Source organism: Myotis nattereri, assembly GCF_964212035.1.
Source record: "Myotis nattereri genome assembly, chromosome: 16".
NCBI lineage: Eukaryota > Metazoa > Chordata > Mammalia > Chiroptera > Vespertilionidae > Myotis > Myotis nattereri.
Window position 1 is genome coordinate 48,012,661 of NC_138091.1, and position 248,363 is coordinate 48,261,023.

General features: G+C 50.0%; 14 protein-coding genes and 1 long non-coding RNA gene across 23 annotated transcripts in view; 8 read left to right on the forward strand and 7 right to left on the reverse strand.

Moving 5' to 3' along the window:
* The window catches only part of NEUROD2 (neuronal differentiation 2), a 4,138-nt gene extending 1,563 nt beyond the window's left edge, over positions 1 to 2,575 (reverse strand). Inside the window, exons 1-2 of the mRNA XM_081110732.1 lie at positions 2,235 to 2,575; positions 1 to 1,190 (exon numbers count right to left, since the gene is read on the reverse strand). The exon at positions 1 to 1,190 is cut by the window's left edge and continues 1,563 nt beyond it. Of these exons, the coding sequence (XP_080966858.1) occupies positions 40 to 1,185 (1,146 nt within the window). The 5' untranslated portion in view covers positions 1,186 to 1,190; positions 2,235 to 2,575 and the 3' untranslated portion in view covers positions 1 to 39. The remainder of the gene's footprint in view (positions 1,191 to 2,234) is intronic.
* A 5,246-nt stretch (positions 2,576 to 7,821) lies between these two features.
* Positions 7,822 to 8,735, forward strand: LOC308532526. Its single transcript, XR_013996986.1, has 2 exons — positions 7,822 to 7,863; positions 8,488 to 8,735. It is a non-coding gene; the product is annotated as an uncharacterized lncRNA (long non-coding RNA).
* Positions 8,736 to 20,856: 12,121 nt separating this feature from the next.
* PPP1R1B (protein phosphatase 1 regulatory inhibitor subunit 1B) lies at positions 20,857 to 30,398 on the forward strand. 2 transcript variants are annotated; one of them, XM_081108805.1, is made up of 8 exons: positions 20,857 to 20,998; positions 21,356 to 21,510; positions 23,424 to 23,484; positions 23,792 to 23,814; positions 24,223 to 24,298; positions 27,755 to 27,952; positions 29,378 to 29,497; positions 29,585 to 30,398. In XM_081108805.1, the coding sequence occupies exons 2-8, from the start codon at positions 21,430 to 21,432 to the stop codon at positions 29,632 to 29,634; spliced, it is 609 nt and encodes a 202-aa protein (XP_080964931.1). In that variant the 5' UTR covers positions 20,857 to 20,998; positions 21,356 to 21,429; the 3' UTR covers positions 29,635 to 30,398. The 2 variants fall into 2 exon arrangements, with proteins under 2 accessions (XP_080964931.1, XP_080964930.1); XM_081108804.1 differs by lacking the exon at positions 20,857 to 20,998 and adding an exon at positions 21,064 to 21,097.
* Positions 30,399 to 31,227: 829 nt separating this feature from the next.
* STARD3 (StAR related lipid transfer domain containing 3) lies at positions 31,228 to 50,739 on the forward strand. Its single transcript, XM_081109106.1, has 15 exons — positions 31,228 to 31,346; positions 40,767 to 41,035; positions 44,318 to 44,395; positions 44,769 to 44,846; positions 44,964 to 45,017; positions 45,631 to 45,748; positions 45,944 to 46,042; positions 46,266 to 46,321; positions 46,698 to 46,790; positions 47,438 to 47,500; positions 47,658 to 47,753; positions 48,042 to 48,121; positions 48,213 to 48,317; positions 49,365 to 49,458; positions 49,898 to 50,739. Exons 2-15 carry the CDS (start codon positions 40,814 to 40,816, stop codon positions 50,000 to 50,002), a joined length of 1,341 nt encoding a protein of 446 aa, XP_080965232.1. The 5' UTR covers positions 31,228 to 31,346; positions 40,767 to 40,813; the 3' UTR covers positions 50,003 to 50,739.
* A 274-nt stretch (positions 50,740 to 51,013) lies between these two features.
* Positions 51,014 to 53,685, forward strand: TCAP (titin-cap). The gene is made up of 2 exons (XM_081109107.1): positions 51,014 to 52,694; positions 52,863 to 53,685. Exons 1-2 carry the CDS (start codon positions 52,585 to 52,587, stop codon positions 53,254 to 53,256), a joined length of 504 nt encoding a protein of 167 aa, XP_080965233.1. The 5' UTR covers positions 51,014 to 52,584; the 3' UTR covers positions 53,257 to 53,685.
* A 1,322-nt stretch (positions 53,686 to 55,007) lies between these two features.
* On the forward strand, positions 55,008 to 57,229 carry PNMT (phenylethanolamine N-methyltransferase). Its single transcript, XM_081110237.1, has 3 exons — positions 55,008 to 55,505; positions 56,378 to 56,585; positions 56,705 to 57,229. The coding sequence occupies exons 1-3, from the start codon at positions 55,226 to 55,228 to the stop codon at positions 57,144 to 57,146; spliced, it is 930 nt and encodes a 309-aa protein (XP_080966363.1). The 5' UTR covers positions 55,008 to 55,225; the 3' UTR covers positions 57,147 to 57,229.
* A 1,576-nt stretch (positions 57,230 to 58,805) lies between these two features.
* On the reverse strand, positions 58,806 to 70,874 carry PGAP3 (post-GPI attachment to proteins phospholipase 3). 6 transcript variants are annotated; one of them, XR_013996948.1, is made up of 9 exons: positions 70,766 to 70,874; positions 69,955 to 70,231; positions 68,632 to 68,729; positions 67,399 to 67,551; positions 61,702 to 61,764; positions 60,570 to 60,631; positions 60,252 to 60,405; positions 59,826 to 60,030; positions 58,806 to 59,656 (listed from the first exon to the last, which is right to left on the reverse strand). XR_013996948.1 is itself a non-coding variant. In XM_081109187.1 (9 exons), the coding sequence occupies exons 2-9, from the start codon at positions 70,133 to 70,135 to the stop codon at positions 59,605 to 59,607; spliced, it is 951 nt and encodes a 316-aa protein (XP_080965313.1). In that variant the 5' UTR covers positions 70,136 to 70,231; positions 70,766 to 70,874; the 3' UTR covers positions 58,806 to 59,604. The 6 variants fall into 6 exon arrangements, 4 of the variants coding, with proteins under 4 accessions (XP_080965313.1, XP_080965314.1, XP_080965315.1 ...); XR_013996949.1 differs by having other exon boundaries at positions 69,955 to 70,234; positions 70,766 to 70,836; XM_081109187.1 differs by having other exon boundaries at positions 60,252 to 60,388.
* Positions 70,875 to 82,006: 11,132 nt separating this feature from the next.
* Positions 82,007 to 105,938, forward strand: ERBB2 (erb-b2 receptor tyrosine kinase 2; the record flags this gene model as incomplete). 2 transcript variants are annotated; one of them, XM_081109501.1, is made up of 27 exons in its annotated part: positions 82,007 to 82,079; positions 88,132 to 88,283; positions 89,330 to 89,612; positions 90,290 to 90,454; positions 91,008 to 91,076; positions 91,263 to 91,378; positions 91,502 to 91,643; positions 92,181 to 92,300; positions 92,588 to 92,714; positions 95,132 to 95,205; positions 95,288 to 95,378; positions 95,566 to 95,765; positions 96,117 to 96,249; positions 96,333 to 96,423; positions 97,644 to 97,804; positions 100,031 to 100,078; positions 101,353 to 101,491; positions 101,571 to 101,693; positions 101,964 to 102,062; positions 102,337 to 102,522; positions 102,654 to 102,809; positions 102,898 to 102,973; positions 103,287 to 103,433; positions 103,806 to 103,903; positions 104,061 to 104,249; positions 104,520 to 104,772; positions 104,898 to 105,938. In XM_081109501.1, 27 exons carry the CDS (start codon positions 82,007 to 82,009, stop codon positions 105,266 to 105,268), a joined length of 3,882 nt encoding a protein of 1,293 aa, XP_080965627.1. In that variant the 3' UTR covers positions 105,269 to 105,938. The 2 variants fall into 2 exon arrangements, with proteins under 2 accessions (XP_080965627.1, XP_080965628.1); XM_081109502.1 differs by lacking the exons at positions 82,007 to 82,079; positions 100,031 to 100,078; positions 101,353 to 101,491; ... (8 more) ...; positions 104,520 to 104,772; positions 104,898 to 105,938 and having other exon boundaries at positions 88,149 to 88,283; positions 89,330 to 89,543; positions 90,320 to 90,454; positions 97,644 to 97,859.
* A 415-nt stretch (positions 105,939 to 106,353) lies between these two features.
* On the reverse strand, positions 106,354 to 107,686 carry MIEN1 (migration and invasion enhancer 1). Its single transcript, XM_081109500.1, has 4 exons — positions 107,554 to 107,686; positions 107,355 to 107,452; positions 106,885 to 106,961; positions 106,354 to 106,801 (listed from the first exon to the last, which is right to left on the reverse strand). Exons 1-4 carry the CDS (start codon positions 107,640 to 107,642, stop codon positions 106,718 to 106,720), a joined length of 348 nt encoding a protein of 115 aa, XP_080965626.1. The 5' UTR covers positions 107,643 to 107,686; the 3' UTR covers positions 106,354 to 106,717.
* A 2,924-nt stretch (positions 107,687 to 110,610) lies between these two features.
* On the forward strand, positions 110,611 to 122,599 carry GRB7 (growth factor receptor bound protein 7). The gene is made up of 15 exons (XM_081109812.1): positions 110,611 to 111,788; positions 116,467 to 116,623; positions 116,726 to 116,876; positions 117,058 to 117,214; positions 117,342 to 117,463; positions 117,578 to 117,655; positions 118,201 to 118,338; positions 118,675 to 118,785; positions 118,993 to 119,091; positions 119,439 to 119,519; positions 119,625 to 119,741; positions 119,947 to 120,007; positions 120,126 to 120,213; positions 120,319 to 120,412; positions 121,001 to 122,599. The coding sequence occupies exons 2-15, from the start codon at positions 116,472 to 116,474 to the stop codon at positions 121,145 to 121,147; spliced, it is 1,596 nt and encodes a 531-aa protein (XP_080965938.1). The 5' UTR covers positions 110,611 to 111,788; positions 116,467 to 116,471; the 3' UTR covers positions 121,148 to 122,599.
* Positions 122,600 to 133,333: 10,734 nt separating this feature from the next.
* On the reverse strand, positions 133,334 to 211,810 carry IKZF3 (IKAROS family zinc finger 3; the record flags this gene model as incomplete). Its single annotated transcript, XM_081109813.1, is given in 10 exon segments — positions 133,334 to 135,292; positions 146,442 to 146,558; positions 156,467 to 156,583; positions 158,856 to 159,023; positions 159,876 to 160,136; positions 187,816 to 187,917; positions 189,313 to 189,366; positions 211,499 to 211,533; positions 211,535 to 211,759; positions 211,761 to 211,810. Coding segments are annotated over 10 exon segments (1,833 nt in total). The 3' UTR covers positions 133,334 to 134,588.
* LOC308532374 (small nuclear ribonucleoprotein G) lies at positions 139,152 to 139,561 on the reverse strand. The gene has a single exon (XM_081109814.1). It carries the CDS (start codon positions 139,506 to 139,508, stop codon positions 139,278 to 139,280), a length of 231 nt encoding a protein of 76 aa, XP_080965940.1. The 5' UTR covers positions 139,509 to 139,561; the 3' UTR covers positions 139,152 to 139,277.
* A 3,755-nt stretch (positions 211,811 to 215,565) lies between the features above and the next one.
* Positions 215,566 to 222,720, forward strand: ZPBP2 (zona pellucida binding protein 2; the record flags this gene model as incomplete). Its single annotated transcript, XM_081109815.1, has 8 exons — positions 215,566 to 215,614; positions 215,752 to 215,817; positions 217,253 to 217,378; positions 218,253 to 218,414; positions 219,173 to 219,391; positions 219,933 to 220,015; positions 221,525 to 221,705; positions 222,626 to 222,720. The coding sequence occupies 8 exons, from the start codon at positions 215,566 to 215,568 to the stop codon at positions 222,718 to 222,720; spliced, it is 981 nt and encodes a 326-aa protein (XP_080965941.1).
* Positions 222,721 to 226,099: 3,379 nt separating this feature from the next.
* GSDMB (gasdermin B) lies at positions 226,100 to 232,395 on the reverse strand (the record flags this gene model as incomplete). The annotated part of the gene is given in 6 exon segments (XM_081108970.1): positions 226,100 to 226,129; positions 226,464 to 226,534; positions 226,905 to 227,010; positions 227,014 to 227,043; positions 227,217 to 227,354; positions 232,156 to 232,395. Coding segments are annotated over 6 exon segments (615 nt in total).
* A 3,973-nt stretch (positions 232,396 to 236,368) lies between these two features.
* On the reverse strand, positions 236,369 to 242,775 carry ORMDL3 (ORMDL sphingolipid biosynthesis regulator 3). Of its 2 annotated transcripts, none has more exons than XM_081109816.1 (4): positions 242,650 to 242,775; positions 239,240 to 239,438; positions 238,393 to 238,544; positions 236,369 to 237,978 (listed from the first exon to the last, which is right to left on the reverse strand). In XM_081109816.1, exons 2-4 carry the CDS (start codon positions 239,411 to 239,413, stop codon positions 237,843 to 237,845), a joined length of 462 nt encoding a protein of 153 aa, XP_080965942.1. In that variant the 5' UTR covers positions 239,414 to 239,438; positions 242,650 to 242,775; the 3' UTR covers positions 236,369 to 237,842. The 2 variants fall into 2 exon arrangements, with proteins under 2 accessions (XP_080965942.1, XP_080965943.1); XM_081109817.1 differs by lacking the exon at positions 242,650 to 242,775 and adding an exon at positions 242,106 to 242,418.
* Positions 242,776 to 248,363: the final 5,588 nt, after the last annotated feature.

Consider the following 248,363-nt stretch of genomic DNA (forward strand, 5'->3'; position numbering starts at 1 on the left):
GCAAAGGCAAAAGAAAAAGGAAGGGGCGGCCTCGAGGTCTCAGTTATGGAAAAACGCGTTGAGCTCCTCGTACATGGGGCCCCGGTCGTGGTGAAGGTGCATATCGTAAGACAAGAGATTCTCGGAGTGGACGCCCCCGCGCACCGCGGACGAGCCGAAGACCAGTCCGTGGCCCGCGGGCCGCGAACCGGGCAGCGCGGAGTAGTGCATAGAGTAGTGGTAGCTCTTCTCGTGGTCGGGCGACGAGTCCTGCTTGAGCGAGAAGTTGCCGTTGAGGCAGAGCGGGGGGCTGAGCGGGCCCTCGTACTCGGAGCTGTTGTAGTCCGGGCTCGCCCCGCCGCCGCCCGCCGCCGCGTACAGCGTCTCGTAGGCGGCGCAGTAGCCGTGGGTCCGCAGGGCGTGCGCCGCGCCGCCGCCCAGGCCGCCCGCCGCCTGGCACTGCGCGCCGGCCAAGCGCGAGCAGGGGTACGGGTACGGGTGCATGGCGAACGGGCCCCCGGAGCCGTGGAAGCGGCCCGTGCCGTCCGCGCCCTGCTCCGTGAGGAAGTTGCGCGAGTTGAGCTGCAGGCAGCCGGCCACCAGGTTGGTGGTGGGCTGCGACAGGCCCTTGCACAGCGTCTGCACGTAGGACACCAGGTCGGGGCGCTTGCCCGAGCGCAGGATCTCCGAGAGCGCCCAGATGTAGTTCTTGGCGAGGCGCAGCGTCTCGATCTTGGACAGCTTCTGCGTCTTGGAGTAGCAGGGCACCACCTTCCGCAGGTTGTCCAGCGCCGCGTTCAGGTCGTGCATGCGGTTCCGCTCCCGCGCGTTCGCCTTCTGCCGCCGCAGCTTGGAGCGCTCCAGGCGCGCCTTGGTCATCTTGCGCTTCTTGGGCCCGCGCTTCTTGGGCCGCTCGCCCTCGGCCTCCTCCAGCCCTTCCTCCTCCTCCTCTTCCTCCTCCTCCTCGCCCCCCAGCTCGCCTTCCTCTTTGACCTCGGCCAGCGCGGCTTCCGGCACCTCTTCTGCTCGGAGAGGGACCGGCTTGGCGGCTCGCGCGGGCCCCGGAGCCCCCGGCCCGGGCGGCGGCGGGGGCGGCGGCGCGTCGCCCTTGTCGCTCCTCGGCTCGTCGTCGTCGCCGTCGCCCCAGCTGGCGAACTTGGGCACGTCCGAGAGGAGGCTGGGCTCGCTGAACAGGCGGGTCAGCATGGTGCCTGAGGGCGCCCCGCGGGCGAAGGGGAGACAGAGCGCAAAGTGAGGGGCACGCCGGGGTCGGAGCGCCTTCCCGCAGCCCCCCTGCCCCCCAGTCCCGTGCGGGTTCCTTCCGGGGCCCAGGACGCCCACCTCCTCCGCCCGCCCCGCCCGGAGCCGGCCCAACCCCGGCCCGGCCGCCCGCCCGCCCGCCCGCCCCGATCCCGGCTCAGGCCCGGTTCCCCGCGCTGGGCCCCGGCTGCGCCCCGCGCCTGAACCGGGGCCGCACCCCGCGCCGGGGTCTTCTCGGGGGCCGGCCGGGGGCCGGGCAGGGGCTCCGGGGAAGGGATGTCTCGCCGGGGGAGGCGGCGCGCCGGCCCCGAAAGCCTCCTCGCTCCCGGCGGGGCGGAGGGCTGGCGGCCGCCGGTGGGGCCAGCTGCCCGCTCCGGCCCCGGCCCCCGCGGCCCCCCGCCGCCGCGGCTCTCACCCCTCGGCTCCCTAATCCAATTTGCGACTTGGCCGCGCGCCGCCCCCAGCTGGGCCCCCACCCCCGCAGCCCCGGCTCCTCGGGCCGCGCGTCCCCAGCTCCGGGCGGCGAGGACCCAGGGACCCGGCGTGGGGAGGAGACCGGGAAGCGAGCCCGCCGTCTCCCCTGCGGTCGGGGACCCCCTGCCCCCCGCCAGACGGCCTCCCTCCCACATCGCTGTCCTGATCTCGTTGTATTTTCGGGATCGATGGGGGGGAAATCCAAATTTGTTTCTCTCTCTCGCTCTCGCTCTCTCTCTTAACGGGGAAGGTCGCAGGTTCCTCCGGGGCGACCACGGGGTGGCCCCGTCCCAGCCCCCGCACGGCCGCTCGGTGATCCTGCTCCCACACAGCCCCTCGCAGGCTGGCGCCTCCCTCCGAAGCCCCCCAGCTGCAGCCCTGGGGGCGCGGGACCCCGGGGCGCCTCCGCGGCCCACCCCCTGAGGGGGCACCCCCAGGAAGGGGGATTTGGGGACCCTCTGATGGCTGGGGCCGCCCCCCCTCCGCCGGCGGGTCACATCCAGCTCTTTCGGACAACTTACCTCGGAGAGGAGTCCGGGGGAGAGGGGAGGGGAGGGGGAGGGGGCAAGAGAGAGAGGGGGAGACCGGGGTCTTCTCGCCTATTTCATTGTTCACCCATCTTCAGGGAGCGGGGGCAGCGGCTCCTCCAGGCGGCGGGCACCGGCGTCTTCAGAGCGCCATGCGAGCCGCGGAGCGAGTGTGGCATCTCTACCAGGCGGGGTACCAGCCTCTATGCCAGGCCATATGGGCTTGGCACGTCACGGGCAGCAGCTATCACATGAGAGACGGTGATTGGCATGCGTCTGCATTGGGGGAGAGCCGGCTCCCCCGGGACCCGCCGCCATCTGTCACTCTCTACTCCAAAAAAAAAAAAAAAAAATTAAATAAATAAAGGAAATAAATAAATATCTCTGCTGCCCTCCCCTCTCCGCCCAAAGCCGGGAAAGCAGAGATTGAGAGGGAGGGGGAGGAATTGCCCCCCCCCAGATAGAGCCCCCACATGGGAACAATGGGGTGGCAAGACTGGACATTGGGGGGTTGTGGTCACCCCAAATTCCATGCTCCCTCCGGGGTCCAGCTCTGCCCATTTTTTCCCTTGCAGCCCCCAAAGGTGGGTCAGGGACCAGACCCCTAAGTCCCGAGAAGGGACTTCTGTGCTCGCCACCCCCAGAAGAACCCCTCTGGCTACAAAGGGACAGCTGAGGCCCCTCCCAGGGTGGCTGTGGGGGGCGTCCCTGGCCCAAGCCCCATAGGTAGATGTTGGCACCAAGCCATCCCTCATCCCTGTCTGCCCCTCCCCCACCCACCCTCACGCACACACAACATATGTGGCTGAACGAAATTCAAACCAAGGGAAAGACAGAGAAAAGGGAAGACTTGCCTGGATGTCTGAGCTGCTGCATGGGCGTGTGTGTCTGTGGGGACATGTGTATATAGCTGTGGAGTCAGCTGATGGAGAGGTTTCCTTGTGTGTCTGGGGGCATATTCTGTTGGGGTGGAGTAGCAAGGATTCCCTGGGATGAGCCTCTGCACCCACCATCTGGGGGTGGGGGAGAGGGTCTCAGTCTGGATTCCTAACCCAGAAACCCCTCCCTCCTCACCCACCAACAGCTCCTCCCCCGGCTAGACAAGCGCCATCCCACCAGCTCTTCCTCTCCTGGCCTTCTGACTCCCTCATTGGAGAGGGGGAGGGGGCTGGCCTGGGGATTGCCTAAAGTTCTTGGAGGAGGCTCAGGCCTTCTCCTCCCCCTGCAGAAAGTAAAAAATAAAAACATACTGCAAGTACAGAAGCCAAGTCCAGCAGCTCTGAGTGACCAAGGGCAGGTGGGTCAGACAGGTAGGTGTCTTGATGAGAAAGGTAGGAAATTGCTGTTTTATCTTACAGCTCACCTTTCACCCAACCCTCTCACTGGCTCGCACTGGGCCAGACACAGATGCAAATGGCATGGGTTGAGGGAGGTAACTTTAGACACACACACACACACACACACCTGTTCCTCTCTCTGTGGTGCAGAAGATGGATACACACCCCTGTATGTGAGCAGGCAATCAGAGCCAGGTGTGGAGAGGCCCTTGCCCGCGTTCGGTTCAGGCATTTGTGTGTTTCAGCCCCACATTTCCTGTCCCTCTCCCCACCCTCCAGATTACACACTCCCAGGCGATTTCAATTCTACATTAAGCAACCATGTGCCAGGCACTGTGTGGTGCAAAGATGGGACTTCACCCTCAATTGGACAGATTTCGTTTCCTCCCTCTAGGAGCCCCCAGAGGGGCTCTTGGGCTGCTAGGACACTGATCTGATGTTTGGGAGAATGAGTTTGGTTCTAAAAAGAGGCACACACATTGGGGAAGGAGGCCTTGGAGAAGAAGGAGGGGGTGGTGCTGTCCGAGGCTCTCTAGGCACTTGGTGGGAACCACAAGGAGCCTGCTCAGCTGGCGTGGCTCAGTGGTTGAGCATCGACCTATGAACCAGGAGGTCACAATTCAGTTCAGTTCCCCATCAGGGCACATGTCCGGGTTGTGGGCTTAATCCCCAGTGTGGGGCATACAGGAGGCAGCCGATCAATGATTCTCTCCCATCATTGATGTTTCTTTCTTTTTTTAAAAAATATTTTTATTGATTTCAGAGAAAAAGGGAGAGGGAGAGAGAGATAGAAACATGCTCCTGCACACTCCCTACTGGGAATCAAGCCCATAACCTGGACATGTGCCCTTGACTGGAATCGAACCTGGGACCCTTCAGTCCGCAAGCCAAACTGGCTAGGGCCCATCATTGATGTTTCCATCTTTCTCTTCCTCTCCCTTCCTTTCTGAAATCAATAAAAAAAAATAAATTTTAATCCCAATTGAATAATAACAACAAACAAGTCCCAACTCCTCCTTCCAGAGGCCCATGGAGGGGGAGCTGACCTGTCTAGGAGCACACAGGTGGAGAGAAGCTGGGGGCTGGACTCCCAGCCCTGCTCCTTCTACATCCCCCGCACTCTGCCTCCGTGGTCTCCCTCTGAGAAGCTGATGGTGAGCTTCCTCCGTTCATGGGTTGTGGGTCTGGAACTAGGATGGGCCTGGGGAGGGGCAGAGGCTCAAGTATGCTGGCCAGGACCCTGTCCAAGTTTGGGAACAGCCTTAAGAGCTTTCCGGCCCCTTTACTGAGGGCTGAGTCTCCAATCCTGACACGTGGTCCTTAGGGGGGGGGGGGGCACAGTTGTATGGCATTTCGGTTACCTGCACATGCTTTGGTCTCGGATTCCTGGCCAACCCCACTTTTCCCAGCTTTAAAGAAGGCTGAGTGCCTTGAGCAAGTTCCATAACATCTCACAGCCTTGATTTTCCCGTCTGTAAAATAGGGCTAATGATGCTACACCTGCTAGAGCGTGGTTAGTATTAAATGGGATGATGCACGTAATGAGGTTAGCACAGGGCCAGCAATGCCGTGAGCCTTCAGGAAGTGCCCGCGCTCATGTTTATTAGAGCACCTTGTAATCGGTAAATGCTGTACAATGTTAGTTTCGTGCACATACCCCCCTGCCCCCCACCCCACACACACACGTGGAATGCTTTGTAGGGTGCTTTCTTCATAGGATGCGCTTAGAATGGCCACATAGGAATGGGTTCTTGTTGAGTTAATGGGTGAATGAATGGATGAGTAAGCGAATGAATGCTTTCTTGGGGTAAAAGATATCCAGTGCCCCTGGACACTGAGGTGGGGGTCTCCCTCCCAGGCCCCTCCCAGCTCCAGGCAGGAGGCAGGGGGCAGGGGCAGCAGGCAGGGGGCAGCGGGCAGGGGCAGCGGGCAGGGGGCAGTGGGCAGGGGCAGCGGGCAGGGGGCAGCGGGCAGGGGCAGCGGGCAGGGGGCAGTGGGCAGGGGCAGCGGGCAGGGGGCAGCGGGCAGGGGCAGCGGGCAGGGGCAGCGGGCAGGGGGCAGCGGGCAGGGGGCAGTGGGCAGGGGCAGCGGGCAGGGGGCAGCGGGCAGGGGCAGCGGGCAGGGGGCAGTGGGCAGGGGGCAGTGGGCAGGGGGCAGCGGGCAGGGGCAGCGGGCAGGGGGCAGTGGGCAGGGGGCAGCGGGCAGGGGCAGCGTGCAGGGGCAGCGGGCAGCGGGCAGGGGGCAGCGGGCAGGGGCAGCGGGCAAGGGGCAGCGGGCAGGGGGCAGCGGGCAGCGGGCAGGGGCAGTGGGCAGGGGCAGCAGGCAGGGGCAGCGGGCAGGGGCAGCGGGCAGGGGCAGCGGGCAGGGGGCAGAGGCAGGGGGCAGTGGGCAGCGGGCAGGGGGCAGCGGGAAGGGGGCAGTGGGCAGGGTGCAGGGGACCTTCGTCCCTGCTGGCTGCTTCCTGTCTTTTCTTCCTTCAGGAAAATGGAACAAGTGTTTCTCACTCCACACATTCCCACTCTTTTTTGGGAGAGACAATAAAAACCCGGGAAAGTGGGGCAGAGGGACGTGTGGGAGGCGCTCAGACGGGCGGGAAGGAGGCAGCACACGCGCGCACGTGCGCCGCGAGCCGGGACCTGCGCCCTCTGCGCCCGAGACGGACGGGACGGGACGGGACGGGACGGGACGGGACGGGACGGGGGTGGAGGGGAGACGGGGGACACCCAGCGGCGGAGGCCATCTGTTCCTCCCCCGCACGGGGAGGGGAGTGGTGAGGGGCCTGGGCCTGTCCGGCCTCGCGGAGGGAAGGGGGCCTGCGGGCACCTGGGCCAGGCGGGGAGACCCCAGAAGGGCGCTGGGAGCCAGGGTCTGAGGTTCCCATGGAGACACAGCGCGTCCCTGGGGAGGCCACAGTCTGGGCACCTAAGATGGCGCCTGGGGGGGGCGGCGGCCATTTTGTGCAGCCGGGTCCTAGGGGCGGGGCAGGGGCTGGGAGGGTTAGGGGCGGGGCTGGGGGCGGACCTGGGGGTAGGGCAGGGGCCTGGGAGGGGGAGGGCTAGGGGCGGGGCTTGGAGGGTTAGGGGGCGGGGAGTGGGGGGAGGGCCTGGGGGGTAGGGCAGGGGCCTGGGAGGGGGGTCTAGGGGCGGGGCTTGGAGGGTTAGGGGGCGGGGAGTGGGGGAGGGCCTGGGGGGTAGGGCAGGGGCCTGGGAGGGGTAGGGCTAGGGGCGGGGCTTGGCGGGTTGGGGGCGGGGAGGGTTAGGGGCGGGACTGGCCTGGAAGGGGGGCTAGGGGCGGGGCTTTGGAGGGCTAGGGGCGGGGCTTGGCGGGTTAGGGGCGGGGCGGGTTAGGGGCGGGGTTAAGGGGGTGTGGGGCAGGCTCAGGCTTGGCGGGGCTGGGGCAGGGGCAGGGGCCGGGTGCAGGGGGTGGGGCATAGAGGGGTGGGTGTAGGGGGGGAAGGGATGGGGGAGGGGTGGAGTGCTGGGGGGAGGGACCAGGAGGGGGTGGATGCAGGGGGTAAGGGTTGGGGGAGGGGTGGAGTGCTGGGGGGAGGGACCAGGAGGGGGTGGATGCAGGGGGGTTAGGGTTGGGGGAGGGGTGGAGTGCTAGGGGGAGGGACCAGGAGGGGGTGGATGCAGGGGGTAAGGGTTGGGGGAGGGGTGGAGTGCTGGGGGAGGGGCCAGGAGGGGGTGGGTGCAGGGGGTAAGGGTTGGGGGGGAGGGGCGGGGTGCTGGGGGGAGGGGCGGGGTGCTGGGGGGCCGGTGCTGGGGGGAGGGCGGGGCGGGAGGGCGGCATTCCTCCGCAGTCCGGGGGAATCTCGCTCAGGGCACCGGCTGATGTTCGGTAAAGCGCGCTCATGACCCTCCGGCTCCACCAAAATACACACACGCCGCCCACCTCTGCAGCGGCTCCTCCACCGGCGCCCAGGGGGCACCTCGCCGCCGCCGCCCCGGAGAGGATGGGCGGGCCGCGGGCCGGGAAGGAGCCTCGGTGCCCCCTGCCCCCCACCCCCACCCCCCCAGCGCCCGACGCGGGGCGGGTGGTGAGACGCCAGGTGCCCTGGCCTGGCCGCGGCCGCCAGCCCGTCTCCCGGGCCTCCCGCGCGGTGGGCGGGCAGGTGATGCGGGCGGAGGCGACTTGAGGGGCAGGACGGGGATGGGGAGCCCCTCGGAGCCCGTGCTCCCGGCAGTAGCTGTGCTGTGGGGGGAGGGGGGAGCAGGCTGGCACTACCCAGACGGTGCTGGTGCCTGCTCCATCCGCTGGGGATGCTCGAAGCTTCCTCCTGCAGGGTAGGAGCACCTGCCCCCCCCCCCCCGCCCCGTGCCCCACCTCCAGTCCTCCAGGACCTTGGGGGAGGGGGACCTGCCGCTCCTCCCTGGCTCCGGGTGGGCACCTGCCCGCTGCCCCCTCCCCCGCCCGCTGCAGTGTTCTGGGAGCGGCGGGCATGCCAGATGGCGTGGCTGAGAATGCGGCGACGTTGCCGGGAGGTGAGGGCTGGCACGGGCGATGTGCGGCTGCGTGCCTTGTGGTGCCACGAGGGAGGGGGAGGGGAGGACCAGCGAGGTGCCGTCCCCCTCCTCCCTGCGACCTCCGGTCCTGACCTCCAGCCCTCGACCAGGACTCTCCTGGACTTCCTGGGCCCTTTCTCGGGTTCTCACTCTGGGCCTAGGCCCCGCCCAAAGGTGGATGGGCTCATGCCCATGGGGTCAGGTGTGGCGCGGAGATTCCTGGTCTAACTCCTGCCGCACCCTTGACCTTCTTCCCCCCAACCCAGGACAAAGGGAGCCGGTGTAGACCTCCTGGTGTTTGGGCAAAGCCAGCCCCCTCAGGATCATTCCCTTGCTCCCAAAGCAGAGTGACCTTTGCCTCAAAACCTTTGCCTTCTGGCTTCTGAGACTCATTTTTTCTGATAGAAGTTCCCTTCCTGATGGGTCTGGTCCCGGAGTCTCCCTTTTGTCAAATGGTTCCTGGATGGACACCGCCTCCTGGGAGCCTTCCCTGACCGCCCCAGGCAGGGCAGCTCCAGCACAGCCACCCTGTGTGAAGAGGATCCACTCACCCATCTGCCTCCCTGACGTGACCAGGGTGGTGAATATCTCTCACTAGTCCAGTGTTGCACAGGCCGTATTGAGTTGGTGCTCAATAAATGCTTATGTGTTCATGCCCGGCTGGTTTAGAGGGTTTGGGGTGCTCCTCTGGAGAAGCTCCTACAGCAGTACGGCCCAGAGCCCCCCCCCCCCTCTGTCTTTTGCATAAATTTCAGTTTGGGGAGGTGGACTTGGATGGGGGGTGGGTCACAGATTCCTCCCAAGGTGGCCGTCAGAGGAAGGGCTGGGGCATGGAGGCTGAGCCCAGAGTGCTCAAGCTCTGGTTCTGAGGCCACATGAGGCACCATGGTGTCTCCCTCACCAGGTGGTTCCTGCCCAGCTGGGGGCGTGGGGGCGAGGCAGGAGTGGCCTCTGCTGAACCGTTTGGGCCCAGACCTCTCAGTAGACTTGGAGTCCCTCTCCTTCCTACCCCACCCCACCCTGCTCCTACCCTGCATGGGGTAAAAGGACTCCCTGCGGGGTAGGGAGGTGAGGTCCAGGTCCAAGGCTGAGTCTCACTCCAGCTGCTTTTCTTTGCTGATGCTTCTCCCCAAAGCTACCCTCCAGTAGCTCAGAACCCCCCGTCTTATGGGCCTGGCTCACCCTCCTCCTCGGGAAAGGCACCTTTAAAGGCTCCCCATAACCCCTAGGATCAAGCCATGCTCCTTAGGGCACCCCAGATCTGGCTGCTGTCCGACTGTCCCTGGACAGTTACCCCTGTCTTGAACTCTGCCCTCAGCTGCTCTACACTGCGTCCACTTCCACAGCCTCACGCCTGTGAGCCTTTGCTCAGGTTGTCCCCTCTGCCTGAGCTGTGCCCTCCCCCCTTTTCCCACCTTTTAAGCTGAAGCATCACCTCCTCTAGGAAGTCTCTCTGGATTAGGTGCCCCTCCTTTGCACACCTCTGTAGAGGCAAAGGTCATGACATCTGACCCAACCTGACAGCCTATTCCTGGAAGGCAGGAACTAGGCCCGGCCCGGCACGTAGAGTATCTTCAACAAATGGCTGTGGGACCCAGGCATCTCCTGCCACTGTGTGAGGAGGTGCCAGTTCTACCCCAGAAATGGGAGGCTGCAGCCAGGGCAGGACACCCGCCCACAGGAAGCCCCTCCTCTGCCCTCAGCCTCCCTCCCCTACCCCCCTCCCCGCAATCCCAGCACTGATGTGGGAGTCAGGCTTCCCTTCTGTAAAATGGGCCATTGTGTTCAAGGAGCCAACAGGTGTGAAGGTGCTGCCTCAGCCCACGGCCCTGTCCAGATATGGCTGATTTCGCCCAATGTTCCTGATTGGCTTTATGCTTTAAAATGTGTGGCCGGAGTTCTGTTCATTGCCACCTCTTGGTTCTGCCTTTCTTGGCAGTTTTCCAAGTGAGCAGTCAGGATGCGTTGCCCCTGTCCCTCCCAGGGTCCACCCCAGAAGGCAGTCACACCAAGAGGGAGTTCTGGACTTAGCAGGGTCTCCACCTTGGTCTGATCACGTGATCCCACGCTTCCTCATCTGTAAAATGGGAACAGTGACACCTGCCCACCTGCTCATCTCCCTCGGCACTGACAGGAGGACCAAAAGGACAGCCAGGCCCAGCCGGCGTGGCTCAGTGGTTGAGCATCAACCTATGAACCAGAAGATCACATTTGGATTCCCATCCCAGTCAGGACACAGGCCTGGGCTCCGTCCCCAGTGGGGGTCATGCAGGAAGTGACCAATCAGGACAGGAGGTCACAATTTACCCAGAGACCTCTTGGCTCAGCCCCTGGGAGGTTGGAGCCCAGGACAGTGTGAATGAGACTCAGCCATCACTTCCCTGCTTCACCACCCTGAGGGGCCAAGGTGGGTATGGGGAGGGAAGGGAACAGTCTAGGGGCAGGAGCATCGGGGACCGGTGCCCCGTTTTAGAGAAACCAGAGCACAGAGACGGGCAACTGGCCTGGGGTCACACAACAACTGAGCTGGGACTAGAAATTAGGACCTGAGTCCTACTTTGGGGTCTCGCTGTCCCTGGGGCTGCAGAGCTCTCTGTACCAGTGTAGTCTGTAATCCATGATGACAATGGTGAGCATCATCTGTGCCAGGCATCACCTTACTTCAGTCTCACCATAACCTTGAAGGTGGGGTTGCTATTTCCTCCACCTAAAGACAAGGACATTGAAGCTGGGAGAGGGTGAGGTTAAGGTTAAGGCCAACCTCACACAGCTAGTAAATGGCAGAGCCTGCTTTGAACCAAGCTCTGACTCTGAGTCTATATGCTCTTACTCCTTATTACAAACGGTGCTCCTTTCTCCAAAACCCCTACGATCTCTACACTGTGGGACCAGCACACTCCGCAAAAGAGAGGGACAGAGTGCGCCCTGGGAAGGACTGGTGTATAAGGCCCGTCCTCTGTCTGTACAAGTCCCCACGTCACAGGAGCCAGTGCCCCGCAGTCTCTGCGGTTCTATCGATGGATGGGTGGGGGATCCCTGTATTCACAGGTAGGGGCGGTCACACTAAACATGGGGTTTCTCTGTTCTGCATCCCTCCTCCCTCAGCTTCTTCAGGTGTCCTCCTCTGCCTAGCAGGCTCAGTGAGGTGCTTCCTCCACCAGGAAGTCCTCCCTGGTGTCTCCTAAGGAAATGCCACTTTCTCCTCTGGCCCTGGGCACCACGTTGAGCACCCGGGGTTGGCCAGGCCAGGCCAGGCCAGCTGGAACCCCAGCTTCACCACTTGACCACTAGCCGCCCGCCACACGGCTCTGCTCTGCCTGTCGAATGGGCAGAAGGAGCCCTCGGGCCTCACAGAATCGTTGCGAGGATTCCAAGCGAGTCCTTGTCCTGTGAGGAAGCACCTGGCACCAAGTGGGACCCTGCCCCGCGCTCCTTCTCCTCCCGGCTGCCTCCCTGTTTTCTCCTCCCCACCCCCGCCGCGCGCCTGGCACCGAGCCCAGCGCGCAGCCTGACTTCCTGCCCGCCGGGCTCCCTCCGCACGTGCCCCGCGCCCCGGGGGCCACGCCGCCTCCTGGCCGGCCGCCGCGCGCCCTCTTGCCCGGAGCCCGGCCTGAGCCCCGGGTCGCCTCTCGGAAACGGGCCCAGCGGACGGCTCAGAGGTGGGGTCGGGGGGCCGGCGGCGGCGGGAAGGGAGCGCTGCCCCTTTAAGGTGCCACCGCCGCGTGTCAGGGAAACAGCTTGTGCCAGCCCCGTTCCGCCGGCTCCGCTCGCAACGAGAAACACAATGCATAACAATCAGGCGCTCGCTTGGAGCCTTGCCACGCGCGGGGCGGGCGGGGCGGGGGCGCCGGGGTCGCGACCTCCGACGGGCATCTCGGGGCGGTCCGGTCCGGTCCGGCCCGACCGGGCGCTACCTGCGGGCGGCTCTGCGCCCGGCCCAGCGCCCCCGCGCCCCGAGCCCGCGCCCCGCGCCTGCCCGCCTCCCCCGCCTCCCCGCCCTCGCGCTCCCTACAAAGTTCATTCCTACTAACTCTTTTCCAGGCCACTTCCCCCTCACATCTGACAATCCGGGGCCCCTCATTCTCCCAGTAATCACTCCACTGCACTAATTGCACATGCAAATATGCAAATGCGTATTAATTAATTACTATACTAATTAGTTCTGTGGTATTTGCGAGTAATAAATCATTGGATGGGAGCGAGGAAGCTGGAGACCTGGCCCATTTTCATTCTGCATAAAATTTTAATGGTCTCTCTGGCTGATCCGGGACGGCGGCGCGCAGAGAGGCTCTTAAAGGGCCAGTGGCGGCGGGAAGGGGCGGGGGCGGGGGCGAGGGCGACGCCGGGGGTCGGCGCCGTGGGCGGGCTGGGGACGCGGCCCCAGACCTGGCAGAGGAGGGTCTCCAGCGAGGGGTCAGCTTTTCCCCCGCCCCCCCTGGGCTTAGTGTCCTCTGTGCGGCTTCCGAGGAGAGAACCCGGTGGGGAGGAGGAGGCTAAGCTCGGTTTCTTTAAGAAAGGAAAGAGGGCAAGGAGCTGCGAGAGGCCAAAGCCAAGGCCTTGGGGCAGGGGCGAGGGAGAGGGGGAGGGGAACAGAGGGAAGACGCCACCTGCAGGATGGCGGGGAAACGGGGCGCTGGGCAGGCCCAGCTTCGCTCTCCCCTGTGCGTCCGCAGGGGAAGGGAGTTCCTAGGTGTCCTGGATGCCCCAGTCCTTTCTCGTCTCTGGGGCGGGGGCGGGGGGGGGGCCCTCCAAGGCTCGGGGTGCCTCCAGCTTTCCCTTTCCACATGATCAAACTGCCGCCCCGCCCCCATGGGCACCAGCTGGCACCCTGGCAGAGCAGTCCTAGGCTTGAGTGGGCCCCCGGGACCCCGCTTTATTTCCAGGAGGTAGTCAGGACCTGGGCAGAGGGAGGAGGCTGGCTGCTCTGCAGGGCCATTGACTCAAAGAGGCGGAGGGGTGTGCCTCCTGATGGCGCCCCAACCAGAACCAGGGGGATGCCAGAGGTGGGAGCCCTGAGGAAGTGGAGGCTGCGGGCCTGCCCTGAGCCGAGATCCCCAACACCAGGGTCTCCAGTCCGGGTCTGCTCACCCCTGCCGACCTCTGCCACCCACGAGCCCCTGGGTGGAGCAGAGCCTGAAGAGCAGCAGGGCTCCAGGGGGCGCAGACAGTCACAGCAACTAGCCACACTGTGGGTTCGGGTAACACTCCCTTAGCTGGAGGACTATTCCAGAGCTCTAGGCTTTCACAGACACCCACTGCCGTCGGCTCTGTGGAGGCCCCCATCTTAGGGACGAAGGAACCAGAGCTCAGAAAGGTTAGAGCCAAGATCACTCAGCTGGGAGCCGTGGAGTGGGCTTTGAACCCAGACAGCCCAGCTCTGGCATCTTTCCACCACACTCGGCCACCTGTCTCTCCACCACCATGTCCTCAGCACCTGCTGAGAGCCAGGCCTGATGCTAAGAGCTTCATGGTTCCTGGGCAGCGTCGCGTTCAACCCTCACAACATCACAACACCCACAGGCAGCTTCTGGGATTCTCCCCATTACAGAGCTGGGGAACCCAAGGCCCAAGGAGACCGACCGAATTGCTCTGGGCACACAAGGAGGAGATGGCAAGGCCAGGCTCACATTGGCCTGTGACAGAAGAGCCCAGCCGGCTCTCTGATGCCTCCCCATCCCCATTGCGGGGGTGGGGTGGGGGGCAGGAAAGGGTCAGGGCAGCCCCTATTGACTAGAGAACAAGAGAAGAAATGGAAGGATTTCCATTAGACAGACTGTGGGAGGAACTTAATTCTTTTCTTAAAAAATGTGTTTATTGATTTTTGAGGGGGGGGGGGAAGGAGAGGGGTAGAGAGAGAGAAAAATTGAAAAGAGAGAAACATCATTGATTGGCTGCCTCCTACATGCCCTCCACAGGGGATCAAGCCCACAACCCTGGGCATGTGCCTTGACCAAGAATCGAACCGGTGGCCTCTTGGGATGATGCTCAACGGCTGAGCTATACCGACTGGGCAGAACTTACTTCTTAAGAGGTAGGGGCTCCAGGAGCTGGAGTGTGTGTAAGCGTTCCCTTCTTTCCCAAGAAGCAGGCTGGGGGAGGGCATGGCTTCCAGAGTAGGGAGGGGTGGGGGTGAAGGGATTGGGGGAGGTGGTGAATGGCCCAGAATGAGAAAGCCCTGTCAGAACCATATAACTCAGGAATCCTAGTTGGTTTTCTTCTTAATTTTGTCCCCAGTACTACTACCTACCCCCCTGAAAATCTCCTGAATGCCCCCACCCCAAGATTTGCTACTTGGGGGACCCAGGAGATCCAGCAGGGGGAAGTGAAGATAATGCCCTGTCACTTTGTAAGCACTTCCTATGTGCCAGGCACTGTATATGCATAAACTTGTTTAATTCTTGTAATTCTGTAATTATCCCTATTTTATAAATGGAGACAAGCAAAGGAAAGCAAGGTTAAGTTACTTGCCCAAAGTCACACAGCTAGTAAGTGGGAGGCTGGGATTTGAACTCCTGACCTGGTGTGCTTTACCATCCTACTTCCCCCTTTCTAGGAGCTCCTTGTGGCTACAGGGACATGGCAAGATTGACCCCTTGCCCAGAGGAGTCAGGGGTCACAGCACCAGCAGGACCATCCCCCTGAGTGCCTTTGGAATTTGCAGATGCAAAGAGAAGGAACATGCCTGTGGCCCTGGCAGGTGTGGCTTAGTGGGTTGGGCGGTGTCCTGTGCACTGGAGTTGTCAGTTCAATTCCTGGTCAAGGCACATGCCTGGGTTTTGGGCTCAGGGGGCATAAAGGGGGTAGCAGATCGATGTTTCTCTCTCTCCCTATCCCTTCTTCTCTAAAAAAAAAAAAAAAAAAAAAAAAAAAAGAACATGCCTGTGCCCGCCAGGTGGATTTTCATGGAGCCTTCTATATGTGGGGTTGGGCATAGTGGCTGTTCTGGAGGCCCAAATCCCTCCTCCCATCATCCTGAGGGTGGGTGTGTGGGCATCTCCCAGCCCACCCTTTAGAGAACAGCAGGGTCCGGGGTTGTTAGCATCTGTCAGGGGGACCACCCTGATATGGGAATTGAGATTCCAGCGCTCTCAAGGATGAGCCCAGAGTCCCCTTACCTCCCAGGGGCTCAGGGAAACTTCTCTGGGGAATCTGGGCACCCTCATCCCCCCAGAACTAAGGCAACCTTTGACACCCATCTTCTGGGCCGGGGAGTCTAGGGGTGAGTGTCGGGCAGATGAGGGTTGGAGGGCATTGGTAGGGATGGACTTTGGGCTGCAGCCCACTAGGTAAGAAAACCCATCCTCACCTCCCCTCTCCACCGAAACCCAAAGAAGCTGGGGTCATCAGGGTTTCCCCCACGCCCACCCACCTTCCTGGAAAATGGGGGCCAGTTGGGGAGTTGGGGGAAGGAGGCAGGAGGGGAGGCTGGCGGCTCTGAGCTTCTCCGTGCAGCCCTCAGGGCCGGGTGCCTGGGCAGGAGGAGGGGGCAGAGCAGCTGCTGGCGATTTATTAAGCAGTCACGGAAAAATTGGTTTATAAATTAACAGCTGTTTTAACTTTAGGGCCTCTTCTTCAGGGAATGGAAGCAGCCGACTGGACCGGGATTGGAGTGTGTGTGAGGCTGGTGGAGGGGGTGGGAGGCGGCGGGCTCCGGCAGCTGGCATTCTTCGGGGGCAGCCTCAGCTGGCACCTCGGGGGGCACCAGGCAGTGGCCAGAGCAGGGAGTCTCCAGGTGCCCCGGGGTAGAGGCTGCCCCCCGCTGTGGGCTGCTGGCTTGTTCGTTCTTCTCAGCAACACCCCACCTGGGGGCGCCAGAAAGCAGGGAAACCGCTGTACTCGGATCTGCCACCAGAGGGCAGCCTGGGCACATTGATTTCTGCTTCCCACCCCACCGCACCAGCCCCCTTTCCGCCAACCCCAGATGGGTCCAAACTAGGCTGGGTGAGAGAGAAACCCCGTCCCACGCTGAGCGAGAGAGGAGGTCGGTGCAGTGCATGCAGGCGACCTTCCACTTGCCCATCCTGAATGTATTAAGGGCAGCAGTAAAGAGTGAGAGCTCTGGGGTCAGACTGTTTGAACCAGGCTCTGGGTCTAGGCAAAATGTTCTGTAAAATGGAATGATACTGAGATAATGTGTATATAAGGACCTAGCCCGGTGCCCAGTAGAGAGTAAATGCCTCCGTATATGCAACCGCAGTCCATGTCTTTGACTTCCATATTCATCCATTCATTCATTTCTCAATTCATCCCCTCTACAGCATGTAGTGCCTACTGTATTCTGGGCACTATGGCAGGCAGATGATGATGCAAAGACAGATGGTGGGAAGGATATGTCTCAAAATAGTGTGCTAAGACTAATGATACACCCAGAGAGGGGAGAGGGGAGGTTGATTTGCATGGGGCAAAAGAGAATGCTTTTGGGTGATGAACATGTTCTATATCTGTATTGTGAGAGCGGTTATATGCTATAAAATTTTTAAAAACTCACAGAAATGCGTATTTAAAATTGGTACATTTTATTGTATATAAATTCTAACTCAATAAAGTTGTGTGTGTGTGTGTGTGTGTTTTAAAGCACCCAGTGGGAATTTATTGAATGAGCAAAAGGATGCATAATGGATGAATGAATGTGTGAATGCATGTCTCGGGTGATTGCCTGCCTGTCCTGGAGCCACCATTGTCCCTGCTGAAAGTGTACCCTGTCCACTCCTCTCCAGAGGCAGGACTTGGAATGCTCCCCCCCACCCCACCCCCCCGCATTGCCCATCACCACCACAGGGTCAGGGAAAGATGCCCCAGTGCGCCCAGCTAGTGCTCCCCTGCTTCTCTACGTTTGCTTCCAGGCCTTCCTGGGGCATCCCTTCCAGCTGCCTCATGCCATCCCAGCCAGCTGGGTTCAACTCAGTGGTGCCAAGGTCATGGGTGTGATGCCTAACTACAGTCTCAAAGTGCCAGCAGGTCAGCCCAAACTCTAGCCGACTCTGCCACCTGCTGGCCATTTTCAGACTGTACCCCATAGAGCAGGAACTTTTCTTGATGACCTACCTGGAGCCCTGCACTGGGCTGGGGTGTGTGTGTGTGTGTGTGTGTGTGTGTGTGTGTAAGCATATGTTCATGCAATGGATTCAGCTCTTATTCCTGGTGACCCTATGAATGAATGATGCCCACAATGTCCTGTTCTGAACAGCCGTGCTCAGCTCCTGTAGACTCATGCCTATGGCTTCTTCTACGGAGTCAATCCATCTCAGATTTGGGCTTCCTCTTTTCCTGCTGACTTCTACTCACTTCTTATTGAATTGTCACGGCTACTTACGAGCTGGGCTTTGGAACACAAGGAAACTGAGGCCCAGAGAGGCTAAGAACTTTGTCTGAAGTCACACAGTAAGGTAGAGACCTAAGATTCTTCCTCAGGTCTTCCCAGCTCCCCAGTTTATATTCAGCCCATGAGGCTGTATCTTGCTTGGGGGAAGGAATAGAGCAGTGGTTCTCAACCTTCCTAATGCCGCGACCCTTTAATACAGCTCCTCATGTTGTGGTGACCCCCAATTTCATTGTTACAAATTGAACATCATGAAAGCATAGTGATGAATCACAAAACAATATGTAATTATATATGTGTTTGACGATGGTCTTAGGCGACCCTGTGAAAGGGTCGTTCGACCCCCAAAGGGGTCACGACCCACAGGTTGAGAACCACTGGAAAAGAATATTCCTGAGTGTCCATTCTCCCCACCTCCGAGAAACAGGGCAAAGGCCTCACACCACCCTCCCTAATTCACCTTCCGGAGACAGTTAATGTAGTCCCTCTTGTATGCCGGGCACTGTGGCAAGCACCAGGCAGTGATGTGAAGAGAAATTGTGTGCTCAAAATAGTGTGCTCAGGCCCTGGCCGGTGGGGCTCAGTTGTTTGGGCATCGTCCTGTGCATCAAAAGGTAGCTGGTTCGATTCCCAGTAGGTTCCGGATAGGGGGTTGTGGTTCCATGTTTCTCTCTTTCCCTCTCCCTTCCTCTCTCTCTAAAACATCAATTAAAAAAACCTTTTAAAAAATAGTGTGCTTACACCTATTGTACATCAATAGACAGCCTGTGATAAGACTTTTTTTTTTTTTGTCAGTCCAAGTAGAAAGATCCAAAGTTCAATTAGAGTTATGTCAAACAAGGTCTTTGATTTGTTCCTTGGGCCCAATCGCCTGTGCTTCTAACTCAAGAATAATACCCAAAGAGTGGCATATTATTTTTACATCTCATTTGCATATGATTAATTCTAAGTCAAAGAGAATGGAGGTCACCCTGGCCCCTTGCTTCTCAGCCCCTCTGGGATGTGCCTGACACAGGCTCCCTCCCCCTCCTCCTGACGCCCCCTCCCCTCCCAGCCACTCCCCACTCCCCTTGCCGCTCCCCATACCTCCCCCAGCTCCCAGAAGTCCTGTTCCCTTCCTCTGTCACCCACGCAGCCCCCACCACCTGACCGCCCACTTGGAAAACTTTTCCCCAAGTTCTTGAGAAGTCGCGTAGGATCCAGGAGAGAAAAATCAAAGTAATAAAACCTCATTTAATTCCTAGCGGAGGGCAGAGCTGCGAGCTGCAATTATCTTAATGCTGAGCTATTTTTGTTCTCTCTCCATCTCCGTCTCCTGCCTCTCTGATCGGTCGTGATGCTTTCTCTTCCTCCCTTTGTCTCTCCATCTCTCACATGCGCTTTCTGTCTCTTTTCACTTTTTTCTACCCCCCCCCCCCACCTCCTGTCTCTGTCATCCTTCTCCTTCCTGTCTATCTGTCCCTTGCGCTTGTACCTCTGTCAGCTAGGCTTGCCCACCCACCCTCTTAACCCCGGGGTGTAGCAGCCAGAGCTGTGGGTGCCAGAAAGGCTGAGGGAAGAGGGTACAGACCTCCCCTCCACCCCCAAACACTCCCTCTTCCAGGCCTGGCTGAGAGGGAAGTCTCCCTTCCCAGCTGCCCCAACCTGGGTCAGGGGCCTTTTCCCTGACGCAGGACTCCCCAGAACTCGGAGGTTATTGGCAGAACCTCCATAAACAAGTCCTCCCTGGTCAAATGAGCCGCAGCCGCTGTGGTCCCCAAGGCCATCTCAGCTCTCCTGGGCTCCAAGGTGCAACTGGTGGTGACCCTCCTTGACCCTGACCTCTCATCACCTGCCCAGCTGCCCTCTGACCCCTTTATCCCACCTCAGGCCCCTCCCACGCTCCAGCACTGGAAGCCACAGGCCCTCACCCTCCCTGGCCCAGCGGCCACTCAGATTACTTCCTGACCGGTCATGTTCCTCTGACTTTCAGAATCTCCTTATTTACCCTCGAAAGGCGCTGCCAAACTGGCCTTTGCCACTCCCCACCACACCCCATCTGGAATGGGGGTCTGGGCCAAGCCAGGGGCTGCCAGAGATGCCCACACCCCTGGGCCAGCAGCCTGGCATCCGGCTGTTTCCCAACAAGCATATAAGTCAACAAACACGGCCGGACCTGAGCCAGGCCTGGGGCTGAGGGTGTGGAGCTGAGTAGCTGGAGCTTTTGGCTTCCAAGAGCAAAGCTCTGCCCTCCAGCCACCCGCCCCCTCACCCCCAGAGTGAACACGGACTCTGGGGCACCTCATGCCCCTGACCCCGTTTCCACAGGACGCCTCTGGCCTCCTGTCCCCCTGGCTCTGCCGAGGACCCAGCATACGCTGGGGCTAGAGTGGAAAAGTTGCTGGAGGTGAGGGGAGGGCTCCTGACGGATGCAGGCCTGAGTGTGACCAGGCGGGAACTGGCCAACACAAACAGAACCCCAGGAAGACACGCACAATGTCCACATCTACACACGCACCCTGTCGGCCCCGCAGAGCAGCATTCAGACCCTCACACACAGGCCTGCGGCGCAAAACATGGGCTCCTGCAAAGACACCCAGGGCCTGGGCAGATACACAGGGACAATGCAACCCACAGGGCCAGTGGCCTCCCCTTTGCCCCTCTAGAAACACACAAACATGGAGAGAGAGAGAGAGAGAGAGAGGCTCACGCCTCGGAAATGAGCACACCCTCTCCCCTCAGCTCTGTTCCGGAATGCGCCGAACTCACACATGTGATAGCACGTGTGTATTGCTACAGGCAGCCCCCCAGCACCCCCAACTCCGTGCCCCTGGCTGGGTCTGGCTCCCTGCCATTAGATCTGGGGAGAAAAGGCAGGAGACACGTGAACCCAGCGCACCTTGTACAGGATCACAGCCTCATCCCCTCCCGGCACAGGCTAGAGCTGCGGATCAGTACCCCCACCCCGCAGCTGGCACACCCGTGCTCATCACCTTGACAGCCTCCCCCACACCCACACCCTCCCTCACACACACAGTCCTCCCACACCCTGCCACTCACGCTGCATCCTTGACACTCTGACACACTTACAGACTAGCATGCACCCCCCCCCCCCCCACACACACACACTCCCCAGCTATAGGCACCACAGGGCTGCTGGCACTCACACACACACACACACACACACACACACACTCCCTGCAGGATGACTGACACGTGTCCTCCCACGCACACCCCGCTCTCTCACACTCCCTCGATTTCCAGGACACCCCCATTCACAGCGTGACATGCTGGGGGCACTCTTCACGACCTCACCGGTCTCCCCGTGAAACTCCAAGCACCCAGGCCACGAAGGGGTTACAGCCAGAGTCCCTGCTGCACCTCCCCCCCCCCACGCCCCCCCATGCCCTCCCCCTCAGCCTCCCCACATTATCCTCCCTGCTGGACTCCATCAATAATGCAGCTTCAAGTTCTGGGGAGACGGCAGGGGGCCCCCCAGCCGGCTCCCCGCGCCTGGTCACACTCCCACCCTCCCCGGCCCGGGGAGAACTCGCTTCTGGGCGCTCATTGGCCGCGTTCCCCTGAGCCCTCCCACCCAGCCCCGGGCGCCAGTCCCAGGTGAGGGGCCGGGCTGGGACCCCGAGGCCGGGGCGGAGGGTGGGGTCGGGGAGCGGGAGGGAGGCCGGGACGGAGAGGCACGCAGAGCGGGAGCGGGAGGTAGAGGCAGCGCGGAGCGGCAGAGACACCCCGAGACACCGAGCGGAGGGAGGAGGGAGCGGCAGAGGCGCAGAGACCGGCCGCCGGGAGCCCGCGGGTGGAGGCGCGCGGGGCGGGCGCGGGCTGAGCGCGGCGGGGAGCCGGGCGGGCCGGGCGGCGGCGACCCTCCTCCGCCCCCCTCGCCGCGGGGTGTTTTTGGGGTATTTTTGTCGGAGCGCACAGCCTCCTCCTCCTCCCCCCGCGCATCGCCGCTCGCAGCGCGGGCCCGCCGAGCCGGAGCGCCGCCCGGGACCGGAGTCGCGCACCCAGCCCCGCCGACCGCCCTGCCCGCCATGGACCCCAAGGACCGCAAGAAGATCCAGTTCTCCGTGCCCGCGCCCCCCAGCCAGCTGGACCCCCGCCAGGTGGAGATGGTAAGGGGGCCGCCCCCACCCCGGCAGCACCCCCCCACCCACACACCCCGGGCTCCCCTGCGCCCCGGGCGCTGCGGGGTTCACGCTGGCCGGGGCCGGGGCGCACGGAGCGTCCCGCGCCGACTCGACCCGGCGGGGCTGCGGGGCAGCAGCGCCTGAAGTTCGCTGGAGACACGCGCAACTTTTCCCGGGGCCTCCATCCTCACCCCGCGCCCGGGAATCCCGGGAGATGAGCGTCTGAGCGTCCGGCCGCACGGGGAGGGGGCTGGCCTCCCTCCGGACCCCTGTGCCCGGCCCCAGCCCCGGCCCCGCTGTCCCCCGCCCTCCGCCTCGTCCCATCCCATCTGCTTGGGCTGGGGTCGCCGAGCCTCCTGCTGTCCGGCCCTGGACAGAGCCACAACATGGGCGGGCGGTGGGGGGTGACCGCTCATCGCAGGAGCCAGGCCTGTCCCCTGGGACCGCTGAGGTCCCTGGGAGGGCCTCCCTGGTGGCGGGGAGGCCTCGGAAGGTGGGGAGGGGGTGGGAGGAGGAGAGGACCCCCCCCCCCCCGCAGTCTGGCCCGATTCACTTGTTGCTGAGTCCCACTGGGCTCCTAACTGAGCAGGGAGCGTGGGGCCAAGTCGCTTTGGGGGGAGATAGGGGACCATGGCGTCCCCCGGGCCGAGGCCTAGGCCGCTGTGGGTCTGTCTGCAGGGCAGTGCTGGGAGCCTGGCCGGGGAGGTGGCAGTGTCAGCTTCATTCCCTGGTTCTCTTTGTGAATTTCCCTGGAGCTCGGAGGGGACCTAATTAACTGACAGTTGGTCTGATTGCCACGCTGGGGCGGGGCAGTTCCTGGGCCCCCTCCACCCCACGCCCTTACCCTTCCGCTTGGCTCATGGACGAAGGAGGGCGACTTTTCATTTTGTTTTTTGTTTTGTTTGTGTGTGGGGTTTTTGTTGTTGTTTATGATGTCGACAATCTCACTGGATTTCTTCTTTTTTTACTTTAAAAATATATTTTATTGATTTCAGAGAGGAAGGGAGAGGGAGAGAGAGAGAGAAACATCAATGATGAGAGAGAACCATGGATCGGCTGCCTCCTGCACCCCCCACACTGGGGACTGACCCTGCAACCCCAGGCATGTGCCTTGACCAGAATGGAACCCGGGACCCTTCAGTCTGCAGGCCGACGCTCTATCCACTGAGCCAAACAGGCTAGGGCCTGTTTTATGAGGAAGGACTAGGAGTTCCACAGCCTCAGAGAGACTGCTAGAGGGGCCCAGATCGAGGCCCCCATAAATACCCCGAGGCCCCTGTGGGTCTGCAGCTCAGGCCGCACTTGAGCCTCTGTGTGAGGTTGGAGGTGCCTGCAGTGCCCTGGCTCAGCCTCCCTCTGCAGCTGGATCCAGTTTCTTTGGAGCCCTTGAGCTGACCTTAGGTGGGCAGGGCCATGTGGTGCCACCGTCCATGGGCACCTTCCACAGCCAGCTTCAGTTCCCAAGGTCCGAAGCCTTCATAAACGGGAGAGGAAGGGCCTATAGGGCAAGATAGAAAGGTCCCCTCTGAGCTCCAGGGAAATTCACAAAGAGAACCAGGGAATGAAGCCCATTGCGGAGTAGCCATGGAGTGGGATGGGCATGGGTGGGAGTCAGTGACAGGTTTTGCTCTCATTCTTCCTCTGCCTTGATGTGTGCTGTGTGGCCTTGAGCACTTTGCTAAACCTCTCTGAGCCTTGGGTTTTTACCCGAGTCAAATGAGAGGGCTGGGTGAGCTATAGAGTTCCTGTCAGCTCTGACAGGCTTTGATTCAAAGGTTCCCAGGGGACTCCGAAGCACTGTTTGTTCCCTGCTGCCTGAGAGGGGGGAATACTGGGGGGGAGCCTGCAGGTGTCAGCCTCCTCCTCCCTCCTCCCCACCTCTTTCTTCACCTCCTTAGATCCGGCGCCGGAGACCAACCCCCGCCATGCTGTTCCGGCTCTCTGAGCACTCCTCACCAGGTGGGCCCCTTTCCTCCCCGGCCCAGCCCCAGCCCCACCCTAACTCTGGTGCCTTCTTGGGGCCCTTGCCAAAGTCCCAGAGGCCGGAGATGGAGCCGGAGGGGGTGGGGGGTGGTAAAGTCTGGGAGCCCAGCTCTCCCCGGGTTCACTTATTGACAGGCACCTCCCAGCACTAGGAAGGAGAGGGCACACTTTCCTGTACCCGAGACTGACCTTTTGGGGAAAGTAACTCAGATTCTTTTTCTCTCTGCCCTCTCCTTCCTCTTCTCTGTTCCTCCTCCCCGGGTTCACGGATGGCCTTCCTCAGAGGAGGAGGCCTCCCCACACCAGGTGAGTGTCCGGGCCGCTGGAAGGAGGGATGTGGTGGGCTGGCTGGGATTGCTTCCCTACTAAGGCAGGGTACCACCCAGGAGGACATATTAGCATATCCATCAGCATATCAATCAGCATCTCTGGTGAGAATGCCCGGTGCCCTGTGTTGTAGCAGATCCTCCTCAGCCCTTGTGTTTGCTCAGCCTGGGGTGCGGCCTCCAGACCTAGGGTTCCCCACCCTGAGCCAGGCACAGCTGGAAGGAGACCCTTCCTAAGCCATGGGGTGCCCTCAGCCTGGGGCAGGACCTGAGGGGCACCTAGACCTATTAGCAGAGGCTAGACCAGCTGCCCAGGTTGCTGTGGGTGGGATGGAATTGGGGGGGGGGGGAGGGATGAGCCTGTTTAACCTGGCACTTCCCCTGGCAGAGGGCCTCAGGAGAGGGGCACCACCTCAAATCGAAGAGACCCAACCCCTGTGCCTACACACCCCCATCGCTGAAAGGTACTGTCCCCCCACCCACCCCTCGGTCTGGCTGTCCCTGTGACCCTGGAACTGGGCTGACACTGGGGGAGGGAGGTGAAGTGTTGAACTTTGTTAGTGGGGGAGGTTGTCTTGTGTTCCCCCAACCCTTACTTAGAGACCAATTCGGTCCTAATATCCTAATTTGTTCTTGTAAAAAAGAAGGCGCCCTGCCCCGCTGGTTTGGCTCAGTGAATAGAGCATCCGCCTGGGGACCGAAGGGTGCCAGGTTCAGTTCCAGTCAAGGGCATGTGCCTGGGTTGCAGGATTCTCCCCGGCCTGGGCCCTGGTCACGGGCTCATGCAGGAGGCAACCAATCAATGTGTTTCTCTCACATCGATATTTCTCTCTGTCTTTCCCTCTCTCTTCTACTCTCTCTAAAAAGCAGTGAAAAATTATCCTCGGGTGAGGATTAAAAAAAAACAATGAAGGCGTCCAGAGGCTGGGAAGGGTGCCTGTGGGGGTGGAAGAGAAGAGGTGGCCTAAAATAACAAGTAGACACCAATGTACGACACTCAGCTGCCCACCTTCCCTTTGCAAGTGCAGCCGACCCGCCCCCCAAAGGGCACCTCCTTCTCTGGGCTGCACCCCTCGCTCCCCTCTCCCAGTCACTGACATTTGCCCAGGTCTGCACACTGGGTGCCTCTCCTGCTTCTCCTTTCTGTATGAGAAGGCAAGTCCCTGCTCTAGCACAACACACAGTGTGGGCATTTGGCAAAACAGGAGTGAGATTTGGTCCCTCTCCTCCCGCAGCCCTTGCCTCAAAGGGTCAGGGAGAGTTACAGGGAGAGGATGTCTGCCTGGATTTGAAGGATGAATAGGAATTCAACTGGCTGGCAGGGCCTAGAAGAGCATTCCAGGGAGAGGGAAGCCGTGGGCCAAGGGGAGGAGGTGTGAAGTCACGGGGTCTTCAGGGCCCGCCTGGAGCCTGGAGCCTGGGCCTGAAGTGGGGAGCTGTGGGAGGTACACCTGGAAGGGAAGGTGGGGTGATTGGAGTGTGGGGCAGGTCCTCACTCAGCCTTAGGCTGCCTTCCCACCACCCCCTCAACTCCTGCCTGTGCACTTCCTGCCTGGCCAGCCCCCTCCTCCCGCAGACAGAGGGAGGGAGATGGGGAGGGAGAGGGGGAGGGAGACCGGAAGGGTGTGCGGAGGGCTCCCTCCTGGTGGGTGTAATGAATCCCCAGCAGTAGCCAAGGTCCACAGGTGCACCTGTCCCCGCTGGCCGGGGCTGGGAGCTGGGAGCAGAGGAGAGATGGGCAGGGGCCCTTCCTTTTCCCTCAGGACAGGAAGATGAGGGGACAGCAGCAGGCAGTGTGGTTCAGCCCCTGGCAGGACTTCCCACCTGTAGGGATGTGGGGAAGGCTGACCCCTGAAGCAACAGTGGGGTGTGGGTGGCATCTCTGAAAAGAGAATATAAGAAATCTCTCCTCCCCGTCCTGGGCTGTGGGGGCGGTGAGTGGATACGAGGAAAATCTTGCCTGTGAGCATGAGGCAGAGGGCTGGTGAAGAGGATGGGGCCGAGGCTTCCTGGCATTCCGCACTGGCCAGAGGTGTGCCCCCCTGCTCCCCCCACCCCCACCCCCACCCCCGCCTTCTGGACTGCACCTTGGGAGGGTCTGAGTGGGGAGAAGCAGGGTAGTGGAATGGGCCAGGCAGAGGCGGGCAGATCAGGGTCGGTGCTGGGGACCTTTGAGTTTAACGAGGAGACCTGGTGGGCGGTGGGGTTCAGGGCCCTAGAGATGGAGACAGAGAAAGGAGCCAGTGGGGAGGGGGAGGGGTAGAGCCCTGAGAGGCACAGGCACGGGGCGCTGTGCACGCGGGAGGCCCACGGGGTGCCAGATTGGCTCTGCGCACACCTATTGTTGGCACTCTGGCTCACGAACTGAACTCACCTCCTCCAGCTGGGGGCGAGGGAGGCTGCTGGAGCTGCCACCTCCTCTCCTCCCTTCTCCCCTCCCTCCAGCCCTCAGAGGACCCTTCTGTACCTGAAGGGCACTGTTTTGCAGGCTTCGACCCCTTTCTGGGCAAGAGAGAGCACCTGCCAGGGTCGGGTTGGTAGCGGGAGAAGCCAAGGGCCCCTGGGAGGGGATGGCCAACACCGAGTCTTGGCTTGAAGGGGTCTCTCCCAGGCCTAGCTCTCACACTTGGCTCAAGGTGAAGCTTTGCCGCGCCCCCAAGGCCAGGGCAGGGCGATTTATTGTGCTTTTATTGCCTGGGTAGCTTGCCCAGAGCCAGCGGGAGGCACCGGGCAGGGCGGGGCAGTGGGCACACACAATGCACCCTCTGTGCCTGTCCCCAAGTTGGCAAGACTGTGGTGCCCTGCTCACTGCACCGGAGGTTTCCAGCCTGGATCTACCCCTCAGCCTGGATCTACCCCTCAGGGCTTTCTGACTGAGGGGCTGCCTGCAGGCCAAGAAGGAGCTGTGGCCACCCCAGCCCTAAGCTCATCAGCATCTTGTCTGTGGGCTGTGAGTTGAGTGACCCAAATGCCCTAAAATCCCCCCAGCTCCTGGCCTCCTGCTACCTCTGTCCCAGCCCCTGCTCACAGTGTCCCCTCAGCCTCTGCCGTTCTCCCAGAATCCCCCAGCCCTCGCCCCTTTCTCTGAACCACCTGGCCCTTTCCGTCTTTTAGAAATTTGTCTCCAACTGCCCACACAGTTCCCTTCCTAGGCCCAATCCCAGCAGGCCTTGGTGGTGTTGGGGGGGGGGTGGTGTTTGCTGCTTTCTAGGTCACCACAGAGGGAGCTGGAAGCTTGGGGATGTGGGTCAAGATTGTGGGGGCCGCGTTGAGCACGCCATATCCCCAGGCACAGACTTCACGGGCTGCAGACTATTATGTCCTCAGTCTCAGGGTTGTTCCTATGCTTAGAGACTGGGCAGAGGTGCATGCAGTGGCACAGGGGGTGTTGACCAAGCCTGGCAATAGGGCAACAGGGGCTGGCAGGGTTGGGGTGAGCAGTGAGCCCTAAGTCCTCTGGGCACTTCTCCAGATACTGAAAGGTACAAATCCCCTGGGCCCTGGCCCAAGGGCTCTATGCCTTCTGCCTGGGGTTGTAGCTGAAAGACACTGTGTCCAGTACCAGGTCCTTGGAGAAGTAAGCTCCCCAGCCAGGGAATGTTAAGCTGCTGTTGTGCCCGCCTGGTCTTGTCCGGCTTGGTACCCTCTGGCCTGGGGCCAGCCTCTGGGGCGCCAGCACCTTTGGACAGCTTCAGAGCCAAATCTGATCAAGCGTCTACCCCCTGCTGCTTCAGCCCTGGTCTGGCCCCCAGCAGGCAGACCTGTAGCCTTCAGCCTTTGACCTAGGCCCCTGCGGGGGAGGGGGAGCTCTGACTTAGGCCCATGAAAGGAGGCTGGGGGCCGGGCCACATGCCTCTCCAGCTGCAGGGGCTGGTTCTTGGGCCTGGCTGACCCTGCCTTCCTGGGTGTCCCCCTGGCAGCCGTGCAGCGCATTGCCGAGTCTCACCTGCAATCCATCAGCAACCTGGGCGAGAACCAGGCCTCGGAGGAAGAGGATGAGCTTGGGGAGCTGCGGGAGCTGGGCTACCCAAGAGAGGAAGAGGAGGAGGAGGACGATGAAGAAGAAGAGGAGGAGGAGGACAGCCAGGCTGAAGTCCTGAAGGGCAGCAGGGGGCCTGGTAAGCTGGAGGGGCTGTGAAGCTGGGTCCCACCACCGTGGGCCAGGTGGAGTCCTCCTGGCGTGTCCTAGGACCAACACCCACCCCCCTACACACACACCCCCCCCCCCCCCCGCCAGGTCACAGTTTCTCCTACGAGTAAAGTGCAATCACTCTCACCCCACAGGATACCTCACACTCTGCCTTACCTGACACCTGGGAAGCTCACATCCTCGACTCAGCCCCTCTCCCAATCAGGTTTTTCCTAATAATTCCTCTCTTCCCTGAGAATTAAGGCAAGGCCACATGAATTTTGCGCCTGGACCCAACGAAGGGCTTCCCATCCATGGTGGTGAGGGGCGCAAGGAGATGCAGGGGTAGAGGACTAAGAGCGTCCCGTGGCCCCATCACTTGCACTTCTGAACATAGGATGGGGTCTCTGTTGGGAGGCAGAGGGGGCTGGTAAGTCCTCTCCAGGACTCGGCGACTGGTTCTCCTCTTTTATTTCCTAAGCTGGGTGAGAGGGTGCCCTCTAGTGTCTAGACAGAGGACCTAGGCTTCAAGAACCTTCTGGTCCTCCCCACCTCCAGCCACAGCTACCTGGGAAGAGAGAGAAGAGAGAGGGGCCTAAGACCTACAGAGAGGGCCTCAGGGCCAGAGGCCCCAGATCCAACCATTCCCACAGGGGGCCCCAAGGCCCAGAGGATTTCTCGGCAGGGAGATCCCAGGCCTTCATGGCTGTCTGTCCCATGCCCAGACATGGAAGGCTACACCACATCTGTTCTTCCAAGTGCACATGACACTTGTTGGTCCCATTATTCACGGGGTTGAAAACAATTGACCGTCCCTGCTTGACGTGTCCAGTCTTTACACCCAAACAAAATGTCTCGGCCTTCTCTCTGCATCTCTGGCCGTCAGGACATCAGCTCATCAGCCACGGGAGCGAAAGCTCCAGCTGAAAGAGTTAAGTCAACTCCCGCTGAAACCTCCAGAACACGTAGAAAGACTAGAGGAGATTGTTCCCTCCAGAAATGCAACAGGGCAGTGGATTGAACGACAAGACTACTGAGGAGCTATATCAATTGCCACCACTCCCAGAGTGGCTCCCGGGTGCCAGTGCTGGGTTGGGCAGGGTATTCCTTATCATCTTATTGAAGGTAATCTACACAATTTCACTTTTACCACCCCCCTTCAGAGCGGTAATACACTGAACTATCTAAGTCAGCGGTCGCCAACCTTTCGGACCTCACGGACCACCAGTTGGCGACCACTGATCTAAGTCATATGGCTAGTCATGGGCAGAGCTGTCCTCGTCCACTGTTCTCTCTGCTATACCATGATGGCCTCAGAAAGCTTAGCCTCAGCCATCAGAGACTCAGCTCCTGATCCAGGACAGTCAGGTGGACACTCAGAATCTGGTTTCATCCTTTTTCCCCTTGTCCCCAGTTGGGCAGAAGACAACTTCTGGCCAGGGTCTGGAGGGGCCCTGGGAGCGCCCGCCTCCTCTGGATGAGCCCCAGAGAGATGGAAGCTCTGAGGACCAAGCGAAAGGCCCCGCACTAAGTGGTGAGGCTTGGGAGTGGGGTGCGGGGAGGCGGAGCTGGGATCTTGGTAGGCGTGTTTGGGCCTTGAGTCCTTCTGTTTGTCTTGCAGAGCCTGGGGAAGACCCACAGCGCCCTGCCCACCCTGAGCCTGGCACATAGGCACTCAGCTCTGCATCTCCCAGAAGGAAGTGGAGGGGGCATCACTGTTCCGCAGAAACCCTCTATCCCCACCCTGTTTCCTACCCTTCCCCTCACTCGCTAGGGCTGCGGCTTCTGACTTCTAGAAGACTCAACTGGTCTGTGTTTGCTTGTTTGCCCACTTTTGGCTGATGCCCAGAGTTTTGGGCACTTGCTGCCTGATGCCTACCCCTGCCAGTTATTCCCCTATTCACCCAGTGGGATGCAGGATGTGAGAGAAATTGCTTGGAAAATCCAGTAATCGAGGGACAGAGGTCCATCCTTCACCATTCTACTTCCAGACCCTCTCCCTTGGGCACAGGAAAACCACAGGGCAGGACCCTAGGATCTGAGGAAGTGGGTACAGAGAACCTGTAGGTGCCCTAGATCCTTCTCCATCCCCTCCTCCGATGGGGGATTCCCAGTCACCGCCCGTCTTACTGGCTTCTACCAGGGCTGAGGATTCAGGCACCCTTCTCCGCAATCTCTTCATTTTGGAACTCTTCCCCTATCACCCCTGTTCCCTAGCCTGGGTGCCTGGAAGACGGACTGGCAGAGGCTGCTTTGTTGCGTTTTGTTTGTGCTTTGATGCCAGGAATGCCACCTAGTATACATCCTTGGGGGGGGGGGGCACATGTTGGGGGGAGCCAGGTTCTTCTTGTCCTCCAGCTGCTCTGCCCCCTTCCCCTCTTCCCTGACTCCAGACCTCAACCGCTCCTGTGCTGTAATAAATCTTTGTAAATAACTGTGCGGAGACTCCTTTTTTCAGGGACAAGGAAAGGGACCTGGTTGGTGTTCATCCAAGAGTCAGGGCCTTGCCCTAGCCAGTTTGGCTCAGTGGATAGAGTATTGGCCCTTGGACTGAAGGGTCCCGGGTTCAATTCAGGTCAAGGGCATGAACCTCGGTTGCAGGCTCCATCCCCGGCCCCAGGTCAGGTGTGCGTGCAACCAATCCATGTGTCTCTCTCACATCGATGTTTCTTTCTGTCTCTCCTCCTCCCTTCCACTTTCTGTAAAAATCAATGGAAAAATATCCTTGGGTGAGGATTAAAAATAAGTTAATAAATTAAAATGTAAAAAAAGTAAATAAATGAAAGAGTCAGGGCCTCGACCCTACTGTCCAGTCCTCTAGTCCAGGAGTCCTTCCTGCAGAAAGCAAGCGGGGGGAACTCTTAGGAACGACCACACCAGTTCCAGGTGCGGCTAGGGAGGCTGAAAGGCTGGGGAGGGAAGAGAACAGAAGTGTTTCAAGAGTAAGTGTGGATCTCTCCAAATCCTGTTCTCTGTCCAGAGATCTCTCCAAATCCTGTTCTCTGTCCAGAGATCTCTCCAAATCCTGTTCTCTGTCCAGAGATCTCTCCAAATCCTGTTCTCTGTTCCCCCTTTCCCACTACGCCAGGCCTATGTGGCCCAACGAAGACCACGTCCCGAGCTACTTTCCCATCCCCCACGCTCAGGAAGCTCCTCGGCAAGTCTAACTTCAGCCGCAGCCCCCACTTCCGGCCCCTGGGGCTGGGGCTGGAGGACTAGGGGGCGGAGCTTCAGCCGCGCACGCCCCCGTTCGCTCTCCGGGGCGGACTCAGCGGCGGAAGTGGTGCCGTCGCGAGATCCCCTTCCGCTCGGAGGCGCCGCCGGGGCCGTGGTGCTGACTCGGCTGGGGCCGAAGAGCCGGGCCGGTGGCTGACATGCAGCAGGTGGGTCCAGCAGAGGTCCCTGGGGCTGGGTAGTGCCGCCGGGTTGTGTCTTGCTAGAGGATCCCGCCTTCTTGCCCGGCGTCCGTTCTTGGTTCCGTCCGACCCTGCCCACACCCCCCCGCGTCTCAGGTTCCGCCCCCTTCCTCTGCTCGGCTTCCCTGCGTCCATCGCGGGGTCGGCGTTTCTGGCCCTCCTCGGCCCGAGAGGGCTTGGAAAAGGCGGCCCGGGGCGCCCTCCAGACCCCCCCGGAGACTGTGAGGGAAGAGGCGAGGGGAACGGTATCTGGGTATTCAGGGCAGGAGTTGGATATGGGGAGGGGTCAGAGTTTCCTAAGGAGGAAAAGGTTTACGCGTTCCGGTAGGTCTGCGCCTGCCTGACATCCGGCCTCTCTCAACTTCCTTTGCAGTGACTTTCAGATCGACAAAAGAAGGGCCCTTTAAATCTCTTTCTCGAGTTCTTAGAGGTGCATAACCACAGGAACACTCATTCCTAACTGCATCATTGACACCTGTCCTCCTCCCGTTGTGGGGGGTCCTCCCCGCAGCAGCTCCTTGTTTTCTTCCTGCTGCTCTGACAGTGCAAGTGCCGGCTCCCATTCTCTGCTCCAGCCCCTCACTCCGTCACGGAGTCTGGACGGTCTCATCTACTCCCAGGGCTTCGGGGTTACACCGCTTACCTACCCGCGACGCGCCCAGACCTGCAACTTAAGGGCAGCCCTCCCTGCAGCCCCAGACTTGGCCACCCCGCTTCCTACCACATTGGCAGCTGCACTTCAGCTGGAGCGCACCGCGATTGCACTTGAAGGGCCTTTTCCCCTGCAGACTCATTCTTCCTCTGCCACACCCCATCCTAGCGGGAAAAACTTGGGCAACATCTTAGCAATTCCCACATCTAAGAGGAGACCTAGCCCAGCGAACTTCCTCCTTTTTCTGTTACCACTTTTGCTGGTGTGTTTCTCACCAGATGATTGCAGTGGTTTCCCAGCAACTTCCAATCCTGGCTGCCTGCACCCACTCTCCAAACTGTAACTCTTGTGATCCCTTTAAAACACAAGTCTCACAGTGTCACTACCTTGCTTACCACCCTTTGCTGGCTTCCCATTACCTATGGGAAAGGCCGAGTTCCCAGCGCAGTTTGCAGGGCTCTCTCTGATCAGAGTCTCCTGTGGGCACCCTAAGGTCCAGTAACATGGCACTGCAGGCTGCACTTGCCCATACCTTGCTATTTCCTGTTTGTTTTTGCAGACACCAGCCCCTCTACATAGAAAGCCTCTTCTCTTATCTGCCAGGCTACCTTCTACTTGTCTGTCAGAGTGCTCTGCTCAGGTAGCTCCGCCCCTGGGTCACCCTTCCCTCAGCCCCTAAGACGAGATACTCCTGCTCTATGTCCCTGCAGCACCCTGTCCATAATAGCATAGTGGTTGAGAATGCAAACTCCTGAATCAGGCTTCCTGGGTCCTGATACTGTTTTGTGACCTTGATGAAGCGAGTGCTTCAGTTTTCTCATCTGTAAAATGGAGAGAGTAATGTGCCTCACAGAATGATTGGGAGGGTTAAATGAAATAATGTGTGTATAGGGCTTAAAACAGTGAGCCTACGAGTGCTCAATAGATGTTATCTATTATTGTTTATGTAAAAAAATATAGAGCAGTGGTTATGACTTTTAATTTCATAAGCTGCTTGAGGGCAGTTGGTGTGGCTTACTTACTCTGTCCCAGAGCCCAAAAGCCAAGAAGTTAAATACTGTGGTGGAGGGCATTGGGGGCAGGAGCTGGATTTATCGAGTGAGGATTTCAGAGTGAAAAAGACCCAGACTTGATGTCTGTCTGCTCAGTCAATGAACTTGGAAATGGATGTTACATGGCAAGCAGGAGTTCTAGAGAAATGTGCACAGAGCTCTGGGAACCCAAGGCAGAGAAAGGCCAAGGATGGTTTTGACAATTAATGAGGGGTGGTGGGGGAGGGGGTGGTGGGGGGAACTCTGTTGTGCTCAGAGAGTGGAGAGCTGGGTCCTCTACACTGAGTTCTTGTGGGGGAGAGGATGCTGAGCGGGGCAGAAGGGCAGAGGCACCGCCTGCTGAGATTGGGGATTCCTTTCCTGGATTGGCCAAGCGAGGAAGAGCCCCTTGGGTTAGGAGCCTGCAGGCGCCTTGTCCTGGGGTGGTCCAGAGGCCTGGTACCAGGTATCTGGGGGCAAGCCCCCCGGGGTAGGCTCAGCCTGTGGGCAGGGTCTGTGCTTTAGACCAGAGGCTGGGCCTTTGCTCAGGTTGTTTTGCTTGCCTGGAATGCTCATCCTCCTTGCCTCCAGGAATAGATGCATAGATGCTTCAAGGCCTAGGTCAGATGGCTGCTGCTCCCTGTGGCTTTCCCAACCTCATGCATCTCGAGCCTGGGTCAGATGCTCCTCTTTCTGGAGCCCACAGTCCCTTTTTTGTTCCTTCTTCCCTAAAAGCGCCGATCACAGCGTAGCACTGTTTATTGTTTATCTGTCAGCCTCCCTTACCAGACCAGGAGCTGCTGAGTGTCCCCAGGGACCAGCCACGTCTGGCACACTGTAGGCTCTAGCGTGTGTGAGCTGCATTAATTTGGGCTCTCTCACACTTAGGCTTTTGCAGGTAAGACAAAAATCCTGTACACTTGACAGCTCATACTTGTTCTGTCGCGTGGCAGAGATTGTTGGCTCCATTTTATAGATGAGCAAGTTGAGACGTGGCAGGTAAGGAGGGTAAGGTCACTCATGAAGGACTTAAGAACTACCTCCTAACTCCGGGTCCGTAGTTGTGTTCTCAGAGTCCTAGCCCCCAAAATAGCAGCCACATTATCGGGACAAGGGACAGGGAACAGGGAGGCCATCACATCTGATCAATTTTGTATCCCCATCGTGAACTTTTTCTGGCTGGGAAGTGACTGATCCTGGCTTCTGTCTCATCAGGGCTGGTGCTGGGAGGAGTCTGAGTGGCACCACCCCCACCCCTGCAGGGGACCTTCCCTTGAGTGGGCTGATGGGGACTGAGATCTTTCCCGGAAGATGACTGACCCTTTCCAGACTGACCTCGAGGACTTGATCTCATTAGCCCCAGGTTCTATCCAACAGAAATAAGGGTTTGGGGTAGGGCTGACTCACCAGCCCCCGAGTAGGCCAGGGTCATAGAATCATGGAGCTGGGGGCATCCTGACATTTACCAGGGCCTGGCATGCCAGTGGAGGGGGCAGGAGGCTGAGTGGATCTCTGTTTGTTAGGGTTTTCCAGTAAACTGTTCCGTCAGAACCTCCGGGCTGGGGAGGGGAGGGGACAGTGATGACTATAGTTTCTGTTTTGGTTTGAGTCTTCCCTGTCCACTTCCCCAGAAGGAAGGGAGAAACGGGGCTCTGGCCTCGGCTTTGCAGTCTCATTTGTCACTGCCGCCATGTCCTCTCTTTGAACTCCTGCTTGTCCAGGAAACTTCCCAAACCCTCGGTGGGTGGGGCAGAGTAGGGGCCAGTCAGCCAACTGTCCCGAGGCTGAGGGCATGGGCCATCGAGCCTGGACTTACAGGAGAGCCTAATCTGTGCCGTCCTGGGTCAGCTCCCTGAGCCAGAGCCCATCCTCCGACCCAGCAGTACTGATGGAGCCCTCCCTTTGGGCAGCAGTGCCGTGTGCTGGGCCTGCCTGCACATGCCCGGCCCAGTGCCCCGCCTCTAGCCCTGTACCCACGGCCCCTAATGGTAGTAATAGCTGCTGTTAATGAGGCACCGGCACTTTGCATGTGTTATTTCTAATCCCTTTTAAGAGCTCTGTGATGTGGGCACTATATTGTCCTGTCCCCGTTATTTAGATGAGGAGACTGAGGTTCAGAGAGAGATGTGGTTAAGGGCCAGCCTAGTAAAAGACGGCCTGGGGTTTTTGACTCATGCCCTTTCCCCTGTTACAGGGTGGGCATTGCGGATCCACAGAACAGTGAACTTACTGGGCATGTACCATGCCGGACGGTGTGGCCTGGGCCTCGCGGGCTCCAGGAGAGATGGCTGTGTGTAAGGGGAATGCTGAGCCAGAGTCCCGAGATCTGGAAGCTGGGGGAGAGGGACAGCTTTGCCTAGAACAGCAGTTCTCAACCTGTGGGTCGCGACCCCTTTGGCGGTCGAACGACCCTTTCACAGGGGTCGCCTAAGACCATCCTGCATATCAGATGTTTACATTACGATTCATTACAATAGCAGCATTACAGTTATGAAGTAGCAACGAAAATAATTTTGTGGTTGGGTCACCACATGAGGAACTGTATTTAAAGGACCAGACGGTTGAGAACCACTGGCCTAGAAGGTGACATTTGAACTGTTCTCATCAGAATTTTTCCCCAGTGGGAGGAGATCAGCCCAGAGTGAGAGGACGGGAGTAGAGACACAGAAGGAAGACCAGCCGGCCATGCGGGGTCCTGGGAGCAGTTAGTGGTCAGGAGACTATTGGGGTAGCGCTGTTACCCCCCCAAAGCAAGAGAGGGGGTAATGCTGGGGTCTTGCTCAGTCCTTCCCCCTTGACCTTTGCTCTCCAAGGAATGTAACTCACCTCTCCTTGCAAGTCCAGGCTCAGGGAAGGAGAGGGGAGCAGCCACCCTGCCTGAGGGGATCCAGGAGCCCAGTTCCCCTTGCCAGCTAGTGGAGGTGGTGCCTGGGCCCCGACTGGGCAGGACACCAGCAGAGGGTGGAACCAGCTCCGGGGAGGTGGTCTGGACTTGGCAGGGTGTGAATGTGTGCATGTGCTCCTGGAGGGAAGCCTGTAAATAGTCCTTCAACACATTTCCTCAGAACCTGCTATGAGCCCAGGACCATCACGCAGCCGTGGGCAGAGCCCTGGGAGACCCTGCTGTCGTGAAGTTTGCATTCCAGTGGGAGAAGACAGGCCTAAACACGGACCGCTAAGCACATAGGTCTGGGGCGACAAGTGCCGTGGAGAGCTCAGGCTTTAACGAAGGCCTTTTGGGGTGATTTTATTACACTTCGCTGTAGTGCAGTACCCCACCCACCCACCCCCGCACACACACACCTGAAGGGCTTTGCCCCCCTATGTGTTCCATCTCAGAGCACCTGCCTCATAGCTGTCAGCCCTAGGAGGTGGCAGTTGTTGCCTTTTTATTGTGGTAAAGTATATACTTACCATTTGAACCATTTTTAAGTGCTCAGTTCTGTGGCATTCAGTACAGCAGGTCCTCAAATAAACGTTGTTTGGCCCAACATCCTTTCATTATAGCGCACAATGTTGCCGTAGGAACTTAACTCTTGTTTATATCACTTAGCCTGTGGTAAAAGTAGTCTCGTTATGCAGTTTCCCTTAAAGTCACAGAACCTTTCGAGGATAAGTGAGGACGACTTACTGTATTTTATTGTTGCCTTTGTTTAATGCAGCTGAAGAAACCAAACCTCAGAGAGGTGATATTTGGCCCAGATCACACAGCTAGTCAAGGGCGGACTGAGATTTGAACCCGGATTTCAGAGTCCAGGTCTCCTTCCGGGATATCAGCTGCCTGCTGTTGTCTGCGGGGAGTCCTGGACCCCACCCAAGACTCCCGCTGCCCTGGCAGTGCTAGTGGTTCCTTGGGGCTTGGGGCGGGGGGGTTGGGGTGAGGTGGGGTGAGGGCTTAGCTTTCCACCTTGCTCAGAGACCTGATTTGCCTCTTCCTCCCCACCCTTCTTTCCCTTCCAACCTAGGGTGATAAAACCCCCAGTTTCCTTCCTCCCTCCTTCCCACTTCTCCCTAAGCCTTAGCAGCTCAGCTTCTGCAAACACAGGATGAATGTCAAGCCTGCAGCCAACTCAGGCGGACTCCTTCACGCCACACGTGCTGTTCCGCTCCTGGCACCTCGGAAGGCGATTGGGAGGGGCCGGTGACAGCAGGCGGTGGGGTTGGGAGGGAGGTGCTGCTCCGAGGGGCCTGGGTGGCAGCCCTGCTGGCTCCAGCCTCACAGCACTCCTGCCTGCCTTCCCCCCATCAGGAGGTGGGCCTGGTGGCTGGGAGGCCAAGCCTACCTGTTCTGCTGGGCCTGCCACCTCCCACCCTCCAGGGCCCCGGGGCCAGAGCACAAGTGCTTTGGGGACTGTGAAGGGCAGGTCCAGGCCAAGGTGGTTCTCACCTCTCAGGCTGACAGGTGGTCTGAGGGAGCCAAAGGCATCATCTGAGCCTTTTTGACATTATCTGAGTGAGTGTGCCAAGGCGGTGCCTCAGGGGTGACCCCAGAGTTTGTAGAAAGTCTGACCGGCAAGGCTGTCTGTGGCCACCTTCTGGGGCGGGACCCATAACAGTCCTCTTTTTATGTTTTATATAGGAAGGTTCCAAGTAGGGATTTACTTACTTATTTTAGTTTCTCTTGCTTAAAAGAAGGGAGGTTTTAAGAAAACTACGGACCTTTTTCCTTGGTGAGAAGGACTTGCCCGCAGTTACCCGGGATTAGTGGCGGCCCCGGACTGGGACTCGGGCCTTATCCTGACCAGAGCCCGTTCTGTTACAAGCTCTCACTTACTTGGACTCTGAGCTGCTTTCACGGGGGAGGGAGATAATAGAAACTCTCCCTCCGACTCTGGGCAGCCGCCCCCACCCTTGCTTCAGACCCCTCGCGTTTGGCTTCCGCACACCCTCGCGTCTGCAGCTCCAGGCTCCCCAGCACCTCTGCTCCCAGCCCTCATCTGTGTCTCTCGCTTCATCGGGGATGCCTGGATGTGTGTGTCAGTGCTGTTGCCACTCTGAGCGCTTCTCACACCCAAGCTGCTGCCACCCAAGTCCTGTCCCCAGGGAGGGAAGGAGGGAGAAAGCCAGGGGAAACGACAGACAGACAGACAGACAGACACAGGAGCAGCCTGGGAGTGGGGAAGCCATAGTGCTCTGAAGTGAGACAGGGAAGAGGGAGAGACAGGCAAGGTGCAGGCAGATAGAGAAGACAAGGAGAGAAGCAGGAGAAAACTAGAGAAAGACTCATAGATGGGAGAGAGATGGGAGGAAGACCGGGGGGGCGGGGGGGGCGACAGCATATGGGCACGGAGAGGGGGCACAAAGACACTTAGAAAGCAAAGATAGACAGGGAAGGGGCGAGATGGAGACGGGTCTGACAGGAGACGGGAGGGCTATTAGAGACAAGGAAATGTCACCGCCTGGAGCTGCGGCCCTGCCACGGTGAGGGATGCGCTGAGCGTGCCGTCTGGCACCAGGGCCTGCTGATAGATGCTGTGGGTCCCTGCCAGCGGCCTGTCACATCCCTCCTCTGTCTCCTTCCAGAGCTGGGTCAGCTTTCCTTCAGTACCCTCCAGAGGAGCTTGTTATGGGGACCCCAAGAGTGTGGTATTGGGGGGCGGCCTTGGGCTGGTGCCTCTGCTGGGAGCCGTCATCGGGGCTTGTGCAAGAGGCCGGGATGGGTGAGCTGGCTTGCTCAGAACCTCCTGCCGGCCACAAGATGGGGGCATGTTTTCGACCCCGTAGATTGAGGGGACTGGCAGGTAGTAGATCCAGCAAATGTTTAGAGGAAACAGCAAATCGGGAGGAAGGCTGCTGAGCTCTTGCCTTCCCAGGCCAGAGACAAACATCCAGGGCTCCCCTTCCACTGGCCCCCAAATCTGCCCCCTGGTGCTGCCCAGTGAGAAGACTCTGGGAGACTGAGCAAGTCCTAGAACAGCGGTTCTCAACCTGTGGGTCGCGACCCCTTCACAGGGGTCGCCTAAGACCATCGGAAAACACATATATAATTACATATTGTTTTTGTGATTCATCACTATGCTTTAATTATGTTCAATTTGTAACAATGAAATTGGGGGTCACCACAACATGAGGAACTGTATTAAAGGGTCGCGGCATGAGGAAGGTTGAGAACCGCTGTCCTAGAAGCTCAGGCCCCACTCGCTGAGGCAGCGCCTCTCTGGCTCTAGAGTCTAGACGGAGCCTTTTCTTCCCCCACCCAGGAGCCGGGCCTCTGAGGTCCCTTGCGGCGCATTGGGAGCAGAGATCTTAGGCCTGGGGGCTGCATGGGGATGCCCCGGGAGGGCGTGCCTGGGGCCCCTTCTGTCTCTGGAGTTCATAAGAATGTCAGCCGCCTAGTTGCGCAGGCAGTGAAGGGAGGGTACGTCCATCCACCTCTCTGAGCTGGGCGGTCTTATCTGTAGACTAGGAAGAGCCTCCTTCCTGCCCGGGGTGGGCATGGCCAGGGCCAGTGTTCTACGGGCGTGCAGCTCTTGGCTAGTGGCTGGCTCTTCTCTAGGGTTTGCCCTGGTCCTCTCTGCTGCGTAGCACGTTGCTGAGGGCCAGGGGCCCCTCTGGGTCACCCACTTATGCAATAGTCAATCACTAAGCTCCTACTAGGTGCCAGGCATTGCGCTGGGCTCTAGGAGACCGCAGTGTCCACGTCGGGGAAAGGCCCTGCACCCATGGGGTTTGCAGAACAATAAAGAAGACGTTTCGGGTGGTGATGAGTCCACTGAGGACTTACATACTTGATACTGTGACGGGGAGAGGGCTTTCGCCTTGACGGTGGGAAGGGCTGGGAAGGACGTCCCACACAGCAGCGGGGAGGGCGAGGCCCACGGCCCCCGTAGGCCTCGGTGAAGGGACCTGAAGAAGGCCGGGTGGCAGCGGTGAGACGGGGAGGACTTCTGAGAGGAGCATGGCAGAACCTCACCCGCGGGGCCTGGACTGCAGGGCCCGTGAGCAGGGCGCTGTTCCCCTGGGGCCGGGGGGAGCCCCACTGTTGGAGGGCCGCAGGCTGGGAATGGCAGGTCTCATGGATGATTTGAAGGCTTTCTCTGGCTGCTGTGTGGAGAAGGGGCTGTTGCCAGGTGAGAGGCAGCCTGGAGACGCCCATTAGGAGCAAGTTGTAGTGTCCAGTTGAGAGACACAGCCGTGGGGCCTCAGGTGGGGATGGTGGGTGGAGCAGAAGGGACAGCCATGTCCTCCCGCCACACCCCAGAGCCCTGGGAGACTGCTCCAGGAAGTCCCTCCCAGTGGCCGCGGGTTAGGGGTGGGAGGGTAGGGCTGGCTACTGGGAGGGAATGTGGCTTTGTGCTTGGAAAACAAAGAACAGAGCTTGGGGCCCTCTTCTCCTGGGGGTGGGGGTGGGGCAGGCCGGAGGGGCGGCTGTTGACACCAGAGGCTGAACCTCGGGCTGGACTGGAGCTGGCTACACCCCCAGACACCAGGGAGGACCCCAGAGGCCTCGAGGGTGAACCTGCCGCCCCCCCTCTGGGCTTTGCAGGGGGTGGGAGGGAGGAAGAGACAGTGAGAGGGGTGATCAAACCTGGAAGCCCAGCTGCTGGGAGGGGTTTGGGCGGAGAGGGAACTGGCCTGGGGGTGGGAGGGTGTGTGTGTCAGAGGTTGGGGGAGTGAGGGGCGCCTGGGGCTGTGTGCGAAGGATGAAGGAGCTTAACGGGACCCCCAGGACCCTAAGAGGCTTGGCTTGCCCTCCTCCCGCAGCTCTGCCGCTGAGACCCACCCTCCTGCCTGGAGGCGGGGCCACCAGGATGAACAAACTGCCCAGGGACTTGTCCTGTGACCTGGAGCGCAGCCTGCCAGCCGTGGCCTCCCTCAGCTCCTCGCTGTCCCACAAGCAGGGCCTCTCCTCGCACTTCCTCCTGCCACCTCCCGAGAAGCGCCAGGCCATCTCTGATGTCCGCCGCACCTTCTGTCTCTTTGTCACCTTCGACCTGCTCTTCATCTCCCTGCTCTGGATCATCGAGCTGAACGTGAGTGGGCTGGGGGCTGGGGGCTGGGGGCGCAAGCTGTGCTTGGGGGGCACCTGGGCCTCGGCCCTCCGCCTGCCGTATGGGAGGGTTGATGTCCAGGTAAAGTGAAGAATGGGAAGAACAGCTGTTCTCACTTTCCAGAGAGGAAATTGGGGTTCAGAGGGGTGGAGTCATTGTCTCAGGTCCCTCAGCAAGCGTGGAGGACGGATTTGAACCTCCCGATTTCTACAAAGAAGGAGAGACCCCAACATTGAAACCTGTCTTCTCTCTGCCCTACATTGCTTCCTGGCTCCATTCATTCATTCAGCAAACATTTCCTGAGCCATTACTGTGTTCCAGGCACTGTGTTAAAAGCAGAGGGTACAGTGGGGAGCAAACCAGTGAAAGCTCCCAGGCTCAGTGACTCCCAGCGCTCCCTCCCCAGTTTGGACACTCCAGTACCCTCCAGTTTGGCCTCTGAGGGTTGGGTGAGATGCTACCAGCAGCCTGGAGACAAAGCTGCCTCTCAGGGTAGGGTCCACGCCCCGCCCCTGGCGCTGCGTGGCCTGCTGGCGGTGGGGCCTGATCTGGAGGCGCTGGCAGGGCAGAGCAGCACCTGGCGCAGAGGCAGGAGCGGTGGGAGCAGGGCCTCCCGGGCTCGGTCTTGTCCCAGCTCCTCCTCCGCGTTAACTGTGGCCTCGGCCAGGGACGCAGCCTCTCTGAGCCGCCCCTCGTGTCCTCGTAAAGTGAGAGGTCTGGATGGCAGATGCCCTTCCTCCAGGTCTCAAGCTCGGGCGACAGGAAAGGGCGGACTGTGTTGATAGCAGCGAGGAGTTTGGAGGAGGGGCTGGTTGGAGGGTGAAGAGGGTGAGTTTGACTCCGGGCACGTGGAGCTGGAGGGCAGCCAGGGCTCGGAGGGGACCGTCCTTTGCGCACAGAGATGCGCTGGCACCTTTGTCCTGATAGAGCCACAGCCACGTGGACCGTGGGGGCCATCTTCCTGGTGAAAACCTGAGGCCCGCAAGGTCAGGGCAGGTCAAAGAGCTCCCAGGGTCTTGGAGCTTTCGAAGGTCCCAGCCCACATCAGAGCAAGCACCGGCTTCACCACGTCCTGTCCTCGCCAGGAAGGAGGGGAACGTATCCTGGTGACTTTACTCCCGACAGTCTCTGGCTGTATGGGCGGTAATAGCCCGGCGGCCATTAGGCCTGTGTGGGAATTCCTGCAAAGCGAGGAAACCTACCCTCCCAGTTGTGTTCAAATGTAATGAAAACTTTTAGGATGCTGGGTTTAGCAGTTAGTGGAGTTAACAAAATGTTTCACCTGGGAGACACTTCAAGTTTTATTAATTTTCAATTTTGTAGTTTTATTTTCATATTTTGGCACATGTGTCTTTTTCGTTTCCTAACAGACTGTGTGTGGCCCAGTGGCTGCAAGGACCCAGCAGGGTCAGACGGCCTTGCTGCCAGAGACTGGCACTCCGGCACTGGGACTCGGCCCTCCTGAGTCCAGACGCAGTTGGTGCAGGCAGGCGCCCTGGCAGAGGGAGTTCTCTGTAAAGAGAAAGGTGGCTGCCCAGCCGGTGTGGCTCAGTGGCTGAGTGTCGACCTATGAACCAGGAGGTCATGGTCCGATTCCCGGTCCGAAACAGGCCCGGGTTGTGGGCTCAGTCCCCAGTGTGGGGCGTGCAGGAGGCAACCGATCAGTGATTCTCTCTCATCATTGCTGTTTCTATCTCTTTCTCCTTCTCCCTTCCTCTCTGAAATCAATAAAAATATATTTTAAAAAGAGAGAGAGAGAAGGTGGAGGACAGAGCTTGAGGGATAGCAACTGTTAGGGGTGAGAGGGGCTGTGGAGCCCAAGAGGCGTTGTGGACAGTGTTCGCGAGAAGAAGACCACCGACTCCAATTAGGTCTAAAACAGCAAGCGAGGATTTATTGAAACAGGCCAGTGACCGCCTCGGACCTCTCCACGCAGGGAGCGAGCCCGAACAGCAGCAGCAGCCTTGGGGTCAGGCCGGCTTTTATTTGCACAAACCACAAATATCCATTGTAACTGTTACAATGCTCTACAGGCCACAGACATCCTTTTACAATACTCTATTCTGGGTTCTCACGCACAGGTGTGCTGACCAGGAACTTCCAGGGCCATGCATGGCCACCCATCCTTAGCCATATCCTTGGTCTTGTCAATTCTCAGAACTCGGAACAGGTCACCTCAACCTTTGCTAAGTCTAAAATTTCCCCCTGCTACTTTAAGCCTAGTGCACTACAGAGGGAGCAGACGAGGAGAAAGAGGAGGAGGGCAGGGCCTGGGTGGGGAGGGGTGTCATGCCAGGCACGGGGGTGTTGAACTCCACAGAGATCAGGGTGGTCTTGAGGTAGAGGCACCCTTCCTCTCTCTGTGGTGGTGGTATGCGGCGTGGGGGGGTTTCTAACATCAGTGTGTGTGTGGGAGGGGGGCTGTCCAGACTGCTGGCTCCCTGTCTCAGCACCAGAGTCACCAGGAAGCTTATAAAGATTCCAGATGTTCCGCTCACCCTAGATTCAGACTCAGTGGTCTGAACATCTGTATCTTTAACCAGCCTCCCGCCCCCAAACTCAGACCACCTGCCAGAGATTAGAAGCCCTGGTTTTGGTGGTGGGGGCCTTCCTCCTCAGGCTGCAGCCTGGCTCCGGCGTCTGTCCAGGCCCCCCCTCTCCCTAGCCAAGGTCTCAGGCTCCCCTTGAAAGTGTGTGGGTGGCTGGGGCAGGGACAGGGGCGAGGACAAGTCTGCTCTCTCCATGCTGTCCTCTCCAGCAGCGTGATGGATTTTGCCCATTAAGCACAAACCTAATCAATTGATTTGCCACCTGGGGCTCCGTCTGACACCACTGCCCACCCCCCGCCCCCATCACCCCAGATGGATGGCTGACTGGGAAGATGGAGCAGCCAAGTGGTGGGAGGGAGATGAAAGTATGTGCGGCAGGCTCTAAGCAGTCCTACCTGCCGGCCAGTCCCCCTACCAGCATAGGGCCCAGGCCTCCACAGGTACCCCTGCCGGGTGGTGTGCCCACGTTCACCATTGCTTGAGCCCTGCTTACCTGGGCTGCCTGGATCCTTAGAGGGAGGGTACTAGTGCTGGAGTCCCAGGCCTCTGGCTGAGCTCCCTTGGTGCTTTGGGGACCCCCAGGGGTGGTGGCTTAGTGTCTACAGCCTCCCTTGCAGGTTCCACCCTTCCCCTCTCTCCTCCCCATTCTGGGAGGGGAGGGGCAGCCCTGGGACTGGGTTCTGCCTGTAGAGCTGTGCATATCTTCCTCTTCCAGACCAACACAGGTATTCGGAAGAACCTGGAGCAGGAGATCATCCACTACAACTTTAAAACTTCCTTCTTTGACATCTTTGTGAGTGACCTGAGACCCTGGGAGCAGAGAGGGAGCAGGGACAGGACTCTGGCTAGACTCTTCTTACCGGGGCACATTCTGACCTGAGCAGGGAGACTTGGCTCCCACCCTCAGGGAGTCCTCAGTCTTTAAAAGGGTTCCTAAGTGAGTCCCCACCTTCAGAGCCCCCGTGGGGGGAGGGGCAGCCAAGACTCGGGTCCAAGAAGATCACATCCAAGTTGTCCCCTAAGAAGCACTGGCTCAGCTGTTCTCTCCCAAGGTGTGCACCCCCATGTGGAGGGAGCCTGGGGTGCTGGGCTGGAGGGAGGGGAGCCTTCAGCAGGGGTAGGGGCACTGGCTTGCCTGTGATGGCTTCCCCACCCCCCACCCCCAGGTCCTGGCCTTCTTCCGCTTCTCCGGACTGCTGCTGGGCTACGCGGTGCTGCGGCTCCGGCACTGGTGGGTGATTGCGGTAAGACGCCACTTTCCCGGCAGCTCTGGGCCCTGGTGGGGCTGGTGCAGGGGAGCAGGTGGAGGAGGACTCACCCCCAGCCTCTATTTTCTCTCTTTCCTTCCTTCCCCTGGACAGGTCACCACGCTGGTGTCCAGTGCCTTCCTCATTGTCAAGGTCATCCTCTCTGAGGTCAGTGGCTCAGGGTCCGGCTGGTCTGGTGGGCATCTGGCCTGAGGGATGGGCTTCTCCTAAGAAGGGGCCATTTCTCTGATTTTGGGTATCTGAGTTGGGGTGAGGGGGTAACCTCTCCTTTGATATTCCAAGAAATTGTCTATTTTAAAAATATATATTTATTGATTTTAGAGAGAGAGGAAGGGAGAGAAATAAAGAGATAGAAAAATTGATGAGTGAGAAACATCAGTCAGCTACCTCCTGCACGCCCCCTACTGGTGATCAAGCCCACAGCCTGGGCATGTGCCCTGATCAGGAGTCGAACCCGTGACCTCTTGGTACATGGGTCGATGCTCAGTCACTGAGCCACACTGGCCAGGCCCCAAGGAATCATCTTCACTGGCTTTACCCCATGCCCCCTCACAGGCCCAAGAACAGGAAATTCTTCCTCCAGCCTAACCTCAGTCTATCCTGTAGAATTCATTCATTCAACTCAGAGCATGTGCCACAGAGGGTCCCCAAGCAGCTGGTACCAGGGGTGGGGGATATGCCAGAGTGGGCAGTCCCAGGAAGGGCCCTGCTCTGGGATACGGTGACCCCTGCCATGGAGCTCAGCCCCCTCTCTCCACAGCTGCTCACCAAAGGGGCGTTCGGCTACCTGCTCCCCATCGTGTCCTTTGTCCTTGCCTGGTTGGAGACCTGGTTCCTTGACTTCAAGGTCCTCCCCCAGGAGGCTGAGGAGGAACGATGTGAGTGGCAGGGGTAAGGGAGGCAGCGGGTCACGCCAGCCCCCAGAGAGGAGAGTTTCAGCCTCAGAGCTGGTTCTGTGCTATCTTGCCACCCTGAGTGGCTCCCAGGAGTCTAAGTGTGAGCCCGGGGCAGGGGGACCAGGCCGCTGGCCTGTCGCTGGTGTGGGACAATGGCTGCCGTGTCTGCTCTCCCAGGGTACCTTGCTGCCCAGGCCGCTGTCGCCCGAGGACCCCTACTCTTCTCCGGAGCTCTCTCCGAGGGCCAGTTCTATTCACCCCCAGAATCCTTTGCAGGTGAGGACTGGTGGGTGGGGAACTGCCTGCCGGGAGGGGCTTTGTAAGGAGTGGGGTAGGCTGGGGCTGCTCCTTCTATTCCTTGTATGGTCTCCCTGGGGAAAGCCAGCAACCCTCTCCCACACAGCTCCATCCACCCCCACATGCTGCGTTTGTGCCCGAACCCCGCCACCTCCCCTCACTCTCCCCACCTCTCCATTGTCATCTGTGCTTTCCTCCGCAGGGTCTGACAATGAATCAGATGAAGAAGCTGTCGGGAAGAGAAGCTTCTCCGCCCAGGTGTTTGGCTGCCACCCACCCTCCCTTTGGATGGCCCCCCAGAGAGGGCCAGTCTGGGCTCCGCCCGGGTGGGCAGGGGCTTCCCAGCAGAGGGTAGACCTCAGCAGCTTGAATGCCAGTCAGCGCCCATTTGAGTGTCAACCCCATTGCTGTCAGGCCCACTGGTCCGCCTCGGGCCCGGGCACCCGTGGGGAGCAGCCGTAGCCACAGCTCCTGGCCCCAGAGCCCCTCAGGGCCTGGGAGACCCGCGCACACCCATGTCCGGCGGGGTCAGGCTTCCAGGAGAGGTGTGTGGAGGGTCTAGGGAAAGAACCAGCCACGAGCGAAGTGGGGTACAGGCCCCGGCTGACCCCTTCTGCCTCCCGTCCCCGACCAGGAGCGGGAGTACATCCGCCAGGGGAAGGAGGCCATGGCTGTGGTGGACCAGATCTTGGCCCAGGAGGAGAACTGGAAGTTCGAGAAGAATAATGTAAGAAGCCTGTCTCCCACCTGCCCTGCCCACATGTGTGGGGAGATTTCCCTCCCTTTTCTGAGGCCTGAGAAATGAGCCCAAGGATGACACAGGTGGAGCCCTATCCCTGCCCAGGAGAGGGGCCTGGGCTGGGTGGCCTCTTGCCAGGAGGTCAGGCTGGACTGGATGTTTCCAACCCTCTCCCCCCTACTACCCCCCCTCCCCACTAACCTCCCCACCCCCATCCTCATCTCCCTGGGCTCAGCTTTGAAGGGGAAGCCAGGCTTGTGTCTGGTATTTTGTTTAACAATCAAACAATATTACCTAAAGAGATGGCGGAGAGCTTGGAACACGGGAAACATCCCCGTCCCTGTCTCTGGCCAGTGCCTCTGGCAGCCCTTATGGGCCTGGAGACACGGTTCTTCGTGGTCACGGCCTCAGCTCTGCTCCTGTCTTTTGACTTAATATCAACAGCTTTTCTCTCCTTGTTGCCGGACATTGTCAGAACCACTGTTTTTCTAACGGCTGCTCGAGGATCCCCAGACTCCTGGAGTTTTCTGCCCTGAGCTATTAAGAACCTCAAATACCTGTCACCCATTCCTGAGCCACCCCCCATGCCCTCCCAGCCTGCCCACCTCCCTGCCCCCCTTCTGTCCCTCCCACAGGAATACGGGGACACTGTGTACACCATCGAGATTCCCTTTCATGGCAAGACGTTCATCCTGAAGGTGAGTGAGGGAATTGGGTGTTCTGGCGGGTCCTGAGCCTCTGGGACTCCAGGTGGGGGCTGAGGGGCCCGCCGGCAGACTTCTTGCCACCAAGAGGGAAGGGCTGGGGTGCCCGAGCACAGCTGACACCACCCAGCCCTCTGCCCGCCCTGCCTAGACCTTCCTGCCCTGCCCTGCGGAGCTGGTGTACCAGGAGGTGATCCTGCAGCCCGAGAGGATGGTGCTGTGGAACAAGACGGTGACCGCCTGCCAGGTGAGCGGGTCGGGGCAGAGGCCAAGGACACGGCAGGGCAGGGCACTGCATGGCCAGCTACCCCAGGCGCCCTGGGTCCTGCCATTGAACTGCTCTGTGCCTCAGGTTCCCCTTCTGTGAAGTGGGGTGATGGCAACAGTGTTTCCCGCAGAGGGTTGGGAAAGTGGACGGCGCCTGGCCCAGGCCCCAGGAATGGGAATGGCTGTTGGTAAAGGGACCTGAGCCTGGAGCAGGCGGGGCTGGAGTCTCCTGGGGAGGGCCGCACCTCATGTCCCCCAACACCCGCAGATCCTGCATCGGGTGGAAGACAACACCCTCGTTTCCTATGACGTGTCCGCGGGGGCCGCGGGCGGGGTGGTCTCCCCTAGGTGAGTAGCCACCACGGCCCTCCTCTCGGGCAGGCCTCCTGCCCCTGCATGTTGGGCGTGGCACCCCCTGACCTAACCCTCCCTCCCCCAGGGACTTTGTGAATGTCCGACGCATAGAGCGGCGCAGAGACAAATACCTGTCTTCAGGCATCGCCACCACCCACTGCGCCAAGCCCCCCACCCACAAATACGTCAGGTGAGCCTTGCCGTGCCCAGGGTCATCCCAGCCAGCCCCTCCCAGGCCGCTGTGAGGACAGGCGGGACAGTGTGTACAGCTGGGGACTCTCTGCTGCTGAGGTCGCCTTCCTGTCCCCTGTCCCACTGGGCTTTGTCCTCCCGGCCCCTAATCCGGCTGATCCGCTGCTCTGCTGGAGGCTGGGGGAGTGATGACTGGACCACGCCACCCACTCTGGGCAGCTCCAGGGCCAGACTGGGGTAGGGCCTGCCCCGGGCCACCGAGCAGGAGGTTCAAGTCCCCTTTCCCCGTCCTCGCCCCGTCCGATACCCTGCCTTTCTCCTGAGCGCTCGGAAGTCCGCCAGAGGAAGAGGAGTGGCGCGGTGCCCGCGGCCTGTTCCAGGCGTCCCGCGGCTCTCCGTCTGTCTAATCCTAGACTCCAGAGCCTCAGGCGGCCTCTGCCCAGATCCCTGCTTCCCCTTCCTTCCTGGGCTCGCAGAGAGCACGGTTGTTTGGGTATCAGACTGGGGCTCTGGTCTCAGCATGACCCAGACTTGCTGGGTGACAGGCAAGCTTGTTTCCTCTTGGGGTGCCAACGTCCTTATCTGTGGAGTGGGCTTAAGCGTGCTCAGTGGAGCTGTGGGCAGATTAAATGGGGTGAGATGTGAATACAGCCCAGGCCCTGACTATCTCCTGAGAGGGTACCTCCTCCTGGAAGCCACCAGCACCCCTCTGCTCCCTGAATTGGGCAGGGATGAGAAGTGCCCGCCCGGCCACCCCTCACAGCTAGAGCTGACCTAGGGTGACCGGACAGTGGTGAGGGCTGGGCGGGTGGGGAGTGCCTGGGTGTGCAGACCTGGCAGTTGCGGTAGGAGCCTCACAAGGGGGTGGGGGTGGGAAGCCGTGGGCTCTGGGCACCTGCTCTGGCCCTGCTCCTGCAGGGTAGCAGTTGCTGGACTGACAGATCCTTTCCCTCTTCCGCCCATGTCCAAGGTGGGCCAGGAATGGAGGGGGCGAGTCCGGGGCCTGGCCTGGCTCCAGAGTCCCCAGTGGTGCCTCTCCCCGCAGGGGCGAGAATGGTCCTGGCGGCTTCATCGTGCTCAAGTCGGCTAGCAACCCCCGAGTCTGCACCTTCATCTGGATCCTTAACACAGATCTCAAGGTGAGGGGCTGGGCTGCAGGCAGCTCTGTGCCGTGGGGCTCTGCTGTGTGATCTCGGGGCTCCCTGCCCTGCTCGGGCCTCCCCTCCTCTCCACCCCCTTTCTTACTCTTAGATTTGGTGACAGGGGCCCGGATCTTGCTGCCCTCAGTAGCTGGCGGGCCTGTGCCTCTCGTTTCTTACCTCTGGCTCCTGAGGCCCTGAGGAGGGGTGGCTGGCTGCCAGCCTAGCCCCTCCCAGGTCTGTTTGGCTGGCTGGTGCCAAGGCCTGGGCACAGGATGTTCTTCCTGCCAAGGGTGAGGGGGCGAAGGTGGCCTCGGTGGCATTCCAGAGCTGCACCTGCATTCTGGCCCAGAGCACTCCCTGCTGGTGCCCTCATTGAGGGAGGAGCCCTGCTGAGAGCTAATCCCCACCTTCCCTTCCCCTCCCTTACCCTCCCTAGGGCCGCCTGCCCCGGTACCTCATCCACCAGAGCCTCGCAGCCACCATGTTTGAATTTGCCTTTCACCTGCGGCAGCGCATCGGAGAGCTGGGGGCCCGGGCGTAACCGTGCCCCCTCGCCACCCTGCGGGCCAGGGTTCGGTCAGCTACAGCCTCCAGAGCCAGAGAGGGGGCCGGCGGGCTGCCCACAGAGGACCTGGCCTCAGGAGGACGAAGCAGCACCCCCTGACCCCAGGCTGCCAGGCTTCGCTGTGCCTGAGCCCCGGCCGGGAGCAGGGTGTGGGGTCAGCACCTAGACTCCGGCTCTGCCACCAGGGCAAGTGGAGTCTGTCCGGCTGATGTTTACATGGTGCCCCCGCCCAGCCCAGGGCAGGGTCTGGAGTGGGAGCCTCAGACTTGGTGGGTGAGGGCCAGGGCCCTGGGCAGGATGGAGCCAGAGCGGCCTTGTCACCGGGTTCCGGTGCAGGAGCTCTCATCACGGTTTGGGGATCGATTAAAGGGTCTGGGACCTCTTTCCACATGTACTTGCGGGGGAGTGGGCGGCAGGTGGGGATGGTGGGTGCTGTCAGTGAACCCCTGCCTCTCCCAGGGTCTCTCCCTCCGCCCAGGGCCTCCTTGGGGACCTTTGTATTTTGAGCCAATTAAAGATATGAACTCACAGGCCGGTTGAGTGTCAACCTATGAACCAGGAGGTCACGGTTCAATTCCCGTCAGGGCACATGCCCTGGTTGTGAGCTCAGTCCCCAGTGTGGGGCGTGCTTGAGGCAGCCAGTCAATGATTCTCATCATTGATGTTTCGATCTCTCCTCCCTTCCTCTCTGAAATCAATAAAAATATATATTTAAAAAAAATAATAAAACTATGAACTCAAAAGAGAAAAAAGCAAGCCCTCCAGCTGGCCATTTGAGGGAAGGGAGGGTAGCACTGCAGAGGGGGAAGGAGCGAGCCACCACCGTGCCAGACACATGGCACATTCTCTCACCCCTTGGAGCCAGAGGGACTCAGTGCCTGGACTCCCCCCCCCCCCCCCCCATACGCACACACTTTCCTGAATGGCTCAACTGGGCAGATGACAGGGCAGAGAAAAATGCCCCACCCACCCCTGCCAGGCTTCCTGTGAGGAAGGTCAAGTTAAGGTCTCCAGTCCAGGATTGGGGAGGAGGTGGGAGAGATCCAGCAGGCCCATAGCAGGCCCTGGCTGTTTCTGGGGTCCCATGACCAGCAGGGGCCTGGAGGAGGGGTCTGGGCTTCCTGGTCACTGAGGCACCTCTGGGGTCTCTGCTCCATCTGTACGTACCCCCTGGGCCCGGCCACACTCACAAGAGTCAGATCCCAGGCCAGGGCCAGGGTGCTGCCCTCCTCCCTCCCTGCCTGCAGGCTCCCAAAGGAGCCAACTTGCTTAGAGTAGAGCCCGGAGCCCATCTCGGTCCTGGCTGTGTGTGACCCTGGGCAGATCTGCGTCAGGGCCTCCATTTCCTACTTTGTAAGCATGAGACTGTCATGTCATAGAGCTATTATCAGATTAAAGTACCAAGCGCAGGCATAGTGCCTCAGTCATCAAGAGTACGCAGTCCTGCCCCAGGTGGTGCCAGCTGTCCCCACAGGTCCTCATCTCGGCTCCTGTCACTGCCTCTTCCGGTGCTTTGTCCACATTCCTCCTCCCTCTCCTATCCCCCCGCCCCTGCCCCTGCCCACCACCTTGTGTGCCAGCTCACAGCCCAGCAGCCATCCTGCCACCCTGCTCCCCGTGACGAGACCGGGGCCCAGGCCCTGCCCAGGGGACACAGTGGAGCTGGCAGGCCCCAGAGCTCTGGTCAGGCTGTTGTAACCAGAAGGTGAGGGGAGATGAAGCCCAGAAAGGGGCAGGGACTGCCCCATTGTCACATCCGTTAATGGCTGATTTGGGGCTAGAGCCTGGTCTGCTGACTGCCACTCATTGGAGCCCCTGGCTTGCCTCCTCACCCTGTTTTATCCCACTTGGGGTATTGGGAATAGAGCGGGGGGCCACTCCCACACCTTGCTCCACCCTGGCTGGCTGGATTTGGGAGACCCCTTCTCTGACCACTGGCCGTGGGGGAGGAAAAGGTTCCTGCCCAGGCTCCAGGTGGGGAGTGCGCTGCCAGGATCCCTGCCACCGGGGTGGTGCTGACAGTCCAGAACGGGCCTCTCCATGCCGACACCTGAGGACGTGGTTGCACTGTCCCTGTGGAGGGCATAGTCAGGGATGTGCCCTCAAACCCAGGCAGAGGAGAGCCATGGGCTGGGGACCTGACGGCCTGGTACAGAGTCCAGAGGGGCCTCAGTTCCTGCACTCTCCTGCTCTGTTTACAGACCAGCCTCTGTCCTGGTGAGGGGGAAGGGGTGGGGCCGAGAGCAGGTGCCAAGGTGGCACGAGGCTGGGCATGTGCCTGGTGGGCTCAGTGTCCAAGGCGTGTCAGACACCAGGAGGTGTCGCAGGGAAGACCCCTGCCCCCACCGGGGTATCTTGATCTCTTCAGAAGCTGACCTCTGACCTGGGGTCAGCCAAAAGTCCAGGCACCCCACCCCCCAGCCTGGGCCCAGTGTCCCCCATCAGAGTCTTGGCTCTTCTTATGGCATCTGACACCAGAGGGGCTGAAAATAGCCCTGGAGGAGGGGAGGAGGGGCTATTTAAAGGACCTGGAAGGAGCAGAGGGAGTGAGGCTGATCATGGCCACTTCTGAGCTGAGCTGCCAGGTGTCTGAGCAGAACTGTGAGCGCCGGGAGGCCTTCTGGGCTGAATGGAAGGATCTGACACTGTCCACGCGGCCTGAGGAGGGGTGAGTGCTGGCCAGCGGGTGTCCCTCCTCTCCTCCCCAGCCTTAGGAAGCCCGAGCACAAAGTTTCTCGGGGTGGGGTCACCCCTCCTGCACCCACCGGGTCCCCTGCCCAGCCAGTAAGTGGAAGGCACCGCTCAGGAGCTCAGCGCCCCTCCCCTCTCCCCCCAGGTGCTCCCTGCATGAGGAGGATGCCCGGCGGCATGAGACCTACCACCGACAGGGCCAGTGCCAGGCGCTGGTGCAGCAGTCCCCCTGGCTGGTGATGCGCATGGGCATCCTGGGCCAAGGGCTGCAGGAGTACCTGCTGCCTTACCAGCGAGTGCTGCCGCTGCCCATCTTCACCCCCACCAAGGTGGGCGCCGCCAAGGAGGAGCGCGAGGACACCCCCATCCAGCTGCGGGAGCTGCTGGCACTGGAGACAGCCCTGAGTGGCCAGTGCACCGAGCGGCAGGACATGGCGGACATCACCAAGCAGTTGCCCCCTGTGGTGCCTGTCAGCAAGCCAGGCACCCTTCGTCGCTCTCTGTCCCGCTCCATGTCCCAGGACGCACAGAGAGGCTGAGAGGGACTGTGTCTCCCTCTTCACTGGGCTGGGCCCTTCCTGGCTAGGACCATGGAGGGGAGCTGCTGGCCTTGGATGCTTTGTAGTTTGCCCAAAGTTGGGGGCTAGGAGAGGAGGGAGCCAGAGGCCAGGATGCCTGGTTCCCCTGAGTTCCCAAAGGGAGGGGAGCAAGGACAGTGGGCACGAAGTGTGGAGAGCTGGGGCCAGCACCGCTGAACAGCCCCAGCCCAGGAGAAGGGACAAAAGATGGTGAGGAGGGAAAGGTGCCTGAGAGGGGCGACCCAGCTTCAGAGGACAAGGGAGAGTGTAAGGAGATGGGAAATGCCCGGGAAAGGCTTGGAGAAGGCCAGAGGGAGGGGGATGTGAAGAGGGCAGAGGCGGGTGCAGCCCCCAGCACCCTCTGTTAGCGCTGCAATAAATGCTCAATCGTGTTCCAGTTTCATGTCTTTCCTTGTGGTTGTGGGGGCCACCCATTGGTGTCACACACACACACACACCCCATGCTCACTGCTGGGAAGAGGGCCTGCATCGGAGCTAAATATGGCAGAGCTAGTGGATACGCCCGTGTTTGGGGGGCGGGTAGAGCTGTAAACAGGGGGCCGTTTGTCCAGTCCCCCTCTGGTACGCTGACTCTGCTGTGCAGTCTGGCCTCCATGTCCAGTCCCCTGGCTCAGGGCAGTGCCCAGGAGGCCAGCTGGCAGGCAGGGCTTGTTTGATCTCTTGGAGAATATGGAGGGAGCTGGCACTAGGGCTGTCCTTGGCTGTGTCTCCCTGTGTGGATGGGGTCAGTGACCCCGAGGCTGACCTGCCTCAGCTCTGAATCCAGACAAGCAATACTCGGCTGGGGCCAGGCGCTCGCTCCCTCTCTGGAGCCCAGGGTGGGGCGCTGGGGGTGGGGTGGGCGTAGGTTCCTGTCTGTGCCCCCTGCAGCTGTTGTGGTGACTCGTGTTCCAATCTGGCTGCCTGCAAGGAGCAGGCCAGGGGCTGGTAGCCTGCCCAGGGCAGGGGCACTGGGCTGACCCCTGGGGGTCCCACGCCAGGAAAACCCTGGAGCTCGCCTGCGGCATCCACTTCCTGTTGGGAGGTTAAGGGGAGATCTTGGCATCTTGGCAGCCTGGCCCCGACCCCCGGAGGGGGCTGGGGAGGGAGAGGGGGCAGCCACCCAAGACCAGCGGGATCCCAGATCCCTGGGCCCAGAGGCCGAGGCCGTGCCCCCGGCGCCCTCGCAGCCTGGAGAGGGCCCTGCGCGCTCCCGCCCGCACCTGGGGCCCGCGCCCCGCCGGGACCGGAACGTCCCGAGCCTTCCGCCCCCGGCGCCCCCAGATAAGTGGCTCCGCTAAGTGCATTAGTCCCGCTCGCGCTCCTATCGCGGCCGGCATCGCACGGGCGGGGCGCGCTCCGCTCTGGGCCCCGGGCGCCCCCAGCGAAGCCGGGACGGACTGTCCTGTGCGCAGTGGGGGTGGGCGGAGGGCGGAGGGCGCCGGGGGACGGAGGAGGGGTCGGAAAGTGCGAAAGGGAGGCCTGGAGGAGGGCGTGGGGCGACCTTACCACGGAGAGGGGTGGGTGTTGGACAGGGCGTCCCGGGGAAGGGGCGCCCCGCGGGGGGCTGGGCCCTGATGGAGAGCGCTGAGCGGGGGACGGGGGAGAAGGGATGGCGGCCGGGCAGAGGGGTGCATGGCCGTGGGGGCGGGAGGAGAGCGTCGGGGGCTGCGCGGGGCCGGCGGGGTGGGGATCGCAGGGTGACGGGGCGGGAAGCCTAGCTGCGGGCCGGGAGCAGTCCAGGTGGCAGAGCGTGGCGGGCGGCGGAGGAAACGTGAGCGGGGGCGGGACACATGTCCCCGCGGTGGCCGCCGCCCACCCGTGTCTGCGGCCGGGACGCTAACGGAGATGGATGGGGTGAGGGGGGCGCAGCGCGCGTGGCCCCGGGCGGTTCCGCGCTCCGCCCCGCCGCACCCCTGGCCGCGGAGGGATGGGCGGGGGTCCAACCGCAGATAAAGGGGCCGTGCGGCCGGCGGGCACCGGGGGGCCTCGGTGGCAGAGGAGCATGGCGAGCATGGCAGACCCAAGTCCCGCCGCGGGAGCCGCCCGGGACTCGCACCCGGGACTCGCGGAGGTGGCGGCGGCCTACCAGCGCTTCGAGCCGGGCGCCTACCTCCGGAACAACTACGCGCCCCCGCGGGGGGACCTGAGCGTGGCCGACGGCGTCGGGCCCTGGAAGCTGCGCTGCCTGGCGCAGACCTTCGCCACAGGTGCGCGGGGGCCCCCCGGGACCAGGGGCCCGCAGGCAGCCGAGGGGCGCGTGGGAGAGCCAGTGCGCACCCAGGAGCAGGGAGTTCAGAGGCGAAAATAGAAGAGGGAGAGGGGCGACAGGAGAGACCCACCCGGGCGGGAGGATGCTCAGAATTGAGAGGGGAGGTGGGCGGTGCGGGACAGAGAGCAGGAGGGACGGAGAAATAGAGACAGGGATTGGGGAAGAAAGAGACACCTGGGAGGAAGGGCCCGCACCCCACTGAGTGCCCCCTGGGAGGTAGGTACTGAGCCGTGTCCAGCACAGTCCTCGGCGGTGAAGGATTAAAGCAGACAGACAAGAGAAGAAAGCTGGGTCTGGGTGGGACGCTGCTCTCTGATGGAGAGACAGCCGCCGCCTGCAAGCCGGTCTTTATTTTATAGCAGATTCCACGCGGCAAAGTAAGGGGGAGCTTACAATGTTCTCGCTGGTTTCGAATGTACTCAATTACATGCACCTGAACTCGATCAAGCTTTGTTTTGGCAGCACTTGCTGCACCTCTCGCACCTGGGACCACAGGTTCGGACCATAAGGTCCAGCTTACAATAGCCTTTGGCTCTAATGGTGCTGGGAGGGCTTTGCCCTCCAAGCTGGGACTTGCACGTGGCTTTGCCAGGAGAGGACGCTGCCCTCTCTTTAGTCCGAGGCTTGAACCTGTCCAAACGCTGAAGCCGTATGTTTTTAGGACTCTGGTTAGTCCTACTCCACAGCCAATGCTTTTTCCAGAGAGAGACACACAGAGGAAGAAGGAAGAGGGGGACAGAGGGAAGGAGAGGAGGGAGGGAGAAGCAGGGCCAGGCAGGCACCAGGACCCTCTTCCTCTGCCCCATCCAGGTGAGGTGTCTGGACACACCCTCATCGACATTGGTTCAGGCCCCACCGTGTACCAGCTGCTCAGCGCCTGCGCCCACTTCGAGGACATCACCATGACAGACTTCCTGGAGGCGAACCGCCAGGAGCTGGGGCTGTGGCTGCGGGAGGAGCCTGGGGCCTTCGATTGGAGCGGGTACAGCCGGCACGTCTGCCTCATTGAGGACAAGGGGTAAGGGCTAGGGCACGAGGGTCTGGCAGGGGGCTGCCCATGGAGTGTGCGGGGAGGGCAACAGAGGTCTGAGCCTGGGGCGTCCTAGCCGGGCCAGACGATGCCCTCTGTCCCTGCAGGGAGTCATGGCAGGAGAAGGAGCGCCAGCTGCGAGCGAGGGTGAAGCGGGTCCTCCCCGTCGACGTGCACCAGCCCCAGCCCCTGGGCGCTGGGAGCCTGGCGCCCCTGCCTGCCGATGCCCTGGTCTCTACCTTCTGCCTGGAGGCGGTGAGCCCTGACCTTGCCAGCTTCCAGCGGGCCCTGGACCACATCACTACACTGCTCAGGCCTGGGGGGCACCTCCTCCTCATCGGGGCCCTGGAGGAGTCCTGGTACCTGGCTGGGGAGGCCCGGCTAGGGGTGGTGCCCCTGTGTGAGGAGGAGGTGAGGGAGGCCCTGGTGTGTAGCGGCTACAAGGTGCGGGACCTACGCACCTACACCATGCCTGCCTACCTTCGAACAGGCGTAGACGATGTCAAGGGCATCTTCTTTGCCTGGGCCCAGAAGAAGGTCGGGGTGTGAGGCCCCCGTGCGCCCAGTGCCAGCAGCCCTCAGCCCTCAGCTTCCCTATTACCTGAGGCGGCACCTAATAAAGAAATGTCTGTCCTACTGCGTGTCAGTGCTGTCTGTGGCTCTCCTGGGAAGCAACAAGGGCCCAGAGCTCTCGCTTGTGTTGCGGGGTTGTGGGAGGCACCCACCCTGGCCTTTTCCCCCCGGAAGCTTCCATGAACACAGATTTCTGTATCGTTCATTTTCCCCAAACTAAGGAAGGCTTAGGTGCGAGGGACCTCCGTCAGCACCTGCTGTGTGCCAGGCACCTCCTAGTCCACTGGTTCTCAGACTCAGCGGCAGGTCCTGTTATCCTGTTGGCAGGTGACACTCCTGATGGCTCAGACCAGAGGGGAGGCGGGAGGGGGAATGAGGAGACTGAAGTGGAACTTGCAAGGGGCAGGGTTACAATCCAGGCACAAACCAAGACCCGGGGAGTGAGAGGAAGAACAAGCACCAGCTCCCTCCGCCGGCTCCCCCACAGCTGGGCTGGGGCTCCGTGGGCTCTGCTGTTGCTGTGTCTGGTCCCTGCCATCCCCACCCCCACATACCGAGGCAGAGACCCCACCTGTCCTGTCCGCTGCCTCCAGCCAGCACTGTTTCCTCCTTCCCTCCCGCCCAGCGGTTCTCAACCTGTGGGTCGCGACCCCATTGGCGGTCGAACGACCCTTTCACAGGGGTCGCCTAAGACCATCCTGCATATCAGATATTTACATGACGATTCATAACGGTAGCTACATTACAGTTATGAAGTAGCAACGAAAATAATTTTATGGTTGGGTCACAACATGAGGAACTGTGTTTAAAGGGCCAGAGGTTGAGAACCACTGCTCCAGCCCATCCTATTCTCACACGAGCTTAATAAGGGCAGGTGAGGCTGAAAATTGGTTTATTAAGCAAGTCCCTGCTACCCTCCGACCTTAAAATACTTCTCAGGATCAAAATAAACTTGGCCGCGTCCCTGCAGTTGGAGTCCTAGCAGAGTGCCCCTGCCCCCAGGAGAGACAAGGTGGCAGGGGAAGAGCCAGAATCCATAGGCGACCACGGGAAACACACACAGGACAAGGAGTCCTGCTCCTGGGCTAATCACAGAGACTGCCTTTGAATGGAAGTTTCTGGAGCTTCACATTGTCCTTGTGGGGCAGGAATGGACGGGACTGCCAGCGACTAGCGGGGAGCACCTTTGCCAGGGTGCAGGCAGAGTGTGGCCTGGGCAGGCCAGCCTCAAGAGCTCAGCAGGCCTGGCACCAAAGTGGGGGAGGAGACAGGGAGGCTGGAGGGGCCCAGAGGATCCCCACTTCCCTCCTCCCTCTGCCTCCCAAAGGTTCTGGTTCTGGAGGGTGATCTGGAGTTGAGTGGGGGCCCTTTTGTGATTTGCAAAGGGAGGGGGGCCCCAGGCAATCACATCCACCAACACACACAGCCTGGACACCCACACCCCCAGCCAGATCTTGGGGCTTTGTGCAGAGTTGGTGCTCAATAAATGGTTATTGACGGTGACTGAATCCCCTCACCCTGCTCCAACCTCCGCTCACTGTGGCACATCCCCTGCACTCACACTCAGTCCACGTATCTTCCCCTAACCCACACTAACCTGCCTGCTCCCCCAACACACACACTCAATTTATTTTTAAATTTTTATTGATTTTAGAGAGGAAGAGAGAGAGAGAGAAACATCGATTTGTTGTTCCATTTATTTATACATTCATTGGTTGGTTCTTGTGTATGTCCTGACCGGGGATCGAACCCACAACTTTGGCACATCGGGATGACGCTTTAACCAGCTGAGCTTGAAGCCCCGGCCAGGGCTGAACAACACACGTTAAAGCCACTCACCCCCACCCCCACGCCTCCACACTGCACCAGGCCAGGGTTCACGCACACTGCCCCACCCAGCATCCCGCTCACCCCAGGCCTGCTCCCACCAGTTCCAACTGCTGGTCTCTCAAGACCCCTTGGGGTGGAATGCATTGGGCCTGGAAACATGGGCAGCCAAAGAGCAAGCGTCTAGTGCCACCTAGTGGTCCCTGGAGGAGGGCACGGGGGTAACAGGAGGAAATCCCACTGCATCCAAGCTGGCCTGGCACCTGGTCTCGGGGCTGGACAGAGGTCTCTGGCAACCACCAGGCGGAGAGGGGAGTGAGGAGGTGGCTGGCCGACCGCTCTCCTCTTGGCGGAGCTAAGAACACAGTTCAGTTCAGGAACCAGAGGGGCCGCCCCTCCTCTAGCCCCAGATGCTCAGAGGCCAGGCCCCAACACGTGCCTGTGAGGGCCAGGTGGGGGCGAGCCAGGTGGTGGGCCTATTACATGATTCTGGGCCCACACCCTTCAAGTCTAAGTTCAAAAAATAAATCATCGCAAGGGCTGGGGAGGAGAGGAGCCAGCAGGGAGGGAGCAGAGTCCCCACGAGGGCAGGCTCGCTCCCGGGCCCTCAGTCCAGCTTCGATTCCTTCAGCAGGTACAGGCTGTCCTCTTCCAGGAAGCTGTGAGCAGAGGAAGGAGCCACTGAAGCCCTGGCCCGAGGGCGCCCCCTGGTGGCGGGGCAGGGTGAGTGCAGGCAGACCGCAGGGGGCGAAGCAGCAGAGAACTGTCTCCCCTGAGAGCCCTGAGGAAGGGCACGGGGAAGGCGAGCCCTGGGCAGCGGGCACTCACCTGAAAAAGAGGACGTGGACGGGGATGGTGCTGATGTGCCAGATGGCGTGGGCATCCAGGACCCAGAAGAGGGGCGGGAAGTCCAGCAGCTCGAGCAGGGACAGCCCCTGCAGCAGCAGGACCACCGCCATGCACTTGCGCACGTGAGGCAGCTGCTGCCGGTTCCACCAGCACCAGGCCAGCCACCACACCACGTTCACCAGGCCTGGGGGAGGGGGAGAGGCTCAGGCCCTGAACCTCCTCCACCCCCCCACCTCCCGCTCCCCCAGCCTCCCCGCCCAGTCTCCCCTCTTCTACCCCAAATCTTCTCCCTTCCCCCACCCTAGGCTCTCTTAGAACCTCCTTCTCTAGGAACAGCACCAACTCCTCCCCCCACGCCAGCAGCTCTGCAGCTGTCCCGCCCCCGGGGCCCCGGCCCTGCCTCACCAATGGCCATGTTGGCCGCCAGGTTGTAGCCATAGTCAAAGCGGACGAGGCTCAGGTAGGAGACGTGCGCCGTCAGCATGAGCAGCAGGAGGGCCCGAAAGGCACTGGCCACAGTTGGGCGCTGCAGCCCCACAGTCCTGCCCACCATCCAGAGCTGCTCAGATGGAGGGTGGCCCGTCCCCAGTGGCATTCCCTGAGGCATCGCCTCACCCCAACATCAGTACCTGGAAGCCACTGCCCGCCTCTCCCACCAACAGGCCAGCTGGGCAGGCCTCCCACCCTCCCCGGGGCCTGGGCCCGCAGCCACGGTGGGCTCACCTGACACAGCACAGGTAGATGGAGTGCAGGATGACGGTGGAGGCACAGAAGTAGTCCATTTTCTGAGGACAGGGAGAGCTGGATGAGGGGCCGGTGGGAGGGGAGCAGGAGGTGGACAGGGCTTCCTGGGGGGCAGGGCCCAGAGAGGACCCACCGGGGATTGGGACAAGGAGGGGTGGCCGAGGCCCCGCCTATGGTCAGTGTGGTTGCTGTCTCCTGCCTCTTGCGGTTTCACTTCTGAAGGTAACAGACTGAACGGTGTGTGCATATAACACAATGTTAAAACACTGCTCAGCAGAGAAGCTTCAGGGGCGCTGGTGGAGGGTGCCTGCCTCGATGCCAGAGCATCCGAGCGTGCCCCGGGGTCCAGAGGCAGTCGGAGCCCCAGCTGTGGGCTCCGCGCCCCTTCGCTGCTGGGCGACCCAGGCCATGTGATCTCGCCTTTCCAAGGCTCAGCTGCCTCATCAGTTAAGAAGAGCCAAGCCCTGGCTGGTTTGGCTCAGTGGGTAGAGCGTAGGCCTGTGGACTGAAGGATCCCGGGTTCGATTCCGGTCAAGGGCACATGCCCAGGGGCTCAATCCCCAGTGGGGGGCGTGCAGGAGGCAGCCAATCAATGATTCTCTCTCAGCATTGATGTTTCTGTCTCTCTCTCTCCCTCTCCCTTCCTCACTGAAATCAATAAAAATATATACAGTGGGGCCTTGACTTATGAGTTTAATTCGTTCCGTGACAGAGCTTGTAACTCAAATTACTCGTATGTCAAATCAATTGTGAACGAGTGAGACATGTGATGCTGGGCTGATGTTGTGGCGTTCACTGTGACGTTCGCTGCGCCAACTAGCGGTGGGGTATCTGAAGCTGGCTCGTAACCCGAATTTTAGCTGACGGCTCTCATATCTCGAAAAACTCGTTAGTCGGGACACTCGTAAGTCAAGGCCCCACTGTATATATTTTTTAAAAAGAGCCAATGATCATCACACCTACCTCACAAGGGCTGAGTGAGGCTCCCGCGCCCTAACAGGTTAACAACGCCGGGCACAGAGCAGGGCTCCCTGGGCAGAGTCAGCAGGAAAGCTAAGCCGGCTCCGCCCCACCCCTCAGGGCGCAGAGAGGGAGCAGGAGGGGTGCTCACCTCTGTGAGGTCCGTGTCCTTGGTGTGGAAGACTGTGGACCAGAACCAAGCATTGAGGGAGACCTGAGGAGGGAGGGGCTGGTGAGTGTGGCCCCCCAAGGAGGGAGAGACCCCCGCATAAAATTTCCAGGCCCCCAGCTCACACCTGTCTCACTTTGGGGAAGGGGCTCTTCAGAGCAGAGCAATGTGCTTCCCCTCGCTCCCGGAGCCCACCAAACAGATCTGTGCCCCTCCCCTCCCACCGGCCCAGCTCCCTCCGGCCCGGCTTCCCCCCTGAACCCCCCAAGGGAGTGGGGGTTTGAAGCCGCCACAGGTTTCTGGCTTGGCCTGGGAACCAGTTCTGGCCAAGTCAAATTCCCTGGTTACTCAATCCTAAGACAACAGCCCTGGGGGGCCTCGCCTCCTTCCCCAACTGGCAGGTGAAGACAGCCCCACCTGGGCCAGGGGAGCCAGTGACCTCAGCCTCTGGGGGCGGGAAGGAAGTGGGTGGGGTGAGGGGCTCGAGCCAGCGTGGGGTGTGTCTGGAGCCAGCAAGCAAGAGAGGGAGATGAAGCAGATCCCACTGGGGCCAAGTGTGAGGAGGAGGAGGAGGAGGAGGCTCCGCCACCCGAGCCCAGCTTCCTCCTGGCTGGGCCGGCCCAACCCGCTGGACCAGTGGGAGTTCTGGGAGAAGCGAGGAGCAGGGCTGGAGAGGCCGTGGTGGTCAAGGGCCCAGGGGAGCCGCTGATGCCTTCTTCCTGGAAATTAACTGCCGGGAGAAAGTACACATCGTCTGGCGAATGAGCCCCAGATCATTCACGTGGGCCTGGTGCTGGCACCTCTTTAGGGACCGCTGTATCCATGCAGAGGCCCACATAGCTGAAAGAAGGGTGGGCTGGGGCCGACATACGTTCTTGGACTGGGCGGAAGGGCTGGGAAATCAGTGACAAGCAGTCAAAGGAAGCAGCAGCCAGCCGGGACGCCCTGGAGGCAGGGAGGGATACGCTAGGGTGGGACAACCCTGCCAGAGATGGGCAAAGGCGGGAGCGGCTCACGTGGGTCCAGGACAGCAGGAAAACTGGCCAGGCAGGGGGCCGAGGGAGCAGGCTGAGAAGCCACTCTCCATCAGGCACTGCAGCGGGAGCTCAGACAGGAGGATGAGTCCCCTCCTGCAGGCCCCAGGCGGCTTCTGAGAGAACGGGAAGGACAATGGCGAGGGGCCCGCAGGGCTCTCCTTGCTCCTCACCAGCCTGTCTGGCCTGGGTCCTGGGCTGAATCTCGCTGTTTATGCTCCTCAAGTCCTGGGACAGATGAGGCTGCCCGTGCTCCTTCCTCCCTTCCCAGCCCTGATGGCAGGTGGTTATTCTACGTGCGGTTATTTCCTGTTCTATCCCTCGTGCTGCCCCTTCCCCAGGGACGGTAATGGAGGCATGATCTGGAGGCTAGAAACGGGACAGAATAGGGTGGCTTCTTGGACGCTGCTCCCACCAAGTGTGATGCTCACAGTCAGCTTGGGGAGAGGAGCAGGCCCAGGGCTGGAGACCCAGGTGATCACGTGGGCCAGGTCTCCCAGGCAGGCCTGGAACAGGGACATCCTTGGGGAGAATGGCCCTGGAGCCAGTGTGAGAGGGAGGTGGAGGGGAAGGCAGAAGGGACTGGAAGCCAGCCAGGCCTCCTTGTAATCCGGCAGGAAGGGGGAGGCGACAAAAGACTGAGCTGAGTGGCGGTTGGAACACTCAGAGCAGGGCAGGGGCGGGTGCACAAGGCCAGGGCTGAGCTGTAGGGCACAGGGGTGGGGGCTGCTTGGTCTCCTGTTCAACTGCCTCTGCACCCCTGAAAAGTCCCCTCTCCACTGGGTAGAGTCCCATTCTGGGGAGCTCCTCTTCAGGAAAGAGAGTGTCATTAAGAATATAGGCCCTGAGGCCAGACAGCCAGGGTTCAAATTCCAGCTCCGCCTTCCCTGTGTCTTTGGACAGGCTATTTAGCCTTGCTGGGCCTCAGCTTGCTCATCTGTAAAATGGGAATGGTAACAGTGTTGATAAGGATCTAAGGAGTAACACAGGTGCAGTGTACAGCCCAGTGTCCAGGACAGGGCACAACATGAGGTGTTGTTTCTCCCCACCTTGATGACCAGCATGAGACCCTCACAGCTCTCCACAGACCCGAGAGGCCAAGTCTGCCTCCCGCTCTCCCTATAGGTCAGGCAAGCCTAGGTAGAGAAGAGGCGGTCTCCCCACAGCTGCCCAGGCCCATCCCACAGTTCCAGGCTGGGGACAGAATGTCGGAGCCTTTACAAGAGATAGGCCCTTGGTTCAAGTTCTGACTTAGCCCCTAAATAGCAAATGGCTTCTCTGTGCCTCAGTTGCCTCACCTACAAAACAGGGCTAATAACAGTACTCACTGCCTAAGGGTCCTGAGGATGGTGTCTGCGAAATGCCTGGCACAGAGAAGCCACTCAATAAACGGCTGCTGTGACTTGCGGCCTGGTATACAGTAGGTGCCACATAAATGTCAGTTTCCTTCATCGTCCAGCAAGCTGACCCCCCACCATTTCCCTTTACCTGACCCCATCCTCCTCTTCCTTAAGGGTCCCAGTGTACCAGGTCAGACCCCGGGTCTCTGATCCCAGAACACAGACGCCTCAGCCATGGGAAGAGCCCCCGCCTTCTGGCTCCTGAGCTCCTATCCCACCAGGAGGCACTGAAGGACACCAGTTCCCTTCACTCAGTTTGTAATCAAGACTCAAGTGAAGTGGACAGCGGGACGGACGCAGAAGGAAGGGAAAGCCCCCCAGATGCAAGTGTCCCGCTGTTCCCGGACTCCTTAGCCAAGCTCGAGTAGAATGGGGAGGCAGATGGGGTGACTGGCCAATCAGACCGGCCAGGAGGAGGATGGGCTGGCCCAGCAGGCGCCAAGAACTTCTTGTAAACACGGAGGGAAGGGGGAGGCCAGGGGCCGGGTGCCAGTGAGGGTGGAAATGAAGGGGACAGGGAAGGCTGGGTGGAGGGAGAGCGGGAGACTGTTTCGGTCTGTTGGAAAATAAGAAAATTGAGACAAAAATATCCCAGCCGTGAAACCGGTTGGATGCCAAGTGAGCCAGATCTGTCAGGAATTCGACCCCTGTGCTAAGCCCCAGTGCTTGGGCTGTCACTGACACCGTGGTGGTGGGGACAAGTGGGTCTTTAAATAGCTCGGTGTCTCAGAAGTGGGGGAGGCAGAATGTTAAATATGACGCCTGCTGCCAGCCTGCCCCTTGCCCCCACCCAGAGGCCACGGTGTCTCACCCCCTGCCTCACGCAGGGCAAGCCTGCCCCAGCTCACTCCTGAGAGAGATGGGGGAAGAGGTGGATGGAGAGGGGAGGAGGTGGGCGTTTTACACCATCCGAAAGGATGGTTTGACTTCCTGCCATTGCCGGTTTCACCGGCTCTTGTCTGATTGCTGGGAAGTCCTTCCTGAAGTCTAACCCTCATCCTGCTGCAGCCTCAGCCCATCTCCATCTCTTCTTGAAGTTTCCTCAGCAGAAGAGCACAGTCAGCCCCCAGCAACACAAATCGCCCTGCAGGTGGGCCTTCCTGGGACCCCACTTTCACCCCTACCCCTGAGGTCCTTTCCTCGCGGGATGAAGGGGCAAGGAACTGGGTTGGCCTCTGAGCTTTGGCAGGCAGCAGGGGCTCCCAGTGCCATCAAGTCAAAGGTCCATGGTATGCAGAGCTCTGAGGGGCTCCCCCAAAGCCTGCCGCTGCCCAGCAGAGCTCAGACCTAAACCTCAATGCTTCATTAGTCCTGCTGGGAGCAGGGTCTCCCCACTTCCCAAAGGAAAAGATTAAGGCACCCCCCCCCAACATCTAACCTGGAGCAGGTGAGGAGCCTTCCTACCCCACCCCAACAGAAATCAGGAGCCCCACTGTCCAGCCCAGGACAAAGTCCACTGCCACACCCTCCGTTCAGGCAGGATCCCTCCCTCCTGCAAACACAGGACGAAAGATCAAGCGTAAAATCCAAACTGGACCATTAAAGGGAGCGCGGATGCTGATGCTCTGTTCCTCAAGGCCTACCGATGGCCTGAGGGGAGTCCCTGCCCCAGAACAGTGTTCTGCAGGGCGTCCTAAGACACAGGCCCCAAGGGTCTGCCTCTCCCCACCTTACAGCGCCTCTCTGTCCCCGAGGACCCTCACATATTCCTGGGAAGTGTGACACCCCAGCAGGAAGGAAGCGGAGGGGCAGATGACAGTGGAATGAAAGCTCCGAGAATCAGGGAGCTGCAGACAGGAATCCTGAAATGACCGCAAGGCATGAAGACTAGCTGGGACCCTCTGAGGTCACGGTTCGATTCCAGTCACATGCCCAGGTGGCTTCTCCGTCCCCAGTGTGGGGCGTGCAGGAGGCAGCCGATCCATGATTCTCTCTCATCATTGATGTTTCTATCTCTTTCCCTTTCCCCTCCTCTCTGAAAACAATAAAAATATATTAAAATCTACTAGCCCCCTGCATTCACTTCTGCCCCCTCCAATCTGTTCTCTATACAGCAGCCAAGATGAGTTTTCCAGATAATATATTCATGAAACTCCTTCTCTCTGATCCTCATGGCTTCCTGATGCTTTGCAAGTCAAGATCTGAAGTGCCCTAAGGCAACAGTCGCCAACCTTTCGGACCTCACGGACTACCAGTGGCCCGCGGACCACCGGTTGGCGACCGCTGCGCCCAATGTGCCCCAGGCTCCTCATGGGCTGGCTCCGTCCACGGCCCACCTGCTCACCAGGCTCACACCCCACTTCCTGGCTCCCTGCAAGGCAGGCCTCCTGGCCGTTTAGGTCCTCATATAACCTGAGCTCTCTCCTGCCTGTGCACATTCCGAGTCTTCTCCATAGAAGACTCACCTAGTTAACATTCACTTACCATTCTGATCTTTCCTTGCATGCCCCTTCCTCAGGGAAGCCTTCCCTGATTGTCCCATACGGACCTAGTCCCCTGTCACATGCCCCTACACCACCTCTCTTCCACCGAACTTTTACATTCAGTTGTGGGATTGGTGCCAGAGGGCAGGGAACCATCTGTTTTTTATACATGTTTGGATCTCCAGCACCTAACAAAGCGAGTGGCACACAGTAGGGACTCAATATGTGAAGGATTGGCTGCTTTTATGTCAGGAAGGTGAGTGAGTGGAGACTGTTTCCCTGAGGCTTACACAGGCAGCTCTGACCAGTCACACTGTGAAGCTCAGAGCCTCCTCCGGATACTCAGATGGAACGTATTTTGGCTCCCCCCGCACCCCCGGGTGCTCTAAGACCAGGCTGGGAGCTAGAGGGAGTGCTGTGGCTGCCACTGCTTCCCGGCCGGGGCGAGGGTTGCAATTGCTTCAAGTTCTCCAGAGGGGCCCCTGGAAAGCCCCGTGGCTTCCTACCACCATCTCCCTTCTCTGTTTGTCAGCTGCCCTATTGGTGCTTTTAGTGGCTTCCTCCTGTAGGCAAGAACGATGTTTCTGGACTCTCGCCTTCCTTCCCAAATAGCCCGGCCTAGGACTCCGCTAGAAAGGCCAGGCCCGACTCAGCACCTCCCCTTTGTCTTTCCGGGCCTGGCCACCCCTCAACTGCAACTGTGGTCCTGGAAAACACAGGGGGAGCTTGGTGGGTGGAAGCCCTAGAGGGGGAGAGTGGGGACCTCAGAGTTTCTCTTTCCTGCATGAGGGTGTAAAGCACGAGTCCTGCCGGGGTACCTACCCAGGCGAAGGCCATGCAGGTGGGGTACATAGGAGAGGAAGCTGGCACGAAGGTGCGGTAGCGACAGAGCATCACCAGGCTGGCCAGCCCATTCAGGAAAGAGGCCACAGCAGAAGCTGGCTCTTGGAAGAACAGGAACCGGGAGAAGGGCCACTGAAAAAAGGAACACGTGGTGGGGGGGGGGGGCGGCTGAGGGGCAAGCAACCCCCAGCCGGCCCAACCTAGCTTTGACTTGCTGCATCGATAGTTCCTCAGCTCTGGGCCTGGCCAAAGCCTCAGGTTCAGTCCCGCTGAGTCAGTCAGCTCCCTCCCAGTCCCTGGCTGAGGGTCACCCCTCCATCCTGGCCAGCACTCGGCACTGTAAGCCTGGTCGCTGGGAAGACTGGGTGGGCCAGTACAGGTGGCTCAGTATAGCGTGATAGAACCAGCACAGTCCTGCCATCTAGAAGACAGTGGTCCTAACCCTCCTCTACCTCTGACCACGGCCTTCTGAGCCACAGCTTGCTCTGTGACAAACCGGGGAGAATAATTCTTGCCAACAACAGACTGGAACAAGACCATTATCGGATCATGCCCAGCCGGTGTAGCTCCGTGGTTGAGCGCCAACTTATGAGGAGGTCACGTGCCTGGGTTGTGGGATGGACCCCCAGTAGGGGACATGCAGGAGGCAGCCGATTGCTGATTCTCTCTCATCGTTGATGTATGTATTTTTTAATTTTTCTTGTCTAAAGTTTTACATATGTCTCCTTTTCCCCAGATTGACGCCCTCTATCATCATTGATTTTTCTCTCTCTCTCCTTTCCTCTCTGAAATCAATAAAAAATATATTTTAAACATATCATAATCATATCAAAAGGCACCAGCAGACTGTTCCTTCCTAGGCAATCGGAGGGGTATTGCTATCTTAATCCAGGCTCCTACTGAAGGAGCAACAGAGAAGATGCTGGGGTAGGTGAGGGAATTTGTCCTTGCAGCAAGGTAGGCATCCAACAACTCTAAGAAGCCCAGCGCCACTCTCTGAGGAGACCCTAGATCTTATTCCAAATCTAGAGGCAGGACACAGTGGTCCCATCTGACTCTCATACGAAAACCAGTGTATTCTGAGAAGAACAGGCACCTGTACCAAATCCAGATTACCCCACCCTTCAGACTGTGCAGTCCAACTTGGAGGGGGGGGGGCATATCACTCCCACCACACTCCCACCATCTACCTTCCCCGACCCTCCAGCTCACCTTGCCATGGAACTGAGGCACTTTGTGACCTTCCTGGAGGTACAGGCCAACGGTAACCCACATACACTCATACTTACAGTCGTCCTGACAGGTCCAGCCTGAAACAGAGAAATTGGCCGGGTGAACTACCCAGTATGGGAGGCACAGAGAGAGCTTGAATAGGGCCTACACTTGAATGCAGGCCAACAGGATCTGCAGGTTGAAGAGAACTAGAAGAAATCTCAGAACTCCAGGTTCCCGCTTGGATGGATAGGGGATGGGACATATACATAAGGAAAGGGGCATGTGTGCGCTCTGGGGGGTGGAGGGGTATAGGGAGCAAACAGAGATGGTTCTTCTCCTTTCTCTCAAGACAAGGATCTTGACATCTGATGGACTCGTCTATGGATTCCTGGGTTTATGCTTGCCTTTCCTGAACTCAGGGTTTGTGCTCACTCACCAGGGAGGAACACTTGCCATCTTAACTCCCTCCTATAAAAGCAAAGCCCAAATTCTTCAGTCTGACTTTTAAGGCCCCAAGTTGTCTTTCCAGCTTTATTGCCCAATACTCCTTTTTATGCATCCTGCTCCCTGAGTAAACTAAGCCTCTGGATGGGCCTTCATCTGCCCAGAGCCTCCTTCTCTGTGTCCCCTGTCTAGATGGGAAAAGGATAGTAAAGAGAACGAACTTGTCGTTAAACGGGCCAGAACTGGACATGCTACATACCACTTACTGGCTGTGTGACTTTGGGCAGGCGCTTAACCTCTCTGAGCTCCCTATCTGTAAAATCAGAATCCACCTCAAAGGGTTGTTAAATGGACTATTTTGACACCTGTCACACAGAAGGTGCCCACGATGGCCACAGGTCCAAATGCAGTGTATCCCTCGGGAAGCCCTTCCTTCTCAAGATGTTCTAAGATGATCGCTGCCCCCAAACCCTCAACGCTAGAAAGGAATCCTTCCTCCCCTGTATGGTCCTGTTGCTGAATCTAAAGATCCTTTATGGCTCGAGTCATCCTGCACCTTGCACTTGAGAAACTCGTCCCCATGGGGATTGTGAGCATCGAAGGGCAGGACCCTGGTTTGATTTCAGTGTCATTCCAGGGCCCTGGACTCTGGACTATTAAATAAGTACCCGTTTGACTGAATAAATATAAAGTAAATGAGAGTTTCTGGGAAAACAGAACTGAATGATGAGCCTCTCGTTATCCTGGGGCTCCACTCACACTCACAACGAGTCCTGGGTAGGAAATTAAGGCTCAGACGTAGCAGAGGGGTATTTGCGGGGGATGAGAGAGAGGCGGGGCCAAGGCGAGGGGCGTGGCTCACGGGGCGGGGCTTACCTGCTAGGCTCATGTAGATTGGCTGGCGGGAGCGGAAGTGCTTCAGCGCGTCCCCTGAGCAGTTCCGTTCCTCGCAGCGCAGCACGCAGTCGCGGTACACCGGCTCGCGGTCGCCCTGGGAGCCGCTGGCGAGCGTGGCCACTCCGGCTAGCAGCACCAGCCGCGCGGCCCGCCCGGCCATCCTTCCCCTTGGCCCTCCGCCGGCGGAGGAGCTCGGGAGCCTTCACATCCGGAGTAACCGGAAGTACTTTGATTTTCTTCGTTTCTCCGCTGACGTCTACTTGGTTTAAAAAGAAAGTACCCGGATTTCCGTGGGCGTCCGCCCCGCCCCTTGTTTTACTCCCATTTCCATATAAAGAGGCGGCTGGGTGAAGGGAAGGAGGACGCCAGGTGGATTAAGGCGCAAAGTAAAGGGGTCCTTTATCTACATCCGTCTTTGTGTCCCCCCCCCCCCCCCCCCCGGGTCTCTGTTTGAGGGCGGGCTGTGTCTCTGCACCAGCCTTGTTGGGCTTCACTTCCTCTGCCCCCCGACCTGTGCTCTCCCGCGCCCTCTCCTCCGGCACCGGCACCAGCACCAGCGCCAGCGCTGGTTGAAGACCATCTGTCGCTTCAGCAGCCTCTGGACGACTCTCCCCGCCTCTCCCTCTCCCTCCCGTCCGCGCTCCGTTTCCAGTCATTCAGATCTGACCGTGTCACTTGCCTTCCAGGGATGCCTTCCTGGCTCCCAGGTGCCGCAGGATAAAACACCCCCAGGCCCTGCCCGCTGGGCCCCTGCCCACTGGTCTCCGTCACTCCTCTGCCCCAGACCCACCTCCCAGGGCCGCGCCGCTCCAGCCGCCTGGCTTCGTCTCGTCTGTTTCCGTCTGATTCTCACTCCCTCTCATCCTCCTGCTCCCAGTTTAAGCGCCGCTGCGGAGGGCGGTACCACGTGGAGGGCGATGTGCCGCACAGGGGCCCGTTTTCCCCAGGCCGGCGTTAAGAACGAGCTGTTGGTTTGTTTTTAAATGAATGAGCGCTGTAATTAAACGTAAGACTTCGGGGGCCACTCCAGGGTTGTCAACTCGCCAGCACGATTCAGACAGAGCACACTGAAAGCAGGAGAGGTGCACGATTTCAAGGGAGATTAACGAGGAGCACCTTTAGGAACAGGACACTTGCCTTAGCATTGCCCCGTCCTGCACTCCATCAACGCGCACTCACACACACACACACTCACACACACACACACACACTCACACACACACACTCACACACACACACACACACTCACACACACACACACACTCACACACACACACACATACTCACACACACACACTCACACACTCATCCATCTCAGTGAAGCTGGAAGCCTCCCAGTTAAAAGGTGCATAATGTGTGTGTGTGAATGACTGACTTTCCTCCTCTCCTCTCTTCACCCTAACCCTACTCAACGTTTTCTTTTTATCTTGGGAGGTGAAATGAGCAGGAAGTACCATTGGATTGCGTTCACTTACACATTAAGCAAACATTTCCTGAGCCCTTACCTCCCGCGCAAGCCAGGCGCAGCATTCATACTGTATTTGTATAGTGTCCCCTGGAGCTGAGCGCCGTAGGTACTGATTGGGCAGCTGAAATCAACATAACAACCCCTCAGCCCTTCCAGGAGCTGATCGGAAACAATCAGGGGCCAACGCTACTTTGCATCTGCTAGACTAGTCGTTTTCCTTTTTATTTATTTATTAAGGTATTACCTATGTGTCCTTATCTCCCTTTTATAACACATTATTTCATTCTGTCCTTACTGTAACTCTGGAATGAATGTTTGTATGAAGAAATACAGGCTTAAAGAGGGTGAAATCCTCACAAAGCAGGGTTCTCTCTTTGAGAGAACTCCAAATTAACTAAAAGGGTTTTTATTTATTTATTTTTAATATATTTTTGTTGATTTCATAGAGGAAGGGAGAAGGAGGGGGGAAAGAAACATCAGTGATGATAGAGAATCATTGATGATTGGCTGCCTCCTGCACGCCCCACACTGGGGATGAACCATCATCTGATTCATAGGTTGATGATGCTCAACCACTGAGCCATCCAGGCCAGGCACTATAAGGTTGTTGTTGTTTTTTTAATTTATTGATTTTTTACAGAGAGGAAGGGAGAGGGATAGAGAATTAGAAACATCAATGAGAGAGAAACATCGATCAGCTGCCTCCTGCACACTCCCCACTGGGGATGTGCCCGCAACCAAGGTACATGCCCTTGACCGGAATCGAACCTGGGACCCCTGAGTCCGCAGGCCAATGCTCTATCCACTGAGCCAAACCGGCCAGGGCTAAACTGCTTTTTTTGCAAACCAGGTTCCTCATTCCAAACCCTGGGATGTAATCAATACCTTTGTGATCTTTGCCTATATAAGTCTGGTTTTGCGGCCATCTTATTACTATGAGATTTGGGGAATGGCCCCTCATAGTCCTGGATTGCAATAAATGTGACTCTTTAATTTGACTTCTTGAGGCGTCCTCCTGTGATTCGCGGGGTACATTACAGCACTTCTCATGGTCAGAGAAGGGAGACAGGCAATAAGCAAGTATCAAACAAAAGACTAAGATGATTTCACTGCTAGTGTAAGAGCTCATCGGTGTGATCACCATACAGGAGACTTTAGCACTATCAGGCTATCAATTACACATCACCCTCAACCAGCAACTTTTCTCCTAGGTATATCTACACAAGTGCAAAATGGTGTAAGTATGAAGCTATTCATGGCAACGTTGTTGGTTATTTTCAATAGGAAAAGAAACAACTAAATGTATGCTGATAGGGAATGGATTACATTGATTGAGAGAGATCCATTCAGTTACAGTGGAATACTGAACAAAAATGAATAGGAATGGAGCAGATTCGTAAGGCACTGACATGGAAAAATATTCCTATTCTTGGTAAGTATGAAAAGCGAGATGAAAATGGTATATGTGTGTGTGTATATGTCTGTGTGTCTATACATGTTACCTCATGTGAAGAAAAATAAGAGTATATGGTGTTTGTTATTTTAGAGAATATATCTAGAAAGACATATAAGAAAGTGGAAATAGTTGTTGCACCTGGACAGGAGTGAAACTGGGTTACAAGGAAGTGAGGGACACTTTTTATTTTTATACCTTTTAAATTTTGTACCATTTGTATATATCATCAATTAAAAAGAAAGAAAAATGTTTTGTTGTTGTTTTTAATCCTCACCCGAAGATATTTTCCCATTGATTTTTAGAGAGGGGAAGACAGAAATATCAATGTGAGAGAAACACATCAATTGGTTGCCTCCTGCACGCCCCGGATCAGGGCCAGGCCGGGAGGGGCCTGTAACCAAACCGAGGTACAAGGTACATACCCTTGACCAGAATCAAACCTGGGATCCTTCCGTCTACAGGCCAGTGCTCTATCCACTGAGCCAAACTGGCTAGGGTAGGAAAAAAATGTTTAAAAAAAGTGTATATGGTCACAAGTGTCGAGTTATATCATTGGATAATGTAATAGTGAGAGAGAGAAAGTAAGGGGGTGGGGAGGCCGGAGAGACTACCTTGAGTGGTCAGAGAAAGCCTTTTTGAGAAAGTAACAGTTTGAACCGAAACCTGCAGGACCAGAAAGAACCGGCTCTGCAAACACCTCAGGGCAGATTGTTCTAGGCTCAGTGGACAGGGAGTGCGAAGGCCCTAAGGCAGGAACAAACTTAGCATCTTTGAAAAACAAAAAAGAAGGTCAAGGTGAAAGGCTTAGGGGAAGGGAAGCCACTGGGAGGTGTGTTAGCCCTGGAGTGAAGTAAATGATCTGATTTTTATTTAAAACATTTACTTTCACTGTTGAGGGGAAGAAGGAGGGGTGGGGGTAGGGATTGAAAGGGGAGGAGAGCAGCACTGGGAGATCAAAGGCGAATGCTTCCTTCAAGGACAACTGATGGCGCTTAGCCTAGCTGGTGGTGGCCCTGGGAAAAGGGTAACCAGGAGGGAAAATCAGGGAAAATCGTAGACGGAAGAGAAATGGGTCGATCTTCGATCTTAAAGAATGATTGACTGCAAAGGGCAAGGAAAAAGAGAAAAAAAACAACAACAATGTGGGTTCAGTGAATAAAATTATTTGAAACTAGAATTGTCCCCCCCTAAATCAGGTCATCATGAATGCCATAGTTTTATGCTTCTAGAAGCTTCTTAGCGTTGGGGTGAGGGAAATTTTTCCCTGACTCTTTTAGTACTTGTGACTGGTGAGATAATTCAAAAGACATACAGCATGAGCCCTGGCCAGGCAGCTCAGTTGGTTAGAACATCATTCCAATACACCAAGGTTTTGGGTTCAATCCCCAGTCAGGACACAGACAGAAATCAACCAATGAATGCATAAATATGTGGAACGAGGAATTGATGTCCCTCCCTCCCTCCCTCTCTTCCTCTCTCTTTCTCTAAAATCAATTTTTTTAAAAATATATTTTATTGATTTTTTACAGAGAGGAAGGGAGAGAGATAGAGAGTTAGAAACATCGATGCGAGAGAAACATCGATCAGCCGCCTCCTGCACATCTCCCACTGGGGATGTGCCCGCAACCCAGGTACATGCCCTTGACCGGAATCGAACCTGGGACCCCCCAGTCCGCAGGCCGACGCTCTATCCACTGAGCCAAACCGGTTTTGGCTAAAATCAATTTTTTAAAAGATATACAGCATATTAACAAGAAAAAAAAGTCAAGTTTTAATATGTGCTCACAGGGAATTCACATAAGCATGAAAATTCCAAAGACGACGGACAAAATGAGGTATACATGTGATTTGGGGCCAAAGAAGGGAAGGTAGGCAATTCATAAACAAAACAAAAAACCGAGCAAACATTTGGTAAACACATTCTCGCAGGGCTGCCTACAAACAACGGGACAAGGGTAATCTAGCAAACGGATTTTTGCTGGGGTGCCCCCCTGCCTGCCACACTTCAGCCATGTGTGCTGAGGTGACTAAGCTGAGGTTGCCTTGCTAAGCAGGATCTTCTGTCTGCGTCTCGTCTCCGTAGGCAGGTGAAGGGAAGGTAACAACAACAACTGCCGGGGTGGCGCATTCTGGGGAGACTTGTTCCGGCCCCCAGACTAGCCTCCTCTTCCTCAAATCCAAAGCAAGCAAGTCCTCACTCACAGCCCAGGGCTATTTCCAGCAGAAGGTGGGTGAGCTCCGGGTTCTGAAGGGCTAAATGGAGCAGGAAGAACCAGTGCTTGTGAAGTAAAGAATTTGAAATTTGGCAGAGGGATGGTTCACTAGGGCTTTAAGGGATCAGCATGGGGGTCTGAAGGGGTCACTGCTCCCTACTCCAAATCCTGAGACTCTGTGACCAGAAGCCATTCAATCAAACTCTCGTATTCCAGACGACAAAGGGAAGCCTGGGCAAGGCCCCGCAGCCCAGTGACACTTCCGGAGAGAGCTCCAGCACGCGGTTTGTTGTTGTTAATCTCCCCCCGAGGATATTTTCCCATTGATTTTTAGAGAAAGTGGAAGGGATGGGGAGAGACACACAGAGAGAAACATCTGCAACCCAATTATGTCCCCTTGACCAGGAATTGAACCTGCAACCCTTGCCCTAACCGATTTGGCTCAGTGGATAGAGCGTGGGCCTGCGGGCGGAAGGGTCCCAGGTTCAATTCCAGTCAAGGGCGTGTACCCTGGTTGCAGGCACATCCCCAGTAGCGGGTGTGCAGCTGATCAATGTTTCTCTCTCATTAATGTTTCTAACTCTCTATCCCTCTACCTTCCTCTCTGTAAAAAAATCAATAAAATATATTTTAAAAAATAAATATTTAATTAGATGAATCAAGTTAAACTTAAGAAAACAACAACAAACAAACACCTGCGACCCTTGGGTGCATGGGCTGACGCTCTACCACTGGGGCACTCCACCCAGAGCTGCCCCGGTGCATGGTAAGTGGCAGCACAAACACACTACGACACAGGAGACAGGAACACACCCGCTGACAGCCTGTACGCACGGGCCAGGATGGGAGGCACGTGTCCTTTGTGTACATGCACTAAAGCAGGTGAGGCTGGAGAACAGAGGTTTTGCTATTGTTGTTAATCCTCACCTGAGGATGTTTTCCCCATTGGTTTTTAGACACAGTGGAAGGAAGTGAGGGAGCGGGGAGAGAGAAGCATCGATGTGAGAGAGACACATTGATTGGTTGCCTCCTGCCCCACTGAACGGGATTGAATTTGCAATCCAGGTATGTGCCCTTGACTGGGAATCGAACCCATGACCCTTCGGTGTGAGGGCTGACGCTCTAACCATGTAGCCATACCGGCCGGGGCCCAGAGAGATTTTTGTCTCGGCAAAACAGCCTAGGGAGAGAGAAAGGCCTTGGGCCTGCACCCCGAGATGGGGGTGAGAGGGACTGAGGGAGGCGGTCAGCATGCCCAGGGTCAGCGTGTCTGACGTGCTCCCTTTTTAACCTCGGGACTGGGGTTAACCTTCCAGTGGTTAGGTTGCAAGTATTCTTAAAAGGCCACCTTTTGGAAGTTCAGATAGATTTTCTGACCAAAACCTTCCAAATCACTCTCCAGTGGCCCCAGGGAGGCCTGGTGCCCACTTTCTGCAGGCCCTGCCCCAGTAACCAACTCATACAGACTCTCCCCCAGCAATCCCAGATCCGAGGCCCTGTGGGGCAGGCCCCCGTTTGTGGCCTGGACCTCGGACTGTGAACTGTGAACCGTCTCCTCCCTTTTTCTGTTTGTTTTCAATCCTCTGACCCAGGCTGGCAGGTGAGGAAGGCAGAGGGAGGAGACTCTGGTGCCAACACATGGCGCATGCGTGCGCACACATACACACACACACACACACACACACACACAGCCACACACCCACCCACCCACCCACACACACACAGCCACACACCCACCCACACACATAGCCACACACACACACACACAGCCACACACACACACACACACAGCCACACACAGCCACACACACACACACACACAGCCACACACAGCCACACACACACACAGCCACACACCCACCCACCCACACACACACACACAGCCACACACCCACCCACACACACAGCCACACACACACACACACAGCCACACACACACACACACAGCCACACACAGCCACACACACACACAGCCACACACACACAGCCACACACACACACACACAGCCACACACACACACAGCCACACACACACAGAGCTCACGCGTGCGCACGCACACACACACACAGCCACAGCCACACACACACACACACACACACACAACAGAGTCTCCTGAGGCCCCCAGTCTCAGTGGCTGGTCAATGATTGATTGGCATTTCACAGGCTGCTGGTTCCAGACCCCAGTCTGTTGATCCTGGAGGTCACCTTCCCTAAGCCAGAGCCCCCTCCTGCCTCTGCAGTGCCAGTGGTCACCTCCGCTGCTCAGAGGCCAGGAACCTGTCGCCCAAAGACCCTCTCGTGCAGATCGCATGCATCTGTCCTCTGGCCCTTGGTTGGCTCGCCTCTGCCCTGTTGTCTTCCTCTCCGGGCCCTTACCGGACCCTGCTGGCAAACTCTCAGGCTCCGCTAGCAACCACATTGGTCCCCCCACTCCCGCCCTCCCCCAGTACCCCCCCTCCCAGCCTTTGTCCCTCAGACATCCTCTTTCCTTGGCTCTCCTGCCAGGCCCTGCTGGAGGGGCCGTGGAGGGGAGAAGCAATCGGCAGCGCCCACCCCTGCCCCCCTTCCTCGCCTCTTGTCAAACACCAGACAAGGTTTTTTCCTTTCCTTCCCAGCTCTGAATGGGCTCATTCTCTCTGGGAGCCTGGGCCCTTGTTGAGCCTCCTCCCCAGAGCCTGAGTTCAGACCGCTGCTCCTCCCTATCCCACTCCCGCCCGCTGGCTCCGCCCCCCTTGGCAGCCCACTCGGACTGACCATTGTCTCCGGTGGGGGTTTCCTTCAGGGATCTGGGATGCAGAGAGGGTGGGCTTGGCTGAGCTGGGCAGGAGAGGGGGCTGGGACCGGTAGTTCGTTTCCAGGATTTCTTGGAGGGCCCTCCTCTGGATCCCCTGTGGGGGCACGGGGTGAAGGTGGGTTCGTGGTACCCTTCATTCTGGCTCTGGAGTGGAATGGATGAAGCCACAGCCTCATTCATGCCTCAGTTCCCATTGTCTGGGAACCTGAGGTTTCCTCTTCTGCAAGACGGACAGGTAACACCTGCCTCCTCTGGCTTAGCACAGAGTAGGGGCTCAGTGAAGCTGTCACAGCAGCTTTCCCGGCTGGACCAGCCCTCCCGTGGTCGGCAAACTGCAGCTCGCGAGCCACATGCGGCTCTTCGGCCCCTTGAGTGTGGCTCTTCCTAAGCCTTAGGAGTACCCTAATTAAGCTAATAACAATGTACCTACCTATATAGTTTAAGTTTAAAAAAATTGGCTCTCAAAAGAAATTTCAATTGTTGTACTGTTGATATTTGGCTCTGTTGACTAATGAGTTTGCTGACCACTGTCCTAACCCAATGTCAGGGAGGCTGGGGGACCCTAACACCCTGATGGTCTCTTTTTTTTTTTTAATATATTTTATTGATTTTTTACAGAGAGGAAGGGAGAGAGATAGAGAGTTAGAAACATCGATGAGAGAGAAACATCGACCAGCTGCCTCCTGCACAACCCCCACTGGGGATATGCCCGCAAACCAGGTACATGCCCCGACCGGAATCGAACCCGGGACCTTTCAGTCCGCAGGCTGACGCTCTATCCACTGAGCCAAACCGGTCTCGGCCCCTGATGTTCTCTTGAAGGCCAAATGCACACAAGCCCAGGTTCAAGCTGTCCAGTGAGTGGCCAGCAAGTGACTCCTGGAGCCAGGTCACTGTCTCCTCACCCCGAGGGCCTGAGAGGCACCTTGCCCAGGTCCTGGGCTGTGTGATGGGGTGAGGGGGAGGGGGTGATTTTGCTGGCTGTTCCACTTCTTCCTCATTAGCCATGAGAGGGTCCTGGACAAGTTGGTTAATTCGTTTGACCTGCTTCCTGGACCCTCACCCTCTCTAACTCTTAACTTGAACCCTGGAGAAAAGAGGGGTTTTGATGCCCACCCCAAAGGGCAGCGGTGTCTCCACACACACCAGGATTTCTCGAACGTTTCTGAGTCTTATTCAAGGAATAAATCCACTGGACCTCATCCCCGGGACACACATACCTTTCCACCCTTACCCTTCCTGCATGTGATATTCATGAATCTTTTCTTTCTTTTTTTTCTTTTTTTTTTAAAATATATTTTATTGATTTTTTACAGAGAGGAAGGGAGAGAGATAGAGAGTTAGAACATCGATGAGAGAGGAACATCGATCAGCTGCCTCCTGCACATCTCCCACTGGGGACGTGCCCGCAACCCAGATACATGCCCTTGACCGGAATCGAACCTGGGACCCTTCAGTCCGCAGGCCGACGCTCTATCCACTGAGCCAAACCGGTTTCGGCCATGAATCTTTTCAATTCCACTCTATTTCTGTTTTTAAATTTTTATTTATTGATTTTTGAGAGAGAGAGAGACAGAGAGAGAGAGAGAGAGAGAGGAAGGAAGAAACACTGAACTGTTGTTCCACCCATCAGTGTGCCCACCCATGGTTGACTCCTGCATGTGCCCTGACTGGGGATCGAATCCCCAACCCTGGTGCATCAGGACAATGCTCCAACCAACTGAGCTACCGGGCCAGGGCATTCTGTTCTATTTCTTAAGCAAACAAACAAAAATTGTCTAAATTATCTAAATTGGACTCATGACTGACCTTCTAGAACAGGGGTGGGCAAACTTTTTGACTCGAGGGCCACAATGGGTTCTTAAACTGGACCGGAGGGCCGGAACAAAAGCATGGATGGAGTGTTTGTGTGAACTAATGTAAATTCAAAGCAAACATCATTACATAAAAGGGTACGGTCTTTTTTTTCAATAGTTTTATTCATTTCCAACAGGCTGGATCCGGCCCGCGGGCCGTAGTTTGCCCACGGCTGTCCTAGAACCTGGCCTCTAGTTTGACTATCACTGGTTAGAGCTGGAGCATGCGTCAATTTTTGTATTCATAACTTTTGTATTCCTTTTCCTAAAAAGAAGCTCCCAAATTTCATAACTTTCAGGCCCCACAAAACCTGGATCTGCAGCCGTATACACTAACTCTGCGACCATTTATTGAGAAATTACTATGGGCAAGTACTGTGCCGAATGCTTCAGTAATATTATCCTTTAACCCGGAGCACAGATGCTATTTCACAGGTGAGCAAACAGACTAAGAGAGGTTCAGCCACTTGCCTGAGGTCACTCAGCTAACCTGTGGTGGAGTGGAAATTTGAACCCAGGTCTTTCTGGCCCCAGAGCACCCTATTCTCCATGCCCCCTATTGTGAAAGTGCCGGCCTGCCACCACGCTAGGGAATATGGAGGCAGATTAAGAAAGGCTACTGTCCAGCCCTGTCTGGTTCGCTCCATCGTCCAGATATGCCCAGGTTCCAGGGTTAATCCCCACTCAGCATGCAAGGATCAACCAATGAATGCATAAGTAACTGGGACAGCAAGTCGATGTTTCTCTCTCTTTCTCCCTCTCTCTCTGTTTTCCTCTCTCTCTCTTTCTCAAATCAATCAACATTTTTTTAAAGAAGAAATACTAGCCCTAGCCTGTTTTGCTCAGTGGATAGAGCGTCAGCCCCCCGTTGCAGGCTCGTCCCAGCCCAGGCCCTGATCAGGGTTTGTGCAGGAGGCAACCAATTGATGGGTTTCTCTCACATCGGTATTTCTCTCTGTCTTTTCCTCTCTCTTCTACTCTCTCTAAAAATTAATGGGAAAATATCCTTGGATGAGGATTAAAAAAAAAAAAAAAAGGAAGAAATGCTGGAGTCTATTCTTCAGTTCCCAGGAGGTGCCACTGATCACCCCCCACGCCCTCACCCCCATGAGCAGCACAAGCGTGCTCTTGGCTGAGGCATTCCAACCAGGGTGGCCAGATTTGGCAAATAAAAATAAGGCTGCCCAGTTACATTAGCATTTCAGATCAAAAAGGAATAATTTGTCAGTGTAAGACTTAGTGGTATGTCCCATGAAATATTTTGTTGGAATTTCCAACAAAAACATGTCTTTCTTCCAGCCCCCCACCCCCAATCCACCCCCCATTGGGCCTTAAGTGCCGGGCCAGGGGCTGCGGCTGGAATGCAGGGACGGGAGGGGAAATTGAGCTGCCAATGGAAGGTGCGGGACAGACAGGAACTCTTGGAAAAATCGGTGCTGAGTGCCCCAGGGGTAAAGAAACAAGAGGGATGTTCTTCAAATGGGCGGTGCCTCCAATTGGACCCTCTCTCCCCAAACTTGCAGACCCTCTTAAAACCCTGCTTTTCAGACTAGAAAATACACCTAAAAGATTCGAGAAGGTAAGTCAGGGAGTCCTGGGAGCCACAAGTTAAGCACGACCCCCCCCCGCCACCCCCCCCACACACACACCGATGCTATTTAAGGATGGGGTGGGAAAACCATTATTTGCCATTAAAACGAATGGGCATGTGATGGAGTAGGCTGCAAACTCGCCAGGAATGTTTACGGGTGAAACCTGCGCCTTAAACGCGGAGGGCAGCCTAAAGCCTTTGCCCCCGACTCCCGGGGGAGGGGGCGCAACCGCCTCCTCGGCTTCTGGGGGCTTCTCCGCGGACACGGGTGGGACCGGCCGCCGGCACCGGGCGCCGGGGCGCTGGGCGGGACGCACCCAGGCCTGCGCGGAGGGAGAAAGTGAAGCCGCGGCGGCCACTCCCAGGGACTTGCAGGAATGTGGTTGGAGGGGGTGGGGGGGCGCCGGGCGCGCCGGCTCCCAATCACAGGAGGAGGAGGCGGGGGAGGAGGAGGCGGCCTCGAGGAAGTGCGAGAATGAAGTTGTGGAGCTGAGATTCCCCTCCGCGCGCGCCGAGAGCCGACCCGAGCCCCCCCGGCAGCTGCCCGCCCCTTCGCGGGGAGCCCTCCCGGCGCGCAGCTCCCGGCCCCTGCGCCCGCCGCGCCCCCAGCTGGTCCGGCCGGAGCCATGGGACCCGAGCCGCGCTGAGGACAATGGAGCTGGCGGCCTGGTACCGCTGGGGGCTCCTCCTCGCCCTCCTGCCCCCCGGAGCCGCGGGCACCCAAGGTGAGTCCGGGGTGGGGTGGGGAGGGCAGGGAGCCGCGACGGGACCCCGCAGCCTGGGACACCCCCCCCCCCCGAAACCCCCGGGCAGGCGGGCGGAGGGGGCCGTGCGAGCTCCCGGACCCGAAGTTTCGGACTGTCCAGCTCTCGGCGGGGAGGGGGCAGAAGAAGGGGTTGGGGGGGCAGTTACCCCGCGGCGCCTCTCGCTGCCCCATTCGGGAGACCGGCGCTTTCCAGACTCCGGGATCGCGCCGGGAACTTGTCAGAAAAGTTCCCTGAAATGGTTCAGAAAGTTTCCCCCAAAGGGCGTGTTGCACGGGGTGTGTGCGTGTGTGTGTGTGTGTGTGTGTGTGTGCGCGCCTCCTCTCCAGCCCCTCGAGCTTCTCAGAGCCTCTCCAGTTGGCAGCCTCCGCCTCCGGACCGGCCTGGGCTGGATTCCTCGGGGGTCCCTGCAGCCCTGGCCCCCGCCCCCCTCCCGCCCCTCCCCGGCCGATTGGGTTTAGCTTCTCCGGCTTCAGGCGAGATCTGGGTGTGGAGGGGGAGCAGCCTGTCCATCGAGAGCCCGGAGGAGAGGGTGGCGGGTCGGCCCGCGGAGTCGCCTGGCCCCGGAGCCTGGGCTGGGGCTGGGGGTGGGGGTGGGGCTGGGGGAGGGCGAGACGTGAGTTTTGAATCCGTTTCTTCGAGGCCAGCGCAGGGACGGTGCCCTGTGACTTGGAGATCACGGGTGGGCGTCCTGGTCTGAGGCATAAACGCCAGGGACACCGGGCGCGTGGTGCGGGGGGCGCAGGGCTGGGGCCAGGTGGGCTGTGCAGAGGCTGGGAGTCCTGCCTTCCCTCGTGCTGTGTGCGGGGAGGGGCGAGCCGGGAGCACCGTGCCCTGCCCCACTTGTCCGTCTGTCTGCAAGAGCGACTGAACCTGGACCTACACGCGGGGCCAGGCCCTAGCATGGTGTTTTGCGTGTGTTCCCTCTTTTACTCCTCAGACCCGTCCCAGGAGAGAAGGCCTGTGGTATTCCCGTCCTCCGGGTGGAAACTGGGCTTAAGGAGGGGGGGCAGTGCGACCCCCAGCACACATTTCCCTGCCCGTCTACCTTGGGCGATGGGGGACCGGCTCCCCATCACCCGGTGGAGGGGAGACACAGGAGGGGTTCTGGGAGTGGTGGGTGGTCTTAGCAGGTCCTGCGTCTGGAGAAGGGAGGGTGTCATCTTGCCTGTTGCCGGAGGGCCCCTCCGTCAGAGCCTTGCTGTGATAGCTGAGGGGCCTCTGTGCCCGGGTGCGCTTGAGTTGTGTGGTCTGTGTGTGTGTGTGTGTGTCTGGGCTTTGTGTTGCTAAACACAAAGTCTCTCTTTGCTGACTTGGGGACTGGGGTGAACTCTGCCCTCTCGAGGAAGGTGCTGGGCCAGCGCTGCTGTAAACAGCGCAGGAGGTGGCCCCACGCCTCTCTCCCGGGACGAAGGCTCCTCTCCTTGGAGCCCATCCCTCCCTGCCTGTTTCCCAGGCTGGCATCTTCACCCCTGACCTCCTGCTGAAAAGGGCGAGGCCAGGCTGGGCTGTCAGGCCCAGTGGCTGTCCTCGCCGGGGCCTGTGAGCTGGGCAGGTGGGGAGCGGCTGGGTGGCTGCTGTGCTGGGATCTGAGGGGTCGGTTCTGCAGTGACTGGGGACTCCTTCCATCTTCTCTCTCCTCAGGGTGCACTGCTGGGTGGTGCAGAGAGGGATGCTGGGTGTGCGGTGCAGGGAATGGTTAAAATGGTAACACACCAGCTGCCTCTAGCCACCCCATGGCATCCCCGGACTGAGGGTAGGAGCATGGCGGGGAAGGGGAGATGGGGAAGTCCCAGGACTTTGCTGAGACCCTCTCTTGGCGTTCAGGTTTCGTAAGGTGCAGCAAACACATTCTTTTTTTTATCTTGCAGAGCTCATATTTAATCCCTGTACGATTCTCCCAACACTCTCCTTCTTCTTTTGACTATACTTAGGGAAAGTAACCTCATTTCAATATTCACAATAAAACAATTGAAAAGAGGGCATCAAATGCAAAAAGAGAAGACGCTACATTCCGAACACAGCACTTTCTTTTCTTTTGGTGGGGAATGGCCCACACTTCTGCTATAGGAGCTTCCCTTGCCTTCACTTCTCAAAAATGCACAGCTGGCTTCGTCTATGCTGGGCTCTTATCCGTGGACAGTTGCACTCCACCTCTGCAACAACCCTGTGAAGTAGCTGCACGGAGGGGAAAACGGAAGTTCAGGGAGATGGAGCGACTTATCCACGGCTTCCCAGCCACCCAGTCATGTCCAGGGCATTTTTGGCTTCTAATGAGGAGGTATTCAGAGTTGATCAGTCTTACTCTCTTGAACAGGAAGGAGTTGAGCAAAGCCTCGGGGGCAGCCAGGTGGCCAGACTGGGGTAGAGGTGCTACTCTGTTATTTAGGCGAATGACCTTCCTTATCTAGGCTATCGAAAACGGGGCTGCACTGGGCACCCCTGCCCACCCCAGGTCCCCTCTTGGCTTAGGAGTCATCTTTCCCTGTCCACCTCATGCCTGCCTTCTGCTTGGGCCCACCCTCCTGGAATGGCAGGGGACTGAGGGCTGGAGTGGGGTGGAGGCCGGTGGGACCTGCGGGGCTGTGGAGAAGGAGACGGCTGCATTAGGAGCAAGAGGGACCAGGGTGAGGCTGGGGCTAGGGGAGCTGGTGTGGGGCCCAGATAGTTATGCCTGTCCCTGGGTAGCTGGAATGATCTGGAAAAAGATGCCCGCCCTCTGCCTCTGGGAAGCCCCTCTGGGGTGACACCCCCGTCTTTTCTAGGCCACCTTTCCTGTCTACCCCTGAGAAGAGAGTGGAGGTGGGGGGAAGGGTGTGCTCTCTCTCAAGGAGTAGGAGAGTTATAGCCAATGTTTGTGTTGTCCCAGCTCTGTTTACCGAGCCTTGTCATGTTTACAAACTGCTTTTTGATTCATTTTCTCATGTAACTTCTCTGCAGAAGGGAAGAGCTATTATTGTTTTATTACTCCCTCCTTATAGCAAAGTTCAGGTCAGTGAATATTCACTGAGGGCTACTAAGTCACAGGCACTGCTGGCCGCAGAGATGAAGCTGGTTTGGCCTCTACCCTGGAGGCCCAGGATGTGCTCAGGGTCACAGAGTGAGCGGCCCAGCTGGGTTCTGGTCTGGTGACCCTGAGCCCAGGCCCCCTGATGTACCAGGTGTGTGGTTGGTGGGTCTCAGGGAGGTGAGCTTTGGGAATGCAGGTCATGTTCACGGAAACCAAAGGAAGTATTGGCTTTCATGCTGGTATAGAGCAAGAGAAGCAGCTGGGCCTGAAGGCTGGCGGGGAGGAAAGAACCCACTTGAGGACACCCCCAGAACTGGGACCAAACCCTGACCTTTGAAGTCTATTTGGAGGGACAGGTGGGAGGGACCGTGACCAGCCTCTCAGCAGTGGGATGGACACCGTGACCTCAACTGGTCCCTTTTGGTTTGGAGACTCTTGATTGGACTTCATCCACCCATCCGTCCATCATCCATCCATCCATCCATCCATCCATCCATCCATCATCCATCATCCATCCATCCATCCATCCATCCATCCATCCATCCATCCCCCAGTGCCACTGTGTGCCCTGCCCTAATTGTGGCTCCTAAGGGGCAGGTGTGCTGGAAACAAAGAGCTCCCCTGTAGGGAACAGGACCTCCCCCTCCCCCAAGAAAATCAGTGGGGGCTGAAGGTGGGGACTGAGGAGTGGGGAACTGGTGATGAGATGGGGGAGTAGGAGAGGAGGACGCGTCCTGGTGGAGGGGAGGGAGGTGGCGGTAAGGGAGGTGCTAGGAAGGCCTTCTGGGCTTTCTGTCAGGTTGGTGTGTGCATGCGGGATTAGCACACAAGCTTCCAGCTCCCTGGGAGTGGGTCTCAGGGCACCTAGTTTACCACCTGTTGCCAACACTTAAAACGTCTTAATCAGACTCAAATGAGCCACAAACAAATTCACTAGTCGGGTGGGGCTGCTACTCTCTCTGCTCCTGCCCAGCCCAGCACCTCTGCCCTGCCCAGCACCTGTAATGTTTTTCAGTGGCACCGGTGGAATTGGTGTGTATTTACGTTTGTGTGGGGGGTGGGGTTAATCTGTGTGTGCAATTAGGCCGAGTGGAAGAAACGCGGACTCTAAAGGCACACAGACATGAGTTCAAATCCTGCTCCCTACAGGCTTCATCATCTTGGGAGAATAACCCCGGTCAGCCTCAGTTTCCCTTTGTGCAAAATAGAGGTCTCAGTCCCAGCCTCTGCAGGATGTTATGAAGCTCCCCCCCCACCCCCCCAGTGCCTGTTGAGCACACAGTAGGCCCTCAGTTAATGCAGCTGCCCCCACTGTTCCATTGTTGTTGTTTTCCTATTGCCTGGCTGCCACAGCTGGTGTCCTTTGGAAGCCGCACAGGGCTGCAGGGGGTGGAGACAGCCCCTGCCCCAGCGCTGCTGGTCCCTTTCCCGGGCTTGGGCCAGGGCCTCGGGGTCTGGGCCTGGAGACAGCTGTGACTACAAAGCAGCTGAAGCTGCGGAGGCCGGGGGAGGTCCTGGCAGCGGGCGTTATTTTGGGCCTGGCCTGCTACCCCCGCTCCTGTTTCTTTTGGGAGCTTGGGGGGAGGGACCCTGGGTTCTATTTCTGGGCTCCCCCCTTCCTCTCTGTTGGCTTCCTTCTCTCTGCCCAGAGGGGTGGGAACAGAGAGCACTCTGGAGGTTACTAGGAGGCCAGGAAGCAATGGGGGGCAGGGTGGGGCTTGCCTGGAGGCCGGGGCTATTATTACCTGCCCCTCTCAGGATTTGACCTCCAGCTCCGAGTTGATGGGCGAGCAGGAGCCCTGGTGTCAGACCTCGAGGTCAGCCACCGTGCTGCTCCCCTGAATCTGCACGTAGACTGTAGGAAGTGGAGTGGGGACCAGCAGGAATTCCGGGCAGCTCAGGCACCTGTGGGCCTGTGTACCTGGGGGTGCCCTCCACCCACTCCCCCCGGCACACCCTCCTGGGCAAGACGCACCAGGTGATTCATCTTCTCACCAGAGCAGAAAAACAAGTTCAACTGGACAGTTTAATCTCCCCCCTGCTGGCAGGCATGGTGCCAGCTGCTGCCCCCAGCGCCCCCTCACCAGGGGTAGTTTACCCGTCCTGTGTTTCTGGGCTTCATGGGCATTTCTGGTTTCAGGGACACCCAGCTGGGGTCCAGGTAGGCCTGGGGGGCAGTTCATCGTGATAGTTGGCTGATAGTTGGCACTGGGCAGGTACTCAGGGCTGACGTAGTGCTCTTGTGGCAGGAGTTTCGTGGCATAGATTGTGCCAGCTGCTTCTGGAGTCTTGCCCCGAGGAGGTGGCGAGGGTGAGGTACCAGAGGAGGAGCCTTCGGAGTAGGCATCATTCCGGCCCAGGATCTGCAGCCTGGGTCCGGGTGCCCATAGATGGGGTCTGATGCTCCTCGTCTCTGCCTGGGGGAATTCTAGAGGTCCCTGCAGTGGCCAGGCCGCTGGTGGTCTCCATGCCCCCGCGATGACTCCAGCTGACCCTCCTTCCCCACTTTCTGGGTGGCATTGTGGGGGTGGGTATCCCTTGCCAGGAGGCTGGCACGTGGGTGGCATTGGAATGGGCTGGGGAGAATACCCGGAGTTTGTTTGCTTGGGAGAGAGATAGGGGGTATCCAGAGGGCTCATGATTCATCAGCACCTCCGTTGGGGGATTTTTTACCCCTTGGCCCTGAGTCGTGGCTTTGGGACAAAGAGGCTTTCTTTGCAAACAGCCCCCTGGATTGGGAGGGCAAGCTCCCTAAGGCTTACACAGCAGGGCCCTCGGACGCTTAGAATGGGCTGAGTCAGACGGAGCCTCTCCCCTGACTTCCCTCCTCTTCCCAAACTTGCAAACTTTCTTTTGCTGTTGCAGCTTCTGCAGGTGCAAGGGACAGGGGAGGAGGGGTCCTTGTCTAAGGGCATGACTCTGGGGAGTGAGTGTGGAGGAGGCAGCCGGGTTGGAGCAGCTCCCTGGACGGTGCCCTCTGACCCGCCTCCTCCCTCCTGCCAGTGTGCACCGGCACAGACATGAAGCTGCGGTTCCCAGCCAGTCCCGAGACCCACCTGGACATGCTCCGCCACCTCTACCAGGGCTGTCAGGTGGTGCAGGGTAATCTGGAGCTCACCCACCTGCCTGGCAATGCCAGCCTCTTCTTCCTACAGGTGAGAGCCAGGGGCAACCCAGCCGGTCCCTGCTGCCAGCTGGGCCTAGATTTCCTCGCTAGCGGTTCCTCAGCAGGAAGTCCTTTCTGATGTCTGACCCCTCTCCATTCTAGTGCAAGACCAGCTGATTCCTTCTCTGTAGCGTGGCTGGCCGTGGACATCTCTAGGTGGAATGCATCTGTTCCTTCGCTAAATTCTTTTTTAAAATATATTTTTATTGATTTCAGAGAGGAAGGGAGAGGGAGAGAGAGATAGAAACATCAGTGATGAGAGCAAATCATTGATGGGCTGCCTCCTGCACGCCCCACCCTGGGAATCGAGCCTGCAACCTGGGCATGTGCCCTTGACCAGGAATCGAACCGTGACCTCTGGGTTCATAGGTCGACACTCAACCACTGAACCACACTGGCCAGGCGCTTTGCTAAATTCTTGCTCTCTTGCCAGCACGATCACCTCCCCCCGTCCAACTGCCCAGCCACTGTCCCTCTCCCACCGGAGTAGTGGGAAATGTGGTGTCAGGGCCAGTTCTGCCACCGACAGACCGTGCGAATGTGGTCTAGGTTCTTGTCTGCTCTGGGCCTCAGTTTTGTTATCTGTATATGGGGAGCAGTGGGCATGCTCTGACGCCCCCATTTCGTAGATAAAATGGGAAATGTGTGTGAAAGGGTCATGCGCAGGAGAGTGGAAACCAGCCTGCTGAGCCTTTTCCATGCTGCCCGGAGTGGGGTCAGGAATGCAATGCACCGATGGCATCTCGTCCAGGCCTTTCCTTTTATAGATGAAGAAACGGAGATGCAGAGAGGGTGGGGCATCTGCTCCCAGCTTACCGAGTGCTCCCCCACCATTGTCTTTCCTGATCTACAGGAATCTGGTTTGGGGAGTGGCCTTGGTTTCCATTTTACACATGAAGAGAGCAGGACCGTTCAGTGGCTAGGGGCCTTGCCCAAGGCCCCCGCGCCCTGGGTAACCCCGAGGAGGCCTAGGAGGGGGGTAGTGTTCCAGGACCCAGGCCTGCCTCAACCCCAACCTCCCTTGCGCCCTCCCAGGATATCCAGGAGGTGCAGGGCTACGTGCTCATCGCTCACAGCCAGGTGACACAGGTCCCGCTGCAGAGGCTGCGAATCATCCGAGGCACCCAGCTCTTTCAGGACAGCTACGCCCTGGCCGTGCTGGACAACGGAGACCAGCAGGACAGCGCCACCCCTGTCGCCGGGGCCTCCCCAGGAGGGCTGCGGGAGCTGCAGCTTCGAAGCCTCACAGGTGGTCACCGTCACCCTGGACATCGCCTGGTGATGGAGAGCTGGCCAGGGCCGCTGCTAGCCAGGAGGCGTGGGGTGGCCTGGAACTTGCATCCCCTCTGGGTGGGTGCAGGTGGCGCTAGGAAAGGTGTCCTTGTGAAGAATAAAATAAAGATTTCCCTTCGTCCCGGCAAGTCGCAGCTTGTTCCCGCCCACGCAGCTTGACAGGAGGATGCTGGGTGGGTCTGGCCCACTCCTTGGCGGAGAGCACGTGTGTGGTGAACAGCCTGTGTCACTGTATATGGTAGCCCTGGGGCTGACAGTGGCCCAAGCCCTGCGTGCCAGCGGCTGTGCGTGCAGTGATTCTATTTCAGTCAGGCCGTGATCTCGCCATGGAGCGTTCACGGGGTTCTCACTTTACAGACGAGAAAACAGGTTTACGGAGGATAGGTGACTTGCGCGAGGTTGCGCAGCTAGTTGGTGGTGAGGCGGGGTTTCCGACTCCAGAGTCCGTCTTTTTACAACAAGCCCCGAGCAGGGGCGGGAGGAGGAGAGAGAGTCCCTGGGCATCTGGACCCTGACACGGACATCTCCCTCCTCCCGGACCTCAGTCTGTTCTTCGTGTACGTGGGGGCGACGGGGCGGGGGATGGCACTGGTCGGGCTCAAAGATGCTCAGGGTGTCCTCTCTGTTCCCCGGGGATCTGGGGTGTGTTTCAGAAGCCCGCTCCCCTTTTAGAAGGCCGGGGGCGGGAGCAGAAGCTGACAGACAGATGCCTGGTTGTTGTCCATCCCACAGAGATCCTGAAGGGAGGGGTGTTGATGCAGCGGAACCCACAGCTCTGCCACCAGGACACGGTCCTGTGGATGGACATCTTCCACAAGAACAACCGGCTGGCCGTCCTGCAGATAGACACCAACCGCTCGCGGGCCTGTAAGCCGCTCCTCCCCGCCTGCAGCCTCCTCCTTCTCAGCCCGCCACCCCCACCCCTCCGCCAAATCCTGCTTACATCCCCCGACCCTGCACCAGCACCACCCACTTCCTCTTTCATGGTGCCTCCTGCCATCTCTTCATCTCTGTGGCCCTCTGTTCTGTCTCCGTTTGTTTCTTTTTTAATTTTTATTTATTGATTTTAAAAAAAATATTTTTTTAATTGATTTCAGAGAGAGGAAGGGAGAGGGAGAGAGAGAAACATCAATGATGAAAGAGAATCATCAGTCAACTGCCTCCTGCACCCCCCCCCCCACCCCCCCACTGAGGATTGAGCCTGCAACCCGGGCATGTGCCCTGACCGGGAATCGAACTCGAAACCTTAGCACATTGGAAGCTCTAACCAACTGAGCTACCCGGCCAGGCTCCCTCTGCTTCTCGATTGTGTCTCTGTTTTTGGGGTCCCCTTGGCTCGCCTGGGTCTCGCCCTCACTGTGCATGCTGCCTCCTGGCCTGTCTCACTGTCTGTCTCACTGTCTCTCTGTTCTCTCCCCAGGCAAACCCTGTTCTCCATCCTGCAGCCCTTCCCACTGCTGGGGAGAGAGTTCCAAGGACTGTCAGATCTGTGAGTCCCCGGGAGGCACGGAGTCTGGGGGGCCGGGCTGGTGGAATAGAGGTGAAGGGGGGAGGGGTGGGTTACCGGACCTCGGGGGTGTCCCCTGGGGCAGGGACTCTTCCCCAGAAGGAGAGGCTGGTGTGGGTCTGGTGCCCAGGTGGCCACCCAGCCCTCATCCTGCCCTCTGCCTGACAGTGACGCAAACTCTGTGTGCCAGCGGCTGTGCCCGCTGCAAGGGCTCACTGCCCACCGACTGCTGCCACGAGCAGTGTGCTGCCGGCTGCACGGGCCCCAAGCACTCTGACTGCCTGGTATGTGCCCGGGGCCCCCCCCTGGGGGAGCTAGGGAAGGGGCACCCTGCCTGGTCCTGCCCTGTTGCCCCCGGCGCGTCAGGGGAAAGCAGCCCAGTGACCACCAGCTGCCCGTCCCCCCAGGCCTGCCTGCACTTCAACCACAGCGGCATCTGTGAGTTGCACTGCCCAGCCCTGGTCACCTACAACACGGACACCTTCGAGTCCATGCCCAACCCCGAGGGGCGTTACACCTTTGGTGCCAGCTGTGTGGCCACCTGTCCCTGTGAGTGCCACGGAGACGCAGGGTCTCAGTGATGTTGCTGGGGAGGCTGGTTTATGTGAGTGGGAGCCTGCGGTGAGTGCTGTCTGCCCCTTGCTTTGGGGGGCTGCCTCGTTCTTCCAACAGCTGTGGGGCGGCAGGGAGAGCAGAAGCTAAGAGTTCAGTCTTGGGAGCCAGAGCACTGACTGGTCATGTGCCCCTACTGTGTCTCAGTTTCCTCACCTCTAAAATGGGTACAATAATAGCCCCAGCCTCATAAGGTGGTTATAACGTTTGGGCGAGTTCAAGTCCTGGCTCCTCCACTCACTGGCGCAATGACCTTGAGTAATTTACATCATCCAATCGTGCCCTGGCTTCCCTTTTGGCAAAATGGGGATCGCACCGTGCCTCCCGCATAGGTTTGTTGTGCGCAGTACGCGAGTGGTAAGTGCTCAGGCCTGCCGGGGGGCCTTTCAGTCCTGGCTGCTGTCACTCTTTTTGTGACATTGCTCACGGTGTGAGGGGCTGGGGCCCATGGACACATAATCCTGGTCTCCTCAGACAACTACCTGTCAACGGACGTGGGATCCTGCACCCTGGTCTGTCCCCTCAACAACCAAGAGGTGACAGCTGAGGACGGAACACAGCGGTGTGAGAAGTGCAGCAAGCCCTGTGCCCGAGGTACCCGCCGCCCCCCAAACCATGCTGTGGTTCCTGGCCCTCTGCACACCCTGTCTGGCCTCGCCCAGTGTCCCCCCTTCCTCAGGCCTTCCCGGGGCTCAGTCCTTGTCTCCCACTGTCTCTGCCCTGCCCCCCCCCAGATCAGTCCCACAAGCTCCCCCATATCTTGCCAGTGTGGGGAGAGGGCATGTGGCCCTAAGAGGGGACTGTGGACGGGACCCAGGAGTCTGAGTTCCTGGTGCTCCATGTGGGGCTGACATGGCCCCCTCACCTGCCCACCCCCACAGTGTGCTATGGGCTGGGCATGGAACACCTGCGGGAGGCGAGGGCAGTCACCAGTGCCAATGTCCAGGAGTTTGCCGGCTGCAAGAAGATCTTTGGGAGCCTGGCGTTTCTGCCAGAGAGCTTTGAGGGGTAAGGATACTCCGATTAGGGTGGGCACAATGGTCGCAGACAGTATGGGGCAGTCACCGATTCCTGAAGACCCAGGAGTGGGAGCATCTGGGGGGGGGGGCGGGCAGGAGCCAGAGGTGGGAGGTCTGGAATTCAGAGAGAGTGGGGACTCCCGGGAGGGGTGTTAGTTCCATAAATGACACGTTATCCGTGAACGTGCACTTGTGTGGCGGTCAAGCCATCCAGGTCAAGTTACATTCTCCTTGAGTTCATAGCAGCTTTATCTCCTGAGTCCCAACCTGGAAATAACACATATGTGTATCAGTAGGTGAACAAATAGATGATGGTCTGTCCATACAATGAAATTCCCAGCAACAAAAAGAAACACACTGATCACATACATGTTCTCAAGAACATTATCTTAAGGGAAATTAGCCAGACAAGAAAGTCCACACTGTGATTCCCCTTAAGTGAAGTTCCAGACCGGCCAAACCACCCTGGTGATAGCAGTCAGAACAGCATTGTCCTGGGATGGGGGGGGGGGACGGGGACGGGGGGACGGGACCGGAAAGTGACAGGAAGGAAATTTCTGGGATGATGGGAATGTTCTATGTCTTGGAGTCTTGAATGAATGCATTTGTCAAAACTCATCAAATTGCCTAGTAAAAATCTGTGCATGTTATTATATGTGAATTATATTTCAATAAAAAAGAGGAGATTCCTTTCGACACTTCTTCCACCTTTACTGCCCTTTCCAGAGGAGACACTGCTAACGGGTTGTGTGTCTTCTAGACCATTATCTGCACATAGACACACGGAGAAACATAGTTTCAGGTTTTTTAAATTTATTGATTTTTAGACAGAGAGAGAGGAAGGGCGAGAGCCAAAGTCAATACGTTGTTCCATACATTCATTGGTTGTTCTTGCATGTGGCCTGCCGGGATCAAACCCGCAACCCTGGTGTATGGGAACGACGCTAACCCACTGAGCTGCCTGGCCAGGACCAGAAACATCGTTTTGGTAGTTCTGCTGGGGAGGGAGGGAGTTGGTTTAGGTGAGTGGTCGGCAAACTGCGGCTCGCGAGCCACATGCGGCTCTTTGGCCCCTTGAGTGTGGCTCTTCCACAAAATACCACGTGCGGGTGCGCATGTACAGTGCGATTGAAACTTCGTGGCCCATGCGCAGAAGTCGGTATTTTGTGGAAGAGCCGCACTCCAGGGGCCAAAGAGCCGCATGTGGCTCGCGAGCCGCAGTTTGCCGACCACTGGCTTAGGTAAATGGAGCTGGAGCATACCTTGGGTATTGTCTGCTCCTTCCTTTAGGGAGCTGGTCGTGATGGTTCTGCCTCATTCTTTCGACAGCTATGGAGCAGGTGGCAGCAGCAAAGAGTAGCAGCTAAGGGCCCAGGCCTGGGAGCCAGACCGCCTGGGTTTGAAACCTGGCTCGACCATTTACTGTGCATGTGACCTTACTGGGCCTTCGTTTCCTCATCTTTAAAATGGGGGCACAAGTAGTTCCAACCTCATGAAGTGGTTGTGAAGTGTGACTGAGTTAATATGCACAAGCTCTTAGAACAGTGCCTGGCACCCACTGAGAACTCCTGGGTGTTAGCTTTTTGTCTGTAGCCTGGAGAGATCAGGATTATATTTACCAGCTCCCCTACTTACCGATGGGTGCTTAGGTTGTTTCCAATTTTTTTTTTAAATATATTTTATTGGTTTTTTACAGAGAGGAAGGGAGAGAGATAGAGTTAGAAACATCGATGGGAGAGAAACATCGATCAGCTGCCTCCTGCACATCTCCTACTGGGGATATGCCCGCAACCCAGGTACATGCCCTTGACCGGAATCGAACCTGGGACCTTTCAGTCCGCAGGCCGACGCTCTATCCACTGAGCCAAACCGGTTTCGGCCCAATTTTTTTTTTTTAAATATATTTTATTGATTTTTTTACAGAGAGGAAGGGAGAGGGATAGAGAGTTAGAAACATCGATGAGAGAGAAGTATCGATCAGCTGCCTCCTGCACACCCCCTACTGGGGATGTGCCTGCAACCAAGGTACATGCCCTTGACCGGAATCGAGCCTGGGACCCTTCAGTCCCCAGGCCGACGCTCTATCCGCTGAGCCAGACCAGCCGGGGCTGTTTCCAGTTTTTGCTCTTACAAACAGTTCTGCCTTGTACGTGCCTCAGGGATCGTGTCCCTCCAGGCCACATTCCTAGAAGCAGAATTTCTAGATCAAAGGATATAAATACTGTGTTGATGGGTCCTGCCAAACTACGGCCTGGGCTTTGTAGCTCAAGATGGGAACAGCCGGGCTTGAGCAAAGGGTTTAAGTGCGGTTATTAATAGAGGGGAGCGGGGAGAGGGCGGTGGGCCGGCCCTGGGGTTGTGCTCGCTCCCTCCGGGCCCTGCTCACTCCTCTCATCTTTCTCCTAGGAACCCCGCCTCCAACACTGCCCCCCTAGAGCCTGAGCAGCTCAGAGTGTTTGAGACCTTGGAGGAGATCACAGGTGAGCTCTGCCCCTGCGTCCTGCTCGGGAGGGGCTGGGGGCGCCATCCTGTCCCCGCACCCTAGCCTCCCTGTGCCTGCAGGTTACCTGTACATCTCGGCGTGGCCGGACAGCCTGCCTGACCTCAGCGTCTTCCAGAACCTGCAAGTGATCCGGGGACGCGTGCTGCACGAGTGAGCACCCGGAGGCGGGGGCTGGAGGGGGGCTGGGAGACGCGTGGGCATGTGGGGCGTCTGCTCCCCAGGGGCTCCGGGGGCAGCCTTGCTATGGAGACAGCAGGTGAGGGCAGCCCTTGCTGACGGGGGGGGGGGGGGCCCAGTGAGGGCTGCCCCCCCTGCAGCTGACACTCTTCTCCCACAGCGGTGCCTACTCGCTGACCCTGCAAGGACTGGGCATCCGATGGCTGGGGCTGCGCTCGCTGCGGGAACTGGGCAGTGGGCTGGCCCTCATCCACCGCAACGCCCACCTCTGCTTTGTCCACACGGTGCCCTGGGACCAGCTCTTCCGGAACCCTCACCAGGCCCTGCTCCACAGTGCCAACCGGCCAGAGGATGAGTGTGGTAAGACAGGGAGCCCAGCGCTGCCCGCTCCCCGTCTGCCGGCAAACCGTGCCCGGGGCCCTCCCAGCAGCAACCTGGGACTCGTGCAGACTGCCCGCCCCCGGGGCGCCACCCTTGACACAGCTCTGGCCGGCTTGAGCCCTTGGCATGGCTTCTAGCTGAGTCCTGCCTCACTGCCTCGGCATCCCCCTCCCCCCTTTCCTCTCTCTTCCTGGGACCTCAGAACTCTTCTCTCTCCCTGCATTGCCAGGCCCTGTTCCCACCCAAAACCACCCCCACAGCCTCTCCCCCTGCTTCACTTGGGCCTGAGCCTCCCTAAGGGTCCCCTCTGACTCCTTCTTCTCACTGCAGTGGGTGAGGGCCTGGCCTGCTACCCGCTGTGCGCCCACGGGCACTGCTGGGGTCCGGGGCCCACCCAGTGCGTCAACTGCAGCCAGTTCCTTCGGGGCCAGGAGTGCGTGGAGGAGTGCCGAGTACTGCAGGGGTATGCGGGGCGGAGCAGGGGGAGGGCGGAGGGGTGCACGGGGGCTCCTTCCAGACCCCCTCACCCGCCATCCCCTCTCACAGGCTCCCCAGGGAGTATGTGAAGGACAGGTACTGTCTGCCTTGCCACCCCGAGTGCCAGCCCCAGAATGGCTCAGTGACCTGCTTAGGATCGGTGAGGTGCTGGTGGGCTCAGAGCTGGGTGGAGGGAAGCAAGGGTGGGTTGGGGCAGATTGCCAGGGACCTGGCCAAGTCTGGTAAAACATCTGTGGAGAGAGCCCTGAGCTCAGACCTGAACAGCAGCAGGGTGGAACAGCAGCAGGGTGGAACAGCGGGAGGTGGAACAGCCTGTGGGTGGAAGGAGATTCCATGCTGCGGACTGTGAGTTGTGTGATGGACCTTCAGACTGTGCAGAGATCCCAGGGAAGCCTGCGTTCTTTTAAAAATATTTTTATTGACTTCAGAGAGGAAGGGAAAGGGAGAGAGAGAAACATCAATGATGCCCTAACCGGTTTGGCTCAGTGGATAGAGCGTCAGCCTGCGGACTCAAGGGTCCCGGGTTCAATTCCAGTCAAAGGCATGTACCTTGGTTGCGGGCACATCCCCAGTGGGGAGTGTGCAGGAGGCAGCTGGTCGATGTTTCTCTCTTATTGATGGTTCTAGCTCTCTATTCCTCTCCCTTCCTCTCTGTAAAAAAAATCAATAAAATATAAAAAAAAGAAAAAGAAAGAAACATCAATGATGAGAGAGAATCATTAACCGGCCGCTTCCTGCACGTCCTGCACTGGGGATCGAGCCCACAACCCGGGCATGTGCCCTGACTGGCAATCGTACGATGACCTCCAGGTTCATAGGGTCGGCGCTCAACCACTGAGCCACGCTGGCCGGGCGGGGGCCTGTGTTTTGGCTGTGACTGTGCCAAGGTGGTTGGATAGACTTGTGGGCTTCGGCATCAGGCTGCCTGGATGCAAGTGCAGGGCCCACTTCCGCCTCATGTGTAAAGCGAGTGTCACCTGGTGCCTGTTCCCTTAGGGGGCAGGAGGAACTGACGTAAATAGGGTTTGCGCCGTCCTGAGCACGGAGAGGCTTCTCCATGTCCGTGGCTATCGCTACTTGCTGTTAGACCTTAGCAATGAGCTCCCGCCCTTGGCTTCCAGTCCTTCACCTGAAGCCCCCCCGTTCAGGGATCAAGCTTTGAAGCGGGTTGGGGGGTGAGGTGAGGAGTGGGGTGGAGGTGGGCGGGCCTGGATGAAGAGCAGGGGCAGTAGACACAGCAGGTGTAGGCTGTCCCAGGAACAGCGTGAAAAGTGCTGCCGAGTGGCTGTCGGCAGCTCGAAGGGGACGCAGGCGCCTCACCCTGCACCCAGCTCCTCACAGACCTTCCTGCCTTCCCAGGAGGCCGACCAGTGCATGGCCTGCGCCCACTACAAGGACGCCCCCCTCTGCGTGGCTCGGTGCCCCAGTGGCGTGAAGACTGACCACTCCTTCATGCCCATCTGGAAGTTCCCCGACGAGGAGGGCACGTGCCAGCCATGCCCCATCAACTGCACCCACTCGTGAGTCTGGGGGCCCTTTTCTGCAAAAAGGCGGGCTTTGTCCCAGGAGCCCCTGCGGCATTACCAAAGGGGACAGCTCTGCTCTGCTAAAACCTGAGGCTTCATTTTCACCTCCTTTTTGTCTGATCCCAAAAGTAACAGGTTAACATTTTTTATTAAAACATAAAATATAAATAGTGTTGCTAGCAGTTCTGTCCCCACTGTTTATCAGTTACAGTGTTTTGCCCTAGTTTTTATCTGTGCACGTGCTTACATATATATTATTCTAACATGTTATACGCTCCAGTTGTCTTTATCTGTGTATTCTAACGTATATTATTACAACATGTTACATGTATGTATGTATATTACTGTTCTCCAGTTGTTTTTATCTGTATTCTAACTTATTTTTATAAAAGATTTTTAAAATATATTTTATTGATTTCAGAGAGGAAGGGAGAGGGGAGAGAGAAGTAAAAACACCAATGATGAGAGAGAATCATTGATTGGCTGCCTCCTGCATCAACCCGAGCATGTGCCCTTGACTAGAATCGAACCCGGATCCTTCAGTCGCCAGGCCGAGGCTCTATCCACTGAGCCAAACCAGCGAGGCAGTGGTTCTCAACCTTCCTAATGCTGCGACCCTTTAATACAGCTCCTCATGTTGTGGTGACCCCCCAATTTCATTGTTGCAAATTGAACATAATTAAAGCATAGTGATTCATCACAAAAACAATACGTAATTATATATGTGTTTTCCTATGGTCTTAGGCGACCCCTGTGAAAGGGTCGTTTGACCCCCAAAGGGGTCGCAACCCACAGGTTGAGAACCACTGAGCTAGAGCCTTCTCCCCACCCCCCCCCACCAAAATGGTGTCGTAGACCATACATCATGCGTATTGTTTGCAAATGGCTTTTTAAAAATATATTTTATTGATTTTTTACAGACAGGAAGGGAGAGGGACAGAGAGCTAGAAATATCGATGAGCGAGAACCATTGATCAGCTGCCTCCTGCACATCTCCTACTGGGGATGTGCCGCAACCAAGGTACATGCCCTTGACCGGAATCAAACCTGGGACCCTTCAGTCCGCAGGCCGACGCTCTATCCACTGAGCCAAACCAGCTAGGGCGCAAATGGCATTTTTTTCACTTGACAGGATCTTGCAGTGTTTTTTCATGTCCTAACACGGTGATCTACCCTATTCCCCCCCCCCCCCCCCCAAAGTTGTCTTTAATTACACATGAAATCCGTGGATGCATCCTTGTGACAAACATTTTCAGCAATTCAGAAGTATAAACACTGCAAAGCGCACGTGCCCTTTCGGTCCCTGCCCCTGTCCCCCCTCCCCCCGCTCCCTGGGGAGAACCTCCGGATTCACTGGGGTGGGTGCCTCCTGCAGGCGTCCCTCCGCCATTCACATAAACACGCTGGGCTGTGTCATAGAAGATTGCCGTTTTTTGTAGGTCAGAAATGCCCAGGAAAAGGCAATTTCAACTCACATGTAACCAGTGTGGGTTTGTGTGTGTGCCTTTTGTATTGTGAAGGGGATCAGACTTGGGATATATTATTTAACCATGTCCCTGTTTGAGGGCTATTGATTAGGCTTTTTTTTTATTTTTAAATTTTTATTGATTGTTTTTTAGAGAGAGGAAGGGAGAGAGAGAGAAACATCCGTGTTGTTGCTGCGCTGAGTTACGCATGCACTGGTTGCTTCCTGCATGTGCCCCGATGGGAATAAAACCTACAACCTTGGTGTCTCGGGAGACACTCTGAACAACCGAGCTACCCGGCCAGGGCCTTTTATTTTCATTTTTTGGAAGTTTATTGCACGGGAGCTCCTTGTACAAGTGAACATCTTGGGCAGGCCCCCTGGTGTTGGCATCTTTAGGGCACACCCTGAGAGGGGGGTTGCTGTGTCACAGACTGTCCTGCAGAAGTGGGGCCGGTTCGCTGTCCTGGCCTTTCAGGGAGGGGATGGCTGGGCTTTGGGACTCGGTGCTCCTTTGGGGGCCCCCACAGGACACACCGCAGGGAGGTGCAGGAGGACGGGGGCCGGGGGCTCCCCGGCTGGACGGGACTCCCTTGTGGGATGGTAGGAAAATCACTGATGACCTTGAGCCCAGTTTCTGCCTTTGTCCAACGGGGATAACCAGGCAGCCACACCTACCTCCGGGGTTGCTGGGAGGCCGGAGGGAGCCCAGGAGGTGGTGCCCAGCCTTGTTGACAGGCCTCTCTCTCCTGCAGCTGCGTGGACCTGGATGAGAAGGGCTGCCCCGCCGAGCAGAGAGCCAGGTCAGCTTGGTCCCCAGGACATGCCCCTGGTTGCTCCCCCATCCCCCACCGGCCCCTGGGTGGTCACTGCTGAACGAAGGAGGGGAGGGGGCCTCCTGACATGACACAGGTCCCTTTCCTGCCCACTCTTCCACTGTGGGTCCTCCTTCCAATTCGTTTCAACAAGTGGACGGAGGACCTGCTCAGGATGCCTGTGGCCTGGGGAACAGGGAAAGATGGCACGGGTTCCCAGCACCTCCCACCCTCGAGTAGCTGGACGTCTCGTAAGGGGCCCTGGGACTCCAGGCAGATGGCGAAGAGGGTGCAGCTGCAGCCCTGAGGGAGAGGAGGGGGGGAGGCGGGCTTCAAGGAGGAGGTGGCATTTCAGCCAGGCCTTGAAAGAGGGGCAGGTCCGTCACTTGCCTTCGGGGGATAGCAGCTTAAGTGGCGTCCTGGGGAAGGGTCGGAAGAACCTAGGCTGTGCTTCCTGGAAGGCCCTGGCGTGGTGCGCTGTTAGCACAGAGGAGGGATGCAGCGTGAAGTCTGAGTCAGGCCCAGGCTGGGTCTGGAGGGCATGGGGCCTCCCTCACCAGCAGGCCACAGGGCTGGACTGGGCTTCTGGGCAGTGGGGGGCCGGGGGAAGGGCTTTGGGGAGAAAAAGATTGGCGTATGTCCTAGGCCATCATTTGTCTGGGAAGCAAGCGTTCGTGAGAGTCTGCAATGCGCCAGCCCCTGGCTAGGCAGGGGAGGGGCCAGGAGGACAGTCAGTGCCCAGGAGTGCCAGCGATTCCAGGCCGAGTCTGAAAGGTGATCCCACAGAGAAGAGGTGGTCCGGGCAGAAGTAGCAGCAAGTGCAGAGGTTGGGAGGCGTGGAAAACCATGACCTATGGGTGAAAAGTGTGGCTAGAACATCAGAATCACTGGGTGCACATTCCTGGGCCCCACCCCATTCCCACAGTCAGACTCTCTGGGGGTGGGGCTCCAGACTTGTGCATTTTAACAAGCTCCTTGGTGGTTTTTGTCAGGAAGTTTGAGAATCCTGGGCTAAGCCAGGGGTAAGAGCATAGACAGTGTGGGGATGTGGGTGGTGAGAGCTTTGAATCCCCAGCAAGGAGTTTGGACTTGATCCTGGAGGCAGCAGGGAGCCAAGGGAGGTTTTAAAACAGGGAAGAGAGGGTAGAAGTCTGTGGGTCACCCTTCCAAACACCAGTGACCTTCCTGCGCCTCCATGGGGCCCCTTCAGCCCTGCTCCCCAAGACTGAGCCCCAATCCCTGACCTTTTCCCCTGTCTGCAGCCCTGTGACGTCCATCATTGCTGCTGTGGTGGGCATTCTGCTGGTCATGGTCGTGGGGGCAGTCCTCGGCGTCCTGATCAGGAGAAGGCGGCAGAAGATCCGGAAGTACACGATGCGGAGGCTGCTGCAGGAAACGGAGGTGAGGGCCTCCCTACCTGCTTGGCGTCTGCGGCCCAGCTCCCCAGGCACTGACGCAGGCTCACCCTCTCTCCCCACAGCTGGTGGAGCCGCTGACGCCTAGCGGGGCGATGCCCAACCAGGCTCAGATGCGGATCCTCAAAGAGACCGAGCTGAGGAAGGTGAAGGTGCTCGGATCCGGAGCTTTTGGCACCGTCTACAAGGTCAGGGGTGGGGCCACAGTTGGGGTGGGCGGTCCCAGAGGATGCACTGGGGTGTGGGCAAGGGTTCTGTTGGGGAAGGCAGCCCTGAGCTGGGGGCGGTGATGTTTGGTAGGGCAGTTATAGAGGCTGGAACAGGGGGAAGGGATGGGTGAGTGTGGCTAGATAATGAGGCTGCTGGTAAATTGTGCGGTTGGCCCAGGGGTGGGGAAACACAGGAATGACCTTCTTGGGCCGGCCGTTTCCTGCTCACATTCCCCGCTCTCTGCCCAGGGCATCTGGATCCCCGATGGGGAGAATGTGAAGATCCCAGTGGCCATCAAAGTGTTGAGGGAAAACACATCTCCCAAAGCCAACAAAGAAATCTTGGATGTAAGTCCCTCCACCCTCCCCAGCCGGGAGCACGGGAGGGCCCCTGGCTGCAGGTCTGGCTCTGGGCTCCCTCTCCCCTGGGATTTAAGGAGACAAGTGTTATCCCCAAACCTGGACTCTTCACCTCCCCATCCTGTGGGCTGTGGTTCTGGTTGGTGTCAGATGGGGTCGGTCCAGTGGGCGTCCCCAGTCACACCTTGGCCCTCAGGAGGGGCGCGTGGTGGTTGGGGTTCGTGGTCTCCCGCACCCCCTCAGTGTGCACCCTCGCCCCCAGGAAGCATATGTGATGGCCGGTGTGGGCTCCCCGTATGTGTCGCGCCTCCTGGGCATCTGCTTGACCTCCACGGTGCAGCTGGTGACACAGCTCATGCCCTATGGCTGCCTCCTGGACCACGTCCGCGAACACCGCGGGCGCCTGGGCTCCCAGGACCTGCTGAACTGGTGTGTGCAGATTGCCAAGGTACGCACCCGGGGGTCTGGGCGCCATGGGTGCCCCTGAGAGCAAGCGTGCCCCCACGCAGGGTGGGGATGGGGAGGTTTCCTGGGAGAGTGTGGCTAGAGCCTGGTTAACAAGGATGCCTCCAATCCCAGGGAATGAGCTACTTGGAGGAAGTGCGGCTTGTGCACAGGGACCTGGCTGCCCGGAATGTACTGGTCAAGAGTCCCAACCACGTCAAGATCACAGACTTTGGGCTGGCTCGGCTGCTGGACATCGACGAGACGGAGTACCATGCAGATGGGGGCAAGGTGGAGTGGGGTCTGGGCCCTGGGAGCACTCTGAGAATCCCCGCCCACCCCCAACACGCCTAGTCCAAGGACTTCTCTTCCCTCTCAGGTGCCCATCAAGTGGATGGCGCTGGAGTCCATTCTCCGCCGACGGTTCACCCACCAGAGTGATGTGTGGAGCTACGGTGCGTGGGGGGCAGCACTGGGCGGGGTGGACGAGGAGCCATGGTCCTGTCCATGGTGGGATGTTGGTGAAAGGATGAGAGTGAACGGAGACACCTCAGCATAAATGTGGGTTGGAAGGGAGGACTGCAGTGCTTCCACCTGCTAGGGTCTGTGCATGTCCCAGGGGTTGGGGAAGGACTCGAGATAGCTCCTGCCCTCTGGCAACACATCCCTCTCCTCCTTCCCCCACGGTGCCAGGCTCCTGGACAGAGCCTCTGGGAGGCAGACACTAAAGCTCCTCCTGTTGCCCGTCTCATCCTGTCTCTGCCCTAGGTGTGACTGTGTGGGAGCTGATGACTTTTGGGGCCAAACCTTACGATGGGATCCCAGCCCGGGAGATCCCTGACCTGCTGGAGAAGGGGGAACGGCTGCCCCAGCCGCCCATCTGCACCATCGATGTCTACATGATCATGGTCAAATGTGCGTGGTGGAGCTGTGCTGGCTGCCCGGAGGCGGGGTGGGAGGTTCTGGGTAGAGGGTTTCCAGGGAACATGGAAGGGGGCCGAGCCAGAATGCATGTGACCCAGAGGCCCCTCGTGGTTACAGGAACCTCCACAGGGTCTCGCTTCCCTTTCACATACCAGTCCAGGGACGCTCCAGGGACCAGCTAGAAAGAGACTTAGATACAAATCAAAAGGGCAAACTTACCGAGATTCTCAAAGCTTCTGGTACCTCGTCTCTACCACCTCAGAGCTTTGGACTCGAATCACTACCCAAGCTTGGAGAGGGCGGGGCGGGGCCGCACACCCACTGCCCCTGGGACTGAGATGCTGACCCTCCTCCCGCCCCCAGGTTGGATGATTGACTCTGAATGCCGGCCCCGGTTCCGGGAGTTGGTGACCGAATTCTCCCGCATGGCCAGGGACCCCCAGCGCTTCGTGGTTATCCAGGTACCGGACCACCCACCACCTCCCTGGGTCCCAGGCCTCCCAGCCCGGCCCCTTGCCCGACTCATCGTGCCTCCTGCACAGCACCTCCCTGAGCCTTCCCCGGGAGGTCGGGCACTGGGCTGGGGAGAGGCTGCCACGCTGTCTCTCTCCTCCCCAGAACGAGGACTTGGGCCCCGCCAGCCCCTTGGACAGCACCTTCTACCGATCGCTGCTGGAGGATGACGACATGGGGGACCTGGTGGATGCCGAGGAGTACCTGGTACCCCAGCAAGGCTTCTTCTGCCCAGACCCTGCCCCGGGTGCGGGGGGCACGGCCCACCGCAGGCATCGCAGCTCATCCACCAGGGTCAGTGCCCTTGGTCACACTCTGGTGGGTGTGGTTACCTCTCCTGACCCTAATGCACTAGGTCCCTTTCTTCGATGTCCGCCCCCCTAACCACTCCCTCATGGAGATCCCTATTTTCCCTAAGGATTCCTGCTGCCTTCCAACCCATGTCCCCATGGTGACTATGCCATACCCCAAAGGGGACCTCTATTTCCTTCCTGTGACCCTGTGGAGTCTCCATCTCAAATCTATGAATGACCCCACCATCATGACCTTCTCTCTTGTCCCCAGAGTGGCGGTGGTGAACTGACACTGGGCCTGGAGCCCCCTGAGGAGGAGCCCCCGAAATCTCCACTGGCGCCCTCCGAGGGGGCGGGCTCTGATGTGTTTGAGAGCGACTTGGGAATGGGGGCGGCCAAGGGGCTGCAGAGCCTCTCCCCACATGACCCCAGCCCTCTACAGCGGTACAGTGAGGACCCCACAGTGCCCCTGCCCCCTGAGACTGATGGCTACGTTGCCCCTGCGACCTGCAGTCCCCTGCCAGGTATGGCATCCAGGCCTGAGCTGAGGTTGGGAAGTGGGGGAGGTGGGGACCACCGTGGGGGCTGTGTTAGTAGCTGGGACACATGGGTTTCTTTCCCTAACAAACCCCCCCTCTTGCCCTTTCAGAATACGTGAACCAGCCAGAGGTCCGCCCGAAGCCCCCCTCACCCTTAGAGGGCCCCCTGCCGCCTCCTCGATCTGCCAGTGCCACTCTGGAAAAGCCCAAGACTCTCTCCCCCAAGACTCTGTCCCCTGGGAAGAACGGGGTTGTCAAAGACGTTTTCGCCTTTGGGGGTGCCGTGGAGAACCCTGAGTACCTGGCACCCCGCAGCAGGGCTGCCCCTCAGCCCCACCCTCCTCCCGCCTTCAGTCCAGCCTTTGACAATCTCTATTACTGGGACCAGGACCCATCAGAGCGTGGCTCTCTGCCCAGCACCTTTGAAGGGACCCCTACAGCAGAGAACCCCGAGTATCTGGGCCTGGATGCGCCAGTGTGAGCCAAAAGGCCAAGTCTGCTTAGGCCCTGCTGAACCCGCGGGGAGTGGGGGAGGCCTGACTCCCGGCCTGTGTCGGACCCTGTGTCAGGACAACGTGGGGAAGGGCCCTTGGACCGTATCAGTGGAGCCCGCCATGCCAGGCACCTTCTTTCCCCTTCCAGTTCCCAGGTGGCTCAGAGGAGCTCAGCCTGGTTGGAAGAGGAGGCAGCATCCGGAAGGAGCCCTGTCCCAGCAGACTCTAGGGTCCAATGGATGCCACAGCCACAGTCTCCTCACCTGAGGGAGCAGCCCAGCCTGGCTCTCTCCTTCCACACCCCCGGCACGGAAGGACTTAGGGGAGCTGGGCCTAGGAGGGGAAGAGGCCCCAAAGAAGTGTCGAGGGCAAGAGCAGTCCATTCAGAGACTGTCTCTGAGTCCTAGCGCTGCCTCCAGGAAGAAGGGAATAGCAGCGGTGCCCAGGTCTAGTCCTTGTACAGAGTGCTTTCTTTGATTTGTTTTTACGTACTTTTTTTGTGTGTTTTGTTTTTTAAAAAAAAGATAAAATAAGGACTCGGGTATTGTGGAAGGGGGAGTGGTCCCTGGGGTTGGGGATGTCCTTTCTCCACATCCACTTTCTCCATCTGCAAATACATTTTGGAAAACAGCTGGGCACCAGCCTATGCCTGGGGGTAGTTCTGTGCCTTCCCGTATTGCTTGCCGCCTAACATACACTCAACTCATCTTTTCCTGGAGGGAGCGACTAGTCATCTTTAAGAAGCCTGAATGTGAAGCCTATCTTCCAACGTCCTGGCTTCTGGGTTGAGGGGGATCTGGGAGTTGAGGATACTGATCCGAGAGCCCTTTGCCAACCAAATCATTCTTGCTTAGAAAAAAACAAATCCTTCAGGCCACCCACCCCACCCACCATAATGAGCGGTGTGGGTGGGAAAGAGGCAGTGTCTACTGGGTCATTTTCCTTATTGGCTATGAGAAGAGATCACTGAACCAGAAGTCGCTATCCAGAAAAAGCCCGCCCACCCAGCACAGCCACCCTGCTCCTCCCCCACACTCCCAGGCTGGACATAACACACACTAGTTGGCACAAGTGTTTGTAGTGCCAGTTTATTGCCAATAGCTGACAATGCCCGGGGCTAGTAGAAAATAAATTAGAACGACAGTGGCCTCTTACAGGTGCAGCGAGGCTGGAGCGGGGAGCCAGCTTTTGTGGACACTGATCCCCGGAAGGGGTACAAGGTGGCTGTGATAATATCAGTGGAGAGGCTCTCCCATGCTCCAGACCAACAGAAGTTTCTATTCCCTCCTGGTACCCAAAGGGGCAAAGTGGAGGCCAGGGTCTCAGCTACCTGGAGCTAAGTGAGGGGAAAGGGGTAGTGGGGAACCCTCAGCAGGACCAAAGGGGAGACCAAGGCTTGTACCCCAGAACCCACAGGAACCTGGAATCCCATGCCATCACAGGATGATGCAGGGGGGGCGGCTGTTGGTGATCTTCTCTAGGGGTTCTCCGTTACTGGCTCTCCGGATGGCCTCAATGAGCTGGAGGGCAGAGAGATGGCGTGGGATGATGTGGGGCAGAGGCGTGGTGACCCCGGGGTGCTTCCAACACTGCAAATACTCACATCTTTCTCATAAGGGAAGCCCCCGTTCTCCAGCTTGGAGAACACCAGCTGTCCATTGATCTCGATCTCAAAGGCCCCTGGTATTAAATAAACCAGTGAATCAACTGTCTGCTGAGAACAAGGCAAAGGTCAGGAGGCCCTCCGCACTCAGAGTGGGCACAGGCGCCCATGTCCTCCGCATGCCCGGTTAGAGACCTGCAGCTCTTCAAGACATTTCCCAACCCGGGGTCAGGCCAAAGGAACGAGGAACGCATGTGAGCCCTTTGAACTCCAGGAAGGGCTCCCTCCCCTCCAAACCTGTCCTTTCACAGTCTCACCGGCTTTCCCTTACAGGATTCGTCTGTGACCCCCTCCACGATGGAAGGGGGTCAAGCTGTCTGGACATGTCACTAGGTGCCAGCCACCGCCGGAGACAGAGCGGGGCAGCTGGGACCTGGAACCCTGACTCAGCAGGTGTTCTGCGGCCTCACCTGTGCCCCCCAGGCGCGACTCGATCTCGATGCCAGGGTACTGCTCCTTCACGGCGCTCGCCAGCTCCAGGTAGGTCGCCTCAAAGCCGCAGGGTTCACTAGGGAGACCACACCTGGGGGTCGCTTGGGTTTCGGGGCAGGGACCGCCCGCGGACCCGCCCTCATCCGGACCGGAACCTCACCGGCCGGAGCCGCTCACCAGTACTCCACCACGATGCGGACCCCACTGCCCGGTTCGAGCTCCCCGGGATGGGGCGCTGCAGACGCCGGCCCCGCGTCCCCGCTCATTGCTGCCGGCTCCGCTCCGGCCGCTGCTTCCGGGTGTTACGTGACGCCGCGGGCACGTGAGGGGGCGGGGCCACGCGTTCCGTCCGGGCGCCCCCTGCAGGCCGCGGCTGCCGCTGCCGCTGCCGCTAGGGTTTGGCCCTAGCCTTGGCCAGGAGGCTCGCGGCTGGGTGGGCCAGTGCACACCGCCTTCAGGGCGAGCTCGGGGGGGCTTGTCCTGCACCCGGTGTCCGCTGGACTTCTCGGCCATTACCCACTTCTGGCTGGGAGGTTGCTGCTGCCTTTGATCGAATAAAATATCTTAAACTGCTTTCCAGGAAGAGAATGTGGTGGAGCAAGGAATCTCAGGACCCGGCGTTGGCCGATTCAACAGGCCCTACAATCTGGGGCAGTGACCACCTCTCCCCCTGCATTTGGGGACCATAGGCTTTGGGGCGCTCACTCCTTACGCTCACTGATCCCATCACCATCACGTGCCTCCAAGTCCCTGCACCTCCCCTGTCGTCCCAGCCTTACTGCAGGCTGGCACCATTATTCCCATTTTGCGACTCTAGAAATGGAGGCTGGGAAGAAGGTCTCCCTGCCTCTTGCCTCGCTGGCGGCCCGCCATAATATACTAACAGGTCACCCACTCTAGCATTTCTTTAAACCATTCGTTTTAAAACAATGACATACAGACTTGTGTACCCATGGCTGCAATCCAATCACAGAACATTTCCGTCAACCTCAGAAGGTCCCTCTTGCCTGCTTGCTGTCCTCGGCAACCACGGACCTGCTTTCTGTCTATAAACTTGCCTTTTCTGGACATTTCGTATATTACATGGGACGATAAAATATGTGGTCTTTCGCTTCTGGCTTCTTTCATTCAGTGTAAAGGTTTTGAGGTTCATCCACGCTGTAGCCTGTACCAGCAGTTTGCTCCTTTTTGTAGCTTGGTATCCCATTTTATGTATTCTAATTGATGGACATCTGAAAGTCCAGTTTTTGGCTATTTGGAATAATGCTGCTATGAATGTTCATGTAACTGTCTTGGTACATGTCTTCATTTCTCTTGGGTAGATTCTAGGAATTGAGTTGCTGGAGTGCATGGTAAGTTTATGTTTAACTTTTTAAGAAACTGACAAACTGTTTTTCAAAGTGGCTGTCCCATTTTACATTCCCACCAGCAATATATAAGGATTTGCTTCCCCCGTATCTTTGTCAACACTTATCTGTCCCTTTGATTATAGTCATTCTGATGAGTGTGAGGTGGTATATCATTGTGGGATTTTGCTGTTGTTAATCCTCACTTGAGGATATTTTTCCATTGATTTTTAGAGAGACAGAGAGAGAAACATTGATATGCGAGAGACATATTGCCTCCCACAAGGGCCCTGTTGGGGCCCGGGGATTGAGCCTGCAACCCAGGTACATGCCCTTGACCAGAATCTAACCGGGACCCTTCAGTCCACAGGCTGATACTCTATCCACTGGGTAAAACTGGCCAGGGCACATTGTGGCTTTAATTGGCATTAACCTAATGACGAATGATGTTGAGCATCTTTACAAGAGCAACTTTACTAGCCACTCATATATCTTATCTGGAAAAACATCTACTCAAATATTTTGCCCATTTTTAATTGGGTTGTTTGTCTATTATTGATTTGTAAGAGTTCTTTATATATTCTGGATACAAAGTCCCTAATCAGCTATATTTACTCCCAGTGTTTGACAAGGAGTGTGTGTGTGTGTGTGTGTGTGTGTGTGTGTGTGTGTGTATTTTCTTAGTGGTGTCTGTTGAAGGGCAAAAAATTTAAAATTTTGATGAAGCCTAATTTATCAATTTTTTCACTTGTCACCTGTGCTTTTGCTGTTGTATTTGAGATACAAAGTCATAAAGATTTTCTCCCATGGTTTCTTCTAGAAGTTTTTTGGTTTTAGCTCTTACATTTAGGTCGATCTATTTTGAATTAATTTGTGTGCCTTGTGTGAGGTCAGGATCTAGATTCATCCTTTGCATGTGGATATTCAACTGTCCCAGAAGTATTTATTGAAAAGATTATCCTTTCCCACATTGAATGGCTTTGGATCCTTTGTCAAAAATCGATTGACCAGAAATGTAAGAGTTTATATTTGGACTCTTGATTCTGTTTCATTGAGCTATGAATCTATTTTTTCTTGTTTCTTTTTTTATTTAAAAATTCAGATACAATTTCTACACAGTAAAATTCACCCTCTTGAGTGTACGTGAGTCCTGACACAGTTGTATATCCATCATCATGACCAAGATACACAACAATCCATCACCTTCCGTAAGTCCCTGTGCCCCTACTGTCAACCCCTCTCCGCCTTCCCCAAACCCAGATCTGTTTTCTGTCTTTATAGTTCCACTCCCTCCAGAAATCCATATACGTGGAATCTTGCAGCACTCAGCCCTCTGAGTCTGACTTCCCTCGCCAACCTATCCTTCAACATCCAGAGTGAACTTTCCAGAATAGAAACGGGCCTGTTCCTCGGTGCCTCTACGTAAGCCCAGATAGACCTTGCAGGGTCTGGCCTCTGTCCACAGTACCTGCCGGTCTGGACAGACAGGATGGGTGGCTCTTAAACCAGGTTTACAGAACAACCACCTGAGGGCTTGTCAATACCATACATTCCTATCTTGGCCCCAGAGACAGGTTCAGTGGGGGGGGGCGGGGGGGGGGGGAGCACAGGGATCTGTTTTTTGCACAAGGCTAGGGAGATGTGGAGGCAGGCGGTCACAGGCCACACTGGGAAAAGTACAACTGAGTCCAAAGCACTTGCCTTTCCCCCTACCTTCCACCCCACTTTCCTGCCCCACACAGCCTCCCCTCTGCTCAGTTGTCACTTCCATGGAGAAGACTTCCCTGACTCCCTAGGTGAGTCATTCTCCCAGCATAGTTGTCACCTATCATTTCTTATTGTTTGTATGATCCTTTGATTAACATCAGTCTCCCTGCCTGGGCTGTTTGAGGACAAGGGTGGGGTTTGTTTTTGTTGCTCACGGCTGGATTCCCCAGTACCAAGCATGGGGTTAGCATATAGTAGGTACTTAACAAATACCAGCTGCATGAATGAAGGAATCATTGAGTGAACTGTCCACTGTGCTTTGCACAGCTGCCCCGAGGCCCAGGTGACCTCGCGCCCCCCCCCCCCCCCCCCCACTTCTTTGCTTAGTTCACTCATTTACTGGTTTTTCATAGAAAAATCTGGTTTGGAGAAAGTTGAGGCTGGAGCCATTTCTCATGGCAGACCTCTTATCACCTTGTGGATTGTTTGTTTACCCAACCATTACCCACTTCTGGCGGGGAGGTGGCCGCTGCCTTTGATCTCAGCTTCCCAGATCCTCCTCCAGCCCCAGTGTTTGCCTAGTGCTGCAGGAGAGAGCTAGAGGGAGGGCTCTCCCGCGTCCCCGGGCACCTGGCCAGAGCTTTGCCTAGATCACTCCTCCCACCAAGACATCCTGACTTACCCCTTCCATTTCAGAAGGAGAAGCGGAGTCTCTGGACTTTGCTTAGAAGGAAGGACACACTCTGGGTGCCTCTGGGGAGCCAGGATGCAGCTTGGGTAACTAGACTGGCCGGAGGTCAAGGGGCAGGCTTCCCTCTTTCGCAGAGTGCCCTTTGCCCCAGGGGGTGGAACCGATAGCCGCCCGGCTTGGCCAATGAACAGGTTTGGAGAAGGGACAAGGGGAGGAGTGGGCGGGGCCGCTTCCCCCTACTTTCCCGCCCCCAGCTTCTCCCTTACAGGCGACGAGGGCTCGAGATCTTCGCTCTGGAGGCGGTTCAGGTCGACTGTCTCCGCCTCTTCCCTGGCACCTGCTGCCAGGCCGAAAAGGACAACAACAATCCCAGCCGGCGTCGAGTTTCAGGGAGTCCCCGCCCCTCGGGTGCTTCCTCCTCCCAGGCCCCTTTCCAGGCCCCGCCTCCACCTGCACAACAAATTTTAGTTTCCTTGGGCCAGAAGCGGGTACACACGGGGCTGCTCACGCTCCACCAACCCCGACTTCTACCTCCGACGTGGGGACACCCTGCTACCACCTGTAGAGAAGAGGGAGTGGATTTGCAACCAAGACCAGGTCCCTAGGGCCCCTAGACGGAGCCGGATTTCGGACCCTGAGTCCCACGACTCCTGCTGAGGCTTCTCCAGGTAAGGGGACCGAGATCGGTCCCAGATGACAACCTGCGCTCGCCCCCCCAGACGCACCGGGGCCCCAGGCTGTGCTGGTCTCAGGGCCACGGGCTGGCTGGCTGCCCAGGTGAGCGGCTGAGCCGCCGACGGGCTCCCCCTTCCCCCACTCAGTGATGTCAGGCCGAGGGCGGGGGCAGGAGGGGGACAGGTAGTTCAGGGCCTGGCGCCTCCCTCCCGAACCCGCGGCCCCAGCCAGGTGTACCTGTGCGCAAGGTCCAGGTAAGGGCCGAAGCGGGCGTTTGGTCTTGGGGGTGCGGAGCCCCGGCAGGTCCGGGGTCCAGGTGGAGAGATTCGGCCTCCTGCCGAGCTACCCGGCGGCCTCACTGGCTCTTTCCCTCGAGTTTCTCATCCCGCCCCCTCCTCACCACCTGCCCCCAGACTCGCCCCGTTCTCATCTGCCCGCCCGCCCTGTGGGCACCCACCCCGCGCTCCCTGGACGGACGAGGCGACGGGAGCGGGGAAGCCAGCGCTCAGATCCTTCCCTTTCGGGGACGCGCTTTCCCGCTGAAACTAGCCCCTCCCCATTCCCGGAAGGCGAGCTGGGAGGGGGGCTGAATCCCGAGCCAGCTGCCGGGAGTCGCTCCGGGTCCAGCCTGGTTTTACCCCAGTTTGAGGTTCCCCAAGTTTATCAAAGACCAACGCCTCCACGGCGGGCCGGGGGCACCCTCCCGTCTGTTTGGGGGGCAGTCTAAGAGCGGGGTTCTGGATGATTGTATCTCTCCGCTCAGGACCACAGTCCTGCCCTCGATGGGCAGGCGGGGACGGGGCAGGCCGGGGCGGGGGGGCTCCGGGCTCAGGACGCAGGGGGCTTCGCAGTGGGTGGTCTGCAGCGCACGCGGCCTGCGGAGGGTGTGTCCTGGGCGGAGGGGGAGGGGTGGAAGGGGGAGATGGTCTGGGATGACTGAGCTGCTGGAGAAAGAGCCGGGTCCGGGTCTGGGTCCGGGTCCGGGTGGCCCTGGCACTGCGGGGATGGAGAATGCACCTGTCCGCCGTTGGCAGGCGTCCCAACCCTACCGCCTCTCCAGAGGCCCCTTCTTGGTCTGCCCACCCTGGACTCTGCTCTCCCCGCTGGTCCCCTGCCGGGGGCCCTTCTGGAAGGCAAGCGGCCTGTAATGATTAACTCCCCGGACCCTGTAGCATTCTTCCCAAATTAAACTTTAAAAGAGCTGCCCCCTTCCCATTGGGTGCTTTTTTTCTCTCTCTAAGCGAGGGAGTGGGCGGGGCCTCAGGTCCCGGTCCCTCCCCCCAACTCCGGGTCACAAAGGGGTTTACAGCCTCCTCACCTGGGCCCTGCACCCCAAGAGCACCCCCAAAGATTAAGCCTTCCCCCTACAATCCATCCCGACGGGGGCGGGGCGTGGATACCGGACAACACCTGGGTCTTCCCGCCGCGCCCAGACCCGCAGCCCAGGCCTCTGCCCGGTGAGCCCCGCCCCCACCTGGGAAGCCGGACGGTGGCCTGTTGTTTATCGGCCCCAAACAAAGGGCCCTGCCACCCTCCGCACCTTGGGGCCTGCCAGGTGGGGCAAGATTCAGGAAGTAAACAAGGAGGCACGGAGGGCGGGGAGGAGGGTGGGGCCGGAGCCACCGGGCGGGAGGCGCTGGGGGAGCCGCCGCTGGGACGTGCAGCCTTGAGGGGTCAAATTGATTTGGGAGTTCGGTTTCTTAAACACGCGAATTTCCGAGGGCCCCAGTTTGAAAACTTGATTTATTTTTAATATACTTTTATTGATTTCAGAGAGGAAGGGAGAGGGAGATAGAAACATCAGTGATGAGAATCATTGATTGGCTGCCTCCTGCACGCGCCCTACTGGGGATCGAGCCCACAACCCCGGCATGTGCCCTTGACCGGAATCTGTTTTGGGGGAGGACCCAGACCACCCCACCATTGGTCTCTGCCTTCCTGGGAACAGCTCCAAGTTGCCCAGGGGAAGAGCTAAGAGGGTCCGCCCCTCTCAGCCCCTCTCCCTAGTCCTCCCTGGCATGAAGCTACCAGGGCTGTTTGACAGATGTTAGCTAGGGGTGGTGGTGGTGGTGGTGAAATTGTGTTTTGGTGTTGAAATACTGGTGTTTGTTGATGGTGATGGTGGGTGTGTCTTCCCCTTCCAGCAAGACCCTAAGCCCCTCCCTGTCTCTCCCCTGGGCCTTTCCTAACCTGCCTGTCTGTCCGCTGGGGTGTCTTGACTTTTCCCTCCTGGTCCTGGGGTACACCTCTGGCCAGGACACTAGGACAATGTGTTTGGAGGACCTTCACCCCACAAGGGCGATGGGGAGGAGTCTCCTGGACCTGCTGAGTCCTGGGTGCTAGAGGTGGGCTGCAGCGGCAGGATGAAAGCCCGGGAGGTCCCAGACAAGGGAGGGAGCATTTTGAGGTTTCTTTGGGCGAGGGAGGTGCACCACTGGGAGGTTGGCTCCACTCCAGATGGGCCCCTGAATCCAGGCCAGGCTTTTCTTCTCTCTTTCCTGGGTGAGGGGGCTCCTGGCTGGGTGATAGGTACTGGACTGCTTACCTAGGGATTACAGGTCCCACCTGGACTGGGGGAGTGGAGGCAGGCCAAGGGTAGGGAAGGAGGAGATGATGTCAAAGGAGCCTCAGGCCCTGCATCCTCTTCCTCCCCCATCTTGTTCCCTATCCTGAGCCTCCCATTCCTCCCAAGCTGGTAGGTTGGGGGCGGGAGTAGAGGGTGGGTGGTGGGTAGAGGCAGGGTTGTTTGTGTTTCTCCTAAGCCAGGAAGTTGTACAGATGAGTCAAGGTTGAATGGAGAGCCCCAGGCAGTGCTGCTCCGCCCCACCTTGACTCACCTGTCCCCCAAGTCCCCTCATTCTCTCACTTAAGGGCCAGGGGCCTGCCACATCCTTGGGGGACGGGGATGGGGGTCAATCCCAGGTGCCCAAGGCAGCCTAACAACCCTGGTCTGAGATCCAGAGAGTGGGCAGGGGGCTGGAATTAGTGAGGTCTTCCAGGTCCTCCCAGGTCTCAACCAGCCAAGGGGGTCTTGGTTCCTGTGGAGGAGGGGCCTGCACTACCTCTGCCCCACAGTGGGCATCTTTGCCCCATTTCTCCTACGCTTACCTGTCCTGGGTTCCCATGCACCTGTGGGTGCTAAGATGTGGGGAAAACCCTGGCCTGCCGAGGAGACCGCGGGGTGGATAAGACAGGAGCACAGTAATTGTCACGGAGGCCAGTACAGTGCCCTGGGAGCCCTTTGGACTTGATGTGGAAATTTCAGGAAGGCTTCTCAGAGGCGGTAGCTCTAGCATCAGAACTTCAAGAAAATTGGGCAGGAGGAAGGGCCTGGGGAGGGCACACAGGTTTGGGAGCTACTGGGGCGAAGGTCTCCTTTTCCCACCACAACTGAGCCTGCCTCCTGCCTTCCTGGTTCCTGTCCTTCCCCACCTCCTTCTCCCCTCTGTGCATCACTCAGCACTTGGGCATGCGTTGCCACAACAGGCTCTGGCAGCCAGGTCTGGCAGCTGAACAAAAACCCAGCGCAGAGCCCAGAGGAGTGAGTGCCCCACACTCCGGAGGCCGAGAGGTGACCCTTTGGCCTGACGCTGAGAGCTTGAGCCCAAGACAGTCTGTGGGTCGTGGCATCTATTGCTGCGCCTTGGCTGTGTTGGGGTGACCCTCTTAGCTCTTCCCCTGGGCAACTTGGGGTGAAAGGAAGGGCACTGGACTAGCAGTCCCAACACTGGCTTCTACTCCCTGGCTCACCTGTGGTGGGAGCAAGAATGTCCCCTTCTCACCCTGGCTGGTGTGCTCAGTGGTTAGAGTGTCAGCCCAGGCACCGAAGGGCCAAGGATTCCAGGTCAAGGGCACGAACCTGGGTTGCTGGTTCGATCCCAACTCCAGTTGGGTGTGTGCAGGAGCAACCAATCTATGTGTCTTTCTCACATCGATGTTTCTCTCTCTCTCTCCCCTCCTCCCTCCCTTCCTTCCTCCCACTCTCTCTAAAAATTAATGGAAAAAACATCCTCGGGCCCAGCCAGTGTGGCTCAGTGGTGGAGCCTAAACCCAGGCACCAAGAGGTTGACCTTTTAATTCCCACTGGGGGCACAAGCCGGGATTGCAGGCCTGATCCCCAGTAGGGAGCGTGCAGGAGGCAGCTGATGGAGCCAGGGTTTCTCTCTCATCAGTGTTTCTCCCTTCCTCTCTCTCTAAAAACAAATAAAAACAACAACACATATTTTAGCCCTGCCGGCGTGGCTCAGTGGTTGAGCGTTGACCGATGAACCAGAAGGTCATGGTTCGCTTCCCAGTCTGGGCACACGCTGGGTTGCAGGCTCTATCTCTCTCATCATCGATGTTCCTGTCTCTCTGTCCCTCTCCCTTCCTCTATAAAATCAATAAAAAATATGTATTTTGAAAAACATTTACAAAACGTATATCCTTGGGTGAGGATTAACAACAACAACATGTTTGCTTCTCAGGACTTAGTGTCCTCTTTTGCAAAACGGGCTCACTCTTTCCCCAAAGGCTCCAGGAAAACTCCAGGTAGCGGGGGAGCAGTGAGGTGCCGGGTAAAAGCCAAGGGCACCTGACCGCTGCGGGACGTCAGGAGGTCGGGTCCCCTTGGCCCCTCTCCCCAGGACCAGGCACAAGGGAGGCTGCATTCGGACCCCTCTTCTCCCTCAGATGCCATGGAGCTGGGCCTGTCCCCACCGCATCACAGCAGCTCCCCAGAAGACCTGTACCCAGCCCCGGGGACCCCGCCGGGGACTCCCCCGCCGCCCGATGCCCCCCTTGCTGGGGAGGTGAAGAGGTCCCAGCCTTTGTCCATCCCGACCAGCAGGTGCAACGGGGTGATGGGGCTGACGAGGGCTGGGGGAGGGGCGCGGTCAGCCCTGGGAAAGACAACAGAAGCTTGAAGTCAACGCTTCCCCAACCCACACAGGAAACTTCGAGAGGAGGAGCTGCGGACAACCTCTCTGCCCTCCATCCCCAACCCTTTCCCTGAGCTGTGTAGTCCCCCTTCACAAACGCCCATTGCTGGGGGGCTCTCCAGTGCAAGGGGGCTGCTCCCTCGAGACACCAGCTGCCCCCATGTGAGTTGTCCTGGGAGAGAAGGCCGGGCCCTGGGAGGGCTCTGGGCCTGGGAGGGGGACAGCGCCACTTGGAGGCGGGGGCATTTGCTCAGGGGTCCCTGAGGGTATAGCAGGTGGGGGGGGGGCGGGGAAGAACCACCCTTTGCTCTCCCTCAAGTCATCTGCAATTCCTGGGGTGCAGGTAGTAAAGGTGTATAGCGAAGACGGGGCCTGCCGGTCCGTGGAGGTGGCGGCGGGCGCCACCGCACGCTACGTGTGTGAAATGCTGGTGCAGCGAGCTCACGCCCTCAGTGATGAGAACTGGGGGCTGGTGGAGTGCCACCCCCATCTAGCACTGGGTGAGTTGGGGTGCAAGGGGCTGCCTGGGCCCGGAGGCAATGCTTCACACCTTGGGCTAAGCAGACGGCTCATCCCTGAGGTCTGGGCTGATCTCCGCTGACCCCTGCATTTTGCCCTTGACCCCAGAGCGGGTCTTGGAGGACCATGAGTCAGTAGTGGAAGTACAAGCTGCATGGCCAATCGGCGCAGACAGCCGCTTTGTCTTCCGGAAGAACTTCGCCAAGTACGAACTGTTCAAGAGCTCCCCAGTGAGTGTGTGTGTGTGCGGGGCGGGGGGGTGGGGGGGGGGATTCCGGGCAATGGGACACCCTGATCCCTGACCTGGGCCCTCAGTCGGTGACTCTGGACTCCCGTCTGCCCAGCACTCCCTGTTCCCAGAGAAGATGGTCTCCAGCTGTCTGGATGCACCGACGGGCTTATCGCATGAAGACCTCATCCAGGTGAGGGAACTCACATCGTCACGGCTCCCCCGGCCCCCCCCCCCCGGCCCCCCCCCCCCCGCTGCCTCTCGGCCCTGAAGCCTTGTGCCTCCCTCCGTGGGGTGGAGAGAACCGAGGGGACGTGTCTTTTCCCTGCGAGAGCATTCGTTGCTTCATCTGTTAAACGGGGAAAATAAATGCATGTGGAGCCGCTCCTTTCCTAAGGGCAGGTCCTGGGAAGGGGCAGTGCCTGCGTGCTGCGTGTTTTCTGTGTGAGTGTGTGGCCCCCTCTACGCCTCTCACCCCCTTTTTTCTTTTAATATATTTTTATTTGATTTATTTGTATTGATTTCAGAGAAGGGAGAGGGAGAGAGAGATAGAAACATCAATGACGAGAATCATTGATCGCTGCCTCCTGCACGCCCCCTACTGGGGATCCAGCAACCCGGGCTTGTGCCCTTGACTGGAATCGAACCCGGGATCCTTCAGCCCGCAGGCCGGCGCTCTATCCACTGAGCCACACGGCTGGGGCGGCCTCTCACCCTCTTGCTCTCCTCTGGCCGCAGAACTTCCTGAATGCGGGCAGCTTCCCAGAGATCCAGGGCTTCCTGCAGCTGCGGGGCTCAGGACGGAAGCTTTGGAAGCGCTTCTTCTGCTTCCTGCGCCGGTCTGGCCTCTATTACTCCACCAAGGGCACCTCCAAGGTGACAGTCCCAGCCCCTCTGAAACCCCATCCGGGCCCTGCTAGGTGTCGCCTCTTCCCCGTTGGAACTCCTGGACCTTTCTCCCCTTGGGCCCTGAGACCCTCGGCTGCTCCTCCCTCCTGCCCAGCTTACCTGCCCCAGGAGGTAGCAGTGGGGAAGGCAGGGGGACTGAGTTCGAGTGCTGCCTCTATTTCGATTTGCTGTGTGAGCTGGGGCACTTCTCCGCCCCCGTGCCCCCCACCCCCCCGCCCCGATATTTCCTCAGCTGGCTTGGTTGGGCAGTAACTGGGGGATAGAGCCTGCCTGTACCAAGCTCTTCTCACCTGTGCTGAGCAGGATCCGAGGCACCTGCAGTACTTAGCAGATGTAAACGAGTCCAATGCGTATGTGGTGACTCAGGGCCGCAAGCTGTACGGGATGCCCACGGACTTCGGCTTCTGTATCAAGGTGAGGGCCCGGGCCTGGCCTGGGAGAGAGTGGGAACTGCTCAGCCCCCCGGGATCCTACCTGGGGCTTCTGAGTTCTGTCTGGGACACCCAGGCTCCTCTCCCTGCGCCTGCCCCTGCCCCTGCCCCACGGAGACAGGAGACAGACAGGAATCGGAGGTCAGGACCTAAAGGCAGATAATGAATCAGCCAGCTTCCTTCCCCGCAGCCCAACAAGCTTCGCAATGGCCACAAGGGGCTGAGCATCTTCTGCAGTGAGGACGAGCAGAGCCGCACCTGCTGGTTATCCGCCTTCCGCCTCTTCAAGGTGAGGCCCCAGGAGCAGCATGGGGGCTGGCCCCGCCCTCGGGACCCTCAGCACAGGGAGGAGTGATAGCTCTGCCCGCAGGAGGTCTCCAGAAAGAGGGGCGTCATTCTGCTCTCGGATCCCGGGTCCAAGGCTGGAGTCCCCGCTCTGGCTTCAGCACACTCCTGGTCCCGGGTCAGACACAGCCCTGCTCCTGGGGGGGCCTGTCTGGGGGGTGTCATGGCCCGCACCCCTGGTCCCGGGGCAGACACAGCCCTGCTCCTGGGGGGGCCTGTCTGGGGGGGTGTCACGGCCCGCACCCCGGCACCTGCTTGACCTCGGGCCCTCTTTCTCTCTCCACACCCCAGTATGGGGTGCAGCTGTATAAGAATTATCAGCAGGCACAGTCTCGCCACCTGCGCCCGTCTTGTGTGGGGTCCCCACCCTTGGTGAGTGTACACAGGGGCGTGAGTTGGGGTGGGTACCTAGACCCTGTTCCGGGGACTCTGGGGTCCTGTTCTGACCGCTCCCCTCCCATTCTGTCCCGCGCGCAGAGGAGTGTCTCAGACAACACCCTGGTGGCGATGGACTTCTCTGGCCACACGGGGCGCATCATCGAGAACCCCCAGGAGGCTCTGAGCGTCGCCCTGGAGGAGGCCCACGCCTGGCGGGTGAGGCGCCTGCACTCACCTGCATGTTTGTCCTAGGGAACGTCTCCATATGGGTTTCCATGGAAGGGGAGGGGGAGGGGGAGGGGGAGGGGGAGGGATGAGGGGAGGCCCCCAGGTGCAGAAAGGGGCTCTACATTCTTCGGGGCGGTCGATACCCCAGCCAGGCCCTGCCACCCCCGACCCTTGTGTCCCCTCTGTTCTGCAGAAGAAGACGAACCACCGTTTCAGCCTGCCCACCCCGTGCTCCAGCACCAGCCTCAGTGCAGGTGGGTGAGGGCGCAGCCTCCCTGGGGCTGGGGGCGTCTCTGCACACTCATGGCGGGGCGGTGGTTAGTAGGAGGATCCCCTCAGAGTGACTGCCCACCTGTCTGCCTCTCACCCCAGCCATCCACCGAACCCAACCCTGGTTCCATGGACGGATTTCCCGCGAGGACAGCCAGCGGCTCATCTCCCAGCAAGGCCTGGTAGACGGGTAAGGGGCAGGGCTGGGCAGGGCAGCAGGCCCAGGGGTAAGGGAGACCCCAAGTGAAGGCAGCAGCCCGGTGTCCTCGGCTGACGTGGCCCTGTCTCCTGGCAGACTGTTCCTGGTGCGGGACAGCCAGCGGAACCCACAGGGCTTTGTCCTGTCTCTGTGCCATCTGCAGAAAGTCAAGCATTATCTTATCCTGCCGGTGAGTCAGCCCCTAGCTCAGCGGTTCTCAACCTGTGGGTCTCGACCCCTTTAGCAGTTGAACGACCCTTTCACAGGGGTCGCCTAAGACCATTGGAAAACACATATATCATTACATACTGTTTTTGTGATGAATCACTATGCTTTAATTATGTTTAACTTGTAACAATGAAAATACATCCTGCATATCAGATATTTACATGACGATTCATAACAGTAGCAAAGTTACAGTGATGAAGCAGCAACGAAAATAATTTTATGGTTGGGGGTCACCACAACATGAGGAACTGTATAAAAGGGTCGAGACATTAGGAAGGTTGAGAACCACTGCCCTAGATCATCGGTTGCCAGCTGGTGGTCCGTGAGGTCCGAAAGGTTGGCGACCGCTGCCCTCGATGCCCGCAGTGGAGACATGGGGCTCCTGGCAGCCTGTCGCCTCCACCCTCCCCTCCTGGTCCCCAGCGTGTCTGGGGTCTCCTGCTCTCTCCTTTCTCCCTGCACAAGCCGTGGGGACCTCGGGCCTGGCCCAGGAGGGAGCCCCTCAGGCTCATGCTCCCCCCTGACCGCCCACCCCCTGGCTCTGCCCCAGAGCGAGGAGGAGGGCCGCCTGTACTTCAGCATGGACGAGGGCCAGACGCGCTTCACCGACCTGCTGCAGCTCGTGGAGTTCCACCAGCTGAACCGCGGCATCCTGCCCTGCCTGCTGCGCCACTGCTGCACCCGCGTGGCCCTCTGACCGGGCGGCGGGCCCGTGTCTCAGCCCCGGGCTCCTAGGGGGGACTCGGAGGGTCAGAGGGCAGGGACAGGATCGAGAACGAGTGGAAGGCTCCCCCCAATCCAGTTTTCTCCTCTGCTCCTTTGCTTCACTGAGGCAGAAAGTGGTCCCCCTCCCCATCCCCCCAGTTCACCCTTAATCCCTCTTCTCAAGGGAAGGCACTTGGGGTGGCCCTCTCCCCTTCAGGGAGCTCCTTTCTGGGCACGACTCTGGGGCAAGGCATTATGGGAGAAATGGGGGTAGCCCAGGTGGTCTGATGCCCCACACATTGTACAGACTGAGGCCAGTTGATCTGTTTTATACTCCTTACAATAAAGGTTATTTTTGGATACACCTGTGAGTTCAGTCTGGCAAGACCTGGCTCGCTGGGGTTGAGAAGGGGGGCAGGAGAGGTGTGCACCAGGCCTTGGTGAATGTGTCAGATGGATAGATGCCCCTTACTGGCCAGCCGGGATGTTTCTGAGGGCAGGGCCGTGGTCTTGGTCATCTGAGAGCCCCCGGTGCCCAGCATGGAGCCTGACCCATAGAGGGTGCCCAATCATTGCTTGTTGAATGAATGAGTGGACAAGGGACTGTCATCCAGATAAGATTTCCCAGTAGGGCCTACATCTAGGGAGGTAACTCCAATGGGCCTGGGCTGTGGAGATGAGTCAGACAGCATCCCCATCCTCTACAAGTCCTGCGCTGACTGGTCCTGATCAACACCCAGGTGTATGTCCACCACCAAGTCACAGAACGGCTCCAGTACCCACCCCCACTGCCAACCCCCCTCTCTCCTCTCCAACCCTAGATCTGCTTACCGTCCTAATAGTTCTGGCCCTTCCAGAAAGCCTTTATGGAATCCTCCAGCGCTCAGCCCTCTGAGCCTCGCTTCCCTCTCCAACCTGGTTTCAACATCCAGAGTGATCTTTTCAACATAGAAATCTGCTCACTCCCCTGCGCCTGCCCCTACACCCAGACAGACCCTGCAGGGTCAGGTCTCCGCTCACTGCCCATGCCGGCCTTTATTTTATTTATTTATTTTGTCTGAAGACTTCTGTTTAAGAATTTTAATGATTTTGGCTCTTTTTAAAATATATATAGTTTTATTGATTTCAGAGAGGAAGGGAAAGGGAGAGAGAGATAGAAACATCAATGATGAGAGAGAATCATTGACCGGCTGCCTCCTGCACGCCCCCCACTGGGGATTGAGCCCCTAATCCAGGCATGTGCCCTTGGCTGGAACTGAACCCGTAACTCTTCAGTCCACAGGCCAACACTCGTTCCACTGAGCCAAACCAGCTAGGGCCAACTAGGTGTTATTTTTGCCAAGGAATCAAATCTAAATCTGGATCCAACAATTAGTTTGGCAGTTTTCAGCCGGTGTGCTGCAAGAATTTCTAAAGCAGGCATGACCTCTTTTCCCTTAGATTGTAAAAAAAAAAAAAAAAGCAACAGCCAACACAACAATAACCGTCCTGTGTGAATGAATCAAAATTATACCTATTTTTTTGGTCAGGTCAGCAAAACATATATTTGTTGGCGTGCCACAGAATTTTAGTCATTAGTTTATATGAGCCAAGTGGTGAAATAGGTTGAAAATCACTGGACTGGTTTATCGGAAATTCAGGGAACAGGAACATTCGAGATGACACATGGAGACGCGATGATCAAAATCCAGACTGGGAAACATCAGAACACACAGCCCCGTTTCTTCAACAACAAAACATATTTCAAGAAAAGATGGGGAATCTAGTTTTCAAGAAATTTAGACATACACCAACCAGATATAATGCATTGACCTTATTTGATTCAAATCCAAACTAGTTAACTGCAAAAAAAAAAAAAGAAGAAGAAGAAGAAAAACCCAACCAAAAAAAAAAAACCCATTTATGAGCAATTAGGGGAAATTTGAACTCTGAGATATTTGGTGATATTAAGGAATTAGTTAATTTTTGAAAGTGTGATAATAGTATTGTGGTTATGCTTTTTAAAAAGTCTTTAAGAAATGCATTCTGGAGTATTTATTGGTGAAGTGATATCTCTGCTTTAAAAAATATGTATGTATATATTTTTAATTGATTTCGGAGGAAGGGAGAGATAGAAACATCAATGATGAGAGATAATCATTGATCAGCTGCCTCCTGCACGCCCTCTACTGGGGATCGAGCCTGCAACCCTGGCATGTGCCCTGATCGGAATCAAAACGTGGCCTCCTAATAAAAAACACACAAAAAACCCGTGACCTCCTGGTTCAAGGGTTAATGTTCAACCACTGAGCCACACTGGCTGGGCTCAGCTTTGTTTTTAAAATAACCCAGAGGTTAGGGGAGAGGGTGTGGGTATAGTCATTGGTTGGTTATGAATTGATGTTGGATTAAAGCTGCTTAAAGGGTACACAGGGAGTCATTAAATTCTTCTCTAAGCTTGAAAATTTGATTATTATATACATGTTTAATGGAGAATCTCCGTACAGGAAGGAGTGTCTGGGCTGAGAAGGGTTGTCCACTACCTGCCCTAATGAGGCCGCCAGTCAATCCATGGGCTTTGAACGATGGATTGTGGCGCCCCCAAGGAAGGTTTATTTATTTATTTTTAAAATATATTTTATTGATTTCTTACAGAGAGGAAGGGAGAGGGATAGAGAGTTAGAAACATCAATGAGATAGAAACATCCATCAGCTGCCTCTTGCACACCCCCTACTGGGGATGTGCTCACAACCAAGGTACATGCCTTTGACCGGAATTGAACTCGGGACCCTTCAGTCTGCAGACTGCTGCTCTATCCGGTTAGGGCCAGATTTTATTTTTTATATATTTTTTAATTTTATAAGGAAGAGAGGAAGGGAGTGGTAGAGTTAGAAACATCAATGAAGAGAATCATTGATCAGCTGCCTCCTGCACGCCCCCTACTGGGGATTGAGCCCGAACCCCGGCCTGTGCCCTTGACCGGAATCGAACCCGGGACCCTTCAGTCCGCAGGCCGTCGCTCTATCCACTGAGCCAAACCGGTTAGGGCGGGACAGGTTTTTCTTTGCTGGGCACCTGGGCTGTTGAGCTGTAGCTGCGTTTCCATGGTATGGGTTTATGTTGGGGTGGTTTTCAGGAGACTGGGGGAGATGGGGAGGCCAATGTCACTTTTAGGGCCACCACGTGGATCCTGCTAGCGTCTCCGTAATGGAGCTGGGCCCTATGACCTTGGAGTTGGAGGGGAACCTGCATGCAGGGATGGGATGGGCCACCGCCACCCCCACGGAGCCACAGCCAACCGGGCATGTTCCTCTGCACCCACCTGCCCAACCTGCGCCCTGAGCGACATTTCGGATGGCAGAAGTGGGCATTCCTACCAGACTACTCCAGTTTTCCAAAGCATTCCACCTATCTCCGTCCCCCCAGCCCTGGCTCACCTCCACCCATCAGTCCCCATGCAGGTCCCCACCTTTCGGTTACCTTCTCCCGAACGGAGCCACCCCGTCCTACACATCGGAGGGGTGAGCTGGAGAGTGGGAGGGCATGGTGAGCCTGGATGCAGCGCGGGACCATCCCGTAGTCGCTCTGGCACCAAAGCACGTGCGGAGTGTGATCCGCACCCGCAGCTCGCCCTTCCGGCCCCCTCTCCCTCTGGAACCAGCTGTCTGCACGCGGTTGCTGCCACTCGGGGGGCACTGGGCCGCCGGGCAGGATCCGGGGGGTGGAGTGCAGGCACCTTCTCAGCAGAGGCACCCGCGTCTCTGCGACTGGAAGGCCCGGCCGCTTCGCCAGGGGGCGCGCTTGGGGGGGGGGGCGGTGTCTGGCGCTCAGCGCCGTCGGTCCCCGTAGCGCCCCGGCCATGAGTCCATGCGTCGCGGAGCTGGGGGTTCGTTTGCTCATTGCGAGTCTGTGGGCTGAGCGGCAGCCTCCAGAGACCAGGAGGGTGGATGGAGGGCTGAGCGCCGCATCCTCGCTTCGTGGCGCGGCGTCGGTGGGGCGAACGCCCGGCGCGGGGGCTCGGGTCCTCACACTCCCAGGGACCCGCGCCCGGGCCGGCTCAGCCGCGCGGCTGCAGTGACACCCAGCGGCCGCGGTGGGAAGTGCCAGCGCTGTTCGCGCCTCTCCCGGTGTCAGGTCGGTGCCCATCGAGGTTTCCACTCGTGGTTACCAGCGGGCACCCCGGGGAGCGAAGGCCCCGCTCTGCAGACTCCCGCGGGGCCCCACTCCTCCCCTCCCCCCGCTTCCTCCCTGCAGTCGCCGAGCGCTGGGAGATCCTGCAGGGCTGCAGTGTCCGGAAGGGCGGGGCGGGGCGCAGCGCCGGCGCTGGGCTGTGACCTCGAGCGGTTTCACTTCTGGATCCTGCCGGGTGTGATGGGAGAGTACCTGGGTGGGGGTGGAGGGGGGATACGCGGGCGGGCCGAGGTCCAGTGCTCGGGACCCCGAGTGGGGGGTGGTTTTGACTCCGGGGTGTCCTGCACCCCCCGCCCCCGCCCCGTCCATTTTCCATCGCCCGATGGGTTCCACGCCGCTGACCCCCGAGCTGTCGCTCCTCCCCAGCTGCCACCGCCTCCGCGGGGGCTGCCGACCCCCGGAGAGGCCCCGAGCGGCGTGGGCGGCAGAAGGAGGGAGCTGTGAAGCCGCAGGCAGGGGGGTTAGGCTGCGGGCTGCTGAGATGCCGAGCTGTTTCTCAGAAGTGCAGCTGCCCCTCCCCTCACACCCCCCTCAGCTCCCACCTCGCACCGCACCGCACCCCTGCCCCCCTCTGCCCAGCCTGAGCTTTCCTCTCACAGGCACCCCAGCCTGGGAATCTGGTGTCGGGGTTCACGCAGAATTAAGAGGAGGTCCTGGGAGAGGATGGAGGCCCGGCGTTCACCCCCAACCTCAGTGCCCGTCTCCAGAGCTTCCCACTGTCACCTCCCAGTCGGCTGCACCCCGAGGGGCCAGGCCTGGAATTTCATAGGCCCCCTAAAAAAGCGACCACTTGGGAAACCACGGCCGCCGTCGCCCCAGCTCCAGCGCACCACCTGGGTGGGTGGGAGAGAAGGAAGAGGGAACAGGCCTTCTCGGCTATTCTTGCTTCTGGGGTTGGAGGAAAGGCCTGGTTGGAGCCATGGGGTTGAGACCAGGCTGAGTCCCAGGCGGAAGCAACTTGAGAGATCCGACAAGAGGGGGGGGGGGGGGCGAAATCAGGGCCCAACGAGGGAAAGCCAAGTGCCCAGGGTACCCTGAGGGTGGCAGAGCTGGGATAGGAGCCCAGGGGTCCAAACGGCCCAGCTGGAGGCTGCACCGGGCAGTCATTTGCTTTATGGAGACCTCAGAGCTTTCCTGGAGTCAGGGACTCTGGCTGCTTCGCCCCCCGACCCCCCACCCTGCCTGCAACACACACACACACACACACACACACACACACACACACACACACAGGTCTAGGGAGGGCAGTTAGGGGCTGTGAGAGGGAGGTGGAGGTGCTGAGAGTGTAATTCCAGTGGGGGTGGCATGGGGATAAGCAGTGGAAGGATGAGCCTGGGGGAGGAGGTGGCATCTGCCCCCCTAGTTCCCAGCCATCAGCTGCCCCAGGGCTGTGGTTTGTCTCTTCTGGGCTAGGGGGCCAGAGGGCTGAGGTGAGGGAGGGAGGTGATGGGAAAAGGCTGCTCTGGGGCTTCCTGCCCCCTCAGTCCTAGGGAAGGGGGGCCGTTGACATCACCCTCTAACCTCCATTCTTTCCACTGCCGTGCTCTTTCCTTGGGTATGTTCATGTTATTTGGGGGTAAGGTCTGTTATTTGGGGGGAAGGGAGGCAGCTGCCTACTTCACAGGTCAAGACAGGGTTAAAAACAAAACCACAGCAAATTCAACACCCCGTGTCCTTCAGGGACTTTCCATGACACCTTCCTTCCCCCTCTCCCCCTAGCCAGGGAGTACCTCCCCAGAGGGCCTCCCCACCCCAGGTGCAGTGGCTTCTGGCTTTTATGCAAACAACTGTCTGACCCAGGAATGCTTTGCAGCCAGAACTTCTGTCCTGGGCTGCATGCACTCCTCCACCATCCCTCCGCTTTGCTGGCCTTCCCAGAGCTCTCACCTCCACTCTTCCTCAAACTCTGGGTGCTAGGAGGTGGGAGGCAGGGGAGACAGTCCTTCTCCTTCTCCTGCCCTCGGTGGCAGTTGCCTGCAGGTGGAGCCTGTGAATGGCCTGGTTGTGTTGAGTGGGGGGAGAGGGAGGAGGATGCAGGTGTGGGGTGGCCTCCACTGCCAGGCCCACCACCCTCTATCACAGCGGTTCTCAACCTGCGTAATGCCGCGACCCTTTCATACAGCTCCTCATGTTGTGGTGACCCCCAATTTCATTGTTACAAATTGAACATAATTAGAGCATCGTGATTCATCACAAAAACAATATGTAATGATATATGTGTTTTCCGATGGTCTTAGGCGACCCTGTGAAAGGGTGGTTCGATTCCCAAAGGGGTCACGACCCACAGGTTGAGAACCACTGCTCTAAAGCATTAAATTAGTTCCCAAGAATTAGGAAACTGTCCTTGAGCTGGAAATCCCTTCCGCCCCAACCTCAGCACCAGCCAGCTGTGATCTCTCTCTGCTCCTCATTGGCAGAGGGGATCTGAGTGTCCCTGTCGTCCGTTTTCTCCCCAGCGGCTGCTGCTTTGAGGAGGCAGCGGGATGGAGACAGCCACCCACTGTTCTCTCCAAGGCTGAGCGTCCGCTCCCGAGAGGGCATTTCTGGATGTGTTTGATGTTACAATACAGACGGGCTGCAGTGCCAGTGCCCTCTCCCTGCCCTTGGTGGTGAGACTGGACAACCTGCTGCAGAGCCTCCCAACAGTCCGGTGGCACTGAAGGTGGAGCCGGTGAAGGCCGCCACCAGCCTGGCCCCGTGTTTGCTAATCCTGAACCTCAGCATAGCTTCCTCCTGCCTCTCCCACAGAAGGGAAAGGGAAGGTGTGTTGGATGAGGCTGAGCAGCCAGACCACCTCTCAGACTCTCTTCTGACATTTTCTAAGAGACAACAGAAGGCATGGAGACAGGAAGGATCCTGTGCACTCCCTACGCGGGTCTTCCTTTCCCCAGCCCCTCAGGTGGGGGCCTCCAGGCGTCTACAGGCTACGTGTAAGTGTGGTTCAGCAACTGTAACTTGAGTTTCCCAACATGGATGTTTCTGGAACCCCAGAGATGAAGTCAGGACTGGCCTATCTTTCAGGAAGCATCCCTGCTGGGAGGGAGGGCAGAGTGGTGTCTTGAAATTAATTTGAAGACACTGTGCTCAATGTATCGATCCTGTCAGGTCCAGGCCCCAAATGCCTCGGGTCCCGAGTGAACCAAGGACCAGCGGAACCAGAACCTCACTAAGGAGACAGGGTACCAGTGGCAGCTCAGCGCGGCGTCTGGTGCGATGCTTTCATCTTGGTACTTGGGCGGTAAGCTATAGCCAGAGGGCCTAAATTAGGAAATGCTCCTGGAGGCAGGATTGAAGCCTTCCATTTTCTGACAGCAGCAACTACAAATGACAGGCATGCACAACGACTAATTTTAAACACACCAGTATTTTTTTTATTTTTCAGTATAAAAATCAAACACAATAAAACTTTGAAAACGATCAGCAGGGTCGGTTTTGATGCGAAGATGCACTCATTATGGTTCTGGCAAGGTTAGCATTGCTACATTTCAGAAGCTGGCTCTAAGCACTTTATGGAGATCAGGGCACCTTACCGAGCTCCAAAAGGTTGGACTCCTGGAAAAACTCAAGAGAAGTCAAGAGGGAAGGTCACTGCTGGGGGCGGGGGGGGGGGCGCGGGGGGGGCATTTCTGAGAAACCCAGATGAGACTGCTGTGAGCACAGGCTGTGTCAAACTGCTCGGCGAGGCTCCCTCCCTCGCTCCTGGTGGAAAGACCACCGGGCCCCAAACCACATTCCCTCCCTCCCCTGTCATTCTGCAGAAGGTCATCCACAGACCACACGTGTGGTGGCTTTGGCAATCAGAAATTAAAAATAAGCTCTGGTTTTTCCAGCCGCCGAAATAATCCCTCACCAAAGCTCAGACTGAGAACCTGAGAACCACAGTCTGGGTGAAGGGATGTCTGCTTTTCAAATGACCTGCTAATTCTTTGCAACCCACAGTAATTTGGTTTCTGTGAACCCACAGAAGCCGGCCCACCGAAAAGGGCCTTGTCTGCTAACCTGGAAGAGTCCTTGTATAAATGAGTCACAGGCAATGGGATCAGTCATGTTTAAGGCTGCCCCATTTTCCTGACATGTGAAAATATACCCTATTTTTATAAGGAGAAAGAAGCAAAGCTGCACTTGCATTGAGAATATGGAATAGGCCCCACGGGTGCATGGCACAGGCTCGGGAGAAGGTGGTGGCATTACAGGACAGCTCTCTAGGCTTTCTGGAGTGGGTCAGTGGGGAGATGGACAGCGAGGGCCATCTGGAGAAACTCTAAGTTGCTTGGGGAATTAATGGCTGAGGGCTTATAGGACAATGACGGAGCAAAGCTATTCTACTTTCCTGGCTGCAATGCCGTGAAGTACCTGTAGCATGTGGTTAACTCAATTTGGTCCAACACATTCTTTACTCTTATACATTAAAACAACATAAAGGAAACTGTTAGAGACCAGTTGCCTCCACTGACAAGTGAATTATTATTATGGTCCTAGGATGGTCCTGGAATACTTTCCATGTCTTTAAATCCAGATACGGTACATATAGTGAAAAATTTGCAAGTATCCAACATAATCCCCCAGCCCCTTAAAAAAAAAAAAAGTAACATTATCCTATACACAAAATTACATAAAACCTCACAACATCCTTGGGAGGTAGATATCATTATGACCTTACATTTTTAATCAAAATATTAACATTATAGTTTCAAATAACAACTCAATCTCAAAGTAAAAGACAGTCCACTATTATGACATTTAGAGGAAATTTGCATTGTTTCTCCCACATACAAAGATTTGTTTACCATATTGGTGGCCTGTGGGGTAGACTATATACAGCTTGGATACACAGTCTTGTGTTACGAGCTCACACAAGTTTAAAGCCAACATGTCCCTTCTGAGTCCAAAGTGCTTAGAGGCAGCAGTCCCCAAACCCGGTTCACTGATCATTCTCAGAACCGTTCAGTCCTTTAGCCTTAGAGAACAGAGTCCTTTTCCTAGGGTGACCCAGGTCTAGCCTTTGGTTTTAAGTCACAATTGTCTTTATAGGCACTTAAATCCCGTTATTCTGCTTTTCTGAACTCTGCCTACAGAGAGTCTCTGAACTATACCGTCTGAGCACAAAAATAGTTCCCAATTTTTAAAAAGTGATAGGTATCTCTGTATCATAAACACAGAGGGAAAGGGGGTGGGGAGGTAGAAGAGGGTAAAGGGGAATAAGTGGTGACAGAGAGCTGACTTTGGGTGGTGAACAAACAATACAATATACAGATGGTGTATTGTGGAATTATACACTTGAAATCTATATAAGTTCATTATTAAATGTCACCCCCAATAAATTCAATAAAAATCAAGAGAGAGAGATCACTGTACATCTTCTTCTGCACAGCCTGATGCTGTGTTCTAGGACAAAATGTTCTTCTCTTTTTTGACTCTGAGTCTTTGTGAAAGAGCTTAGACATGTCTGAGGGCTCAAATCTTGAGTGTCCCTGAGTTTCCAAATCTCCATTAGATACCTGTTCCCAGTGAGATGTACTTTAAAAGTTAGAACTTTAAAAGATTTAACATTTGACATTTCCATTATGGTCTTATTGCCTGCCCTGGGATATATATAAAAAATACTGCTTTCCCCCTTAAAACATTTAAAACCTCACATTTAGCAAAGGATAAAAAGAATAGTGACATAAAGTTTATTTGGAAGAACTTTATGTTGATGTGAGTTTTGGTAATACAGTGTTTCAACCAAGTAAAATTTTGTGTTTTTAAAATTTTCTCTTGGCAAAAGAAGTCTGAGGTCATTTTATATCTGGGCCTTAATGAAGGTGGGCCTCCTAACAAAATGTTAAGCATTTAAAAGGTGAGAAGTTTTGTCACTGACAGTCAGAAACTGAGTCAGGACAGCTCAGAGGTAACAAAGCCTAAGATTGGCTGGCTTCTCTGCACCAAGCACGTGTCTTTTTGGTGATGGTGGTGGTGGGCAACAGGAGACACTTCCATTTCGTTCTCTGCTAGTAGGACATACCTAGGCCACAATTAATGAAAAAAAAACATTTGGGGAGGCAGTTCTTTTCCTTTCCCACCCTCACCCCAATTATGTCATCTTGGCTGCAAGGGAACTTTTCAGGGGGTGGGTGTTTCTCAGACTGTGGCCTCCTAGGTATGTGGTGGGAGGCCTGCTTTGTAAGAGGGCTGGTGGGAAATGAAGCAGAGAGACCTACTAGGCTCCTGTCCAGAGGGGCTGTGGCTGAGAAGGTAAATGTGCTGCCTGAAGCTGCTTTAGGACTTCCCTGTCCATCAGGGAAAGATGTGAGTCTCTGGGTATCTTGCTAAGATTCTCCTTCACCCTCTTCCGCTATCCCCAGCAGAGGATGGCAGGGGTCATTAGTCAGTAGGAGTGCCAACAGAAGGCAGTGTTTACCTATGTGGTGGTAACTACTATATACCACCTGGTTCAACTCTAAGATTTAAGAATGTGGAGCTTCCACATATAAATTTTATCTGGACTGGAAGTGCCCCCCATCCAGGCTCAGAATGTTACAATGAAAGTGCAGCCTTTGGAAGTCATTCAGAAAACCCATTAGTCACAGGGAAAATGAGGGTCATATAGACAGAAAGCGTCCCTAGGTGGATGGGGTGGGCCTTAGTTTCACTACCTTAGGGTGCAAAAGTTGGTGTCTTCAGTGAAGACTTCCCAATAATCTGGCAGAAATGCTTGATTTCCCTAGCTTTCTTTCCTACTAATCCTTGCTTCCAGATTCTTTCTTTTGTCCCCTGAAGAGTCAACAGGATGTGTGATATTTCAAGAATATAATAAGCAATGAGTATAAGGAACCTGGCACAGCTTGGAGTCTAGGATTATGGAAACACAGTGATATAGTGAAGACTACACACCAAAACACATCTAGTCTTTTAGCTGAAATCTCCAACATGTTGGGACTGTTGCCATGGAATTTCACAAAATCTTTTTTCCTGAGACAGACGCCATGCTACAAAGAGGGGATAAGCCATTTGTGCAGTCAGAGGTGGAACATTTTAATTACATAAACGAGTCTGAGCCTAGTGCTTACACCCTTTAGAAATATCAAGGCAGATACATAAAACACAAATTTACCAGGAATTTGGGATTCTTGGCTCTGGTAGAAATGTTCATGAAGCTGACTCTTAATTTGTAAATAGGCTCGGTGAAATTGTCCCTGGAAGCAGAATTTATTTTCCCTAACACAAGCTCTTACAAAGTAAAAAATAAAAAACGCTTTGGCAAGCAGCTGCAGGTGCCAGTTTGTGTGTACACTTTGGGGAAGATCAAAATACCTTCCTGTTTTTTGTTCCTCTCCACCATCCTCTTCACATTCACAACTTGGTGGTTAAAGGAAAAACTTAACAACACTACCATTTTCACATCAAAGATATGTGAAACAGATATTCATATACAGATTCTTCTGCTTAATACTTAATGCTGCATAAATGCTTACTTTTACAAACATTCATGGGTATTTAATACCCATACATTAAGAGGTTTGAAAAATAAGTGGTTAGGGCATAATCACATAAATTTAAAGTTGGAAGAGACCTTAGAGAATGTCTAAATCCAACTCTTATTCAAAAGTTGAGGCAACTTAGTTTTAAGAGTTTAAGTGATTTGCCCAAAGTCCTACAGCTAATTAGGGGCAAATGTGGAATTAGCAAACGGATTCTGTGACCCCTATTCCAGTGTTAATTTTACAATTATAACAGAGCTTTTCCTTGATAGCATGCTTCTCTTAAGAGTAAAGATGACTAGAACCATCTGCAGAACTAAGATTAGACATTCAGGAATTTCTGCGGAATACAGTGGCTCCATTTAAAGATACAAAAAGCAACCTGTCCAATGAAGAGCCTGCCAGTGGAGGTGCCCCCGCCTCACCCCACCATGAAGCTCAGCTCTGACCTAAACAACATTCATGGTGTCTATCCCTGAGTCCTCTCCTGTGGGGAGAGGGAGATGAAGTTATCCTTTTTGGATTCTTTGGTTTTTTTGTTGTTTTTAAACGGTTGGAAAGTTGGCTTGGGTCTGTACACTAATACTCTATGAAGGAGACAAAGAACTTCAGGTAGTGGTGGTGTTGCTTTTTCTCCCCTGGTGCTGCTAAACCATCTTCCTCCTCAGAACCCAGCTCTATCCATCTTTTTTTTTTTTTTTTTAATTCTCACCCGAGGATATTTTTTCCATTGATTTTTAGAGAGAGTAGAAATGAGGGAGGGGACAGGAGAATGAGAGCGAGAGAGAGAGAGAAACATCAATGTGAAAAAGACACATTAATTGGTTGCCTCCTACACACGCCCCTATTGGGGCTGGGAGTTGAACCTGCAACCCAGGTATGTGCTTTTGACCAGGAATTGAACCCAAGACCCTTTGATCCTTTGGTGTATGGGCTGACCCTCTAACCACTGAGATACTGGCCAAGGCCCAGCTCTGCCCATCTTGATCATTGGAAATGGATGCCATAGCCCACAGTGGACAACTTCCTGGAGTTTCCATGACAGTCTATATTGAAAACCATCAGTTTTTCTGTGTAGGATTTCTCCTGTAGATGACTTCTTTAACCCAAAGCAGCTTTTAATTGGAGACGGAGGGTAAAGAGTAGAAGCAGATGTATTATCAGATGACTTCGGGTTTTTGTTTTGTTTTTTTTTTGCTTATGTGATAAGAAAAGGATATGATGTTCCAAGACTGAGTCTTCAGTTATTGATAACAGACAGTTATTTAGTGGATAGTCTTTTCCATGCTATTAGACTCTAATTGGGATGGGGAGATTAGATGCTAACTCTCGGCCTTTTGTTAAATGCAGAAGGACAAGACTTCCCATAAGGTCACTGGCCAGCTCTTCTTCTGTGTGGACCTGGGCTCATGGCCTTTTGGCACTCTTGGCTGACAAGAGCGTTTCATGCAGCACTACGGGGGGACTCTTCCAATTGGCAACAAACTCCATGGTATGCCTGTCCTATTGATGCAAAAGAAAGTGACCAAATACTTCTCTGGTTTTTAAATATCATAAAATTCATGTCCCTGATGGGAAAACAAAGGTTTCACAAAAGGAGTAACATTGGCATTATCTGCAACTTCTGAATGGAGACAGTGTTTCTCTGTTGCCCACGTGAGCATGACCCTCTGGATACTAAAAATGGTACGAAAGAGAGTTTGGAACTGAGTTTGTTTTGAGAGAGATTTGTTAGGTAGGGGTATCGGTTTTTAAAAACAATGTGGAATGCTCAGGCGTGAATCATCTCTGGGGCCAGATGTTCACTTCAGCATGGCTCTGTGTTCTCCTCGGGCTATATGAGATGAAAACTCATACCGATCATGGCTTCGATACCCACACATGTTACACTCAAAAGGATCACGAAAGCCGTGGCAACCCATGTGAATGGTGAACATCACATAATCCAGAAAGAGGACTCGACAGTGGTCACACCGATACACATCCATCATCTCCCCTTCTTTGTTGATCACTTTGATGGAGTCTCGTGGGCAGATGGGTGGGGGCTTGAGGAGTTCATAAGAGCGGGGTATCTCTTTCAGAAGTGGTATCCCATTGCGGGCCCGAGGAGGGACCAGGTGATTTTGCTGGTAGATGTGATTCTGGCGTTCTTCATGGTTGCTGTCAGTGTCTGTGGAGTCATGGCCACTATTGTTGGGGGAGAGGCCTCTTTCAGTAGGTAGGCTCTTCTCTGGCAGGTGGATCTGTTTCTTTTCCAGGTCCTGCACAGCACCATTCGGCATCTCTGCACGGGTAAGGGCTATGGGATATATGCTGCTGATAACAGGGACCATCTCTGAGGTGGGAGCAGGCGGCGTCTGGACTAAGGGGCGCAGTGCCTCGGCACCAAGATAGCTGATGGCATTATTGATGGCTTGGTCCATCATCCGGGTTTGTATTATCTCACTCTCTTTCTCGTACATATAGCTGGGATTATAGTTGACATCAAAGCAGTGGCGCTTCTCACCTAGAACAAGTAAAAAGAATGAATTACAAAAGGAAAAACACAAAGGCAGAGCAATTATAAAATGATTTTCCAGAGTCCTCGAAAAGAGAGAAAGGACATGTTGCCTGCAGGTACACCCAACCCATGCAGAATGGTTCCATACGGTGCTGACGTCTCAGGGGACAGTGGCTGACAGCACACGTTAGGGCAGTCCACATAAATTAGGTTAGCAGGCAAAAGGGGGAGTCAGAGATGTCATTACATTGAAACTACAATGTGAGCTGTTTCCACTGCTCTTGTCAGAGGGAAACTCTGGAGGAAATGAAGCGAGAGAACACGAGGACAAAGTTGAGTGGGGGCTCCCTGTGCAGGGGCACGGGGGCGTCTGCACTTCTGTGCATGGACTGCTAAGACACAGTCAATTCCCCAACTTTTATTTTGCTTGTTATTTTCTCCTGGTAACACCAAGGGAGCCAGGGCGATGGACGTATTGCCAAAAGCGGGGATGATCTATGACTGGCCTGCAGCTTTTAAAATAGCTACAGAGGTAGAAATAATAGCTCCAGAAACTCCCCACTCCCTATACTTGCCACTCCCCAAACGCATCAGCCACCAGACAGACTGAGATTTAAGTAAAAGAGCTTCAAATGTAGAAAGTTTTAGAAAAGCTTTCTTGATGAAAGATCATGATCTTTGTCCCTTTCATAAAGTGCGTGATTCTTTTGCTTAAAAAAAGGTATCACTAATACACATGTGATCATTAGGCCCTATCTCACACTTAACTGAAAAAATTATTTGTGGTCACCCTTTCCTACTTCTCATGTCAAACTGCTGAGAGATTTTGAAAACAGAGTTTAGCCACCTTTAGGGCGTGTGGGTGTTGTGTGTTAGAAAACCAAGGCGCTCTGGCCACAGGAAAGGCAGGAGCGGGGCCTACAGAGAGGGCAGGTGTGCTCAGTGGTGAGTGGCAGGTCAAAGGGAGAGAAGCGGGAAAGATGTGTCAAGAGCTGGAAGTGGGCATAAATGTGATGCTTTTTCATTCTGTAGACATTGGGTTCTGGAGAGATTTGCTGAACTATACCCTCTCTCTGTAACATTTCCTAGGCGTGCTGTGGTTCCAAAATTTGTCACCACCAGACAGTAAAGGGTTCAACAATGAAAAGTCAATATAAGAAAACAAAAGGAAAAAAAAAGAAAACAAAAGGATTAGAAGAACAAGTTCCTTTTCTTGAGATCTTTCCAACCTAATAGGAGAGAAATAAGATCTGTATATATGGAACTGGAGAAAAATGCTAAAAGTTGTGAAAGGGATGTGCCCTATGGAGGCCTTTGATTTTATTCTAAATGCCATGTTTGAAGCATTTAAGCAGGAGAGTAATGTGTCTTCTGTAAAAAGAATTATAAGGCAAGGTGGTTTGGTACAAATCATTTACTTAAGTGTTAAATGAATGCAAACATTTCAGGAATACTTGGGGTAGGGAAATCATTCTTGGATAACCCAAATTTTGAGAAGAGTCTTGAAATGGTAGGATTTTGATTTTTTCATAGAGGTAGATGGGACATCCTAATTGAGGGAGAAGCATGAATGAAGGTAGAAAAGGGGGTCTACAGCAGGGAAGACTGAAAGTGTGGATATAGCTAATATCAGACGTATGAAATAAAGTATTTCTCAAGCTTCACTTAATTCTTCACATTCTGCAATATTCACACACTAGGGTGGTTTGGTGGTTGACAGCATGAACACTAGAGTCACATGGACTGGATTTGATGCTGGCTCATCAGTTACTAGTTGCATGACCTTGGGCAAGTTACTTAACCTCTATGGCTTCAAGTCCTCTTGTAAAATGGGGATAATAATCGTATCTACCTCGAAGACTCCCTGGTAAGCATTTAGAACAGTACCTGGCACACAGAAAATACTCGGTAAACATCAGGGGTTTTTTGTTTTGTTTGAATCAGTTTCCTTTCTTTCTTTTGTTAAAATAAATCAGTTTTTTTAAGAAAACGGTGTCACGCCTTAGCCAGTTTGGCTCAGTGGATAGAGCTTCAGCCTGAGGACTGAAGGATCCCAGGTTCGATTCTGGTCAAGGGCACATGCCTGGGCTGTGGGCTTGATCCCCAGTGGGTGGTATGTAGGAGGCAGCCGATCAATGATTCTCTCTCATCATTGATGTTTCTATCTCTCTCTACCTCTTCCTTCCTCTCTGAAATCAATAAAGACATATATATTTAAAAAAAAGAAAACTGTGTCACTAACATATATGGAAAACCAGAATCACTTGCCACAAAAAGAAGGTAACTATGAAAAATAAAGATGATGAAACAGAGTAATCAATTCAATTTTGATCAGACTCTACTGTGAGTACTTGAGACAAAGATCTACCCTGTCTTTGTTCAAAACAGAAATCACCAAGAGTGTTCAACGACTAGCATTAAAATAAGTTTCAATCTTTCTTCTTGATATAATCAGGGAGATTGAAAAAGAACTAAAAAGAAAATAAATTTCTTGCCATGTGGATCAAGGTTTTTAAAAGGCCTGTGGGCCTCCTGGCACTTTGTATCCCACATTTTGGGAGATACTGAAAAAAGATAACACATGGTGGGACCACATGATGGGCATTCTGAATGGTCAACCATAAGGTTTGGATTTGAATAAACAGCAAACCACGTCATGCCCTTGAGCAAGGGAGGCTTGTGGTCGAAATGTTTTCAGGATATTAATGTAACAGCAATGTGTAAGATGAACCAGAACATAGAGAACTGGAGCTAGAAAGACCAGCTAAAAGACTTAATGTAATCGAATGGATTTGTCCCACATCCCCACTACCTTAAGGCCAACCTGATAGACTTTAGACAAATACCTGAGAGAAAAAATATGCAAAGAAAAAACATCCTGCCTTGGCAACTCAACAAAAAGCAACAGAAAAGCAGACATTTGCTTTCTTATTTTCAGCTTCCAGATCAGATGTATCTTTGATCAAGGCTGTTTGGAAGAATGAGACTGACAACAGGAAAGCCAGCTAAGGTCACAATTGTTCATTCCCCTAAGAGTGACACAGAAGTGATGAACTTTGGTTTCTTGGCCTTTTCAAGGTTGCTGATGATTTTCCAGTGTGGCTAGCTCACTCAACTCCCCATGCCAGGGGTCCCTGAGAATCTTTTTATCTTTTCTCCCAACAATGAGGCTCCATAAATTTTCTAGGGTGGGACAGGTACAACACAAACTCTGCTTTTATCCTTTCTCCCAAGAGTTGGTTATACTTCATTAGGCCTACAATTTCACAATCTATACCACCTGCAGCACATGTCAGAGAACAGCTGAGTGCTAAAGTTGTAAGAGGCAAAACATTAAGAGGAAAATGAACCCCTGGATGAGTGGAAATAGGTGACTGTGTTCTGCGGTTAACGCAGACCATTGTTCATTGTGAAGAGGATGGGAGAGCCTCAGATCTTCACGTGCACGCACCCTGCAGTCATCAGATCCCCTCATCTCTGGGTTACGGTAACTTGAGTCGTGCAGATGATTATCAGTCACCTGTAGACTCGATGACTCAATGTGTATGAAACTCAGAAGGGGTAAGCTACAGTAATTGAAAAGCCAACAGCTCACGTTTCTTTAGTAACACACTCATAAAAAAGGTTAGTCAAACCACAACAGTGTAACTGCTCCCAAACCTGCACGGAGCCTCTAGTCCAGCTTCTAGTCAAAATCATACCACACCTTTGAATGACTAATGATAGCAGCTTTAGGCTGAATTAGAGGTTTTGCTTCCAATGAAAATACAAATGGCAACAACAAGTCCTAAGTTTAGAAACCAAGGCTGCTTGGTTGGGCCATTCCCTACCGTTGATTCTTTTTTTTTTTTTTTGACCAATACAAAAGTTTATTTAACAAAAGTTCAATGTGAAAATGGACTGGATTCTATTTTTATATTGTAGTAAAACAGGTGCTATGGAGAGGGGACATGTGGGAGCAGTTGATTTCTCTGGTAACTATAGCCATTCTTCATACTCGTTCCAAGGCTTCTAACATGATGATACTATTTCCTCGTATTACCACCATCCCAATATTGTTCTGTTGCCCACCAGTTGCCATCTCCACACATTCATCTATCACAAGATTCATAAAGGGATCAAATCCCCGTAATATTCCTTGGACATGTCTGCCACCATTTAATTTCAATGACAACTTCTTGTCCATAAATTTTTTTAACTCGGGAGGGTGAGCTTTGCTCATGGTGGCCAAGCGAGCTCAAAGATGCTTCCAAACTGAATTTGGGGCCGCTCTGGCGCTCCGTTGATTCTTTTTTAAAATATATTTTTATTGATTTCAGAGAGGAAGGGAGAAGGATAGAGAGATGGAAACATCAATGATGAGAATCATTGATTGGCTGCTCCTGCACATCCCCTAATGGGAATGGAGCCTGCCCTTGAACAGAATCGGACCCCAGGACCCTTCAGTTTGTAGGCCAACGCTCTATTCACTGAGCCAAACCAGCTAGGGCAGTGGTTCTCAACCTTCTGGCCCTTTAAATACAGTTCCTCATGTTGTGACCCAACCATAAAATTATTTTCATTGCTACTTCATAACTGTAATGTTGCTATTGTTATAAATCGTAATGTAAATATCTGATATGCAGGATGGTCTTAGGCGACCCCTGTAAAAGGGTCATTCGACCGCCAAATGGGTCGCGACCCACAGGTTGAGAACGGCTGAGCTAGGGCCTGTAATTATTTTTAAAGGTGTTGATCCCTAATATTTAGGCTTTGGTAATACTACTAAGCAACCACCTGTCCTGAATTGCTGCAATGTGGCCAGGGTATATGATTGTTGGCTTCTAAGTGCCAACTTCAAAGTATAGAATCACAGCCTAAAGCTAAAAGGGACCTTCACTGAGCATGTGGATTCCATCCTCTGCCTTTAGGGTCAAGGTACAAGACCTACCACCCTAATCTGTTTACTTCTGGTCTTTATAATGCACAGTACCCAGCACTATGCCTTACATTGTAATACTAATAAGAATAGTTACTATTTATTGAGCCTCTACTATATATCCAGTGCTGTCCTAGGTACTTTACATATTGCCTCATTTTACCTAAGATGAATTATCATCGCTTAGACATATGAAGAACCTAAAGTGCAAACAGTCTGATTAACTTGTCGAGGTTGCTCAGTTGGTAAAATGGAGAACCAGGATGCAAACCCAGTATGTGTTTCAGAATTAACTGCTGTTTCCTGGTCGCTACCTTGCCCAAGGTGGCACAATCCCGGCACTGCTTTGTTCTCTAAGAACCAGCACCATGCATTCAAGAAATTTCTATGATGCAGAATTGTGATGTCTGCAAGGTGTTCAATGGAGTGTCTGGCATATGTAAGAACTCAATAAATGATAGATCTATCATCATCATCATCATAACCATCACACCATTTTAGGAGCTTTGAGGAATACACACATAATTGCAATCCATAGGAGATGCAGCATTTACACAGTTTCTTACAAATCAATATCCTTAATACTATGTGGTGAAACCAAGTATAGAGTAGCCAAGAGAGTGAAGAGAAAAATACAGACCACTTCTCAAATATGCCACACATAATACGGCACAAATATCAATCTATTCTTTTCTTTAAAGTTTTCTTACCATGGGAGGTGGTGGTAGTGATGGGAGGTGGTGGTAGTGATGGGAGGTGGTGGTAGTGATGGGAGGTGGTGGTAGTGATGGGAGGTGGTGGTAGTGATGGGAGGTGGTGGTAGTGATGGGAGGTGGTGGTAGTGATGGGAGGTGGTGGTAGTGATGGGAGGTGGTGGAGACAGACACATATATAACATAAAGCAGACGGTTAACCTTGCCTTGAGTGCAGAGGGAGAGCTCAGGAGAGTAGGGGAATGTAGACCATGTGTACCTTTAAGGGCAGATGTGAGGGTGGGCACTTCAGACAGAGCATGGGAAGAACATTACATGGAAGTAGAACAGTATAGAAGTGCGAGTACATTGTGGCTGAATGAAGGGAGTAGCTGGCTGAAGTAATAATATTAGAAAAGGTAAACTGGAGACAAAGTGTGGAAGGCTCAGACTGCCTGCATTGTTTGGATTTTATTCCAATGGGGAGCCATTGGAAGTTTTTTTTTTGAAGAGGGGGAAATGATTTAAACATTATAAAAATAACACAATTCCAATATTACCATCATCATGATGGGTAATGTGAAATATTCAGATTTGCTTTGTTTTTAAGTTTCTTCAAGTCACTTGAATGTATTGCTGCTACCTTCATACCATTTTCCATACGTATTATCACTTACTGCAAACATATATCCAAAAAGAAAAAAGGCAGGTTAAGTAGGGTAAATGGAATATCTGATGATGATTATGGCTCTAATCTCAATCTAAATAAGACTAAAGTGACTAACACTTCTTCCAGGAGGAGGAAGGCAGAGCGGAGCCACAGAATAAGAGGCAGGAAGGAGAGAGCACAGAGAGAGCTGTGGGGTGGCAGTGAGGAAACCTGAGCTGAAGACCACACGATTTTTTTTATGCAGAAGTCCTGTCCCCTGTGAAGTGCTGCTTGGATGTTGTCTGTCCTGATGGAGTCACCAGCGGGAGATAACTTCTTTTCTCAAGAAAACACACCATGCGGGGAGGATGAAGAGGGTAAAAGGGCCACATATATGGTGATGGAAGGAGAGTAGACTTTGGGTGGTGAGCACACAATGAAATAAGAAATGATGTATCACAGAATTATAAACTGGGAACGCATATAATGTATTAACCAATGTCACCCCAATAAATTCAGTAATAAAAAATGAGAACACACCCTTGAAGGAGAACGACTGCCCTTTTTCAGAGCTTTTCTTCCACGAGCTTCATGTCTAAACTCATCCCTGCCCACAGGCCCCGTGTCCCACACACGACACACACTGCTCTGGGTGCCCTTAGACTGCAGTACTTTCAGCTCTAGGTTCTGGCCCTGCTCTGTCACCTACCTCTCTGACCCCCTTTCCCTCCTTGGTAAAAGAACTTCACTGGCCGAAACCGGTTTGGCTCAGTGGATGGAGCGTCGGCCTGCGGACTGAGGGGTCCCAGGTTCGATTCCGGTCAAGGGCATGTACCTGGGTTGCGGGCACTTCCCCAGTGGGGGATGTGCAGGAGGCAGCTGATCGATGTTTCTCTCTCATCAGTGTTTCTAACTCTCTATCTCTCTCCCTTCTCTCTGTAAAAAATCAATAAAATATATATAAAAAAAAAAGAACTTCACTGGGTGGTTCCTCATGTCCCTTCAAGATCTAAAATGCTATGACTTAATACATATAGGAGCATGGATTCCAGCCTTTTGGGACAGGGTGGGAGAAGTTACTTTGTGCTTTTAGAAACAGGTATTAAAACTGCTGCTGTCACTCTGTTAACCAAAGCGGACAATTTCTCTTCAGTTACTTCACAGGGAGAATCGATGGTGTTTGCTGAAGTGTCAAAACCTCACTCATATGTTTACCGCAGGTGAGTGAGATATTTTTTCATGTTCATTTAGACATGAAAACTTCCTTTAATAAAATAATGCATAAAATAAAATAAGGAGATGCTATGGTCTGAATACCACATCTGTTTTTGGAAAAAGAATGAAAATCAGAAAAAGCAATATGCAGAAATGTCATCATTTCCCGCCTCCCCTCAGGAAAGAAATCTGGCCTCTATTTTGAGCCAAGTACTTGAAGATGGCCTAGTTAGAAGTATAGTCCAACAAGTTTATAATAGGAGAAAAAGATTCAGAGAAAGGACAATCCCTAAAAGGGTTGGGCACTAAAAGTAAAGTCTTCTTGTTCTTTGAAAAGAACAACTAAGAATAATTATTTTGATGATGGAAGATGCTGATTTCTAATGAATGCGTGTCAATTTATTTCCCATTTTAGAGAAAGTGATACAAATTTATTGGAGAATTAGGGAAAAATGATTTTATTTTTCTCCTATTGATGTAATTGCACTCTTACTCTTCAATAGTGTCATGGTTTTGTGTTTCTAAATGCATTTAAACTTAATCCAATAGGTCCCTCTTCCTCAGTTCGATTCTAATGGATGAGAAATGTTACCTACTGGTAATTATCTCTAGCCTGCTGGGAAAGTATCAGGCTGACCTGATTATATAATTTTACCCTTACCCTCATAGTTCAAGAGGGCAGGGAAGCCAAGGTATGTCTGAGTGCTGTGCAACTGTCAGCAAGGATTAAAGGGAGTGACTCATTCTTCCTTCACACTTTACCCACTGCCATTTCCCTGGCGGCTGATCTTTTCAGAAAACGGAGAGGAAATATAGGAGAGAGAAGAGAGGAGAGAAGAGGGGAGGAGGGAAACATTAGCCCCATATATTTTACATCACTTCATATCACATTGTCATAATGTTCCTTTTCCTGCCCCCCTTGATATTTTCTATCAAAAAGATTGATTCAGTTAAATGACTAAAAAGCTTATAAAAATATTTCTAAAAGGTTCAGGATATAAGGTAATGCTAGAAGATTAGAACAACGTTTAGACACAGGAATATCATGTGCGTGGCAGGAGCTTTATAACCATCTCATGATGAATGAATGGACAAAAAAGTGAATGAACAAGCAGTGATTTCTAAGTCAGATATATGACTGTTGAGCTAACACAGCTGTTTTATAGAATCTCAGATTCATCTTATTAAAAATACCCATAAAATATATGATATGGTTCCTAACATAAACACCATACCTATACAACCTTGAGAAAAGAGTTATATAAAGTCATTCATAAGAGCTTGATAAACACAAAGGGTATTCATAATTGCTACCTTTTCTAACTCATCTCACAGACTTGGAGAATGCTAGAGCTGGGAGGGACCTTTCTGATCACTTCATCACCTATTAGGTCTCCTCATTTCACAGATGAGTAAACAGAGGCCCAGAAAGGTTACATGATTTGTCTAAACACACAAACAGTTAAGAAATGACTGAGCTAGAATCAGAACCTGGGTCTTTTGGCTTCTAATCCAGGGTTCTTCCTACTGCACTATACCACAATTTACCAAAAAAACTTCCCCCAATTATTTGGGTGCCCTGAAGCTCTGCAGTTACTACACCTCAGTGCAAATTAAGAGCTAACTCTACTGGGTTTCCTGATTCCACAAAGAGAGAATGTGATGGGTTCAGAAGATGAAAGAAATCAACCTACAAGATCAGTATTTCTCATGAGTCTGGAAATGGAGGCATGAAAATCCTCTGGTCACAATGGTAACAAACAAATGGAACATCAATCCCTGATGCAACGAGTAAAATGGCATGGACCTGGACATATGAAACATGTGGGTTTTTGTTGGTTTGTTTATGTTAATCCTCACCCAAAGATATTTTTCCATTGATCTCAAGAGAGAGTGGAAATGAGGAGGAGAGAGAAACATTGATGTGAGAGAGACACATCGATTGGTTGTCTCCCACATATGCCCCGACCAGGGCCAGGGATTGAAACTGCAACCGAGGTACATGCCCTTGACTGGAACTGAACCTGTGACTCTTCAGTCCAAGAGCTGACACTCTATCCACTGAGCAAAACTGACCAGGGTAAAATATGTGTTTTTAAATCCATGAAAATACCAAAGCAACTTTTATTATATTAGGTAGGGCTATGGCTCAACAATAGGTGTGGGGTAGCTATAAGAACTAGGTACTTTCTCTCATATTTTAGTTCTCTTAGACCAAAATGCATTGACCATAACTGAATTTAAATTAAGGCACTTTACATTTTTTTCTTGCCCATTTCCCCCCATGAACCTCCCCACATCAGCTAGAGTCAAAACTTCCCCGAATTAAATTATGCTCATGGCATAGAATAACAATCAAAGCTTTCTTCTGTACTCCAGTCACAACTTCTTCATATAAGCAAAGCTCAAAAGAGATATGAGCAACATCTTAAAATAATATCTTGGCATCACAATTGGTCCACTGTGCCTAACTCCATATGGAAGTCACTACATACCCCCTGACATCTTTCACCAAGGAGAGGAAAGATGGTAAGGAGGAAGGGGGTCTCTCTGAACTAAAATGCAACAACTATAGTCTGACAAAATTTATTCTTAAAGTGACTAAAAGGGTGCAAACACTTTTCAGCTAATCAAAATAAGTAAGCATAAATATCAAGTTAGGTAATTTTGAAATATATGGGTTCTTTCATTATACCTCTATAATTCACATAAAATGTCAGCCTGTAAGAAATTATCTAGACCAGAATAAATTAACAAGATTTAAAAAGCAGATAGGCACTTAATATCTGTAAAAGCTATTGAAAAGAATAAAGACAAAAGGACTGGAATGAGACATCAACAGCAACAGCAGCTTTGGAAAAACAGACTGACAGATTCTAAAATATCATTGGTGTCGAGCGAGGTCTATTTTCATGTGATAACTATTTTTGTTCAATAGCACTTTCAATTTATAGCAAAACTGATACATTTAATTCAGCTGCCTACTTCACAAATACAAATCTATTTTAAATATCATGGTCATGTTTATGTAAGCATCTGGGACAGTTCAGCAAAATATCTCTGCCCTTCAGCAGTCCTAATACTTTAATGGACATAATTATTTCTTAGTCATCTCCTTATGTTGTATTTTTTGACAATGTGAAAAACAATGGCATAAAAATTAACTCCAGTAAGATAAATGACTAAATAAAATCTTATTATTTAAATCTATGTTTTCCCAAACACTTTCTCTTAAAGCCAATTATGAATCAAATTCAAGAAAATATGGCAATACGTTTTAGAGCATGAAAAAAGTTTTGAGCATGATAACGGAACCAACTTGTAAAATATAATTACAAAAGATTACAAAAAATGTTATCTTGAACATCTTACTTGCACAAACTCATGCAACATATGTCACTCAGAATAAAGAGGAAGGAATAGCATTTTAAACACCAACTCCATTTAGGAAATTGGATACCAAATACTCCCATCTTCAGTTGTGAAGATTCTTTAGTTAAAATATTTTATTCTATTTGCTCTAGTTCTCAAAATGAATCACAAAAAATAAACGTGAGCAATGGAAAACCAATAACCTATTTGAACAGAAATTAAGTTAGGAAGGGCCTGTGTAATAAGCGTCCTATGTTATCGCATTCAAACTCTCTGCCGACAGCAGCAGGAAGAGGGCTTTCTTCTTACCGATGAACTTCTGAGGCATGGAGCTTTTTCGCTTGGCCACATTGCTGGCTAATCTGTCCAGAACCAGGGCTCTCTCACTCCCCATCTCTGCTTTGAGGTGTCTTGCCTCCGCACTTGCTGGTTTGGGAAAATGTAAAAAGAAGAGGGGGAAAAATTGGTAAATGGGGAAGAACAACAAATAAACTGGAAGAAAAAATGTCAGATATCTGGTACATCATCTTTTGTTACCGGTTATTATTGCTCAGATTCCTGCCTGGGGGACCTGCTGTGGTCAGTGAAGACAGCAACAGGGCACATTCAAATCTTGCAGTCCTTCTGCTGAGATGGAAAAGCCCAACCCATCCCCAAATAGTACCTTCATTAGCAAGAGGAAGTATTAAATAAACAGAATGGACGTGGTTGGTTGCAAAAAGATAGAGAGATCTTCTAACCTCCGATCAGCCTTCTTTCTGATTCTGAGTAACTGCGTGTGACACCTGCAGACTGATATAATTCTTCTTAACAACTTTGGAAAAAAAAAAAGTATGGTGCCCCAGATTTACTGCTCTGTTTATGTTAATAGCACTTTTGAAAATAGATACTCTTACCCAGACAGCAAGAAATCTACTCAGTGATTTGTGTATTGAAATTGTGAGTGGTTTTTTTCTTTCTTTCTTTTTTTCCCCCCAGCATGCTTCTTTCAGTTCCTATCTTTTAAAATTCTATTTCTCTGGGCTCTGCATTATCTGTTTCATATGCTCTTCACATTTAAAAATGGTCTCGGTTAAAATTTCCCTGAGCAACACGTCTGTCTTGAAATTAAAGAGCAATTTGTATAATGCATCTTTATTACATTTCTAATGAAAAAATGTGAATAAAAATTGCCTAAGAAAGTGATCTAATTGTTAATCCACGAACAGACCTTCCAGTGGTGTAGGCCTGTGGTTCCCAGATGTGCCACCGATTATGAGCATGTAAGACACACCTATGCACAGGCTCCACTTTCAGATCAATTAAATCAGGATCTCTGGTGTAGGGGCCTAGGCAACAGATTTGTAAAGGTCTCCAAATTATTTTAAAATGCAGCCAGAATTGAGAACCACTAGAAGAATATCTAATCAACTAAACAGTTAGTGGGAATAAATATAGTATAATTTACTCTTGTACAGCAAGCAGTCCCCTGTAAGAGTTCATGCTTAAAGTTCAGAGATACAAGCTGCTCTAAATATAGGGCTTTAAACTTTAACACATGATGCTACTAAACCCAAGCTAGAGACCAGCAAACTTTTTTTGTAAAGGGCCAGAGAGTAAATATTTTAAACTTTAATGGGACACATATTGGCTATGTTCCATACTCTCTTTGGTTTTTAAAACTCAGCCCACCACCCTTTAAAAATGTAAAAACCTCTGTACACAATCAGGCTGCTGGCTACATTTGGTCTGAGGGTCACAGTTTGCTCACTTCTGCCCTAAGCAAATATACTGTAATACTACAAACAGTTCTCTCTGTTTCATTGTAAGCATTTCAGGAGGTCCTAATTAAAATGAAGGATCCATACATTTCCAATGTCTTTAAGGAAAAAGGAATTGGTTTTAGTTACATGATGAGAGTAAAAGGCAAGTGATAATTGCAGAATAGATCCACCCCCCCCCCACCCCCGCAACTATATACATAGACTTAGGAACTGTCAGTGCTTGTTCTGAAGTTGAAGAGTTTGTTGAGTGAAGAGTTTTTAATATACGGAAATAATGTCACCAATTCTATGATCTCTCAGTGAGAGAACACCGGTCACCTATGCAGTAAATGAGACAGAGGAAGACTTCCAGGGCAAGACTATCAAGTATGGTCAGGGCAAAAGAGCGAAAGCCAAATTAGAAAAAGAGAAGTCAAAGCATTAAATATTTTTTCATTTTTTTATTGGCATGTTTTTGATTTTTTTAAAAAACACTACACCAATCATTACACAATAAGTTATAAACTCAGGATTTTTAAAAATCAGAAATAAAATGGAATCTGGCTCCAGAAATGATTAAGAAAATGATAATAATGGTCATACTTACTATAGTTTGTGAGTCTCTTATAAAAAATATAATTCTATGTTCTAAAAAAATAAATCCCACCCTCCAGTTTAAGCTATTAACAATACTATTTGTGTAATGAAAACAGTAAGGTCAGAGTAAGAGGCTTGCAACTTTGGGGTTAGTGGTGAGGTATTGCAACTTTGACAGCCATTGTAAACAACTGGCACTTTAGTGACAGGACACTGCTATTGAGTGAAGTGTATCAAATTCTGTCCAGCACAGGAGTAAGTTTAAATGACCAAACAGGAAACTATTATATATATATTATTTCCTTTCACACAAACCACCACCAGATGTGGTAGTACTCAGAGCAGAGAGATGAAAGACAAAGGCCTGGGATTTGAAATAAGTTCCTGAGGCTGTTAGAAGGAGGCTTTTTCTCAGAAGCATCAGAGAGGCAAAACTTGTGCTTTGACTGGGAACATTCATTCTGGTTTGAGCACCTTTGAGAGGATTAAATCCAGGTAAGGCTCCCCCCACACCCTGTATTTATTATAAAAAAGATTTAAAGTGAAATTAGAATGAAGAACAGTACTTTGGGAATTTTTAACTTTATCCCCATTTTACCACTATTCTTATTAGTCTCTTCAGTCACTATTCTCATGGCCCTGTCCTTACCCAGAGGTAAGGCCGTTTAGTCCCAGGACTTTCCCCAAGCAATCTGCTGCCAGTCTAGTTTCCCCTCTTGTCTCTCAGTAGCCACTGTCTACGTTTTACCAAAGTCACTATCAATTACCACAGCAGTTGTCTGAGGACACATACTCAATATCCTCTATATTTGGGAGGATGCCAAAGCGGGGATACATTGACCTAAATAACGTAATTAGGGCATGTCACTAAATGGCAACGCTCTGAGATAACATCACCTTTTTATCCCTGGTTACGCACCAAGCTTGTCTTGACAGTTATTTCTAGATAAATCATACCCTGTAAATCAGTGACCAAATGACTCATGTTTTTAAAACATGAAATTCTGGAGGTTATGGATAGACAGATAATTTGAGGCATAGGTGGAGACTTTCCCATTTCCATAATTCTGGTTAGATTGAAAGAAATCCTCTGAAACTAAACCAGAGGGCTTCTTCCACCAGCACCCTCACTCAAAATATCAAATCCATGAGTCCAATTCTCATTGTATGTGTGAATACACTCTAAAGCAGTGGTTCCCAACCTTCCTCACTCCTAGATCCTTTAACACAGTTCCTCATGTTGTGGTGACCCCCAACCATAAAATTATTTTCGTTGCTACTTCATAACTGTAATTTTGCTACTGTTATGAATCGTAATGAAAAAATCTGATATGCAGGATGATCTTAGGCGACCCCTGTGAAAGGGTCATTCGACACCCAAAGGGGTCGAGACCACAGGTTGAGAAACGCTGCAAAGATTAAGTTAATCTTTATTGAGTTAACTACTTTCTAATTGGCAAGTTAGGCAAAGGCTAAACTTTCAATTGAATATGCTGCACTGACATTTTCTTTCCCAAACTGCTAGTCTTTGCCTTGCAATTCTTGGCCAGCTGCTGTGCAATACCACTAAATGAGTGCCCTTTAAAACACAAATAAATGCTTTTGACTTAGACAATTTTTTGTGGATTACAGAGTTTAGATAATACACAAAAAAGGAAGAAAAAGGAGACTATTGGCTTTTGGTCCTCTGCTTCAACTTTAGGACCCAACTGTCTATTTATACAAACAGTCTAGACTTGTTATCTTGCTGCATCATGTCTCAGAAATGTAAGTGGAGGGAAACCAGTTTGGCAAGATAGTAAGGGAACAAGATAATGGGTTTAAATGATGAAATAGGAAATCCGTTCCTGGGTGGTGTTTGGCAGTTTAATGTTGCAAGGGGTGGGTGTGGGGATATGGGATTGTGGCAAGGAACTACTTGCCCACTTGGTTCATGGAAGAGCATAGGAGTAGGACTGTAATTCTGGATCAATTTCCCTTCATATCACTTGCCTAGTATATAGTAAATACATAAATTTTTCATTAGAAAAATGATTTTAAAGACATGCTAAAAAAATAAATAATGAAATGAATATGAAGTCTTAATTACAGAATAGATTACTACTTTTATTTCTGTGCAAGTCTGAAATAGTTTGTCTGGTTTTTGTTAACTGTTCCCATGATGCCATTTCTCTCTCAAAGGGACTGCAGATTTAAGTATGTAATTTGTTGTATTTTTGTTTTTGTTCAAAATCCTTCATTAGATCTTGAAGTGTTAAATAGAGCTCAAGTAAGAGGCATGCTTCCTGCCTCTTCTATGGTGTCAGTAGCTAATGGAGAGTGGAACAAAGGAGTGTTATTGTGCAATCAGAATTGTCTAACAAGAGATTGCTATCAAAGACCAAGGAAGGTTCTAACAAAAAAGTTACATAAAATTACTGCCTTTTTTAGCAAGTAGAATGAATATTACCTGTAAGATAGTATCAATTTTTTAAAATATATTTTTATTGATTTAGAGATGAAAGGACAGAGAGAGAGATACATCAATGATGAGAGAGAATCTTTGGCTGCCTCCTGCACATCCCCACTGGGGATCAGGCCCGCAACCTGGGCATGTGTCTGACCAGAATCGAACTGTGATCTCCTAGTTCATAGGTCGATGCTCAACACTGAGCCACGCCAGCCAGGTGATAGTATCAATTTTTAAGCAAAATAATCAGTTGGGAAAATAGACTTTTAAAATGTTTTAAACTTTTTCTTTGGTCTGCTACTTGATAAGTTTATTCAGAAACTCTCTTGCTTCTATTAGCACAATTGAAACAATGAAAATGAAGATAAAAGGTTTTGACTCCTACATTCTAAAATAAATATAATTTATCTAATTACTTTAAAAAATCTTCTAATTGCTAGAACTTGTCAAACAAAAATAATGTCCTGGTCCAAGTATGCATAATTTGTGTGAAATGAGGCTAAATGAATCTCTATATAAACTGTTAGTCCCTCTCTGGAATAAGGATCAAACTAATAAGAAAATGAAATTTGTGGGCTTCCCTATTCATTCTTCTTTTCATATATACTGCATTAAGACAGCAGAATTGGAGTATCTTGATCATATCACTTGTGACATCTCGTGAAGAAATGTGGCCTGAAGTAACAATATCACACATACCTCTATTAGACCTCTGTATTATGTCAATAGAACAAGTGCCCATTCCCTTGTTGGATTATCTTGACAAACAGCTCTGACACAGCCTGACACATAGAGAATAAAACAAATGCTACCTGAATAAGAGAAAAATGATTAGTAAGGTCAGAAGTTCTATTGCTCAATGTGGCTTTTTTTTTTTTTTGCAGTATTTTAATTTTAATTTTATTTTTTATTGATTTTTTCACAGAGATGAAGGGAGAGGGATAGACAGTTAGAAATATCGATCAGTTGCCTCCTGCACACCTCCCACTGGGGATGTGCCTGCAACCAAGGTACATGCCCTTGACCGGAATCAAACCCGGGACCCTTCAGTCCGCAGGCCAATGCTCTATTCAGTAAGCCAAACTGGTTAGGGCTCAATGTGGCTTTCTTTTGCAGACTAGACTCCAGCCCAAAGCCTTTTTATCTGCTCTGCTTCCATAAAGGTCTACTTCCTGTTGGGGGCAGGTTGGTGCCAAGGCTTGGCTCTCACACTAGGCACTTCAGTTTACAACAAGCACTTGATGAAGAAGTGCTGCAACCACAGTAGCTATGGAACATCATCACTTTAAAAGCTAGGGATGAAGGGTAAGATATACCATTGGTGATACTCTAATCATCAGGCTCAGAATGGAACACTATGTCTAGACTGGGATTCCCAAATTTTAAGAAGGAAACCATATAGAAAGCAATGGCAATCATTAAAGTATTGGCTTGTGTTGGATTAAATATTCTTTACATTTTGGACTTCAGGAAAAATCATGGGAACTATTTGAAATAGAAGAGAGAATAATATATTGACTGACATGAAGTATTTATTATACTTGATTAAACTGTGACTTTATACATTCTGTAACCTGAAACCACCAGGCCTCTAGTTCATTACAACATATTTGTTTTATTTAAATCAAAACTTGCTGACTTAGTTAACCCTTTATTTTTTTTCTGCTGAGACTTAAAGTATGCTGCACGCATCCATCAAACCACCCTATGAAATGCAAATTAACCTCTGTATTTCAGCATTTCCTGAATCACCTTCTACCACTGAAGATAACTAAAATAATTATCTTGATAATTCCTAATTTGAAATTCCTAAAAAAGGTTATGGGTGGTAACCTAATTTCAAAATCAATAATTTTGAGCTTACTGTTCATAGATGATAGGGTACTGATTTTTCCCCCACTTCCAGGAGAATCAAGATACACATATATACATATGTATGTGTGTTATTATATTTCTTTTGCTAATCAGATAATATATAACCTTCTAAAAATATAGCCATATTTTCCAAAAGTAAAAAAAAGTAGAAAAAAACTAAATGTCCATTAACTGATGAATGGATAAATAAAACATGGTAAATCCATAGAATGGGATACTATTCTATATAATAAAAGGGTAATATGCAAATTGACCCTAATGGCGGAATGACTGGTCGCTATGACAAGCACTGACCACCAGGAGGCAGATGCTCAATGCAGGAGCTGCCCCCTGGTAGTCAGTGTGCTTCCACAGGGGGAACACCGCTCAGCCAGAAGCTGGCTCATGGCTGGCCAGCACAGCGGTGGTGGCAGGAGCCTCTCCTGCCTCCGTGGCAGTACTAAGGATGTCTGTCTGCCAGTTAGGCCCGATCCCCCAGGGAGAGGGCCTAAGCCAGCAGGTGGACATTCCCTGAGGGCTCCCAGACTGCAAGAGGGTACAGGCTGGGCTGAGGGACACCCCAAGTGCACTAACTTTTGTGCACCGGGCCTCTAGTTCAGCCATAAAAAGGAATGAAATGCTGACACATGCTAAACATGGATGAATCCTGAAAACATGCTCAGGGAAAGAAGCCAGACATCAAAGGTCAAATATTATATGATTGCATTTATGTGAAATGTTCATAATAAACAAGTCCATAGAAGGCAGATTAGTGGTTTCCAGGGGCTGGAGAGAGGAGAGAGGGAGAGTGATTGCTAACAGGGACAGGGTTTTTAAAAATATATATATTTTTATTGATTTCAGCGAGGAAGGGAGAGGAAGAGAGAAATAGAAACATCAATGAGAGAGAATCATTGATTGGCTGCCTCCTGCACACCCCCCACTGGGGATCAAGCCCACAACTCAGACATGTGCTCTTGACCAGAATCGAACCCAGAACCCTTTAGTCCACAGGCCAACGCTCTATCCACTGAGCCAAACCAGCCAAGGCTGAGACAGGGTTTCTTTTGAGGATGATGAAAATGTTATGGAATTAGTGGTGATGGTTGTATAATTTTGTGAATATATTAAAAACTACTAAATTGTGCACTTAAAATATGAATTTTATGGTATGTTAATTCTCTCTTCCATAAGTTTAAAAACTGTTTTATTTATTGTTTTTAGAGCAAGAGAGGTAGGGGAGAAAGAAATATTCATTTGTTGTTCCACTTATGTATGCAGTCATTGGTTGTTTCTTGTATGTGCCCTGACCAGGGATTGAACCCGAAACCTTGGCTTATCGGATGACGCTCTAACCAACTGAGCTGCCCAGCTAGGGCTCTTCCATAAATTAAAAAATATAGCCGAAGCCGGTTTGGCTCAGTGGATAGAGCGTCGGCTTGCGGACTGAAGGGTCCCGGGTTCGATTCCGGTCAAGGGCATGTACTTGGGTTGCGGGCATATCCCCAGTGGGAGATGTGCAGGAGGCAGCTGATCGATGTTTCTCTCTCATCGATGTTTCTAACTCTCTATCTCTCTCCCTTCCTCTCTGTAAAAAAAAATCAATAAAATATATTAAAATATATATATATATATATATATATATATATATATATAGCCAATCATGAAAACAATGACAGTTCTAGTGATTTTTAAGCCAGTCACTGAATTTTTGATAAATCTCTATTTCCTTACCTCTAAATGAAGACGTAGGATTAGACGCTCTTTTTAATTTTTCTAGCTTTAAATATTATGCTCTATTTGGAATATAATAGATTTCCATAATTTGGGGATTTCTCAGAGTAAAAGCTTTGTCTATAGTATGAAATATGGAACTACAAGTGAAGATGCCTAGGCATTGCCTGACTAACCTTAAGAATGTTGCTCAAGATATCAAAACCCACGTTTTGGATGGGTTTCTTTTCAAGAGACTAAATATTTCTCTTTAGAAATAAAGAGGAAATCCAACTCCTTGATAAAGCCAAAGATGCCATCAGGATAAAAAGCAGAAGCAGTATAAACCAACAGAATTCAGTTGGCCAGCTCCTAACACCGTAAAATAGGCTTTATCTATAACAAAAGTTTCCTCTCACTCAAAACGGGTACAGTTAAACTCATGATTACCACTCCATTTTCCCTGAGTTTCACATTATTTCTATCATCTTTTTGTGATCTTTCTGCTTTAGTATGTTTAGACTACTCAACTGCAACTACTACTGTCAAACACCAAATCTCATGAGGATTTGTACATAAGCAAGTACTTCAAGTGACCAAATAAAAGTGCCAGACAACCCAAGCTACAGAACCAGGATGATGGTCAGTGGGATAGGACAAAGGACAGCTGCAGAGATGCAACACAAAATAGTTTCAGGCTATTTTGACTGAAGAGTGAAAATAAAATAAAACCACAATTTATACATGGAAAGAATTTAGTGTTTCAACCAATCACCATGGGGCATATAATTCAAAACACTGAATAAAATATGACTAGAGAAGTATTTGATGTTGGAGTCTTATGCAAAGAAAATCCTTGCAGTTTTAATCAACTCTGTCCTAGCCACCCTTCAGGCTGTTCTACCCTCAGTCTTTGCTATTTCAGTCCATGGCAACTGCATTTTTCATCACATCCCACATCAATCTGTTAGGAAATCCTGTTGGTGCTACCTTTAAATATATATAGAATTAGAACACTTCTCACTGCTCCTACCACAACCAAGACACAATTTTCTCTTTCTCGAATGATTGCAATGGCCTCCTAACCAGACTCTCCAAATTCCAATCTTGCCCCAAATACAATGTATTCTCAATAGCAAGGAGAGTGATTATTTTCAAAGGAGAAACCCAATCATGTCACCTCTGTTCAAAACCCTCTAAAGATTTTCTATTTCACTTAGAGTAAAAGTTGAAGTTTTTACAATGGCCTACAAGGTCTGATAAGATCTGGTTTCCCATTTCCGCTCTGGCCTTCTGTCCTTTTATTCCAACTACACAGGACTATTTATACTTCTTCAAACTCAAGCCCCAGGGCCTTTGCACTTGCTCTTTCCTAGTTATCAGCAAGGCAGGACTCTCTCTGCATCTCTTTAAGTTTGTTAAATGTCACCTGGCTGAAGCCTTCACTGACTTCCCTCAGTCCCCATTTTTTCTTTTATTTCTTATTAAATCTGTTAACATTGGTTAATAATATTCTTTATTTATTGGTTAATAGCATTCTATAAATTTCAGGTGTACAACTTTATAATGTAAAGAGGAAATCCAACTCCTTGATAAAGCCAAAGATGCCATCAGGATAAAAAGCAGAAGCAGTGTAAACCAACAGAATTCAGTTGGCCAGCTCCCAACACCGTAAAATAGGCTTTATCTATAACATACACGCTATTGTGTGCTCACCACCCTAAGCCTAGTCCCCTTCCATCACCATATATTTGATCCTCTTTACCCTCTTTGTCTTCCCCCCACCCATCATTTTTCTTGATACTATTTACCATCTCCTAATACACTGTATACATTACTTATTTACTTTGGTCTGTCTTTCCCCATGAAAATATAAATTCCACAAGTGCATGATTTTTCTTTTGGTCTTTTTATTTACTATTGTATCCCACCACCCAGCACAGTAGATGCTGTGCAGAATGAGTGCTGCATGAACTCACCGGTTTCACCAAGGTCACTGCTCTGAAGAAACGTACGGCAGCGCTCCTTGTGCTCCTCGAGGGAACTTCTCTGCTTGTAACTCCTTCCGCAAAACTCACATTTATAGGGTTTCTCAACTATAAGGAGAGCACAGGGGGCACTCAGAGACCCTCAGGGTTACAGAACAAATGGTGCATTGGAGTTCCATGAAAACTGCTCACTAGGAATGAGACTTCTGAGGGCAGCCAGAGAATTTGGATACTTCTGCAATTCCATTACTTTTAAATTTAATAAACTGAAGTTTGGTTATGGTCTCCGATGAATTATGATATATTCTTTGAAAGGACAGTCTCCTTTCACAGATAACAGGATTTGGATTTAGTGATTATCACTGAATATAGTGGTTTGGCTCCAGATCCAATCTTGGTTCTTTAGAGAATAATATGGGGCCTTTTTTTTTTTAAATAATATATTTTATTGATTTTTTACAGAGAGGAAGGGAGAGGAATAGAGAGTTAGAAACATCGATGAGAGAGAAACATCTATCAGCTGCCTCCTGCACATGTCTTACTGGGGATGTGCTCGCAACCAAGGTACATGCCCTTGACCGGAATCGAACCCGGGACCCCTGAGTCTGCAGGCCGACGCTCTATCCACTGAGCCAAACCGGTGCTGGCAATATGGGGCCTTTTTATTCTTCAAGGAGGTTAGTGTGGTTTAAGAGAGAAACAGGAAGGGATCACTTATTTTGTGATGTCCATCTGGTTGGAAGTAAAAAATGCTCTATGATGTGGGAGTTAGCCATTCAGCTAGAAATTGATGGCCTTAGAATGTTGACATATTTGGATAAATTTAGCTCATTCTTGCTAGGTGGATATAAAGTCTGTGCTAAATTGATAAAAACTGAGCAATAAACTAAGGATAATTTTGAATAACAGAAATAAGGATAAATTGCAAAAATGACTTCATCTTAATTTCTAAGATGAAATAAAGGTTTCCTCAAAAGTTCATCCATACAATTCAGGCCATTTATCATCCCAACTCTTCCAAATGCTCTATGGCTTAAAATGTCTAAAAAATAACTTCAACTCTGTGTGCAGGGCTGGCCTTTCTGATTTGTTGATAAAATGTACCCTATAAATTTGTCAGAGTTTTAGAAACTGAGATTTTTATTTTCTAATTCTCTTGCTCTGTTTAAAACAGAGCCTTTGGGATTTAAAGCACTAAAAGATCTTTATGGAATCCCAAATTAAAATAAATGTAGGTTTGCTAGGGCTAAAAATGTTAAGTTTCTGCATAAATTGGTGTCTTCTAAAATCTGTCTTAAAAACGACTACTACTGTTAGATCTTAGTTGAAAAAAAGCAACAGAAGAGAACTATTCTAACTTTTTGGACCAAACTCAGTCTTAATTCATTTCTTTGAACACTAAGCTGTAAATAAAACTCTTCTTTTGCTACTTATGATGTCTCACGGTGGATTTTGTTGGGGCAGATTTGATTATTCCTTAGTCTCTAAATTGTGATCATTTGAGAATTTGGGGCTGAGTTTTAGTCAAAGCAATGTGTGGATTGACATAAAAACAAACCTTTCTTTTTCTTCTTCAATTAAAATGTTGTCAGATAACATCAAGAACATGAGGTCCCAAATTTGAAAAATAAAGTCAGTTTTATTTTTCTAGGAGGGAAGTTCTAAATGTTGAAAACAAATTTATCATCTTGCTTGGTTAAAATAAGAAGTGAAAAACAAGACAGAACATTGTTTTTTATGAATTCTTATTGCTGCTCCTCTTTTAGAGATTAAAAATAATAAGGTTGATCAAGAAGAAAGCTGAGTTTAAGAAATTTAGCCCATGTACACCTAAAACTAATACAATGATATGTCAATTATATTTCAATTAAAAAGAAATTTAGCCAAGAATGGCCAAAACACTTCAAGTTTAGCCCAGAATAGCCAAAAGTAACCACCTACTAATGATTTATACCGTTGACAGTTTTACATAATTTACAAACTATACAACATTGGCTTGTCCAGACTTTGAATGAAAAGTATGTGTGTGTTTTCAAGGAAAATAATATTTTAATAAAGTTTACCATAAGAAAATACTGATGGCTCTAATTTTTTTGCCAAAAAAAAAAAAAGTTAAAAAGGCATTTCTATAAGGCAGGCTCTTCTTGTCTGTGTTGTTCTCTAGGGGAGCAAGGATGGGAAGGAGATGATCATCCCCATTGAGCCAGACGGAGAGCAATTAATGCCTTAATGGAAGTGTAATTAGCCCTAAAGGTCTCTGCTGTTGTAACCCTTCAACAGTAATGACAGATGAAAGTCTCCATACTTAACTCTTTCTAGTTTCCGCAATGGGCGCTGAGAAACATTTACTAGATATGGAATGCTCCTTGCTCTCACTTACCAGAATGTGTTCTAAGATGACCTGTGAGTGCATCTCTTCTCTGGCATGCGTAGTTGCAGAGGTGACACTTAAAAGGTTTTTCCCCTGTGTGCAGTTTAATGTGGCGGAGGAGGTTACCTTTCTGAGTAAAAGATGCCCCACACTGATTACACTGGAATGGGCGTTCACCTTTAAAAAGGACAAAAAGGAGATTTCTGATCACTGGCAAATGGTGAAGCCTATGCACAGATTAGATGCTTATGGCAAAAACTCACTTTTTAGACAGTCTGTTTTTATTGGGGTCAACTCAGAGCTGTATTTCCAGGCAAACATAAGACTTCCTTATGAAAACTTCCCTCCAGAACAGAAAAAGCACTCACCTTGCAAGGCTATTTTAGGTATCACCTTGTCTTGAATCAGAGCAAAATAACAAAAATAAGAGTAGCTCTAGAAGAGCTTTCTAGATGTAAATTTTTACATTACTCAGCATTCCTTTAAAATATCTCAATTTGAAAAAAGAGCCACAGACTAGCTACTAAGGGAGAGAAATACTTCTTTTAAAAGTATTCATAACAGATGGAATCTATTGGGCTCAATGGGTGTTACATTTGTATGCATTTCCATAGACTATTGTCTGAAAATAAATTTTTTAAAACTGGTAATAAAAACGATATCCTCTCATCTACCAAATTTGAACCCAATATAATGAGGTCTGCTTTCCATAGAATTTATGCAAAAACATAAGAAAGATGCTTAAGAAGTATATTACACAATTCAATTCCTACTTATTAACTGAAGAAAAAATATTTGGCTAACCTAGAACACTGCTCTCTACACTCCTGTTATAGCATTTGCAATGTTTGCCAAATGCATTGTGAAGCAGAAATAAAAATTACTGGGTAAATGGAAATGCAGAGAGGGAGAGATACATCAAAATTATTGCAAAAATCAATGAAAGTAATCAAAAGTTGTCCCACGTTCATTTCTCACATGGTTGCATCAGGACAGTTTTCAGAAGAACGGATAAAGGAGACTATTTACCAGTGTGGCTCCGCTTATGAACCATTAAGACATTGAAGCTAATGCAGGATAGTCCACACACATCACAGTTCATCTTGCCACTGGTCGGCCTGCTACTATCATATGAGACAACATGTCTCTCCAACTTAATGTTTTCATATTCATTATACTCTCTGGAATAGCTGTAAGGAATTTCAGGCTCTTCTGCATTTCCCATGGGCTCTGGCTTCAAAACATTCTCATCCCTTTCACTATATTCATCTTTCACTTTCGTTGAATCGTCTGCAGGGAGGAAAATGCAAGAAATAAACAATGATTATATTTGGATCTATCAAGGCAGCTCAGAGAGCAGACTCACAACTGACAATTAAATACCAAATGAAGCTAACATAATATTGTACATATACAAAACAAGGAAATACCATTAAGATGATCATTCATCATTGAAATTCAGAACCATAGTCAGGGAAAACACACATACACACACACACACACACACACACACACACACACACGACAGTATTTTAGGCCATTCAGAAAATAAGATATAATAGATTTTAGCTATGACTTCTCAAGCAACTATAAAAAAAATCATTTTGAGCAACTCTTCTCCAGTACTGGGGAGAAGAAAAGTTTTCAGATCTAGTACCTTTTTTGGTGGCTTCAGTTAAAAGCCAAGATGATATGCTCTTTGGTTTCAAGAAGAAAGTACTGTTTTAATTCTTCTAATGCATCCATTTTAAACCACTAAGATTGAAAGTTGAATAATAACTACAGCTCTTCTAATTTTAAGCCATGCTTTGCCTCTTCTCTTTCCATGTAGATGAACTGCTAAAATGAGTCTTATCTGTCTTGGAACTGATAAAGAGACAACATTGAAAGTAGAGGAAGCTGGCAGTACTAGTGAAATACTGTTGAGAAAGATAAAAGGAGAAGTAATTCTTTAACATAACCTTCTGAGGAGTCACTTTCATTGACATAACTAAATGGAGCTCAACCTAAGCAAGGGGAAAGGGACCTATACCAGCTAAACTCAAGATCCAAGAATTGTAGGACTGGATAGGGAAGAGGGTCTGGTCTAAGTTGGCTGACCAGGTACTATCTTTAAAAGAGTCGCAACATAAGAACATAAGAAATGAACAAGGCAAATCTATGTACTGACACTAACCAAACCTAATATTTGCCTGATGTGATAATAATAAACATTTGTAAGGGATTTTTCATATCTAAAACATGCTGCAGAAATGCTTACTTTCTAAAATATTTGTACTTAGAAACTGGAAGTTATACTTCCTCGTGAGGAATCATAAATCAATGGAATTTTAAGGCTGGAAGGGAATTTGGAGATTATCTAAATTCCTTGTTTTTCAGATAAGAAAATCTGGGAACAGAGATGTTCTTGGTGATTTGTTTAAGATTACAGGGCCAGTTAACAGATAGGATTAGAATGCTGAAGTTGGATTTGACCTCACACACTCGGCACATCAAGTCTAAGTAGCTCATTACTGACATATTCCACACTCCACACTCTCTCAACGGTGTAGATGTTAAAAACCAAAACACTCTGAAGAAAAGATATTTTAAAAAACTACATCCCTTCAAAAACACCAGTGAGTGCAGCTCCTGTTGCCACATAGGAGGAAGTACAACTGCAGCTGTGCCTGGCTTACTACCTTCAACCAAGTTTCAATTTTCACTTCTATCAAGCTTACCTTTCATCTATCTTAACTGTGTTTGCTTAATAGAGCAAGACAGGGCCTAACCACCACCAGAGGAGCCATTGCTGCAACACTGTCCCACCACTTCTCACCACGGTTCATGGTTCACAACCTCTCTCTCACTCTGATTAAAAGAGATGTAGGACGCAGGACAGTGCCAACATCTTTCAAATTTGCTCATCCTGTGCATCTGGGTTATATATGAATTGATATCCATTTCCTAGATGGAAAGAGGTTCATTCCTTTCTTTCTCTAGACAGGTCTTGCCTGCTTTCAGATGAAATTTGTTTGCTTAAGTGTTTGGGTTGTTTGTTGTTTTTTTAAGAAAAGGGTGCACCTGAGGTGTGTACTCTCCTCCCTTCCTCCATCACTCCAGCTGTGGGTGATATCCCACCAAAGCTTGAGTGCTCTTCAGTTTGCATGTAGGCGTTAAAAAGAACCTCAACGGAAAACTTCAGCTACAGAAAACCAAAAACAGCAGATAGAAAAAAGCCAGCAGAAAATAATCCTTTTAATTTGGGTTATAAATGTTAATATGAACAGACTAGGCCATTCCATGGTCAGTGACAATTTAAAACAAGTAAGATCAACATGTTGGGTCTTTCTAAAAACACAGAACATAAGAGAATTAGTTGCACCTTCCCTCAGGATTTTGGCTTCAATGAACTTGACTTAGAACTCAAGACTACACTGACAAGGCTCAAGATAAAATCTCAGTGCTTGTCCTATGGGACTTAGCTGTAGAACAAGGAAGACAGTATTTGAGAACAAGGGCCCTAAGGGAAAATGGATAGGCATTAGAGAAGTTCCTTGGACTTACTGGACCAAAAGAGTTCTCAGTATAGATGCTGGTTTGCCTTTAGGGCCTTACCAGTTATTTATTTATTTATTTATTTATTTATTTATTTATTTATTTAAAGAGGGGAAGGGGGGAGAGAGAGAAACATCGATGTGAGAGAGTAACATGGATTGGTTGCCTCCCATATGCACTTCAACCAGGGATGGAACCCTGGTATGTGCCCTGAGCAGGAAATGAACCTATGACATTTCAGCGGACAGGACAATGCTCCAACCAATTAAGCCATACTGGCCAGGGCTAGGGTCTTAACAGTTTTAGATTAAAAATCTGGATGGCTTCTCTGTATGGTTATAGGAGATCAACAATTAATTATGGTTTACCATGTGAAGGTAAACAGAGTCAGATATTAGAATATATCAGTATCTAAGATACAGCTGGCATTCCTGAGAGATTATTGGGTTTAGCACCCAGCCTCCAAATATAGTTCATCAAAACCACCAGAAAGACACTAGCCTGCTCTAAGGAAGAGATTCTATCCCCTAGGACAGCGGTTCTCAACCTGTGGGTTGCAACCATCGGAAAACACATATAGCATATCAGATATTTACATTACGATTCATAACAGTAGCAAAATTACAGTTATGAAGTAGCAACGAAAATAATTTTATGGTTGGGGGTCACCACAACATGAGGAACTGTATTAAAGGATCACGGCATTAGGAAGGTTGAAAACCACAGCCCTAGGAGGTAGATTTATTGGAACAGAGAAAAAGAGGGCATTTTACTTATTAACTCTTAAAAATATTAATACACTAGTGGCCTGGGGCACGAATTTGTGCACATTGAAAGGAAATTAGAAGAAATATTTTAATATCGCTATTCGTTCTTTCTCTATAATTGAAGTGTCAACCAAATTTACGATCGACAATGACAGATGGAAACACACGCGTACGACTGGTGTCAGCGAGAGCTTTATATGTATCGTGCATGCATAAGTCAACTTAGCCTTTTATATATATAGAATAAACTTGCTTAATTAGACCTGCTTTCTGATTTAGCTAAACTTTTTCCAGCCCAGTGAAGCACCCCAACTTCTCTTTCAGGTAATCGTCAGCAACACAGCAGTAAATATTAACACGAAGCAGATTATTATTGTAGATCACGCAGGGAGAACAAAGGGTAAAATATTTAACTGTAGCAGTGTTTGACTATATTCTGCGCAGTGAGAAAACTTGAAGTCATTTTCAAGGTCCACCATTTCTTACTTCTTTTCAGTTGGGTCAAGTTTCTAAGCTTTCTAAATCTCCATTTTCTGGCTAATGAAAAGAAAACAGGATTCCACAGTCTTCTATCTACTTACTCCAGGACTTCCGTGAGGATCAAATGAAATGAGGCACAGGAAAACACTTCGGAGACACTTGGTTAGTGTAAAATGTTTGCACCTGTCTATAAAGCAAGTCGTGTTCCTGGGCTGAAGAAACTACAAGGAGGCTAGTCACCAGGAAGAGGAAGCTGGGCGTTGCTACGTGACATCATTACCCAGAGCCCACAATGACCATTTCAAGCTGGGCTGGGTTGTGGGCCACATTTTGTGCCATGGTGTCTCAGCAGAGTTGGCTGCAATTTGGTGGGCTGTCACTCCAGGGTGGTGGTGGGGCCTGTGTCCCACTTGGGGGAAGCCAAGTGTTTTGTGGGCACCAGGTATGCGGTGCCATTTCTCTGTAAATGGCCAGTGCACATCACGGCAGCTCCTGCATTGAGTATCTGCCCTTTGGTGGTCAGTGCGCGTCATAGGGACTAGTCAGATAGTCAGACACTTAGCATATTAGCTATATATATATAAAATGAAACTTGCCATCTTTGAACCCAAACCTGCTTCTAATGTATGGCTTTTTTAAAAAATATATTTTTACTGATTTCAGAGAGGAAGGGAAAGGGAAAGAGAGATAGAAACATCAATGATAAGAGAGAATCATTGATCGGCTGCCTTCCCACACTGGAGATTGAGCCCACAACCTGGGCATGTGCCCTTGATCGGAATCGAACCCGGGACCCTTTAGTCTGCAGGCTGGTGCTCTATTCACTCAGCCAAACCGATAGAGCTAATGTATGGCTTCTTTATATTTACAAATGGCATTCCTTCTTTTGGTCTCCAAGCCTTGAAACTTGAATTCTTTTCCTTTCAATCTCACATCAAGTCAGTCTCCAGGAACTATAGATTCTATGTCCTCAGGCTCTCTAAGATGCCAAGTCCTCTCTTCCATTCCACTTGCAATTCAGTTTAACCTCTCATTTCATCATATCTATACTATACTCATTCTCCCTCAAAATTATTTTGTAGAAGATGTACTACAAAAGTAATCCATGCTTACTGTTCCTATAGCCTCAAAACTGGTGTAAAATTCCCTGTAATCTGGCTTCAGCCTGCATAATTCACTGATTCTGCGCCCCTGAAAATTAATAATTTCCTGATTCCTAAATCGAATGGCCTTTTGGTACTATTCTCCCCAATTATTCTGGAGCCTGACACTATAGATCACTATTCCTGTTCTCCTCTACTTATACTTCTCCAATGAAACTATCTTCTTTCCTTGACTTTCAGATTGTTTCTTTACAGCTCCTTTTCCTCCCTCTGCCTCCTACTGTCCTTAACTCTCCCCCCCCCCCGCCACACCCTCTCCCCTATGGCAATTTCATCTACTCTTAAGGCTTTAACTAGCATTTTATATGAATAATCCCCAAACATATATCCCCAGGTATAATCTCCCCTTCTTCAGACTTCTATTTCCAAAGGCCTTCTATTTATCTTCTCAGTTATTCAGGCTAGAATCTTTACAGTCATCTTTCCTTCCTCTTGTTTGTGCCCCACATTTAATCACTTATTGGTTCTGTTTTTGTACCCTCTGTCCAATCTGCATGTCCATTATCCTAAATATCAGACCCTTTCCATGATCTATTGTGGTGGCCTCCACATTGTTCTCCCTGCCTCTCTCTCTCCTTTCCAGCTCATCCTATGCATTACCACCATATTGTGCTTCCTAAATGATAGCTCTGGCATATCACCGCCCTGTTAAAATTCTTCAATGTTCTACATTGTCAACAAGATAAAATATAAACTCAGAAACAAAGACTTTAAAGGGCCTTTCAATATCTGGCTCCAACCTATCTTTTATAATATTTATTGATTTTTTTTAAAAAATATATTTTATTGATTTTTTACAGAGAGGAAAGGAGAGAGATAGAGAGTTAGAAACATCGATGAGAGAGAAACATCGATCAGCTGCCTCCTGCACATCTCCTACTGGGGATATGCCCGCAACCCAGGTACATGCCCTTGACCGGAATCGAACCTGGGACCTTTCAGTCCGCAGGCCGACGCTCTATCCACTGAGCCAAACCGGTTTCGGCATATTTATTGATTTTTTAAAAATATATTTTTATTGATTTCAGAGAGGAAGGGAGAGGGAGAGAGATAGAAACATCAACGACGAGAATCTTGGCTGCCTCCTGCAGGCCCCCCTACAGGGGATTGAGCCAGCAACCCGGGTATGTGCCCTTGACTGGAATCAAACCTGGGACCTTTCAGTCCTCAGGCCAAGATTCTATTCATTGAGCCAAACCAGCTAGGACTGTTAACATTCATTTTGATTACTCAGATGTCATGAACCAAACTAAACAACTAAGTATTCTTGATGTCATTATTTCTACTGCCTAAAAGGTCTTTCCCCACATTGCCACAGGTCTAAATCCTACACATCTTTTAAGGCCAAACTAATATGTAATTTTCCCCCAATATGCCGTCCCTGGTTCCCTCAGCCACAAAACAATCTATCCTTTTTTGAGTTACTAATAAACTCGCCTCATCTCCTGTATGAACATGGAAACTACCTGAGGTCAGAAGATACACAGGTTTGGTTTTGTTTTTTAACTTAGTATCCCCTGTAACATTGCTTAACCTGTTTATGTAAGACCAGAGGTTGTGTAGTTTTAAAATAGAAATTTTGGGGGTCTCACCACAGATCTACTAATTGGGAAATTTGCGTTAAAAACATGCTCTCTGGGTAAATCTTAGGCACAGTGAAATTTGAGAACCACTGCTGTAGAGTTTAACACAGTATTCTGCATAAAGTATATACAGAATACCTAGTACGTGAATATACCACTGCATTAGCCTCCTAACTGGCCCACAGAGTATGTGACCTCTATTTATACTATATCCTATTGTCAGATTAACCATCCGGTTGCACTAAAACCGTTGTTCAGAAACTTGCAATAATTTCATTTTGCTTACAGAATAAGGTCCAAACTCCTTAGTGAGATATTCAAAAGGGCCTCTCCAGAACCTGCCCTGACGACACCTGATCATCCCATTTCTCACTACTCACCTTGAAACATCCTTTTTCCTAGACTAGAACCTTGCTACTCAAAGTGAGGTCCAAGGAGAAGCTTGTTAGAAATGCAGACTCTCAGGCCCCATCCCAGACCCACTGAATCAGTTATCATTTTATCAAGATCCTCAATGATTGTTATGCACATTAAAGTTTGAGAAGCACAGTAGCAATATGACTAATCACAGTTTTCCAAACCTCTTCTCCAGTCTTTCCCCCACATCAACATTCTATCCAAACTTCCAGATGCTATTTAAATGCTTTTGCTTCCAGTCTTCCTTGATATCCTAAATTAGAAATTTTTTTTCCAATTCCTGTGCTTTCTCATATACCTACTTTATTCTACTTTATATTTAGCATAATGTTATTAACCTCTACAGATTCACCTTGTATAGTTGATGTGTTCATAAAAGGTTATATGTATAACCAATAATATTGTTCCACAGATTTACCTTATACATTCAGAGATGTGTTTATCTGGCAACATCTAAACGCAAAAAAAATCTTTAAAATCTAGCAAGAAATACTTGAGTATACCTGAGGAACTGCCCTACAGTATCCCGAAATCTTTTGTAAAGTGAATACAGCTTTTGTAATGTGAATAATTTTGATTTTGTAAATTCCAGTCTCTTGTTATATGCATCAGGTTTCTTAGACACGCAGCTAAAATTGCCCCTTGAAAGATTGTCAAGAATCTTCATAGGCCCTAGCAATATTTTGCTTCCTATGGATACTTATTGTTATTCTTTAAACTATACATGTATTTATATTTGCCATTTTGTATGTATGCTACATACCACAATAAAGAATGTTAAAGGTTTCCTGAATAAATCTTTTATAACTGAACTTGTGGAGAAAGGGATATACCAAACCACAAATTGCTGATAAAGGTAATTGTTAAACATTCCCAGAGGGGAGCAAAATATGTCTAAATTGAATCTAACCTACAGAAAATTAACTTCTTTCTAAAGAAACTACTCTAGGGTACAATTGCTTCCATCTTTGTCTATGTTCTGAAGGCCTCTTAGGAAGATCACACACACACACACACACACACACACACACACACACACACACCCCAGAGAATTTTGTAGGCTGAAGAGAACAAAGGCTTGGCTCACTGGGGCTGATGCACATGGTTTCATTTCCTGGGGTGATGGTTATCACATGAAAGGCTTGCACTCCAGAGTAGACATTTTTGGTTTCACCTGAGACATTGCAAAAACAATGGGTCTTGGAAAGGATCCAACATCTAAATCCTTCAGGGGCAATAGCAGCCTCAGCCAACTGTGCCTCAGTTTGTTTTTACAGGCACATAAAATGCTCAGTTGGAGAGAAGAACCTCTCAAAGATGGCAAAGAGAACAGGCCAGTTGGGTGTTTTAGCATGTTGTAAGTAGGAATTTCCCAGTGTAAAAAGAGGGCTCTGAATTTCCACTCTGAACTATGAGATGTAACTGAAAGAAGGACAAAGTTTGGAGTAACAGCCTTATATTTGCCAGAGATATTGTGAGAAGGGACACCAGCCCCCCCCCCCCCCCCGCCCCCAGCCAAAATAAATAAATAAATAAATAAAGGCTGTTAGACAGGGAAGACACAAAAGGGTGATGTTGTTTAAGTGTTTTACAAGGATTGGGGGTCATAACCATGAAATCCTCAGCACATGCAAAAGTCAACTGGATAACAAAGAAGCTTAATCATCTTAATGTGGCATTTTAATGATGCCACTGATTTGCTATGCCAATTCAGAGATAATGAGGCCCTAATGCTACAGATGTTCAGCCAGGCTAAGAGAAAGGGGGTGGGCTTTTCTAGCATGCCATTTTCTAACTATCCAATTAAACAAATTGTGCAAGCATCTAAATAGTTTACCAGGTTTTGACAGCTGTTAATAGGATTTAGAAGCTCAAAGCACTAAAGGGCAAAATGGGAGATATATGGATTGTAGACATTTAGTCTACAGAGTTTGTTGCTGTGACCCAATATAGCACAAATACAGGAACTAGAACAGTTTTCCTTATAAAATTTTGTTCTCTTTTCCCACAATGGCCTCTTTGTATTATGAACAAGAATAGTGAAATTATGGGTCATTTTCATTTTCTAATTTACATTTTTATGTGTAAAGTGAGGAGGGGGAAAAACAATGATATTGTGAGAACTAAAGAATAAGAAGTTTTAATATCTGCTAACCAGTAAAATTATAAAGCTTCAGTTAAAATGAAAGTTTTGGTCATTGATTTAAACAATCCACTGTTTTCTTTTTTCTCTTCTTTAAAATTTAAAGGTATCTAGTAATTTTTAAAACACCTATTTTAAAGTTAGGAAAAAACTATCAAAGATGAATCAGACTAATAAGTGATAAAATATTAGTATCTCAATTGTGGTGAAATAAGAGATAGCAGTATAATATTTGGTTTGGTTTAAATTCTCATTAAAACACAGACTTTTAAATTTGCCCTTAAAGATCTAATTTTCCCTTAAAGAGTACTAGCATTAAAACATGAAGACAGCCAAAACCGGTTTGGCTCGGTGGATAGAGCGTCGGCTTGCGGACTGAAAGGTCCCAGGTTCGATTCCGGTCAAGGGCATGTACCTGGGTTGCGGGCACATCCCCAGTAGGAGATGTGCAGGAGGCAGCTGATCGATGTTTCTCTCTCATCGATGTTTCTAACTCTCTATCTCTCTCCCTTCCTCTCTGTAAAAAATCCATAAAATATATTAAAAAAAAACATGAAGACAGTTTCAGTTGCTAAGGAACCAAGGAATCACCCTCAATTTTACTAATGACATTAGTCTTTGTCTTTTTTTTTTTTTTTAATCTTCACCAGAGGACATGCTTACAGAGAGGAAAGTAGAGAGAGAGAGAGAGAGAGAGACATCAATCAGTTGCCTTATGTACACTCCCCGAGATCAGGGATCAAACCCACAACCCAGGTATGTGCCCTGACAAGGAATCAAACAGGCAACCTTTCGGTGCACGGGATGATGCTCTAACTAACTAACTCACTCCAGCCAGGCTAATCTTTGTCTTTTTGTCTAACTATTAAATAGCTCATTCACTGCCATAAAAAAATAAATTTTGCTTAATAATTTCAATGCAATTCCTTGTTTTTCCATTAGAACGAGAAGATTTGTTACTTTTTTTAAAAAATATTTTTTTATTGATTTCAGAGAGGAAGAGAGAAGAAGAGATAGAAACTTCAATGACGAGAGAGAAACATTGAAGGGCTGCCTCCTGCATGCCCCCTACTGGGGATCAAATCTGCAACCTGGGCATGTGCCCTTGACTGGAATTGAACCTGGGACCCTTCAGTCCACAGGCCGACACTCTAGCCACTGAGCCAAACCAGCTCGGTGACTTATTACTTTTAACAACAGGAATACACTACACATGAGCAGTAAGTAAGGTATGAGCTGCTCAGTTGGGCTAAGCTCTTCAGATATGGGACCAGGTGAATTTTGTATTAGAGTTGTATGGATTGAAAACCATGATGTGTGAAAGTTCCTTCTAAACTATAAAGAAATGCCCTAGCTGGTTTGGCTCAGTGGATAGAGTGTTAGTCTGCGGACTGAAGGGTACTGGGTTCGATTCTGGTCAAGAGTATATGCCTGGGTTGCGGGCTCAATCCCCAGTAGGAGGCATGTAGGAGGGGCCAATCAATGATTCTCTCTCATCATTGATGTTTCTATCTCTCTCTCCTTCTCACTTCCTCTCTGAAATCAATCCTATCTAATAAAAGAGAAACATGGTAATTGCCATAACCGTTACCCTTCCCATTGGCTAATCAGGGCAATATGCAAATTAACTGCCAGCCAAGATGGCGGCCGGCAATCAGGCAGCTTGAAACTAACATGAGGCTTGCTTGCTTCAGTGAAGGAGGACTCCAACGTTCCCCACCTGCCGCTGCAGGCCTCTGAGCTGCAACTCTAAGCAACTATGTAACAAATATAGAAGCTAAACAAAACCCCAGAAACCTGTTTTAGTCCGCCGGGCTTCAGCCAGCAGGATCGCAACATTGTAAGCAAAGGCCAGAAACCTACTTTCAGCAGCAGAGGCCTAAGAGCTGGAGCCAAGCCTCAAAGCTAAAGCTGGCCCAAAAGAAAAAAAGAAAAAAAAGAAAAAAAGGAGTGGTTGGGAGCTTCAGTCACCCCCAGCCTGAAAACAGCCATCATCCCCTCACCCAGGCTGGCCAGGCACCCCAGTGGGGACCCCCACCCTGAAGGATGTGTGACCAGCTGCAAACAGCCATCATCCCCTCCCATGGGCCCTGCTCTGTGTGTGAAGGGGTAGAGCCATAACCTCCCCATCGGCCCTGCCCTGAGTGTGAGAGTAGCGGTGCCCCAACCCCCTGATTGGCCCTGCTCTGTGGGTGATGGAGGGCGGCGCTCCAACCCCCTGATGGGCCCTGCTCTGTGCGTGACGGGGGTGGCACCGCAACCTCCCCATCGACCCTGCTCTGTGCATGACAGGGGAGACGCCCCAACTCCCCAATCGGCCCTGCTCTGAGCCCGACCAGGGGCTGCACCTAGTGATTGGGCCTGCCCTCTGCCACCCGGGAGCAGGCCTAAGCCAGCAGGTCGTTATCTCCCGAGGGGTCCCAGACTGCGAGAGGGCACAGGCCAGGCTGAGGGACCCCCCTCCCCCCCGAGTGCACAAATTTTTGTGCACTGGGCCTCTAGTTATATATATATATATAATTGATATATATATATATTCTTTTTTTAAGGACACAGATATAAAGTAGTTTTTCATTTCTGTCCATTATAACTATAAACTTTTTCTATTGCTCATTTAACCTATGTATTATAGTATTCTAAAAAATAACTGTTATCCAATGAAAGTTAATGAATGAAAATGCATTTAATGAGGTTAAGGCTTTAGTTGTTGCTTAACATAATAGAGGATAGACTAAAGTATGTACCTAGTACACATTTCAATTATAAATCCAGATGAAATTTTTTAATTTTCATTCATAATACCCTTGTATAAAATATTCACTCTTTCTTGAACAGAATAAAAAATTTTTAAAGCATATTAAAACATGATTCTTAGAAAAATCCAAAAATTGTCATCCAAATACAATTAAATTGACTGAAAATATTTTGATTGTCACAACACCAAACTCAGGATCATGAGTAAGGGAAGGAATGAATTCTCTTCTACATCCAGAGCATTAAGAAGTTCTTGGTATACATAATATGTATCATGTTATATGACAGCATGTTTATTTCCCATAAAGATGAGAAAGATCTTCAAGGCAGGGGCCAGTTTTTAATAATATTTGTGACCCCAGAACCTTTCAGAGGGCCCAGCTATTATAGATATTGAAAGAATAAATGAATGAATTAACTATTTGGGCAAACTAAACCAATTTAATGATAATAAGACCAGGCAGGGAAGAAATAATAAGTCAATCTGGCATACCTCTCCCTAACTTGTCTATAACATTTTATTTTTATTACTTATTTATTTTAATCCTTACCCAAGGACATTTTTTTTTCATTGATTTTTACAGAGAATGGAAGGGAGGGAGAGAGAGAAACATCAACGTGAGAGAGACACACTGAGCAGTTGCCTCCCACACATGCCCTGACAAGAGCCAGGGCTCGAACCTGCAACCCAGGTACATGCCCTTGACCAGTAATCGAACCCCAGACCCTTCGGTCTGCAGTATGACACTCTAACCACTGAGCAGTACCTCTCTATAACATTTTAAAGGTGAATTGTAGTATGCAGAGTTTCTCCTCATGATACATCAGAATCAACCAGTTCTCCAATTGACTTCTTTGCCCACAGAGGTCTGGCTTCTGCCCCTCCTATTCCACCACTTTGGAACAGGATGCCCTGACCAGTCCCTGCTTCTTGAACCTCTTCTTTGAGTTCTATTCATGCCTGGTCCTATTCCTACCTCATCTATTTATTCCCTGTGTTTATTCCTCTTTCTCTGTCTCAGGTGTGAATGATTTCCAGGGTCCTGTTCTTGAACCTTATGTTTTTTTTCACTCTACATATTCTCCTGATCCAACTTTTTGTTGCTGATGACTCTCAAATCTGTATTTCCAGCCTAGTCTTTCCTGCTGAGCCCAACAGATACTTCCAATCACTTCTTGGATTTCTTACACTTGTTTCACACTTAACAATCTGCAACCTATTTCATTATTTCTCTCCTTTTTACTTCCTTTTAAACCTGCTCCTCCTACAGTATTCCTCGTTTCTCCCTCTACACCAGTGGTTCTCAACCTGTGGGTCGCGACCCCTTTGGCGGTCGAACGACCCTTTCACAGGGGTCACCTAAGACCATCCTGCATATCAGATATTTACATTATGATTCATAACAGTAGCAACATTACAGTTATGAAGTAGCAACGAAAATAATTGTATGGTTGGGTCACAACATGAGGAACTGTATTTAAAGGGCCAGAAGGTTGAGAACCACTGATCTACACAATGGTTGCTTGATGCCATTATTATTCCATTTGCATCCTTAAGCTTTTAGCACTGTGGTTGGCATACATTTCAGTGACTGCTTACCAAATTAATGGAAGGAAGGAAAGCAAGCAAGAAGGAAGGAAGGAGTAGATAATTATTCTGTTCTTTACTTCAAGTACAACATTAAGGTTAGAGATGTTTAAAAAAATTGCAAAGGTTGTGATTTTGCCTAAGGCTAGTATATTAGGTCAAAGCAGAGAAACACAATAAATAGCATTGCTTACTTAAGGTATGCCAACCAGACCCAAAGGCTGTAGGATTTTTGGAAGAGAAGGAAATGATATAAGAATTAAGTGTTAAAAAATTCTTGCTCTCCCCAAAAATTATTGCTCTTTTTTGCCCTGATTAGTGTGGCTCAGTTGGTTGGGCGTCATCCCATGCAGCAAAAAATTGCCAGCTCCATCCCTGGTAGGGGGTATGCAGAAGGTAGCCGATCAATGGTTTGCTCTCACATCAGTATTTCTCTCTCCCTCTCCCTTTTCCTTCCCCTCTCTCTAAAAATCAATAAACTAAGCACAAAATAAAGATTAATTGATTAAAACAAAATATATACAAGAGACTGTTGGTCAGGCAGCTGAGACAGGAGCTAAAAAAAAAAAAAAAGGACTCTTATCAACAAAGTGAATGTTTTTTATGAAATTTGCAAGGAGCTAGTCCCTCCAGGAAGAAATGGATTACTCTTTCAAAACTATAAAAACGGACATTCATACTAAATATGAGAGCATCTCCAAAGACTACATTTTGTCAGAGAAACTGCCCTTTAAAAAGCAGCAGCAATACACCCATTGGTTGCTCTCTAGTGACAGATGACATTAACAATTAGTGTTCTCAGGGTGCAACCACTTGGACAAATCTAAGATTCTTCAGTGGTAACAATAGAGCCAGTGGATGCCCAAGGACTTTGACTACCATCTATAACAAGTCTTTTTTACTTGGAGCATGGCTTAACCTCTTTTCTAATAAAGAGAGTGGTTTCGGTTCTGGGGGGAAAATATGTACAAAATAATATAAAATTTACCACCTGCTATATATTATTCGGACTTTTCTTCCTCTCTGCTTTCTCTCTCTCTCTCTCTCTCTCTCTCTCTCTCTCTCTCTCTCTCTCTCAAATAATGGAATAGAGCACGAAGACACATGAAAAGAAACTCAGCACTCACTTGTCCTAGGTGAATGTACAATGGTAAAAGCACATAAGGGAATAAGCTATCTTGTCACTGGAACATGTTCCTCCCTGGGGGTAAAGTATAACAACTGTTTAACAGCTGCCCAGTAACACTTAAAGGCTTCGAGCCAAGATGCATCCTAGCTCCACCAGAAACTGTGGAAGAAATACTGTCTGGCAGTATAATACTAGAATGAAATCTAACCAACAAACTAGAGTACACACCCCTTTTTGTTTCAAAAGGCAACTTTTTTTTTTTTTTAAAGACACTGCTTTGGTAGTTTTTTTTTTTTAATTTTTTTTATATGTATTTTATTGAGTTTTTACAGAGAGGAAGGGAGAGAGATAGAGAGTTAGAAACATCGATGAGAGAGAAACATCGATCAGCTGCCTCCTGCACATCTCCTACTGGGGATGTGCCTGCAACCCAGGTACATGCCCTTGACCGGAATCGAACCTGGGACCTTTCAGTCCGCAGGCCGACGCTCTATCCACTGAGCCAAACCGGTTTCGGCCAAAAGGCAACTTTTAAGATCATGGATAGACCTGGGGTGTGTATAGGGACTGGGAGGAGGGAAGTAAAGGGGGGGGAGGATGGGAGATATCTGTAATACTATCAATAATAAAAAATATATTTTGAAAGAAAAATCACAGATAGAGAGGTTTCTACTAACAGTATTCAAATAGCATCAGAATGAGTATTGGTAATGATAAGAAAGGAACAATATGTTATTTCCCTCTTATTTTGCCCACTGAAAATATATTTGAATGTTTTTTGTTTTTAAGTTCTGATGAAAGAGCATGGGCTTTGGAGTAAGAATGTCAGTTCAACTTATATTAACTAGCAGTGTGATCTCAGCAAGTCTCTTGACTTCTGTGAATTTTTTCATTTCTTCAATGATGATAATATGTACACCTAACAGGGTTGTTACAGTAATTAAAGTAGGCAAAGTAATGTATATACAAGCCTAGGATAGTAGCTGACACATATCTTCGTGACCTTGGGCTACACAAAGATTTCTTAGATTTGATACCAAAGCATGATTCATAAATGAAAATATCTTACAACTCAATAAGACAAATAACCAAATTAAAACTGTGAAAATGATTTGAATTGACATTTCCCCAAAGAATTTATACAAATGAACAATAGGCAAATGAAAAGATATTCAACATCAATAGTTATTAGAGAAATGCAAATTAAAACCACAATGAGACATCACTTCACACCCACTAGAATGGCTATCATCAAAAAGACAGGCAACAATTATTGTTGGTGAGGATGTGGAGAAAATGGAACTTGAATGTGTTGCTGGTGGGAATGTAAAGCGGTGCAGCCATTTAGAAAAAAGTTTGGTACAAGAGTAGGCAGCCTTCTAAAATGGTTCTGAATGATTCCTGACTCCTAGAATTCATATCCTTGTATAATTTCTCCCCCTGAATGTGGGCTGGACCTAGTGATTTGCTTCTAATTAATAGGACATGGCAAAAGTGATGGGAAATCACTTCTGTTATTAGTTTATAAAAGATGTGACTTCTGCTTTTTCTTATTTTCTCTCTCTGGTGCTTCTCTGATGAAGTAAACTAGAGAGCCCACATGGCAAAAACCCAAGGCAGTTACTAGTCAACGCCCAGGGAGGAAATGAGGCCTAAGTCCAACACTCTCAAGGAACTGAATCTTGACAATCACAGGAGTGAGTCTGGAAATTGATCCTTTCCTCATCAAGCCTTCAGGTGAGACCAGACCACAGTCCAGGTCAATACCCTGTGAGAGACTGTGAAGCAGAGGACCCAGATAAGCTGTGCCTGTATTTCTGAGATAATAAATTTCTATTGTTTTAGGCTCTAAGGTTTGGGGTAATTTGTTATATAGCAATTGATAACTAAAATAGACAGTTTCTTTTTATTAAAAATTTTATTGATTTTTTTAGAGAGAGAGAGAAAAAAACATCATTAATGCATTCATTGGTTGCTCCTCATACATGCCCTGACCAGGGATTGAACCTACAACCTTGGTGTATCAGGATGATGCTCTAACCAACTGATTTACCCAGCCAGGGCACTAATATAGACAAGTTTCGTACAAAAGTAAACATAAATTGACCATACAACCCAGTAGTTCCACTGCTAGCTATCTACTCAAAAGAAATGAAAACATATGTCCACACAAAGACTTGTATACAAATGTTCACAGCAGGATTATTCATAAGAACAAAAAAATGGAAACAATCAGAATGCTGGTGAACTGATAAACAACATCTATGCCAATATGATGAAATACTATTCAGAAGTAAAGAGAAAAAAATCCTGATACATGCAACAACCTGATAAACGTAAAAAAACATGCTAAATGAAAAGAAGTTAGAAGCAAAAGACTACACATTGTTATTATTCCTTTTACAAGAGATAGCCAGAAATAGTAAATCTATAGAGACATAAATCAGAGTAGTGGGTGCCTGGGGCAGAGGGGCAAGAATAGGGATTAACTGCAAACAGGTGAAAGAAATGTTTTAAAACATAGCACTAGTTGCACAATTCTATAAATTTACTGAACATCACTGAATTGAACACTTACAGGTATGCAAGTTATAACCACGCTAGAGGCCCGGTGCACGACATTTGTGAACTGGGGGGAGGGGGTTTCCTCAGCCTGACCTGTGCCCTCTCCCAGTCTGGGACCACTCAGGGGATGTCCGCCTGCCAGCTTAGGCCCGCTCCCTGTGGGTCCTTAGCACAGCTGTGGAGGCAAGAGAGCTCCTGCCACTGCCGCTGTGCTCACCAGCCATGAGCCCGGCTTCTGGCTGAGCGGTGCTCCCCTTGTGGGAGCGCACTGACCACCAGGGGGCAGTTCCTGCATTGAGCGTCCAGTCGTTCCACCGTTTGGTCGATTTGCATATTAGCCTTTTATTATATAGGATTAAAGCTGTTTTTTTTAAAAAGACCCCTAAAAGGATTTAGAAAACCTAACTTATAGCTAGTTATATTGATACTGACTCTGTCTTGAGAGTTCGGCTACTCATTCACCACTACTACAAGAAACATCATAATAAGTGTAGCCTTTTGAGCTACTTCCATATGATAAATCCTCATAAGACTATCTTTAACTCCTTTCGGTCCTATACAACTGATTTCATGCCCTTTTCAAAGAGTGTTATGTTAAAAAACACAGAGTGCAACCTTGATCAGTGTGGTTCAGTGGTTAGAGCATTGGGAACGTGGTTAAGGTAATAAAACTGGGTTGCAGGATCAATCCCAAAGCAACCAATCATCCATCAATGTGTCTCTCTCATATAAATACTAGAGGCCCAGTGCACGAAATTCTTGCACAGGTAGGGTCCCTAGGCCTGGCCAGTGATCAGGGTTGATCAGGTTCCCCGCCTCCCTGTCTCCTCCTTCCCTCACTCTCTCAGTGCCCCGCTGCTGCTGCTGGTCATCCGTCATGTTCCGCACTACCCGCTGGTGGTCAGCGCACATCATAGTGAGAGATCGAACTCCTGGTTTCCCAGTTGAACTCCCACGGGGACAATTTGCATATTAGCCTTTTATTATATAGGATTTCTCTCTTCTCCCCCTCCCTTCCATTCCCTCCAAAAATCAATGGAAAAAATATCCTCATTCCTTGGATGAAGATTAAAAAAACAACAACACAAGGTGCAGGCTGAAATAATCAACTGTAAAAGAGCTGGCCTCAGGACATCTCCTACATTTAATTACTTTATTATCAACTTCAGAGAACACCTAAGTAATTACTGATTTTTGCTCTTTCTAAATTGTTCTAAAATCTATAAATATCCATAGTTTTCTAATTATATTACTCCTTTGTAATATTTTGTGCTTTATATGTCTTTTTATGTGCTTTTAGGCCTCACTTTCTATTGTTAATAATTTAGTATGCTTTACTAGGCTTTATTATTTAATTAATGAGCACTGTCCTGGACCTATGAGTCAACAGTAGTAAAGTCCACGGGGAAGTTCTCTGAGGGTTCACTGAGGCTCTCATAAGAAAATAAATTATATTTTCTATACAGTCTCAGAGAGAGAACCATGTATAACCTGAAGGACTAGAATCAGAAATTCAAGGTGATAATGAGCAAGGAACAGTTCATATAAAAATGCCAGAGCCCTGGCCAGTGTTGCTACATGGTTAGAGAGTCGGCCCATGCACCAAAAGGGTTGTGGATTTGATTCCCAGTCAAGGGCACATGCCTGGGTTGCAGATTTGATGCCCATTTTCGGTTGGGGTGCATGGAGGAGGCAATCAATTGATGAGTCTCTCTCATATCAATGTTTCTCTCTGTGTGTCTCTCCCACTCCCTTCCACTCTCTAAAAAAATCAATGGAGAAAATATCCTCCGGTGAGGATTAACAACAACAACAAAATCAATGGGGAAAAAATGTCCTCAGGTGAGGATTAACAAAAAAGCCAGAAATAGTTCTGGGCTCCAAACAATGAAGAGAGGTAACAAAGGTACATTAAGTTGTGTCCAAAGTTTGGTGACAGAATCATGGCCACAAGCCTAGACTGACTTAAGAGAAGCTAATTAAGAGCCTTTCCTATTGCTCTGGAGCTGCCATGAACTTCCTTGAGGTTAACAAAGGGTAACAAAGGCATGACTGGGATTTCTGCTTCTGTAGATGCATGTGCAGAAAAGGTTGGTTCTAACAAATCTTGTCAATGTCTTTAATGCCATCAAGACTGACTAATACAGTGAAATATCTACCATGAGGTTACAAATTATTTTTAATTATTAAATCATGGGTCTCCCTAGGTTACTGTTTAGACAGCATCACTCACTGCAAAATTTAGTTTTTAAGACCGTCATTCCTGAAATCTCAAATCTAGATCCAATTGCAATTGTTGGTTAAAAAGCAGATTTCAACCAGGCAGCTGAATGAGAAAACATCTGGACCTACCAGTCAGAATGAGAAAGGTCACATGTTAAATCCAGATAATCTTGTTTATTGGTATTTGAAGGTTATACACCAAGGGGTGGATTACCAGGGCCCTCCTTTAGGCCTGGCACTGACATCTTCATTAATCTATGTGTGTGACACTTTAAAATCCAAAGCTTTAATACTACTGTGTTGTCATTTGAATTTTATTAAAGGAATTGTAATTTCCAAATGTAATTTTCCTATTTCTAAGCCTGAACACTATGCTAACCTATTACTAGACTACTGAGTATTAGACGCTGGAAGGAACCACATAACAGAATTGTCAAGGGCAGATGATGCCTATTCTTTTCAAAACTTTTCCAAATTTCAATCCAGCATTTTACTATGGATGAAGCATTTGCAACTTTTTCCATCAAAATTAAGAAAAGAAAAGGCTTTGAATCAGCAAGGAACAAAATAAAAAGATTGCTCTAAGACAGGTTTCAGGCCGGTGTTAAAGAAAGGGGGATTGTACCTACCACATGACTTTTTCATAATTAGTATATATTATTTTATATCCATACAAAACTGAACCATAATTGGTTATGTTAGCAGCAATTCTATAGTCCATTACGTATGAAACTATTATAAAAATAGCAAAATTAAGATGCCTTAAGACCTTATACACTTTGGTCAGGGCTTTTTCATCTTTTCTGAGTTTTAGACCTCATTTAAGAACTGTACTCTTTGCCCAAAAAATGTACACATGCCCATAGACACAAAATTTCACATAGTTTTAATAGGTTTCTCAAATCTTGAAATCTCAGGGTGAGAATCTTTGTATTATGCCTTTAAACAGGCTCAGGTTTAAATCGAAGGTGCCTCTGTGCTATGCTTTATATGACAATGGTTAGCCTTTAAATTTTTTGTGGATTATAATAAAAATTTTAGATGTCAATTTAATATCTACTTTGTATAAGAAACAAAATTTTTCAAAATTCTTTCAAGGGTACCCGAATAAAAACTTTAAAGGCCTAAAACAATTTTTGTTTATTATAAATAATGATGGTTTAAGTTGTTATTGCACCCTTTCAAATGTATCTAATGGAATATACATTTTAGTGATTTGACCTACTCCATCACAAATTTAAAAATACATAAGTTTTTTTAATCATAAATTTTCTTAAATTTTTATTCAATTTCACTTTCCTCATAGAATTTTATCCATATCTATTATTCTTTTAGGCTTGCATCTTCTATTGTTAATCCTGTCACATGTCTCTACAACAACAATATATATAAATTAAAAATATTTTTGTTACCATGACATTCTGTTAGAAAATTTCTTCTGGATTGAGTTATTATTATAATTATTAGCATACAATTGATAAAATATAGGTATATTACAAATCTTGATCAATAATTATTAAATATAAAAAGTAAAAATTTGGGGAATGTATCTCTTGAATGAGATGGATGAAAGGAGATGCATTTATGAAAGTTTTTTATTAAAGGAATTATCCAATTGACCCTTTTTTTGGCATCCTGGAAGTATGTATACTAGCAATTCATGGCAAATAAGTAAGAGATACGCCTTTCTTTATAGAGTGGAGAAGGATCATTGTGAAAGGGGAGGACAGAAAGGAGAACCTTAACTACACCAGCCTTATTGGGCAGAGAGTTTTAGGAAAGAACACATAATGAAATTGAAGACCTGGCAATTAATTCTCTTAAAATTATCCACGTTCATGTAATCCTTGGAAAGTCTTCCATTTAGCCCAGGTTGAAGAACACTGCTTAAAAAAGACCACACTGTCAAGATGTACGCAATATGCTCTTTTTCACTTTATGTAACCGACAATGATTTAGTGAGCAATAGCAACAATGCAGGGGATGAATGGATAAATGGCTGGGTAGAAAGGCAAAGAGAAGAAGAAATACTGAGCTTTTACTGTGTACCCCAAACTATAGCATAAAAGAATAAGACTAAAAAAGACTCTGTCCTTGCCACCTCATCAACTCTTTGGTAAACAATAAAGCACAGTGAGACCCTGCCACAGTGCAGTATGTATGGATTTGGATCCAACAGGAATGGTGATTGCCTCCAGTTGTCCTCTGCTCCTCCTGTCTCTGACAGGAGCAAGCTAAAATTCTTATGCCATGGGATTTGGTGGGAAGTGACTGCCTCATGATCACTTGGGACTTTTTAAATTTAATGTATGGTCAATTGTGTCTAGTCTAAACTTCACCGCTGTTGCTTTATGCTTTTTGTAATAGTATCTAGCCCAAACTCCTATATTTAATTAAATTTACAATAATGTGACCTCCATATTTAAAGATGAAATTTTTGAATCCTATCTACCTTTTTGTGGAGAGAACTCATATACTCATCTGATCTCCAAAACTATTCTCCTTCGTGCAAATTACAAGAAAAAAAAAAAAAAAGCCTCTCTGACAAATTATGAAAAACGATGACCTGGTGAGCCAGAACAGGATTTCATTCTTTAGTCCAATGGTGCGCTGGTAAATGCTTACAAATCAAAGAGTGGAGGACGGGCTTTTTTTCTGTAGCATTTGCTGATGTCAGTGGTATAAACACCATGGCCTATTTCAAGCTACCAACATGAAGTCAGCCAGCTCACAAAATTCCTGAAAATTTAACAATGGATTATGAGCTGACTGTGGCACATCACTGGGACTCCTCACTTATCTCTTAGCAGAGTGCCTTCATGTGGTTACCAAATTGCACCAGGGTATACAATGGCCCAGAATGATGACTGGTTTCAGACTTGGAGCAGAAAAACTCACTTGGCAAGAACTGATGCTAGGCAAGTTAGCAGGCACATATAGGTATCTCATATACCGCTAACCAACTGGACTGGAATCCATTTTATTTCATACTCATCTTGTTTCACTGCTAGGAGGCACCAGTACTACTGCTCCACAGTTAAAAAAAAGCAAAAGGAGGGGAAGAGTCTCAGAAGACCCACTAAGGACAGCGGAAAGGCCCATTTTTCTGTCAACCTTTATAGCAATCCCTTTCTCTTTGGCAGATGCCAAATATCTTCCTGTAAGTTCCTTGTAGTTCACTGTGCTATACAGCTTGGTTAAGAAAAATTCTAATATGATGTTTTTTGTTTAAAAGATTCAAGGAGAAGTGTCTGGGTTTTATCACCAACAGAACTTACCCGTTGACACAGTAGAAGGCATAACGCCTCTCTGCCATTGTGAGTACTTACAGAAATCCCCTGTGAGTGAACTGCTGCAGCAAAGTACTGCTGATTTTGTAAGATAACCCCTGCATCCCATGAGCGACAGGTCTTGATCTGGGCTTGAGAGATGTAATATTTTGATAAAAAACGGCACTTCCTTTTGAAGCATATATTTGCGTGTATGAGCAGTACCGCTGGAACCTCAGTGAGCGCCTAGGCGAGGCTTACTTGGTCTCTCCCAGCTCGCTCCAGCCATAGGCCCCTCCTTCACACATCTGAATGTAGCAGTAATTAGCATCCATAAACCGCAAATGTGGCTTGTTTTTTTCTCTCCCCTTTCAGAAGCATCAAAGTAATTTGTATTTCTCATGAGTGCAAAAAAGTTGTACACCTCAAAAGAGATTGAGACTCTTACATGGAAAGCTACTGAAGATGGGAACTTTATCTCCTAAGAGGGAAAAATTTTTTGAGCACACTTTCTAATGAAAGTTCTTATCTTTGATTTAAGCTTCACATAAGGTATTGCAAGAGAGAAAATGCAAGGCCTTTCAAAAAATTATCAAGTTCAACTTTTCTCATGGAATTAGGTACTATCCTAACTCTTACACAACAAAAGTACTTAAACAAATACACTAATTGATCACCACTGTACAATTAATTAAAAAGAAATCTATTTCATGAGTACCAGGTATATTTTATATTCAGTTGTAAATATTTGGGAGATGAAGGATATAGTACTAGCATTGAATATCCCCCCAAATTAATGTCTGTCAGGAACCTCTGAATGTGTCCTTATTTGGAAATAAGGTCAATGTTAAGATGAAGTCACATTGGATTAGGATAGGCCCTTAATCCAATGACAGGTGTCCCTACAAGAAGAGAAGACAGGGAAGAAGACCATGTGCTGACAGAAGCAGGGACTGGAGTTATGCTGCCACAAGCCAAGGAACACCAAGGATATTAGAAGCTACCAGAAGCTAGAAAAAGACAAGGATTCTTCCCTAGAGCCTGTAAAGGGCGAGCCTTTAGAGCAGCAGTTGCCAACCTTTCGGACCTCATGGACCACCGGTGGTCCACGGACCACCAGTTGGCGACTGCTGCTTTAGAGGAAAATGACTGTGCTTACACCTTGCTTGGGACTCCTAGTTTCCAGAACTGTAAGAGAATAAAGTTTTGTTGTTTTAAGCCACTGTGGTCATTTGTTGTAGAAGCCCTATGAAACTAAACAAAGGGTAAATGTACAACTTAGGGTAAATAGCTGATGCTGATGGATAGTGAGGTACATTGTGTACTTTTTGCCCCGTAGCATCTCCAGAACAAACTGCAAGTGTAAGTAGAAAGGAATGGTGGTTGGCAGGGGGCTGCTGAAAATGGGGCCAGTAGAGTGTTCAATGCAGGGAGTTAGTAGCCAAATAAATATTCCCTAATTATTCAAAGATAGAAAAGTAATGCCACCAGCATATGCATGTAGAATCACAACTTCAAAACATACATGCCAGGACAGAATCTTTCCTTCCATATTCTAAGTGGGAAATGGCAAAAATGAGCATCCACTTTCAGAGGAAGAAAGACTAAAATAAAAAGCTGAGGTTCTACCTTAGTTATGCAGCCCATAACTGCATTTCTCTCTCTCTTTTTCAAATGGCTTTTATTGATTTCAGAGAGAGGAAGGGAAAGGAAAAGAGAGAGAGAAACATTAATGATGAGAGAGAAACATCAATGATGAGAATCATTGACCAACTTCCTCTTGCACGCCCCCTACTGGGGATCAAGCCCGAAACCCAGGCATGTGCCCTGACAGGGAATTGAACTGTGACTTCCTGGTTGATATGTTGACGCTAAGCCAGTGAGCCACACCACCTACTTTTCAATTCTATTATTTTATAATTTAGCGTGTATAATTTAAATATACTGTTCATATTACTGTTTTTTTAAAAGGCAGGGGCCTGTTGATGGTTCTGTCTCTCTCTCCCTCTCCCTTCCTCTCTTAAATCAATCTATAATAATAAAAGTGTAATATGCTAATTAGACCAGATGTCCTTCCAGCTGCAAGGGAAGCCCAGGTTCCAGGTGCCAGAGGGAAGCTGGTGCCAGCAGCCAGGCGAAGGAAGGCCTACTCTTGCATGAATTTCGTGCACTGGGCCTCTAGTAAAAATATATTTAAAAATAAAATAAAATAAAAGGCAGAGGCCTGGTTATAACCTGTTGCAAATGTATGTGACCCAGATTAAATGCCAACATTAATAATACAGTAATCAATTTGGAGCTTAATCATGAAATAATGGATTACTTTTTCAACACTAAAGTTAACCTATTCGTTTCTTTCTAAATCAGGCTTAGAAAGAAGAACCATTTCTTCTCTCCCAAATTATTTAGAATGGTTGATTATACCTTCTAGTTTATACCAAGTACTGTATGACACTCCCAGAGCCCTAATAACTGAGAAAAACTCACAGATATTCCATCAATCCATTGACATGTATTAGAGGTAAGGTGATAGAAATAGCAAAGGCAGCTACAGCAGTTGAAAATGACCCAAAACAAGTAGATCACATGGGCTGAATCTCTCTCTTTTCTTCTTAGAAGCATTTCTGGAACAGGTCTAATTCAGAGGCTGCAAACTATTGTATGGATTCCTAAAACCAGATGGGTTTTTACAATATTTGTTTTAAATTCCTACTGTTGAATAGAAATTATTTGGTTTCTTTTTTTATTGTGGATATTTAATCTGTCCTCCTCCCCCACCGCCCCAACTACTTGAGAATATAAAACTCATTGCTATCTCTGAACCCAGAGCAAATTCTAACATAAATTATAAATTTTCAGACCAAATGTTGTATAGGGATCATCATTTCAAACATATACTTAATGGCATTACCTACCAGAACTAAGAAACCCTAACTCAGAAAAATGCAAGCTGATGGTAGTTATTTGCCTCATTCGGAGTGTGGCTCCATGGATGTCACCTTCAAGAAATTGCATAAAGCTGGTACAACACCATATGCCTTTCCTCAGCACAAATGACCACATCCTGTGCCAGGCAGCATTTTTCAGTCTCTGTGGTTAAGAACTAGAACAAATTAAAGTATAGCTAGGCAGAGCTGGAATGTTAGTTGAAGCTGTGATTTGAATCTCAGAAGTTTTAGACATAGAACTCTATTACTTGATCCCTTAAGTATCTAAGACAAAAGATCCCAAGAAACATTTTTTTCTTTTTTCCTTTAAGAAACACATATATAGCCCAACTGATGTGGCTCAGTGGTTGAGCATCAACCTATGAACCAGGAGAATTCATGGGTCAAGGCCAATAGCCTGGCCAATAGTCTGGCTATATGGCTATGCGGAAGGACAATGAAAACTTGGTCTATTAAAGGATGCCCATATGAGGCACTGCCTTATGGAAATCACTGTGGGAATATGATGGGTGCATTAAAGTGGGGCATGTCAATACCCAACAGAACCCCCTTCCAGGTTTGAAAAGGTGAATAGAACCAATGAGTGAATATTGCAATGTACTTGCTTAAGGTGGCCACTTGGGTTCATGAAATAAGTAGACATTTGAGGACCACAGAAATGAAGAGAGGTGAATCTGGACATACTCCTTTTTTACCCTCTGAGGCTCAGAATGCCAACCAAACTGTTCTATTAACAAGTGATACAGAGGCTGCAGATGACTATGGGTAAGATTCCTCAGGAAGAAGGCCCGGCACATAGCTGACAAGTGGATTATACGGAACCAATGGCAGTACCCCCACAAGGGCTACAAATGGGTTTTTGACAAAATAAGCATTGACTCTGGATTAGACTTCGCTTACCTGGTGGTAGATGCAAATGGTCAGAGTTACTAAAAAAGAACTGAAACAGGAGCCATTGCACCAATTTGGACTGCCAAGTCATATTTCTTCAGACCAAGGCATACAGCCCATGTCAACCAATGGACAGAGAGGTAGCCTGCTCATAATAATATTTTCATAGAGAATTGGAACTGACAATTGGAACATTGATTGTTTAAGATCCCCTGAAGTCCTGAGGTATCTTACCTCATCCTTAGCTTAGAATGTCATATATACCTCGTTTTCCCTTTTTGTCTCTGAACCTGTCAATGTGGGGTCCCCATACAGATGAACGTAATTAGATTTAGTTATTTTCTCTGGTTAGCCTGCATCCTATAGGTTTAATTATTAGAACAGCTGAAAGAACCCTGAAGGCAAGAGGCAAGTTTCTTCCTCCCCTATTCCAGGATCTCTTGACCTTTATGATCCTTTTGCTATAAGATTCATGGTCAAAGACCAGAGGGTGTCCTGTGGTATAATACAAAAATATATTTGGTCTTAGTCTCAGATTCCTAGCACAGAGTTACTAAAACCCTTGCAATTTCCTGAGTGATAGTATGTTTTATTATTCATAACAAGCCCCTTTCACTCACACCTGAGTTTATGCTACTAAGGTGACTTAGGGTGGGGACCCTAAATTGCCTCAGTATGGGGTGGTCACTAGAAGGACCAAGTGACTAGAGGATTGGAACTTTCAGCCCCATCCACCAACCACCAGGAAGAGGAGAAGGGGCTATAGATTGAGCACTATAACAACTTTTGAACAATGAGATTCAGAGAGCTTCTGGGTTGGTGAACACATCAAAGTTGTGGGAGTGTTATGCCCAGAGGGCATGGAAACTCTCCAACACCATACCCTGCTCCATTTGTCTGTTCCTGAGTTGTATCCTTTATCATTAACTGGCTACAGAAAGAAAGGTGCTTTCTTAAGTTCTGTGAATCGTTCTAGCAACTTATCAAACCTGAGGGAGGTTTGTGGAAAACCCTGAATTGGTAGCCAAGCTAGAATTAGTGCAGGTAACCAGGGGATCTGGTACTTACAACTTGTGTCTGAAGTGAGAACAGTCTGTGAAACTGATCCCTTAACCTGTGGGTTCAGCATTAACTCCAGGAGTTAGTATGATAATTGAATTTTTGGATTCCCAGCTGGTGTCTAAGATTTGAAGAATTGGTTGTTGGTGTTGGAAAACACCCCAGACAAATCTTTCTATAATGAATATGTATTGTTTTTGTAGTGAAAAGGAGTAAAAATAACACTTTAAAAAGTTAGTATAACTTGAATACTGAATAAATACCTTAAATTCTCAAAATTTTCTGATAACCTATATAGCAAATTATTAAATGCAAATACTTGTAAACTGAATAAAATTGAATTACTCCCAAATCAATCCACAAATACAAGTTTTCCTTGGAGAATTCCTCATTTCTTCATATTAAGTTTTAACCATATCTATAACCATTAGTTGTCTGTACACTATGGCTCACCTTCCATATCTTCATCTTCATTGGTTGGGCATTCTGCACTGTCCACATTTTCTGTCTCATGAGGTTTGGTTAAATTGTAGTCATTTAAAATCACTGGGCCTTCTAGGAGATAAAAAGAATTTTAACTATGCAGTCAACTTAAACTATTTTTTATAAACATGTATAAAGTAGATTCCCATCTCAGCTTCACAGAAATTCTTAGTGATAGTATCCCTTTTATGCATACTCTAAGTGCGATATATGTGAAAACTCTTGAGGTTTAGAAATATATCCAGGGTTCATACACTTTTCCATTAAACATGATTTTCTTGAATATTTCTTTCACCTGAGTTAAATGAACTCAGGTTCTTTCTGTACAGAAATTCTCTCTCCTTTGGGATATCTCACAATATCTGGTAGAATGTTATTGCTATTTATGACCAAAAAGTATTGATATGTAGTGATGAGAAATACTTAGCCTGAAAATACTAATATAACCCAATTTTGGAAAGATGCTTTCCTTAGAGTAAGCTTCCTATTTTCCTTTTCTGTTCACATTATAAATGTAATTATGTGGAGCCAGAACAGTGTGGCTCAGTGGTTGAGCATCAACCTATGAACCGGAGGTCAATTCCAGGTCAGGGCAAATGCCTGGGTTGCAGGCTTAATCCCCAGTAGGGGGCGTGCAGGAGGCAGCCAATCAATGATTCTCTCTCATCATTGATGTTTCTCTCTCTCCCCCTCTCTCTTCCTCTCTGAAATCAATAAAAATATATTAAAAAGAATCAGCCCAGCAAATAACAAAATTCCTACATGAAAACAAATGTGATAAACAGGATCAAAACTCACCCCAAAAAGAACACTCACAAGAAAAATGGTACCAACTCACAGTAACACAAAACAGCATTTAAGTGATGAAATTTTTAGTACAACATAAACTTTGATTTAAAAAGTGAGTTAATCAACAGAGAAAACATAGGAGTTATTTGGGGGAAATAAATTATTTTAAATGTTTATAGTTCATTCTGAAGCAGGGGTCAGCAAACTATAGCCCAAGGGCCAAATCTAACCATGGCCTGTCTTTGCATGGGCGCAGGAGGTAGAATGGCTTTTACATTTTTAAAGGGCTGTAAAAATATAAAGAGATTTCTGCAATAGAGGCCATATGTGGCCCAGAAAATCTAAAATATTTATTATCTGGCCCTTTACAAAAAAAGTTTGCTGATCAGTGTTCTAGAGTGAAAAGCTCAAGTTGTTCAAATAGAAGCTACTATATTACTCAACAAAAACTGTCTTTCTTCAAACGAATCAGTAGGTGGGGTATGGTTTGGTCCTAAAATACCAAAGAACTTATATGATCTAAATTGATGAGTTATTTTTGTAACAGGAAGAGACAACCATATTTTTCTTCCCCAACACATTTCCATAGCATTTTTACTGCAATCAGAATGTTCCTCTTTCTTTGGTAATTTCAGTGAAGTTCTATTTCTAGACAGGAAAGAACTGATGCTACTTTACCTGTAGGCACAGACTGCTCCTGACTGCTTTTCAGTTCCACATTTGGTTTTATATCTGAAAAAGTATATATAATAAATATTAGCTGCTGAGAGAAAAATTTTTTCAGATTTGAGAATCCTAAAATTAATAAGGATACCATTTTGGAAGCTTTAGCAGCAGATTTCCTCTTCAGAGCAAGACTATTCTTTCTCTATATCCTCCTTAAAAAGTGCTTCAAGGAGTATAAAAGGTATTAGCTACACAAGCAATTGTATTTTAAAGAGATTAAGAAGAGCCCTGGCTGGTGTGGCTCAGTTGATTGGAGGTAGTGGGTGTGATTCCCCGTCAGGGCACACATCTAGCTTGCAGGTTGGGCACATGAGGGAGGCAATCCATTGATGTTTGTCTCTTTCTCTCTCCCTTCCTTCCCTAAAATAATTTTTTTTAAAAAGAAGGAAAAAACTTGCTATATTGTCTTTTAAAAAAAGAGATTAAGAAGAAAAATTAGTGCTTTGTATTTACCCACATACTTAATATATCTGGTGCTTTTGATTTTTTTTTTTTTTTTTCATGAAAACCTGAGCTCCCATCTGTGGAACTCAGTCTAAAGAACTTCCTTTAGCCCTCGCCAGTTTGGCTCAGTGGATAGAGCACCAGCCTACGGACTAAAGCAGTGGTTCTCAACCTTCTGGCCCTTTAAATACAGTTCCTTATGTTGTGACCCAACCATACAATTATTTTCGTTGCTACTTCATAACTGTAATGTTGCTACTGTTATGAATCATAATGTAAATATCTGATATGCAGGATGGTCTTAGGTGACCCCTGTGAAAGGGTCGTTCGACCCCCAAAGGGGTCACGACCCACAGGTTAAGAACCGCTGGACTAAAGGGTTGGATTCCAGTCAAGGGCACATGCCCAGGTTGCAGGCTCGATCCCCAGTAGGGGCGAGGTGCAGGAGACAGCAGATCAATGATTCTCTCTCATTGATGTTTCTATCTCTCTCCCCCTCTCCCTTCTCTGAACTCAATAAAAATATATTTTTAAAAAAATAAAAAACTTCCTTTCACATTTTTAGTGGTGCCACTGTGTGAATGACAACTTAGTTTTAATTTATTTGGACATATCTTTATTTTGCCTTCAATTCTAAAGAATATTTTTACTTGATATAGAATTCTGGGTTGACAGTTTTCATCTAGCACTTTAGAAATGGCATGCCTCTACTGTTTCTGATAAGTTAGTGATAATATTTATATATTATTCTTTTTCTCAAATACTTTTAAGATTTTCTCTTTACCTTTGGTTTTCTCTTTAATTTTGGCTTGATATGCCTAGGTAGATTTTATGTGAATTTATCCCACTTGGGTTCATTGAACTTATCTGTAAAATTATGTTTTTCACCAAACTTGAGAAATTTTTGGACATTATTTCTTAAAATTTTCCTCCTCCATTCTCTTGCTCCTTTCCTTTTAGGATTTCAATTGCATATATACATTACACTTTTTCATATTTCCCCACAGTTCCCTCAGACTCTGTTCTTTTTCCCCCTCGACATTTTCTCTCTCTTTTGTTCAGATTGAATACTTTCATTGATATACTAGAGGCCCGGTGCACAAATTCGTGCACGGGTGGGGTCTCTCGGCCTGGCTGGTGATCGAGGCCGTCTCACCCAGTCCTGATCAGACTGATCAGGGCTGTCCGGCTGGCCAGGAGGAGGGACCGTGGGAGGTTGGCCAGCTGGGGGAGGTTGGCTGTGGGAGGGAACTGACCACCAGGGGGCAGCTCCTGCATTGAGAGCCTGCCCCCTGGTGGTCAGTGTGCATCATAGCGTCTGGTCGTTCAGTTTAGGCCAGTGGTCGGCAAACTCATTAGTCAACAGAGCCAAATATCAACAGTACAACAATTGAAATTTCTTTTGAGAGCCAAATTTTTTAAACTTAAACTATATAGGTAGGTACATTGTTATTAACTTAATTAGGAAGAGCCACACTCAAGGGGCCAAAGAGCTGCATGTGGCTTGCGAGCTGCAGTTTGCCAACCATGGGTTTAGGCTGTTATATATATAGATCTTCAAATCCACTTACTTTTGTCTATCATCTTAATTTGCTGTTAAGCCTGTCCAATGAACTTTCTATTTCATATATTATAATTTTTAGTTCTAGAACTTTACATTTTGTTCTTTTTAAATAGTTTCTTTGCTGAGATTTCCTATCTGTTAATTCATTACAAGCATATATTCCTTTACATCTTTGAGTATAATTATTATAGCTGTTTAGGATCCTTGTCTTCCAATTCCAATATCTATGTTATCTTGAGTTCAGTAACCACTGATTTCCTTTTCTCTTAAGTACAAGTAACACTTTCCTTCTTCACATGACCTAAAATTTTGGATAATACACTGGACATTGTAAATGGTGTTATAGAATTTATGGATCCTGTTATGTTCAACAGTATGGGAATTTTTCTTTATTTTACTTTTTAAAAATAAAGCATATAGTTAACTTGCCTGGATTTATTTATTTTTATTTTTTTTAATATATTTTATTGATTTTTTACAGAGAGGAAGGAAGAGAGATAGAGAGTCAGAAACATCGATGAGAGAGAAACATCGATCAGCTGCCTCCTGCACATCTCCCACTGGGGATATGCCCGCAACCCAGGTACATGCCCTTGACCGGAATCGAACCTGGGACCTTTCAGTCCGCAGGCCGACGCTCTATCCACTGAGCCAAACCGGTTTCGGCAACTTGCCTGGATTTAAACTCAAATTCTGTCTCATTTGTGGTGGGAAGTAGCTAGGGTAACCAGATGTCACACTATGCCTGGGATTGAGTGTTTCCCAGACCACCCTTTTATTTTTTATTTTTTTTAAAATATACTTTATTGATTTTTTACAGAGAGGAAGGGAGAAGGATAGAGAGCCAGAAACATCGATGAGAGAGAAACACCAATGAGCTGCCTCCCGCACACCCCGCACTGGGAATGTGCCCGCAACCAAGGTACATGCCCTTGACCAGAATCGAACCTGGGACCCCTCAGTCCGCAGGCTGGTGCTCTATCCACTGGGCCAAACTGGTTAGGGCCCAGACCACCCTTTTAGAAGCACAAATTTCTGTTCAGATGGGCTGCTCAGAGTGTGACTCATATAAGTGTAGTTCAAGGATCAGCTACAGATTTGCATCAGCCAGAGAATTTATACACAAAAAAAGCCCTCCCTGCCTTCTCCATTCCAGAACTTCTCCTCCTTGCTTCCCAGCTGCTGTGCTTGCTATGGTTTAAAAAATATACTGGTCCTCGGGTTACATTGGAGCGTAATGTGATTTTCGCCCTAAGTCAGAACCCACCTACATAAGCACCTATGTCACTCACATGGAGCACATACACAGCAGTAATGAAGTGAAACAGCAAAAAAAATTTTAAAGATAACAATTCCTGACCTTTACTTGTGGTAAATAAATAATAAAAAACATAAAGCACATATGTACATACATCAAAATGACGGAACTTTTTTTTTTTTATAAATAAATGGGAGATGGCGATGTAACCACGAAACGACGTACGTCGAGTCCGACGTAACCCGAGGACTGTCTGTATATCGTTTTTTATTGATTTTAGAGAGAGAAGAAGGGAGAGGGGGAGAGAGAAATGCTGATGAGAAAGAAACATCACTCAGCTGCCTCCTGCATGCCCCCTACTAGGGATCGAGTCCACAATCCGGGCATGTGCCCCGACCAGGAATCAAACCAGTGACCTCTGAGAGCATGGGATGATGCTCAACCGAGCCACACTGGCCAGGGCCTTGACATGGGTCTTTTGTTTGTTTTTTTAGGACTCATCCTATCTCATTCTTTTATATATATATATTGTTGAAAGTGGTACAGATATCCGCCTCCCCGCCCCCCCCCTCCACTCCCTCTATCCCGCTCCCACTCGCCCCACCCCAGGCCTTCAACACATGTGATATTCCTGCCAAATATACATAACATGAATCTAACCATGGGAAAACAAACTAAACTCTAGTTGGGGGACAGTTTACAAAATAACTGGCTTGTAATCCTCAAAAGTGTCAAGGTCATGAAAAACTGAGGAATTATTTCAGACTGAAAGAGAGTGAGGAGTTATGACAACTAAATACAATGTGTGATTCTTAGTTGAATACTCTTGCAGTGACGGACATTAGAGAAACAATTGGAGAAATCTGAATCGGGTCCAAGGATTCAATGGGAGTAATGTATCTATGTTAATTTCCTGATTTTGATAGTTGTTTTGTAGAAGGTGGAACATAAATACTAAAGTATTCAAGGATATCATATCAGCAACTTACTCTCAAAATTTCCAGAAAAAAAAGGGTTTTTTTTGTACAGTATTGCAACTTTTCCGTAAGTTTGATAGTGTTGTAAGTTTTGAGGGGTTTTTTTAGTTAAAAAAAAAAAAAAAAAACTACCTGTGAAACTTTTAATTGCATACTAAAGGGATTCTTAACAGAAAAATAAAAGGAAAAAAACATAGCTCAAGGTTTCACATGAGCAACCTTCATGTGAAAACATCTTCTAGTTACTACAGAGAAAGATGGCTTTTGATTTGGTGACCTAAAGGGAAAAGGTCCTGGTCCCCTGAACCTTTTAAATCCTCTGACAATGACATTTAAATAACTCTCAATATTTTTTCAAGAGGCATTCGTGTGCTGTAAGTAACACTAGAAATAACTGAGTAGTTTCAAAGAGAATTTCTGACCCTTAGTATTCAGAATTTTAAGAAGACATTAAACCATGTATAATCAGGCAACATGGATGTTCTTAGGTGCTAAAAAAATACTTAAAACATAAGGACAAAATAGATTGAAGTACACTTTCTCTCCCTGAAATTAAGGTCTTTATAAAAACATGAAGTCGTAGGTAGATGGTAAAGGAATTTCCAACTGTTAAATATTTCTAAAACTTTTCAGTTTTTAATGGACCATTTTGTAATTTCTTATACTTCAGTTAAAAAAAAAAAAAACCTCAAAAAATTTCCATTTAATGGGACATATTGGGTTGGCAGTCAACATAGCTTTAAAATATTTAAAAGAACGCTCTAGAAAACTAAGAAAGAAGGGTCCGTATATTGCTTTTGACAGAAATACAGTTTTCTTTACTGATGTTTATACATATTTGGTACAGATGATGGAAGAATTTCAAAGTAGGTTAATTTCATTGAAACACAAATATTGTCTATATTTCTCCTGTTACTTGAATAGGCAAAGCATGCTCCTACCTCAGGACCTTTGCATTTACCTTCCCTTCTTAACAGAATGCTCTTCCCCCACCTAGTACCTGGCCACTTCCTAGCTTTATTCAGGTGTTGTATGCTCAAAAGTCACTTTACCAAATAAGCTTTACATAACTACCCTACATAAAATGTCATCCTTCATTGTCACTTGGTCTTCTCTTACCTTGCGTTATTTTTCTTCATAAAATTTCTTTATTGTCACCACCTGACATATTTTTGGTCATTTTTGTTTTTTCTGCCTCCCCACACCAGAATGTAAGGTCCATGAGAACAGGGATGTTATGTACATTTTGTCTTGCTATTTTGCTGTGTCTTTAACTCCCAAAATAGTTCCCACTCATAATGGACATGAATTTTTACATCTCTACCATGAATTTTTACATCTCTTGATCCTTATGAACACTCTAGATTAAAGTTCCGCAAACTACGACTTGCCACTTGTCTTTGTGTGGCCCGTGAATTAAGAATGTTTTTTTTTTTATATTTTTAAGTGGTTAGAAAAATAAGCAGAAGAATATTGTTTTGTGCCACTTGAAAACTATGTAAAGTTCGATTTCAGTGCCCATAAATAAAGTTCTATTGTAAATACAGACAAACCCAATCACTTACATGTTGTCCATTGCTGCTTCCATAGTCCAACAGCAAAGCTGAGTAGTTGCGACAGAGACTATATGACTTACAAAGCTTAAAACATTCACTATCTGGTCCTTTACAGAAAAAGTTTGCCAGGAGACAGCTTAACAACGACTATCTCCTAACAATATTTCTATTTTTATCATTGGAATTCTAGGAAACAGTTGTGATTTCTATTAATGCAGTTATCAAAGTTATAAGTCATCTAGACAGCATCTTTCATACAAAGTATTTTACAAATGTGACCAATTGAAAAATTAATGTGACTTTTCAGAGCGTAAAAAACAACCCACCACATGATGCCAACATTCAGATAAAATATTTTTAAATGTACTTATATGTATGTGTACAAATATATATGTGGCATCATGCTTCCATTAGGATTTTTTGGTATAATTAGATAAAGCAATTTCTTACCTCATTTAAAAGCCAAAATTATAAACCAGCAGAAAACCCTAGTTAACACTCATTCATATCAGGTGCCTTCTTCCTTTCCTGCAACTTAATACTCAATCTAATATTTCTTAAGTTTAATTAAATCATTAGTGCTTTCCATTGACACCTTACCTTTTAATAACAAATCTTATAAAAGGCACAGCTATTCTGTTACTGAGATGGCTGACAGATGGATGACTATAAAAATTAAAGGCTATTTCTTTTGTAGCTTTCTAAAGCACTTCACCAATTCAAAGCTTTACTAGCAGTATCAAGTTGTTTTCTACCAGTACTGAAAACAAGCCTTCCTCACATGCTCACTGAAAGATGACAATTTCAAGTTTGTTTTTATTCCTTCAGATTCTCTTTTCATTGACAAAGATGCCATTTTAAAAAAATTCACTAGCTAGAATTTTTGTTATAATATCAATATTTTTCTCAGACATTCCAGCATTTTTATGTGCTGCAAAATTAAAGGGAGTAGATTACAACTAAAATTTAAACTTGGAAATGGCAGGAGTCTGGTTAATTAAGATTTCATCAAAGTTCACAGGGGAATGTTTTTACCTCTTTGCTCTAATATAAACCAACTATTAACAAAACCAAATATTTACATTAGCAACAAAATTTGTAACCATATTTTTAACTTGAATGGTTACGAACTTGCCTTCATTTTGAGACTATTAATTATTATTCAATTGAGAATATCAGCTAACAAAATTATACTTTAAGTTTCAGAGATCAGATTTTCACTGGCTGTTCTGTTTTCCCAGTAGGAAGTTGTAGGTGCTAAAGGAGAGCAAAATGTCAAATCTCAGAAAGATTGCTGCATTGACTTTGCCAGCTGCCAGCAGGTCTGGTGCCTGACGGCTGCCAGAAAGCTGTACCTGAACGCTGACATTCCTTTTTATCTTCAAAACAGTAAACTGACTCTTATCCCCATGTCTCTTAAAAAAATAGTTTTTTAAAACCTAAAATAGTTTTTTACTTTTTAACCAAAATCTTTGGAAACTGAGTCACTATAAAAATGTACTCATATTTGCAACATTAACATTAGGGACAGAAGTGTTAGCTATTATTTCTGAAAGGTCCTTCACCATTTCTTTTTATTACTACCACATATAATCAATTCCTGGAATCTTAGCATCACAAGAACAATTCTGCATAATGAAAAATGATACCTAAGACTAATGAAATCAGAATATTAGAAATGAAGTGGATATTTTAACTAGCTTAAGTGACTTTCCTCTGACACCTGATGCTTCAATTTCCTCCAATATCTCCCTATTTGGGTTGTATGTTTCCTCCCCTTAGACACTTGCAATTGTACAGAAGTTATTCCTTTCCATTTCAGGAAAAAAGTTTTAAAAGTTCCTTTTAAATGTAGCTGAACTCAAATTTCCTGAAATGTCCATTTCAGGTCCTCGTTCAGCTTCCTGGGAACATACAAGATAAGTTATTACTCAGATGCTATTACTCAGTTCCCTAACCGCGGTGAGAGCTTTCTTCTGAACCTGGTTTTGTTTGCTTGTGGTCCTCCAAAAAAGTATCATGAAGCACTTAATCCAGTAAGTGCAAATGAAATTTCATATTATCTCACAGCATTTCTGGAAAATGAAAAGGTATAATTGCATTTATTATTCTCCCCATTTTACTGACAAAGTTCATGACACAAAGAATGACAAAATATAGTCACCTAATTGACCAAGGGTACAATGTCAGTGACACATTAAGGAGAGAAGCAGGACTAATTTCTTAAGTTTTACCTTTGTTTCAAAGAATTTAATGTTTTAATTAAAGTGCTTTCCTATAGATCAGTGATGGCGAACCTATGACACACGTGTCAGAGGTGACACGAGAACTCATTTTTTTGGTTGATTTTTCTTTGTTAAATGGCATTTAAATATATAAAATAAATATCTAAAATATAAGTCTTTGTTTTACTATGGTTGCAAATATCAAAAAATTTCTATATGTGACACGGCACCAGAGTTAAGTTAGGGTTTTTCAAAATGCTGACACACCGAGCTCAAAAGGTTCGCCATCACTGCTATAGATTATAGATCTTAGAAGAACAGAAATAGAACAGATTTTACACTCAATTAATTTCAAATAATTATGATTGAAGGGAAAGGAAGACATAAAAACAAGGAGCATGCTTTAAACTGAGAGTAATCCCTACAACCATGAAATACTTCCTTTCTTTCTTCCTTGGATTAAGGTAAAAGTTAAGAAATATCAAGACTACTTTCTGAGGGCACCAGATCAAATACAGTCCATGTTACCATTCCAATTCTTTCTACCTTACCTCTTTTTAAAATTAAGGATTCCACTTTCCCCCTATATTAAATGTTTAATGAAGAAATTACAGAGTGTGGAGCACAGGTTTAAAACAACAAATTTAACATCTAGTGCTATTTTCCCTTGTTACTCTGAATTTATAGACAGATATATTTCAATTTTACCATGGCTATCACATGCCATAAATGAACATGTAGAGAGAAAAGGAAGAATGCACATTTCATGTCATTGCTACTTTTTAAAAAAATTATGCTAATATAAGTGAATCCCAAATATTCCTAGTAAAATTTACATTTTATAACTGTAAAATGCCTAGATTTTTTTTTAAAGGGGAGAATGATGATTTTTATTTTTTTTAAATATATTTCATTGATTTTTTACAGAGAGGAAGGGAGAGGGATAGTTAGAAACATCAATGAGAGAGAAACATCGATCAGCTGCCTCCTGCACACTTCCCACTGGGGATGTGCCCGCAACCAAGGTACATGCCCTTGACCGGAATCGAACCTGGGACCCTTCAGTCCGCAGGCCGATGCTCTATCCATTGAGCCAAACCGGTTAGGGAAAAATGCCTAGATTTTTAAAAGTAAAATAACTGGGGTAAAAAACAGAATCATTAATTTAAAGTGGGTGATATATCTAAATGTGAAAGTTTAAAAAAGTCAAATTTCCACACAAGAGAATATTTTCATGACCTTGGAATAGGCAAGTATTTCTTCAACAGGACATAAAATGCACTTAATCCCAAAGAAGAAAATTTGATAAATTAGCCTTTATTAAAATTAAAAATTCTAGTCATTACATAGATTAAGAAAATAAATAAGCAAGGTGTAGACTGGGGGGAAATATTTACAATGTACTTTTTAAAAAAATATTTTATTGATTGTTTTTTACAGAGAGGAAGGGAGAGGGATAGGGAGTTTAGAAACATCGATCAGCTGCCTCCTGCACACCCCACACTGGGGATGTGCCCGCAACCAAGGTACATGCCCTTGACCGGAATCGAACCTGGGACTCTTCAGTCCACAGGCTGACGCTCTATCCACTGAGCCAAACTGGTCAGGGCTACAATATACTTTTGACAAAATATACATTTCCAAACTATTTTTGAAATACCTACAAAACTATTAAAAATATAAAGAACCCAACTTTTAAAAAAATGCACTTCAGGCACTTTAGGAAAGAGGATATACAAATGGCCAATAAACATATGAAAAGGTAGTCAATCAATATTCATCAGGAAAATACAAATTAAAGTCACAATGAAATATCATTACATACCCACCAAAATGGCTAAAATTAAAAAAAGACTGACAATAGCAAATGTCAGCAAGACGTGGAACTGGAACTCTCAGACATTGTTAGTGGGAGGGTGAACTGGCCTAACCACTTTGGAAACTGTTTGGTAATATGTATTACAGCTAAATATACACCTACCCTATGACCCAGAAATGCTAGTCCTAAATCTACACCCAAGAGAAATGAGTGTTTATGTCCACTAAAAGACATGCATAAGAATTTTCATTACACAGACAAACACTGGAAATAATCAATGTCCATCAAGAGTAGAATGAATAAACAAATTGTAGTATATTCATACTATTCAACAATAAATGAGAATGAACTAATAAATGTTACAATATGAATGGATCTCAAGTATATTCAGCAAAAAAAAAGCAAAAAAGCCAGACATTAAAAAAGCACATATTGTATGATTCCATTTACATATATGGAATTCAAGAACAGGAAAACTGATATATGATTTATATAAGTCCAAATAGTAGTTAACTTTGGGTGAGGAGGGTATATTAATTATAAATTGACACAAGGGAACTTTCTGGGGTGATGCAACTGTTCCATATCTTGATCTGGAAAGTGTGTATATAGGTAAAAATGAATCAAGCTACATACATTAAGACATGTGTACTTATTGTATAAGTTATTCCTTAATTTTTAAAAATTTCTGTTGGCCTGGCCAGTGTGGCTCAGGGATTGAGCATTGACCTATGAACCAGGAGGTCACAGTTAGATTCCCGGTCAGGACACATGCCTGGGTTATGGGCTTATTCCCCAGTGTGGGGTGTGCATCAATAAAAATATATTTAATATATCTTTTATTTTATATATAAATATACATTTTTGTTCATTTTAGAGAAGAAGAGAGAGGGGGAGAGAGAGAGAGAGAAACATCAAAGATAAGAGAATCATTGATTGGTTGCCTCCTGCAGGCTCCACACTGGGAGATTGAGCCTGCAACTCTGGCATGTGCCCTGACAGGAAATTGAACTGTGACCTCCTAGTTCATAGGTCAATGCTCAACCACTAAGCCACACTGGCTGGGTAATCAAAAAAATAAAATAAATAAATATATATATATATATATATGTGTGTGTATATATATATATATATATATATGTATGTGATTTTTTACAGAGAGGAAGGCAGAGGGATAGAGAGTTAGAAACATCGATGTGAGAGAAACATCAATCAACTGCCTCCTGCACACTCCCTACTGGAGATGTGCCCGCAACCAAGGTAAATGCCTTTGACCGGAATCGAACCTGGGACCCTTCAGTCCGCAGGTCGACACTCTTATCTACTGAGCCAAACAGTTAGGGCCAAAATATGTATTTTTTAAAAATCTGTTGATCACTCAAACATTCTCACATATCTAAAATCCAAACCTTACAAGTGCAATTAAAGCAGTATGTTCCAACTTTGGCAAAAAGTTTGAATTTCAAGGGTTTTAATGATTCTTCTAATAGTCTTTATAGATTATATCTACACTAACCATCCACTGAAAAGACACCATAGGCTGGCTGCGGGGTGCTAAGAGGTCTCCCTGGGAGGGCCGGGTTTCCGGGAGGGGCGGGACTTCCCAGTGCACACTTCCCGTGCGCCAGGTTCGGGTCCCCCTTGGTGGAGGTGGGGGGGTTTAGAAGAAAGCGCACTTCCGGTGCCCTTTCTCCCGCGAGCACCTGGGGGGGGGGGGGAGGGGAAGACACCATATATCTTAAAATTTTTCATGGTTAGGAAACTTATTTACATATCATGTGACAATTAAATATGAAGATAGTTTCAGTGATAGCTAATTCCTCAAACTTCCCTGAGAATTGAGATTTCAAAATGTTCTGTCATGTGATTTTTTTTTTGTCTTTTTTTTTTTTCCCCCCAATAAACTTAGGATACAGGTTGTTTGCCATTCATCTTTGGAAAACAAACAAACAAATTTTTTTGATTCACATTTGTCTCCAGCATCAGCCCCACTTATTTATCTGCTTCTCACCTTTTAGCTAAACTTCTGGAAAAAAATGGTCTGATCAGTGTTTTTCTGCTGCCTCTATTCCAGCGGTTCTCAACCTGTGGGTCGCAACCACTTTGGCGGTCAAATGACCCTTTCACAGGGGTTGCCTAAGACCATCCTGCATATCAGATATTTACATTACAATTCATAACAGTAGCAACATTACAGTTATGAAGTAGCAACGAAAATAATTGTATGGTTGGGTCACCACATGAGGAACTGTATTTAGAGGGCCAGAAGGTTGAGAACCACTGCGAGTCTATTCCCATTCCCGCTCTAACCACTTCAATTTGGTTTCCGTTCCCACTACTCCACAAAAAAGTTTTGTTAAGGTCAATAGCAGGTTTTATGTCAGCAAAATTAACTCACACTTTTTGTCCTCACCTTACTTGATTTTTCAGCAACATTCAACAAAGCTGACCACCCACTCCTTCTTGGAACACTCCTTTCATGAATTCCGTTACACCACACTCTGCTGATTTTCCTCCTGCCTTGCCTGCTGCTCTTTCTCTTTTGCTGTCTCCAGCCTCCTCCACATGACTACCTAAGTAAGATGTTTCTCAAGCCTCAATTCTGAGTCCTCTTCTCACTACGTGCTCTCTTTAGGTGATACAATTCATTACCGTGGCGTTAAAAATCATTTATGTGGCCGAAACCGGTTTGGCTCAGTGGATAGAGCGTCGGCCTGCGGACTGAGGGGCTCCAGGTTCGATTCCGGTCGAGGGCATGTACCTGGGTTGCAGGCATATCCCCAGTTGGAGATGTGCAGGAGGCGGCTGATCGATGTTTCTCTCTCATCGATGTTTCTAACTCTCTATCTCTCTCCCTTCCTCTCTGTAAAAAATCAATAAAATATATTTAAAAAAAAATCATTTATGTGCTAAGGATAACCATATTTCTATCTAGCTCGACCTCTTATTTAGAGGAGAGGTTCACCAACCCTGCCCCCACTACTATTCTCCACATTAGCACTCTTTTTATTTCCTTCATAATACATAGCATAGTTTTAATTATTTCTTTTGCTATTTACTTGTTTGGGAGCCTGTTTTTCTTACCTGACTCTAAATTCCATGAGGGCAAAAGCATTGTCTGTTTTCTTTACCAAAGTATTGCCAATATTTTGCATACATGGCACATAACAAGCATTCAATAAATATTTTTGAATAAAAAAATGAAGACAATTTATATTGTTATAAATGTATACAACATCAAAATTAAATGTTATAAAGCTTTTGTTGTTCAACTATCTTTTAAAGTCAGCATTTAAACAATAAAAACGCAGTCTAAATATATATATAAAGATGTTCCACTGCTAATCCATAACCCGCTGTAAGAGTGATGATAAATTTCATGGATACTTTTCAAATGGTGGTTAATATTTCTCAGGCTATAATGTGCATAAGAATTCCTTAGGAACCTTGTTAAAATGCAGACTCTGAATCAACAAGTCTGGCCTAGGAGTCTACATTTGTAATAATTCCCAGATGTTGCCTGCTGCTGGTCTAGAGACCACACTTAGATTAGCAAGAAAGGATTCTTGTACATAATTTGTGAACCAAACTGAAATACTTATATATATGCTGGACCCTAATTTTGTGGCTAGTATAAATGCAAGGTGATTTTCGTACACATTATCTTATTTAGGCTGTAGCTGGTCTCTTGCAGTATAGCAAACGTAGAGAGGTTCTCAATCTTACCAAGTGTCCCCTGTTTAGCAAAAGTATTTTATAACTAGAGGCCCGGTGCATGAAAATCATGCATTGGGGGTGGGGAGTGTCCCTCAGCCTGGCCTGTGCCTTCTCACAGTCCAGGACCCCTCAGGGGATGTCCACCTGCCGGCTAGGCCTGCTCCCCGCAGGGATCAGGCCTAAGCTGGCAGTCAGACATCCCTCTCACAGTCCGGGCTCTCAGAGTCCGGGACCCCTTGCTCCTTATTGCCTGCCTGCAGTGGAGGTGGGAAAGGCTTCCGCCACTGCCGCTGAGCTCACCAACTGTGAGCCCGACTCCCCCTGTGGGAGCGCACTGACCACCAGGGGGCAGCTCCTGCATTGAGCATCGCTGCCCTGGTGGTCAGTGTGCGACATAACGACTGGTCGTTCCACTGTTCGGTCAATTTGCATATTAGGGTTTTATTATATAGGATACCTCTTTTACCATCATGAAATAAACATAACCTATCCTCCCATACAAGTTGTTTTTAAAATAAAGCCCTAACTGTAATATAATAGTGAAACTGATGATGAGATAACTTGTATTTCAATATGCAAATGTACCAGAATAATTACTCTAGAAGACATAATAATAAAGTAGTCAGATATATTTGTAGAATCACCATGAATGCAAGAGCTAAAAATGCAGGAGAATGCAGGTTGTATCAATAAGGGCCAAAGTCTTGGCTCTGAACTAAAGAATCATCTCTTAATTTGTATAGTAGTTGCATTCTTAGACAATTTGGATTATATTAAAACCATGCAAAAATACTTCATCTTTATATATAAAATGGAGTTCGGTTCTAGCAGTCATTAGACATACATAAAATGTTACCAAGTATCAGAAAAGAGAGAGATTCCAACTTAGAATGAAGGACAACTTCCTATAAGACATGGCATTTGGGATAAACCATAATGGATGAGTGAGGATTTCAACTGGCACAATGGTGATCATATTAACAGTGCTAAAAAGTCAGAAATTAGTTTGGGTTGGAGAGACCATGAGTTCATTTTTGGATTGTTGAGTTTGAACAGCATTAGAAAAATGGGGAGTTAGACAAAGTAAGGAAAAACTAAGCAGCCCAGAATAGCATGAGGGGACAAAGGATACCATTGGCAAGGAATATTGAAGCTACATTGTGGGTTAGCTGAAATGCCCAACTAAGAAGTACTTAAAATGGTCCAGCAGGCCAGTGGTTGAGCATCAACCTATGAACCAGGAGGTCATGGTTCGATTCCCGGTCAGGGCACATGCCCGGGTTGTGGGCTTGATCCCTGGTGTGGGGTGTGCAGGAGGCAGCCAATCAGTGATTCTCTCATCACTGATGTTTCTATCTCTCTCCCCATCTCCCATCCTCTCTGAAATCAATAAAAATATTTTTAAAAGAAATACTTAAAATGGTTTTTGAGTAGGGGAGTAACTTGAGATTTTAGGAAGATCATTTTGGCAGCAATCCTCAAACTGGATCGAAAGAGGCAAGTTTAGATACAGGGTTACCAAGATAAAAAAAAACATGCAGCCATCTGAATCAGTAATTTTCAAAATGTGTTCAATGGGACTCCAGGGTTCCAGAGGGCTGCCACAGGTGTTGATCTGTGGCTGGGGAAGGAAAGGGCCAATAGCTTAGGTAGGCCTAGCAATAGTCTCTTGCCCTCTTTTCCCATCTCAAGTGGAATATCACACTTGAATCTGTCCCACATAAGATTTTTTAAAATATATGTTTGTTATTGATTTTAAAGAGGAAGGGAGAGGGAGACATAGAAACATAAATGATGAGAGAGAATCACTGATCGGCTGCCTCCTGCACGTCCCACACTGGGGACCGAGCCCACAACCCATGCATGTGCCCTAACCAAGAATTGAACTGTGACCTCCTGGTTCATAGGTTAACACTCCACCACAGAGCCACGCCGGCTGGGCTATTTCTCAAATCCTGAGTGGTACAGCTTAAGCCTTTGTACAGGGAATAGGAAAGTTACTGATACTCTTACTTAAATAATTTTACATGAACAAATATGCACAGGAAAAAACACTTTGGAAATTGCAGCGCTTCACTGAAATAAAGAATGCAGCAGCCCTAGCCGGTTTGGCTCAGTGGATAGAGCATCGGCCTGCGGACTAAAGAGTCCCAGGTTTGATTCCGGTCAGGGGCACATCCCCGGGTTGCAGCCTCTATCTCCAGTAGAGGGCATGCAGGAGGCAGCCAATCAATGATTCTCTGTCATCATTGATGTCTCAATCTCTCTCTCCCTCTCCCTTCCTCTCTGAAATCATTTTTTTTAAAGAGAAAAAAAAGAGAATGTAGCAAATCCAAAAGTTAGAAGGAACTATATTATTTTTCCCAGAGCAGAGCCAATATTGGATTAGAAAGATGGTAGTATTCATCCTATTGGATTTAGCCAATATTTCAAACTCTTCTACCAAACCTCTCAATGTCACTATTTACCTTACTCTCTTTACCATAAAAGCCAAACCAATGGTCAAATGACCAAACATACAGGCAACACATTCATTAATTCATTCAATAAATATGACTCTACTCCTACTATGTGCTGGGGACTGGGCCGTGATAAAAAAAATCCCAACATTTTGGAATGTGACAGTCTAGAAGGGGTTACAAGTGTATTAATGTCCAAAATATGTAAGTAATCTACCTAAACAATCTTTAGATAATTAAGTTAAGAATAAAAAATATAGTTTTGTATTATGATGCCATTGAAATGTTTACTATTTCTCCTATAAAAGTTTTCTTTATAAACGAATAACCTGATGTTTTCATTTTTAAAAACACTCAATTATAACATTTTAAAATAAATCTTTATTGTTGAAGTATTACATATGTCCCCTCCCCCCCAATAAGTATAATTTGTGATATGTGTACGTGTTGCCAATTTCATTGATATAAAATGTTAGGAGGTGAGCTGATTTTGAATTACTGATAATGAGTAAAGAATATTGTTCTAGCCCTAGCTGGTTTGGCTCAGTGGGTAGAGCGTTGGCCTTCAGACCGAAGGGTCCCGGGTTTGATTCCAGTCAAGGGCACATGCCCATGTTGCGAGCTTGATCCCCAGTAGGGGGCATGCAGGAGGCAGCTGATCAATGATTCTCTCTCATTGTTGATGTTTCTATCTCTCCCTCTCCCTATCTCTCTGAAATCAATACAAAAATATATTAAAAAGAATATTGTTCAATAAATGCTTTTATTCTGTTTCATATCCATTAGTAAACACAACGTTTTTATCTCTCTTAAATGGGACACATCCTATATATTAAAAGGCTAATATGCAAATCGACCAAACAGTGGAATGACTGGTTGCTATGATACGCACTGACCATGAGGGGGCAGATGCTCAATGCAGGAGCTGCACCCTAGTGGTCAGTACACTTCCACAGGGGGAGCACTGCTCAGCCAGAAGCCAGGCTCACAGGCTGGCGAGTGCAGTGGTGGTGGCAGGAGCCTCTTCCACCTCCGCAGCAGCGCTAAGGATGTCCAACTGAGGGCTCCCGGACTGTGAGAGGGCGCAGGCCAGGCTGAGTGACCCCCTCCCCCCCGGCAAGTGCACAAATTTTGTGCACCAGGCCTCTAGTATCTAATATATGGTATAACTCCATATTATTTTGATTTACTGTACACAACTTTGGACTCTAAAAACTGGATGCAAAAAGCAAGTTTCAATTAAGACTGAAAAATTTATCATTCATAATCACTGGGGATTACAGTATTTTGAGATATTACATTATAGTAATAGTTATACATAGATCATATTTACATATACTAGAAATATACTATAATTACTTTTATATTATTTCACCTTTTTGTAGTGATTTAAAAGGTTCTAGGGTCACCCTTATGATTTTTAATTATTATAAACACTAGAAGCCCAGTGCATGAAATTCATGCATGGGGGGGGGGTGTCCCTCAGCCCAGCCTGCACCCTCTCTAATCTGGAACCCCTCGGGGGATGTCCGACTGCCGGTGTAGGCCCGGCAGTCGGACATCCCTCTCGCAATCCAGGACTGCTGGCTCCTAACCACTTGCCTGCCTGCCTGCCTGATTAACCCTAACCGCTTCTGCCTGCCAGTCTGATCGCCCCCTAACTGCTCCCCTGTCAGCCTGATTGACGCCTAACTGCTCCCCTGCTGGCCCGATCACCCACAACTGCCCTCTCCTGCCAGCCTGATTGCCCACAATTGCCCGCCCCTGCTGTGACTGCCTCCTCCACTAGGACCCGCCTCCTGTGCACGAGGTGGTGGAGACACTGGCACCGGCCTCCTGTGCCACGCGGAGCCCAGGACCCCCAGGCCTCACCGCGTGGAGCGGCCGCTGGGACCCCCTCCACTGTGCATGCGGCCATATTATGGTGGCCATCTTGTGATGGCCATGTTTGTGGCGGCCATCTTTGTGGTGGTCATCTTGTGACAATGTCATGCGTGAGGGTATGAGGACCACCTAGGCTTTTATTAGTGGAGAAATTTATTTTTAAAAGGCCAGGTAGCAGAGTGCACTATATGTCCTTGTGATATTTAGGTTCTCTTTTCACAATAATTAATGAATCTTAGCACAAAAAAAGATTTATTGAGCACTTACTGCATGCAGGTTTCTGTGTTAATCACTCGGTTCTCATACATGATCTAAGAACTATAGCTTGAGTTAGGAGCCAATTAACAGTGGCTGGCCAATAAAATATCTACCAATGATATTTTAGTCCCAAATAAGTATAAGTATATACTAGCATACATATATATATTAATGACAAATTTATAATAAGACATTTAAAAGGTATCACTGAAAATTTTTATGCTAATTTTAATCATCTATATCTTGCCGATTGAGAAAACAAATTTCTGCTTATATCTGATCTGTATTTCAATGGACTAATATGTGATCCTAAAATCTGCTGATATAAAGTTAATAGATAAGATCTGGCTTTAAGTGATAGGCTAGCCAAAAAACACACACAAAACCCCAAATTTTTTGTTTTCTAAGCTTCCTTCTTCTATTATACCATTTAATTGAGTACTTTAAGAATTTTCTGAGTTCTACCAAAGAATTGCTAATACCAATCCCCTACTCACAAAAACTAATAAAATAAAAGGCATCATAATAAACATAATGAAAATTACTCCTCAGCACTAGTTTCTTAACTGAATGCAACAAACTCTGAGGGTCTTTTACGAACCAGGAACTATTTCTGGCACTGAACGTAGAAAAATAAGAAGCTTAAAGACTAGGGGGAAATAAACACTTAAATCAATAAGTAATTTCAGTACAATTGGCAAAAGTATGCACAGAAAGGAAAGGTCTCTAGCCTAGCTAAGGGAGGTGAGGAACTGGGTAGAATAAGTATCAGAAGGTAACAGGGAAGGTCATCAGAAGGAGATTATGCCTGAGTCTTGAAAGATGAGCAGACAGGCACAATCAGGTAACGAATGGGGTGAAAATTTTAGCAGACATAGAAGAAGTGTGAAAGAGTCTATTTCATTGGATTATAGGAAATTTTCTAAAATTATGTCCTACTAGGACCCCATAACCTTTCTGTGGCTTTTGTTTCTTTGATCTTTCATCAGCTCATAATGGAGGGCTATTACACTCCACCATTCGAAGGATATATCTCTGTAAATCTCAACCATCCAGAGCATGGAAAGGGACCTTGAAATGTAAGATGGCTTCCACAAAAACAATGTAGTAAGAAGTAGAAGAAAAGACATCTTCTTTGTCTTCTCATCAAGAAGAAAACAAAAAGTGCACAATAACCAGGGAATATTTAGTGTAGGGGCATTCAGTTCTGCACAGTTCAAAACCCCTATGAGAATATACTATAGAACAATATGTTACCTGATGGTCAAAATAGTGACCCAGGGTCACCAAAATAAAGTTATCTCTTGTGTACCTGTTTATAAAGCAGAGGGCTGTAAAACAAATACACTTAGAAAAATCTCTATCCAATATTGTTTAAATAGAAAGACTTTATATTAAATGAGAAACATGCCAATACTTGTGAAATTCATATTTATGAACCACCTCATTTCTCAACCATACCAGATAGATGGAATTAATGATTATAGTACAAATAACAAAATTTAGCAACATAAATAGTCTTTGGATAGAAAATATGTAGTATTATCAGAACAAATAAGCAGCACATAATGCTATATAAACTGGATTACAAACCATTATTCGTGCTCACCTTTCACTATTCTATATAAGTAAAATATGTACTTTGAAAAACAAACAAAAAGAAAATATTTAGGATCACAGATTGTGAGAAAAAATTTATAGCTTCTGACTTATTATGTACATTTACTATTTTTATATGAGAAGATTTCTATTTCAAAGGCATATTTTATCTGATATTTGCACACATAAAGTCTCAATAAATGTCTATTGAATAAAAATATGAATGAATTTAAAAAGATTTTGTATGCTAAAGAAATGTCTAACTATATAGCTTCACAGTAAACTCTAGCATATCAATTTGGCCAACAAATTGGGCAAAAAGAAAGGCATTCCATAAAGTACTCAACTTTCTTACATTGTCAAAAAATGAGAAGTATACAATATAGATCAAATCTCTATGCTAGATTGAGAGCAAAATATCAAAATAATATAAATATACTTTAAATATCACACACATGAGCCATATTAGTCATGGCTTGGGTGGCTATCAATGAACAAGATATTTTACTATATATTACTCTGTCCTCAAGGACTTGATGTTAGAATAGCTTAAGTCACATCTTTAACCATTTTTAAATTTTTATGTTTTGATAAAGTGTTGAAATTTTGGCATTAAGCTTACTATATACTATCCATCTCCATGGCCTTATGAATTTAGTCATCTAAACTCACAACTGATCACTGATCTATATTCTACATTGTATCTCTTTCCATATATAGTACATTCTGAATTCTATACAAGTTTTCATTCCTTCCTTATCCAGAGAGTCTTCATCCAGGCTTACCGGCATTAATATCCTAATTTATGCTATTTAGTTAATAATTTCTTTACTTCACATTAAATGAACGTGGTAGTAGTAACATTTACAGAGAAACACTCTAATTTCCATGAATTTACACTATTCTGTACATTATTCTTGAGAAGTGAAATGGCTAAGACTAGAAAAAAATAGTGTTCGCGTCCTGATTTATAATTTCATAAAAACAAATTCAGCAATTCATTTATAATAAAAGAATGAGAGTTCTTAAAAGTATTTTTTCATAGTATACAGTAATTTAATTTTTTCCTGTCCTTGGCCAGAACTTTTACATGTTAAAAATTACACTTCATAAACCATTTTTAAAATATTCAAAGTGCCAATTTTTAAGAGTTATTTTAAAAACCCTAATTAAAACATTTTAAAGCATAAAGAATTTTTCATAAGAGAAAACACTTGAACATTATTCAATAATGGCCATTTTAAAGTTTCTATGAACACACTAAATACATACTGTTCATTGACTTATTTGGCATTCTACTTAGAGGAAAAAAAAAAATGTGTATATGGGCCAAGGTAGTTTAAAAAAATTGTTAGCATACCCATGTACAAACTGAGGATTTAGGACCACACCATTGCACTCAGTTATATTGTGAAATAAAAGCTTCATCATACTTATTTTCATATCCCAAATTAATCTAACTTTAATAACTTCATATGCTCTAGACCTAAGATGAAGGTTCATTGGCAATAAGAGATCCTTTGATTTTTATGAAGAAAAATCCATGCTATTCATGATATTTATAAAATTAACATTTCAATTAGGTGTCATTCTCTCATTTATTAATTGAACGAATACATTTCTCATAAATTCTGATTTTCTAAGTAGGACCACCTCTCCCAACTTGAGATATATCTGCCATTTTCAAGATTTTAGTAACACTTGTTGAAAAGACTATTGCAATGTTTATACTAGTATGAAATTTTGGTTATCCCAAAGAAATACATGTTGAAATTTTTTGGAGAAGCAAAGATAATTTTATGGCTTTCAAAATTAATTCAAATGAAACTCAATGTGCGCCTGATTTTTGCTATGGGTAAAAAAAGGATCATTGGAAGATCGAGTTCCAAGGGACCAGCAGGTGCCAACCACTTTAAAATTTACCTTTCCTATATGACAGCATTTATTCTTACAAGAAAAAAGTCACCTTTCTTTCTAAACATGCCACTCAGATTAGCCTAAATCCAATGGACACTGAGGCCATAGGTGAAAAAAGAAACATCCAAAGGGATTATTTATTCCAAGCCATGTTTGCTGCCATTTCAGGGTCGCCCGTAAGCACTCTTCCTCTGTAGACTTAAGAGCTGACCCCTCATGTTTGACACCCCCTAAAAAAACAACATTTCGGACAAGCTACCACTTTCCAAAGTTGGCAAGAAGGGAAGCAAATGAGAGATGCATGAGAACCGACGCGCTTTTCCCTCTGAAATGCCTCATGTTTACTTTTGACAAAAGAAACAAACAGAAGCAAAACCGAGATTCAGAAGGAACTCTCTCTGCTGCGTGCCCTGGCCGAGTTTTCAAAGACCCTTTACAAAAGAAGCAGGCTGGAGGCTCACCTTCCATCTCGCCGCCTGGCTGGGCTGGAGCAGCAGCTCTGGCTACCCGGCCACTCCACGTGCTCCTGCCGTCGCCAGGACGCAGCTCGCAGCTGGCGGGAGATTCCTGGCTCGGGGAGTCCCCAGGATCCGCTGCCGAGTCGGCGCAGACCGAAAAGGACCGGAGCCCGCGACCTGCTGGTGCGCGGGGTTACAGCGGCGCTGGCTGGCGGCGGCTTTAAAAGACGCTCACGCAGGAGCGCAGGAGGCTCCGCGCCTCCATCCCCTTTGAATGTCAAACTGGAGAACCCCTATAGGATGGAAATGGCGCATCAGCAACTTGTCTCAAAATGTCCATTTTAGAAGGATATGGATGAGAGAGTATTATCACATTGGGTGAAGGGCGGGGGAGTCCGGACGGCTTTCTTGCAAGGTTAAGGTAAAAGAGGTTTGTCTTAAATTGAGCAAAATCTGGAACTTTGGGTCTAGATTCCGAGATCATAGCCATGAATAACAATGAGAACTTCATTTGAAGTATTATGTTTTTCTTCCTCAGTTTTTCATTTCACATGATAAAAGTTCTTGGTCCAAATTTGCAGAAATTTCTAAGACAGTTCAATAGGATTTGGACATTTTTATCAACTTTTTCATTTTTGGAAGCAATTCTCTCACTTGGGTTTTCCTTTCTGGGAACTGCTTAGTTTATCTGCCACCACTCACAAAACACTACACACACTATGTCTGTGAATTTTTTTACTACCCTGCCTTCTTTCAAATAGGACCCCAGACAGCTTACAAAAATACATATATAATGTATCAGAAAAGTAAGTTTTTAAAAAGTGGAGTTAAGGGTCAGGGGATAAGACAGTAAAATTAACTCAAAGATGTTAGTACACAAAGATGTACTTTAAGCATCTTTTCCCAACATCCTTCCCACTTTATAGAAGTAAAGCACACATTTGACTATAGGGAGAGGAAAGGGGAAGTGACCACATAATAGTTTTTCAAAAGCAGAGCTTTTCTTCACACTTAAGTCTAAAGGACATGTTTTGCCAGAACCGGTTTGGCTCAGTGGATAGAGCGTCGGCCTGCGGACTGAAGGGTCCCAGGTTCGATTCCGGTCAAGGGCATGTACCTGGGTTGCGGGCATATCCCCAGTAGGAGATGTGCAGGAGGCAGCTGATCGATGTTTCTCTCTCATCGATGTTTCTAACTCTCTATCTCTCTCCCTCTCTGTAAAAAATCAATAAAAATATATTTAAAAAAAAAAAAAAAAAAGGACATGTTTAGGTGAGCCTTAAAAGATACCCAGTGTACTGAATTGGACAATATGTGAATGATTCTCAAAAAGATCACTATCACCTTTGGTATAAATTTATATTATTAGTGTATATAAATATATCTGAGACTTAAGATTGGGAGTTTGTGCATCAGCAGACCATATTGGAAGAAACCCACTCTTACAAGTTAAAGTACGCTTGCAATTTTATGAATTTTAGTTTATTTTAAATATGCCTTGGTACAGAAGGTCAACATATATACATATCTATGTATGTGTGTGTGATTTTTTTTTTTGAAAGAGTGAATGCATTAGATAGGCTTTGTTTTAAGGCCAGGCATCTCTATAGCTTGTATGGGTTGGAGTTCTACAGGATAATATCAATTTCAGAGAAATACTCTAAACACCAGGTCTAATTTTAGTATTGAAAGGGGAAATTTGTTGTTTGTTAGTTTCTAAAAGCAAAAAATAGCACATCAAAGTAACAGAAGAGGAACTGTAAAATTTCACAGGGATGGTGTAAGGATGAATATTAAAAAGTTATAAAAAACTTATATCTTCCATGGCAATGTTCTTTATAGTTAACATTGGAACGTGTTACTACTCTCTAAATAATTCAAAATTGTGTATTTTGGACTCCAGAGAGTGATACCTAGGAGGATAGGTAAAAAGTAAGCGGGTAAAATAATTTATGTAGCTACTCTACACACCTTAAGTGTGGGCTTCACATGGTGACTTCCTTCCAAAAAAGTATAGTAACTTTATAGTAGAGAAACCTGATAAACACTACTCCAGCAGGTTATCAAGGTAACATTAACAGTGTAAGGCCTGTTGACAGAATGTTCACTTGATATGATGTGAGAACGGCATTTTACCTCTGTAGTCTTCCACACCAAAAACTCACAACCCCAGACTACTAGTGAGGAAAACATCAGGCAAATTCCAAGAGAGACATTTTTCAAAGTGCCTACCAGCTAGGGTCAAAGGTCAGATCGATGTCATCAGAACTATTACTGTCAAAGTCATCAAAATTAAGAAATGTCTGAGAAGCTGTTTCAGCCAAGAGGAACCTAAGGACACACGATAACTAAATGTAATGTGGGATCCGGGATGGGATCCTTGAGCAGAAAAAGGACATTAGCTAAAAAATAAGGAAATCTGGCCCTAGCTGGTTTGGCTCAGTTGTTAGAGCGTCAGCCTGCGGACTGAAGGGTCCTGGGTTCGATTCCAGTGAAGGGCACATGCCCAGGGTTCAGGCTTAATCCCCAGCAGGGGGTGTGCAGGAGGCAGCCAGTCAATGATTCTTTTTTTTTTTTTTTCCCAATGATTCTTTCTCATCATTGATGTTTCTATCGCTCTCTCCCTCTCCCTTCCTCTCTGAAATCAGTAAAAATATACTATTCATTTGGCTAAGTCTCTCCTGATAGTATTCAAATTTATCCTACAGGATTTACAAGGATCAATTACTTATAACTGGGAAGCTAATAAAACGCTGGGTTTATAACGCACTTTGACTAAAAACAGGAATAAACTCTGATAAACTTCTAGGGAATCAAAGCTCATTGGTCTTCGTTTTCATCACCTTAAGAAGGAACAGTTGAGGCTAAACTGAATCTAGACAGGGTAACTGACAGGGGTGGATCTGACTCAGTGAATCACATTTCACGGCTGATGCTATGTAAGTAAAATTAACAGTGACTAAAAATGAAATCACTGACAAAGGCTGCTCCTGGACCATCAGAGACAGTCCAAGTACTGACTCGGCTGGAAGGAAATAAAACTGAAAAAAGAAAGAAACAAAACAAAAAAATACACCACCTCTTGATCTCACCCAAAATAATCCTTCTGCACCCTGTCTGAACCTTGGGCTCTCTCCCCACCAGCCTACTCAAAACCACGACCGAGGGTGTCCCGCTGCTAAGACACAGTCAACACAGGCGGCTTTCGGGCCCCGAGTGAACGGCCAGGAAGGAAGCACGGAGACCCAGCGCGGGCCTGGCCGCCCTCTGATCTCGCCTTCTCCATCGCCCCAGGGAAAGCGGCTTTGGGCTCTGGCCCGGCCATAGCGCCCATGTCTCAGGGCAAGGTGAGCGCACAGATCTGCATGCCCGGTCTCGCCTGTCCCCTGGGGAAGTTGAAAGCGAAGAGTAGACGTTCCTCTGGAGTGGGAAGGCATGGAAACACCTTTTTCGTCTCGTGGGTAGAAAAATGCAGTTGGGTACAAAATGAGTCTAAGACTTTGAAAAAGGTTGTGGCACGGTTTCAGACACTGTTCACGAGAAAAACGACATAGGAAATGCTCTCCGTTCCCTGTGAGGAGGAAGTTCTCGCAAGCTTCTTTCTCCCTTCCCCGGGGCCTAATATAACCGCATGCCCAGCCCGCCCTACCCCACCGCCATACTGAGGACCTGCGGTGTTCTTCTCATCGAACTCTTCGGCCCCTAGACTAAGGAAGTGGCCCACACTCCAAGCCTGGGGTTCTTTTCCCGTCCTCTTTCCTTCCGGCAAGAGCTGCTCCGAGAAGTAGGTCGCCCAGCGCGCGGGGGTGGGGGGGTGCGGGGAGAAATGGCGCCAGACGGAAGGCGCGAAGCTTCCACATGACGCAGGCCTCGTGCGCACGCGCACGAGGGGGCGGGGCGCTGGCCTCCAGTGCGCGTGCCCAGAGCCCTCTCGCCCCGCCCCCGGGCGTGACCCCGGCGGTTTGCTCCGCCCAGTGGAGGGGGGATGGGGAGGCGTTGGGCGGGGCCGAGATAGGAAGTTGCAGGCCCCTCGGAGCCCACCCCTGGGGGACGCTAGCCCCTGCGAGGCGATGCGAGCGTGGGTCCTAGTCTCCGCGGTGCTCTGGTACCTCACCAGAGGTGGGCATCCTCCCGCCCGGCCTCCAGGACTCTCCCCTCTTGCCTGTCCTCCCCCCTTCGCTTTGCCCCGCCCTGTCCCACTCTGAGCCCCTGGCTCCTCTTCGACCTAAAATGTCAGTGGTTTCTTTCCTCCGCAGTGGGATGGCAGCGTTTTTCCGAATTCACTGAGAAAGGCTTCGTGTATGGCAATCTAGTGCACACAGGTAATAAAGACCTCGTCACCTGCACAGTCTAGCAGAAGAGCCGGGTGCCGTGGACCTGCTACAGTTGTTCCCGTGGAGGGAAAGGCAGCGAAGGCTTAGTGACCGTCTCGCGTGGGCTTTGCTGCACTGGCTGAAGGTTGCCTCGCGTCGTCCTGACAGCTACCCTACTGCGCCTTAGTCGTGTCACCTGGCCTCCAGCCCCACATCTCGTAAGGATAAGGAACTAGGATTCGGTCCCGATCGCTTTCGCTGATGCCACCTCATTTCCAGGTGTCTCTGCTGCTTTGCGACGCACCAGGCCCACTCAGAGGAGTCCTTTCCAGGACTGGAAGTCTCTCTCTTTGGAACACTCTTCTCGCTCCGCCTTCTTATCTAGAACTCCTCCTACAACACCTTTTAAGGTTCAGCTCAAATGCCCTTTATCGCTGTGATGGAACTTTCCCACATTCCCCCGAACGCTAGTCAAATGGCTAACTTTAGATAACTTTGGGCCGGTTCATAGCATTTCTCATGTTTGGAATCTCTCGTTGTTTGGAGCTCTGCACCTCCCTGACACCACCCAATTGTACGACAGTGTCTTCTTTATATGTTCAGAACCCGGCGTTCAATAGGCTTTAAAATTTATATCTTGGGCCACATTGGTTCCAAGCAGATTATTGCTGCTTCCACCAAGTCTGAAACAGAATAGGTTAATTGCAGAAAAGCAACCTAGTATGCCCCATATAGGATTAATTATTGTTCCCAATTAGAGGACATTTATAGTTAAATATCAAGTTTCCTTTAGGGGTGACAATGATCATCTAAAATAGTTTCGCAACCAAGCCCAAGTCCTTTTCTGATCTTTAAATTGATTCCACTAACCCTTCAAATAATTATGATTGCAGTGAGTTCTGAATTTGTACATTTTATTGTGTATATTTTTATAAGCAAAACTATAATATTACAGAAAAAGAAAAGTATTGAGTAGTAGTCTAGAGTTTTAAAACCTATGAGAAAGAGCCCTAGCCGGCTTGGCTCAATGGATAGAAGGTCTGCGCAGGCGCAGGCGGAAGGGTCCCTGGTTTGACTGGGGGGGGGGGGGGGGGGCACCTACCTCGGTTGCAGGCTCCTCCCCTGCCTGGGCTCTGGTTAGAGATGTGCAGGAGACAACCAATCCATGTGTTTCTTCACTTCGATATGATATTTCTCTCTCTCTTCCAGTCTATCTAATAATCAATGGGAAAATATCCTCGGGTGAGGATTTAAAAAAAAAACTATGAAAAACACAAAGGGCTTTAGCATTTTAAATGTTATCATGAATGATACGCTGATTTTAAAAATAGTGAAATCTGAAAAGAACTAATCAGAGTATCTTTGGGACAAAATGGTAGGTATTGCACTTATTAAGTTAATTTTGCTATATACTGTAGTTATATGTTATTTTATCTTGTCACAGTGAAGATATATGTAGAATTACACCATAATAGCCCATTCCTTGTCTGTATGGATATACACCTTGCTAAAAAAGAAACAGTGGACCCTACCTACTTATGGATTGGGCCTGATGAAAAGCCATTAACAGGTAAATTATTTGATTTTAATACCTTCCTTTTTAATGATGTGAACACTTTTTTAGAAAAGCACTATCACTTATTAGAATGAACAAATTGAAATTTAATTTTTTAAAATATATATTTTATTGGTTTTAGAGAGGAAGGGAGAGGGAGAGAGAGATAGAAACATCAATGATGAGAGAGAATCATTGATTGGCTGCCTCCTGCATGCCCCACACTAGGGATTGAGCCCACAACCTGGGCATGTGCCCTGACCAGGAATCAAACTGTGACCTCCTGGTTGATAGGTCAGTGCTCAACCACTGAGCTACAACAGCTGGGCTGAATTTTAATTGCAATTCCACTTGCTCCATACTTAGATAAATCATATATCTTGGTCTGTGCCTTATTATCTCCTTATGTAGAAACTGAAGCAGTAATTTTTACACCCCACTTCCCAGAGTTGTATTAGTTCAAAAATTTTATAAAACCTAAAATTTATCCTCATAGCACCTGTACAAGGAGATGAGGTATCTAATATGTAATTTTCATGATATTAGAAGAGTGCCATGGATTATAATATTAATTTATGTCTTATGTGAAGAAATTGTATAGCATTACAGGGCAGTGTAATTTTATTTACTGAATTATTCGTATAAACCAATTGAAATTAGATGCATCAAGAAATGAATTAAAGAAAACCAAAACCTATTTCAAAGCTGTACTTATCTCATATAGTTCTCCAAAGAGTAATATGACAGAATTAAGATTTTGTTGAATTCTTAAAGTTAAAACTGTCCATTAAATTTTACATTTTTGTATTTATTTGTAACCCTAAGCTTACTAAATAATGTTTGAATTGTTATATATTAAATAACTAAGTAATTTACTATTTCTGTTTAGGAAATTATCGAATAAATATAACTAAAACAGGAAAGCTGATGGTGAAAGATTTTCTGGAGTCTTTATCTGGACTTTATACATGTACTCTTTCTTATAAGATTATCAAAGTACAAACCCAAAAAGAAAAGATGGTAAAGAATAGATATGACTTTATGATGTTTGGTAAGAATATAGGCACATTTTAACTTAATATATTTAGCTTGGATAAGAATTAAGTATATGGTTTCTTTAGTGAAAATGATTCTGTCATATCCCGGGTATCCCCAAAAAATGTACATGCACTTTAACAGCTGATAGCTCAATTTTGAAAATGAAATGTATTTTAATAAACACTGCCTTTATAATTATTCTAAGTGTGTGTATACATTTTTTGGGACACCCTATATAATCATTATGATTTACAGAGTATTCTGGGTTTATTTGACCAGGCAAACTCTTAAATTAATGTCAAGATAGTGTATACTAAATTATCCCCTTTCAGCCTCCCACTTCCCACTGTTTAGGTATGCAATCTACTTTGTCATAATTTTGACAGGTATCTTAAAAACTGATGTTTAATCCTATAAAAGCAAATTAATGATCGCTTTTATTGGCTATTCTGACAACAATGACACTCTGCCAATGAAGACCCTTCCCCAATCTTATTTTTTCCTTGATACTGTTAACATATATATATAGCCAGCCCACCAAAGCCATTTTTTATGTGTACTGAGTAGATAATATATCAAATGAAAATAACATTTTTTTCATTTAGTTATTAGTTTTATATAGTTTTATGAGAGCAAACTGATAAAACATTTTATTGTTAAGTGTGTATGCTGATTTGTAAGATTGATGAATTTACTATTACATGTTATTTGAAAATTGTTACAGATAATTAATGCTAGGCACAATTGTTTTTATTCTCATCTTCCTTTAAGCCTATCGGGAACCTGATTATTCATATCAGATGGCCGTACGTTTTACCACAAAATCTTGTGTAGGAAGATATAATGAACAGCTTTTTACAGTGCTTAAGAAAATCTTGAATAATTTAATTTCTGATTTGTCTTGCCGTATCAAACAACCATCATATAAATGCCATTTTGTCAAACTTCCAAAACATGGCATCATACCTGAATTATTTATAGCCTTTCAAGGTAAAAAATTTTTCTTTAATTTTATGAGTTTAATCTTGAACCATGACAGATTATAAAACTAATTACCATATTAATGTGAGCTATCTTACAAATAGTAGGCCTTAAATGTTTATTAAGCACTAAAGTATATAGTTAGTCTTTAATGGTTAAAAAATTAACACATGACAGTATTTACCTTCAATTGTGATATATGGTTCCTTATTTTTATAAATATGGTTTTTAACTATGCAGCTAAAATTTACCATAGCTTTTTACAGAATTTTATATTGGATTTTGGAGAACTTAATAAAAGGGAGGAACCAAAATAACTTTATTTTCATTTATTTTATTTCTATTTATTTTAAAGCCTTGTAGTTACTTCCATTAGCCCCCAGATGGAGTAAAATCATAATGCATAAATTTAGTTTGTGCAACTTTATTACTGGGATCAGATAGATTCAAGCCATGCACCCATTCATACTGAGTTCAGTATTTAGAGCTTTATTGGAATTTTTGGAACTTTTTAGAATCCTTTTGTGAAGATGTCATTTTTCCTTTCCAGTTCGTGCTTTGGTACCACAGTGGAAAAGTGCATGCAATGAAGCTGTAGCCTGTGAAGATATCACTAATCACAATATTCTCCAGGTGAGAATTTCGTTATAAGGGGAACGTATTTAAATAGTCAATAAAGCTATTTAAAATTTTTCTAACTAATTCAAAAATCTGTTTCTCCATGTTGTGAATATTTATTGATAATAAAGACATTCTACAGAAGTAGACTTAAATTATTCTTTTATTTTAAAAGCTTAAATATAAAGTATTATTGACTTTTGATTTTGGCTATTTATACTGAGATTGTGAGTCTTGGCTATTTCAAGATGCTTTGTTTTGGAATAGTACATATGGAATATTATATAGCTCCCTAAATTAATATATATTTTTCAGTGACAGAAAATGGTTTTTGTCCCCCAAACGTTAACTAAGCAGTAGCCAGAAGAACAACCTCACAATCAGGTCATCCTAGGTTAAACCAGTGGTTCTTTCAAAACTGTATCTATGATCTATATACAGTGTGGCCTTACGAGTGTCCCGATTAACGAGTTTTTCAAGATACAAGCCGTCTCTCGGCCAATTTTTTGCTTTGAGTTGCGAGCTAAAATTCGGGTTACGAGCCAGCTTCAGATACCCCACCGCTAGTTGGCGCAGCGAACATCACAGTGAACGCCACAACATCAGCCCAGAATCACATGTCTCACTCATTCACTTTTTGATTTGACATACGAGTAATTTGAGTTACGAGCTCTGTCACGGAATGAATTAAACTTGTAAGTCAAGGCCCCACTGTATATAAAAGCCTAAGTGACCATTAGGACCGGATGACCAGACGACCAGATGACTGGCCAGTAGCTATGATGCACACTGACCACCAGGGAGCAGACACTCAATGCAGGAGCTGCCCCCTGGTAGTCAGTGCACTCCCACAGCCAACCTCCCATGGCTGGCCAACATCTTGAAGTCCCTTCCCCTGGCCGGCCGGCCCGATTGGCCCTGATCTGGCCAGGCTGAGGGACCTCACCTATGCACGAATTCATGCACCGGGCCTCTAGTGATCATAATAGTAGCTGTCTCCTCGGCCATCCTCAGAGGCTAAAGACATAGTCTAAAAAAATCCCTTCACACTCCTGGTCTAGTTCCTGAGCCCATAACCTTTATATTGTGCATGGGTTATGGGAAGCACTGAGTTTATATTAGTCCTTATTAAACTCTATGCTTAAAAAAATAAAATAAAATTTATTCATTAGTTTATAATGCTGATTAGAGAAAACATTTAGTTTCCATTTTACTTGGTTCTTTGGAATTAGAAATAATAAATATTATCTAAAAATGGAATAGACATGCTTGCTGCAAGTAATTCAAAATAAGTGCTTATTAATCTCAAGTTAATTTTTCTTAACCAGTTTACATATGAATTGATAATAGTTGATAAGGTCAAGGCTAATTTTAGTATTAACACAACTTTTCAGGAATTCATCTTTTGTGTAAAACATGGATGGCGTGAGTGTGCTGATAGTACGTTTCATTGCCTCTGATGCAGGAGGAGAAATTGCTTCACAGTTTAGTCATTGTATTTCTCACTGCTATTTTAAAATATAGGCAAGAGATCGAATAGCAGAATTTTTCCGAAGCCAAGCATTTATTTTCTACCATGGCTATAATAAAACTCTACCAGCTATGCATTTTATGGACCACAGTTTTCAAATGGCACGTATGGATAGCTGTCATCCAGGCTTTGGGAAAAATGAAGGTCTACACAGTAATTGTGCTACCTGTTGCGGTAATTATAATAAATATCTACAGATGATGTATTATAGAATTGTATACCTGAAACCTATATAATTTTATTAACCAATTCCAACAAATGTAATAAAAATTATATATTTATATATATATATTAATATTTAGGGTACTTAGTCAGAAGAACAAATTAATAATTCACTTAAGATAATTGAATTGAATCTTTATAGCAATCCTCTTACAAAAAAAGTCATATTTAACCAAAGAAAAGTAAAAATTCAAAGACCAAATTTCTAAATATAATTATCTTCATCTGTATTAATTCTTCCTAATATACTCCTTTATATTACAGAACATTTCTATAGTGTTCTGACTTAAGCTACTATACTGTGAAGGAACACAGAATGGTCCTACCTAGAAAACAGAATTGGAATTAGGAACTAGAGAATTAGGCAGCCGAAACCGGTTTGGCTCAGTGGATAGAGCGTCGGCCTGCGGACTGAAGGGTCCCGGGTTCGATTCCGGTCAAGGGCAAGTACCTGGGTTGCGGGCACTTCCCCAGTGGGGGATGTGCAGGAGGCAGCTGATCGATGTTTCTCTCTCATCGATGTTTCTAACTCTCTATCTCTCTCCCTTCCTCTCTGTAAAAAATCAATAAAATATATTTTTTTTAAAAAAAGAGAATTAGGCATAGGAACTCATAAATGGGGCACTGCAGAAGATACTATAAAATGCTGATACTAATGGGAAAGATGGGATTCTAACTTTCTCCTGCCTTTAAAATTATTAAATTACAATGTTTGAAATTCGTAAATATTCTCTATAACTTACTTGACAGAACATTACTGAATATATCATAGGTTTAGAAATGATGTGTTATTAAAGGCAGCTTTATACTATTGGTATAAAATACCTCTACTTGAAATTATAATAATCTACTCCATGTGTTTTCCTCTGCAGTGGTTTGTAGTCCTGGGACTTTCAGTCCTGCTGCTGATGTTACTTGTCACACTTGCATTTCCATCCTTGCCTACGGAGCTAAATTTTGTCCATAAACTTCAAACAAAAATTGCAATATGAAGACTAGAGGTGAAAGCATGGCTACTTGCTTGTGGAAGTGGGGGACATAAGATTTGTTCACATCCCAGAGCATCATAGTTCCATTAAGAAAGTTCAATGAGACCAAAACGTTGGAAAACATACATTTTAGAAACTAAAAAAGAAAAAAAAGATAGTTGACATGGCATTTCTAAGAAGGCATTTAATCTAATATCTCCATTGTACAAAGGAATGTGTATTTAGTGGATGATTTTTAATGAAATGTTTTGTTTACAAACTGAATCTGTTGCTCTGTGCCTAAGACTATATTAAGGTCAAGAAGAGTAGCAAAGTATAATACAATAAAAACTTTGTACTTTCCATATATTAATTTGCTTGAAATCACTTATACAATATAAAGGCATATATATTATTTTTGTATTTAGAAGCAAAAAGTTCTTTTTTTTTTTTTTGTCCGCAGGCTGATGCTCTATCCACTAAGTGAAACCAGCTAGGGCACTTCTTTATATCTTTGATTGAACAAAAGTCTTTAATGTTAATATAGTTATAATTTTGCCTTTCACATTTAGGTCTGAAATATACCTGGAATTTTTAGATATGCTGGGTGGTAGGAATCAAATTTCATTTTTTATCCACGTGGTTACCCAATTGTCCTGGACCATTTATTGAAAAGTCTAGCCTTGACATATGTTCCCCTCTCTCTCAATTTCTTCTTAAAGCACTCCCTTTAACATTTCCTGCAATGCTAGTAAAAAAAATAAAGGAAAAGTCTAGCCTTTCCCCACTAATCTGTAATGATACTTCTCCCATATATCAAGTGTCTGTTTATGCATGAGGATCTATGTCTGAGCTGTTTGTTGTTTCTGCTTATTCTTGCTCATAGTGTCATTTCCTTGTATGCTTTGTTATTTTTTACTGGGAACCACTCTTGTCCTTTAAATGTTTTCTGTGGAAATGAAAATAACTTCCTCCAGAAAAGATTTGTGTTTAGTTCTGACAGGTATCTGGGTGCACAACCAATCCTGTTCCCTCATAAACTAAGTCTGCAATTTGAGATACTCTGAAACACCCAGATGATGAAAATGCAGGCTAAGTTCTGTGGAAAGACTAGCCTACGGCCACAATATTTCAAAACTTTTGTCTTTTTTTATAAACCTCTTCTTCACTCAATCCCACAAGTCTTCCCCACAGGTTCCTGCAGGTGAGGCCAGGGCTGTGGGTTTACTGATGGTTCACCCTTACCTTAATGAGATTCCAGTTTAATATGGAGATGGGTCCTTGGCCTTGACTTCTGGACTACAAGGCTGGCCAAACTAGAGCCCCAACTTACTCAGATTTGCAGATCTCGGCCCCCTTTACCTGGGGTAAAATTGTATTAGTGTTCTGATACTTCATTTACCTCCTGGTCTCCTTTTCACTTATATTTTGGCTTGAGCTTCTATATCTTGTCAGTAAGTACATGCTTTTTGAGTGTTTTGCCCTGGCCTAGCTCAGTTGGTTAAAGCATTGTCCTGATAAGCCAAGGTTGTGGGTTCGATCCCAGGTCAGAGCACATACAAGAAACAACCAATGAATGCATAAATAAGTGGAAGTACAAATGGATGTTTCTCTCTCTCTCTCTCTCTCTCTCTCTCTCTCTCTCTCTCTCTCTCTCTCTCTCTTCCTTTCTCTAAAATCAATAAATTTAAAAAACCAATGTTCTTTCATTTGCTCAGCATTATGTCTGTGAGAGTCATCCATGTTGTTATGTATAGTAGTAATTTGTTCTCTTTTATTGTATAAATATAGCACAATATATGTATCCATCCTAATGTTATTGGACATTTGAAGAGTTTTTAGCTTGCCTCTTATATTAACGTTTTTGTATATGCGTGTCTTTTGGTAAATATGCACACTCATTTCTCTCGGGTATATACCTTGGAAGTGAAGTTGCTGGGTCATAGGCATATGTTTAGTTTTGGTAGATACTGTTAGTCTTCCAAAGTGGTTGACCAATATATACTCCCAACAGCACTTATGAGAATTCCTGTTGCATATAATATTTTTGCAGACTTAAAAGAAAAAATAACTCTAGTTCAAAAGATACAAATAAATCTATGTTATATTACCCTAGCTTCATGTTTATTTTTTTAATTTATTTTTTAAATATATTTTTATGGATTTCAGAGAGGAAGGGAGAGGGAGAGATAGAAACATCAATGATGAGAGAGAATCATTGATCGGCTGCCTCCTGCACGCCTCCTAACTGGGGATCAAGTCCACAACCTAAGCATGTGCCCTTGACCAGAATCACACCCGAGACCTTTCAGTCTGCAGGCTGACGCTGTATCCACTGAGCCAATCCGGCTAGGGCTAGCTTCATGTTTAAATTACCATTTTAAAAGCTGTTGCACAGGAAAAATGTTAACATACCCCAAAATGTGAATAGTGGTTGTATATTAGATGGAAAAGAGGATCAACTTTGACTTTGAGAAATATTTGAAATCCTTTATAACAAGCATATGTCTTTTACTTTTAATTACATTGTCTTAAGAAATATTAAATAGAACTAAAAGGCACCCCTCAGCCCTGCACCTCCCGGCTTGCACTCCTTTAATGACTTTCTAGCTTCCAAAGATATGTTGAAATCCCTTACCTGCTGCCTCACTCCTTTTATTCTTGTGGGTTTATGTCTTTTCCATTGCTTTACTGTCATTAAGTGAAGTTTCAAGAAGGAGAGGAAATAAATATGATCAATCTTCCACTTTTAATCAGAATTCTATGCATACAATCCAGTCTGGTTTTGTACATTATCATGTGGGGAATGGGATGTATCGAAGAAGAGCCAGGTGCTTGTTCTAAAGACCTCATTCTGGTGACTTGGGGAAGGTGTGGGGGTGAGGATGGACTGGGAGGGGAGCACCCAGAGGTGTGTGGGGAGAATGGTTAAAAAGCTAAGTTCACTCAATGGTTACAGCATCAGCCTGCAGACCAAAGGGTCTCGGGTTCGATTCCTGATCAAGGGCATATACCTTGGTTGCAGGTTCCCCAGTCCCCTTAGGGACACATGCGGGAGGCAATCAATCAATGTGTCTCTCACGTTGATGTTTCTCTCTCTCTCCTCACCTGCTCCCTCCCTTCCACTCTCTCTAGAATGTAATGGAAAAAATATTCTCGGGTGAGGATTGAAAAAACAAAGAGCTAACAGGAAGGCACAGAGGCAGGCCTCTCAGCTGCAGCAGGATGGAGACAGCAACAGAGAGGGCATAGAGCGTCTCAAGGGCACAGCCCACATCACAGGGCTGCTCACCCCAGTTCTGCTCCAGGATAGACTCCACCTGGAAGGAAACCCACCAGACTGTAAAAGCTAGAAACATAGAAATATACCAGCAATGGCTAATACTTGGCCACCCACACTCCTGAACCCTGAGCCCACGGCAGACACAGTCATCCAGCAGGGCCCTCTTTCCTGCGGGCCTGGCGAGCCTGATACTCTCAGCATAGTGACAGGTACTGCTAACCAATCAGTTTGGCACTTAAGATGGTACCAACTGCCTCCTGGGACTAACAGTTATACACACCCCCTCTCTTGCACATTCCTAATTGTCCCAGAAACTATATGCCACAAACCAGCTTGATGGACATGAGCTGACAAAGAACTACAAAGTCAGGAGGGACAGAATCCTGGGACTTCTGGGTCCCTTGAAAGCATGGGCATTAACTTCTACTAAGGCCTGGCCCTCAGCCCAGACTCTCTTACCCGGTCCTTCATCAGGGGCAGGGTCCCCTTCTTTAGGGTCTCAGCCATAAGCTCCTTCTCCTCAGACAGCTCTGCGGGTAAAAAAGAGGGAGAGGCACATAGTGGGACAGGGCTTCAGTATCTGATCAGACCCAAGACGAGCCTGAGAAGAGGTTCCAGAGAGCTCCTGGGAGTGCGAGATTGGAGTATTTCCAAATGGGCTCCTGCTGTGGCTCCTGTTTCCCCCTTAGCCTCCAGGAGGTCAGAGACTGTGCCAAGCGGGAAGAGGAGGCAGTCCCTCAACCCCTGGTCTGGGGAAATGGCCGGTTTCTGAAATGTGATGGTTTATTCCTCACAAGAGGTAAAGGCAGTGTGTAACACCCTCCTGCCAAGATTTGCTCCCCACAAACCCCTCTGCTCAGCATGTCCTCCACATCAGCATCCATCCAGACTCCTCCTCACCCTTCCAGGCTTCCAGGAACTCCAGAGTGGCTTCTACGCGTGCCTCAACCAAGATGCCAGCAGCATTAAAAAGGCTACTCAGGAGAGGACCTGCTGGGCCCTCCATCTACAGCTCATCGGAGGTCAGGGCTTTAGACACCTATGGCCAGGAGATGGGAGATGAGCACAAATCCCACTAAAGCAGATTGTCTGCAGTGTGTCCGCTGCCCTCCACCTAGCCTTCTCCCTCTCACTGCCCAAGTTCTTTCTTGGGTCTCTTACTTTTTCATCTAGATCCTTCAGCTCCTCGTCTGTGGTGAGGCACTGAGTGAGGTAGCTTAGCACATCTTCTCGCTCCTCTTCAGTCAGATCCCGGAGACCACTCACTGTGTCCTGCACCTTCTCCTTCATGTTTCTTAAATCCTCCAAGTTCAAAGACTTTCCTCTAGAGGCAGCAGTGAAGAACCCAACCTACCCAGCCCAACAAGCTCCATTACCAAGACCCTACTCTTCGTCTATGTTTCTTCTGGAGAACACTTCTGTATCTTCCTCTAATCTTTTCCTGTTAAAATGAAGCACCTTTCTTCTCAAACACCCACCATCAGTGCTGCCCGCTGACCCCACTTCCATCTCCCTAGCTCACCCCCAGTCTAGTACCAACCCCAAATTCTTCTCCACCTCCCGGAAATCAAAGCTTATTGAGTCCTTACCTTTCAAAGTGAAGTCTTGAGATCACACTAAGAGTAGTGAGGATTTCGAATAAGTTAGAGCAGTGGTTCTTAGCCTTGACTGTACATGAGAATCACCTGGGAAGTGATTTTAAAAATCCTGATGCCCAGGCCATACCCCCAGATCAATTAAATCAGAATTTCTGGAGGTGGCACTTGGGCAACACTACTTTTAAAGTTCCCCTAGGTGATGTCTATGCACAACCAATGTGTTTGTTTAGAGGAGACAGATGCAACCCCCAGACTAATGCTAAAACCTGCTTTGGGCCCTGACCTACCTTTCTCCCCTCAAACTCTCCCCCGCCCCAACCCACACACATACATACTCAGCCACCCCACCTGAGCTCCAGTCCTTGAGGCCAGCGGGCTCAAGGGTGAAAGGTGCAGCCACCCTGAACATAGCTGGCTCCCATCCTTACCTAAACAAGATGAACCACCATCTTCCTCTGCAAAGAAAGGAAAAGTCATCTCAGAGAGTATTGAGGTCACCTGCAGCCCCCTGTTGATATTCTCTTCCCAGTGATGAAAGTTTTCATTCCTGGACTCTGGGCCCTCACTGCCCATACCAGGGAGCCTGTGTCCTCCTCCTTGTGTGTAAATGACAAGCACTATATTTGCAGACCCATTTCCACATCCTCAGAGATAGGCAGCCAGAGGACTATGCATAGATGATTGAAAAAGAAACAAGCCCAGAGAAGGTGTAGCATGCTGCCAGTGCTCAGCAAACGTGTCAGAGCAGGGCCTGGGATCTATCTCCCGACTCTTCTGTTCCGGCACATAGAATAACAGAGATTCACTCCTCCGAGCTAGCCACGCCTTGCCAGGACTGAACCTGTAACTTTTAAACCAGGAAGTCATGGTTCAATTCCTGGTAGGGGCACATGCCTGGATTGCAGGCTTGATCCCCCAGTGTGGGGCATGCAGGAGGCAGACAATCAATGATTCTCTCTCATCATTAATGTTTTTATCTCTCTCTCCCTCTCCTTTCCTCTCTGAAATCAATAAAAAATATATTTTTTTAAAAACAGAAAACAGGCCTTCTAGAAAAAAACTGGGCTCCCTTAGAAAAATTCCAAAGACTCCTCCTTAACAGTACGACGACGGTAAGGAGAGGTAGTTCCAAGGATCAGAAAAATTTCACTGTAAGCCTTTCACTTTTTAATTAAAAAGGAAAAACAAAGGCATCCATCCATTCAGGGAGGGCTCACCCGGGAGAGCCATGGGGCCCCCTTTCCTGAGCTGCTCCACAGTTTCCAACAAGTCCAGCAGAGGAAGAAAACTCCACCACCAGCAGCACCAAAACAACTGCTGAGGGGAAGGCTGGTGATGTCCTTGAAGTCCCTTGGAAGCACCTCAGCTATCAGACTCTGTGGCACTTGGAGCCACCCAGGTGGGGTGGGGTGGTGGCACTTCCTGTGCAGAAAATGTCCTACAGGGGTGCTTTATTTGGTTTCACCTCTGTCCTCTTACTGAGTGCTGGCAGTAAACCCAGAGACTGAAATAAGCACAAATATGGATTTGGGCAACTCAGTATAAAAAAACAGAGGAAAGCGGCCTCTTGAAACCAGTACGTTTTGGTTCAAGCCAGAGAAATCAGTCACCCTCGAGGGCAGCAGGGATGTGAGTGAATTGAGGGCATCAGAAGAAGATTTCCTGATCCTGGGAGAACGAGACAGCTTCCTGAAGGTGGAGAAGAAGAGTACGGCATGCTTGAGTAAAGGAGTGGGTGGGAGTGAGGCTGCCCCCACTCAGATGCCCTTGGGCTTCTCCTTTTCCTTCTCCCCACTGCTGCCCACCTCCAGCCTCACCTGTCCTGGAGGGAATCCAGATATGGCTGGATATCCTGGACCACAACATCGTGATGTCATGCTTGTGGGACTCTTGGAAGGCCCCTTCGACTAATTCCCCTGGGCAATTTCACTGTCGACTCCCCTGTTGAGTCTACCACAGTCACAGCTTGGAACGCAGCCTTTAAACCTGGAAAGAGAAGGATAGAGGTCACACTGATCTCTGAATTTCCAGAGAAAAACGCATTTGGAACTGGTGAGACATGACAGAAGTGGAAATAGTGCCTGGAATCAGTCTTGTATGTGCGACACCAATGTCTCAGCCCCCCCTTTTTTTTCTTGAGCAATGTAACAGTTTGCATGTACTTTATCAGAGAGAAAAGAAAAAGCAAGCCTTATGCACACAAAGAGTACAGCATAGAAAGGGGGATAAAAGACTAATTTTATAGGGGAGACATGATGAACACTACCTCAGCCAGGTGACCAAGGTAAACATCAATAGTGAAAGTCAATTTGATAGTCCATACCCTTGATATAGTGTAAGGAGAATAGCTCTACCTCTATGGTCTTCCTTCCCAAAACCCATTATTATCTCAGTCTAACCACGAGAAAAAGGCATCAGACAAATTCCAATAGACAGGCATCCTACAATATGCCCTTAAAACTGTCAAGATCATCAAAAACAAGGAAAGTCTGAGACACTGTCACAGCCAAAAGGAGCCTAAGGAGATATGACAACCAAAGGTAATGTGGTATCTTGGCTGGGGTCCTGGAACAGGAAAGGGATATTAGGTAAATTAAGATAATCTCAATGAAGTGTGGACTTTAGATAATAAAAACAAACAAACAAACAACCCCTACGCATGCTTTAACAACACCAGGGGCACCATGTAGTTAAAAAAATAAAATAACCCCGTGAAAAGGGAGCAGGCCAAGTTGCTAAAGATCAATTCAAATGACCAATTCACTTCATTCCTATGGATTTTTTTTAAAGTTTGGTTTCACCTCTGCCTCTGAAAGTTTTATGCAAACAGACTTTCCCTTTAAGGAAGTTAAACTGACTTAGTCAAATTTTTATGATCGTGGCAAAACACCTTGGTTGCTTTAGTAAACTCCAATATGAAAACAGCCGTCGCCTCCAAGTAACCTGGACACCGTTCTGGGTCACGTGACAGCAGTGCCTGGCATGGCAGGTGCTCTAAAACTGTACAGTGGGACGGTCAGAATTGTCTGCCATCTCAGGATGACACCCAAATGGGCGACATTCGAGTCGTCTGAGCTGTAAAACTCCTCTCCGTGAGGTGTGAGACACTGTCATGTCTTCAAGTGAGGGTTCAACAACACTCACCCTGGGGCTTCTCAAATCCAGAAAACCCCAAGAAGAGCTAAGTGTGGAGGCAGGGGGTGGAACATACTCCTCTAGGAGCCCCCTCCAGCCCTTGGTGAGTTCTGCTCACCAGCTACTTAGTCATGATCTCTGGGGAACACGAAGGGAGAATCATGACCGCCACAGCAGAATGACCTGGTGAACTTTGAGTGTTCCTCTGTGCAGGCGCTGTGATAAATGATTTACGTAATTTATCTCATTGGATTTTTGCAACCGTCTTGCTCAAGTTGACAGATGAGAAAACAAACTTGTTCAGAGGTCACCCAGCTGGTAAGTGGTGGAGCCAGGCTTAGAAACCACATGTCCCCAGCTCTGAAGCCTGCATGTTTTCTTAACCACTAAGCAAATGACCTCCATTTCTATACCCGCTTAAGTGATAAACATGTAAGCACATGAGAAGACATCAGCTAATTTTAAAACAAATTATTTACAAAGGGAAAATTGGGAAATAAAGACTATTTATGAATAGTTTCCAAGAAAAATAAGTTTCCGCCCGACCGGTGTGGCTCAGTGGTTGAGCGTCGACCTATGCACTAGGTCAGTGATGGCGAACCTTTTGAGTTTGGCATGTCAGTATTTTGAAAAACCCTCACTTAACTCTGGTGCCGTGTCACATATAGATATTTTTTGATATTTGCAACCATAGTAAAACAAAGACTTATATTTTTGATATTTATTTTATATATTTAAATGCCATTTAACAAAGAAAAATCAACCAAAAAAATGAGTTCACGTGTCACCTCTGGCACGCGTGTCATAGGTTCGCCATCACTGCACTAGGTAGTCAGGGTTCGATTCCCAGTCAGGGCACATGCCCGGGTTGTGGGCTTGATCCCCAGTGTGGGGCATACAGGAGGAGGCCAATCAATGATTCTCTCTCATCGTTGATGTTTCTCTCTCTCTCCCTCTCCCTTCCTCTCTGAAATCAATAAAAATATATTTTTTTAAAAAAAGAAAAATACCCCTAACCAGTTTGGCTCAGTGGATAGAGCGTCGGCCTGCAGACGGAAGGGTCCCAGGTTTGATTCCGGTCAAGGGCATGTACCTCGGTTATGGACACATCCCCAGTAGGGGGTGTGCAGGAGGCAGCTGATCCATGTTTCTAACTCTCTATCCCTCTCCCTTCCTCTCTGTAAAAAAATCAATAAAATATATTAAAAAATAAAATAAAATAAAATAAAATTCCACTTCCCCATTCCCATCTCGCATACAGCTCTTCTGTGCATTTCTTAAACTGAGGTGTGTGGATGTGTTCATACAAATGCTACAGTGTCTTTGTTGACTGGTTGACTTGGTTGCTGGCAGTGGGAGTTGAGGGTGGGGCGCAGTAGGAGGGGGCAAAGTTTCCTGGCTGGTCATCTCTCCTGTACCTCATAATGACCAGGAAGCCCAGAATCCAGCTCATCACACTGCCCTTCACCCTCGTCAATCTCCAGTATGTCCTCCAGGGTGAGGGCTGTTCTGCAGTAAAGGCGTGTATTCATCCCCATCACCAGACAGAAACAATGAAACTTGTCAGCATCAAGGACGCTTCTGACTTCAATCATATCGCCTCCAGCATCCAACTCCTGGACCACAGCTCTTGTGATTGTCTTAAATACGCTGGGCATTGTGCCTGGACCAACTGGGAAAAGGAAGCCAATTTCAGTTGGGGAGATACTAGCTCAGGTTTTTTAATCTGCCTTAGGCAGTTTGGGGTCAAGGAAGATCCAAAGGTTCTAGGACAACCAGGACTTGGGATTATTTGCCTTCCCTGTTTCTGCCCCTCATGGAATCCTTCTGGAGGAAGGATGGAGCAGTGATTGCCCTAAATGGAAAGTAGGACCTGTTTTCTGCATCTCCCGCAGCATAGCTGTCCCCTTGCCCAGAGGGACCTTGAGGGGCGGGAAGGCAGGCCCTCCATCCCCTAGACCAGCCGTGGGCAAACTACGGCCCGCGGGCCGGATCCGGCCCGTTTGAAATGAATAAAACTATTGAAAAAAAAGACCGTACCCTTTTATGTAATGATGTTTACTTTGAATTTATATTAGTTCACACAAACACTCCATCCATGCTTTTGTTCCGGCCCTCCGGTCCAGTTTAAGAACCCATTGTGGCCCTCGAGTCAAAAAGTTTGCCCACGCCTGGCCTAGACTCTCCCCAGTGTTGATAAGCAGAGGACCCAGAAAGGAATGAGGGGCAAATGATTACTTCTTCCTTTGGTTCTGACTCCTGGGCCTCCCTCCCTTGCTATGTTCTGCAAGGCAGTCATAATTTCCATGAAGAAGCATGAAGAACCAACCATTTCCCAACGAGTCGGCCTCAGAAGGAAACAAAAGGGAGGGATTGAGTGCAAGAGGGGCTTGGAGCTGGGCGCCCTGGCCAGCCCACCTTCAGGTCCTCTCTCCTCAGTGTCAGGCCACCTTCTGAAGGGTCCCCTTACACTGGATAAACTAAAATGAATTCCACAATTCCATCTGGGGCATCTCCCCCCACCCACTCTCCCCTTCATCCTCTCCTGGTCTAAAGTTGGCCCCTGTACCGCTCTATCTCCCCTGCTCTGTGGGACCCTCCACAGGCTCGTCACCAGTCCAGTCTGACACAGCTGCTCCCTCCCCGTTTCTATTCAGCAGCAGCTCTTTGTCCCCACCACTTCAGGGCTCTCTTATCTCTAAATACTTCTTACTCTCTCCCCTTCCATCAATCACTCAACAACTCCTTTCTTTTAAGATCTCTTTCCCTTTCCTCAGGGCTCCTTGGTGTCCCTCCTGGGGCCAGGGCTCCACTTCCCCATCTTTCCTCTGACCGCCTTCCCTTAAGTCCCTCTGGCTGGCCAGGCACCTGCTCACCCAGGCTTTCTTTCCTGTCCCTGCCCCCATCATGGTGTCCAGCTCTCAACTCACTCCCAACCTAGGAATTCTTCTGGGTGTCTGGAAAGGCAGTGTGCCAGGGCCCACAGGCCCATGTCAGGTGCCACCCACCTCTCCTCTGTCCTCAATTACTCACCAGAAATGGAGGTTGTGAGAATCCCCTTTGTAAGATCTCTGTGTAATTCCTGGCCACTGTGTCTGAGGAAGCTATAACAAGGGAATTGAAAGGAGCTGGAAAGCTGATAGCCCCACCTATCAGACCTTTAGATAAGCCACATTATGGCTGAGCTGGAGGCCGGGAAGGCCAAAGGTAAGAAACCCTTTTCTCCTTTTGAACACAGGGAGCAGCTGGCGTATGTATAGCTTTATCTCTAACTGATATATATTCTAGTTGATTAGGTGAGTTTGGGCCAGGGAATGGTGCCGAACAAGGCACACTAGGCCATGCAATTCAGTGAGTTTGGAATAAATAGAATATGGGTGGTATCAACCAAGTGCCAGCAGGCAATGGCTACGGCTGTGTTAGGGATACAAGGGTGATCTAACCAGAACCAGGTACCCAGATGCCATGCAATGGTCGGTAACACTGATGACTCAAAGAGCAACAGTAACTAACACCTGCAGAGACAGGCAGGGTCAAAAAGGACGACTCAGGGTAAGGGGGAGAGATCAACCGAAGGACTTGTATGAATACATATAAACCTAACCAATGGACACAGACAACAAGGGGATGAGGGCATGAGTGGGGGGGTAGGGGGGCAGTGGGGGGATAAGGACACATATGGAATACCTTAATCAATAAAGAAAAAATAAATTAATAAATAAAATAATAAATAAATAAAGGACTCAGCCCTAGCCAGTTTGGCTCAGTGGATAGAGCATCGGCCCTCGGACTGAAGGGTCTCGGGTTCGATTCTAGTCAAGAGCGTGTACCTCGGTTGCAGCCCCAGTTGGGGTGTGCGCGGGAGGCAGGCAATTGAAGTATCTCTGTCACATCGATGTTTCTGTCTCTCCTCCTCTCTTCCACTCTCTCTAAAAATCAATGGGAAAATATCCTCAGGTGAGGATTAACATAAAACAAAACAAAAAGGGGGACTCAGCCTCGCTGCCCCCCTCACACAAGCTCCCATGTGGCCCTCTCAGGCCGATGCCACCTGCCTTCTTCACCCCTCCTTTCCCGGGGAGGGACCTCTGGCTCCACTCCTGGGTCAGAGACAATTCCTTGGTCAGAGATACTCACCAGCGTGAGCCTGCCTGTCTTCTGGCCCCTGCCTCCCTCAGTTCTGAAAGAACATTTCAGATGATGATGGTAGTAATTAATAATAATACTAATATGTCTACCACATATTTAGTGTTTGCTACATGCCAGGCATTGTGCTAATCCTCACAAAAGCATTAAGAGGTATTATCTTTTTTATTTTATTTTAGAGATATTTTCACATTTACCAGTTCATAGCATCACTATTTTTGTTATGTTAATCCTCACCCGAGGATATTTTTCCATTGATTTTTAGAGAAAGTGGAAGAGAGAGGTAAAGACAGAGAGAAACACGATGGGAGAGAAACACATGGATTGGTTGCCTCCTGCATGTGCCCCGACCAGGACCCAGGCCAGGGAGGAGCTTGCAACCAAGGTACATGCGTGCCCTTGATCGAAATCGAACCCAGGATCCTTTGGTCCGCAGGCCAGTGTTCTATCCACTGAGCCAAACCGGCTAGGGCAAGAAGTATTATCTTTATACAGCAGAGGAAGAATCTGAAGCCCAGAGAAGTAACTTGACAAGGCCATAAAGCCAGTAAGCAGCAGAGCTGGGATTTGAACCAAATTATTGCTGATGCGTCCCAAGCTCTCACCTGACTGCACTCTTGCAGGTCCACGGAAGCTCCCAGGGCACCCCACCTCTAGGACTGAGCCCAAGTGGCTGCATTTCTCCTCCCAGTGCTGTGTGAGCCTCACTCTGGGGCAGCAGAGGTGGTGGTAGGTGGACTTCGGTAAAGATCCTGTACTCTTCCTGACACCCACTCCACGGACTGTGATGCTGGACCAGGGCCAGAGAGGAGACCAGGCTGCCAGGGGCAGCTCCTCCCTCTGCCCAGGACTTTGTACCTGTCCTGGGAATAGCAGACAGTTGCTGCTCAGAATAAACTGAAAAGCTAGGAACCTTGGAGATAAGAATTCAAAGAGATAAGTTCCCTGCTAAAGGACTCCCTCTCTGGCCACGTGAGCCTAACTAGAAGTCCTGGGGGTTACCTCTGCCCCTCCCACTCATGCTTACCCGTGGGGGGAAAGAAGCATGAAGATCCTCTAAGACACAAAGGCCAGGAGGAGGTGCAGCCCTCCCAGAGAGGGAGGACTCGGGGGAGAGTCAGAACGGGGGAGGCATTCAGAGGAAAAGATGGGGCACCGCTCGGACTCTGACTTCATTCCTGAAGCCACTGCTGGACTGACCTCCTCCCTGGCCATGGCGTAAGCCATCTCTCTGCCGGCCCAGCCTGTGGAGTCCGGAGGTGGAAGTTCTGTCCCGAGGTTCGAACAGCCAGGCAAATCACAGAACAGAGTTCTGCGCTCCGCCTGTGGCTGCTTTGTTCCCTCACAACTCCCTGCTCTGCTGGGGACCGACCACAGGGAGAGCAGCGGTCCCAGGGCCCTTCCACCATCCAGGCAGACGGCCCAACCGAGGCTCCCACTCCCCTGCCCCTTCCCCCAGGGCCCTCTAGGAAGCAGAGGCCAGACTCAGGAACACATTGTCCTTTATTTGTGTTTCTCAGAATACTGTACAAAGGGAGTAAAAATCCTATTCACACTTTGCTTAGAAAGATTTTGAGGTGAAAGTCCCTATGATACATGGGGTGGGGGGTGGGGGACCAAGAGGCAGAAAACAGCCAATGACCTCCCCTCGTCCCTCAGGGCCCTGGGAGGGGGAACGGGCGCCCACACCTTTTCAAAAGTAACACAGACCCTAGTGAGATTGGGGAGGGAGAAGGCGGCTCCTCCCAGCCACGCTCAGGCTCCTGCCCACCTCTCTTCCCCTCAGGGTGAGGAGACAGCGCCTGCCACTCCTCGCTCCTTCCCTGCCCTGCACCAGCAGGGCCCAGGCAGGACTCTGCAGCCCACTGACCCCTCCGGGGTGGCCTCCATAGCCCCACATGTGCATGTCACATGAGAGGCCCTGCCCCAGCACACGACTACACAGAGAGGCTGTGAGGTGAAGGACCGCACCATTCATCATGTCTGTACACTTCCCCGCGCCCCTCACAATACTGCAGAGGGCAGTGTCAAACCAGACCTGTGCTTATAACGACTTATAAGCCTCTTACACCCATGTCCACCCCATCACACCAACCCAGGAGCTTCAAGCCCACAGCAGTCTCCCTTCCTATTATCCCCTCTGGCCACTTCCCAAATGATGTTGTCTAGCTTCTGTCCCCTCCCGCCTTCCCTTCCACCAATCTCTGCTGCTAAGTGAGCCCCTTTTTCTGAATCTCAACTCACCATGCCCACCCCTTCTCCTACCCCTCCCCGCCTCCACCAGGGCAGGATGGCAGCAGCCCTGGCCCCCTCACCTCTGGGACCAGGCTGTCCCTGCCCAGCCCCCCCATCTCTCTCCTTACCCTCCCCACTCCCACCCACTACCCAGGGTGGGTTGCAGGGGAGCTGACAAAAGCATGAGGCTTTGATTAGACGCACTCGACCAGAGGGATTAGGTACCATCACCCACCGGCTTTCATAAATACAAGCACACACTGCGAGTCATCCTAAAAACTTGAGAACTAAAGTGAAACAATCTAGAAGCTGTACCGTACCCTCATGGGGGTTAAAGTGCTTCAGCGGTCTGAGAATGAGCAAGTGAGCAGGGGGTTTCCCTGGTCTCTTGTTCCCAAGCTCACAGGTCTGTGCTCAGCCTGGAGCCCAGCTCATGCTATGACCACCCCCTCGGAGTCTCTATCCAAAAGGCAAAAGAAAAATATTTTTAAAAATCAGAAGGGTCACAGTCCGGGGGATGAGAAGGGGGGAGCGGGGGGAGGTCCCACCCCAACCCCGCTACAAGCTACTTCAAGTCGGCTACTGGGGGAAGTGAGGGGGGGAAATTAGGGCCCAGAGGCTCAACCCCCATCTCTGGCCGTATCCAGAGGCTCCCCTGTCTTCAGCAACACAGCACAGGCTCTACTCCGCTCCTGCCATCTGGACAGGGAAAGAGGCTGTGTCCTCAGTACTTATTGATTCCAAAAATCCGGACTCCATGGAGCTGGGGCAGCTTGGGGATGAGCACGCTCATCAAAGACACAGTGTTCAGGATGAAATGGATCTGGTCGTACTTGGTATAGAAGCTGGTGAGAAAGTACCTGGTGGAAAAGGTTAAGGAGAGTATAAGACTTTGCTTGGAGGACCCCTTCCTCCCTCACTCCCTGGGTGGGGAGAGGCAAATTCCTGACAGCTCAGATGTTATGGGAAAGGCCCCCAGGACAGAAGTAAGATGGCAAGATCTCCCCAAATAAAGACACCCGTCCCAAATCAGTCCCCTCGCTTTACCCCAGGCCTGTGGACCTACCTCACTGGCAGGAAGGAAACCTCAATTGAAAAAAGGGTCAGGGAGGCACAAGGCCTGAGCCCAGCATATGGCCAGGGATGCTCTGACTTACCTTCCTCATTCTTATGCTAAGAGTCAAACCGGGGAGGGGTTTAGACCTGGTGGGGCCCCAGGGTCCCCCAGGGCCTTGGCCTGCCTACTAGCATCCTCCTCTACCCAGGGCACTCACAGCACAATGGGTGTGATGGTCAAGAACTTCCGAGACGCTGTGAACTGAACCCCGTAGTCCATCTGCTCCCAGTGGGTTAGCAATCTTGCCTTGCCCTGGTCCGGGGTCTCGAAGGGCGTCCCCTTCACCGTGTGTAGAAAGATGTACATGCCCTGGAGGGAGGGGCTTTCATTAGAGGACACAAAAGGCAAAAGGGCCTCCAGCTCAGCTCCTCCACCCTAGTCACAGAAGTGGGCTCTGGGTGACCCGAGCCTCTCTCTGGTGGGCAGGGGCATGTGGGCTGGAAGTCAGGATGAAGCAGCTGGGAGTCTGTCAGGAGAATAAGGGTGAGAGGACGGGCCTGACAAGAGGAGACACATGGAAGGGGGTAGCTCCCTGCGCCAGCTGGGAGGAGACAAGCTGATGGGAAGGAACTAGGCCCCTGCCTCGCCACAAAAAGAGTAAAAGGTAGCAGGCAGGTGGCGAGGGAGCAGAGGGAGGCAAGAGGCAAGATGGTGTGAGATCCTAATTTGGGAAAGGGGCATTTCTGCTCCAGGCGGGGCACCTGGGTCTCGGGGACTCTTTGGGACCCGTAGTTCAGCTCTCGATGGCCCGTCTTCCAGGTCCACAAGCTATCCCATCCTGGAGATGGGACAAATCTGCAGATTTTAGTCCTCCTGTTGGAGTGCACAGGGCTGGAACCCAGACGGGGGAGTGGGTCAGAGATGAGAGCTTGGTCTGGACTGTGGTGACAGATGTTATCAGATGTCACCCTGACTTCTGGCCCAGGTCTGGGGGCCCCTTGTACTCCTCAGTCCCGCCAAAGAGCAGCTCACACGGTCAGGGTGGGCAGCAGGCAGGCCCTCACCATATTGTGGATGAGGTTGGTGAGGGTCCAGACGACAGGGACGCTCACGAAGGGGATGCTGAGCAGCACGACGTGGAGAAGGCCGATGGCCAGCACGTAGGAGAGCCAGATGCCGCGGCTGTTCATCACCCGTGTGTTAGGGTTCACCTCGCTGTGTGCCGTGCCCACGTTCATCCTGCTGCCCCCTCCTGCCGCTGCTCTGCAAACAAGCAGCACAGGTGAGACAGGTCACACCACTTTCTCTGCCCCCTCACACCCTCCAAATCTGCTCTCCCCAAGAATTCCAGGCAGTTCTACTGTTTTGACTCATAAACAAGGAGGCCAGAGAAAGTCCACGTGGACTTAACTCTATACATTTCCCAGATGCTGGAACGGGATAAGCCCATCCATCATCCATCAGGACAGTCAGTCCCCTTCCAGGCAGACTGCCTGGGTGGACAGGTCAGGGAGCATCCAGTCCCGGAGCAAAGAAACCACTGCCCCTCCCCCAGTCTCATCCTCCAGAGCATTCTCATCAGGGCCCTCTTCCCACAACGCCTGTACCCTAAGAATCATTCAGCATAAACCCTGCTGGGCTCTCACTGAGGGCTGATATGGGACATCTACCGCTTTCCCACCTTCCTCATCGGATGGAATAAAAAGAGGTAGGGCCTGCAAGGAGATCACTGGATGAAATATTTGGGGGAGGGGGGTCATTGCTTCTACCCATCTCCCCTAATTCTCCAGTATTGGATCTACAATCCAGACCCAGGAGGACTGACAGGATAAAAAGAGGGTGGGAGAGAAAAAAGGAGAAAACGACAGACTAGGGACAACCTTTGCCCAGACCTGGAAGCCTCCTTCTTGGTGACACAAAACAACCCAATCAGATGTTTTCTCCATTTGGCAGCAACTCAGGCTAACCCTCGTGATGCCACCCCCTCTGCTGCCAAACCACCAGAGCCCTTTTCCCCACCAGAGAGGACAGAGAACACAGCCAACATCTCCAGCCCCACAGTAGCTGGAACCCACATCGACATACCCCTCCCAATGTCACAAAATCATACCTGCGGCCTCTCTCCTGCCCCCTCTCCTCTCACCCCACCCATCCTCACTTCAGCTTCCGTTCCCAACACCTATTCAGGTGTTAGCAGCACCAGGCAACTCCTTGCCCAGCTCTGATGGCAGAAGCATGCAGCACGAGGAACCAGGAGGACTGCCCTTGGTGTCCAGGTAACAATGCAACTCGGTTGCATTCCTAGATGCAGGTAAGGAAGGGAATGAGCAGTCCCTTGTCCAGAGCTCCGCTGTCCCCAGATCCCAGAGGGCCCTGTGACCAGCAGGAGGTGGGAACAGATGGTGCCTTTGTACTGGCTCACCTCCTGAGCTGAGGGAAGGTCCTGCCTGATAAAGACCCTAAGGTCATCACCATGGTTACAGCCCCATCTTTCCTGGGGGCACAGAAAGGGGTCCCAGGAGGGGGCATCCTAGAAGTGCCCAGAAGGCCACATCCTAACCCTGCTGCAACGAACCCCCTCAGACTCAGTTGCGATCTATCTCTGACTGGATCACGGCCAAGCCTGTATAGTCGCCAGAATTCTCAAGGATCGGTTCCTCAGTTCCAGGATAACGGGAACAAGTTTCCTCTTCTCAGACAGCTCACAGTTTAGAGACCTCAGGGGAAATGTGACACACAACACACTTCTCCAATATGCAAACATACGTGAGATGACCCAGGGTGCACCCTAGAAGATGGATGCTCCTGGGGCCCATCACCTCAGCATTAGGCTGACTAATTGGGCCCAACAGAAGCCCAGGGAACTAGAAAACCTGGACTGGCTCAGTTGTTTACCTTCCCAGGGGCTTGGGGCTTCAGTTACCCTAACACAGCTCCTGGGAACCAACTATGCCAAAGCCTCCACCTTGGGGGGTAGGTAGAGAGAGATTGGGGCTGGCTAGGAAGTGAGGGCTCTGAAGGGCTTACCACGGACTAAGGAGAGAGAAACAGTTCCCAAGTCTACCACTACGCCCTCACCTAGACCTCCAAGGTATAGAAGTAGAGACCCTAGCTCTCTCTGGTATTTTGTCCAGGAGTGCCAAGTGTCTTACTGAATCCCAGATCATTCTACACGCCTTTTCTGGCTGAAACCGGGCATCCCATGAAGCCGGATGAGTTTAGGAGGGGCCTGCACTCAGGGCCTAACGGACACTCTGGAAAGCTTCTTCCTGAACCTGAACACTATGTGCCCTGAGAGCAGGAATCCCAGGAGATCCACAACCTCCAAAAAAGACAGCCCAGATCAATAAACTAAGAAAGCGATCGGCAGCCAGGAAGCAGTCTTGAGCCTTGTGTGTGACTAAGGGTACATTTCACTTCCGTTTGTAAAATAACCAGTTGCCCCCAGCCCAGGTGGAGAGAGGCAGGGAGAAGAAGCTGGCAGACGTAAAGCAAGTCCACAGCAGCGGAGGCTGAAAAGTTCCGAGGCCAGAGCTGGCAGGTGGCCGCCTGTGCCTGCCCCTGAAGTGGTTTCATAACCTGCCTCAAACCAGAGCCTCCAGCAACTCCGTTCTGTTAACTACTTTCTTGCTGGTAGCTCTTTCCGACTACTTCCCTCCCCTCCCCCTGACTCCACACACAAATATGCCTGTCCGGCGTGTCTGTCAAACACCTAAGCCAAGACCACAGCGTGTCCCAGGGCAGCTGCCAGGTGAGCCATTCCCATTCTCTCCCTCAAGTGGGGCAGCCCTTTCAGCAACGAACCTTCTCCCTTCTGGGGGAGGAGCACAAAACGTCTAAGCCTGCAAATGGACCCCGACGGGGAGTCCCTGGCAGCACGCCACAAGGCCATGTTCATTCTGCCACCCCTCCCCACAGGGGCTTGCTTACCTCGTAGCTTGGGCCCTGCTTCCCGGACTGCGGAGGGCGGTGGAAACGGAAAGAAGGCGAATCCTAGGGCGAACCCCTGCTATCCCGGGGACAAGGTGAAGCACAGAGGCGGGGTCCTCACTATTGTTTGGGTTTTCTGAGTGGGACCTCAAACCGAACGGGGGACCTCCCGCTCCGCTCCCCGGCCTGGAACCTCGCACTCGGAGCCTGGCCGGGTCCGGAGCCTCACCCCCACCTCCGCGCGTCCACCCAGCCCTGGAAGCGGCCAAACCTTCATCCCCGAAGCCCAGCCGCTCCGGGCCCCTCACCCCGAGCCGGAGCTCGAGCGCTCCTCCCCACGCTCCACCCCCGGCCCCGGCCCCCGCCCCCACTTTCGCCTTTGGGTATCCCTAGGGCTGATGCACGCCCCCACCTCCGCTCACCCGGCCCCGGTCCCCTCCAGCTCGGGGCGCCTCCCCTGCAGCTCCCACCTCCTTTCCCGCCCCACCTCTAGCGCCAGGAGCCTCCCGGTTCGGCCACCCGCAGGCCGCCCGTTCGGACTCACCGTGCGGAGCCGGGGGTCCAGGGCCCTCGAGGGCCCGCGAGAGGTGCCCGGGGGCGGGGGCCGCTGCTTTAGTAACAACCCGCGGCGGTAGCCACCCCGCTGGCCCTTCGGCCGAATCAGCGCCCCGCGCCGGCCCTCGCGGCGTCACCGCCCAGCGCCGACCTGCCCGATGCCTCCTGGGAGTTGTAGTTTCTTCCCCTGCCCTAGTACCGGCCCTCCCGACGCCATCTGGGACTTGTAGTCCCTCTCCCGGCGCCCACCTTCTCCAAGCGAGGCCTCGCTGGGCCCCTCGGACGTTGCCATAGGACGTTGCCGTAGGACGTGATACAAAGATCAGATGGTATTGCTTTGGGGCATTATAACTGCTTTTGCGTCCGCGCCCGCTTCAAGTGCAGTTTACACATCCCCCATTTTGAAGATGAGGAAACTCGGAGTTTTAAGTGACTTGCCATAGGTCCCTGCTGGGTCCCAACCCGGACCAGAGCCCAAAATTTCATCTCAGGTCAGTTTTTTTTTCAATAACACCTCGCTGCCTCCACCCTGGCCCCAGAGTGGCTCCTCCAGAATCGGACTAGCCCAGCCCTTTGTCCTGCTCGGCCTTCCTGGAAGCGGGCTTAGAATGAGAGTTTGGAGAGCAGAGAAGGCGGCCTGTGGGCAGCATTTGTCCAGAGCCTGGCTACTCAGTTACAGGTGGCTCACGCCAGGCCACATCCTTGACCTCCCACATGACACGTCAGAAGAGGATGCCTGTCTTGGGAAGATTCCTTGAAGAATAGTTAGGGCCCTTAATTCCAGTCCCAGGTTGGCACGTGTGGCTTTGGGTGGGAGGCTCCACCTCTGGCCGGTGATGTTCACATCTGCTTGCAAGGGCACAGCTTTTACTGCCGTGTAGACTTAGCAGGCACCCCTTTCTAGCAAATAACTTGTCTTGTCTCTAACTCCACATTTGTGAAACCCTCCCTCCAAGGTTGTGCAAATTCAAAAGAACGTATGTAAAGCATCTGTTGCATTGTAGAAAGCTATTTCTGTAGGAGGCTGAACTAAATGGCTCTTGAGGTCTCCTGAGTCACCCAGAGGGCCTTGTCTGAGTCATTTCCACTAGCCCTGCCCAGCTTCTTTCTAAGTCCACTGTGCATGGCAGGCTGGAATAGCAGGATCAGGTGACGTCATGACATGCCAGCCTGGCTGGCTGTGAACACACGGAGGTGAATGTGAGGGGACAGAAGGAGAAGGCTGGCCCAGGCCGGCTGGGGAGTAGTCCTTTCCGACCTCACCCACCCCTCTCCAGAGGGCTGCCAGGAAACAGATGTCACAAACCTGGAGTGGGGCCCCGGGAGCACCTAGTGGACACTGAGCAGGTGGCTAGTTGAGTCACTCAGAGCAGGAGAACAGGCAGCTTCTCACGTATTTCCAGGGCCAGTGGCCCAAGAGCACTCCTCCCAAGGCTAAATAATCACCCCAGAGACTGAAAAAGTTCTTCCTTGTGTCCTACAGAAGTTTCTCCTGGTTCATGGAGGCCCCTTTCTTTATAGTCAGCCTTCTGAAGACATACACAAACAACAGAGTGTTGCTTTTCCCACAGAAACCTCCAAAACATTGAGGAGAGATATATATACATATATAATTTTTTTCCCCAAAGTGGAGCCTACTTGAGTACTTTGACTTCTCTCTGGGGTTCTTCCAACCTCCATCAAGTTGATGGAGCTGTCTGGGTCTTTCTCGGTGAAATTCACTGACCTAGACTGGACCCACATCTCCAATAAGCTTCTGACTAATGCATAGTCTAACGGAAAGATAACTGGACGTGCCATGCCCTATTAATAACTCCTATTATCAATGTTTTTTTCACAATGGAAATAAATAGAGCTCTGACTCACTCTAGGTTTGTGGTAAATTGTGCATCACTTTCTGCTTAATGTAGCCTGAGTCCCTGTCATCATCCTTCTTCTGTAGTTCTCTGCCCTCATAATTACCATGTCTTCCCCAAACATCCCTGAGCGATGAATAGGCCTAAGTACTGTTCAGGATGAGTGACAGCACTCTCATGTGGTGCTTTGGAATGCACAACCCCTTGGACAGACAGTTGGTAATATGGGCCAAGAGGCTGAAAAATCGTTCAGGCCTCAGAATCGTGATTGCACTCCTGGTAGCATCCCATGTACTTACTATATGTGAGGCGGTTCATTCCAGCATTATTTATTTTATTGATTGATTTTTAGAGAAAAAGAGGAAGGGAGAGAGAGAGGAAGAGAGAGAGAGATAAATTTCTTGTTCCACTTATTTATACATTCACTGGTTGATTCTTATATATGCTCTGACTAGGGATCGAACCCGCAACCTGGGCATATCCAGACAATGCTCTAACCAACTGAACTTACCCCTCCAGCATTATGTATAATAGTGGAAAACCAAAAGCAACCTAAATGCCCAAGAAAAATACTATAGTATATCGATCGGATGGAATAGTATGAAGCCATATAGTAAGTGGTTGTGGTAACGATGTGGCAGTGTGGGAAAATGCTAGGTTATATGAAAAGATCGGGGGAAAATAGCCTGAGCATTCCCCAGGGCTGTAGTCAGCAAAATCCAGAAAAAGAAAGACTTGGGAAAACACCCAATTCCCTTAACAAATAAGTTGGAAGAAAAAAAAGGAGAGGGAGAGACTTAGATAAAAATAAATTAAGCAATATATTTGGATCCTGATTTAAGCAGACTATCATTATTTTTAAAAAATATTAAATTATCAGGGAACTTTGAACACTGACTATTCCAATTGATATTACGGAATTAAAAAATTTTTAATTTATTGTTGACAGTATTATAGATGTCTCCCATTTTGCCCCCTTCTGCCCCCCTCTACCCGGCCCCCACCTCAGGCCTTCACCATCCTACTGTCTGTGTCCATGGGCATGATATGGTATTGTGGTAATTTTTTAAATAAAAAATTCCCCTTATCCTCTGGAGATATATATAAAATATATGTAGATGAAATGATATGATGACTGAAATTGCTTCAAAATACTCTGGGCTAGGGATGTGGAGGAATAAAAGAAACAAGATGGGCCATGAGGTGATTCTGATAAACACTGGATGATGGGGATATGAGATTGCTTATATCATTTTACCTACTTTTTTATGTTTGAAATTGACCATAAGAAGTCTTTTTTTTAAAAATATATTTTATTGATTTTTTTACAGAGAGGAAGGGAGAGAGATGGAGAGAGTTAGAAACATCGATGAGAGAGAAACATTGATCAGCCGCCTCCTGCACATCTCCTATTGGGAATGTGCCCGCAACCCAGGTACATGCCCTTGACCGGAATCGAACCTGGGACCTTTCAGTCCGCAGGCTGACGCTCTATCCACTGAGCCAAACCGGTTTCGGCAAATTGACCATAAGAAGTCTTAGTAAGCCTGCACATGCATTAACAACTGTGATTTTAAAAAATAAAGTGTTTGGTGAGATCCTGGCACCAGACTGCCTGAGTTCAACTTCCAGCTCCTATAGTTAGCAGCTGTGTGCCCTTAGGCAGGTCACCGAGCCCCTCTGTGCTTCAGTTACCTCATTTCCAAATGGAGATGGTGACAATCATGATATTGTCAACCTCATGTTGTTGTGAAGATGAAATGGGTCAACAAATGTAAGCACCCAGAACAATTCCTGGCGCAGAGTTAAGTGCTCTGTATGTGTTGCCTCGTATTAACCCATTCCACATTTAAATGATATTTGAGCATCGACTTTACTGGCCTGTGGAAATTCAACAAAATAAACACAGATCTTCTGATAGGATGGAGAGATTTGGGGTGATCTTTTTCATTCTCTAGTTTCAAACTTTGTGTAATGTGAGATTGTCAGCTTTAAATTTTTTATGAAATGTATTTGTGTTTTGAAAACAGAGCGAGCTGCCTCCACGGGCTCCCCTTGTCCTCTGCAAGGGCCTCAGACCGCTGAGGCAGCTGCATTTCCCAGCCTTGGGGTGTTTCCATCTGGCGGGGTGGCATGGTCTCTGCTTGCCATAGATACACCCATGTGGGCAGAGATAGCAAACATGGGCGGGAGATGAACTGGGAACACATTCCAGGGTGATGGCAGTGATGGGAAGTGAGGAGGTGGGGTGTAAGAAACAGCTCTTTTCCCCACACACACACCTCTGGGGGAAAGAATGGTACCCCTCCACTCTTACTACCCCCTACTCCCCTTCAATGCATTTCTGCTCCCCCTCTGCCCCCTGCCTTCCTTGCAAATGCAGGGAAGAAAAAAACTTTATTTTGTTGGCAGTTGTGTTTTTGTTTGGGTGGGGGCACCCCAGTCACGTGGTGGCAGAGGGGAAAAGGGGGGACATGATGCTAAGCAGATAAGCACTGACTGAGAGCTACTGAGCTGGTGGGAAATGGGGGAGGTGCAGGGATGGTACCATTGCCAGCGGGCACTCCATCTCCTCCCTTCGCCCAGCCCTGTGGTTGGCTATTTTGGGCTGCAGAGGAAAGGGGCTGAGCCAGACAGGGCCTCCAGGGCCAGAGCCAAGGCCTGGGAACCAGAACCTCCTTCTGGAACCAAGAGCAGGGATGTTCCTAATGACCCCTTCAATCTGCATTTTCTTTGATGTGGGTAATTGATATTTTCTCCTTTAGGGGCAAAAACAGTTTAGAAAACTTAATGGTACAGAGCAAAAGGGCAATACCTATGAAAACAGTAGCTTTCAGAAAAGATTCCCCTGGTGCCCTTCCAATGGCATTGCTTCCAGGCCCTTCTTCCCCTGCCCTTCGCCAACTCCTTTCCGTAACCATCACAGCTCATGTCACTAGCACTTGCTGTGTTCCAGGTACTGCCCAAAAGGCTTTACATGTGCAACCTTTAAAACAGCCCTGGGACGTAGGTATTTTTACTATCCCCACTTTACAAATGAGAAAACTGCAGTACAGAGAGTTGAAATATTTTGCCCAAGGTCACACAGCTGGGAAGTGGCATTTCTTCCAAAAGGTCATTCCTTGTTTCCACAGGTGCCTTGTAAAGACTTCTCTCCTGCTCGGCGGGTGCTATATTTAAGTAATCTATTCGGCATCCACTTCCCTTGAGAGGGTGCTTGCTCCATGTCTTACTCGCAGTTGCATTTCCTGCGCATGGCGGATTCTCCGTAAATGTTAGCTGGAGGAGGTAACTCACACCACATCCAAGACTATAGCTCCACTATCAGAACACACCTTGCTCCATCTTGCTCTTGTCTCGCCTACTCATCCATCAAGGGCTAGCTCACCTGTCACCTTCTCTGTGAAGCCTTCCCCAGCTGTCCAGGCAGAGTCCACTGCTTCCTACTTTGGGCTCCTCGGACTCCTGTTGACACATCAGCTAGAACCCTCCCCGAGGCTATCAGGTGGCCGTATTTGTGCACACGTCTGTCTTCCCCCATTGTGTAGGGAGCATTTTACTCCCCTCTGCATCCCCAATGCCTCAGAGGGCCAGGAGTACATTGAACAATCGAAAGAGTACATCCAAGGATGGAAGCATGAGGTGTGTAAATGCTTTGCCATTTTCCACACAAGGAACAAGAATAGCAGAGGCCCTTGCTGCCCCTCGTACGGAAACTGCCCCGAACACTGGCATTAGTTGTGTCCCTGGCTAACCATTAGGTAAAGTAGCTAGCCCTCCTCCTTCCCTTTCAACGATCCTCCTCTCTCCAGTCTGGATCTGGGGCTACATCAGGCAGGCAGGGGCC

What these genes read in the sequence shown, in the direction of transcription:
- PGAP3 (XM_081109187.1), bottom strand. Translation starts at nt 70,135, where the DNA reads ATGGCCGGGCGGGCCGCGCGGCTGGTGCTGCTAGCCGGAGTGGCCACG. An exon ending in AGGACACGGACCTCACAGAG is followed by an intron (nt 60,632 to 61,701) that starts GTGAGCACCCCT and finishes CCCTGTCCTCAG; the next exon opens with AAAATGGACTACTTCTGTGC. An exon ending in GTCCACGTCCTCTTTTTCAG is followed by an intron (nt 59,657 to 59,825) that starts GTGAGTGCCCGC and finishes CTCTGCTCACAG; the next exon opens with CTTCCTGGAAGAGGACAGCC.
- STARD3 (XM_081109106.1), top strand. Translation starts at nt 40,814, where the DNA reads ATGAACAAACTGCCCAGGGACTTGTCCTGTGACCTGGAGCGCAGCCTG. An exon ending in CTTCCTTCTTTGACATCTTT is followed by an intron (nt 44,396 to 44,768) that starts GTGAGTGACCTG and finishes CCCCACCCCCAG; the next exon opens with GTCCTGGCCTTCTTCCGCTT. An exon ending in AGACGGTGACCGCCTGCCAG is followed by an intron (nt 47,754 to 48,041) that starts GTGAGCGGGTCG and finishes CAACACCCGCAG; the next exon opens with ATCCTGCATCGGGTGGAAGA.
- PPP1R1B (XM_081108805.1), top strand. Translation starts at nt 21,430, where the DNA reads ATGGACCCCAAGGACCGCAAGAAGATCCAGTTCTCCGTGCCCGCGCCC. An exon ending in AGGAGGCCTCCCCACACCAG is followed by an intron (nt 23,815 to 24,222) that starts GTGAGTGTCCGG and finishes TTCCCCTGGCAG; the next exon opens with AGGGCCTCAGGAGAGGGGCA. An exon ending in CACACCCCCATCGCTGAAAG is followed by an intron (nt 24,299 to 27,754) that starts GTACTGTCCCCC and finishes TCCCCCTGGCAG; the next exon opens with CCGTGCAGCGCATTGCCGAG.
- ORMDL3 (XM_081109816.1), bottom strand. Translation starts at nt 239,413, where the DNA reads ATGAACGTGGGCACGGCACACAGCGAGGTGAACCCTAACACACGGGTG. An exon ending in CCAACCTCATCCACAATATG is followed by an intron (nt 238,545 to 239,239) that starts GTGAGGGCCTGC and finishes CCCTCCCTCCAG; the next exon opens with GGCATGTACATCTTTCTACA. An exon ending in ACCATCACACCCATTGTGCT is followed by an intron (nt 237,979 to 238,392) that starts GTGAGTGCCCTG and finishes CTTTTCCACCAG; the next exon opens with GTACTTTCTCACCAGCTTCT.
- PNMT (XM_081110237.1), top strand. Translation starts at nt 55,226, where the DNA reads ATGGGCGGGGGTCCAACCGCAGATAAAGGGGCCGTGCGGCCGGCGGGC. An exon ending in GGCGCAGACCTTCGCCACAG is followed by an intron (nt 55,506 to 56,377) that starts GTGCGCGGGGGC and finishes TGCCCCATCCAG; the next exon opens with GTGAGGTGTCTGGACACACC. An exon ending in TGCCTCATTGAGGACAAGGG is followed by an intron (nt 56,586 to 56,704) that starts GTAAGGGCTAGG and finishes CTGTCCCTGCAG; the next exon opens with GGAGTCATGGCAGGAGAAGG.
- MIEN1 (XM_081109500.1), bottom strand. Translation starts at nt 107,642, where the DNA reads ATGAGCGGGGACGCGGGGCCGGCGTCTGCAGCGCCCCATCCCGGGGAG. An exon ending in CGCATCGTGGTGGAGTACTG is followed by an intron (nt 107,453 to 107,553) that starts GTGAGCGGCTCC and finishes TGGTCTCCCTAG; the next exon opens with TGAACCCTGCGGCTTTGAGG. An exon ending in GTCGCGCCTGGGGGGCACAG is followed by an intron (nt 106,962 to 107,354) that starts GTGAGGCCGCAG and finishes ATTTAATACCAG; the next exon opens with GGGCCTTTGAGATCGAGATC.
- GRB7 (XM_081109812.1), top strand. Translation starts at nt 116,472, where the DNA reads ATGGAGCTGGGCCTGTCCCCACCGCATCACAGCAGCTCCCCAGAAGAC. An exon ending in TTGTCCATCCCGACCAGCAG is followed by an intron (nt 116,624 to 116,725) that starts GTGCAACGGGGT and finishes CAACCCACACAG; the next exon opens with GAAACTTCGAGAGGAGGAGC. An exon ending in CAGCAAGGCCTGGTAGACGG is followed by an intron (nt 120,214 to 120,318) that starts GTAAGGGGCAGG and finishes GTCTCCTGGCAG; the next exon opens with ACTGTTCCTGGTGCGGGACA.
- LOC308532374 (XM_081109814.1), bottom strand. Translation starts at nt 139,508, where the DNA reads ATGAGCAAAGCTCACCCTCCCGAGTTAAAAAAATTTATGGACAAGAAG.
- TCAP (XM_081109107.1), top strand. Translation starts at nt 52,585, where the DNA reads ATGGCCACTTCTGAGCTGAGCTGCCAGGTGTCTGAGCAGAACTGTGAG. An exon ending in TCCACGCGGCCTGAGGAGGG is followed by an intron (nt 52,695 to 52,862) that starts GTGAGTGCTGGC and finishes CTCTCCCCCCAG; the next exon opens with GTGCTCCCTGCATGAGGAGG.